Consider the following 277,263-nt stretch of genomic DNA (forward strand, 5'->3'; position numbering starts at 1 on the left):
AGCTTGAAAGTGTGTAGCCAAGACTTCAGGCTGCACGGAATAATTAAGAAGTTTTTCTTAAAAAAAAAAAAAAAAAGAAAGAAAAGAAAAAAGAAAAGAAAGTCTCCTCCGCAGCGAGCCGCTTAGGTGCTCGTTTCATGCCAGCGTCCCCGGTTAAGGTGGCAGCGTCTGATAATTAATCTCGGGTACCCAGACGCTGCAATAGGCTTAAGAAGACGAAGAGGAGGGGCGGGGGAAGTGCGTCACCAGGTGGGGAAGGGGCTGTGCATTTGGTGACAAGAGGAGGGGATGGGGGTGGAGGGGAATGGGGACGGGAAATAGGTTCTGTGTGCTCTCCGGGGGTATTGTGTCAGGAGATGCAGGCTGGCTACCATGTGACGCGGTCCAGAGCTGAAGGGATTGGCCGAGGCAGCGCAGGCGGTGCAGCTTGGCCGGCTTGCTGTTCCTCTCCCTTTCTCTCGCAGCATCTTCCTGGGAGCCTGTAGGTGAAGCAGCACCACAAGCATCCATGGCCTATCTTTGGGGTTAACACTTGTCTCCTTTGGCTTCAGCATCGGACAGAGCAGATCTCTCGACAGCAGCAGCAGCGTTGTGAGGACTTAGCTGGGACCTGGAATCGTATCCTCCTGTATTTTTTCAGACTCTTTGGAAATTAAGGAATGCAATTCTGCCACCATGATGGAAGGTAGGATGCTTTCTGCTGTGGTTGACTAGCTTCAGGCAAGGTTTGGGCAGAACAGTGTTGAATTATGTGTACAGTCTGTGTTTGTGGCTGGTCTAGAACCTGGTTGCCAGGATTTGCAAGCAGAAATTCTGCAGTTTGCTTGCAGCGGACCGGGGCTCAGACTAATGGAATCAAACCACAGGGCTTCTTGTTTAGCTCAGAACCTACAGAGCTTGCCTAAAGTGCTTGTAAGGAGCTGAGACAGAGCTAGCAAAGAGCTTGCAAAGCAAAGAAGTTGGGAGAGAAGATAAGGTTTTCTGCTCTGGGTTCCTGGGACTACACTGATTAAACATTTACAACGGAAACTTGTCTTCTGAAATTAACATTAGGAGAGGTCATTGACAGAGTTATGCATGCTGTCATTTTCGGTGAACTGTTTAAAAATTTAAAAAATTCTTGTAAGATATTTTTATCTCGCAATTTACATCATACTGTTGGGGTGAGAGGTGCAACAAATTTAGTCCATAAGCTATAGTTTTATGGGGCTGTCACTGCAACAGAATGAGCAATAGGAGGAAAATATCTGGGACTCTTGGCTTCTGATTAGGGGTCTTATCAGGTTAAAAAAAAAAAAAAAGAATTTTGTGCTTCCTAAATGTGTTCTCCATGCAATGGTTCTTAGCCAAGCATCAAATGATTACTTAACTGATTACCTTTTTGCATTCAATTTTAAGTGTAAGGAGGAACTTTCCCTGGGGAGATATTGTTTAAACTCTATTTTATTCTACTAAATTACCCTTCTAAGCTTGAGATGGTGACAACCAAGAGTGCCTGAGAAAAGCAGCAAGCTGATTAGGAAAGAAGCAGGCAGCCCTACCCTGGCTTTGATTTTCTGTTTTCACACTACAGGATGGTGCAAAACTCCTGGCCTTTCCTAAGATGACAGGCAGAAATTTGTCCCCAGCCTGGATTTCACAATGCGGAATCGAGTGCATAATGGGTCTCAAATCAGCCATGAAAATGGCAGAGAGGCCACCTCTTAAGCCAAGGTCTGTCTTACAGATTTTAAACATTCCTTAGAAATTTACCAAAATGGAATAAGAGGAGAATGGTTGCAAAAAACAGAAGCGTTGCCTGTACTTATTTGGCAGAAATGAATTCTTTTTGCTTTCTCTGTCATCATGTCAAACATTGTTAATGTGATTTGGGGAGTGAAGAATTCTACAGTCATGGCCCACAGATTTTAGAAAATAGCCTGAAAAGAGAGATTGGGTATCATTTTGCTGTGGAGACTGGTCTTGTTTGCAAAGGGCTCTCAAGCTAGTTTTTTAAATATAGGCCTAAATAAAGTGAGATTACTAATGCTCTAAGATTAAATCATTTTCATTAATTCAAAATGAAATCCAAAATGGATTTAACCTTTGAGTAACAAGGCAAAACAAACAAGAAAGAGCATTACTGATGAACTTTTCAATTAGAAGCTCACGTGGATTACCCTCTTCAGAAAAAATTTGTGTCTATAGAGGTACTAGGTTTCTCCAGCTAAATTTCACGTAGCATTTCTTGAGAATAAATCTGCACATGTTCTGATTAGATTTTAATCTTACACGGGGAAGTGGAAGAGCTTTCCTTTTACTTCTTACCTTATAAACTATGGACTTAAAGTATCTTTGAAGGAAGTAATATATTTTGATGCTTATTAATGATTCTCTTGGTAATATTGTCTATTGTGCCACCACAGAATGTCAGTTCGAAGCCCTGTGATAAGCTTATCTGAGCTGCCTACACTGAAATGAGAACTGTAACAAAGACATGTGTTGGAGCTGAATTAACACTATTGCTCTGCGTTGACCAAATTTATCTAATGAAGGATGCTATCTGAGCACTGTTATGAATTAGAGGTGACACTAGGGGTGCGGTGGCCATCCATCAGATCCTTGCAAAAGAAATTGGATAGGTGTTTCCAGTGGCTTAAACATTTAAATGAAACTAATAATTTTTATCTACCTATAGCTCCTACTTAAATACTATTCAAGACTTATTATCTTCACGGTTCAGGGACTTTAGAAAGGCTGGTGGGAACCTTAATCAGGAATCAGTTTGCCTATCAATGGCCTTCCAACTTAGTTGCCAGTCTCTTTGGCAATATATGCATATTTCTGATACTGCATCTCAGAATTTCACCTCTGAATTGCTCTTACTCTGAAAGTGTGTTATAGCAGTTGTCATTCCCACTTAACTCTTCCCTAGAGGAAGCTAGGCTTCCATCTATCATGATAGCCTTGGAAAGATAAGAAAGCCCCTAAAAAGCACCCTGAAATTCTGTCATGGCAGCCATCTGCCAAAACGTCAGTGGGCTCTGAGAATGTGTCACCAAACATCCAGATAGGTAACATGCTGTCTTCTCAATTAGTTCATATGCCACACACACACACACACACAAACACAGAGTTGCACATGCATATGTCATCCACACATATACAGTATTTTAGAAAGGGAGAGAACCCACATTTGCATTTGTGTGTGTGTATATTTCTATATTTACTGAAGTGTTTTAGTCCAGTGCTCAGGAAAAGCATGGCCATGGCAACTTTTCAAAGCTACTTCTCTACTTTGTGTAAAACAAGAGTAAACAAATATTCATCAGAACGGCTTATGGTTTAATTTTGTGTTCTCATTTTGATGGAACAGGGTATAAGCTCCATTCATTCAATGCCTATTGGAAATTCTGGCCATAGAAGAGAACTGTTACTACCTCCCCAGTGATTCAAGTATCACAGAAGGCAGTGAAGTACTTCTGCAGGGACCTCAAGCACGTTATCGGTAGTTTGTGGCTCCATGACTCCTTTCAAATATTTTTCTTTTAAAAAGTATATTTTAAGGGACTCGATTTGTTGATTCCTGCATTCTTTATTTTTTGGCAGTGGTTAGTATTGGGTCTTTCCTAAAGAATGCCCTGTGATGTGGAGCCTTATGTAGTATGACTGTGAAGGGAAAGAGGATGAGCAAAGGGAATTATTTGCTAAAGGGCATAGATGTTGGCCAAGCTTACAGTGCAGTCTGTGTGATTAGGGCAACTATTCAGGGAGTCTGTTGTTTTTCATATATTATTATTATTAAAGTTTGAAAATGACCTTTTAGCTACTTTTTTTTAAGATAAGTGAAACTAAGTCAGGGTTTTCAGGGACATTTATTAATTTGTAAGGCAGTCTGGGAAATTTTCCCTTGTGTGGAGGAACTGGACTGGAAGTGCTCGTGTTTTCAGTTCCCTATTCAGGCTCTTAGGTGTTTTACTGGAAAGAAAAGTTTAGGGGCGGCCAGTAGTTTCATCCTATAAATAATTTTTGAAGTTAACAAGCATATTTTAAGGGTTTAATTGCAATGTGCAGAGTAATTTAATTAATTTTATTATTTTTACTATTCACAATAACCTGCAAGTAAATGTATTCTGCACTGAGTGCTTCTGCAGTACTTTTTCTAAATTGTAAAAATAAAAACTAATACATTGAGGCAGAAAAATGGGAGGATGGATTTCGGACCCAAGTTCATTTAACAAGAAAGCTTCTATTTTTGATCCTTCATAATGTTTTAAATATGAACTTTTTCTTTTTACTTTGTATCAAGGTGGATATACTAACCTGATTGAAAGCTAGGCCTTAAGTTTCTTTGGTTGCATCTGTCTCTCTTTTAAATGTGAGTACTCACAGAATCATACCTCTCAATTCCTTGTTAATACCTTTTACCTCCAAAATCAATATTTAGAAAAATTTAAACAATTCTAGATTAACTGATCTTCTGTTGTGGCAGTGAACCTTGTAACAGTAAAGGCTTTTCTTTACCCTATCTAGAAATGAAGTTTATTTATTTGGAAATTTCTTTGCTGTAATCAAAAAGGAACGAAGCATTTTGAAGCTGGAACTGTTCATTTTCTAGTTAGCTAAGAAGTTTTAAAGCGAATGCTTCTCACTCTTCTACCAGTTCCCTTCCCAGAAATGGTGATGATATTTTGGAAAATCTTAAGCATGCCTATGAGATTATAATATATATTCCATCCCTTATGTAATTTCTCTCCTTCCTAAGGGGCTCAGGGCTGGAAACAGCCTCCTGTTATGTATAAATTCCCATCCAATTCCCAAGGCCAACTTTAAATCTCTAAAAAGAACATGTAGTCTTTTTTAAAAAAATTAACTTAGATAAACCATGCTAGAAGACTGTGGATAATTCTTTCTGTTGGATTTGGCACATACACTATCCATGTTTCAAATAAACAAGTTGCAGGAAGTCAGCAACTCAATTTTTATGTTCCTGGGTTTGTTTGGGATCTGGTCACTTGAAACAAGTTTTCCTGTAGAAATGATGATATAAATGATGGTTGCATTCTTTCAGTAATCCATCAAAGGCTGTTAACCTGTTATCTACCTGAAACTAAATATTTGCCATGAAATGTATAAAGAACATGACAGTTACTATAGTAGTTAGCCAAAAGAGAACAATGGCATTAAATGTATTTTCAGTTTCTAATGTTGCTGCTTGAGGGGAAGAAGGTTTACTTAGAGGACAATGAGGAGATGGAGAGAAATTTTGAAGGGTTTTTTTTTTTTTAAGTATTTTTAGAAGTTTTAGAGACTCAACACTGGATTTTTCAATTATGTTCAATTTTACGTCCATACTTGTGGCTTACCTATTTGCAATTCAATTTTATCATATCTAATGCTGTTTAATTGTGACCACTTTATGGAAACTCACAAATGGAATTAAGAAAGAGAGAAAGATAATTGTAAAGGAGTTGAAAAAGTTAAGGGATTATAATGGATGTGAGCTCACGCGTCTACAAAAGTCTCTGAGGAGAAATTAACTGGAGAAGAGATCATAGGTAGAAGGGAATTAGGGAGCATGCTAAGTGCAGGATTCCTTTGAGGAGAAAGTAGGGTGTGGGGCAGAGGTATTGGATCTAATGGGTTTGTGCACTGACTACCTAATATTTCTATGGGCTTAGGATGGCTTGCTCACCAGCGGAAGAGCTTTGGGGAAGGAGGTGTAGACTTGGGGAGGAACGAATCTCCATTCTTGGAACATGTATGCCATTTAATTGTACCTACAGGGTGTTAGAAAGATATTCAGTATCTCTATTTAATATTTTCTATCATGTTGCTTCCTTATTTAAAAAAACTTCAATACCTTCTCATTTCTCTTAAAATCTAGAGCATACAGGAGCCGGCACGCTCTGGCCTTCTGTGCTTCTTCAAGCTCATCTCACGTGGCACTTAACACCGACAGCCTTGCTGCCTGTCTCAGAGTGTCTAGAACGAATACTTTCCTGTCTCAGGGCTTTTGCCCCGCCTAGAACACTCTTTTGCCAGCTCATGGAGTAAACTGATTCTCTTGTGATCCCAGCAATACTGCCACCTCATCAGGAGGCCTTTCCTACCATCCTTGTCATCCCAAGCTCCCAGACACACACCCTGGGCCCTGAGTCCATCTCAGTGTCCTCTCTCTCCTAAGAGCTGTATTTATTATTCATGGTTGTTTAATGGTGTATCGGCTAAATCTCTCACTCAGAGGTAAGCTCCCTGAGGGCAGGAATCTGGTCTGTCATCTCCCCTCTGTATCCTTAGCTCTTAATGCAGAGTGGATGCTTAGATGTTTGTTTATTGACTAAGTGAGTAAAACCTGATGTAAATGACTCTGATGACTTCATAGTTTACATTATAAGGTATTATTTGGGGCATTATGGTGGATATAAGAAAAATAAATTGCTCAAATTTATGTTCTTGCTGGAGAAACAAAATCTATAAACATGAGATAACTAGGGAAAAGATATGTGTTATGGAGTACTAATTGTAAGATACAGATAATACCTTTTGAGAAGCAAAAGAAAAGAAATAGTCCATTTGAAAATATGTACTCGAGCTTAAATTATTTTGGTGATTAGCTCCAAGGAAATGATTTCATACTGGAAAAAGACAAGTTATAGCAGAGCTATTCAAAGACATTCCCAGAGGCATTGTTGTCAATATCCTGTACATATTTTTTTTTCTCTTCCTTCTGCTTTCCTTGTATTTCTGCCTTCCTTTCTCCATTTTTCTCATTCTTCCATTCCTCCTTTTCATTCCGGGGCTCTCTTTCCTTTTCTCTGGTTTATGACCAGATCTGAAAATAATAGATTACAGAGCTAGAAAGTTTGACTTGGAATTTGGGAAAGTGTTTTTAAATAAATTAAGGTATGTGAACTAGTGTACTATTGTACAATGTATTTGTGCATGCAGTGGCAATGTGTTGGTATGTGAGGTTTTTCAGATGCCCAATTATTCTTGATTGGAGAATCTATGAATCTTAGAAACTCAATATGTTCTCTGAATTTGTGCAGACTGGATTTTTTGGGGTGAAAGAGCATGGACTCAGAAGTCAGACTTAGGTTTGAGACTAAGTGTTGTAACTTCTTGGCTACGTGTCTTGAGAGGATTACTTTACCTTCCCGGGGTTCTGTTTCCTTGCAAACAACATACGAGCATTGATCTGTCATCCCTCTAGAACTTCCAGCTCTAAGAGTCTCTGGCATTTGCTGAATGATTTGGATTCCACATATTCACTCCCTCCAAGGTTTAAATTCTAATGATTGACTCCTCTTCATCCTACCTCAGAACATACCTTTGCTGACACAAAAAACGATTCAAATATATTACTGTCTGCTTTTATTGGTTTATTCTTCCTCTGCTGTCCTTTTGCACTTATGCTACAAGTTTGTCTTGCATCTTTGCTGTGCTAGAAGACAAAAGTGCATCTATGCAACCCTCTTATGTAGCTTTTAGCATAGAACTATTTATGTGTCCATTAAAAATTGTATATTGAATGAATACTAGGTGTTAGGCATGGTTCTAGGTGCTAGAGGCTCAATAGTGAATAAAACAGATTCCTGCCTGCACGGAGCTTTCTGTTTGGTGCAAGAGAGACATGAAAAAAATAAAATAAAATGCAGAGTACATTGGATGGGGGTAAGGGCTTTGGAGAAGAGACGAGTGGAGAAAGGGGATAGAGGAAGTAGTGGAAGGATCGGGGCAGATGGGGTTGCAGTTATTAAATAGGGTGTTGATGGAAAGCCTTGCTGAGAAGACATTTGAGCAAAGACTTGAGGGAGTGAAGGGAGTGAGCAGCCAAGTAATTACCTGGAGGAGCAGTCTAAAGGAGCAGGGGGAAGAGCCAGTGAAAGGCTCAGAATGTGGGCGGAACAGCAAGGAGGCCCGTGGGTCTGGAGCAAAGGTCGGGGGAATGTTCAAGAGAGGTACTCAGAGAGGTAAGAGCAAATAGACACCTATGAGCCCCTTTCTCTCTTTTTTAAAAAATTTATCTATTTTACTTATTTACTTTTGGCTGCTTTGGTTCTTTGTTGCTGTGCATGGCTTTCTCTAGTTGTGGCGAGCGGGGGCTACTCTTCGTTGTGGTGCGCAGGCTTCTCATTGAGGTGGCTTCTCTTGTTGCGGAGCACAGACTCTAGGCTTGCGGGCTTCAGTAGTTGTGGCTCGCGGGCTCTAGAGAGCAGGCTCAGTAGTTGTGGCGCACGGGCTTAGGTGCTCCGCGGCATGTGGGATCTTCCCGGACCAGGGATCGAACCCGTGTGCCGTGCATTGGCAGGCGGATTCTTAACCACTGCGCAACCAGGGAAGCCCCCTTTCTTTTTTTTTTCTTTTTTTTGGTTGAAATATAGTTGACTTACAATATCATATTAGTTTCTGGTGTACAACGTGGTGATTCAATATTTTTATAGATTACTCACCGTACAAAGTTATTGTAATATTATTGACTATATTCCCTGTGTTGTACATTACATTCCTATTATTTATATTGTATAATTGGTAGTTTGTACCTTCACCTATGTCACCAATACCCCCACAACCCTTCCCTCTGGCAACCACTATCTGTGAGTCTGTTTTCTGTTTTCTTATATTTGGTTATTAGTTTTGTTTTTTAGATTCCACATATAAGTGAAAACAAACAGTATTTGTCTTTCTCTGTCTGACTTATTCCACTTAGCACAGTACCCTCCAAGTCCATCCATGTTGTTGCAAATGGCAAGATTTCATCCTCTTTTATGGCTGAGTAATATTCCATTGCATGCGTGCGTGTGTGTGTGTGTGTACACATATATATATATATGTGTACACACACACACATATATATATACATACATATATAAACATATCATCATGTCTTCTTTATCCATTCATCTGCTGAGGGACACTTAGGTTGCTTCCATATCTTTGACTATTGTAAATAATGCTGTGACGAACATTGGGATGCATGTATCTTTTGGAATTAGTGTTTTTGTTTTCTTCAGACAAATACCCAGGAGTGGAATCGCTGGATCCTTTCCAATGGTAGGAAAGCCAGTTTCCTTTTGCAGAAGTCACTCTACATGGGCCTGTGTTATCCATGTGTCAAGCAACAGGTGGGCATTCAGAAGCCTGGTATTCTGATCCTAGTTCTGTGACTGTCTTTTGATGGTTCCTCTCAGACCCATTCTTCCCCTGTATTTCAGGAAGTGGATGCATATCATGCTCTTGCCTGGGCTTATGGTTTCAAGCCCAAAGTTAGAGCTGAGAGTTCAGCTACAATTCTAGTCTCGAACATTTCCACACAAAAGATAGAGCTTCATGATAAGGTGATATCAGAATCAGAATTCACAATCAATTCACATCAATTCACAAATATTTTGACTATGTATCAGAGGCTTTTATTTTTATTTGGTTCATATACATTTCTATTATGTACCAGGGCTAGTATTTTAGGATTTTTTTTAAAAGGCCCAGAGTGACCGATGTCTCATATCTTTACAAACAGTATAAGGAAGATGTTACCTAACATGTTATCTAACATGTCCTATCTAGCTTAGGACATTGTCCTAAAATTATGTGGCACTTGAACATACTTCAAAGTTTCCAAAATGTTTCATTCATTTAACAGGTATATCTGGAACTTTTTCCTTAGTCTCATGTGCAATTCTAGGCCCAGTGAATATGATAGCAAAAAGGGGCAGCTGTAGTTGCCATCCTCAGAAACTCAGAGTCTAGTATATATTATCACATACTCTGTACATATTTTATTCTACACTATCTCTGTGTGGTAGGAATAGGCATTACTATCTTCATTTCAAACAGGAGGCAACCAGGGGTCAGTGATGTTAAGTGACTTGTTCAAGGTGACCACCCTACCAAAAGGCAGAGCCAGCATCTATTAGCCAAACTTGAATCCTAGTCAAGTGTTCTTTGTTTGTTTAATGCTGTGATTGGAACATCCTGCTCAAATCTGAAATTGTTTGGCCTGGGTCTCTGGCTGACAAGCCAACAGCAGATTGTCTAAGTTTGACACGGTATTTCAAGAGCCTTCTTCAAAACTAAGCAAGTTAATTTTATCATCAGGTCATGAGCCTTTAGAACAGCCACCATCCTGAAGAAGGCTACCTAATGCAGGAGTGTTTTAGCCCAATGGGCTCCTTTCAATGACACTGACTGGTTCCTCGAATTTTATGACGGGAAAGGACATGTGATATCACTAAGCCAGTGGACTCTAAACTTTCACAGCTTACATTCTACAAAACACTTTATCAGAAAGCCTGGCTCCCACTATGAACAAAAGCCCTTTCTCTCTGAGAAGGACAGCTCGATGTTCACTGACATTCCGTGAAAGCCTTGACCATTATCATAAAAGCGTGATGGTGTGTGCTACCCTGGAAGATTAACCAATCTAGTGCAACCTCATTTTGCATTGAGGAAACCAAAACCAAATGAAACAACCTTCCCAAGGATTTTTATTCTTTCTGTAAGAGGGCAAGTCAAAGTTTATTTTAGTAATGATTCCAAAAATGTGAATAGACAAAGACTTGGAACCTGTGGTGTCTTTCACGTTCAAAGGTGCTGGGGCTGATTGGGTGACTGCCCAAAGACACACAAATGAATGTGTCCCCAGGGCCGTCGCTCTACTGAGTGCACATACAATGGGGCCATTTATAGCTGCCTCCTGGGCTGCCATGGCTCCTGCATCTGCTGTTGGTGAGTCAGGGCCATGTGGAGGGAAAGACCAGGACCTGAAGAGGCTGTACCTCCTGAGTAGCTATGTGACCTTGAGTAAGTTCTGGATCTGCTTTGGCCTCACCCTCCCCATTTGTAAGGTAGCAATAATGCTGGTTCCCTCCCTCAGAGTCATTGTGAAAATCAAATGAGGTCATCAATATGAAAACATCTGAAAGGGTGTGATGCAAATGCCAGTTACTTTCTCAGATGGCTCTCTCTCAGCTTGTTTGTTACATGTGGGTCTGTTAGCATTTGGTGGCTAGGCACTACTGCTTGCTATTTTGCTTTTCAAGTAGATGATTGCTGCCATCTCTTTTGCAGAGAAGGCTTATAGATTTCCCTCTTCTCTTCCTACTGTTAGTTACTAGCATATTCTATCATCCTCTATTCTCAGTGTCCGTGTGCTATGCTGCCCCTTTCTTGAACATGGCAGACATCACTAATCAATCATAGTCATCTTCCTGTCCGGCCTCAGCACCTATCTCAACATCACATTCCAGGCCACCTCTGCCAGTTGATTGAAGTTGGCACATGAGATGATATCACTTTTCTCTCCCTACCACGGGCAGTTTCCGTAAGTTGAAATACAATGCATAAAACTAGAATACTGGTGGTCTAGCTGTGCACCCAGCCTTTACAAATGCCCTTAGTGAGTCACTGAAAAATAACATGTGAAAAATTGCTCACAGCCCTGGTTATGGTAGTAATAATAGGAAGTGGTCTGTAAGCCTTGTAACAGGTAGGACCCTACTCCTGTGCTGTTGACCTTAACCATCAAGTTTCTCTTAGCCTCCTTGTGCCCCGAATTCGAAGAACTGTGTCTACCAAGTAACCAAGCCAGAGTCCTTGTTGGGATTTGTTCCTGACTCCTCCTTCCTGCCTGCCTTGTGTCAGTAGGTCCTCAAGAGCTGTTGATTATCCTTCCTGAAGAGCTTCTGACTCTGTTCTCTCTCTTTCATCCCCTGCTATCACACCTGACAAGGCATTGCTGCCTCCATCTTCCAATCCATCCTCCTCACAGCCATCAAAGAGATCCCTTTCCTCAGCTGCCTTTGATTGTTCCTCATGCTTCTAAGATGAGGTCCAAATGCATTCGTGTGCTGTGCAACACTTTCACACATGGGCCATGTTATGCCCTCATGTCTCACTGCCCCTGCCAAACAGAAGTGCCTTGCCTTCTCTTTCCCTTGTATATGCTGTCCCTCCCCTTCTCTGTGTGGTAATGGTCTGTTCTGATCATTCAAGGTCAAACAAAAGCAACCCCTTCAAGGAAGCCTTCCTACAGTCTCCCAGGTTGATAGTGAGGTGCTCCCTTCCTTGTGCTTAATTCTCAATTCCCACTCTCCAAGGCCAAGTAGCAGAAGGTTTAAGAGCCCTGGCTTTGGAGTCAGACTGACCTAGGTTAAACCTCATGTGTGTGACCTTGAGAAGCTAGTGAACCTGTTTTCTCATCTGGAAAATGAGAGTGATAATAACAGTATCTTTCTCATGGGTAATTTAATCACATAAAGTTCTTGAGGATTAAATCAGAAAGTACACTTTTGCACTCAGAGTTCTCTGGAGATACAGAACCAATAGGTGTGAGAGAGAGAGAAAGAGAGAGAGAGAGGGAGAGAGAGAGAGATTTTTAAGGAAATGGGTCACTTGATTGTGAGGACTGGCAAGTCCAAAGTCCACAGAACAGACTGGCAGGCTAGAAACTTAGGTGGGGCTGATGTTGCAGTCTTGAGGCAAAATGTTAAGCTCTCAATAAATATTAGCTGCTATTTTTTGTTCTTACACCTACTTTGTTTGTGTCTCCCCCAAAGACCCAAGGACTCGGCTAGAGCCAGAACCATGTCTTACTCATTTTTGTATTATCACTGTGTGGCCTGTATAAGTGCTAAGTAAATATCAAGTGAATGAATGAATCCTGTCGAGGGATAACAGACTCTTTGGAGGATATTCAAGCCACCCAGTCTATGGCTATCATGAGAATTAAATGAGTTAATATACATAAAACATTTAGAAGAATATTTGCTCCATAGGAAAGACTTACTCAATTTACTCTGTTGGGCACATAGAAGGTTCCAGCATGGTTTCTGGATGCCAGGCAGTACCCCGGGGGACTGTGTTCTCTCTGCTCTCCCCAAAGCACCCGTCTGCTGTGTAGGCTCACTCAGGCCAAAAGCCACACTCTGGTTCCAGGAGCATGCAGTTAATCTAGTATCTCACACATTCCTCCTGACTCTTTTAATTGTGTTCCTCTCATTTTAAGGAAGACTAGGTTTCATTGTAGAAAACTTAAAAGATACAAAGAAGATGTGAAGAAGAAATTGAAATCACCAGTAATCTCATTGTTATATCAATAAAATAACCAAACACAGTTACAACTTGTTGAGTGTAGAATATGGGTTTTGGGAATGGACAATCTGAAACTCTTTAAACCTCAGCAATCTTATCAGTAAAGTGAGTTGACATAACACCTACCACAAGACGGTGGGGAAATAAAATAAGATAATGTACAGACTGCACTTGGAACTTACCTGGCGCATTAAGTAAGCACGGAATACATGCTAGCTCTTAATAGCTTTATGTTCAAAATATATATTTATGTCAAAGAACCCAATTTTATCATTATAAATATGTTCATATTTACACATATTTGTGTGTATATTCATACACATGACTTTTCCAGTTTACATTAGATTGTAACCACTATCCTAAGCAGCCTGTATATTTGTTAAGCACAGGGGAACTGGAGATAAACTTCCCAGACTCAAATCCTGATCTCTCTACCTTTGCCAACTATGCTAGCTTAGGCAAGTTATTTAACCCCTCTGTGCCTCAGTTCCTTCTTCTATATGAAATAATCCCCAATGAAAAGGTTACTATAAGGATTAAATGAGTTTAATATAGTTATTATTATTTTATTCTAATATATGTCATATATAATATACTTAAAAAACATTTGGTACAGAGTAAATGCTCCATCAAGAAATGTTAGCTGTCGGTGGGATGTAGCAAAAGCAGTTCTAAGAGGGAAGTTTATAGCAATACAATCCTACCTTAAGAAACAAGAAAGATCTCAAATAAACAACCTAACCTTACACCTAAAGCAATTAGAGAAAGAAGAACAAAAAACCCCCAAAATCAGCAGAAAAAAAGATATCATCAAGCTCAGATCAGAAATAAATGAAAAAGAAATGAAGGAAACGATAGCAAAGATCAGTAAAACTAAAAGCTGCTTCTTTGAGAAGATAAACAAAATTGATAAACCATTAGCCAGACTCATCAAGAAAAAAAGGGAGAAGACTCAAATCAATAGAATGAGAAATGAAAACAGGGGAGTAATAACTGACATGGCAGAAATACAAAGGATCATGAGAGATTACTACAAGCAACTATATGCCAATAAAATGGACAACCTGGAAGAAATAGACAAATTCTTAGAAATGCACAACCTTCCGAGACTGAACCAGGAAGAAATAGAAAATATGAACAGACCAATCACAAGCACGGAAATTGAAACTGTGATTAAGACTCTTCCAACAAACAAAACCCCAGGACCAGATGGCTTCACAGGTGAATTCTATCAAACATTTAGAGAAGAGCTAACAGCTATCCTTCTCAAACTCTTCCAAAATACAGCAGAGGGAAGAACACTCCCAAACCCATTCTTTGAGGCCACCATCACCCTGATACCAAAAGCAGACAAAGATGTCAGAAAAAAAGAAAACTACAGACCAATAACACTGATGAACATAGATGCAAAAATCCTTAACAAAATATGAGCAAACAGAAGCCAACAGCACATTAAAAGGATCATACACCATGATCAAGTGGGGTTTATCCCAGGAATACAGGATTCTTCAATATACACAAATCAATCAATGTGATACACCATATTAAAACCATTTCCACTAAGATCAGGAATAAGACAAGGTTGCCCACTCTCATCACTGTTATTCAACATAGTTTTGAAAGTTTTAGCCACAGCAATCAGAGAAGAAAAAGAAATAAAAGGAATCCAAATCAGAAAAGAAGAAGTAAAGCGGTTACTATTTGCAGATGACATGATACTATACATAGAGAATCCTAAAGATGCTACCAGAAAACTACTAGAGCTAATCAATGAATTTGGTAAAGTAGCAGGATACAAATTTAATGCACAGAAATCTCTTGCATTACTATAAACTAATGATGAAAAATCTGAAAGTGAAATTAAGAAAACACTCCCATCTACCATTGCAACAAAGAGAATAAAATACCTAGGAATAAACCTACCTAAGGAGACAAAAGATCTGTATGCAGAAAATTATAAGACACTGATGAAAGAAATTAAAGATGATACAAATAGATGGAGAGATATACCATGTTCTTGGATTGGAAGAATCAACATTGTGAAAATGACTCCACTACCCAAAGCAATCTACAGATTCAATGCAATCCCTACCAAACTACCACTGGCATTTTTCACAGAACTAGAACAAAATATTTCACAATTTGTATGGAAACATAAAAGACCCCAAATAGCCAAAGCATTCTTGAGAAAAAACAACAGTGCTGGAGGAATCAGGCTCCTGGACTTCAGACTATACTAAAAGCTACAGTAATTGACAGTATGGTACTAGCACAAAAACAGAAATATAGATTAATAGAACTAACAGATTAATGGATAGAAAGCCCAGAGATAAACCCACGCACATATGGTCACTTTATCTTTGACAAAGGAGGCAAGCATATACAGTGGAGAAAAGAGAGCCTCTTCAATAAGTGGTGCTGGGAAAACGGTACAGCTGCATGTAAAAGAATGAAATTAGAACACTCCCTAACACTCTACACAACAATAAACTCCAAATAGATTAAAGACCTAAATGAAAGGCCAGACACTATCAAACTCTTAGAGGAAAACATAAGCAGAACACTCTATGACATAAATCACAGAAAGATCCTTTTGACCCACCTCCTAGAGAAATAAAAATAAAAACAAAAATAAACAAATGGGACCTAATGAAGCTTAAAAGCTTTTGCACAGCAAAGGAAATCATAAACGAGGTGGAAAGACAACCCTCAGAATGGGAGAAGATATTTGCAAATGAAGCAACTGACAAAGGATAAATCTCCAAAATTTACAAGCAGCTCATGCAGCTCAATATTAAAAAAACAACCCAATCCAAAAATAGGAAGAAGACCTAAACAGACAATTCTCCAAAGGTAATATACAGATTGCCAACAAACACATGAAAGAATGCTCAACATCATGAATCATTAGAGAAATGGAAATCAAAACTACAATGCCATATCATCTCACACTGGTCAGAATGGCCATCATCAAAAAATCAAACAATAAATGCTGGAGAGGGTGTGGAGAAAAGGGAACCCTAATACACTGTTGGTGGGAATGTAAATTGATACAGCCACTATGGAGAACAGTATGAAGGTTCCAAAAAAACTAAAAATAGAACTACCATATGACCCAGCAATCCCACTACTGGGCGTATACCCTGAGAAAACCATAATTCAAAAAGAGTCATGTACCACAATGTTCATTGCAGCTCCATTTACAATAGCCAGGACATGGAAGGAACCTAAGTGTCCATCAACAGAAGACTGTATAAAGAAGATGTGGCCCATATATACAATGGAATATTACTCAGCCATAAAAAGGAATGAAATTGAGTTATTTGTAGCGAGGTGGATGGACCTAGAGTCTGTCATACAGAATGAAGTCAGGAAGAGGAAAACAAATATCGTATGCTAACACATATATATGGAATCTAAAAAAAAAAAAAAATGGTCATGAAGAACCTAGGGGCAAGATGGGAATAAAGATGCAGACCTACTAGAAAATGGACTTGAGGATACGGGGAGGGGGAAGGGTAAGCTGGGACGAAGTGAGAGAGTGGTAGTGTATATATGGACATATATACAGTACCAAATGTAAAATAACTAGCTAGTGGGAAGCAGTCACATAGCACAGGGAGATCAGCTCAGTGCTTTGTGACCAGCTAGAAGTGTAGAATGGGGAGGGTGGCAGGGTGGGAGACGCAAGAGAGAAGCAATATGGTGATCTATGTGTATGTATAACTGATTCACTTCGTTGTAAAGCAGAAACTAACACAACATTGTAAAGCAATTATACTCCAATAAAAACGTTGAAAAAAAAAAAAAAGAAATGTTAGCTGTTGGGAATTCCCTGGTGGCGCAGTGGTTAAGAATCCACCTGCCAATGCAGGGGACACGGGTTCGACCCCTGGTCCGGGAAGATTCCACATGCCGCAGAGCAGCTAAGTGTCACAATTACTGAGCCTGGGCACTCAACAGCCCACGAGCCACAGCTACTGAGCCTGTGCACCACAACTACTGAGCCCACGCTCCACAACTACTGAAGCCCACACAGCCTAGAACCCATGCTCCACAGCAAGAGAAGCCACCACAATGAGAAGCCCATGTACCACAACAATGAGTAGCCCCTGCTCACCACAACTAGAGGAAGCCCGCACACAACAACGAAGACCCAACTCAGCCAACAACAAAAAGAAATGTTAGCTGTCATTATCATACTCATGAAATAATCTCCAAAAACCTTATTTTTGCAGGCTGCATAATATTCCATAACATCATACGTTATTTTACTATTTCCTTGGTGTTACACATTTATACTGTTAGCTGGAGCTTGATTTGCATTTTGAGCTAGAATGGCTCACATTGAGTCTCATGGAATAGTATGAATTCTTGGTTTTCATTTAATATGATAGCTTGGTGAGGTGGTGCAAGTTCTGTATTGGGTTCTAGTCCTGGCACTGCTCCAGCCAGCAGAGGGACCTTGGACAGCCATATAACACTGAGAAGAGAAAGCAAAGAGTAGAAAGAGAAATTGATTGTAATTCAAAAAATTCTAGCATCTCCTGGCACCATTCTTTATTAGCTGTGGGTATGAGGCCAAGAATTTGCCAGGTGGGTAGGAATCGATTTTTTATGTCTTATTTGAAGGTTCTGGCTGTGTATCTTGGGCAAGTCACTATCTCTTTATTTTCCCATCTGTAGGATGGTAAATGATATGAACTTTCCTGCCTTTCTCACTAGGTTATAAATATCAAAGCACAAAATATAATGAGAAAGCATTTTGAAAGCTCTAAATTTTTATGTAAATGTAGTATAGTATTAGGGCTATAATAATTACATTTAGTATCTAGGAAACTCTGTTTTCAAGTGAAAGGCTAGGCTAGGTAATTTGGGAGGCGCTAACTAGTTTTAAGGTTCTGTGATCTGGTATTAGGATTTCGGGCTGTGTCCCTGCTATAGTTAACCCCTCTCCCCATACCTCCCACCTTTCATGCATACAAATGGTTTTCTTCATTTTTGGATACCAGGAGACCAACACCTTTCCTAATTTGGTGAATTATTTATTTGAACAGTATAGTATATCATTTTGTTAAACTGGGTAAAAATATTGTTTCTAATGATGAATTTGTAGTGGGACAATTTAAAATACATTTAAAAGTGTGTCCAACTAAAATCTATCTTGGCATAGTTACAAAACCAAATATATAATCTCAGCAAAGTCTAATCTGGTCAATCTAATTGCCAGATCAAATTACTTAATCTGGATTTCTTTTCTAGAGTTTTCTGGTATCTTCTATCTTCACGGCAACCCACTTCAAGTTGGCACATTGAAGGATAGAGCTCGTTGCTTTCTTGATAAACTTTGACTAAGATACAGAGGAAGCTTTTTGGTGGCAGTAGAGTGCTTTGAGCTACCCATGGTTCTAGGTGTGGGATACCTGTGAGCAAGACACAGAGAGTCCTTGCTCTCATGGAGCTTGCATTCTACTATGAGAAGACAAGACTAACAAACCAAATGAATAAACGAGAGAATTTCAGATGGTGGTAAAATCAATTTTAAAAAAAGAATCGTATGGAAGAGAATGGAGAATGGTGGTGAATCCTACTTTAGGGGGTCCAGGAAAGTATTTGAGCTGAGACTTCTTCACAGTGTGACATGTGAAGATCCTGCAGGAGTGAGTATTGCAAGGGTCAAAGGCCTGGAACTTGGTAAGCTCAAGGAACAAAAGGAAAGCCAGGGTGGCTGGAGACCAGTGAAGGAGGGGGAAGGAGGCAAGAAAGAACGAAGGCAAGATTCATGTCAGGGATGTCTTTACAAGGAATGGAGGTGGATCTAAACTTCATTCTGAGGCAATGGAAAGCCACTGGAGGCATTTTAGCAGAAGGTCATGCTTCCATTTGTCTTTAAACAATTACTGTGGATGTTGGATGAACTTGAGTGGCTAGAGATAGCATTATGGTTTTTTGAGTGGGTTTTTTTGGGGTTTTTTGTCTGTTTTTCTGAGAGGAGATTGTCTTGAACCTGTGTTTGAGTAATAAATACTCTGATTTTATTTAAATTGTGTGTTCCTTTTTGGGAAAGCTAAGAGAAATTGGAAGGAATTGTGCTGCCCTCCCCCAACTACTCAGCACCATCTGTGCTGAGGTCTGAGGACTCAAAGTGAGGTTTAATTCGACTTTATTCAATCAATTCTTTGTCTAACCCAAATGTTCTGGCATTAGATATTTTTCAGAGGCATGTTGACAGGTGAAAAAATTGAAGATATTAAAGTATATTAATATGTGTTTGTGTTATGTACTTGTTTTTTTGTTTTGTTTTGTTTTTTTAACTTATTTATTTATTTATTTTTGGCTGTGTTGGGTCTTTGTTGCTGCACATGGGCTTTCTCTAGTTGTGGTGAGTGGGGGCAGCTCTTTGTTATGGTGTGCGGGCTTCTCATGGCGGTGGCTTCTCTTGTTGCAGAGCACGGGTTCTACGTGCATGGGCTTCAGTAGTTGTGGCACGTGGGCTCAGTAGTTGTGGCTTGTGGGCTCTAGAGTGCAGGCTAATTAGTTGTGGCACCTGGGCTTAGTTGCTTCGTGGCATGTGGGATCTTCCCGGACCAGGGCTCGAACCCATGTTCCCTGCACTGGCAGGCAGATTCCTAACCACTGTGCCATCAAGAAAGCCCCTATGTACTTATTTTTAAATGGCTTCAAAGCACTTCAATTGTTTGATAGTCATTTTGATACTGAATCAGTTAGTGTATTAGGCTGGCTTTCATCACTGAGGCTCTTTCTCTCTAGGCCAGATCAGAAAGAAGGAAGTACTTAAGAGACCTTGCTGTTGATAGAGGTTGACCTCTCGGTGTTCCATTTTCTCCACAAATGTTTCCATTAAAACCTCTTGTGTCCTTTCTGAATTTTATTGCCTGAGTCCCTATTGCTTCCATTAAATAGATTCACCTGTGCACACCTCCGGCTATACAGCTCTGCCTGCCTACCTGCAGGTGCCAAAACTGCCAATGCTGTATGCGTTTGTCCCCTTCCTGATGGTGGCACGTGCTCCTATTCCAATCTTCTTGATACTTAGGACTCTGGTGTTCTTTTCTAAGTATTCACAGCAGGGAATTACACAGGATTGGAAGTCAAAACAGACCTGGGTTCAAATCCTGCCTCTGCAACTTACTGTGTGCCTTTGGGCAAGCCTAAACTTGAGGGGTTTTTTGTGTGTCTTTCTCAGGTTTTTAATCTATCACAAATTCACAAGATTGTCAGCAAGTATTTATTGAGGTTCCAAATACTGTGCTCAGGACTAGGTGTCTCTGGTGAGCAAACGTCAGGCCTTCTGGAATTTACAGTATAGTGACAAAGACATTAAATTAATACAAATTAGTACAGATGAACCATAATTCAAAAGACACATGCACCCCAGTGTTCATTGCAGCATTATTTTCAATAGCCAGGTCATGGAAGCAATTTAAATGCCCATTGACAGACAAATGGATAAAGAAGATGTGGTACATATATACAATGGAATATTACTCAGCCATAAAAAGGAATGAAACTGGGTCATTTGTAGAGATGTGGATGGATCTAGAGACTGTCATACAGAGTGAAATAAGTCAGAAAGAGAAAAACAAATATCGTATCTTAACGCATATATGTGGAACCTAGAAAAATGGTACAGATGAACCGATTTGCAGGGCAGAAACAGAGACACAGATGTAGAGAACAAATGTATGGACACCAAGGGGGGAAAGTGGCAGGGGTGGTGGTGGTGGTATGATGAATTGGGAGATTGGGATTATCGGAAAATAAGAAGTAAAGCGGTCACTATTTGCAGATGACATGATACTATACATAGAGAATCCTAAAGATGCTACCAGAAAACTACTAGAGCTAATCAATGAATTTGGTAAAGTAGCAGGATACAAAATTAATGCACAGAAATCTCTTGCATTGCTATACACTAATGATGAAAAATCTGAAAGTGAAATTAAGAAAACACTCCCATTTACCATTGCAACAAAGAGAATAAAATACCTAGGAATAAACCTACCTAAGGAGACAAAAGACCTGTATGCAGAGAATTATAAGACACTGATGAAAGAAATTAAAGATGATACAAATCGATGGAGAGATATACCATGTTCTTGGATTGGAAGAATCAACATTGTGAAAATGACTCCACTACCCAAAGCAATCTACAGGTTCAATGCAATCCCTACCAAACTACCACTGGCATTTTTCACAGAACTAAAACAAAATATTTCACAATTTGTATGGAAACACAAAGGACCCCGAATAGCCAAAGCAATCTTGAGAAAGAAAAACGGAGCTGGAGGAATCAGGCTTCCAGACTTTAGACTATACTACAAACCTACAGTAATCAAGACAGTATGGTACTGGCACAAAAACAGAAATATAGATCAATGGAACAGGATAGAAAGCCCAGAGATAGACCCAAACACATATGGTCACCTTATCTTTGATAAAGGAGGCAAGAATATACAGTGGAGAAAAGACAGCCTCTTCAATAAGTGGTGCTGGGAAAACTGGACAGCTACATGTAAAAGAATGAAATTAGAACACTCCCTAACACCATACACAAAAATAAATTCAAAATACATTAAAGACCTAAATGAAAGGCCAGACACTATCAAACTCTTAGAGGAAAAGATAGGCAGAACACTCTATGACATAAATCACAGCAAGATCCTTTTTGACCCACCTCCTAGAAAAATGGAAATAAAAACAAAAATAAACAAATGGGACCTAATGAAACTTAAAAGTTTTGCACAGCAAAGGAAACCATAAACAAGACTAAAAGACAACCCTCAGAATGGTAGAAAATATTTACAAATGAAGCAACTGACAAAGGATTAATCTCCAAAATTTATAAGCAGCTCGTGCAGCTCAATATCAAAAACAAACAACCCAATCCAAAAATGGGCAGAAGACCTAAATAGACATTTCTCCAAAGAAGATATACAGATTGCCAACAAAGACATGAAAGAATGCTCAACATCATGAATCATTAGAGAAATGGAAATCAAAACTACAGTGAGATATCATCTCATACTGGTCAGAATGGCCATCATCAAAAAATCTACAAACAATAAATGCTGGAGAGGGTGTGAAGAAAAGGGAACCCTCTTGCACTGTTGGTGAGAATGTAAATTGATTTAGCCTCTGTGGAGAACAGTATGGAGGTTCCTTAAAAAACATACGACTCAGCAATCCCACTACTGGGCATATACCCTGAGAAAACCATAATTCAAAAAGTGTCTTGTACCACAATGTTCATTGCAGCTCTATTTACAATAGCCAAGACATGGAAGCAACCTAAGTGTCCATCAACAGATGAATGGATAAAGAAGATGTGGCACATATATACAAGGGAATGTTACTCAGCCATAACAAGGAATGAAATTGAGTTATTTGTAGTGAGGTGGATGGACCTAGAGTCTGTCATACAGAATGAAGTAAGTCAGAAAGAGGAAAACAAATACCGTATGCTAACACATATATATGGAATCTAAAAAAAAAAAAAAAAGGTCATGAAGAACCTAGGGGCAAGATGGGAATAAAGACACAGACCTACTAGCGAATGGACTTGAGGATATGGGGAGGTGGAAGGGTAAGCTGGGACTAAGTAAGAGAGTGGCATGGACATATATACACTACCAAATGTAAAATAGATAGCTAGTGGGAAGTGGCCGCATAGCACAGGGAGATCAGCTTGGTGCTTTGTGACCACCTCGAGGGGTAGGATAGGGAGGGTGGGAGGGAGGGAGACGCAAGAGGGAAGAGATATGGGAACATACGTATATGTATAACTGATTCACTTTGTTATAAAGCAGAAACTAACACACCATTGTAAAGCAATTATACCCCAATAAAGATGTTAAAAAAAAAGACACATTGACATTTTAAATTTTCAGATAGTTATTCTACAAGTATTGTTAAGTACCTAATATATAGAGGTTCTCATTACGATGAACAATGAAATATATCTGAAAGAAAATAAATGTCTTTTTTAATAAAAATCATTAATATAGATGATGAAATGATTGCAAGCAAGCAAAGTACTGTGAAGGAAGTACTGAATGGGATTCTCACAGAGCTCTTTATTTATTTATTTTTATTATTGAAGTATAGTTGATTTACAGTGTTGTTAGTTTCTGGTATACAGCAAAGTGATTCATATATATATATGTGTGTTCTTTTCCATTATGGTTTATTACAGGATAGTGAATATAGTTCCCCGTGCAATACAGTAGGACCTTGTTGTTTATGTATTTTATATATAAGAGTTTGTATCTGCTAATCCCAAACTCCTAATGTATCCCTCCCCGATTCCCTTTCTGATTTGGTAACCATAAGTTTGTTTTCTATGTCACAGAGCTTTTTAACTATGGGGCCTAACCTGGTAAGGTGGGGATGAGTCAAAGTTGTTGCAAACATTAACTGACACTGTACCTATAACACATTTCCTGTGACCTTTGCATTCAGTGGGTCATCGTTGTTATTGTTGTATCATCATTGCTATTGTCATTGTTAATACTACATGCACACCATGTGTGTGCATGCAGTATGTGTGTGTATGGATACACATGTGTGGATACACCATGTGTATGTGTGTATCCTTGATTCAGTGAGCTTTCCCAGAACTTGCTACAGGGTGCTCCAAAAATGTCTGTTGACTGCATTCTTGGTTATTTGCCTGGAGCTGCTCTGCATCTGTGCTCCCTGACGCCTGCCAGTTTACCTAATTTCTGACCTGCTTTCTGAGTAGTTTCTGGGACTAGCCACTCACACTCTGAGTTCCAGCCATGCCTGACTCACCTGGATTCCTTAGAAAGCTCCTGATCTCCTGATCTTATTGCTTTATCTCCTAAATGCATGTCATCCAGATCCCAACATGACAACTGCCTTGTTGCTATGCTGTTTCAGAAGGGAAGAGGAACCTTTTAGGAGATTTTCCAAAAGAAAAGGAGGATGCCTCCTTCTCTGTTTAAGCCTCTTTGAAGAGCCTATGGCTACACCCACTTGACACCATAAGCACCTGTTCTGGCTGAATTATGAGCCTGAGGTAATATTTCTTCCCACTGATTTCCAGCAAGTCCTTCCTGTTCATCACTGCCTTAGAGCCTATGCCATCAATTGAATCCTCAAACTTTTCCATTTCTTCATACCAAAGGCTGTGAAACTATGGTTTTAATTTTTTATATTGTCTGTGCATATGTGATACATACATCTATGCATGGTAAATTGTTGATTTTTCCAGCTGATGGGTGAGAGGGATAGCTTTTTATAGCCATGAGCTCCGAATCACCTCTTCTTCTGAAGTTGCTCATAACTGACTTTAGTTCTCCCTTCCTTTCTTCCTATTCTCTAATTATACCTTATAGAAAGATAGTTGTCCCAGAACAACACTAGATCTCCAGATGTAAGAAAGACTAAGGATAACATTATCCCTGAAATAGTCCACAATTGCTCTTAACAAGTAACTACAGCTATAACAACTGCCCTCCCCAGGAGGAGGGAATGTTCGGGTAGAGCTCAGATTTATTAATGTAAAACTACCTACCATTTCTCGAGCCCCTGATATAGGCCATAAACTGTTCTTAAATTCTTTATAAGCATTTATCTCATTTAACCTTCACAACAATTCTCTGAGGTTGATACTATGATAATTATTCCCATTATATAGATAAGAAAACTGAGGATGAGGGAGTTTATGACTTGCCTAAATATTTAGGACTTGAACACTGATCTGACTCTCAAACTTATGTTTGAATCACTAAGTAATATTGTGTCTCAACGTTTTAACCTTGGAGAAATTATGTTAATATATTCCCATATCAAGGAAAACAGCGACATCATCACAACTGACAATTACAGCATGCTTATCTATTTCTTCCCATCAGATAAATTGTGAATTTGAGGAGATTGCTGTACAGTTCCTGCATATATTATAAAACGTCTATAATACCTCACATAAAATTTTCTGGCTAATAAAAAAATGAGTAGATAATGGTAAAGGTAGAAAAACATTGTCCAGGATGTCCTTATTCTGATTGTTCTTAATCAGATTGGTTTGCAGTTTCTCACATTTACTTTATAGGTTTCTATGGCACTGTATGGTAAAGCAAACTTTAATAAACTACACTGGATGTTTCAGAGGAATTTGCAATGCCTTTTCAGTACTTAAAGCACTTCTCCTATGCTAGAATGAGAAATCTATTTCCACCTTTTGCTTAATAATCTATTGGGCACATCATACAATTTTTACTTTATAGAATTTCAGAGGCAGTTCAATCACCAGTTCACTTTTGTTTAATATGAGAAATAAAGTTCTTCTGACTGTGTGGTTTGGAAAAGGTTATAGTTCCCAATTCCATATTAATAGCTTCACTGTAGTTAAGACTTAACACTGCTTTTGATTTTAATATTCCTAACAGATGCTCAGTCCTCAATAACTATAATGAAATGCATATTTTAGAAATGTGTAAAAATATGCAGATCCTCTCCAAGTTTATTTATAAACCCAAAATAGAGCATTTATGCTATTTATTCTGCAGTAAATATAAATACAGCCCTAGGTATTGCCTTTTTTTCCCCTGTGCACTGTGTTTCTTGTTCTCATTGCAAGCTCTTTAGGCAGAGCAGGAAAAACAACAGCATAGTTGAAGTGCCTATATAAGGCACTTGCCCCTAAAGCGTGCAATAGTCCAAAACCATGTAGATTCTCTGAGGGCAAAATTGGCCAGAGCACCCAAGGCTAGTAGTAACGATAGCCATTATTAGTACTATGCATAATAGTAATTATGTGTGCAGGGCTCTGAGTTAGTGACTGTATAAATGGTGGATCACCTATTTCTCACCATAACTCTATAGGGTTATTCTTTTCTTTTTAATTTAAGTATAGTTGATTTACAATAATGTGCTAGTTGTACAGCAGAGTGATTCAGTTATATATGTATATATTTCTTCTGATTATTCTGTTATAGGTTATTACAAGATATTGAATACAGCTCCCTGTGCTATACAATAAATACTTGCTGCTTATCTAATTTTGTACACAGTAGTGTATATCTGTTAATCCTATACTCCTAATTTATCCCTCTTCCCCCACTCCCCCTTTGGTAACCATAAATTTGTTTTCTGTGTCTGTGAGTCTATTCTGTTTTGTAAATAAATTCATTTGTATTATGTTTTAGATTCCACATATAAGTGATAGCATATAATATTTGTCTTTCTATGTCTGACTTACTTCACTTAGTTCATCCATGTTGTGGCAAAAGGCAATATATCATTCTTGTTTCTGGCTGAGTGATATTCTGTTATATATATATATATATATATATATATATATATATATATATATATACCACATCTTCTTAAGCCAATAATCTGTTGATGGGCACTTGGGTTGTTTCCATGTCTTGGCTATTATAAATAGTGCTGCTATGAACACTGGGGTGCATGTAGCTTTTCGAATTAGAGTTTTCATCTTTTCCAGATATATGTCCAGGAGTGGGATTGCTGGATCATATAGTAGCTCCATTTTTAGTTTTTTTTTTTTTTTTTTTTTTTTTTTTTTGCTGTACGCGGGCCTCTCACTGCTGTGGCCTCTCCCGTTGCGGAGCACAGGCTCCGGACGTGCAGGCTCAGCGGCCATGGCTCATGGGCCCAGCCGCTCCGCGGCACGTGGGATCCTCCCGGACCGGGGCACGAACCCGCGTCCCCTGCATCGGCAGGCGGACTCTCAACCACTGCGCCACCAGGGAAGCCCCATTTTTAGTTTTTTAAGGAACCTCCATACTGTTTTCCACAGTAGCTGCACCAATTTACATTCAATGAGGATTATTCTTAATCACACTTGATAAATGAGGGAAATGAGGCCCAAGGTCACATGCGCTGCTAGGAAATGGTAGAGCAGGATGGGACTGCTGAGCCCAGATCCTGTCATCTCTGTGTTTAATGTCTGCCATCATCGCGGGCTTGTTAGAGGAAGTTGGGCTGGTGAAGCTCTCATCCATTGTCAAGAGCAGTGGAAGACTTCACCTGGGACTTCCTTATCAGCACTCATCATCCCGTCTGAGCTCTTGAGTGTGCCTGTTTTGCTGGCTACGTATTTTAATGAGTCTTTACTGACTTTGTCAAATTCATTTAGCAACACAATTTCCGGAGCTGCGCTATGCTTGGCCGCTTCACTTGGCCCTTCTTTTCTGCTCTGTGTGCTATTTCACACTGTTCCAATGCTGCCTCTTCTCTCTTCTCTCCTCATTTCTTTTTGTGTTCTCTTACCTGGCTTGCATCGTGCTGCTGCTTCCTGTGTTCCCGTTCTGTGATCTCCCCGCTTCCTGCTCCCCTCCTGCAGTCACGTTTGACAAGACAGCAGCCTTTTGAGCTCGGCTGCTGGGCTTCAGATCCCTCCCCCTTCACTTACAAGTTCTGAAACCTCAGCTAATTTACTTCTCTATGCCTTGGTGTTCTGTTTTTTTTGGCTTTAAAATCAACATTACAATACTAATACCTATCTCAGAGGGTTATTATAAGGAATACATGAGCTAATATATATAAAGTGCTTAGGTTAGTGCCTAAGCTTAGCAATCACTTGCCTAATAACATTTTTTAATAAATTTTTCAGTGGTGAGTAATTTATATCAGGAAATCCCATCATTTCGTTGAGAGAGAAATGACTTTAACCACTCTAAGGAAAACCCTTCCCCCAGGAAGAATACAAGACAAGTTCTCCCTTTAAGGTGCTTCCCATTCCTTCCTTTTCAAGTTCCCTTTGGCCACAAAGCACGTTGGCCTACTGCCACAGGGACCAATACATCAGCCAAGTGTTGTTTTTCTCTTAACTCTTGCAATTCCTGTCTTACCATATGCCTTCCATATTTCTAGTGCAGGGGGGTGTTGGCAATAGCTCCATAGTTTGGGTCTTGTGGTCTTAGGAGGCTGGGCAGAAAACTGGGGGAACAATGGCTTTCTGTTCACTTGCCTGTAACAGTCATGCATCAGTGCACATATGATAACTCGTGTGCAGGTGCGGAGGGGCGAGTGTAAAGAATTCAGAAGATGCTCAGAGCCATCTCTGCCTGGTACTTTTCACGAAGCATTTTATTTGAAACCTCCTCTTACGGCTGATATTATGTTTTCCATTTTAAAAATAAGGTCGTCAACAGTGATGCCAAGAGAAGTTAAGTAATTTGGCTCAGGTCTACGTGATGGGATTCCAGTATCTGTGCTCTTAACACCTCACCATCTTGCTCCCTTCACTTTGCTGCACACCCTCCTTCCTACACTGCCCTCTCCTGGCCTCAGTTTTCTCATCTGTAAAATGATTGAGAGTTTCCTCCAGCTCTGACATTCTAGCACTCTGGGTCGGTATCTGAATTTAGAAGCACCGTTGCCGGTGGTCCCCCTCTTGAGCATCCATCTGGATGTGTGTGGACTGGCCTCATTTGCTCATTGCTGCTTGGTTTATGCTGCAACTGTCTATGACTCTGTCTCTGAATCACATGACAGAGTCCATTACCGTGTTTCCCGTACCGACCAAACACCCCTTGTTCCATTACCATTGAGCAAATCTTCTAAGGCATCCAATAGGGCTTCAAGAATTCACTTCTGGTAGTTCCTGAATGTATGCTGCCATGATCCACAAGTTCATACAATTTCGGAAGAAATGATGCTCTGCAGAGTCTAATCAAGGTTGGAGTACAGTATAGAAGAGAGAGAACCCAACAACCGTTGAGCTCTACTGAGTTAAATATCTTTTGCTTTGTTTTTCACAATCTTATGAGATTAGGTACTTTCTCCAAGGCTCAGACAGAATGAGGCCCCAAAGCTTGTGCAGAGAATTCAAATTTGAGTCTGCTTATATTTTTTATACAATACTGTGATCTTTCTTTTGGTTTCGTAGTAGAAAGAGGCACTAGATTGGAAATTTCATTCCAGCTCTGCTACTAATTTTTCATTTGCTGCTTTGATTAAGATATTCTTCATCTATAAAATCAATCTATAAAACTGATTATCTTTAAATTAAGTAATCTTAAGAGATTCTATTTTATCTTAAGCCATGTTTATACTTTAGTCATCTCAACTGATTAGGAGTCGGACGTGGAATTGCCTTTTTTTCTTCTTTCTCCCTATCTCATAGGTTCAGTCACCAAGTACCATCACTTCTCTTCTCAACATGCCTCTCTGTATTCTTCTTTCCTATTGTTGTCACCCTCTACTATAAATCTTATTTCACTCCTGGAATCCTGAAATACATTGCAAGCTGTCCATACTCCCAGGCGCTACCCAGTTTTCCTCCCAATCCTTCTTGTGTGTATACATATTTGCTTACTTCTTGTTCTTGTCTGAAACCTCAATTGTTCCTTCCCTATCACTTGCAATATCAAGGTCTCTAGGCTTCCATAAGCAGAAACTGTCCCAAATAAGCTTTCTGTACTCCCATGGCCACCATCTTTATCTTATCTCTGAACCTTTGCCAAGCCTGTTTTCTGCAACTCTCTTCACTGAATTCTTCCAAGTCCTTCAAGGTCCAGCCCAAGTACAAAGAAGAGCCCTGTCCCTCTTGTTCATCAAGAAAGATGTATCCTGAGCACATGCACAAGGCCAGGCACATAAGGAGAACTTAGTAAGCGTTAGTTGAATTAGTATATGACTCCCTTCCACGAGGGTATCCTTGACTACTGTATCCTACATTCATGTCAGGATTCTTTAAACCCCAGTGGTACTAATTTATAGCTCTGTGGTCTTAGTGTTAGAGAGTTGCTTTGCTTTCATACACTTAAAGAAGAATGAAATCAGTGAAATCAAAGAAGGATTTTAAATTGGCCAAAATCTGGCCATAGTCATTTCTCCTACAGACCAGAGAAGGAGGAAGCTCTTCCTATGTGTCAGGCCCTGTTCTGAGTGCTTTGTCAATGCTTTACTCACTGAACCATTACATTAACATTGTGAAGTTAGGTGCTTTATTATTCCCAGTTTATTGATGTGAAAACTGAGGTCCAGAGAGATTAGGTAACTTGCCTAAGATAAGAAAGCTAGAACATGGTTCAACCTGGATTCAAACCCAGGGGTTACAGAGTATGCAATTGTCAGCATTATACTGTGCTAATCCTCACACCATTGCAAGTCATAGGGAAATAGTGAATATATTATCAGACTAACCCCCAAAATAAAAATAATCTCGTAAGGCAGACTCTACAATCAACGAAGCACTATATGATCTTATTAGGTATGGATGGTCCTTTTGATTCAATTCTTGTGTATTCAGAATCCCCAGTGAGATGCTCTCCTAGCTATTTATAAATAGATTTATCCTTGTGTTTTGGCATTAAATAATAACAAGCTTACCCTAGCTCGAGCTCCTCTTTTTCCTTTTAAGGGTCTTCTCTGGCCCTCTGAAAATGCTACATGGATAACGGCAGGATGCGCCTTATTTAAGGAAGCTCTGCTTCCTAGAGTTTCTCTGGCATGCTATCCTAGGAAGCTCTGCACTGCAAGCCTCTGATCGGTGAATAAAAATGAAGTGGGCATTTGTATTTCCCCACTGATGGAGTTGGCTCAACCTGATGTAAGTTCGCATTCACAAAAGCACAGACAGGCTTGCTTCCAGGCTTGCAATGGAGATGGAGGAAGGCAGGCTGTGTGCCCAGCTTCCTTGCAAAGCATGGCATTGGATATGTGTCACTGGTACCCTTTAAAACCAAGGCTCCAGAACTTTCTCTCCTCCACCCACAAGTCACGGGATGGTTTATGCAAGATGCCCTACTTCTGATGCCAGCTGAACCCTGTTCAAATGAGTGTGGAGATCAGAAAGTGTTTTTTAAAGGGTGAGTGATCCATCATGGATAAAATGATCTGTAACACAAGATGTCTCAAATGGTTCCCTTATTGGATTTTCAAGCTTAATATTTTTGCTCTCCTTGAAAGCTTTTTCCTCAGAGAAGCCTAATCATGTGAATCCCAGTTCTTTAAGAGAATATCAACCTGGTTAAATTATGTTTTCAGAGTCCATGCTTGGCAGACAACTGTTGTATCTTGATATTTACAACTTTAGCATTCAAGTTTCCAGTATTCGTACCATGCATTTTAGACTCACAGCAAGAAATAATTTGTAGGTCCTAAGATGTGACTATGAATCACCCAGGTAGGGATGCAGGGGTTTAGGTGCATTCAGCATCCACATCTCTGGAGTCTCTGGAGTAGTAATTATAATTTGGAGATTCTTGTCCACATGTGAAGGGTAAACTCTACTTCTGAATCAGTGAAATGACTAGGTTTTTGTACAAATGGTTTTCACATAAGGCTTTCGGAACTCTCCCACTCTACACCCACGGCCAACATTGCCCATCCATCAACTGCCCTGGCCAGATGCAGCCTGCATCAGAATCCTCCACAAAAGGTTAACTGGCTTTGGTGCTTGAAGATGTGAAAATTGCTCACTATTGTTGGGATTTGGAAGGTCTAAAATAAGCTGGCTCTTTTCTTCCTCTTTTTAATTTCAGCCTGACATTAAATGCAGATCTCTCCGTTATCGCCTTGACAAACATTCTCCAAAAACCTCAGGAAAATGGGTCACTTTACTTGATCTGCCCACCTCTGGCAATGGGATTGGGATAGATGTTTTAGGAGGATATAGTGAAGAAAGGAGGAGTAGGGGCAAGATTTCATGAAGGTGAAATATAAGTAGGTACACACTAGACAAAATTTCCACATAGGCAAAAGGATGTGCCTCGTCCCTCAAAAAGAAATTCAGGGCTTCCCTGGTGGCGCAGTGGCTGAGAGTCCACCTGCCGATGCGGGGGACGCGGATTCGTGCCCCGGTCTGGGAGGATCCCACATGCCACGGAGCGGCTGGGCCCGTGAGCCATGGCCGCTGAGCCTGCGCGTCCGGATCCTGTGCTCCGCAACAGGAGAGGCCACAACAGTGAGAGGCCCGCGTATTGCAAAAAAAAATAAAAGAAAAGAAAAAGAAATTCAACTTGTGGTCCCCTAAATCAGCTTGCTTCTTGGCTTCATTTGAAAAGTTTGCCACACACAAAATTAAAGCTCCCCTTTCGTTAGAAGGGGAAATTTACTAATTTATAGAACACCCTTAGATTTTATGGATCAGTGATTCAGCTTCCAATACTTAATATTTTTGGATTCCTCCATTATAACAATCTGCAGCCTCAGATTATAGACCTGTTTTCATGTTAGTTTGCCCACTGGAGTGTGAGCCCCATGAAGATGGAGGATGTCTCTTTCTAAAATTTGTATCCAAGAAACTAGCAATGTGCCTTGCATGTGGTGAGTCTGAATGAAGAAATAATTACAGTAGATGATATTTAGTATGAATGGTTTCATCATGGAGTCTTATTCACCATGAGCCAATCTTAGACCTCTTCCACTGACAATATCTTTTTATTGCCAAAGGTTTTCTGAAAGCAGAGACAACTACATTCATATTCTCTCCCGCTCATTTTATCCTGAGAGCAGGCCTGGCTTCATGTTTGTGCAACCTGTCCTGTTGCATAAGGCTTAGAAGGGCCATGCAATTGGCTTAGTGCCCTGCTGTTACTTGCTCAAAATTCTTAATAATTTTTGAGCAAGGAATCCTACATTTTCACGTTGCACCAAGCCCCACAAATTATGTACCAGGTCCTCCCTGAACACCTAACGTACACAGTGGGCTAGACTGGCAGCTGTAGAATAGCCTGTCTTTCCAATTTGGCTCTTCTTGCCCCAAGTTGAATGCACAAGTAATGGCTGGGTTTGTGATGTGTGGTGCCCTTTGTTTAATGAGAGCCCTCTCCAGCAACCATCGTAACAGGGAGACGCATTCCTTCTCACCTGGCTGCAAAGGACTAGAGCTACAATCCTGCCACGCAGGTGTTATCATTTGATTTCAAAGAGTCAAAGAGAAAAATCTTTAGAGGACAGGACCTGGAGAGGGGCTAACAAGGGTGCATGATTTCCAGGCCCTTCCCTCCAGCTAGAGACAAGGGAAAGGGAAAGTAGGCTGAGTCCTGAAAATTCCTCGAGAGATCCCTGGGGAACCATATCGCTGGGCCCATTTCTTCCGCTTTTCTTCCAGGACTCAAGGATCCTAAGATAATGCTTCTCCAACTTTACTGTGTACAGGAAACACCTACCAATCTTGTTAAAATGCATATTCTGACACAGCAGGTCAGGTGGTGGGGTTGGGAGGTGCGGCGCTTGACATTCTGCGTTTCTAATAAGCTCATGGGTGAGGCTGGTACTGCTGGTCTATGGACCACACTTTGGGTAGCAAGCTGACAGGTTTGCCGTGTTTGGCATTTTGGTCAGATCCTGAGTTTCTGTTTCATCTTGGCTCACAGTGGAGCTACCACCTTTCCCTAAAAGCAGTCTGGTTTACCCTATCTTCCTAATACTTAGAGTGACACAAGCCTGCACAAATGCATGCATGCATGCTGGGACTTAGAATCCTTAGAGCTTCAAATAAGGGGAAAGTTTGACTTTGACTCAAACTGCCTTCAACCATGAGATTTATTAGTTTACACAATTGAAAGAGCAGAGAGAGTCAAAACAGGCTCCAGGAGCAGCAGAGTCCATGATTCCATAGTGTCATCAAAGATCCAGGCTTTTCTCCATGCTGCCATTCTCAGCATTGCAAAATGGCTTTGACTGTCACAGGCATTACCTTTGGATAAAACAATGTCCTGGGCAGAGGGAGCTGTCTCTAGAGTGTCTCTGTTTAGAGCCCAGATACATTTCCCAGAAGCCCCAAGCAAATGTCTCATGTTTCATGTCTTGGGTCTATTCCTAACCCAGTGGTTTAGCCAGAGAAATGAGATGACTGTGATCAGTTTAGATTTATCAGGAGAATCAGGGTCCCCCTGCTGGAGCCAGAGAGGAGGGGGTTAGAGTCCCTTGAAGCACATGGATGCGTGGGGGAGTGGATAACTGAAAAAAGGCCAGGTAATGTTGGAAAGAGGAAATGTGCTATGACTGGGGAGGGAGGAGATGGGTACTGGGTTGACAGCCAACCAAGGGCTACTCACACACACTTCCCAACAAAAGGCCTTCATTTCAAGAAGGGCAATAGACCATCTCATCTCATCACAGATCTCCTGCAGGGAAGCCTGAAGGTCCAAACACTCTCTTTTCCTTCAACGGATTAGCCATCCCTGAAGCTGACCTCGAAAATGTTTGGTTTGATTTTAGGAAAATCATTTGAACTGCAGCTTTTGACTGGGCGGAATGTCACTGATGCTTAATTACAGTGTAGGACGGGAACAATTGTGTGACTATGAAATAAGTACCGGATTGATATTGTTGTTGGCTTTATTTGATTGAAATACCAAATGTTTTTCAGGCTTGTAAGTTTCATGAGTTAAGGTCATCTTTGTAGCTCATACCCCTAAACAAATACAGGAAACTCTGAAATCTAACACTTTGCCGATCCAGTTGTTGAAATCTCATGACTTTTGCCAGTATTGTGTACTATGGTTCTTCTGTTTAGACACTGGATGCATTTTACAGTAAACAATGAAAAAACAAGCGGACTTCTTGACAACATTCCTGGAAGACCTAGTGAACTGCTAAAAGCTACTTTTAAAAGTGTTTTAAGAGAATTTGTTCCTTGATACAGATTCCTATAGTTAGAATATGCATTAAATGAACCTTCTGTCCTCATTTATTTATGAATGCTACTAAAAAAAAGTTAAAAGGCAGAACAACGTGGTGGGTCAAAGCACAGACTCTGAAGTTCAATTGCCTGAGTTTAAATCTTAGTTATGCCACTAACTAGCTGTGTGACCTTAGGTCAGTTACTTAACCTCTTTATGTTTCAGTTTCCTCATATGTAAAGTGAAGATAAGAATATCTATACTCTACCTCTCTGGGCTGTTGTGAATATTAAATGTGCTTAAATAGAAGGGTGCTTGGCCTTCAGTAAGCCCTCTTTAAGTTTTAACACATTTACATGCTTTTATCTGCCTTCCATGAGGCAGGCCCTGTATTCGCTTTATCTCTAATCCTCAAAGCAATCCTGAAAGATTATAGTATTGCAAATACCAAGAGCTAACAATAGCTAACATTAATTGAGCACCGACTATGACTCTATCAGGCACTATTTGGGGTACCAAGCAGGCCAAGCAGGTGTCATCTCATTGAAGCCTCACAATAACTCACAGAAATAGGATTTCCCCTTTTTACAGCTAAGGAAACTGAGATGTGAAACTGCACAGAGAAATCAATTAGAAAAATTACTTTGTTGTTTTTAGATGTGGAGAACTAACCCCAGGGCATGGCCAAGGAGCATCATTAGAAAAGAGAGAGAGAGCTGAACTGCTCTATAAAATGAAGTTGAAAAAAATTTCAAATATCCAGGAATTGCCAAGGAGAGGACTTAGAATGAATGGCAGTGAGCTAGGATCTGTAACAGAGTGAGGGGCTGAGGGACGATGAAGAAATTTGGCAGAAGGAAGGTTCTCTGTGATAATAATGACTTGTGAATTTTAAGAACAGAAATATTTAAAATTTAGTTTTAAGTAACCTACTTTTCTATAATGTAACATTTCCTTTATTGTTGCCTATTTGTTGTTGTTAAAGTCTATTACCCACTACTCTTTAATATGTGATATTTAGGGGAAATCGTGGGGAAAAAAAAAAGGAGGCATTGTCCTGAAACATCAGCATGAAGTACAGAGGAAATAAAAATCAGCTATAAAAGAAAAAACACAGGCTTCCCTGGTGGCGCAGTGGTTGAGAATCCGCCTGCCGATGCAGGGGACACGGGTTCATGCCCCGGTCTGGGAAGATCCCACATGCCGCAGAGCAGCTGAGCCCGTGAGCCATGGCCGCCGAGCCTGCGCGTCTGGAGCCTGTGGTCCGCAACGGGAGAGGCCACAGCAGTGAGAGGCCCGCGTACCGCAAAAAAAAAAAAAAAAAAAAAAAAAAGAAAGAAAAAACACATCAAGAATTCAGTGTAAATAGACCATCTGAATGAGATATGCCTAAAAGGAATATAACCCACCCAGTAAACCTTGAAGGTACTGAGGAGAGGGTCAGTGGGTGTATCATTGTCTGCAGGGTTGGGGCTTGAAGCATTTCTACTTCAATATTGAGAAGTGTTACAGAGGCCAGGTGACTTGGGGCTGTCCATTTGGCTGACTCCTGGGTTATTTGGAGGAACACACTATGTTGTAGCAAGAAGAGACTTTAGTAACACACACCTAGTCCAGAATCTTCCTTTGACAGGTTTGGAGACCAAGACCAGAGAAGAAAGCGACTTGCCCAGCTCCAAACAGAGGCAGAGGAGAGACCGGAAGGACCAGATCTCTTGAGTGGGAGCCTACGGACAGTCCCCTCTGCCCCTGCTTCTTTCATAAGAGACGATTCTTTGCTTTGAGGATGCTCTGGGAAAGTCCTACTTATTTAGAACTCTGCAATGGGCCGATTGGCTTAGCATCTGGGAAATTCTGAATCACATCGAATGGAATGTTTTGTTTACTTCCGCCCCACAGTGCTAAAGGGGAGAAAGCGTTCTTTTTTCTTCCTCCAGTTAATTTGCTGAAAGCAGTAAGTAATTTCCCAGTTCATCTGGTCTCACTTGCAACCAGTGTCTTCCTCTGGCCATCTATTTGCTAGTTTCAGAGAAAGAATATCATCTGGAATATTTTACTTCTTTTCAGAAGTTAGCAAAGAAAAGGAAAAAGGCCTCTTCCTAACTCTTCTCTTAGTAAACCTGCCATGTCTACTACTAGTGGCAAATTGTAACATAGAAGTCCCACCTAGGGCAGTCAGTCCAGCCAGGAATAGATGTATATTGAGATTGTTAAACCAGATTGTTAAACCAGGACCTTTAGCAATCATTTAGTTCAATCTATCAGAAGCCCTTTATTAAACCAAACTAAAGTCAACACCCAGTAAATAAAAAACCAATAAAACTGGAGCTCCCCAGGTTGCAGTTAGGGGTTGAGAACATTTTAATCTCCTCCTTGCCCTGGAGTAGCAGTCCCCGAGACAGCTCCCTATCGAGTTAGTAATTCAATAACTGTTACCAAGCTTGTCCAACTTATTCTCTCTATACATAGTGACACTCACGTTTCAGAGTGACCTTCCTAAGGTCCTACGGCTAATGAGTAGCGGGCCTGGAATTGAGCTCAGTCCATTGACTCTCCTGTAACTCACTTAAGTGGTAAATGGTCTTTTGACTTCTTTCTCACCTGGAACTAAGGTCTCCTTGGAGACAGAGAGTGATGGGATGAGGCTGGACAGGCACTAGGTTACTGTGTCCTATAAGCAGGGAAAATTCAGTGAGGTAGGGGCAGAGGAAACTATGGTTGGACCTGACTGATCTAAACTTAATGCATATAAACATGCAAAGAAGGCACACAGAAATTTATTTAGTGTAATTATCAAGACTTGAGATTCTGTGTCATCTGCCCTTTTCTCCTTACGTAGGTCCCAATACTATCCCAGGATGGCTTGCAGTCCTGAGGAAATGATAGGAAATCATGCTGCACTGGTTATTCTTTTTGTAAAAATGCGATGGCGGGAGATATTTACCAGGCCATGCAAGGGAAAGGGAATTAACTTTGATCGAATGCTGAGTCACAGAGTGAGCTAGCTGTGGGACCTTAAGCCAGTTACTTCATCCCACTACTTCAGTCACCTCTCTCACAAGGTGGGAATGAGAGGGAAGTGAGATACTACGCATAGAGACCTTGGCACAGTGCCTGGTATAGTAAGCATGAAGTAGTAGTAAGTATTATTACTATTACGTAAGTAGCTTAATAATAACGCTCCTTACAGTAACCCTGTGGAGCTTATCATTATCAAAGTCCTCATTTTCCAGATGAAGAAACTGAGGTCTGGAGAGTTTAAATGCCTTGTCCAAAGTCACACAGTTAGGAAACGGGGAGAAAATGGATGTAAAACCAGGACAACCTGACTCCAATGCCCATTTGCTTTCTATTACAAAGACCCCTCATAAATTTTTACTTGGGTTTAATTTCTTGGGGGAAATGTTTCTGCCAAGGCATAGTCATCTGACATGTAATTTGGGCATCCCCCCTTTTCTTTTTGGACTGGAAAACTTGAAACCAAATTTATTGCCCAAGTATAATTGTCTAGCTCTGAAAGAATTTATCCCTTCCTTCTGTTGACATGGACTCTTATTTTCTGTGGCCTGGTTTTTATTTACTTTTTGTTTTAAACAGAGTACTGTATTTCTTTGGGGGTATGTCTTTTTGAAAACTGTCCAGGTTATCAGAAACAAGTGGAAATGGAAACTTAAATATTTGAGGGATGTAGGAGGTGGTACGGGGTATAAAAAGGATAAACCTAGGTGTCTGAAATCTAGAAACATAAATTGAGGACAAAAACATACACATATGAAAATGAAAAGACAGTAAATAAATTCCAAGTGATAGAGATATGAAGAGAAAATACAAGAGAGTTCTGAAGAAAAGGAGAGATTTCTAAATGGGAGGGTGATAAATTGAAACTCCAAAATTTGGGCTTAGAGTTCTAGAAAACAAGTATGTCACAGTGGAATCCCAAAGCTGGAAGACTCTTGCTCCTCTAAGAAAGTTAAATGAATTGTTTGCTTACTAATTTATTCAACAAACTTTATTTATCTGTCCTGTACTAGTGTCTGTGTATGTGCCAGGCAGTGAGTCCAACAGGCAAAGGTCTTTGCTCTTGTAGAATTTAAAGTCTAGTTTGTCAAGAAAAACTTTTTTAGTTCTACCATGTCCTACTTCTAGGAGAAAGCAAAGAGCAGGAGGTATTGATACAGAACAGTCTAGTCTGAACTTTAAGTGTTCATCCATTTGCCAGCCCAGTTAATTAAAAAGCAAATTTTCAGTATATCATTCTAAGCTGTTATGGCTCCAGTTAGGGTCAACCCAGGCCAGTCACTACACTGAGTGAAAGATGTATTCATTTTAATGTCTGTCTTTTATTGGGGAAAATTAATCATTCAGGCTCGAGTACATTGAAACTGAGCAAGAGTCTATGTAAATCTTATTAAAAGGACACTAGGGTGATTTCTTTAGTGGTAAGCAACCCACCTCAGCGCTCTCTGCCAGCAACTTTGCTATTTGAATCATGGGATCTTTTTAAGGTCAGTGTGAATTAATGAGTAATTGTTTTCTCTTAGGGCCGTCAACTTTCTTAGGAGGTAATTCTTATTCCATCCATCATTTTGATTTCAGAGAATCAATTGGAATAACAATTGAATAACAACTGAAAATTTGGAAAGAGGAATTTTTACATTTGCCTCCAAAATCTTTTCCTTTATCCAGCAACAAAAAAGTACACCTTTTCTGGGAGGAGAGTTCCATTATTCATTTTTGGAGTAATGAATATTTACTCTAGTATGCAGCACAATCTAGTCCAGCAGGATGACACCAAGCTAAGAAAGGGGAGACCTGAGCTGCAGTCCAAACGACACCACTCAGTTTCAGTTTCTCATTTGTGAGGTGGGGATGATATTCACAACAAAATAATATGAAAGCAAAGTACAAAACAATGTTTTAGAGTTTTTGCCTTGCTAGAATGCATCTACTCTTTTTCTAGTATACAAAATCTCTTCTGGGAACCAACCATTCCTCTATCTGGCACAGAGCATGTGACACAGACCTAGCAAATCAGAACACTAATTGACGATGCTTATAAAATAACCACAGAGATTTAGATCAGGGATGGACAAATTATACAAACTGGTTGAATCAGAAATGAATTCCGGGAGTTATATGGGAGCTACTGGTGGTATTCTCTCTGTTCTCTTGAAATTAAACCCAGGAGGATGTGGGCCTGTAGCTAGTCTTTAAATAGTGGAGATTAAGAAGGACGTCCCTTCAGAAAAAGGAGAATTGAGTACTCAAGGTCATGGTGCCCTGATGGTGTGGTTCGAGTCCCTGGAACAGCCTAGGTCTAAAGGCGTGCCATTCCTGAATTTTCACTTAGGTGAACTGATAAATCCCCCATTTTCACTAAAGCTGTTTGAATCAGATTATATTTTTTAAAAAATTGGTAAAACATATATGAACCTTTCACTTATTAAGCCATTGAAAGGTAACTATTAATGGCATGACTGATACCAATCTGGTAGTAAGGAAGGAATATGATAATACAGACTTTCTTATCTTACTAGGAAGAACACCACCAGATATTTTCAAACATTCAGAACAGAAGAGATAATACAGTCATCCACTGGTATTCACGGGGAACTGGTTTCAGGACCTGCTGCAGATACCAAAATCCACAGATGCTCAAGTCACATAGTTGGCTCTCCATATCCGTGGGTTCTGCATCCATGGATTCAACCAACCAGGGACTGTAAATATAGTACTACATGATCCTGCAGTTTGTTGAGTCCATGGATACAGAATCTGAGGATAAGGAGGGCAGACAGTAATCTATGAAATTTAAAAAGATGTTATTTGAAGAAAGAAAAGGGGAAAACACCATCATTAAAGACCAAAGTCTTTGCCTTAGTGACCTATTTTAAGTCTTTTAAGTTTTATTTTTGTAAGCATCATTTTCATTATATATCATTAGGTTTTTAATTAAGTTTATTTTTTTCCAGTGTTTTTGAGATATAGTTGACATATAACATTGGGTAAGTTTAGGGTGTAAAATGTGATGATTTTGATATATGTGTATATTGTGAAATGATTACTGCAGCGGGGTTTGTTAACATCTCAGTCACATCACATAATTACAATCTCTTTTTTTTTTAACATCTTTATTGGAGTATAATTGCTTTACAATGTTGTGTTAGTTTCTGCTGTATAACAAAGTGAACCAGCTATATGCATACATATATCACCATATCCCCTCCCTCTTTCGTCTCCCTCCCACCCTCCCTATCCCTCCCCTCTAGGTGCTCACAAAGCACCAAGCAGATCTCCCTGTGCTATGCGGTTGCTTCCCACTAGCTATCTATTTTACATTTGGTAGTGTGTATATGTCAATGCTACTCTCTCACTTTGCCCCAGCTTCCCCTTCCCCCTCCCCGTGCCCTCAAGTCCATTCTCTACGTCTCCATCTTTATTCCTGTCCTGCCCCTAGGTTCATCAGAACCATTGTTTTTTAGATTCCATATATATGTGTTAACATACGGTACTTGCTTTCCTCTTTCTGACTGATTTCACTCTGTATGACAGACTATAGGTCCATCCGCCTCACTACAAATAACTCAACTTCGTTTATTTTTATGGCTGAGTAATATTCCATTGTATATATGTGCCACATCTTCTTTATCCATTCATCTGTTGATGGACACTTCAGTTGCTTCCATGTCCTGGCTATTGTAAATAGAGCTGCAGTGAACATTGTGGTACATGACTCTTTTTGAATTATGGTTTTCTCAGGGTATATGCCCAGTAATGGGTGCTGGGTCGTATGGTAGTTCTATTTTTAGTTTTTTTTAAGGAAACTCCATACTGTTCTCCATAGTGGCCGTATCAATTTACATTCCCAACAACAGTGCAGGGGGGTTCCCTTTTCTCCACACCCTCTCCAGCATTTATTGTTTGTCGATTTTTTGATGATGGCCATTCTGACTAGTATGAGATGATATCTCACTGTAGTTTTGATTTGCATTTCTCTAATGATTAGTGATGTTGAGCATCTTTTCATGTGTTTGTTGGCAATCTGTATCTGTTCTTTGGAGGAATGTCTGTTTAGGTCTTCTGCCCAGTTTTGGATTGGGTTGTTTGTTTTTTTGATATTGAGCTACATGAGCTGCATGTAAATTTTGGAGATTAATCCTTTGTTAGTTGCTTCACTTGCAAATACTTTCTCCCATTCTGAGGGTTGTCTTTTTGTCTTGTTTATGGTTTCCTTTGCTGTGTAAAAAGCTTTACGTTCCATTAGGTCCCATTTGTTTAATTTTGGTTTTTATTTCCATTTCTCTAGCAGATGGGTCAAAAAGGATCTTGAGGTGATTTATGTCATAGCGTGTTCTGCCTATGTTTTCCTCTAAGAGTTTGATAGTGTCTGGCCTTACAATTAGGTCTTTAATGTATTTTGAGTTTATTTTTGTGTATGGTATTAGGGAGTGTTCTAATTTCATTCTTTTGTATGTAGCTGTCCAGTTTTCCCAGCACCACTTTTTGAAGGGGCTGTCTTTTCTCCACTGTATATTCTTGCCTCCTTTATCAAAGGTAAGATGACCATATGTGCATGGGTTTATCTCTGGGGTTTCTATCCAGTTCCATTGATCTACAGTTCTGTTTTTGTGCCAGTAGCATACTGTCTTGATTACTGTAACTTTGTAGTATAGTCTGAGGTCAGGGAGCCTGATTCCTCCAGCTCCATTTTTCTTTCTCAAGATTACTTTTGTTATTTGGGGTCTTTTGTGTTTCCATACAAATTGTGAAATTTTTTGTTCTAGTTCTGTGAACAATGCCACTGGTAGTTTGACAGGGTTGTCATTTTCACATTGTTGATACTTCCAATCCAAAAACATGGTATATCTCTCCATCTGCCTGTATCACCATTAATTTCTTTCATCAGTGTCTTACAGTTTTCTGCATACTGGTCTTTTGTCTCCTTAGGTAGGTTTATTCCTAGACATTTTATTCTTTTTGTTGCAATGGTAAATGGGAGTGTTTCCTTAATTTCTCTTTCAGAATTTTCATCGTTAGTGTATAGAAAGCAAGAGATTTCTGTGCATTAATTTTGTATCCTGTCACTTTACCAAATTCATTGGTTAGCTCTAGTAGTTTGCTGGTAGCATCTTTGGGATTCTCTGTGTATAGTATCATGTTATCTGCAAACAGTGACAGTTTTACTTCTTCTTTTCCAACTTGGATTCCTTTTATTTCATTTTCTTCTCTGATTGCTGTGGCTAAAACTTCTAAAACTATGTTGAATAATAGTGGTGAGAATGGACAACCTTGTATTGTTCCTGAATTTAGAGGACACGGTTTCAATTTTTCACTATTGAGGACGATGTTGGCTGTGGGTTTGCCATATATGGCCTTTATTATTTTAAGGTAAGTTCCCTCTATGCCTACTTTCTGGAGGGTTTTTATCATAAATGGGTGTTGAATTTTGTCAAAAGCTTTTTCTGCATCTATTGAGATTATCATATGGTTTTTATCTTTCAATTTGTTAATATGGTATATAACATTGATTGATTTACTTATATTGAAGAATCCTTGCATTCCTGGGATAAGCCCCACTTGATCATGGTGTGTGATCCTTTTAATGTGCTGTTGGATTCTGTTTTCTAGTATTTTGTTGAGGATTTTTGCACCTATGTTCATCAGTGATATTGGCCTGTAGTTTTCTTTCTTTGTGACGTCTTTGTCTGGTTTTGATATCAGGGTGATGGTGGCCTCATAGAATGAGATTGGGAGTGTTCCTCCCTCTGCTATATTTTGGAAGAGTTTGAGAAGGATAGGTGTTAGCTCTTCTCTAAATGTTTGATAGAATTCGCCTGTGAAGCCATCTGGTCCTGGGCTTTTGTTTGTTGGAAGATTTTTAATCACAGTCTCAATTTCAGTGCTTGTGATTGGTCTGTTTATATTTTCTATTTCTTCCTGGTTCAGTCTCCGAAGGTTGTGTTTTTCTAAGAATTTGTCCATTTCTTCCAGGTTGTCCATTTTATTGGCATATAGTTGCTTGTAGCAATCTCTCATGATCCTTTGTATTTCTGCAGTGACAGTTGTTACTTCTCCTTTTTCATTTCTAATTCTGTGGACTTGAGAGTTTTCCCATTTTTTCTTGATGAGTCTGGCTAATGGTTTATCAATTTTGTTTATCTTCTCAAAGAAGCAGCTTTTAGTTTTATTGCTCTTTGCTATTGTTTCCTTCATTTCTTTTTCATTTCTGATCTGATCTTTATGATTTATTTCCTTCTGCTGATTTTGGTGTTTTTCTTTCTTCTTTCTCAAATTGCTTTAGATGTAAGGTTAGGTTGTTTATTAGAGATGTTTCTTGGTGTAGGATTGTATTGCTATAAAATTCCCTCTTAGAACAGCTTTTGCTGCATCCCATAGGTTTTGGGTCATCGTGTTTTCACTGTCATTTGTTTCGAGGTATTTTTTGATTTCCTCTTTGATTTCTTCATTGATCTCTTGGTTATTTAGTAGTGTATTGTTTAGCCTCCATGTGTTTGTATTTTTCACAGTTTTTTTTTCCTGTAATTGATATCTAGTCTCATAGCATTGTGCTCGGAAAAGATACTTGATATGATTTCAATTTTCTTAAATTTACCAAAGCTTGATTTGTGACCGAAGATAGGATCTATCCTGGAGAATATTCCATGAGCCCTTGAGAAGAAAGTGTATTCTGTTGTTTTTGGATGGAATGCCATATAAATATCAATTAAGTCCATCTTGTTTAATGTATCATTTAAAGCTTGTATTTCCTAATTAATTTTCATTTTGAATGATCTGTCCATTAGTGAAAGTGGGGTGTTAATGTCCCCTACTATGATTGTGTTACTGTCAATTTCCCCTTTTATGGCTGTTAGTATTTGCCTTATGTATTGAGGTGCTCCTATGTTGGGTGCATAAATATTTTCAATTGTTATATCTTCTTCTTGGATTGATCCCTTGATCATTATGTAGTTTCCTTCTTTGTCTCTTGTAATAGTCTTTATTTTAAACTCTATTTCGTCTGAAATGAGAATTGCACTCCAGGTTTCTTTTGATTTCCGTTTGCTTGGAATATCTTTTCCATCCCCTCATTTTCAGTCTGTATGTGTCCCTAGGTCTGAAATAGGTCTCTTGTAGGCAGCATATTTATGGGTCTTGTTTTTGTATCCATTCAGCCAATCTGTATATTTTGTTTGGAGTATTTAATCCATTTACATTTAAGGTAATTCTTGATATGTATGTTCCTATTACCATTTTCTTAATTGTTTTGGATTTGTTAATATAGGTGTTTTCCTTCTCATGTGTTTCCTGCCTAGAGAATTTCCTTTAGCATTTGTTGTAAAGCTCATTTTGTGGTGCTGAATTCACTTAGCTTTTGCTTGTCTGTAACAGTTTTAATTTCTCTTTTGAATCTGAATTAGATTGTTGTTGGGTAGAGTAATATTGGTTTTAGGTTTTTCCCTTTCATCACTTTAAATATGTCATGCCACTCCCTTCTGGCTTGCAGAGTTTCTGCTGAAAGATCAGCTGTTAACCTTATGGGGATTCCCTTGTATGTTATTTGTTGCTTTTCCCTTGCTGCTTTTAATATTTTTTCTTTGTATTTAATTTTTGACAGTTTGATTAATATGTGCCTTGGCATGTTTCTCCTTGGATTTATCCTGTATGGGACTCTCTGCCCTTCCTGGACTTGATTGACTATTTCCTTTCCCATATTAGGGAAGTTTTTGACAATAATCTCTTCCAATATTTTCTCAGTCCCTTTCTTTTTCTCTTCTTCTTCTGGGACCCCTATAATTTGAAAGTTGGTGCATTTAATGTTGTCCCACAGGTCTCTGAGACTGTCCTCTATTCTTTCCATTCCTTTTTTCATTATTCTCCTCATCGGTAGTCATTTCCAGTATTTTATCTTCCAGGTCACTTATCCGTTCTTCTGCCTCAGTTATTCTGCTATTGATCCCTTCTAGAGAATTTTTACTTTCATTTATTGTGTTGTTCTTCATAGTTTGTTTGCTCTTTAGTTCTTCTATGTCCTTGTTAAACGTTTCTTTTATTTTCTCCATTCATTTTCCAAAATTTTGGACATCTTTACTGTCATTACTCTGAATTCTTTTTCTGGTAGACTGCCTATTTCCTCTTCATTTGTTTGGTCTGGTGGATTTTTACTTTGCTTCTTCATCTGCTGCATATTTCTCTGTCTTCTCATTTTGCTTAACTTACTGTGTTTGGGGTCTCCTTTTCACAGGCTGCAGGTTCGTAGTTCCTGTTGTTTTCGGTGTCTGCCCCCAGTGGGTAGGGTTGGTTCAGTGAGTTGTGTAGGCTTCCTGGTGGATGGGACTGGTGCCTGTGTTCTGGTGGATGAGGCTTGATCTTGTCTTTATGGTAGGCAGGGCCGCGTCTGGTGGTATGTTTTGAGGTGTCTGTGAACTTAAGATTTTAGGCAGCCTCTCTGTTAATGGGTGGGGTTGTGTTCCTGCCTTGCTAGTTGTTTGGCATGGGGTGTCCATCACTGGAGCTTGCTGGTTCTTGAATGGAGCTGGGTCTTAGCGTTAAGACGGAGGTCTCTGGGAGAGCTCTCACCAATTGATATTACGTGGTGCCGGGAGTTCGCTGGTAGTCCAATGTCCTGAACTCGGCTTTCCCACCTCAGAGGCTCAGGCCTGGCACCCAGCCAGAGCACCAAGACCCTGTCAGCCCCACAGCTTAGAAGAAAAGGGAGAAAAATAAATAAATAAATAAATAAATAAATAAATAAATAAATAAAATTAAATAAAACAAAATTAAATTAAATTAAAAAGTTATTAAAATTTTTAAAATTATTTTTTTAAAAATTTAAAAAGTAATAAAAAAGAAGCGAGCAACCAAACCAATAAACAAATCCACTAATGATAACAAGTGCTAAAAAGTATACGAAGATAAACATAAAAATCAGAAACTAGTCAGTCACATACAGCACACCCCAAGTCTACAGTTACTCTCAAGGTCCATCACCTCAATTTTGGGATGATTCGTTGTCTATTCAGGTATTTCACAGATGCAGGGTACATCAAGTTGATTGTGGAGATTTAATCTGTTGCTCCTGAGACTGCAAGGAGAAATTTCCCTTTCTCTTCTTTTTTCGCACAGCTCCTGGGGTTCAGCTTTGGATTTGGTCCTGCCTCTGCATGTAGGTCACCTTCTGGCGTCTGTTCTTTGCCCAGACAGGAGGGGGTTAAAGGAGTGGCTGATTAGTGTGCTCTGGCTCACTCAGGCTGGGGGGTGGGAGGGGTACAGAAGGTGGGGCGAGACTGTGGCAGCAGAGGTCACCGTGACATTGCAAGAGCCTGATGCATGCTGTGTGTTCTCCCAAGGAAGTTGTCTCTGGATCACGGGACCCTGGCAGTGGCAGGCTGCACAGTCTCCTGGGAAGGGAGGTGTGGATAGTGACCTATGCTTACACAGATTCTTGGTGGCTGCAGGAGCAGCCGCGGCTCACACCCATCTTTGAAGCTCGTTTAGGTGGTGCCCTGAATCCCCTCTCCTCGCACCCCGTGAAACAAAGGTCTCTTGCCTCTTAAGTAGGTCCAGACTTTTTCACATACTCCCCCCCAGCTAGCTGTGGTGCACTATCCCCCTTCAAGCTGTGTTCACACAGCCAACACCAGTCCTCTCCCTGGGATCTGACCTCCGAAGCCCAAGCCTCAGCTCCCAACCCCTACCCACCCCAGCAGGTGAGCAGACAAACCTCTCAGGCACCAGTCCTCTGTGTGGGAATCTCTCAACTTTGCCCTCTGCACCCCTGTTGCTGCACTCTCCTCCGTGGCTCTGAAGCTTCCCCCTGCCCATCCCCCATTTCCACCAGGGAAGGGGCTTCCTAGTGTGTGGAAACTTTTCCTCCTTCCCATCTCCCTCCCAGAGGTGCAGGTTCTGTCCCTATTCTTTTGTCTCTGTTTTTTCTTTTTTCTTTTGCCCTACACAGATACGTGGGGAGTTTTTTGCCTTTTGGGAAGTCTGAGGTCTTCTGCCAGTGTTCAGTAGGTGTTCTGTAGGAGTTGTTCCACATGTAGACATATTTTTGATGTATTTGTGGGGAGGAAGGTGATCTCCACATCTTACTCCTCCACCATCTTGAAGGTCCTTCTCTTTGATGTCTTCATTAGAGCATAATTCCCCTCATGTGGTTCTTATACCTGGCTTATTAGATTTATACCTAAGTATTTTATTTTTGGAAATGACACTGTGTTTAATTTCCACTTTTTCATTGTTAGCATATAGGAAAGTGATTGATATTTGTGTATCAACTTTACATTCTATAAACTCGCTATAATCACTTATTAGTTCCAGGAGATTTGTGTTGATTCTTTCAGGTTTTCTACAAAGATGATCATGTCATCTGCTAACAAAGACAGTTTCATTTCTTCCTTCACAATCTGTATACCTTTTATTTCCTTTTCTTGCCTTATTGCATTAATTAAGATTTCCAGTACAATATTGAAAAGCACTGTTGACAGAGGACATCCTCGTCTTGCTCCTGATCTTAGTGAGAAAGTCTCCTGTTTCTTATCAATAAGTCTTATGTTAGCTATTGGTTTTTTATAGGTGTTCTTTATAAGTTGAGGAATTTCTCCTATATTCTTAGTCTGCTGAGGGTTTTATCATGAATGGGTGTTAGCTTTTGTCAAATACTTTTTCTGCATCTATTGATATGACCATGTGATTCTTCTCTTTAGTCTTTTGATGTGATTGCATTAATTAATTTTTGAATGTTGAACCAAACTTGTATACCTGAGATAAATCCCACTTGGTCATGGTGTATAATTCTGTATATACATTGTTGGATTCAATTTGCTAATATATGGTTAACAATTTTTACATCTATGTCCACAAGAGATATTGGTCTGTAGTTTTCTTTTTATGTAATGCCTTTGTCTGGTTTTAGTACTAGGGTAATGCTGGTCTCATAGAATGAGTTAGGAAGTATTCCATGTAGTTCTTCCTTCTGGAAGAAATTATAGATAATTGGTATGATTTCTTCCTGAAATGTTTGGTAGAATTCACCAGTGAGCCTGTCTAAGCCTGGTATTGTTTTGGAAGGCAATTAATTTATTAATTCAAATTCCTTAATAGATACAGGTCTATCAGATTTTCTATTTATTTTGTGTGAGTTTTGGTAGATTGTGCCTTTCAAGGAATTGGTACATTTAATATAGGTTATCAGATCTGTAGGCATAATATTTGTTTATTATCTTTTTAATGTCTGTGAGATCTGTAGTAATGTCCCCGCTTTTATTTTTTATATTAGTAATTTGTGTCATCTCTCTTTTTTTCTTAGATAGCCTGGCTGAGGCTTATTGATTTTATTGATCTTTTCAAGGAACCAGATTCTGCTTTTGTTGATCTATTATTATTTTTAATGTTTCTTGACTTTACTATGTGAAATGCCTCCTGGTGGGCATGCATAAATTCTCACATTGTCATCATCCTAGGAATTTCCTGAATCTCTTGTATGATTTGAGGCCCTCCAAAACCACAAAGTTCTTTCCTACATTTCTAAAATCTAGATATGCATTCCAAGGAATAAATTTAGACTCACTTGGATCTTTTTTTACATCTCTGGGCTGTATGATTTGGAATATACCTTACAATGTTAAGCATTTTCCTGAGGTACTAATAAACAAATATCTTGGAGGCAAGTCAAATTTGAAGGACATTTCATATTATCTCCCCAGCTACTAGCAGTAGTGTGAACACCCAACTAGTTTTTTATTTTAGTAGCTTCAGCACCATCCATCCACCTATCTACCCATCCACCCATCCAACAATACATTCATATATGGATTTAACACATATTTATCAAATATCTACTGTGTGCTAGGCACAGTACTAAGCATTAAGGGTTTAGTACTGAGCAACATACACATAGTTCTTTGCTATCATGGAGCTTACATTCTTTTGTCCTCATCACATGCTCACCTGCCCTGATTCCCATCCCCCATCCAAACTTATAATAAATTTCCAATCTTCCAATACTTCTACTCCAGAATTATTATCATGTCAGTCTCTCTGTTTATCTATGGTTCCTGCCTCACATCACTTCATTGCTCCTATTATGCTGCAATGCCTGATCTCCCTGCTACAAAAGTGGCTTCACCATAGTCCATCTTCCACATTGTACTAACAAAGTCATCTTGGAAGAAAATCTGATCATCAATGTTAGCATAACTGTGAGTGGGACAAGCAGATATTAAGTGCTTCTTAATGGGATGCAATATAAATTATGTAATACCTCCTATGAAGTACTCTTGCCTTAAAAAAAATAATTGAGGGTGAATGTAACTAAGCCTTTCAGAGTAAACTACCAGTTATAGAAAACAGGAAAAATGTAAAAAAAAAAAAAAAAAAAAAAAGTTAAGTTATACCAACAAGGAAGCAAACAGATAAATGCAATGTGTGGGACAGACTCCAGAACATAGCAGGTTTCTTCAGTAAGTCAATGGCATGGAGATAAAAGAGGGTGGGATGAAAAGGAAGTGCTCTAAATTAAAATTTTTAAGAATCATTGCAACTTAGGGCAACATGGGAAATTAATTGAGCAAACCTACTATAAAAAAGATATTTATGAGATAATTCACAACATTTCAGTCCACAATGATTAAATTATGCCAATACAATATTATTAATTTAGTTAGATGTGAAAGTGGATTGTGGTTTGATAAGAACATATCCGCATGTAGAGATGTAGGGGTGAAATGAAATCAGGTGGGAAGTTTACTTTAAAATCCTTCATTTAAGTAAAATAAAGCAAAAGTGGAAAAATCTTGACAATTGCTGAGTGGTTGATATGCATATGGTAATTTGCATCTTATTCTTTTCTGTGTGTATAAGTTTTCATAGTAAAATTTAAAAAATAATCCAACCATGGAACTCGTTAAAAAAAAAAATCTGCTAATTCCCTGATGGCTAAAGAACAAAATCTAAACTCATGAGCTTGCCATACAGGTCCCTTTATAGACTGAACCCAAAATAGTTTTCAACCTACTTCTGCATTCTCTATAATTCTGCCTTGCATAACTCCATTTTTTCTAAGCCTGTCATGACTCCAAATCTTTGTGGATCCCATTCCCACTATCCAGAATTTCTTTGCTGTCCTTCTCACATAGTAAATTACTCATCCCCAAGACCCTACACAATATGTTTTCCGTTGAGATCAGGAGTTCAGTCAGAATTAGTCTTTCTCTCCCAGTTTCCCCTTTATCCACGACTCTCTTACAGATCTTACTACATTCTGCTGTAATTACCAAGCCAATGTCTCTATATCTCTGTATTCCCAGCATCACCATAGTGCCCAGGAAACAAGGGGAGCATGATAAGTGCCTATCAAATGAATGTAATGCTTGCAGAGTCAGTTCTTTCTTTGTGAATGTCCTCCTGATGACCTAAAGAGAGTGAATACAGAAGCAGCATTTTTCTGTCTTACAGCATTTTTCTCCTGTGTTGTAAATCTTTCCAGAAATTTAACTTCTCTACCATGGAAAGGCAATCACAATTCTAAACTTCCAGGCTACAGAAATATGTTAATATTTCAATTGTAAACAACACCAACAAATTGACTCTGTCATTAAGATTTAATGATTTTCAGACTAGCTGGGATTTATCTTTAGGAAAACACTGAGATTTAATTCCTTTAATGAACTTTTCTTCCTGACCCAGCAATACCTAATTTCTACTTAATTGCTTTCTGTTGACACTTGGTTTAGTTATTTGGGTTCCTCCCCAGAATGTATCTTCATGGAGGCTGCTGCCAGACTGTTTGGCTGCAATGCATTATTTTTCCTTATATTCTTGAATTAAAAGGTATGAAACCATGTGCTTTCCTCTTGTTTTTTTCACTTTGGGGTACCTTGTATTTTATCACTCTAATAGGAATTTCAAGTTTTCTGAATGCTTTTAAGTCAAGCCATTTTTTTGTAAGGTATTGATAGCTGTAACCCACAAGACTTTGAATGTGTGTGTGCATTCTCCAGATGAGTGAATCACCTCTTCAGTATGGTGATAGGATAGTTTAAAGCGCCTACAGCAAAGATAAGAAAAGCTTGGTTAATGGATGGAAGTGTACAATATGGTATATCCATACCATGAGATATTATTCAGCAATGAAAAGGAATGCAGTACTGATACACGCTATGTTGATGAACCTTGAAAACGTTGTGCTAAGTGAGAGGAGATAGTCACAAAAGACCGTATATTTTATTGTTCCATTTATAGAAAGTGTCCAGACTAGGCAAATCTATAGAGACAAGAAGATGAGTAGTTGTCTAGGGCTGGGAGGGTTGGAGGGAAATGGGGGAGACTGCTAATGGGTATAGGGTTTCTTTGTGAAGTGATGAAAATGCTCTGGAATTAGGTAGCAGTGATGGCTCCACAACTCTGGGAACATACTAAAAATCATTGAATTGTAAATTTATTGTATATAAGTTATATCTCAATAAAGCTGTTACTTTTCTTTAAAACTTAGGCATGAGAACTGGATACATTATTTTTTAGGGTAATGCTGGCTGGTGTAACAAAGACACTCAAACATTATGGTGGCTTCACATTAGCAAATTTGTTTTCTCATTTCCATAACGGGTATTCCTGGTAGCCAAAGAGTCTCCCATGCATTCACTCAGAGACCTAAGTTCTTTCCATCTTATGTCTCTAGGTCTTCAGAGTCCTCTGTATACAGCTGGTAGATAAGGAAAGGGAGCAGAGAGAGGCACATCCATTTCTCTGCCCTCTCAGCTTGGGAGTACCCAGTATCACTTCCACTCAAGTTTCATTGTGTCACATAGCACATCTAATTGCAAGGGACTCTTGGAAATGTAACTCAGTTGTGGTCCAGGAAGAAGAGGAAACTGGATAGCAAATGGCTATCCAGTCTCTGATGTAGTGTTCCCACCCTGCCCACATCTCTCCATCCACTCTCTCTTTTCCCTCCTTCCCAACTTATGTGTGCTTATCTCCAATTCTTTCTCATATTTTACTCATCACCTAATACAATTCTGTATTATATACATTTTCAGTCTTTAGTTAGGCACATATAGTGCACATCTATGAAAACAATTGGATTGTTTTTAATTCTTTAAGTGGAAGGAGAATATGGTTTGCTTCATATGCAGCTCATGGGGAGTTATCACCTTGTCCTTTCGCTCCTTAATTTATAGTCTTTTTTTTTTTTCGGTACGCGGGGCTCTCACTGTTGTGGCCTCTCCCGTTGCGGAGCACAGGCTCCGGACGCGCAGGCTCAGCAGCCATGTCTCACGGGCCCAGCCGCTCTGCGGCACGTGGGATCTTCCCGGACCGGGGCACAAACCCGTGTCCCCTGAATCGGCAGGCGGACTCTCAACCACTGCGCCACCAGGGCAGCCCCTTAATTTATAGTCTTTGTCATCAACGTATTTTCTTTAACAAATCTATTCTTAGTACTCCCCATTTAGAACGTTCAGTGGCTCCCCATGGCTTACAGATATAGTTTTCAAATACCAGGCTGTAGACTGCTGCTAGTCCATGGTGAAGTGATCAAAATAAAGACAATGTTGTCTGTGTGGGGTGTGTGTGTGTGTGTGTGTGTGTGTGTGTGTGTGTGTGTAAGGTTGCCAACAGCCCTTGTTCAAGAAATTTATTTAGAGATTATGTCCTTCCAATCTCTGGGGTATGAAAATTTTTTCTTTCGTGAAGCCATGGTGTTGTTTATTTTAAATGTCTTTCTATTCTAAAATAGATTTAACCTTATACTTTTTGTCAAAATGTGGGCAAACATGTACTTTGAGAGCTATAGAGCTTTTTGAAGAGATGTCTTTTGAGAGAAAAGTTTATCGCGTTGCCACTCACAGAACACTTGGAAGGTACATCCTCTCTGTAGTTCTGATCACATGATGTGTAGTTTTGACCTTCTGCTTAGAAGGCTCATGTCTATGTATGGTTCATGGGGATAAGAGTGAAGAATCTTCTGGGAATTTAGGGAGTGTTGTAAAGAGGGTGAGAGGACTTGTACTAGGTCATGTGTGAATTTCCTGTAAGATTGATAGTGATGGAAGAACAGCCCATGGTCTTAACTATTGTCTGCAGAGGAGGAAAAACTTCCTTCTACCCCTTTAGGGGTAGTCCTGTGGCTGGCCTAAGAATTAAACTGACATAAGGCAGATTAAGAGGAGAAAATTTTTAAATTTAAATTTTTAAAATATTTTTACATGTACACAAGGGTCTTCAGAAGGAAAATGAAGACCCGAAGAAGCTGTTAGGCACCAAAACTTATAAACCTTTTTACAAAGAGAACAATAAATTATGAGGATATGACGAGACAATGGGGCTTGGGCTAGGGGCAGTAAATTGTGGGACAGTGACTAGGAAATATATGGGGGAAACTATGTAAGATAAGGGTTATTTTAGTAGGTTTGTTTGTACAGGTCCATTTTGGAGTCAGCTTGCAGTGTCTGGTGATAAGGATGCTCTTCTCTCCCTGGTACAGGGAGTGCACCTTTCTCATGGGAAATTTTTCTACCTGCTTTTAGGTAGAAAGGGAGAAGTCAGAGACCTCTTCCTGAATCTGCTCTTTCTCAAGTGCCTTCAGCTCAAAATAATCAAAATGCCAAAGCAACATATTTTGGGTGGCACATTCTGAGCCCTTCAAGTCCATAATGTGCATTTAAAGCACCCCATTTCACTTGACCAACTTTCTCATTCTTAGATTCAAGTTGGCCTTACATTGACTTGGAGATACACCCTCAAATGTTCTCTACTTGCTGTTGTTTAGAAATGAGCCACTTAAAAATAACAGTCCAAAACCTCAAAACTGGACGCAAGTAGCCGTAGTACAAATTTAGTAAATGTCTATTCTCTCAAACCCGTGTGTTGAGACATCCTGCATGTGGCTCAGTGCGGGTCCTCATGCAAGTCATGCCAGGCCTTTTCACCAACAGAAAGGTGGAAAAGGGGGCCAGTCTGATTCCTAATGTCTCTTCATTTCGAACGCTGTAGAAACTGAATGATTCACGCTTGGTACATATGTACTCGGTGGTAAAATCATATCAAGGGCTTCATTTTCTATCTGTGGTTAGATTTTGACAAACTTCAAAGTGAATAAAATATGTGTTGTGTGTTTATAGCTTAAATGGAAACCACCTGTCATCTGGCTGTCTTGGAAAGAAAACTAGAGACAGAGTTTGCCTTTGTTATCAGGTGGCCTCCAAATGGATCCAGGCTTCCCCTGACAGTGGCAGCTTTGTCCTTATACCAGGAGCAATGTGCAACTTATTTGACTTCAGAACTTTTCTTCCTGGGAACATGTGGACAGTGGAGCTGGGAATGAAGGTGCAAAAATCCAAAGGGAATCAGTATTGATTCATGTATTGCAGCAAGAGGTCAAAAAACGAGAATGGATGGTAACACTATGGAGATGGGACCTGGGATTGGGTCATCCTGGAGTCATAAAGATAATTACTGTTTTCAGGTTGTTAACAAGGAAGGAGTACTGTATTAGCATTAACATTTTTCTTCTTGAAAAGGAGGTGCTAATGGAGAATGTATCAATTCGGAATCACTGAAGATGAGGAAGAAGGAGAAAACCTTTCTGTTAGGTAAACTGAAATAATTGTAACCGAATTGCTTCCCACTGCTGAACCCAAGTGGTTAAGCCCATTATGATGTGGGCTAGGAGCCTGGGTTTCTGGAGTCAGTGAACGGGGTTCAGCCTCTTTTTTTTTTTTTAATTCAGCCACTTTAAAAAGCTTTATGAATCTATGCAAGTATTTACTTTTGCAAACCTCAGTGTCCTTATCTGTAAAATAGAGATGAGAATATAGGGTCATGGTAAAGATGTAAAGAGGTAATGATCCCAATGCACATGGTAAGCACTCCAGGAACTGACAGCTAATTTTATTACTACACCAAACTTTAACACACATCCTGAGGTATCCTGGACCAACCTCTTCTGTCTTTACTAGTTTAGCTCCAAAAATCCATCTCTCTAAATTTTCTGAAACTTACCTGTGGTCTCGTTTCTCATCTTCTTCCTCTCCTCCTTTTTTCTCATCCGTCTTCTCAGAGTTTGTAGGGATGGGCAGTGGCATACGCCAAACTGTTCTTGAAAGAGTAGCCATGCGTCACCTGAAGTCTGGGCTCTGGGAGTTCTCCTTCAGGGGTTACAGAATAGACAAGGGCAGTGACTGTCTCATTTTCCCTCCCACCTCCTTCCCAGGCAGACCGGCTGCCTGCTCAGGGCTGCAGCATCAGCGGGGTCGTGCCTGGGGCTTGGAGTGCAGCTGCCGCAGTTAGAGTTGAAAAAGCTCTGTCTTATTTTGGGGGAAGGGTAACTGTCAGCATGTAGGGACCTGAATAACTACTGAACTGCTGTGCACTAGCAAGGGAGGTTTTCTCCCGGATAAAGCTCAAGCTTCTACTGGCACCACCTTCCTCCACTCTCTGCTTATTAAATGCTTTTTCCATTCTTCAAAGTCCATTTCAAACATCAGTTCCTCCATAAAGTCCTTTCTTGGCCTCTCCTCTCCCTTTCCCTCTCAGCTCAGAGCATGTGTTTACAGCAGAGGTTTACACTTGCGAGTATCCTTGGTTCATCTGGTGATGCAGTCCAGCATCTCCTCACGTAAAGGAACCCCTTAGAGAATGCTTCTCATTCATAGACTGACCCTGAACAATTTATTTTAATCTATGTGTATCTTGGTTTGATAACCATTCTCTACTTTGAATTCACTCTATCCCTGATGCTTAAATTAGCTAATTAATTTGATGGCCTCTGGCTTCTGATTCTGACCATGGGGGAAGCTGGTCACAGTGAAGTACACAGAGGAGAGAGGTTACGAGGCTATTTTAACTGGTGGGTGTTACCTTCCCTCATTTTTACTGTAGTGACAGTTGTACTTGTTTCTCTTTCATAAGCAAGATTCCAGGGACTTGTTTTTCTACATAAAATCAGGCTTTGAACATAGCAGGTGCTCAAATGATTAATAATTTGAATCTGATGAACTAATTTACTTAGCAATCTAGAAAAATGGTATGAATCCAGTCCTCTGTATGTGTGTGTGCTGCAGGCTGAGAGAGAAAAGACAGAAAGGAGGAATAGGAAGGACACAGTGACAGCAGGCTCAATCCTAGATTACATTTTGAAATTTTTTCTTTATTTCTTTTGCATTTTCCCTTCCTGTATGAAGTCAAGATTCAAGAACAGATGATTTTTAGCTTCAAGTTTGCTTTCTAGGAATTATTCTCCCATTAAGATCTACTCTAACCAAAATATCACATTGTCCTTTATAAATTAGTATGACTTTTTCAAGATCTTATGTCTTGCAGAGACATTTAGATTTTAATCTTTCTCCATTATCAGATTTAAGTTCCTGCTATGTACTTACGTTGAGCGGGGGTTGGAGAATATCCAGTACCATGTAACGATAGCTCCCCAGTCTAGCTGACCGCCCGAGTCACATGAGAGCTCCTATACCTGAGCCCATCCCTGGAGTTCTGAGTCAGGATATCTGGGATGGGTCAGGTGCTGGGAATGTGTATCTTTAAAAAAAGCTTCCCAAAGGCAGCAAAGGAACAACTGATGTGGGAACCACTGAGGTAAAAAGATTGGGTCCTGCCCAGTAGACATACGAAAACACAATCACAAACATTAATCATGTTATGAAATACATAATTTACATGTTTAAAGCACTTTACCATTTGTGAAGCATCTTATAAAGTGCTCTCATATACTTCATACTTTCTGAAACATTGGCAAAGCAGTTGTTTTTATTCTATTTTTTTAAATGGGTATTGAGACAAAGACATCAACTGACTTGCCTAGAAACCCAAAGTCCTGGCCAAGCCCAGATTCAAACACTGCGTATCTCATGCCCTTTACTCAACGTATGAATTCAGTGGTCCCAGGAATTTGTTCATGGTGAATGAATATCTAGCTCAGCAAGCAGAGAGAATTTGGGGGGGCATCTACAGGTGACACTGCTCATCCAGAGATGCATCAGTAAGCATGCGGTTTCTGGATAAAAATCTAATGAAAGAAAAAGAGCAGAACTTTTTTCTCCTCCTCTTTAAGTATTCCAGTGTGTGTGGTCTCACTTTTGTCTATATTGGGGTTCCTAAAATCGTATACATGTTTACTTGTAGGGTTTAACCAAACTTCGTTGTTGCCGTTTACTGTCATTCTCTTTTAAGAAGGTAAAGTGAAGACAACATTGTATTGTAAATCAGCTATACTTCAATTGATAATGTTTAAAAGAACAGTCTATAAAAGAAAAAATCAATAAACTGAATTTTATAGGCAGAAGAGAGAGAGAAGCCATGACTACCCTGTCTTCCCACTATGCCTGTAGCCGATATGCCCTTTCTCAAGGCTACCTCTGTTTAGCTTCACACGTTTTTCCCTAGCCCAGCCCTTTATGTCAGAGTCCTTGGGGACATTCATTGAGGTATGAGATAATAGGCATAAGATGGTGGACATGGGGCTGTCCAATGTCAGAGTTTTTGTAAGGTTTTATAAAATGATAGACATAGCCATTTCACAGAATAGAAAAAGAGATCAATATGGAATTAGAGCAAATATATAGGATAGAAAAGAGATCCAAATGGGATTAAGAAGAACTTTAAAGCTATGTAGACAGACCATGGTTCTCAAATCCTGTGCACGTGACAAGGGACCTATAGAATAAAGTGCACGTCTGAGAGGCTCTTCATTCGTTGGGCCCTGCTGACCTCCCCAGTCTCACACCTTCTGTTCCAGGCCTACCAGGCTACCTGTGGTTCTCACAACATTCTTGAGTCCTTTCTTTTTTGGCGGGGGATGGGGGGGCTCGGTACATGGGCCTCTCACTGTTGTGGCTTTTCCGGTTGCGGAGCACAGGCTCCGGACGCGCAGGCTCAGCGGCCCAGCCGCTCCGCGGCATGTGGGATCTTCCTGGACCGGGGCACGAACCCGTGTCCCCTGCATCGGCAGGCGGACTCTCAGCCACTGCGCCACCAGGGAAGCCCAACATTCTTGCTTCCTTATCTGCCTTTGCCTTGGCTCACAGCGCCCATTCTGACAAAAATAAAAATCATCTGTTCATGTTACTGGGATATCTTTCCCTAACGTTACAAGACCTGTTCAACATTGGGTTCAAGGGTTATTTCTTCCCACAAAGCGTTTTTGGGCAACACCCTCACCCCAATACAACTGGCCATTCTTTCCTCTTCCCCATCGTAGTAAATGTGGACCTTGTTCTTACAGTTGCTCTCACCAAAAATCTTGAGTCACACCAGAATCCTCTCTTTCTCACATACCACATCCAATCAACTAACTATCCTATTATCTCTGCTGTCAGAATATGTCCCAAATACAATCTCTCCTCACCATCTGCAAAGGTTTCACCTTGATCTAAGCCACAGTCAGCCTTCAGATGCTTTATTTTAATAGCCTCCTGATTATCATTTCTGTTTTCATTTAGCCCCATTTGTATCTATTCTCTACATGACAGTGAGAGCAAATCCTTTAAAAATGTAAGGTGGATCATATCACAACTCTTTAATACACTTGAATGCTTTCCATTTTACTCAGAGAAAGAGCCAATCTCCTAACAGTGCCCACAAGACTCTGTGTAACCTAGAGCTCCACCATCTCTTCTACCTTTTTTCACCACATTAGTGTCCTCGTTGTCTCCTGTACCTTCAAGCATTGCTCCTGCCTCAGGATCTTTGCACTTGCTCTGCTTTGCCTGGAACCCTCATCCCCTGATAACCACATGGTATATATATATTCCTTTACCTCCTTTAGGTCTTTGCTCAGATAGCACCTAGCCAGAGAGGCTTCTCTTGAGCATACCACATAAAATAGCAACCACGACCTCAAAACTCCCTACCACCTGAACCTGTCTTTTTCTTATGCATAGCATTTCTCTCCACCTGACACAAGATATATTATTTATTTGTTCATCATCTATCTTTCCATATACAGCAGTAATTTGCTGTTGTTGTTACTGTGTCTTCAACATTTAGTATAGTGCTTGGTACATGTCTTTTGATCTGCCAACTGTGACCTGGAGAAAAGCCATCATAGATACCAAAGCTTAAAAAAAGGTATGGAAAAAATTGGAGAAATCTTATTTTGTAACTTTTTTCTTGACACAATTACTTGTTTTATTAGTGGGCAAAAACTCAAGACCTTCTCACGCTAAGATGTGAGAGTAAATAATGAAACCTCATTATTACTTTAGACTAACAAAGCCCAATCTGTTTAAACTGCCAGTTTGTTCATTTAAGGCAGTGGTTTAAGGGTCAAGGCTGTGTATTTTCAAATTCTACCTTGAACATTTTCTAGTTGTGTGACCTTGGAAAAGTACTTATCATCTCTGGTCCTTGTATATAAATGGGGTTAATAATGTATCACTTCATCATGTTCATGAGAGGATTTAATGGCATATATTCATAAAACTCTTAAAATAGTGCCTTATAAACAGGAAAATCTTGATCTTATCTTTTGTTACTATTATTCCAGAATATAGTTCTTATTACTTTTAATTGCACATAAAAACTGTCAACAGGGTATTTCCTAGTAGGTCCTGCCAGTCTTGACTCAAAGAATAAATAAAAACTATTAATGATGAACATCTATTTCTATAAAAGTACTTCCTCTATTAGGACCCATACATTTTCCTAAGTTTAAAATGCTTCGCCTGGCACATCCTCAGCTTAGCCCAAACCAAGTTACTTTACATTCTTCATGAGAAAACTCCAAGTTAGCGGAGTTTCATTTTGTGTTCCTCACTGAAGACTGAAGAATGATTGTCATAGTAACAACACAGCATCAGACGTAAGTTTGGTCCTGACATAGTTAACACTTTAACATTAAAATAGGAAGACTGGAGACTTTTACCCAATTTTACATCATCAAATGAAGAAAGACACAAGATGTTCATTAGAGACAAGCAAGTAGATTATAATTTGGTTAATCCTTCTGTAGTGTAATCTAATTTACCTCACAAAGTATCCATTGCCCGCATACCACCTGAGGGTCCTTGTGAGATCACAAGAGATAATCCCTCATTCTGTATTTGAAATGCTTGACATGGGACCTGATAACCAGTGTGTATCTCAATGAGCTGAAGCATTCCAATTAACCGGGGTCTTACTGGAAACAAGGCCAGGTCACCAGCTACTTTGCCATCATAATTATACAAAAAGAAAAAGAGAAACATCGAAGTATAGCCCAGAGAGCAAGGTGATGGATTCTGAATCTCACCTCACAGAAAGAAGAGACAGTCTATTTAGTGGTGACAACAGGACTGGAATCACTGTTTCCCCAGGTCCATTCAGTACTCCTTCCACGTTCCTGTGCTCATAGGGCAGGTAAAGGAGGTTATGAGCTATCTAGAAATCTGGAAAAAGGTCATCTTGATTTTAAAAGGGCTCATAAATTCTGAATGAGAGTAAGTGGACTCAAAGTAACAGTATGGATAATATAAAACACCACTTATCGTGAAACGTTGCCTTTGAAAATGAATGGCTTTGCTCTGAGGTATTTTTTTCTCAGGGGAAGTGGCCAGATGAGCTGGCAAGTGAAGATAGAAGGACTTTCCTGTCCAGCATCCCTTGCAGGCATACTTTGTGTGAAACCGGGTCAGGCCTACAAATATGAATGGAGAGTCATTGTTCTGTGGGAGATCTGGGGAAAGGCAGTTACCTCTGAGTCTTTGGTTAAATGAGGGGAAAACACACTTCACAGACTGAGCACGAGTTTTTTTTTGTTTTTTTTTTTGAAGGGCTTTGCCAATTTATATTAATGGAAAAGCAGTTAATTCTTTGCAATCAAAAACATAGGAAGCAATTAGAGTTATTGTTGCATAAAATAAGCTAAAAAGATGATCAACTTTGAGTAATCTAAGATTATGTTAAAATAAGTTAGCCCCCAGATCTCATTCTTAAACCCTCAGGTCTTTGTTTACCTTAATAGAGTGACAACCACCTGTACTATGCTAGAAAAAATGAGTATTAACCTATAGGTACATCTTACTTTAAAGTAAGCCCAACTTAAATTCAGATTTATGGAAAAATATAGATAGGGAGTGATTTTATTTTACATACCTTTATAAAATTCTCTAATATATCAAGTCTCTGATGTGTTTGACATCCATTGGTTTGTAAATATCTGAATTACACATGGCTTTTTACACCCTGCCTAAAAAATGGTTCTCAAGGAGAGGGTGAGACACGTATGCCTATAAGTATTTTGAATTATATATGGTTTTTCAAATAGAACATCCAGCTATAATGGGATGCCAGAAAAGTCTAAGTGGTTTGGATGAGACCTGAAGATGGATTTAGTCAATAGGTGACCCATCAGCTCTGGAAAGCAGCAGAAAAGTTGGGAGTATTCTCAAAGTGTGGTCCATGAACTACTTTTACTAGAAGCCCCTAAAGTGCTTATTCTAAATTCAGATTAACCCCATTCTACTGAATCTCAGGGAGCGGGTCTCAATAATTGCATTGAATGAGTTCCTTAGTTTGTTCTGATGCACCCTAAAGGTTGTCAACCATTGGGAATGACTCTTCGCTTAGAGGCTGGGTTTCACCTTTGTAGAAATTGTTGATCCTAATTTTTATTTTAAAATAAAAATCCAAGCTCCTCAGTTTGTGATTAAATACATATAAAGCATAATTCTCTGAGCCTGAACACCCTTTCATTAGGTGAACTAAAGAGCAAACCCCATGCTGTTTCAGCCTCATTTTGTTTTACATCCTTGCTTAAGACCTCCTATTTCCCAACAAGCAGAGATTAGTGGTGTCTTTTTCTTCTGCATATTCCTTTGTCACATGGTGTTAACATTTGTTTTCATGGCTAGCTCCTGTCTGCATCACTACAATCCCCATGAAAGAAGAGAAATGATTGCTAGGACATCATCTTTTATTACCACTAACTAAAGGCAAATGGAATCACTGCATAGGTATGTGTCCCCTTGAAGCATTCAAGTATGATAGTAAAATAATATGCAAGTCCTATCGCTCATACCCCAGGTTGACCCTGACTCACTGTACAGCCTCTTAGAAGGCACTTACCCTCTCTCTCCTTTGGTGCCTTCACCTGCAAAATGTGAAAAGGTTAGACTCTACCCTACTTCATTGAACTGTTGAAAGAGAAAGTGAAGCAGTGGTGTTTTGTGTTTTCTTCATTTATGAAGGACAGATTTATTAATATGCAGGATTTGTGAATATTTGAGGCCAAGTGATCCAAGGCAGAGATATATTCAGTCTAATAATATATGGTAATTTGATTTTTACCATAAAAGAAAAGAAAGAATAATCAATTGAACAGAGTTAATTTTTCACTCTTTCTAGTGGATCTTCCTTCCTGTATTTTCCATTTCACTTTGTCTGTGATCTAGAAAGCTCTAAGTGCAATTAAGAGTGCAGATAACCTTCACAATGTCCCATTCTCATTCTTCATTCTTACCTCCCTTCTGATTTCATATTTAATCTGTGTTTTATTCTTTGCAGACCATTAACAATAGATTCTCAGTTGAACATTTTCTCAGAAATAACCAAAACACTATTATTATCAAATGTTCTTTAAGTTTGTAAAATAAGAGAATTATACTGCCTCCCAGGTTCTGGCAGTTAAAAGAGTAAAATTGGTAGAAACGCAATGAAGAAAAGAAAAAAATGCTTCTATCTAACACAAGAAACGGAAGCAGGACCCTTATCTTCTTTATTTTTTTCCCAGCAATAAAACACAGGCCTGCTTTAATCAATAGGAACTCATGTCTTATGTTTTATTTAGCATCTAAATATGTCATCATTAGTTTTCTTCATTTAGATTCCCAGTACCTACATGGTAACTTGAGGATAAAGAGAAGGTGAAGGGTTCAGGGATTTCTCATGACTGGAAGGAAACAGAATGAATTTATTTAGTGTTTGCTGAAGAGGCTAAGACATGCCTATTTTAGACTTTGTTTTCTTAAATCATTTAGACATAAAAAATATCCTCTGTCATTAACCCCAGTTTCTCTTCTTTTCTTAAAACAATACATAACAAATTCCCTAAACATTGGGCTAGAAGGTCAGGAGTCCTTAAAGCAAATTTAAACTGTTGGCCTTTTTTAGCCCATGAATTTTACAAAGATGAGTTTTCCCAGGAGATCTTGAGCTTGTGATGGGAATGTATGCCTCCCCACCTTTTAGCGTCCAAAGGATACCTGTGGTGAAAATTCAGAAACCCATGGAAATCACTCCCCTGATGCTACATTTCTTATGTCTAATGACTCTAAGCCCTGAAGACTCAACAAGTGAGGGTGTTTGACAACATATTCCTAAAACATTACCTGTAAGTCAAGACTTTTTAAAGGAATCATCTTCAGAAGTCATGGAAACTGTGGGTTCTTTAAACTATCCTCTGGATATAAAAATTCCACATCTCCTTCTGAATATCTTCTTCTCAATATCAAGGACTGGCCTATCCAGTCCTTCTGGCCTTACCTAAGTCTCATCTCATCTATATGTCTCTATGTCTCATAAAATTTCTATTGTGCTCATAGGCAGAAACACACAGTTGCCACACGATGATATAATGCTGTGTTTTCTCTTTTTGTTTCCTGTGTGTTTTACCTCCCCATCGAGTTTTTAAATTACTTGAGGACAGAGATTAGATTAAGATCTCAAGAGACCCTAGGTACTGAAAAAACTTTTGGCATCTCCTCCACTACCACATCTAATTCAAAATAAAAATGATGTTATTCAGTCAAATAAGGATAAGAAAGTCTAGCAAATTTCAGAATTTTCTATACTTGTTTTGGGAAATGTTATTCTTTAACTTTTGTTCCTGTTTTTGGCGCACTAAGCAAATGCATAGATGGCCTCTTGAGTAATCCTAATCTGTTTGAAGATAAAAATAAATATTACCCTCCTTGTATGTTCCTAAGAATAATTGGATTCTGTCAACATCTGTTAGTTTGATTAACAGAGTCCTGTAGTAAATCTCTATAAAATTAGAGGACACATTAGAAAATAATTTTCTTCTGAATTATTGGCTTTAAGTGTATGTTCTATATATATGAATTTTTTTTAAATAAGAGAAACATTCTACTTCTGTAGCTCAGACGTCCTCCTTTTCAAACTGCCCCAACAGAAAAATCTACTCTTATCAATGCTTCTGCATTAATGAGCAATGTAAAATTTGCTAAATATTGTTTAGAGGTGATAAAGGCATTTTAATATCATGCACGTACAGTAAACTTGAAATCTTTGGTGTTCATTGATTCTTCTCTAAAGTTGAGCATTGGCTACGCTACTTCAGGGAGGGAGAAGAGGTCTCTGATCCTTCTCTCTATCCTACACCCTCACTCCACATTCCGGATTTAGGACCAAAGTCCAAAGCATCTCATCAAGCCATTTCCCAGACAATGCTAGATTTCTTCTTACAGGGAATCTTGACCCAATTGTTAAACAATAAAATTTTCTCAGATAATTTTACCTTATTTAAGCCAAGAATATGATCCTTAGGCTCAAAGTAAGCATGTGAGAATGATCATATGTGGGTGATGGACACTTTCTCCTTGACCTCCATTTTGAGAAAGTCCCTTCCTTTGCCAGTTGTGTTCACTTTTTTTCCTTCTAATAGACTTTTTTAAGAGAAGTTTTAGGTCTGCAGAAGAATTGAGTGGAAAGTGCAGAGAATTTACATATCCTCCAAACCTGCACACACATATAACCTCCCCACTATCAACATCCCCCAGCAGAGTGGTACATTTGTTATAAATGATGAACCAACGTTGACACATCATCACCAAAGTCCACAGTTTACATTATGGATCATTCTTAGTGTTGTATACTCTATGAATCTGGACAAGTGTGTAATGACATGGATCCACCATTGTAGTCTCATACAGAATAGTTCCACTGCCCTAAAAATCCTCTGGGTTCAGCCTTTTCACCCCTCTAACCTCCACGAACCCTGGAAACCAGTAATCTTTTTACCATCTCCTTAGTTTTCCCTTTTCCAGAATGTCACATAGTTGTAATCATACAGTATGAAGCCTTTTCAGATGGGCATCTTTCTCTTAATGATATGCATTTAAGGTTCCTCCACGTCTTCACAGTTTGATAGCTCATTTCATTTGAGCACTGAATAATATTCCCTTATCTGGAGGTACCACAGTTTATTTATCCATTCACCTACTGAAGTACATCTTGATTGTTTCCAAGTTATGGCAGCTATGAATAAGGCTGCTATAAACATTCATGTGCAAGTTTGGGCGTGGACATAAGTTTTCAACTCCTCTGAGTAAATACCATGTAGCTCAGTTGTTAGATTGCATGGTAAGAGTACATTTAGTTTTATAAGAAACTGCTAACCTGTCTCCAGGTGGCTGTATCATTTTGCATTCCCACCAACAATGAATGAGAGTTTCTCTAGGCCCACAGTTATGTTCACTTTTCACATGGGTTGGTGGGGTCACTTGACTCATAGTACTTACTAGTGTAAGTAGCTGATTAAGCACACGGTTCCCTTATTAAGACTGTCTTCTAGTTATTTTGGAAAATGGAATATTAGTGTGAGCTCTAAGGCATCATGAATTCCACTCGAGGTCAAAAACAGACCTAAGTGAGACCCAGTTCTGTTCCTCATTTGCTATGCAATTTGCCAAGTATTTTTTTAATCTCTTATATGCTTAGGTTTCCTATTCTTCTAAATAAGGTTAATAGATACCAACATATTTTAAAGACTATTTATCTAATCATATTCTTAAAGAATATAACAAATATTCTGATAAACTTTGCAAGTTTCTTAAAGAATAACATCATGAGAGGTGAAATAAAAGAATCTTATCCTTCGTTACCCAATAACAAGAATGTGTTTTTCTTCTTCACAACATAAAGTAATAAAGTGCAATGTAAGTATAAATTTAGAAATTTAAAAATATTTCTATATCTATCAAATCTAGAAGTGAGAATGAAGAGTATTCGTGGGATGATCTAATGGGAATAAACAACATATGTGAAAGAAAAAAATGGAAACAATTTTTTTTTGCTTAAATGTAAAAGGTTTGTACCCAATAAACTCCTAACACTTATTTAGTCCTCAAAATTATTTCTTTCTACCCCCTTGTAGGTCTCATTGGGAAACTCTCATCTATTAGACCTGTTATTATTAACATAAACATAATTTCTCACCCTGCAGGTGCTAAAAAAAAACAGCAATTTTTTCCCAGTAATTCTGTCTTTTGTGATAAGACCTACGTTGAGGTGTATTAGGGTGATGAAGGGTGTGGCTTAGGAAGGCTGGCTCAGGACTAAGCAAAGTGGCTTCAGAAAACTCACTTGAGTCTCCATTTGCAAGGTCTGGTCCTTAAACTTGGGGATCCAGGCACTTGATTTTGCCAGCGCCCAGAGGTGAGCAGGCTCTGGGATTGTGGAAACCATGTGACTCAGACTCACCAGAGATTTGTATATTAAAAATACCTCTAGTTTATTACCTTAAAATGAGAAAGGAAAGGCTATGGGGCAGGGGAGGCAGTGGAGACAGACACTAAGGGCTTCCTTTTCCTGGCTTGGGTGGGTACCAAACTTCTCTAAGCCTCAGTCTTTATCTGTGAATGAGGAAATAATAGGACCCAATTTCACAAGATTGTGTGAGAATTAATGAGGTAATGTATATAAAATGCATTAGCACCCTATTTGTCACTTACCAAACACTCAAATATTAGGGAAAGGGGAAACTTTCAGCTGTTCTGGTCAGTGCTTTCTCTCTCAGAATGAGCTAGTTTGTTGAAGTGTGTAGAGAGGGAAGAAAAGGGAACAGGAGATTACAGTGAAGGAGTTCCTGGCTTGAGCCGTCCCTTCCCACCACTGAGATAAGCTTTCCAATGACACTTTGCTTGCTGGGAGCTCCTTGCCCAAACAATACTAGAGACACATGGGTCAGGTTTGATTTTCTTAACATTGTTTTTATATACTTCATGCTGGTCATTGACCTTTCAGTTGATGCAGTTTTTCTTTAGTTCTGACTGGTGACAAACAACTAGCACAGATGTGGCAATATCTCCACCAATGCCTGGGGCAGACATCAGGAACCATCTAGTTTCTGTTCCTGCTGAGCCTGGACTCACGCTCTGACTTCTCATCACTGCCCTCCAGGCCGCCACTATCAATGGCTCATAATTTTTACTGGAAATGAAATGTATTTGCCATCCTGGGAATAGGCCACTGTGAAATCACCAGTCCCTGCTCTTAGCTTAAAAACAGACTATTTCTTATCACTGAATGCTGTTTCCATTAATCAGATTTTCACCATGCTAAGGGGTCTTGGGGTACCTTCCAAATACCTTCCACAGCCTCACAAAATATGAGAGGATAAAGGCAAAAGTTATATTGGGGAACTCCTGAGTTCCTCTGTCAGACATTATGCCTGTAAAAGAGTTTGTACTTTTGGCATTTCCATTCACTGACTTTCTTAACCTATTCATAAATTTTACGATAAGGGCAAATGGTTAAACGGATTATGGAATCCATACTATAGAATACTACTTGGTGACAAAAAGAATGAACTAATGACATATACAACAGACTGGATGGGTCTCAGGGGAATTATGCTGTGTTGCAAAAGCTAATCTCAAAAGGTTACATGTTGTATGAGTCCATTTATATAATATTCTTGAAATGACAAAATTATAGAGAGGGAAAAAAAACTAGTAGTTACCAGGGCTTTGGAAGAGGGGAGAAAGGGAGGTTGGCTGTGGCTCTTAAAGGGTAGGACAGGGAAAGAGGTTTTGGGAGAAACCCAACCTGCCTAAGTCTTAGTCTTGGACTTCTAGCCTTCAGAATTGTGAGAAAATAAATTTCTGTTGCTTAAGGAAAAAAAAAAAAAAAAAAAAAAAAAAAAGAGTAGTTCAAGGGGTCCTTGTAATAGAACTGTTCTGTAGCTTGACTATAGTGGCAGTCACAAGAATCTACATATGTTATAAAACTGCATTATAAAAACACGCAAATACACACACACAACACATATGAATGCATGGAAGACTGATAAAATCTGAATAATTGGGTGGATTGTATAAATGTCAGTTTCCTGGATGTGACATTGTACTATGGTCATATAAGACTTATCACTGGAATGGGAAACTGGGTGAAGGGTAGATGGCTCTCTCTTATTTCTTACAACTGCATGTGAATCTAGCATTATCTCAAAAGAGTTTTAAAAGATCTGTGATAAGGATCTTGGGAATTGCAACTGCATTTTATAGCAATTTGGTATCAAATAAAGAGAATTATTCCTTCAGAATAGTAGCAGAGAATGATGATGTTCAGGTGTTTTCAACCCTAACATGGCTGTGTTCTTAATATTTCCTACTATTATTATAATGTTGCTACTTTGGGGACTGTTCTCAAAGATACATTTGCTCCCTCATCTGACCTGAGTCTATATTATAGCAGAAAGCTATTGATCAAACAATATGTCAACCTGAGAACTTTATTTAAAACTTGAGAGTATTGGTTTATAATTATTTGTTTTATTTTCTAATTTTAATATAAGACAGTAAAATAAGTAAGCAAAAATGAGATTTTTTTTTCCTTAAAAATGTGAAGGGGGAGTGTTCTGGATTTCTGTGTATTTCAGCCAGAAACGGCAAACATGCAGCATATATGCTTCCAATCATCACTAGTGGATCATGGCACTTAAATTTTTAAAAGCCTGAATTTTTCCTCAGAATCCTTCTTAACATAACACTTCAGAGAGACGTTAACAGTAAATTGCCATTGACACAAGATGGAGCCCCAGAGTCAGCATTTATATGCTGTTTCTCCTTCCCAGAGAATGAGATTTTTCTAGTGTACTCTATCCTCCTGTCCACGCCAAATAAAAAGGATTTTATGCATTAACTTTTTGTTTCCTCCCCCAGTTTCACCTCATTTAAGCATGATTCACATGCTGGCTGAAATGCCTTTATTGTTCATAAATAAATATTCCCCAAATTGAGTGTTTTTGCATTTAAATGCAACATTCCTTTAAAAATAATGCCATATGCAGCTGGTAAATTGTGAACAGGTTTTATTTAATTTATTCATAGTTCAAGCAGAAAATGATCACAACTGGCCCGTGTAGGGGAAAGTAAGTTCTCTTGGGCATGTGCATATTTTTAAAGATATGTACCCCTTTTGCAATGATTAATATATACTGGCAACCTTCAGTGTCAGAGATGATCAGTTTCTAGATGCTGACACCAGTGACTTATTTTGAAGATAAAGATATCTTTTAATCGAGGAGAAAAGGGCAAATAGATGATTTAAATTTATTTTCTTTACATGAACTCTATCCACACTAGTATATGAAAAGCAATAAAAAAAACTAACAAATCATAGAATTATTTACCCGAAAGAGTCAATTCATCTAGTTCAGATTTCTCCTGAGTAACTACTATATGCTAGGGCCATAGTTCCCAGAATTTGTGCCAAGGTGCCCCAGGGTACCATGCTGCCACGGGAACTTTAAATTTTCAAGGGGAACACAATAATATCTGTCAGATGCTGAATGAGCATAAGGTACTTCACATTTTCAACCTTAGACCATGCTACCTTCCTTCAGATGACTTCATATCTTCGCAAAGCTGGGTTTTAGATAGTTACTGTGACAAAAAGCAAGTAAAGAATGAAAATCTTTGTGGAACAGGAAATGAAGGAGGCAGTGTTCCAGCAAGAGCACACATTCTGTTAGTAAGTAATTGTGGTTATTTACAAATATAATAAAATTGTTAATTTTTTTCTTTCAGTGTATACGTATCTTTTTTTCAAACAATTACTAAGTTGCTAAGGACTTGAAAATACTCATCAAGTTATTTGTACCTAACTACTAATGAACAGAGCTGTTAGGTATTTCTATTTTGTGAAAATATTACTTAGACATCAAATGAACTTGGGCATTGGGAAACATACTTCATCCATGTTCTCTTGTTTATTCCTCATGAAATCTCATAAGGTAGGTATAATCGGCCTAATTTTACACCCAAAGTAATTGAGACTTAACGGAGTTTGGGGGACTTGTCCATCTAAATGGCTGGTAAGTGACTAAGGCTGCAGAGCTAAGTGATTTGCCTGAAAATTCATAGGAAATTAGAGACAAAACTGAAACAAAATCCTGGTGTCCTGATTCTCCTCCCAGGACGCCTTTCACAAAGCCATGCTTTCTCTCCCTATCCTCATTTGTCTTCTTCCTTCCAGGTTTGAATTTACGGAATAAAGAGGTAGACTTCCATTCTCCATGTCTTATTTAACGACAGGAGTATGTGTGCTGATTTAATCACTGCCCCACTTGATTTTGAGTATGTGAGGAAAATGTACACGGTATTATGGCATGAGGATTTGAGTTTGGTCTGAATAAACACTAAAACAATATTAAAACAACTTTCAGCTCCTGTTACCAAGGAGACCCTGAGGTCTTTCAGAGGATGATGTCCTCTCCTCGGGTTTCCTGTAGCTAAATGGTTGATTCTGTCTTTCAGGGAATTGGACACTTGGGATCTATTTTCAACCTGCCGAGCTCCAATTTAACACTGAAGAGAGTCTGGATTTTCCCATCAGCCCTCACAGAAATTATCCCTGATACCATCTTTTTAGCCCAGAGGGGCAGGCAGTATTAAAACCCAAGGTCCAATGAATGCTAGAACTTTTACAAGATTTGACACATTGACGTCTATTGTAATGGGTATTTTAAAACACAGCTTTAGCGAGCTTCGGTGAGCTTTTGCTTTGCTTTTTGTTTAGTGGCATTTAACATGCAGCCTTATGAGCAGCATGTTAAACAGTCAGTCTTTGTGCCTTGGGCGCACTTCAATAAACTTACAGAAGTTTAATTTTCTAAAATAGATTCATTACAAAGTGGTGTGACTATGACTCACATCTAGACAAGAAATTTCTATCTAAGATTTAATCTTCCTTTGATTTGGATAGCTTTCATTTGCTCAGATATTTATCAAATATATATTATGTGCCAATCATTCTGCTAGAAACTGGAGATGCAAAGGCAAAGCAAGCATGAGACCCCGTCCTATAAATGGAAGTCATAAAAATGGAAACTCATACTCATGAGGTAGTTGCAATAATAAGACATTAATCATAAGGCAATAATAATAATAGACATTCACAAGTTCTGATTGTTGCAGCAAGAAAAGAGTTATTGGTTCTGTCTAGATGATGCTACCAAGGCAACCTTTACAGAGGAGGTATGATTAGGTTTTAACCTGAAGCTCTAGTAGGAGTTTTGCTGCGTGAACATGTTGAGAAAGAGAATTCAAAGCAGAAAGAAGAGTGTGCTCAGAAACCAGGAGCTGAAATAGCACATTGTTAGGGAGGATGCAAGTAGTTTAGTATTCTGGGCTGTGGTGTGGCTCAGAGAGGGCAGCAGGAGAGAAAGCCAGTGAGTAGATGAGATTGTCATGGCAAATGGTCTCGTACACCATGCAAGGGGATGGATTTGTGGGGTAAAGCACTGACAGATTTTAGCCTGGGGGAAGCCATAATCAGATTTGCAGACTTGAAAAACCTTTCTGCCCATAGTGTAGAGAATAGTTTAGAATAGATAAGAAGCCCGACACAGGAAGACCTACTCCAGAATCTTGCTGCCCTTCAGGGGGATAACTATGAATGCTAACTGTCACTGAATAGGACAGTAATAAGTGGGCTGGATTTATATTAGGACCTAACTGGAAATTGCATTTTAAAGTAAATCAGTGAGAAGAATTTAAATGTTATTAAAAGTAATTTTTGAAAAGGCATTAAGGGGCTTCCCTGGTGGCACAGTGGTTGAGAATCTGCCTGCTAATGCAGGGGACACGGGTTCGAGCCCTGGTCTGGGAAGATCCTACATGCCGCGGAGCAACTAGGCCCGTGAGCCACAGCTACTGAGCCTGCGCGTCTGGAGCCTGTGCTCCGCAATAAGAGAGGCCGCGATAGTGATAGGCCTGCGCACCGCGATGAAGAGCGGCCCCCGTTTGCCACAACTAGAGAAAGCCCTCGCACAGAAACGAAGACGCAACACAGCAAAAATAAATAAATGAATTAATAAACTCCTACCCCCAACATCTAAAAAAAAAACGCATTAAGGACCAACTTCCCCAACTTGAACTTGCTCACGTGACTGATCTCATGATTTTACTAATGCCTCATCTGGAAGTCCACAAGGTATGGTGGAAAGTGGAAAGTGCGTGGCCATTAGAGCCTGACAGTCATGAGCTAGAATACCATCTATCTGTGTCTTTTTTTTTCAGTGAGCTTTTTAATTCCCCTAAGCTTTGATTTTCTCATCTATAAAAGATCGTTAATAATGTCATATTTTAGAGAGGGTTAAGAATTAGCTGAGATTACTTAATCTCGTATAGAGAACAATGCTTAGTGTATAGTAGCTGCTCAAAGAGAGTTAGCTTCATTCTTACATTTTACTGCAAAAATGTTTCAGATATTATATTAAGAAATCCAGGCGGACATTGTCACATTTGTAACCTTCTTTTTGTAGCAGAAGGGCTGCAGAAACATCAGTTTTTCACTGTGACAGAGCAAACAGCTCTTCCTTCTATGTCAACCTTTCAAATATAAATATCCCCCAGGGCTCAGATCTTTCCCTAACTTTCTTCTCAAGAGGCATCATGGCATAGTGGAAAGAGTTTAGGTTTGGAAGTCAGACTTGGATTGGAGTTCTACTCCGCCACTACTGTGGGACCTTGGCAAGCTATTGTACCTCTCTGGGCCTCAGATTTTCCATTTCTTAATTAAGGATTATATGGCCTATCTCCCATGGTTGTTGTGAAGACTAGCAGGGTTTCAGGATTGGCTGTCAGCTACCATGATGGTCCAAGCACTACTTATATTCTGACATTCTTATCCCTGAGCTCAGAGTGCTATGCTCAGATGCCAACTGGATATTTCAATTTGCATATCCCTCTGGCATCTGAAAGTTAACAGGTTTATAATCTCAACTTCTCCTTAAACTTATTCTCTTGTTTTCTTCTTAAACACATGGACAACACATGGTATCATTATTTATTCTAGGCACTATAATAGAAATCTAAAAGTCCATCCTCTGCCTGCATTCAATGATAAGGTCCTGCCAATTTTCGCTCCCCCATTCCACCTGTCATTGGCATCATTGTCTCTTACTTGGATCATTGTAAAATCCCTTCCATTTGGTCCTCAGGCCTCTGGTCTTTCCCCCCTCAATTCCTTCCTGCACTTGGTCAATTTGATAGAGTTTTCTATCAAACAACACATTTGATGATATCAGTATGTGGTATCGGTATTGTCAATACAATATGACGTGTCAAGGTCTCCTGCTATCTGTTTTTTTGCCTTCCCAAGCCCAGGCAGCAAGGACAGATCCTCACTTAAATGCTTCTTGAACTGACTGTCATTTTGATTGTTAATTCCACTGATATTTCCTTGATGTTTTTCTTTCTTTCTTTGTTTTTTGAAGCAGGAATTATTTAGGCCGGATGACTTTCTAAAGCCCTTCTGCAGTACCTAGCGTCCTGGAATAGTGCACAGCAAACACTATTTGCATGTGAAGGCTTATTCCCTGAGACTCTTACTGTTGACAATTCATGGTGATTTAGTGTCCCCACCTTTCCCTGGCAGAGAAAAAGTCTCCCCAACATGAACACAAAGGGCGTGCTTGGGCTTCAAGAGCACCAATGTTGGTCCTGTGCAAAAGAAGTAAAAGCAACTTTTATACTTCTTTAGTAAAACTCATACAGAGTTCTCTTTCCACTATTTTTGTCAGTTTTTTTTTTTTTTTTGGCTTGTTTTTTTGATTGTGTGTGTGTGTGTATCTATAACTGGAATGAAGCTAAATGATCTAGTCTAGTGTTTTCAAAAAAACACTTTACCCTGACCCCTACAGTAATAAAAACATGTTACATCCAGATTTATACACGGATGTATGTACACAGATTAAAAGTATAGTATTTTGCAAACAAAAAACCCTATTTTTTTCTGTGTGAGAGTTACTCTATTTTCTACTCTATTTCATTTTTTAAATGCTTGTCAAAACCTGGTAAATTGATTTCCTGACCCGCTAATGAATGATTGCTTGATGTTTGAAAAATACTGATCTAGTTCAACTTCCATTCTGATGTATAGAGCCTTTCCTTATAATAGTCATATTAGTAAAACAATATTTTTAATTATATGTAAATCTCACCTTCCTCTATAAATCTCACCTTCCTGATGCCATGTCCCAAGCGTATCTGTGTAATTTTTTTTTTTTTTTTTTTTTGCGGTACGCGGGCCTCTCACTGCTGTGGCCTCTCTCGTTGCGGAGCACAGGGTCCACACGCGCAGGCTCAGCGGCCATGCTCACGGGCCCAGCCGCTCCGCGGCATGTGGGATCTTCCTGGACCGGGGCACGAACCCGTGTCACCTGCATCGGCAGGCGGACTCCCAACCACTGTGCCACCAGGGAAGCCCCTGTTTAATTCTTTTATGTACAGACCAAGGAGCTCCTGGTGTCGGGTGAACATAGAGGAGACTTGGCTGAGCTGAGAAGCAGTGGTCTGGAGAAACTGGAATCTCTGCATCTCATACCACAGGGATTTTCTACTAGAGGGACTTAAAGTCAAAGCTGGGTCACTGGTGGGGTGCAGAAACTTGCCTTAGGATTTGAGAGTTCCTAGATTTTGCTCCTGTGACCTGAGCCTCCCAGACACTGAGCCTTGGACTCACTGCAGCAGAATCACCTGGGAAATATTTTAATGTATAAATTCCTGTGGGCTTCAACCCCAGATTCCTGAGCGCTGAAGCCAGATCTGGTAAAGTAAACATTTTAAAATCTCCCTGCATGACCCACATGTGTGAACATGACTGGAACTCTCTGAATTGGGCTTTATGAACCCCAGGTTCTTGCTCCAGAGGAGTCTGTGATCTGCCTCCTTGTCATGGTTGTGATGGGGGACAAATGAAATAGTGTGTGTAAGAAACCCCCCAAACAGCCAAAAGCCCTCTAGGTGCAAGACACCAATATAGAGGTCTCCCAGCTTTCCCTGCCAATCTGGGCAAATTATCAATGATTTTCTGAATTTTGAAATTCCAGAGTCAACTGCAGTGTTTAGACTGAGCATAACTAATAAACCCAAATGGCCAAAGTGTAGAACAGAAAGCAGCATCAGATTATCTCCTAATTTGCATGTTCTCTCCTTGCTCACCTTAAAAATGATTAATTATAACGATGTGAAAAAAAAAGATTATTTTCTTGTAATGCGTTTGAATATTTTGCTTATAGTAACATCGGAAATTTCCTAGAACTTAAAAAAAAGTTTCACATAGGAACTCCCCTGGCGGTCCAATGGTTAAGACTTTGCCTTCCAATGCAGGGGTGCAGGTTTGATCCCTGGTCAGGGAGCTAAGATCCCACATGCCTTGCAGCCAAAAAACCCAAAACATAAAACAAAAGCAATATTGCAACAAATTCAATAAAGATTTTAAAAATGATCCCCATCAAAAAAAAATCTTAAAAAAAAGTTTCACATAAATGTTTTAAAGTGTTACATAATTAAATTAAGTCCTAAATTAAAACTGACCTCTCTGAAATAAAATAACATGATGAGCTATAGTTATTGTCTGTGGAAAACAGTGGGATTTGTTTGTGTGTGTACTTGTTTTCTCCCTTTTTACAAACATGTATATCAGAAGAAACATATGAGAAAATTCACCTTATTGTAGGTGGAGCCTAAATGAATCAGTCCTAAAATACATGATAAATTTTAAGCTCATGCTATTTGACAACAGTTTGTCTTAGAAAACGAGGTGAGAATAGAGTGTTCAGCCTTTAAGGAGAGGGTATTAAAGGTTTTTCAGTCTAACTGTGGAAAAACTTTTAGTTCTTTCATGGTACTTCTCAAGTAAAGATTTTTATTTACTAATATAGGATAAATAATAGGAATGATATATAAACTCACATCCTGTGCAGGATTTACATATCAAACCCCACAGTCTCTGGGTGAGTGAATTCGGAGACTGTCTCTGCTTAGTGGCCTACAGGAGTTCAATTTCCATTTTAAAGATGAGCAATTAATGTTTTCTCAGTGGTTTAAGACATAGTAAGGAGATTTTAAAAACCGAAAGGAAAGCAGTGGAATTAGAATATTCACTTGTATGGCTTCTGATAGAGCATTTGAAGTATAAAGCTATGCATGAAAAAGAATAAGAAGAACCAGTCACACAGACCTCATGGTACTGGAGCTGTGAAACACATTGAGAAACCCTTTACTAAAAGATGATATAAATTTTTAAGGTAGGAAAACCCAATCTCTTCAGGCAAAATATTTTAGGTAAGGTCTAGAAAGGAAAGAAAAATAAAATAGAAAAAACAATCACTTTCCAACTCTCCTCCAGTATCTTAATAAAAAAAGTATCTATGGAGTATTTCTTTTTTAATTTTCTGTAGCTAGATATAATCATCGCCTAGCTGCTTGAACCTCAGATGAATGTTGGAATGTGCTGAGGTGCGTATACTCAGAATCAGAAAGGAGTCTGAAGGATATTGACTAAAATGTTTGTCTTCCTCCCTTTTACTTCATTATGACAAGAGAATAACAACACAGTACTATGAGTTAAACAGCACTTTATAGTTTATGAATCCCCTTCACATGTATTCTCTTATTTGGCCTTCATGGGAACCCCGTGAGTTACCTAGAGTCTGTCCCCGGAAAACTCGATGGTGATCTAAATATGGTGAGATTTCTGAGAAGGGCAAGTGCAAGGGGAAAAAGCCATTCTTCTCCAGATCAGAGAAGGTACTAGGACTCCAAAGCTTACTCCTTGGACTTATTCCCAGGGTTCTGAATTTCATCTCATAATGTAGCAGAATAGTCTGTGGAGGAAAACAACTAAAGTACAGAAACAGAAAGATTCTGGTGGGATGACTGAAGAAAAAGCCTGCATTTCTGTCATGGAGGTTTCAGACCACAAGATTCTTCCACTGAAGAATGTACCAGAGTGTTGGGTCGAACCATATGAAATTGCCAAAATGGTAAAATATGGACAATTTTATACAGTTTAACTTAAAAAGAAAATCATTTTCTAGGTTACTGGTATAAATCTAGAAAGTCTGAGGCTCTCTCAACCACTGCTTTGTTATATGATCTTGACCAAGTCCATTTAACTTTCCCTGAACCCATTTCCTCATCTGTAACAAAGTAGTGTTTTTCTCATGGGACAGTTGGGAGGATCAAAATGATGTGATGAATATCTAATTCATAAACAATCGCTGCTATGTAACTAGGTATAAATTATTGCATTGGATTAGCCACGGGTTAGCTGATTGTTTGTATACTCTTGAGACATTTGAGTTTTCCCTAGTCAACCTTTAGCCCCTTATTTCTAACTAGAGTCATCTTGGGCTCTTCCCACCCCTCAATCCAATATCCAGTCATTCACTAAGTTTTTCCTATTTTATCTCCTAAATAAATTCTTTAATCCACTTTTGTGGTCTTCATTCCTGTACCACTGCTCAATCCCAGGTCCCTATCACATCTCCTGACTAGATTGTTGCAAAGATCTTTAAACTGGTCGCCCTACTTCTGGTCTTGCCTTCTTAATCCATCTTCTCCACCACATACAAGTCTAAGCATGTAACTGCATTGCTAAAAGCCTGCATTTGCTTCATAATAACCTACAGAATGAAGTCCAAGTTACCTAGTATGGCATAGAGGACTCTCTATGACCAGATCCCTACCTGCCTTTCCAGCCCCATCTCCTGTCACTGTCTCCTTTTTACTTAGTTTTAGTAACAGATAGCAAATTGTTGTTACTTGTCCATGCATGTCATCTGTTTCATCCTTCTGTGCCTATGTTTATGTGGTTTCCTCAGTCCAGACCCCATTTTTTGCTCATCCCACTTTTTTGTTTCCACCAGACTAACTCTTACTCATCTTTTGATACTCATGTTATGCATGTCAGATGGAGCTCTTCTCTAAGTCCCCAGGTTGGGGTGGGTGCCTTTCTTATTTGCTCTCATAGACTCTAACTACTGCACATAAGCATACCCAAATATGCTCTATTGAAATTTTATACTTGTGAATCGCTTTTTCTAACTCAGCAGTACTCCACAAAGGCAGAAGCTCTATCTTATTTATCTCCATAGAACAATATCTAGAATGATGTCCAGAATATAGTAGGTGCTCAATAAGCATTTGCCAGATGTTTTCAGGTGAGTTACAGGAGGTTGATACCAAGGGAGAAGCCAGGGTCCATTCTAAGCATAGCTTTGGAAGACATCATCTGAAGGCTTTCTTATCTGACTATTCAGTTACTCTATGGCAGTAGTTCCCCAGGTAGAACTCCATGAGCAGGACTTTCTGGAAACATTGACCCCCCAGACTGTCTGCTTACCTCATCTCAGTTACCTTGCCCAAGAGGTAGAGAAATGAAAGGAGACGTAGAAATGGGAAGCTGTCAAAGAAGGTGAAGAGATGGGACACCTCTGTAAGACATCTCTCTAAAGAATTGTAATGTGGCTTTGTTTTCAACCTAGACACTTGAAATGAATTTAAGGAGAGTAGGGACACAGTCATTATACCAGACTGTCTCTTAATGGGATGTGGGGGGAGGCAATCAGTCTAGATATTACAAAACTACTGTGTTATCCGGTGTGTCCCAGAGTTCTTAACAAATAGGGCAAAACAATGACTCATGACCCCTTTATAGCCCAAAACAAGCTGATATTCTTGTCATGACAGTCCATAAAAGCTTTGACTCTTAATCTAGAAGGAAATACAGGTGAAGGCTAATTTGGTGTCTGAGGGTGAATGGAAAGAGGATACGAAGTTTCATCATGACTGCCTGATACCTCTGATTGTCTCTGTGGTTCAATTAGCCACATCTTGGGAGAAAAAGCATTATGAGTCTGAATGCTCCTGGATGGAAACCCAGTCCTCCAGGTAAGGTTTCGACTGCTTTGTCTCAGTGAAAACCATGTGACCTTAGTGTTGGAATTCACCTGAATGTTCTAGGAGGTGTACGTCACCTTTTCCTCCATGCATAACTTTTCATCTGAGGAAGCTTTGAGGTCTCTCAGACATAGATAATTTCAAGATACTGGAAGCATGGAGTTAGATCTCAGATGTTTTTAATAAGTACTTTTAAAAGCATTATATAGTAGAAAAATACTAGACTTGGAGTCAGACACAAATATATTTAAATATTAGTGCAATTTATTAACCATGGTGTCTTACACAAGTCACATAATCTCTTAGATTTTTACCTGCACGTAAAAAGTGGATTGATAATACCTACCCAGCAGGAATGATTTACAGATTAAATGAGATAAAATAAGTGAGAGAGCCTAGCATTGTAATTAACACACAGTAGGAACTATGTTTATTTTTTTCTTCCCTTATCATTGCTAATAACCAAGCTCTTTAGCTTCTGGGGTTTTCTTTCCTCCTTCTACTCAGTTTTGAAAGCTGCAGGTCCAGCCAAAGCACTGTGGCTGTTTGTAATAGAAACAGATGGATGACTAGACCAGCCAGAAGAAAAATAGGGAGGCTCCATGAGTGAGACATGACGAAGGACTCAGCTGAGGGACTGTAATTTAGAGCATCCATCATCATGGGTCCAGGGACAGACACTGAATTCTAAGCCTGACTCAGTCCCTGATGCCTTCTGAAGTGTTAAGTAACATTTAATTTCTGACAAAGATTCACCATAATGCTTGGCATTGCTGGGTTGTCTTGGCCACGATCATTTATTATATGCTATTGTTACACATTAATGCAAAAAGAAAATGAGTTCCTACAGAGGAAGGGGCTTAACCTGAGGTCCGTGATACATTTAGCCAGTTTATAATGCAGGAATAATATGCACAGGTTGGTAGATAGATGTCTATGCCAATATCTTATGTGGAGAGGATCCCTATCTTTTATTAGATTCTCAATGGAGTCTGCGACCAAAAAGAAGTGAAGAGCCACTGCTACATAGTAAAAGACCAAATTTCTTTATAGCTAGAGAGACCGTTTTCATGAATATGTTTTTCCCGGAATTCTCAAATATACTCCCTGATGAAAACAGGATTGGAGCCATGCATTGTTTCTGTGAACTGTACTATCTTATTATGGGGTTTTTATCACATTTTTTCCTCAACAGAATTCAAACAGATATTCCAAGGTCTGTTTTAATTGTTTAAGAAACATGCTTGAGTCTATAATACCCTTCCTTTAACTATGAACTTTCCCCATATTTCCTCATATTTCCAATATTTCAAAACAAAATACTAACTGTTTGGCTATCTCCAATGACAATTTCCTTTAGGATGAGGGACCAAGGCTTGTAGTTTTATTATACACAGTGACCAGGTAGCCTAGCATCCTTGACTATGCATTACTTATAAATAAAACCTGCTAAGTCCTAGAGAGTACCCTTAAGCAGTGAAGCAGCAGACTGATTGTTTCGAGCACGGTCTACCGCTGAGTAGAGCTGAGTGAAGGAGGGTGCACCACAGTGGCAGGGTACGTTTTGCCGGCACCTGATGGCTGAGAGTAAGTGAAGAAAGTAAGTCACTGTCTCTATCGCTAAAATAAAAGCTGGTAATTCAGAGAGAGAACCAGTCCCTTCTTTTTCCCTTGCCTTCTGATTGTGTAGCTGAACCTGTTCTATCATGGGGGAGTCCTGAAAGGCCCAGAGGGATGCTCCCCCACCAGGGGACACCCCATCACAGAGATGCCTGATCAATCTCTTCAATTTCTTCAGAGGGGAAGCCTACTCAAAACATTAGGACTTGGTGGCAAGGGAAGTGTTTCATCCCTACATGCCAACCACCGACTTAGTTCTTGCTATTGCTTTTCATTTTCCTGAATGTACGCATCTTTTTCTGTAATAATGGTAGCAAGAGAATGTAGCAGACCATCTAGAGCAGATATTCCCAGGAGTGCTGGCAGAGGAAACTGGGGGAGCGAGAGGAGAATCACCGGGTCTCCCGAGTGCCTTCAGCAAGTGCACGGTCAGGGCACTGTGTGCACCCTGCTCTCTCTCCCCAGTCACCCAGCAGACACGTACATATGGGTCAAGAGCACAGGCCTTGGGTTCCGACAAGCCTAAATGAGACCGCAGCCCATCACTTCCAATCCATGCCGTGTCAGCAAGTTGTGGAACTCCTCGAAGAAGTGTTCCTTGTCTGCCAAGCAGAGATGATTAGACCTACAGCACAGTGTGGTGTTGTGCATTTTAATGAGATAATGCATGAAAGTACCTGGCAGGCGTTTAATAAATGCTACCCTAAGACTAGACAGTCTTACCCCACAGAAATTAATTTTCTGAGAGAAAAATATTATATATTTTATGTGTAATATATATTACATTTTAGAGATATCAAAAGTGAAATTTTAATATGTTTGCATATTATAGATATATAAATATATATTTAACATATGTAACATATATTCTGATATATCAATATTCTTATATTGCTTATATTTCTTAAGCAAAGATCATCAAACATCATTTAACCCATTTTTGATGGTGAGAAGTAACAGTTTTGTAACTACTTACCACAACTAAAAAGTGCTTTTTATATTTATCATTGTTCAGAATACCACGGAATGCCCTATGCTATAATTCAACAAAGCTATCAGGCGCTGTTGTTACAAGCCAGGCTGGTAGCCTGATGATAAAAGCCCTCTCGTTTTCTGAAGAGTGTGATGTGCCATTTCCTCTCTGGCAGCTGCCATTGCTACCTATGCTTAACTTTGCCTCTTTGACCCCTTCTAATTAGCTGCTGCCCTTCTGGTCTGGAAAAGAAGATTAGTAAGATTGTTGTCTCTGTCCTTAAAACAGGAGGGAACAGACAATGAGAAAAACTGAGGATCTCTTCTGTGCCGTATACACAAGTATTAGTACATCTTATTTGTGTACACACACTAGTATACCTTCTTTCACCTTTGTTTCACTTCTTCATTAACTCTGCTGGCTTTTTAGGATGTTGGCTGTACTTATGATACGTACGCTTGTATACGTGAAGATTAGCAAGTATTTAGTGGAGTTTCTTTTCTCAGTGATGGAAGAAGACTTAACTTGAAAGCTCCTGATTTGTTTGCTTATATCCAGCAGGGATAGAGAAGGTCATTTTTGACACCTGAGCCTTGGCTTGGCTTAGAACCCTTTTCTCAATTCAAAGTTAACTTAGTTGACATTATTGCAGGGCACTGAATTAGCTTCACTGATGGGGCCCAAGATGAATGAGAAGTGAGTCCTGTCCTCATGCAGCCTAAGATCCAAAAGAGCAAAGGCACTGTAAACTGACATATGAGGCAAAATTTGATAATTTCTATTGTGGAGTCTTAGGTTTTGGAAGAACCCAAGAGAAAAAAATCAGTTCTGAAGGAGACCCTCCTGCAGGTGTGGTGGGGTATTTATGAACCAGCTGGAGCATAGGTGGGTTCCTGTGGTTATCTGCTAAAGAAAAGGTGGTCCAAAGAGAGAGTCCTCAAAATAGAAGCTAATACATACGCCACAGACGTGCACACTTGTTTAGGGAATGAGGAGAATTTTCATTCGGTTGCAGAGCGGAGTGTTTACAAGTAATAGTGAGAGATGAAACTAGAGAAATATGATAGACCATGTCTGAAATGCCAACCTAAGCAAGGAGATCTGTCTTCTGGTAACTTCAGAGCAGACTGAATTCCGCTGAAATCACTGAGGGGCCTCTAATTAAACAAAATGGCGGAGGTGAACCAAGTGTGGGCATGTATTTAGGTGGCTGTAAAAAAGAAGGAACTACAGTCACTTGGGGTTTTCAAATGCATTGCAGAGGAGAAGTATGTGGGGCAGCCTGACTAGGATGCTAGCAAACTTTTGAATTTCGCATAGAATTACTCTTGTTAGCATGACTGTTCCAGGAAGAAAAACATACATTTGCGGAAAGGACCACATAATTAGCTTAATTCAGACTCAGCATTTGGATCTTGGTGTTTCTACAAACCCCATTTCTAATGACTTTTTTCTGTTTTGTTTCGTTTTTATCATTATAAAAGTCACCTTTTACTTCCTTCTGCCTTTGAGGTTATAGTCTCATGAAATGAAAAGTCTTTTTAGAGTACTTAACAGAAAATTTAGTCAAAACGTTATGCCAAATTTCCACTTAAAATGGTATTAGTGTCACTGGAATTGTGACCCAGATTGTTGGGGGAATGCTATTCAGCCAAATAGGGATTCATGACACGGTTCTAGACATTTAGAAAGTAATGAGATATATTTAGCATAGAAGTAGAAACAAAAACTATTCAAACCTAAAACTACTTGGCATTCTAGAGCACTATGGGAGATAGTTTGTGTACTTTCTCTCTCTTTTTTATATATATGTATATATAAAATATATATATTTTATTTTATATATTTTTTATATAAATATAAAATATATATATATATATATATATATATTTTTAACTTTTTGGCTGCACTGCACAGCATGTGGGATCTTAGTTCCCCCACCGGGGATCGAACTGGTGCCACCTGCAGTGGAAGTGTGACGTCTTAACCTCTGGAACACCAGGGAATGCCAGGCTATTTTTTATACACACACATACCTATGCCCACTCATACATAATGAAGCAATATGGTAAAGTATATTGAACTAAAGTAAAGGGACAAAGGTTTGAATCCAGCCTTCTCTATAATTTTCTGTGTTGCTGGAGGCATGTTGCTTTAGTCTCCCAGCACTTCAGTTTTTCTTATCTATTAGTTAATCTGTACCCTGATATTCTGTGATTTAACTGCCTATCAGTTGTGCCATGTTATTTCCCCTTTTTAATTCTTTAATGGAGGCTTATTAAAAGCTTCTTCAAAGAACAAGAATGTTTTGCTTAAACTGGGATTTTAGGGGGGAAAAAAGGAAACAAAAATCTCCAAAGTCTTCTTCAACCATTACCTTTATGATGAAAAGATAATTCAGTAAACCATAGTATAGATTTTTTTTTATTCCAACAATTTTAAGAATTATTTTAAGAATTTTATATCCAGACTCAGTTTCTAGAAAATATTGATTGTGATAAGCCATTGATTTGCTAAACAATTTACATGCATGATTCATTTAGTTTTCATAGCAACCCTATGAGATAAGATCCATTTTGTGGATGAGAATACTGAGGTCGAGAGAAGCATAAATTTATTGACAGTAACACAAGTAGCAAGTGGCAGAATCAATTAATTATGTGGGACTAGAGCTCTCAGCTGCAGAGAAGTGAAATGGGAGGTGAGGCTTTTGTGTATAGGGATTGGAAGAGACAGCTAGCTGACTCCCAAAGAGCCAAGCTTGCTTTCCACAGCGCAGAGCTGTTGCTGGGGAGTGACTTCACAGCCAGGGACTTTGTTTTCCAGCATCTCTTACATCTAGGTGAGACCAGATGGTATATAAGCCCAAACCCTTCTGGTCAGTGGTATATAAGCATAACTCTGTCCCTCCTGGCTGAGGTAGTAAAGTATCCCAGGTAACTTCCTCATGCTTTCTTTCCCTTCCACGACAATCTTAGAGGCCGTGTCTTGAAGATGACAGAGATGGAAGGAGCCTGTGTGAACAGACTGGATGTACATAAGAAGCTAACAGCACTCTCTGATCGATTGACTGTGGAGAGGGAGGGAAAGGAGTCAAAGATAGCTTCTTAGATTTCTGGATGGAGCATCTTGAGGGACGATGGTACTATTTTCCATGGAGAGGGAACCTCTGGCAAAGGAACTGGCTAAGGAGGAAGTTCCAGTTTAGATTATCCATGCCTCGTGTAAACACTTGTCCTTATCTTGATAGATTGTTGAAAAGCAAATAAGCAAGATTTTATAGAATTTTAGAGTTAATGCTACCCAAAGGAAGAAATTGGAAAATATGCTCTTAGATGTTTTGCTAGGGAAAATGGATTTTCCTCCCCTTTTCATGCAAACAAGGGAAGAGAGAGACCTTACCATTTACACTGGATTGGATACTCTTCTTTTTTTTTTTTTTTTTTTTACGGTACACAGGCCTCTCACTGCTGTGGCCTCTCCCGTTGCGGAGCACAGGCTCCGGACGCGCAGGCTCAGCGGCCATGGCTCACGGGCCCAGCCGCTCCGCGGCATGTGGGATCCTCCCGGACCGGGGCACGAACCCGTGTCCCCTGCATCAGCAGGTGGACTCCCAACCACTGCGCCACCGGGGAAGCCCAGTAACTTATCTTTGATTTCACATAATTCAAGAGTCATATTAGACACTGTATCTCTAGTCCAGAAGAGGCCCTGGCACATGATAGACGTCCAATACGTTCCTGTTCTATCAACCATCAAATGAGAAGATGAGATCTTCTGATAGTGATCCCAAATACAGGAGCTTGCATGACTCTGGGCATTGAATAAAAGACTAGAGTTATCTCCCTGCCCAACACTGAGAAACTGATGAAGAGAATACTGACCAGTAATGGGGAAAATTGCCATCTGAGCTTCCTAGGTAAATATGCAGACCTAGAATCAGAGATCATTTGTAGAGTAACAAACATGAATTTAAGTGATTGGAATATAACATTGGTAAATGAAGCAAGGGAAGAGTAACATGGCTGTTTAGTCTACCAAGATGCTGAGGGCATGGCTTAATAAATCAAGAAGCCTACCAAGGGTTAATTTTCCAAGAGGATGGACTTGATATTTTCTACCTCCAATGAGAATAGACTAAAGGAGAGTAGATTTTCATTGCAACTTGGTAGATTTATATTATACAACAGGCATAATTTCATGACATTGAACTTTGTTACCTATTGAAATGTATAGCCAAAGGATAGATGGGTGAGTGGGTGGGCAGGCAAATGTATAGAGGACAGGTGACTAGATAGATGGATGATGATGATGATGAGATTATAAATCTTACAAACAGAATCAATCCACAGGCATTCCAGAGACCTCTCAAAAGGACTTAGACGCGAATTCTGTATTTCCTTTAAACCCTTATTTTGTGTATGTTTCTCTGATAACTGATCTTCTTTTTAAAAAAAACAACTTAATGTTTATATGTTTTTAACTTTTTAAACCATTTCCGTTCCATTTCAGAAGTAGACTTCATGGATTCCCAGTAAATAAGGTTGGCTAATAACCTGTGATGTATTGAGTCAGCCATGCCATGTAAATCTCCTTTCCTTTGTTCACCTCTCTGCCTCCATGTAGTGGGTTAGAATTAAACCAAAATGATTCTTTGTAGGACATGTTCCAGCTTTTTTTTTTTAAATTCACATTTGAAGAATTTAATTCACAGCGCTAAATGCCACATGTCGTAACAATTTAGAAATTTGACCAAAGGACTTGCTCCTTCCTCTCCAGATGAAATATAAAAAGACAAGAGCATACGAAAAGCATTTCTGTCATTGTGCAGTTTGCTTTCTTTTGGATTTATATTCTTGTTGAAAATGGAGTGTTTGGAAAATGAGATTTGGTGAATTTTTCTGTTTATGCCTGAAATGAGATTTGGTGATTTGTTTATGCCTGAAAACCAGAATCCTTCTGTGCAGGATCGTTAAACTTCAGTTCTGTTTACGTGTCAGTGTCAGGCTGGGGAGGGACTGGAGATGGAGGGGAGAGAAGAGAATCAATGAATGTGGGGAAAGAGAATGAGGGAGAGAAATAGAGAATAAGAGGAAAACCATTTTACAGAACAAGGTTCCCAAGGAACACGTCAAATTAATTTCACTAGTGTTTGAAGTGTTATTCTCCCTACCTGGTAGGAGCAGAAAACAAATTCTATATACCACTAACCCAAGTAAAAGTAACACTGGCTTACTTTCAAATCATGCTGGGATGACCAGCTGATTAAAGTTTGGAGTAGATTTGCACACAGTAAAGGCTTCATCAATGATGTATTTTCCTGCTTCAGGAGATTGTTGTATGTCTTACTGTGAGTTTTTAAATCCCCACTTATATTTTATGATAGATGTTAGTAAATTACATTTCTTGATCTTGGTTTTGTTTTTATAGCTGTAACCAGGAGAAGCTTGAGATTTTGAAACTTTGATTATTTTCAAATTTTGATGTATTTTTATTTCTAAAGGAATAGAGCTAATGCTGTAAGTGCTGAAATCAGGCGTTTAGTTACTTTTATGTAATCTGTTAAAATAGCTGATTTCTAGTTGCTTTGTAACTATCAAAACTGCAAGAAAAGCAAGAAAAATATGCATAAAATGATGCACAATATATTTTATGTATGATACGAAGCTTTTACACCCATTTAAACTTTACAAAAACCTTTTAAGATAGCTGAAAAAACTGAGAGTCGGAGAAGTTATGTAACTTACCCCAGGAGGTAGTGAAGATGGGATTTGAACAAAAGTTTTTCAGAGCTCAAAGCTCCTACGTTTTTTTACAACTGCATGTTTCCCATGGATCTTGTTACTGTATTTAAAGCTTAATAGAAGTTGTTCACCTGCTTAAAATTCTTCCCATTCCCACTCAACTCCTTCATTGCACTGATATTGGCATAGCAAATACTAAGTTCGTTTGTGGCAAACCTGTTCCATGACCATTTTCTTTTCAACATTTCTTCCATGTCTCCAAAGGATCAAATATTTCTTTAAAAGGTGTCACTATTTGGGCTTCCCTGGTGGCGCAGTGGTTGAGAGTCCGCCTGCCGATGCAGGGGACGCGGGTTCGTGCCCCGGTCCGGGAAGATCCCACATGCCGCGGAGCGCCTGGGCCCGTGAGCCATGGCCGCTGAGCCTGCGCATCCGGAGCCTGTGCTCCGCAAGGGGAGAGGCCAAAACAGTGAGAGGCCCGCATACCACACACACAAAAAAAGTTGTTACTATTTTTAGCCCTTGAAGTCTTAATTGTCTTACGGTCATCTCCATTTCAGCGCACTAACCTGAACTCCCGTATATCAAATCTGAATTTCAACGTGGCATCCACATCAGCCTCTTTTGCAATCCAGCACCAATGGAATGTGTCATTAAGATGCATATTTCCCCCAATAGGCTCAGCTCAGAATAAAGGGGTACCATATTGTAAAGAGGCTCTGTGCTAAGTACAAAGATCACCTGGATTTCCTTTGAGTCACATAAAAATGAAAGTAAAGCATTCAGACCACATGCATACCAATTTTGAACAATCTGGAAATGGGTAGAGCAACCAACAAACTTTGTTAACTGACTACCCTGTGCCAGGTACTGCTCGACACTGAACTTGACTTTTCATATTCCCTGGTACTCACCTCTATTAAGCGTCCCCATATCTTAGGCAATAGTCTAGGCACTGGAAATCATAAATATCATAAAAAATCTTGGGAGAGAGTGGCCTTCATCTTAACTGGTCTTACATTTTTCTGTAAGACCTTCTTAGGACAAAGAATCTGAATTGGATTATAGTACCTATATTTAAAACTTAGGGGAAGAGCTAATACGCAAAGCATTTTAATCTTTCCTGACAGAAATACAGTGGCCATTATAATTAATAGACATTGCCAGTGAGAGTTGCTGTCAATATGTGGCATTACGCCCAGGGCAATTAAATTTGCCTGTTTTTTATTATTGAGACCAAATGTTTGGCCTGGGTTCCTGCAGAAAATAAGTAATTCCATTACATGTGATTCACCTTTGAGTAACCCTCCAAGCTGACGAAGACTCAAGCTTGAAAATTTACATTTATTACAGAAATAATCCATTTAGCAAACATTTATTGGGTCTCCTTATATTCACTGGGCAGCACAAAAAGATTTAAACATGCAAAACACAGTCTTTGTGTTTAACAAATATACTGCCTAATTTCCCTAAAAATGTTTCTCAATTAAAAAAAAAATCAAGGTTTTGGTTTTTTTGGTTTTTGGGTTTTTTGATAAGAAGGCAAGACGAATTGTCAACCAACAGAAAGATATTCCAAAGACTTGAAGCGCATAGACTCTGGAGTTAGGCAGAGGGGACTTTGAAATGTGGTCTGTCCCAACTGCTGGGAACTAAACTCCGAGGGAGCCCTTGGATAAGTGCCTGATAAGAGTGGCATTGTATATCTGAAACCTTCAGCCATACCAGATAGTTTAGTCTAACAGTGTGATTTGCGGTGAGCATTTGTCTTTGCATGCCTGAAGCTTTGGGTTTATCAGTTGACATCTAGGGGACTGTAGACTGAAAACCTCAGGTCAGTCATGCAGGTGTTCCATGCCTATGTGAGCTGACCCCCAGTAAAAACTCTGAACTTACGTGAGCTTTCCTGGTCGGCAACACTTCACATGTGTTGTCATACATTGCTACGGGGAGAATTAAGCACTACCCATGCAAAAGTAGGAGAGAACAACTGGAAGCTTGCACTTGTTTTTTTCCTGAAATCTGCTCTAAGCATCCTTTTTCCTTTGCTGATTTTAATTTGTAATAAGCCTTTCTGTAATAAACTATAACCATGAATATAAAAAAAAGAAATGTGGTCCGTCAATTGCCACCTGTGTGACCTGACACCAGTCACACCTCATGCCCCATGGTATGTAATCAATACAATAATAATAGCTCCCGCTTTATAAGGTTGTGTTGTGCTAAGATAAGGAAGTTCCTGATGAATTTCCTGAAACATCTTAAGTACTTAACAAATTACATCTATTGGTTTTTATTCATGATGTGTGTTTTGGGCTAAATTTAGCTTTTCAATGTGCCACTGTATACATTCTTCACCTAAAAATGTGGTGAGGTCACCCCACACCCCTCCCCCAATGCACATGCTGTCAGATAGGTCCACCCCATGCAGCTTAGGGCTCCTTCTCTTTCCCTGATACCTCCATACATACAAATAAATATTCAAACACTAAACATCAATGGAATGTAGATTGCAAACATCCAGAAAAGTCACTTGGTTTTTCTTTTAATTATTATACAAACATTCAGTGGCTTTTTAAAAAGGTGTTAAGACAAACATGGAAAGTGTGTCCACCGTGTACTAGGCATGGCCCTGGGTACCGAGAGAAGCATCGGGACTACCCGATAAGTCGCTTGGCTTGGAGGCATACAGACCTGGCTCAAAATCTTGGTCTTATCTAACTTGTTTGTTTGGTGATCTTGGAAAAGGAACTTAATCACTTTGAGTTTATTTCTTAATCCATAAAGTAGGGGTTAGTGATACCGTCTGGGCTTGTTGAAAGTGTTAGTTTGTGAAAATGCTTAGCATAGTGCGTGACACGTATGAGGGATTCAGTGAACCAGCGCTGCCTTCCCCTCATTCCTAGGGATTATAGAGAGAAAAACTGAGGCTATTCCTCCAAACCTCATGTCCTGGGAGGATATGAATCTTACATTGAAAGTAACGCAGTGCCTCTCAGATTCTCTATACGTTTTGCTGCAAATGACAGCCAGTAAGAGGTCCAATTAAGATTTGATTCCAGGGCTTCCCTGGTGGCGCACTCGTTGAGAGTCTGCCTGCCGATTCAGGGGACACGGGTTTGTGCCCCGGTCCGGGAAGATCCCACATGCCACAGAGCAGCTGGGCCCATGAGCCATGGCCGCTGAGCCTGCGCGTCCGGAGCCTGTGCTCCGCAGCGGGAGAGGCCACAACAGTGAGAGGTACGCGTACCGCAAAAAAAAAAAAAAAAAAAGATTTGATTCCAGATCTTTGGAGTCCAAAGAAAGCAGTCCTTCTGCTCCCTTCCACCACGCCTCCTGCTCTGTATCTGGGAGGGGCATCTTCATGCTTCTGGAGGAGATACACGAAAAGATTGTTTGCATTCCTCTGTGAACTGTGTCTTGCATACTGACCCTAAACAGCTGTCACTGCCACCCTCTCCTCTTTCTTCCAAAGCTCTAGGTCACTCTGAGAGCCAGCTCTGTGCCCAGGCCATGACTGGTCCAAGCTCTGCTCAAAAGCACTGTTTGTAGAGGAGTGGGAAGAAGGATCAAGTACACCCCAGGAACATGATCTGCAAAAGTGACACCTTTTCATCAATTTTAAATGCAAAATGCTTATATGGGGGGTTTAACACCATAATAAAGAGCTGTTAGTGAAAGCAGTGTGTAAGACTGTGACATGAGTGAGGAAGGTAATAAAATATAGTGCCACATCTCTTCCCATCCCAGTCCCTTTAAGTTATCTTGGAGATAAACTTAGTATATAGTATAGAGGCTAAATTTTCTGTTTTGGAGGATCCCTCTGACAAATTCTGTTTTCATTGTAACATTTAAAGGCTCAAATTTAGAATTTAGTGTTTGCTTAGTGAACCTCTATAGAACAGTTACACTTGGGAGAGAAGGAAATTGATAAAGGTAAATTTTTGCTGTATTATTTCTTCCTCACCTGTGGAGTTGTATACTCAAAGTCAGGAAGGTATCTTTATTTTTTAATTAGTTAGGAGACATTTCAGAGAAAAACATAGTGAACACAGTAATTTGTGTTTTAAATTTAAAAGACTTTTAAAAGAAAGGTTTATTTTTTTAAAAGACTTTCAAACTTTTTGGAGTTATCATAAGAAAGATATTTTACATGGTCACCCAGTTTGCAGACACTCACCACCCACACAGCTGAGGCCAAGAATTTCATGATGCAGTCTTCATCCTTTCTACAGGCAATGCACACTTAGTTTTTCTCTTCTACTTTATTTTCAAATGGAAGTTTCACCCTAACAAATTGATTTCATAAGCTTCCAATGGCCTGACTTGCAGTCTGAAAAGAAGGTGAGAAATAATGCCTCTGTTTTAACACAATTGAGTAACTCACTTTAAGGAATGTTCTATTCGTGAAACACTATGGGGCAGTGAAAATAAAGACAGGCATCTACATAGTAGAGTGGCTGACTTCACAGAGTTTACCGTCTAGTAGGGATTAACATAACATTGTAATCTGATGAGAAAAGCTGAAAGGAACATTACATAAAAATGTGTTTATGACAAGCTTTTTGTAAACAGCTATTATGTGAGAGAGAAAAGCTGGAGGGTTGTTGTAGTTGTAAATTCTTGCGGACATATCACTTTCGCGATGGTGAAGGTCATCATGAACACAGATTTGTGACTATATAGCTCCCAGTTTCTTAACTAAATATTTGACAACTTTACAAAAGAATAAATAAAAAGGAAAAAAAAAGATTCCAAACTTTTAAGCCAATTTTCCTTGTCTCTTTCTTTTCTTTTTCACTCCCTCCTATCTTTATTCCCTCTGGTCACAGAATAATCTGGCTTGAGCTATTCTGTTTCTTTTTTATTGTGATAAAATACAAACGACAAAATTTACCATTTTGGCTATGTTTAAGTGTATTCAGTACATTCTCAGTGTTGGGCAACCATCACCACTATCCAGTTCCAGAACTTTTATATCATCCCAAAAGGAAACTCTGTACCAATTAGGCAGTCACTCCTCATTTCCCCTCTACTCCACCCCTGGCAACCTCTACTCTGCTTTCTGTATCAGTGAATTTGCCTACTCCAGATATTTCACATAAATGGACTCATGCAATAGGTGGTTCTTTGTATCTGGCTTCTTTCACTTAGCATAATGTTTTCAAGGTTCATGCATGTTGTAGCATGTGTCAGTATCACATTCCTTTTAATGACTGCATAATATGCCATTGTATGGGTACATAACATTTTGTTTATCCATTCATTAGTTCATGGAGAACTATTTCATTTTAAGGGAGATTTTATTCAGAAAATAATTGTAAACTAATCAATTGGACATACCTTTAGAGGTTTGATTACATATATGTGTATATATATATATACATATATATATATATGTATATATATAGGCACCTAAAGGCTTTCAAAGAAACCTGATGTCTCTGTAGAAGTTTGAGCATGAGAAGAAGTGCTGTATATCCAGAAGCTCATGAGATAGTACTGGATCTGACCTATGGATTTAGGGTTCATCTGCATACAGATGGAAAATAAAACCATGTGAGTGAATGAAATTGCCCCAGGGAGAGAGTGTAAAGGAACCTAGGACAGAGTCCAGAGGTACTTTGGGGATCCATGGAGGGAGAAGGAGCCTCCAATTTCCTCCCTAGAGATGATGATAAATAAAACCTAACTCAGGTGAACCCTCAGGCTCATCATTTGCAAAGAAAACATCTCCTACTTTTTCACAAGGTTTGTAAGAAAATTAAATGAGTCAACATATGCAAAGCAGCTGGTACCTGGCCCATAGGTAGGACCTCAGTAATGATAGCTACAAATATTACTATATATATTTGTGCTGTCACTATTGTCAGTTTCTGCATGTTTCTTTATTTCACTATCTTGTAATATCATATCCAGGACTACCTATTTTGAAATAAGCTCTCCTACCCTATTAAAGCTCAGTCTGTTTTTAATTTTGTTGTTGTTGTTGTTCCCAGACTTTGCTAGCTTCTCCCATAATACCGATGGAAGCTAAAAGAATCTAAATTAGGTGAAGGGACGCTAAGAGGCACAGGCCAGACTTCCGACCCAGTTCTGCATGCACACAGGAGGATGTTCTCAATTCCATAGCTTGGAAGAAAACTGTTCTAGCCCCAGATCATCAGGACCTTAAAATTCTTTCTCTTTAGATCTCTTTGTTTTGATATTGGCAAGGGAAAAGTTATTTACTTCATTTCTCAAAGACACTTGATTTTTTTTCCCTCCTATTTTTGGTAAAGAAATAGTTGACAAAAATTCATGACCCAGCCTAAAAACAATTACACTATATTGGAGTCAGAAGTGAAAAATCATTGGATATACTGTTTTTTAAGCTTATCATTTTACCAGACACAGTGTCTTAAACTTGTTACTCCTGTAAGATTTTTGACTGTCCTTGCTCTCTTCTGAAGAATTTCTTTGAATATTTTTAAATAAACTCTCAAAAGACTTGACCACACCTCTCCATTCACTTTTAACATGGTTGGTATGACTGTTTCTTCCTGGGTCTTCTCAAAAAGCTGTTAAGATACGAATAACTTTTATATTTCATAACTTTGTTTTAGTCTTTCAGAGTTTTCTTCATACTCTTATAAACTTCTCATATCTTTCCACCTTTCAAGGGGGAAAAGTCTTCAGTGTTTTTTCTTATGCAATAATTCGATTAGTTTTGTTTTTCTGGAATGTCACATCTCTAGTGTATTCCTATTTATGTTCCATATATGGGAATGTATTTTACATATGGGAAATATGACTTTCAGTGAAACTAAAACTACAGAATGGCATTGCATTTTGTGAACATATGCAAATTCTTTCATTCCTTATTACTGGCTGATTTGTTGTACACTGAGAGATGGAAATACAAAAAGAATGTAACTCATACTCATCTACACAATTAGAAATGATGCTGGGAATGGACTCTGTCTCCTGAAGCCTGATCCAGGGCACTTTTCACTGGAAAATGGACAACTCGTGACGTTCATGACCTAGTTCATGTTGGCTATTATCCAAGTTTGGTGGTCAAAAACAGGACAGAGTCTATGGAAAATTACTATTGCCTGCTCTGTTACTAATTTAATACAAGAATTACTGGAATTTGTCTGTATTTTCTCATCTGTTTGGTAGGGCATGCTATCTCTTGTCTCATGGTCAAGTTGCAGAAAATAGAGTAATTTGAAAACATAAGATAATAATAGCATTTGGTTTATAATTCTATAAAAACCAGTAGTGACTGGTGAATATAGCATTCATTGTGACTCCAAAGCTGAATTAGAAGCATGGAGAAGCCAAGTAAGAGACTTGAAGCCCAAGAACAATTATAGGAGGAAAATGATTTTAACTACAATATTTTGTCCCTATAAGGAGATAAGGCAATTACAGGTGAGAAGAAAGAAGTTTTTCACAATCAAAATTAAAAATGAACAGAGAGAAGGTGTTCCTAAATATTATGGGTGGGTAGTTTTAAATGTCAATAAGTTTTCTATAAACTCTTCACGTGGAGGGTAATGGAGAATAGCTTAATGTGGGAGGAGATTTTTTTTTAAACAAACATTGACATTTTAAAGACCTAAACATCTTAAATGGAATGACTATTCAAATACAAAATTAGACAAACCGAGGCATTTTGGAGATTATATTTGAGTAGTATCCTAAGAGCCAGATAATGAATGACTCAGATCATCTGAGTGGTCTGGGCTGACTCACATGTTTTAAAAAAAGATGTCATCAAATCTCTGATTTTGTCAGTGTTTTTCCCCTTGATCCACCTGGTAGTGCCAAACAAATCCTGAACGTCAGTGACTTTTCCAGCTCTAATTTGTCAGGATGAAGTTCCAAACTACCAGTAACAAGTCTAAGGTTTTGACTATATAGGCATTGGTATATTTGAATAATACTGACTAACATGAGAAACACACAAGCCACATATGTAATTACAGGACACGTGGGAGATAGGAATCCCTGACAGAGCCTTGACAGGAGAAGAATAGAAGATACAAGAGTAGGCTTGGTTTGTCCAGGATGGAAGAAAAGGAGACTTCTTACCCCAATACCACCTGAATGATGCTTCCTGGAAAACATCTTAAATCAACAAATATTATCTGGTTCCTCTACTTGGCGTAGAGGACATACCAAGGGTATCCTTGGCCTCTGTCCTAGAAAGGCTTACAGTCTATGAGGGAAACTGACGTAGGAACTAATAAGTGGAATGCTTTGATATATTGTAATACATATAACAGCAACATTTGGGGGAGCACAGGATAGTCAGTTCTGACAGCACTAAGATTGAGAGGCCCTCACAGAGGAGGGGGCATTTGACTGGGCTGTGAAGGCACATATGGAAGTTGTAAATATCAACAAAACAGGAAAAGCATTTCAGCCAGTGGCAAGGACCACATAAAGAGAAAAGAGATACAGGAGAACAGATATTGGGGATGTTCAGAGAATCCAGTATAGCCACTGAATTGAGGAAGTAGAAAAAGATGAACTGGGAATATGGGATACAAAGAAGTGTCAGGCCAATGTGGCTGTTTCGTATGGTTTACATAATCTCTGTCTTGGAACTATCCTAGTGTCCAGAATCCGCCTACCCTGGAAATTACTGTTCTTCTAAGTCTGTGATGGGGTTTCTTGGCACAGCGCCAATTTGGGCGATGGCTAACAATAGTCTAAGAAAAGCTTGCCTACTTTATTGTACTTTGTCCTGATCTCCTTTCCATTTTTTTTTTAATATTCTTACATTGCTCATAGGGCTAAGAACTTACAGTGCCATGTCCTTGATAAACATCTGTTGAAAAACAGTAATGAATCCTATGCACATGTACACACACACATGCATACACATGAAGAAACTTTCACGGGTTTTTGAACGTTCCAATTTAACTAATATATTGCAACTTTAAAAATATGTTCACTTGCATGTTGCTAGGAACTTTCAAATAGAAAATAGATTTTTTGACCTTTTGTTGTTTTCCCACAGGATTGAAAAAACGTACAAGGAAGGCCTTTGGAATACGGAAGAAAGAAAAGGACACTGATTCTACGTATGTACTTAAGAAGAGCACCACTGCTCAGCATCAGCTGGCTGTGACCGTGTGGAAATGCAGATCTGCTGTGGTCTGCTGTATAGCAGAATAATGAACCTATAAAACCCCTTATTTGACAAGAATCCCTGAAAGAAAGTTAGAAAATGCAAAAATCAATAGTTGTTTAGGCACAGGTGAAAAGAAAAAAGGTGATGTTGATCTCGCAACTTTAGCTTTTCATTCTGTACATTTTTATCGTGCATAAATTTTATCACAAGGTGCTGAGAATTGCCCTGTGGGCTTGTCCTCTGAGAATTTATAATTCATGGAATAGAATATCTATCACGCAAATTGAAGTATCTTTCATATAACTAAAAGAGCTAACATTTGTTATGACTACCGTGGTAACACGTACTTAGTAAACGCTCAGTGAATGGTAGCAGCCACTACTCCTGTTATCACTAATACAAATTAATACGTGGTAAGTTCCTTAGGAGCGATTAGAATTGGAATTTCCAGGGAATTGGAGAGTGGGAAAGCTCATATTTGAATACATGATCAGTGAAGCTTCAAAGAGGGAGGAGCCTTGATTTTGGCCTTCAAGAAGATGAGGACATGCGTTTCATGCCAAGGGACAACAGCCAAAGCAGAGATGTGGAAAAGCCAAGTAGGTATTCGGGACAAGCTAAACAGAGCAGTCTGTCTACTTGTCGGCCACACGTAAATGTAATAGTGGGAGGCAAGGCTGCAAAGGAGATCAGGGCCAGATAGGAAGGGCTTTAAGTACCAGCCAGGCTGAGGTGTCTGGGCTTCCTTCCTTAGGCAGTGGGTGACCTTGAAGGCTTGAAGGCTTTTAAACCAGAGACTGTAAAGGATTGGGGGGTAAAAAGCTATTTTTTGTCCAGATATCAAGTTTTAAGTCCCCTGTTCTTACCTTTTCTTTGTGTTTTTTCTTTTAGTAAATAATTATTTCATGGAAGCTGTATTTACTCTAGTCTTGCCAATTTTTCTAAATGATTAAATTAGAAAAAAATTTTTCTGAGCATTATATAATTTTCATTATTTCTTAAGAAATTGCCAACTTTGATACATTAACCAGAATAGGAGATGGTTCGTTCACCAGAGTCGGAAGACCTGGGCTCTGGTTTCAGCATTGCCAATAGATCCACGGACTTAGAATACACTTTCCTCTAATGGGCCTCAGTTTGCACTAGATGGAATTGAATTTCCATAAAAGGCCAGACACTGTAGCAGTCCGTCTGTCAACAGAATCCTTTGCCACCTACGATGTGCCGTGTGTTGTGGGGGACACTATTAGACATATCTCAGGAGAACATCATTAGCAGAAAACAAATCCATTTTTCTTTGAGATGGTTTCTGTAACTGACTATACATAATCTCTGGTGTGTGAAGAAAATTAGAAAGGAAAGAAGCTCCCTCAAAAGGTAAAAGAGGTCAAACAACCTCCCCAGGGCAGACTGAGCTCATTTGCAGGTGGCCAAAGTACCACTCTTCCATCACCACTTCTAAAAACATGAAAATGAGGAAGTTACTCTTCATGGCTTTGTGTAGATGCCCAATATCTCTCTGAAATACTCTAACAAGACATTTTCTTGTAAAATCCCAAGCATCTGTCCTTTACTTCTTATCATCTGAGCGCCCCAATTTACTTAGGTGATAGCAAATTAGCTATAAACTGGTTCCACCAGCAGTGATGGTCAAAGGACAAGACGTTTAGTGTAAGCCTTTGCTTTTCATGAGCCCCTGCTCTCTAATTGGGTCATATATCATCCTTGCAGAAGGCTGGAGAAATGTTCTGGCAATGTGCTATCCCTTCAGATTTAGGTAATGCTTATGTTAGTATGCAATCACTGAAACCTTGTTGATACAAACTGTTTTCAGGGCTGTTGCAACTCCGTGAGCGTTGACAAGTAACCTGCTATGGTAGCTGCCAGTTCCAACTTCAGTTGATTGAGTGTCCTTAGATAGAGTGGGGTTAGAACCAGAGCTTCCTGATTTGATCAACGTTACAATGGCTGATAGAAAGAGGAAAGGAGAGAGGAGCCTGTGCTACGTGGCAGGCCCTGTGCAGGGTATTTTGTATGTACTGATATCCTTTTTAATCCTCATAGTAATTCAACAAGGTTAGAAATAATATCTCAATTTTGGAGATGAGAAATCAGTGCCAAAAGGAATTAAGTAACTTGCTGAAGGCCACCCAGAAAAATAAGACATGGAGCCAGTATTCTAGTCCAGAGTCAAGTGCCTATTCTTTGATTACTCAGAAAAAAAAAAGAATAGTTGGGCAAAATTATATTCAAGACCAATAGGAGGGTAAAAGAGAAAAGGCAGCAGTGGCAAGAGGTGACTGTCACTTTTTAAAATAGAGGCAAAGTGTTCCTGGTAGATGATCAGTTTTAAAACAGAATCAGTAAATATAATGGGTCTGCTCTTAAAAAGAAAAAAAAATTATTTAAAAATGTATAAAACTTAATAAAAGGGGGTTAGGCAATAAACTGAGGACACATGCCCCATTGTCTGAGGCTGCTAAAATCTCTCTCTCTACTCCCCATCCTAGGTCAGCTTGTATAATAACTTTATTCTAGGTAGCATTTAATGAGTATTTACTATGTTCTAGGTACTATTCCGGGCTCTTCATTTATATTAACTTATTGAATCCTTTAACAGCCCTATGAGCTATATGCTGTTATCACGGCTGTTATATAGATGAGGAAACTGAGACACAAAGGAGTGAAGTACTGGTCCAAGGTTATGCAACTAGGAAATATAAGTTGATTGAACCTGGGCAGTTGGGCACTATAGCTAGTGCACGATACCACCATGCTTACTGCTGTCATACGGGGAAGCAGCAGCCCTATTTCCATCAGTGGATAAGACAAAGGATCAGAATAGATACCAACGCTGCTATGTACAATTACAATTATTCTGATTAAGATTTTTGAAGTGCCATCCCTAGAGCTGTAATATGCATGAGACCAAGTGGCCTCCCATTTAAGTTCCCCTATAGCTATGCCCTTCTACCTGGACCAATAGTGGGCAACACCACAGCCAGGACTATCTCCAGAGCCTTGTCTTCTCCACATCTATCACCTGCCCCGAAAGACAACCCCACGAGGATCAGTGCCTCTGGATGTGTCCTATGCAAAATTTGACGCCATCTCCTCTCTATCAGTTCCTTTGGCAGAGGCTGAAATCCTAGTAAGAAATGCTCATTTTTTGAAGCGTACAAATCTAGGGAAAATTGACTTTGATGAATATGGGTTGGTACCTTTCCTCTGTACTTTCCTACCAACTGGGTTTACTACGGCCATAATAACCCACTGGATTTACTTGCCTGTCTCATTCTCTCTATGATGAGCATGTCTTCTTCATTATTTTATCTCCTGACCCTAGCCTAGTGCCTGGCCTATTATAAGCACTCAATAGTTGTTCAATGAATTATATATAACTTTTATTGGCTAAGACTCTTCCTATCTTTCTATCTTAGATGAAATTTCTTTGAACCAACTTTTTCCCATAGCCAGCGAATGTCCAAAGATCCTAAGATTTCTGTCAACTCCCATGGTCTTTCAATATCAGGGTCCTCTCTGCTTCTAGCCCCTGTATCACTGATTCATCCCTGTATCCACATGGACACAGAAATGATTATGGAAAATGATGCTCTCCCATCAAGTGTTTTGTAATACAAGTAGAATATTCTGCTAATTTTGAAGGGGGTGTTGGTGGGGAAAGGGAATCACATCTTGAAGCCAAGAAGATATCCCACCAACTCTGCATTTCTCTCTCTCTCCTCTGTCCCACCCTATGAAGCAATAAACGATTTTGTCACTTGGTCCCACCTGCTAAGGAACAGTTCCAACCACACCAAACTCTTCAAGATTTCATAGTCCACCCAGGCACTTACTAAGGTTTTCTTCCAAACAATGCAGGTCCCCATCTAAGCATAATTCTTGTCTCCATGTTAATAGAATAATATTTTTCTAGCTCCTTACAGAATTAATTAATATAAGAAGTTATAAAGTGACTACTCTTTTTCTTCTCTCTTTCTCCGATTCCTCCAGCTCAGTTTTCCAAAGTAACAATAATAATACCCTTCCTCTATGGCTATAAAGTCTAACATGGCTGCAAGTGAACAGTTTTGTGTTCCTAGGGTAGAGACATCACGGAAGAGGAAAAAACCTGTAACAAACAAACAAACATTTTTGAATACTTAGTATGTGTCGGGAATCATTATAAGTTCTTTATATACCTTATCATATTTAAGCTGGCTTAGAGAACTAAGTAATACTCAATATGTTCGAGGTCAGAGAGCTAATAAGTGGTAGAGTCCGGACACCTGGCTTCATCCTACTCTAAAGCCCTTATTCTTAAGCACTGCAGCCTAGCTTCACCATGGATTAAATACCCTGGACTTTAGTCATCAAAGCAAGCCATTTAGCAAAATTGCCCTCCATTTCCTGTTCTGTAATCAAAGGAGCAGTAACTCTAGAAATATGGAAGAAAATATAGATTCTTAAAGTAAGTTGAAAACTACTTTGTAGTTTTATAAGTTCTTCTTATAAGTATAAGAAGTTCCTTCTTATAGGGGGAAATTCAAGACCACTTATGGGGAGAAGATGAGAGAGAACAAATGGGTTTGCATTCCTGGTGGTAGTTTTAAATAGAAGGCTGCTGAGTGGGACAGCTCTTAATGAATTCTCCTCTCAAGACACTGCACCAGCAACTTGTGCCTTTTGGATTTCAGTTTTTAATGAGACTCTCCCTCCCACGCACACATACACACACCCCACACTCAAATATCACTCAACCAATCCATTTTGATTTGGCTTTCATTAGCCAGGTTTACTGGGGTTGGAACTCGTGAGAGGGGGGAGAAAGGTGGTTAATGATTCTTATTGTCATACTTGAGACTATGTAGCAAGAATGATTCATTTTCCTAATAGCTACCAATTTCTTTTTGTTACAGAGGTTCACCAGATAGAGATGGAATTGTAAGTATTTAAATGACCATTATTAGTAGGTTTGCACTTCAACCTATGCTAGTTTAAATTTCTTAAAGCCCCATTTCTTCTTCTTTTTTTTTTTTCCTGCAAGGGGAAAAAAATTAGCTTAAATGACTTTTCAATTACAACTTTTTTTGTTGTAAATTTTGTAGTCATTGCATGGGACATAAATGCAGTCTTGGTCAAGTTAAACTTATTTATTGCATTCACCAAAAACCCTGCCCCAGAGTAGGCAAGCAAACCAGTCATCAATATGGTGGGTCAGAAGCCAGACAGTTCCTGCAGGGGCTGCTACCATCAACTGTTATTTCGTTTCCTATTTAATGATATAAGAGCTCCTTATATGAGAATGTTTTTCTCCAGCAGAGGCCACAAAGTCATAATGGATCTGAGATCCAATAAAATTGAAAGAAGCTCTTCCTCTTTCGTAGTTGAGCTGCAGATACATTTTCTATGTTAAATTCATTAGTAGGGAATAGTCTGGAAACCATTTATGCCTGAATTTACAGCCTGGAGGAGGAAAATGTGTCCACTGGGTTTAGATTCAACAGTAACTCTGATTCCTTGCTGGTCACCAGATTTCTTGCTTTTTAAAGAAATCTGTGGTGCATGGGCTTGGATTTATCTGAGTTGTGCTTATGCGAGTCTGCACCAGCTTCTAAAATGACTTCCTTCAAATCTAAATCAGATGCCTATTCAGAAGGTTCAAAAGAACAGCTGTTACTGAAGGAAAAAAAAAAAAAAGGGACTCGCATTAGGCTCATTGGGCTGAAGTGGGAATGAAAATAAACCAGATAGTTAAAAATATTTTCTTGAAAAATCACCCTTTATAATATTAGACCTAAATTGGGGTGTTAATTGTAGCTATGGTAGGAGTTTTTCTCCCATATTTGACTCAAGGTTCTTAGCTTTGGGACGCCTTTTGCATTCTTGTAGTTCTCGCCATGAAATGTTAAGAAAGTAGACTGAAATTTATCAGACATTGGGTAACACTATAATCAAGGCTCTATTCAGCAGGGGAAAAAAAAGACCCAGAAGACTCAGCTTCTCCTCACCTCTTGCTTCTGGCTCAGAGCCCTCTCGTTAACTCTGTCTCAGGTACTCTCTGCTTCTGTGTCTTCTCTTTGCTTCTGTCTTGGTCCCCTCCCTGAGTTCTCTTGTTCCCTTCATTCTGACCCTTGCAAGGCTCTGTGAGATAGTCTCTGCTTTCCCTCCCTGCTGCTTCCAGGCTGGTTTGCTGTTTCTTGCTTCTCTCCCTGTGGCACCCTCAGTCTTGTCCTTTTTCCTTTCTCTAAAGCTCCTCCCTCCCTGCTGTTCATTGTCTCCCAAGGCCCCACTGCTATCTCAGAGTTCTCTGGTCTTCTAGGGACCACGAGTTTAAATCTCGAGCAGAACATGCATCCCAGTGCTTGGCACAGTCCTGGCGGGCGTGTAGCAGGCAACTCTGAGTATGTGCTGAGTCAATAAGCCCAGCCATGATTCTGCGGACTTGCCCACCCTAAGTCAGGGCTTCATCCCTGAGTTCCCCGATCCTCCTTCACTGTCACCATTCTCAGTCACATCAAGTTATTTATCAGCAGATGTGCCTTCTTTGTTCCTTAATTGGAAATGCCATGAATGGTCATGATTTTAGGAAGGAAGAATTATTTAATTTCGATTTCTCAGGAAATAACACAGACCTGTTTGGAAAACAGGCTGCATTCGAAATAAATGCAGGTTCTCAGAAACAGGGTGTACAGCTTCCTAGGTAACTGGAAATTATTGACCAGCTGCTAATTTTACTATTTGGAAATGTACCTTAAGTTTTCTCCACATACTATGGTCACCAAATTTTGAGAACGTCTTATGAGACCAGTGCTGTAGGGGTCCAAGTTTCTGTTCGCATTCAGTCCCTGGAAATCTCAACCTGATTTTCTTTCAAACTCAGACTGATTTCTTTAAGACCTCGTGTCTGTGGAGCCAGTCCACGTTTATGTGGCTGAGTTAGCTTTCAAATTATTGCTTTTTGAATATCTGAAGTGGAAATTTATGGTTTCACTAATGTGGTTCTACAAACTACAGGTTGTGGTGTGCCCATTTAATGCTTATAGACGACTTTGTCAATGCAGGGGCCACACGACAGATTTAACTATTTAAATTCAGTTTCTCAAAAATCCAGTGAAGCCCATCTCTGGTGACACTGCTTTTGAGGTTTTATCTACAGAGCCTCTGTGGCCAGGCTGCACGTATCAAGATGGGCTTACCTTGCTCCCCACTGGCTGAAAATGCCTACCCTCGGCCGAGCTGTCTGTCTCGATGTCTGAAGCTTCAGGCAACTGTGTGTGATGATGCAGTCTAACCCAGAGACAAACTCTGTTTTGTGCAGGATACACTCTAAGTTTTTCCTAAGCAGTTCAGATTTCCATCCACACCTAGACTGGGGTCACTGGGGGTCACGGCCGTTGCTGTGAGGAGATCTCTGCTCATCCTGAACACGTGTGCAAGAAAGGGTCCGGATTTGGAGCTGTCAACTGTGTGTGCTGTGTGTATTGATGTCTCCCAGGAAGGCTTTGATCCAGGGGAATATATGATGGAGCTAGCCTTTTCAGACGTCCATTAAAAATGCAACCATTTTTATTAAGTCTCTTTGGTGTGTCCCAGTGTCTGTTCTCTACCTGTAAATTAAGTGCCGGCTGAGTGAGGACTCGATCCACGTCATCCCTAGTGCCTGGGGTGCCTCTTCCTCCTTCCCTTCTTCTCCTGGCCTAGCCACACCGGCCTGCTGAATAGAGCCTCATTATGGGCCCCAAAGTCCACTCTTTGCTTCAAGAACCCTGCCAAGATTGGTAGGCCCTACAATTTGGCCTAGACATTATTTCTTCTATGGTATGCTTGCTGACTCCATGTGATTCTTTATATGTGTCTTGAAGAACAAACAGATCCTTTAACAACTTTTTTCTACATGAAAACAATCAATTGCAGCAGCCCAGCCCACATGAACCACCCTACAATAGCAAAGCAGAGTGCGCACGTGAAGGAGGAAAAAAAGTTTCGGTAAGGAAACAGATTTTAGTTTAAGATATCCAAGGGGTTGTAGAAACAGTGAGTAAAATCCCAATTTGAAATTTGAAGAAAACAACAGTAGCACTTAAGAAGACTCTTTCTCAGATAATATTTCCCAATTACTTCCTGAATACCCAGGGCCAATTTTTAAATCAACCAAATAGACTCTATATGTTGACATCCAAATATACTTTTAAAAAGTGATCAGGCATAAGAGACGTGTGATTCCTATGTCTTACACAAAGGATAGGGATTCCAATTTTAAAAAGAATATGCTATCTCTAAGAAAGCCTTGGCTGTAATATAAACACCACCATACAAATTGAGTAGTTGTTTATTAGGATAAGCACCACCTCAGTAACATCAGGAATTTGGCAGGACCTTGGCCTGTGGGATCTAATGTACTTGACAATGGACTTGGGATGCTGATCCTGTCCCAGACTATGCAACAACTATAACTGTGTTGTCCAACACGGCGGCCACATGTGGCTGTTTAAAATTCAGTGCTCACTAAATGTCCATCGACAGCTGAATGGATAAAGGTGTGGTGCATATATACACCACATCTTGGAATTCCACCATGGAATATTCCACCATGGAATATTACTCAACTATAAAAAAGAATGAAATAATGCCATTTGCAGCAACATGGATGGACCTAGAGATTATCGTACTAAGTGAAGTAAGCCAGACAGAGAAAGACAAATATCATATAATATGATATCAGTTATATGTGGAATCTAAAAAAAATAATAATGATACAAATCCTATTTACAAAACAGAAATAGACTGACAGACATAGAAAATAAAGTTACGGTTACCAAAGGAAAGGGGGGGGATAAACTGGGAATTTGGGATTAAAAGATACACACTACTATATATAAAACTAGATAAACAACAAGGGCCTACTGTAGAGCACAGGGAACTATATTCATTGTCTTGTAATAGCGTATAATGGAAGACAATCTGAAAAAGAATATATATATATATATATATATATATAAAACTGAATCACTTTGCTATGCACCTGAAACATTATAAATCAACTATACTTTAATTAAGTAAATAAATAATTTTTTAATTCAAAAATAAAATTCAGTTCCTCAGTCACACTTCTCACATTTCAAGTACTCCACAGCTACTTGTGGCTAGTGGCTACCATATTGGACAGCACACATACAGCACATTTACTTCTTCACAGACAGTTCTATTGGATAGTGCTGTTCTATACAAAGTGAGTCAAGTCTGTCTCAATGGCAAAAAGATTATATTTAGGCAGTGTATCATGTGCCTTTAATACTTCTCACCAAGGAAAGCTATGTGGCCATGATCTGACCTTGGAAAAGAAGAGCATTCACGAAGGAAATTAAGAACTTTGATGAATGTGTAATTGAACACAATTGTTACTATGTTTATTGATTTAAACCATGATATTATCTGAGAGCAGATAATAAACCTGACCAAAGTAAAATACCTATTAAAACATGATCAACATTGCTGTAAGCCTCAATTATCTTTGAATAACAGTCATATATTCAAGTTGTAGAAGTTATTTATGCTAATTGTGGAATTTTAGAAAATACAGAAAAGAATTAAAAGAATAAATAATTATACTCCAAGAGAAAAATCACTGTTTATATGTTGATGAATAGCCAACATTGCTTTAAATAGTAAGCTTAGTTTTTAAATAATATTTCCTCACTTAACTTACATACTTCCTTGCTTTTTCACTGTTTTCCAATTGAAAATCAATAGAGCCATTACCTCCATATTACCACTATGAGCTGCTTAAATGGTTAAACCAGGAGAATTGTTTCTTCCTTGGAGTTTGACCAGAAGAATTTCAGCCAGGTTCTGGATTAGCTTTAACTTGATAATATCCACTTGCAAAACCAAATATATTTGTAAGAATTCACTAGTATGAATGAGGCCAAATTGCCAATTTCTCTAATGAATCTCTGTGTGTGTGTGTGTGTGTGTGTGTATGTTTGCATATGTTTTGAATGTCTGCCCCAAAGAATGTATTTTTATGATTTGTTGTTTGTGTTTAGTACTTATGTTTAAAATGTTCCTATTTTAAAGGAAAATTTCTTTTTATAGGCTTTGCTTTCTCTTTATCTCAATCTTCCATTGGTTTCCATGGAAACTGGGAAATTTTCACTGAGCCCAGATCTAGAAAATTCAAAAAATCGAGGAACTTTTTTAGTCATAATGTCGGGTATATGTTGTCAGGAAAGAAACATACACACACATATATTTATTTTGTTTTTGTTTAGCTGAACATATCAACTATCTTGGTTTTGAAAGGCTTTGATTATGGAGATGAGCTTATCATGGAAGCAAACAACTGTAGAACTTTGAAAATTTTGAACTCAGTAGTTTATCTAATCTCTTTAGTTTTCAGATAACGATTCTTTGTATTGAAGAATTGTTTGATAACTGAAAGGTCTATTAATAGTACTATACTGATCACAAAATTCATCAGTTTAGTTCTTTGAGATCAGCTTAGTTTATTTGATTTCACATTATTATACATTACATTTGTATTTTGAATTTATTATACATACTATCTAAGAAGGATTTGGAGAATTTTGCAAAGAAGACATATGCAAACAGATTGGTAAAGTAGAAATTTTAAAAGAAAGCAAATATGACGAAAAGAAAATAGGAACCATGTCCATTCACTATGAGAGAGATATTTTTTTATTATTAGGCGGCACATTATTTAATGGACCATGTCCTCAAAAGCAGCTTCATAGCTCATACAGGTGCAGAGTTGATGTGGCAGGTTTTTAAAGCAACCTTTGTTCAAAGAAGAAAGAATGTCATTGAAGCACTATTTCAATGAAGGCAATTCTGTGAGAAGGTTAAAATGATGTAGTCTGACGAAGTACATTATCTTTGTCAGGAGCAAGACACAGACGAAGAGGGGTACCAGCCCTGTATTCTGGGGCGCTGGTTGGTGGATGTGGGGCAGAGTTGCTGCATTTGTAAATTCCAGTGCAGTGTTAGTGTACAGGAAGAGAGAGGAAGATAATGAACACATTATTCCCTAGGCACTTCACCCTTACTAAACTACTGCTAGTTCTTAGAGTGCCCACTCAACACGCAGTAAGTATTACTCAGTGATGATGGTTACTAGGTTACCTCTGATTTGGTTTTCTAGTGATCCTATATGCATAGATGCAAAGCTTTCTTCTCCTGCCTATTTGTCAAATTAAGTGTCAGCTGTTCACATTTTATTTCAACTGGCCTTCATTTGTGACTGCGAAATTACGTGTCCTGTCCTCAAGCCCCGTGTGTCACGTCAGCATCTGATGCGTGTTGTTGTGAGATCTGCGAGTGCTCTGTGACATACTGTTGCTCCATGTGCCAACTACAGGAATGTTGTTGAATGGACTGTCCATTACCAACCTCATTTGCATTTTTGTCCTTTGCTCACAAGAAGTAGAGAATCCCAGGAATTTCAATTTGGATGATGCCACATCCTTGCTCAAGTTCTTATGGCCATACATGCCATGGTTGTACTAGGGGCCAAAATAGAACTTTAAGACAACACTGAGAGGACAATGCTGATACCCAGTCACTTGTAATGATGTGTGCTCATGGAGGCTTAGGATGCATGGATGATAGAAATCCACTCTTAATCCTCAAATTCTATATTAATAATTTGGTAAGAAAAGCCACTTGAAAGAATATCAGCACTATTTTTAAAACTTACAGGCTGAATTAACTAATTTGGAGCTGATTTCCTTTATATTCTGTCAAGTGGGTAGTTAGGAAAAAGTTGAGTCAGTGTCAGAAAAGTTAAAAGAAGACTAGTTAATGGCTTGGATGAATACCCTTTGGATCTGTTGGAACTAATTGTATATGAGAGTAATGTAGAAGTCAAAATATTTCCATTTAAATGTGTATATACATCTGGGTATATCCCCTAAGGTATAGAGGATTAAATTATAACGTAGGTGCTGCTGACTCTCTAGTAATTGAATAAAATTTGAACAGCTAGTTGTTAATATCTCTATGCTTAGGTATCCTACAGTCTTTTGTGGAATAAGTGTGTAAGTTCTTTTATGCAGTGTCACAGCAGCTCAGTTTACCATTCAGTTACACCAATGTGGCTGCTTAATAGGCTGCTCTAATTTGTCTTTCTAGTGTTGGGTTTGGATAGCTCTTGCTAAATACAGATAAGAGTGAAGTGTTCTTTGTTTCTTTTTTTTTTCATTCAATTGTTTCTCTTCTAAACGTATTTTCAAATTTATTACAGAAGAAAAGCAATGGGGCACCAAATGGATTTTATGCGGAAATTGATTGGGAAAGATACGTGAGTATCAGAAGATTGTTTGTCTTTATAAATATTTCAGAATGTGAAAACGAGTCGAGGCATTCTTGTATTTAAAATAGGACACAGAAATAAGTGAAACACCTCATTAGGAAGTGCCGGCACAGTTAGCATGCCGGCACAGGTAGCAGTTAAGAGCACTAGAGTCTATTAGACCTGGGTTCAAGTCCTGGCCCCTCCATATACCACCTATGTGTGGCTTTGGTTATTTGCTGGCCAGCAAAAATGAAGTCAGTAGTTATTTTATAGCACTGTCATGAGGATTCATTGAGCTAATTATTTGCAGAATATTTCAGTAGGCTGCCTAGCCTGTAATATGTGTTCAAAAAATGCTTTTTAAAATATTAACTCCAGATGTTTCAGTCCTGGTTATATTTCTAAGCGGCTTTCAGTATTGGGCCTTGATTTCATAATGTCCTAGTCCATTCGGGCGGCTCTAACAAAAATACTAAAAATTGAATGGCTTGTAAACAACAGATATTTAATTCTAACAATTCTGGAGCCTGGAAGTCCAAGATCATGGTACCAGCAGATTTGGTGTCTGGTTGAGTGCCCACTTTCTGGTTCATAGAAGGCACCTTCTAGCTGTAACCTCACTGGGGTCTTTTTCATAAGGTCACTAACCCCAACCATGAGGACTCCTGCCTCGTGACCTAATCACCTCCAAAGGCCCCACCTCCTAAAACCATCACCTTGGGGTTTGGATTTCAACATATAAGTTTGGGGAGAATACAAACCTTCATACCATAGCTCATGATAATTATTATAGCCTCGTGGTACAGATTTTTCTTGGGTCAAATGACAATCACTTGTTGCTTCTCAAGGAGCGAAGGTGAATCCCAGCTGAGACCTAAATTCTCCTCATAATTCCCCCAGAAAGCAATTAACCTCATCACCACACACTTCACCAACCACAACAAAATGGACACAATGGCTCTTAGATTTCTAATCATAGAAAACGTGTAGACCATATTCACATCCAAAATCATTTCTATTGCATAGTAAGTGCCCAAATTCACAATCCCTACAGAATGCCTTTGTACTTATACCTTAGGTGACTGTCTGGCCCAGCCTCCCCTTTCATAAGAATTAAGATTGATGTTAATGCTTTTGCACATTTGTTAATAAGAAGAATTTTATTTTTATAATAACAACCACCATTTATAATATTATATGCTACTGAATTCTTACCACCTTAGAAGGTAAATACTACATTATCTGCATTTTAGAGAAAAGAAAACTGAAGCTCAGAAAGGTTAAATTCTTCATGCCACTTGTGCAGTCCAAAACATGTCATTCTGTCAACCTCATTACCTGGTCCTCTCTTATATTTGTTTCCCAGAATTGAGATCTTTTGATATTTTTAGCAGTTTAATTCCCTAGATCTATGATAGCCCCTATGTTATCCTACATCCAAATTGTTCACAAATAATGTTATAAAGGAAGTTACTAAAGATATTAAGGAAGGATGATTTCTTTTCTCAAAATTAACACTTTTTCACCCAGAAAGATTTTTGTTATGTTTTGTAGAATTCTTTAATATACAGGAATGGGATACTCTAAGCAAACAAGAAGCATGATAATTAAAATACGAAATTACTCATCAAGTACTTCTGCTACCCCATCTAAACTCTAAACCCTAGTGCTGTCCTGTCAACATGTAAGTGTTTAAATGAAGCAGAATTTCCCTCGAATTTGCTTGGTCCTAAAAAATACTCAGGTCACAGGAATTGTGTTTGTAATTATACACTAGACTCCACTTTCTCTAAGTAATAATAAAGGTTTTATTCTTAATAGATTATATCATCGTGTTTTTGGCAGGGAAGGCCTAGGGTAGGATGTGGCCTTCAGGCAAAGCCCTAAAGTTTAAGTAGTTTAACTGACTGCACATTTGAGGGAGGAGACTTCCAGGCAGAGAGAAGGACATTTATGAGGACCCTGAAGTGAGAAAGAGCTTGCAGCAATCAAATCATAAACGTTAATAGTGGGAAGAAGGCCTTGTGAGAATCAGGCAGGGCCTTGTGGGCTGCACAGTGGTGCTGACTATTATTCTAAGTGCAGTGAGAAGCCAGGGACAGGTTTTTAGCAGGAAAGTAACCTTAATACACTTGCATTTTAAAAGTAGCTTTGAGTACTGAAAGGACAGAGGGAGACAATAAATGCCCAATAAATGGCAGCTTTTCCATGGCGTTCAGGCCCTCTTCTCTCTCCATGGTCATGGTATGTCTTTTGCTTCAGTGACTCCAAAGTCTCTCTCTCCAGCTCTGTCTTCTTTACTTCCAGGCCTATGACCTCAACTACAAGAGGCTGCCCTTGAACTCTGCACCCTTTTCCTCTCTCAGGCATAGAGTTGAGCCTCAAAATACCTGGGATCAAGGCCCAGGTCTACCATTTGCTGGGTGTGTTTCCTTGAGAAATGGCGTCTAATTCCTCTTAGTTTCCTCCTTGGTGAATGGGATAATTCTTTCTGCATATGATTGTTATGAAGGGACAGTAAAATAAAGCGTGGGTCACAGTACTTATCATATAATAGGAACTAAAGTATGATAATTCTAATCCCAGTCATGCAAACTATCTTTTATCTTTCCTGTCTTTTTCCTAAAAATGTTATTTGCCTTCTGTTAGAATGAGTTCAGCCAGGAGTACTCCCAGAATTTGAGGATAGCAATCTCGGAGTCTTCTTGAACCTTCCATCTTCTTTTCCTCCTATGACCAGTCTGTTACTAAGAACTAACAAATTGTCCTTCCAAATGTCCTTGATTCTTCCCTTCCCACCACGAACAACTTGGTCATTTACTTAGCACATCTCACCTGAATTGATGCAAGCATCTTAAATTAGTTTTCCTTTCTCCAGTTTCTTCTGTCCCCAGTATATCCTGAAGCATATTTCCTTAAGATTCTGCTTTCAGCGTGTCCTACCTTAATTGAGAAGCTGCAGTAGCCATATCAAGTTTAGACTCTTCCCCCAGCATGTTGCTCCCCAGCCCCCAGCCATGGTCTTCTTTTCCATGGTCTCCCACCATACAGCTTCCTTTCCAGTCCTGTCATTGTCACCATTGCCTCTCCCTTTCCCTACAGGAATCACACTGTCCATTCCTGCCTTGGTGTCTCGGTACAGGCTCTTCCTCACCACTGGCTCCCCTCTCCTCTCCATCTGGCCCGAAAGGCACACACAGACTCTCTAATTCTTCCAAACCTCACAAATTTCCTCTCCTTTCAAACTCCTATCACTGGTGTTTTGTGTTTCGCATTTTTTTGAACTTTTGCTTACCAGAATACAGTCGAAAGATAATTTGCATTTTGTATCCCTGCCATGTTGCTCAGCATAGTCTTTGGCTTACAGGAAATGCATGATAAATTCTGTTTGAATGTTTTCTTTCATTGACAGTTGATTCCTAGTTTATTTTCCCAATAGGAAGAGTCTCCAAATATCCGTGAGTAAATATCTAAACATATAGGGCCCAGCACTCACCTCCAAAACAAGAGACAAGTCTATACCCTTAACTGGAAGACCCTTGAAGGAAAATGAATAATTCCTTTATCATTGTCAGGATAATAATTGCTTAATGTGCACTTGTATTTTATAGAACTCTCCTGAGCTGGATGAAGAAGGCTACAGCATCAGACCTGAGGAACCCGGCTATATCCTTTCTTTATATTTTAATTTTCATTTTCATTTGCTCTCAGCAGGGTGATAAATTTTGTATTGAAAAGGTGCCGAAACCCAAGCTTCTCAAGTCCTGTTGTCCCTTGTATTAGAGATGAATAAACAGCACAGAGAACAGCCTGATCACTAACAAGCAGGCATTTTGCCTTTTGCTCTATTCATAGAAAAGAGAGAGTGAGGAGAAAGAGAAAAGTTGTGCTGAAAAACAGTTGTACAAATTGCGGGTACTGGGTTGTCTGCTGAAATCCTATGTGACAACGTCACTAATGGTGGCTGGAAAATAGCTCTGACTTGTGCTTTGCCTGCAAACCATCTCTGGTAAGAGCAGGTCACACTCTGAAGCAGTTAAAAATCATCACAAATCATCAGTAGAGAGGCCTTCCTGTCTCCACAGTAAGAGGAAGTTCCCGTGGGCCTGTCACGCCTGTCACTGTGTGTGCTGAGTGAGACACAAATGGCCAACTTTGTAACCATTGCTCCTTGAAATTCACCATCCTTAATCCTGCTCCAAGGAAAGGTGAATAAATTCTAACTCTTTCCTTCTTTACCCTTTGATTTTTGTTTGTTTTGCTTTGATTTTCTACCATCTAAGGATACTTCTGCTGCCTCTATGTGCAGTCACTCATGTCTTATACTCATCATTGCCTCCCAGTAGAAAAAAAGAGTTATGTATCTTTAACTGTGTTCTACCTACCAAAGGAAAGCACTTTTATTCTTCAAGCGAATCGGAAGAGGAAGAAGAATCACACAAGAAGTTTAATATCAAGATTAAGCCATTGCAAGCTAAAGACATTCTTAAGAACGCTGCAACTGTAGATGAACTGAAGGCATCAATAGGCAACATTGCACTTTCCCCATCACCAGTGGTGAGTGGATTTTATTTCAAGCTTTGGTGAGGTTGGACAGAGAGCTGTGCTCTGCCCATACACGTTAAGTAGATCAGAAACTTCTTAAACTGAAGGCTGCATATGGTCACCATTTTATGAAGTCTATAAACCTGAAGCAGCTCGTTCTAGCCATGGAAAGTTATGCTCATTCTATATTGCAGTTTCTGTGCTTTTCAAAATGGTAAAAATGCACGAGATCACATTTCTTTTTGATGTTTTCCTGCAATCATTTTTCAAAGAAGGAAAGAATAACATAAAGATTATCCAGACTTACTCCTGAAACAATTAAAAACAATATGAAGTATACGAATTTACTAATAGCGATTTTTAAAAACACATCTTAATGTCATCTCTTATGATATAAAACATAAAAACTCATGGAAAGAAAACCAAGAAAATTGCTTTTTTTTAGGAAAATAAAAACCCTTTTCATTGCTAATGCTTCTAAAAGAAATATTAATCTAACATCATAGATCATAGTCTAAAAAGGTATTAAAACTCATAAGCTTCATTATATTTTATTATCAAATTGTCTTAAATAATCTCATCATTTAGGCACCTCAGATACAGGTATGCCTTATTTATATTAATCAAATTCGTATTTTTCTACAAGTTGTACTTCCTTCTCCAATTCTCATCTACTAAATTTCTCTAATTGCTGCCTTCTGAGTTCCAACATTTACAGTGTTTTCTCTGTAGTACTTGATAAATGCTGCAATTGTTTTCTAAAAATAGCTGTGAAGAGCAGATGAAGGCTCTCATACTAGGAGCTAAGATGTTCTTGGCTTCTTGGCATCTTCTTTAGAGAAATGTGCTCTCCCTGCAGCATTTCCCATGAACGAGGTAATTAATAAATGCTGAACCATTTTTGAGATGCTTCTGGAATATCTCGACTAACCTTTCTAAAGGAGTTGTAATCACCCATCCTTTGGGAATAAATGTTTGCCTGCCTGGGATGAATAAAGTCTATAAAGATGCCTTCTTTAGTGCTTAGTGCTTATAATGGCCTTTACCACTACGGTTAGGGTCAACTAACATGATTGCTAATAGTAGTCAACCACAGCAAATGATATTTCAGGTAATTTTTAATCATACTCACTTGCAATCTTAAGATGTTTTCTTGAAAAGGGAGGCATAACATGTATTAGTTTTCTTTCCCTTCTGCCATGGAGGGTACAGATTTTAAATTCACATGTTGGTCTACAATACAGGTGATTTCTAGTAATAGGGGCATTTTAACTGTACACAATTTCACTTTTCAGTTAACATCTTTCAAATCATTTTTTACTTACTAAATCATTTTTTATCAATTGTAAAAGTTTATTTCAATGCCTGAAACCAGTTTATATCCACTTCTCTATAGAGTGTAATAAACCTAGTGGTCATTTGAAAGCTACCAGGATAAGTGTAAGAAGGCAAGTTCATGGGGTTCAGTGAACAAATTTCTGTTTGTTCCCCAGATATGTGTGGGATATATTTGCTAAAAGCTAGTTGACTCTTGGAAAGGGGAAGTCCCTTCTATCAAAACGAATGTGCCTGCCCAAGTCATTCTTCCTATCAGATAATGAGGGTACAGCAAGGAGAGTGGTTGTCACTCTGAGCTCTTCCCAACACCAGTTTTTAAAGTGGTATATTGACATGACGTGGCTGAGACTGACAAAAAGATGTTAGGGAAACAATGTTAAAACTAGATGGAGACACCCAGAGAAGTAATCCCAGGGTTAGGCAATTCCTGCAGCCCTGCAGCCCCACAAACCAAGGGATCCCCCCGGCCACTACTGCCTCCACACTCCCAGCTGGTTCCCTCTAATGTGAGAACCTGGCTCTCTCATTACTATGAGAGTTGTGATTTTTGACATTTACTGTAAGAAAATGAGCTGTGATTGTTGCTTTAGGGAAAGGTAGGCACGTTTCTGGATAAACATAAGTGTAAAGAGCGATTGGACTGGAAACATATTCTTGGCTTTAGAATCCATGCCCTCTTCTAGATAACCCATAACCAAATATAGGTGTATTTCGCCAATGACATAGGTAGAACTTTATCTCCAGAACTGGATAAATAGAAAGAACCTTCTGAAATCCAGCTAGTGCCATGATAAAAATGAGGAATGCTTTGCACAGCTTTAGATGTTTCCATCCAAGCAATCAGACGTTCACACAGCTACACTTAATTCAGGTACAAAAAGAGAAATAGGACCTATACCAGTTAATGATATATCAGAATATTTCATTTAGGCTGTGGTTCTTACGCTACAAAAGCATCAATTGTTACACTGCTAGAAATAAAGAAAATTCCAAATGGTAAGCTATTCATAACAATGTCTTATGTTGAATTTCTGATTTCTATTTCTTTTGAAGAATTTTAAGATAAAGTTGTGTTTCACTTGTTCTTTTCATCTATCTGTGAATATGTATTAATGAATTGTAACCCATTTGATATCTCTTATCATGAATTGATTTTCATTTTATTTGGATAGGTTTCCTGTATACACATCATGGTCAAATGACTCGATAAATGAATGAAATGAATGAATGGATGGATGAATGTGTCATATATATCTATGTGTATATACAGTATAAACAAACCTATCTGAAAATTACTCCTCCCCAAAACAAAGCTTCAGCAACATAGAAAATCAGGGTTTTAGCTACTGGCAAAAATCCTACTCTACAGGCAAATGAACATAATTCCAGTCCAGATCTCACCTGGGTCCTTGATTTTTATATAGAAATCAAGTATAGTATGGACCAGGACAAGGCCAAGCACCAAAAAAGAAGACAGGAGGATGCAGAGGTCAACTCACAGGCAAAAGATGTTAATTTCTATTCTTATCATGTTGTGGTCTCCTAGTAAGATATCATGCTGATATGGTAAAGAAGGAAAATCACCCATGTTTCAGTTGTTGATTTGGGATCTGTATGAGTTAGAATATTGGTAGAGCTGCTTTAACAGAAACCAAAATAGTCATGGCTTTAAAAAAATGGATGATTTATTTCTATCCCACAAAAGAGTCAAAGCTGATAGGCAGTCCAGATGGGTAATAGAGTCTTGCTCCAGGGGTCATTCAAGAACCCAGGAACTTTCTGTATTATTGCTCTACCTTTTCAAGGATGCTGGTGCCTTACCATCACGAAACACCTCCATGTTCCAGCCTTGGGATGGAGGAAAGGGAAAATAAAAGGCAAGTGGTTTCTTTTAAGTGTTGAATTCAGAAGTTGTACCGATCACTGCCCCCCAGATCCCACTGGCCATAATTTAGTCATATGGCCATATTAGCTGGAAGGGAGTCTGGGAAATGTAGTTTTTGGCTGGATACACATATAACCAGCTAAAATTCAGGGTTCTGTTACTAAAAGATAAAGGAGTGAATGGATATTGGTAGATATTGACACAGTTTCTGTGCCACTATATCTTAAATAATCAGATAAATTTGGGGAGTTATTGGAAAATGGGATTTCCTCCCCATCTATCTTAAAATTATTCCCAGAACCTATTGAAACTAGGAAGTTTCCTTTTAGAGAATTCTAATCACTAATTTCTAAATACCAGTTATGTTATGCTATGTGTTAGCCAGCAGAAGGATGAAAAGAAACAAACTTAAGTAAAATACCAACTTATTTGGTTGATAGAGATGCCGCCAACAGTAATAGTGCTCCTTCTGTCTTACAAAGTTCACTGCTTTTTGAGGAAGGCTGTTTCATTGTTGAAAGAAATTTATTAAACCCAAATGCTGTCTCTGTGTAACTTTTGTTCATGTTATAGTTGTGCTCTTTGGAGGATGAAAAAAGGACAGAGTTCCTCCTTTTCTCAACAGGTTTTCCGTGCAGCATGCTGACTCCAATTCCAAGTTTAGTGTGCAGGATGTTGCGCTCAATACCTGTGGGGTAGGGTGGGCAGAGGGAGACCTTAAGCTGTTTTGCACATCCAACAACAGCCTAAGCTAATCACATGGGGAACTTGTGAGCTAGAATGACCCTTCCGGGTTGTCCTGGGTTTAGCTGAGATCAATAACCTTTATACAGCTAGTGCTCCAATATGGGCAGGCTAAGAAAGGGGCATGACCTTCGCCAAGGTGACTCTCTGCAGCTGAGTCAGATCCTGAAGTGCTGACAGTTGAAGGCTGTCTGCCAATAGCGCTCCTAACAGCTGTGGGAGAAACCCTTCTGAAGACAAATCTACATGGCATATTTTGGCACCTCTTGTTACCACATTCTTTTCCAAGTGCTTTCTGGCCATTTGTATAAATAATTTCTTCTAGAATCTTGGGTTAATAGGAGGTAGCCGTATAATAATACCCAGGTCTGCCATGTTCTACCTATGTAACCTTAGATAAGTCCTATAATTCTTCTGAGCTTCTATTTCCTTTTCTGTAAAGTGAGGGTAATAATGGTCCTTATGGAATTTTTCTGTAGATTATGGTTGGTCTCTGGAAGAATCAAATCTTCTTTGACTTTCTGTTCCCTGTGCTTAGCACAGTACATGGCACACGTTGGGCATATAGATAGTTATTCAATAAATGAGTGAATGAAGAAAGCACACAGAATATCCTAGTAACAGTACCTGATGTGTACATAGTACTTTGCAGTTGTTTGTCTCTTTATTACTGGTTGTATTGTTCAGGGTTCTCCAGAGAAACAGAACTAACAGGATATATGTATATATGTGTATAGATAGATGAGAGAGAGAGAGAGATGATGATGATAGATTTATTATAAGAAATTGGCTTCACGTGATTATGGAGGCTGAAAAGTCCCACAACATGCTGTCCACAAACTGGAGACCCAGGAAAGCTGGTGAAATAATTCAATCTGAGCCTCAACCCTGAGAACCAGAAGACTTGATGGTGCAAATTCCAGTCTGAGGGCAGAAGATGACAAGGTGTGTCCCAGCACAAACAATGAGGCAGAAAAGGGGGGTGAATTCCTCCTTTGTCCACCTCTTTTCTATTCAGACCCTCAATAGATTAGATAATGCTGACGTACATAGGGGAGGGTCACCAATTCAAATGCTAATCTTATGTGGAAACACCCTCACAACACACTCAGAAATAATGTTTAATCTGGGTACCTGACAGCCAATCAAGTTGACACATAAAATTAACCATCACACTAATATGTATGTATGTATGTATGTATTTATCTATATCTGTATATACATCATTTTTTAATCTAACTCTTGACCCTTTATTGAGAGTCATGGCTTTGCTCCCCCATTTCTAGTCCCCTGCCCTAAAAGCATTCTGTCTTTTCATATCCTGGATTATAATGTATCTGTATCTCAAGTCTTGAATTCAGTTATAGAGGTTTGGGCAGTCTCTTGCCTATCTTAGACTTTAATTTTGAACCAAATCTCCACCTTTTAGAGGAACTACTTTTAAATCAATTTTTTCCATACTGGACATTTGTGATGGATATTTCTTTAAACACAAATAGAAACTTTGTACTTAACCCCTGAAGGACCTAGCATACAGTGCCAGCTTATTTTACAGGAAAGATATTAGAATCTGCTAGACCTGAACTCAACCTCTTGCAAACTTAGGCAAGTTTCTTAAACCTATTTGAGTCTCAGTTTCTTCATGTCTAAAATGGGAATAAATGAACACCTACCTTACACGGTAGTCCATCTCTTTCTGCTAATAAAATGTAAAGATCTTTCCTTTAAAGGAGAAGATGGAAGCAGAGATATGAGATAAAGAGTTCTGCTATCTGCTTCCCTTGATACCACACTCCTTACATTCAGGGTAGAAGCAAACCTCTATTATATCTTCCATGAGTGGTTTTGTCCTTAAAAAGTAAACATTTCTCAAAGGGGCTAAATAAATTAACGGGTGCAAGATTGGACTATAAGGAAATATGCCCTTATAAAAACAACAAAATGAAAATTCAATACACAATGGAATACCATTAATTCTCTTTAAGATAATTTGAGGGAGATACAAATAGACACTTATTCCAACGATGTCACAATTACTCAAATAACTGGGCTCTGTCTCTTACCTGGGGTTGCTCTGCGCAAGTTACAAAACCTGAGTCATGGTTTCTTCATTAGTAGGTGAAGATAACTCCCATACCTACTTCACAGGGCTATTGTAAGGGTGGCATGAGTTAATATAGAAAGCACTCAGATGCTACATTTAGGGATTATTTGATTGTTGTTACTAGAATTGTCTGCAGAGCCTGGGGCATATTTTTAAGAATATCATTAATGGTGATAAATCAGAAAACCCAAATGACCAAAAGTCATTTAGAGCCAAGACCAGTAATTACTCTGAGTATCAAACTGGGAAAATGTGTTAATAAAATAATTTATTTTGTGATGCCTGTGGATTCGTTTTGAAGCTCATTCCAGAAGCATTCCTGTTTTAGCATTCCTAATTTTGTTTTAACAAAATCCCTTGAATAAGTGTGGTGCTTCTTCAGGAGACCGTACTGAAGGCTAGCATTCCTAATGGGATCCTACATTGTGCATCCCCACCAAATTTATTTCATGGAGAAATGACATAATATTCCAGCCCTCTTCGAATCAATTCACCGAATATTTGGTAAGCACCTTCTGTGTAGCAGGCACTGAGAGCTAGCATCAGAAATATTGGACACACTTGGTCCAACCTTCGTGCTAACTAACTACAAGCTTATCAGAAAACAATGTATAGCTGATGTCACAAGCGGTACATAGAAGTTGAACTTCCCCTTGTGGTCCTGTCTTCACTCAGTCCTGATTGAATATGTGGGCCTATTCAGCTTCCCCTCTGGCCTCCATTTCACAGTCTCCTGACTTCCTCACCCCTCTCAGGATCTCAGAGGTAGACATCTCCGTTTCTTCCAGAACCCACAGGGACACATCTTCAGCGACATGCTTTGCTCCCTAGGTGCTTTGAATCTTGTGGCTCTCATAGCTTTCCTGGAATTGAAAAGACAGGTGCTATATTTTAATTCTTGGTGCAATATCATCTTTTCCTTGTGTCATGAGCTGCCGTTGATTCCTTTACTTTTGTCCTTTGGTGAGTCGAGGATCACTGCTGACTTACCTTGAGAAGTTGTCCTTAACTAGAAGCATTTAGTTCTCTACTGATTACAAATTTTTGCTCTGGGACAAGTCAGAACTAAGTTTGCATTCTGGCTCTGCACTCATTATCCACATGATCCTGGGTAAGTTACTTAAACCTTTAAGCCCCAGTCAAGGCTTAATCAGGTGTAAAATCATTTTAATAATACTATTCATCTCATAGTATCCTTATAAAAATTAAGGAAGTAGTGCATGTAAAGTAGTTAGTACTTTGTAAGTATATTTATGTAAGGCCCAAAGGAGTTGCTTAGTAAATGATAGCTATTTTTAATCAGAACAATGGAGTGTGTCTCCTGGTGACTACTCATAAACATCCTTAAGGTCAGAGACCACTTAGAGAACTTACGATGGCGATGGTGTTGCTGGTTGGCAGCTATGATAATTTGCTTACTGATTGTGTTTCAACTGCTTCACATATGTTAATTAATGTATCCACACAACCACCCTATGAGATAGGTACTATTATTACCCTCATTTTACAGATGAGAAAACTGAGGCATAGAAGAATTAATTAATTCACCCAAGATGTCACAGCTAGTAAGTGAAGTTGCTGAGATTTAAACTCAGAAGTTCTGGTTTCCAATTCAAAAATTTTACCCACTATATTATACTACTTTTGATGAAAGCTACTGTTTCTCTTTCCAGAGGAAAAAATTAAAATTTCAATAACTCATACAAAACATTTTACAAATAATTTCTGATTACTCACAAACCCTTTGAAGGCTATCACTATAACGGTGCCTAAAGAGCCCATGTCACTCTACATACACTCTCTCCTGTGTTCCATGTGACAAGAGAGCAAGGCTGAGCTGATAGGTCAGTCAGGCTTAACTGCTTCTGTGTCACCTTTGTTTTAAATGTTAAAGAAAGACACCTTCTTTTTATATGACTCATATATTTCAGTTCCCCTAATCAATCAATCAGCAAGCATTTTTTATATGGATGGTTCATTATAATAATGGTTCATGTTTTACAAAAGCTGTCATGATCAGAAAGATGTAATGAGCCAGCTACACTGTTAAGTAGGCAGGGAGGTGGTGCTCACCTTATTTTACGGAAGACATCAACTCCGAAAGATCAAGAGGCAGCTGAAGTTTCGAGGGCCAGGACTTGAACTCCAGCATCTGCCTCCTTTCTGCCAAGTTAAAAACACAGTATATTAAAAAATAAATAAATAAATAAAAACCACCACAGTATATTTTCTCATCTACATTGAATCAGGGTCTGTGATTCAATTATTTTTAAATTCCTCTCAACTTTAATACTCTGCTGTGCATATTCTGGCCCAAGAATCTCTACGGGAAGTGCTCTGTTTTAGGGGCAGGTTGATGATATAGAAAGGGGACCAAGAAAGAGAGCACTTCCTTGAAGCCCATTGGTTAAGTAGAGAGAACACAGGCTTTTGAGTCCGTATCTTATTATCTCTGTGTCCATGGGTAAGCTCCTTAACTCAGCATCTCAGTTCCCAAGTCTGTAAAATGGGAACAGTAATGCCTACCTTCTCAGGACTGATGTAAAGATGACATGAGATAATGTTGCAAAAGGCCCACTTCAGTGCCTATCACCTAGGAAGGGGCTCTATAAGTATCAGTTCCCTTTTCAGCTCCATTTCTCTCTTCCTTAAGTTCAGAGACTTGTGGGAGGAAGAAAGAGAATAAAAATAGCGAGGGAGGACTTGAGCAAAGTCAAGGAGAAGAGGGTTGATAGAAATGATGAGAGAGTAGGAGTTGACCTAGCCTGGCATGTGTGCTACTGCCTCCTCTCTTTCCCCTGCAAAATTCAGTGATACAAGGAATTAAAGAATTTGACATGGAGTTATGAAGGGGCAATTAGTTTAATCTTGTTCCTGGAGATTTGCCATCCATAATGGAGTTATTTAATCAAAAAATCTGGGGAGGGAGAGATAGCTTTTAATTGAGGACAGTCTGGTGCTGTTTGCCTATTCCAGGTGCCCCCCCACCCCCAAATTAGCCTTCCAGCGAGCAAAATCCCTGAATTTGCTGCTGCTTGGTAACACCACCCCCTTTCCTGTCCTCACTTGGGCAGAAGGTTCAGCACCCCACTGAGTTCAGTATAAAACAAAGAGTCATCTGTGAGGGAGGAGAGCTCCAGTCTCCTACACACTGGCATTCACTCCTGGTAGAAACTCAGCACGGTGCAAGGGGAAGGTAAAGATTGCATGCATTCTGATGCTAAGCGCTCAGCCCAGACCTCCAGTGCAACGAGTTGGAGGGGAGAGGCTCAGCTTGGCTTCAACGCATCAAACATGATTTGGGTTGGGATTAGATCAGGGATGTCAAGCATGAAGCATATAAACTGCCACTCCCCTTCCAAACCCTCAGCAGACATTGCAACTAGATCCCACATCCCAGACGTAGTCTGAGAAGCCCCCTCTAGACAGAGCTGCAAGCAGCCTGGCCAAAATCTTCTGGAGTTGGCACATGAGATGTATCTCTTTCTTTCCAGGCCTTATAGAGAAGGATAGTTGGGGAGATGGGTGGGATCTTCCTTTTTCAAAATATATTCTTCTCTTTCCTGCATTATAGTAAGCCGTGCGACTTACTCGCAGAAGAATTTGTTTCATATCTGATATGTGTATGTTCTTTCCTTCATTACTAACTATTTTTCCTTAGGGAATTCTCTGTTGCTTCCATTCCCTGACATTTAAAATTAAAATATCATTTTTCCAAACCCTTATGCCCAGCCTACGATGGTAAGAAGAAATCCCTGAGCTGTTGTATGTTCTGATCTCCTTGAAAATGAGCAGAATATTAATTCAATCTGGATTGCCTCTGTTATTATTTCTCCAACTAATACTGGTTATACCCTCTGAGTACCTGGTATTTTGCTTCCCTTTGTGAGATGTAAGGGTTAGAGTTTCCTTGCATAACTGCAGATTCTTTCATTGTGTTCTTCTATCTCAGACAACCTAATCTGATTGGGGGTTCCAGAAACATGAACACCAGGGTCAGAGACCTTAACCCTCAATTTCTGTTACCAACTTAAAATCTAATTGAATGAAACAATAGACTTAAAATATTGACACACATAAAAATGTTAGGATGTCCTCAACCAGAGGTAGCAAATCTTGAATTATATGCTTTTAATCTTTTAATTACAATGCTAATTGTAATCCAAAAGACTAATTTTTCTATCTTTAAGGTCTTCTGCTTTGGTTGTGTTAGTCCTACCAGTGTAGAGTTGAATTTAAAACCATTTTTATTAGCTAATGGTGTATTCGGGATAGAATGGGCCCTGTAAAGAAGCAATCATTTTGGAAAATAAGTTTGTAACAGAAACATAACTTGTGAACAATTCAGCAAGTGTTGGGTTAATGACAACTCATCCTGCACCCAGAAGTTATAGGTTCTTACTCCTGCCTTAATGGGGCCTTTCCTCTAGAGTCTAGGACACTGAATGGCATGTAATAGGTACTTAGAAAATACCTGTTGGCTGGGAATTCCTTGGCAGTCCAGTAGGCGCTTTCACTGCCAGGGCCCCGGTTCAGTCCCTGGTTGGGCAGCTAAGATCTCACAAGCCAAGCGGTGCAGCCAAAAACAAAACAAAACAAAACAAAATTTGTTGGTTGATTGAACAGAAGGGTGCTCTTCACTGTGGGAAGTATACGGAACTTGGTGTTTCACTGGGATATAAGACAACTTATATCCCTCGCATTATTTTATAAAGAGAGAAAATTTTTTATCTTTTCCCCTTCAGTTCAACCAAGTTTTTCTTCGTTATCAGATGGATGATCAGTATGAACAATAACTGTTCTTCTCTTGTAGGAGTTATCTGTAGGTTCTTTTCTAAAGTTTATTAATGTGTCCTTTTCTGAGGCTGCCAGTTTTTTGTCATAATTCTCTTCCCCTAATCCCATACATCCTAATGAGATGTCTGCTTTCTCATCTCAGATTTCAGTCACTTAGTGGTCCATGACCTTGAGAATAAAGGGTAGATACTTTATTATCTTTTTACACTGTTATATTTATTTTTATACTAAAGAGTTTCTATAAATGTATGAATAATAGTATAAAAATAAGTATAACAGTATAAGAAAAAAGGATCTATCCCCTTGTTCTTTAAAGGAGAATTTTTTTTTTTTAGTGCCAGAAATAATCTACAGCAATGAATGTACTTTTTCATTGTTTTAGAAAAAAAAATCTTAGAGTGCGAATCACCCATATTAATTATGTCAGAAAATGTTTCCTCAAAGACTGGGGGAAATTTCATTTCTAAACAGAATGAAGGTGAAATTTCCTTCTGTCTCTTATATTATCTAAAGGACAGTCACTAACTGGACCTTAAGAACTACTGTTTCAAATCAGCCACCAGCACAGTTGTGGTACAGAGCTGTGCACGCCAGTCTGAGCTACTTGTCCTGAAGTGGCCGACACAGAGGGAAGGCAACATGGACTGGTCTCATTCTGTTTTGCCCAGTTGAAACTCTCTTTCTACCTCCCAGCCTGTGTGAAGCCCATCTTTATTTTATTTTATTTTTAGCATGGTACATGGGGAATCAAAAGAAGCTTCCAAACAGTAGTGAAAAACAACAACATAAGTCACATCCAGGCATTTTCTGGTCTTGTTTCATCTGTTTCATCAATGCCTCTTCTCAGCAACCAAGAGTGACTAAACGTCCATGCTGAGAACTCCTGATTGGGAGCAGAGCGAAGCCAGTCTTCACATTGGCCTTCAAGACCCTCGCGGTGGGGACACCACGACCCCAGACTAACACCTGCCACTCTTCCTTCTCACACCACCCCTCCCAGCTCCCTGGCTGTGCCCTCTTCCTCTAGATACTGGCACTGCCACCTCCCTCTCAGCTTCCGATGCTTGTTCAAGTCACCTTCTCAATGAGGCCTCTCCTGACCATCTTATTTAAAATCACAAAACTCTCTACCCTGGTATTCCCAAACCCTTATATTTTTTCTACTTTTTAAAATTGCATTTATCATCTTCTAAAATACTAAATACTTTGCTTACTTATTATATTTATTATTTATTATCTATTTCCTCCCCTGCCCCCCAAAAAGCTCATTGAAGTTTTTTGTTTGTTGTTCCTATGGTTTTGTTCACCAAGGTACCAAGAATAGTGTCTGGTCTTTATTAGGTACCCAATAAATATCAGTTAATGGTTTAATAAATGAATAAATAATCCTTTTGCTCCTTGTGAATACCTGACTATTCATACATAACTGATAGGAAGTGGTTATATCTATAAAAAATCTCATTAGCTAAAATATAGACTCAAAATATAGCTATCCTATTTTTAAGGTTAAACAATTGTGGACTCTTAAAAAGCTTCTAAATTAGATCTGGCTTTTTGTGTCTTGATCCCACTCTGTGAAACTTGATGCCAAAAATTCCCATGGCAGCTCAGTTCCTTGTTCAGAGGACAGGGGTGTATTTAGAGCACAAAATCTCCATGTAAGGATCATTGAAACTCTGGTGTATATTTTCTCTATTCACCTCAGTTAGCTTTGGTCTGGGTCTCCAACAGAATTCAGTTTTAAATGCTGCAGATTTCATGCAGAATGAAGGCTTCAACAAGCCCTAACTTGAATGACTACTTGCATTAGAAAGTGACTTAGGATAGTACAGCCAGAGAGAGACTCCATCCGCAGAGGGCAGGGGTCTGTGTGCTCCTTGGAAAGCTTCCTGGATCATAAGGATGAGCTATCTTTCAACAAGGCTTGCAAATTGGAAAATTATATTATCTCAGGCCATAGGACAAGAACATCCCTGCACTTAGAGACAGTGGTTATATTTTAGGTATATATATTGTTCAATCCAAAAATTCACTGACTTTGTTTCTGTGAACACGAGTACCTGGAGGTATACATGTCTTTTTTGTTTCTTTTATTATCTTTTCCATAATTAAAAATCATTCTAATGCTATTAGTTCATTTTAAATCAAGAAATATCTTTGCTTTCCCCAAAGGAGAATTGTCTTGTCATGTTTTATCTTTGGTTGTTTAACATTCTGAAGAAACTCTTAAGCCCAACGGCCATAGCCTAGGTGTTGATAGCTGCTAACAATTAAAACAACATATTGAATAAAGATGGTTTAATCATCATCTAGCCTGGAGTGGGCAGGAGGGGAGGGCCCTTATCACTCATGTGTTCATGTTTATTCTTCTGATTCTAATTTAATAAAATGAACTTAATTCTAGAAAGAGGCTGAGAAATTTACCTATATAATCAGAGTTTAATTCTAAGATCTGACACCATGCCTAAAAATACAAGCTCACTCTCTGAAAAGTTCATTCCCTGTGACCTGCTATGATAGACAGGCATGACCTATTTAACTCCTTCCATTGGAAAACTCCAAGATTATTTTCCAGGCTCTGTGATCTGCAAGCTATTAGCTCTGTTGTTTCTAAATCCCAGTGCTGATAAGGGCCAGGGGAATTGGGTTGTGCCATGAGCCCACCCCTGCCCAGGCTTTCTGGAGTTAGACAAGCTGGGATCTAGTCCCACTCTCATCCTTTGTAACCGCGTGACCTTGGAACGCAACTGACCTTCCTTTTCCTCACTGGTAAATTAGAAATAATAATGACACCAACCTCATAAGGTAAAACAATAATAGTAAATTCTCAGTGAATTTTATCTGTCACTATCATCCATATCTTTTAATCCTCACAACTGTTCTATAAGATAGCAATCATCCCTACTTTACAAACTAAGGAACTGAGGAACAGTATGTCTTGCCCAAAAGCAAGCAGAAAATAAGGGGTTAAGCTAATTTGAATACATAAAAACTTTTGCACCTCCTTCCATGACAACTTCTTTGAAACTATTTGATTTTAACCCCAAAATTCTTTCTGTTTGTAAATCGAGGACCTGGACCTTTAGCATTTTCATTTTTCTGTGCTACTTCGCAAGGGTCTGAGTCTGAAAGCAGCACCTAGGATGTGGGCCCTATCTTGAGCCTCAGTTATGCTGAAACACTCGTTTTCTTTTTGCTATAGGAGAGCATTGAGAGCTGGTCACATAGCTTTACACCAGTGTTTGTGCAAAGCTGTGCCAATTCCTTGGAGCCTTGGTAACACATCAGCCCCTGAGGTCACTGATGGGCAGAAAGATCAACAGTTAAATAGGAGCTAAGTGACACATTTATGGGAGCTGGTGAAGGAACCATTACAACTGGGGCCATACCCCTTGGGCTATATATTATATACAATTCAGCCTTATTTCAGAGAGCAATTCATCTTTCTATATTTTCTTTTTCTTTTCCTTTTTTTGCGGTACGCGGGCCCCTCATTGCTGTGGCCTCTCCCATTGCGGAGTACAGGCTCCGGACGCGCAGGCTCAGCGGCCATGGCTCACGGGCCCAGCCGCTCTGCAGCATGTGGGATCTTCCCGGACTGGGGCACAAATCCGTGTCCCCTGCATCGGCAGGCGGACTCCCAACCACTGTGCCACCAGGGAAGCCCCCCATCTTTCTATATTTTAAAAGACACTATGCTTCAAACATTTGTATAATGTTTTAATGACCACAAAAATAAAATTCATAGACATGCTTTGAGTGCCTACTGTGTGACTTGCACTCTGTTTGGGGCTAGACAGAGGTTATTCATAACCATTACTGGGAGCTAATAATCGAATGGAGACATCTAAATAATACAGAACAAAATAAGAACTGCAAAAATATATACTACCCGTTTGTACCTCTGTTTTCTCTGAGGCTAATAAATGCCTTGGAAAGGCCCTTGGGGAAGGCCCTCATAGAGGAAATGTTACTGGCCCTGAAGAATAAGTAAGATGGTAATTGAGAGGGAGGGAAAAGGCATCAAGCCTGAAGAAGCAGCTTGAGCAGAAGGCAGGGAAGTGTGAGTGTACTACAAGTTCAGGAGACGAGAAGGAGTGTCTGCAGCTAAGTGTAGGCTTCATACAGACAACAGTGGAAGACGAGGGAGTGAAGGTAAGATGAAGCCCACCACAAAGGCATTAAATTACAGAATGGAGGTTGCATTCTATTTTCTGAATAATAGAGCAGTTTTTGCAGGGCAGAGTAATACATTGACTTCAGTATTTTTGGAAAATAATTCTAGGGATGGTACAAAAGATGGATTTAGGAGATGAAATATGGAGGAGCTTGGTGGAGTACTACTGTCGGCAAGAAATGAAGCCCTCATTAAGGCAGCTGTGGAGGAAAGAAAAGAGCATTCCCAGGGGCCAGGGACCACTCACCAGGAAAATAATTTGTCATTGCCCAATGCGGGGTGGGGACAAATGAAGGATGGGATGGAAAAACTGATGGTTCTAGCCAGAGTATCTTGGGAGAAGATACTAGGTACCAGGTTCCCTGACAAGATTAGAATTTTGGGAAAATCTCACATTTTAGTTTCATGCTTGGCTGCAACGCATTCATGGAATTTTCCCGCTCCTTTCAATATTACAAAGCATAATTCTCTATTTTGAAAGTACAAATCTATTTGATAAAAGTAAACCATTCAAAAGAGAGCTTAGAATGTGCTCAAATGGCGACCACACCTATGTCCTCTAGCACTTGAACTTGGACAGGAGGCAAAACTACCTCAACCCGTCTTAGGTTTTCAGCTGGGACTCTTCAGCAAAAAGACAGAATTAACAAGAGGAAAATGAACATAAGTTTATTAACATGTCTATTCCTGTATACCTGGCAAACACTCAGGAAAATTGAGCAACTCGAAGAGGTGTCTTCAGAATTCAGGATTAAATACCGTCTTAACAGGGAAAAGGGAGAGGGATGGAGGCTTCTTAAGGGAGAGTAATTTAGGGAAGATGAATGGACCCTTGGAAGCATAGATGGGAAGTATGATAGTTTGTGACAGAGTTTGTCTGGGTATGGTGTTGATTTCTGGTCTCCACTCCTATGTTGAGTCAGTCCTTCCTGGTTGGTGAAACCCTTATGACAATTGGAAGATTTATGTTTAGGCAGATTAGGGTTGTTCATAGAAAGTCTCTCCTGATTTTGCTGTTTTCAAGTGCCTACAGCTCAAAACAATCAGTATGTCCAAGCGGCATGTTTTGGGGTGGTATAAAGCTGGCAGCCTGGGTATGACTATATCAGACATCCACAGGAGCATTTATAAAAGCCATGCCTTAGAGAGCTGCTTTAAGTAAGGTTATTCTGAGCCTTGAGTGGTATCTTCTTGAATATTTCACCTCTTTCATTTTCTCTTTATTTTTCCTCCTCATGCCTACGCTTTTAGAGGAAAAGTCCGGTAAGAAACAACAAATCCTTTCTACATCTTGGCCAAACATTGTTTATTCTGTTCATTTTCATCATCTGCATATCTAATGACTGACTGTGTTTAACACCTCAACAAGATTCTGAATTTTAAAAACAAACCTTTGTGAACCAGGACACAGTCTAATTATGCCCCATGGGGATAAAAGGAAGCTGGTTGCTAAGTGATTTTCCAAACCTGTTATTAAGGGCCACAGGGTAATTTTGTAAAGATTCACCTCTGCCTCAATCACAGGCATATGTTTAAATATTTTAGTATTAAGTTTCATTTATTGCAGCTTCCACTTGGGTTAGTCAAGCTACATATATTTACCATGAGCTAGGCAAACATTTCTTTGTTAAATTTTCTTTGAATGTACAACATGATAGCATCCTTGATGCTTGTGAAGCTGGCCTAGGAAAGGGAAGTTGTCCTGTTTTCTTCTTTTTTTTTTTTTCAATTAATCAGAAAAATTATCCCCTTCTGAAGTTGTCAGAGACAGAAAAAGAAGATCTTTATAAAGTGCAAAACACCTCTTACATTGTCCTTTTAAACACCAGGGTGATTTTCAGTGGCAGTACAGATCTGTTAGGGTGTACCTACATCTTTTTTTTTTTTTTTTTAAGAGCAGCAATGAAACAGATCTACTAAAAAAAAAAAAAATGCACTGTTCTTGTCTCAGCTGCCTAATTTATGGGAACAGGATGCTAATGCGTGGCTGACACACGTGACCTCTCCAGTGGAAAATATGAAAATATTGTGTTTCCATGTTAACACACACCGAGAAGTAGTTGGTTGTCTGTTGACCTCACCTAAGTGGATGCTGTAATTATTGCTAAACCTCCCATCCTGCCCATTGACCCAAGCCTGGCAGTCTCTGTACCACATACAGGAAATGTACTGGTAACAATTTCATGTGATTTTTTGAGGAAGGAAGAACAGAAGACACAGGAAGAACAAAAGACAGAATCAAAATATTACAATTTGTCAAAATATGGACCCAATGACATTGCTTCCAAAAATAAAATTAGTACAATTGTAACTATTACTATTACTAAATTGAATGGCCCACTTCTGTGTAACTGCGAGTCAACTCTGGGTCACATGCTATGTGACATACATATCGATGGTGCGCTTCAGCAACCTTTCTTTGTATTGCCAACTATAAATTGGTACTTTCCATCTACCTCTACAAGGATTAAATTATGAGCCACTGCAGCTGCTGACCTTCAACACTCCCTGAAAGGAGTTCAGGGTGGAGATGAGGAATGAGGCAATCTGTGCTCTGGGAAAAACTGGCAGAACTTCAGATGGTTAGATATTTTCAGGAGAAGATTTTATGAGCCCAACTGTTGCATCTCTTCGTATATAGAAAAGCACTAAAATCCTTCATGGTGATGGCTGCTCCTCATGACTAGCAGCAACATTCTGCAAAAAATATGTGCCTGACTGCATGTGCTCCCCCTTCACCAAAATCACATGTATACTGACCTGCCCCCCTACCTCTTTGGAGCAGTTTCTCAGAGCTATCGGAAATGCTGTCTCCCAGGCTATAGTCCTCACTTTGCCCCAAATAAAACTTAACTCACAACTCTCGCGTTGTGCTTTTTTTTTTCAGTCAACAGTATTTTGCCCATTTCATTTATTCTCTTTGACCCTGAATCTTTCTCTGAATTATCCAGATTTGGCCACTTCAAATATTGACAGGACTACGTAGTCTGAAATTTATCCGTGGTGCTTTAAAAACTCTTTGTTCCTCATTGGTTTTCCTCCTGTTGTTCTTACAGCAATTTCAACTACAAGTACTCCTTTGCATTGTTAGCTGTGCCTCTAAGGATGAGTCCTTCTCCTGCTCCCCTGCCTCGTTTTTCTTTGGCAATGCCCACGTTGTTGCTGTTCAAACCAGTCAACTTTTAGTGATATCTTGGTTAGTAATAGGCTCTTTGTGTCTCTTCCTAAATGGAATTTCGGAAGATCATCTCTACCAAGTCCTATTGGATCTGGCAGGCATTCATAGTCATCTGACTTGTAATAGATATGGGAACAAATTTAAATATAGACAAACACAAAAGTTGGTGGGGGTGGGGACATCAAATAGGTGCTTGCCAGAGAGGTTATCTTCACCCTGAAGCATTTGAAAGCAAACAAGAAACTGGTTAGGACCATAATAATAAACATAATCATCATATATTCTAATTCTTTCCTAGAAAATTCACTACCATGAATGACTGAATTTGCTATGACTAGACTGTATAAAAATAATATTTGTTGGGTGCTTTGTGGCTTTACACGTATTTTCCTCTGTTTCCCTATAGCACTGAATTTTAGCAAATGAGGATGTTGTAAAGCTTCAAAACCTGAGGTTGGTTATTTAGTGACTTTGACAAGCCGGACAGATTGTGTTTGGTTACTTCTTTTTATAAATATCTTAAAACACTTACCCGCATTGGCAAAGACTAAGTTAGCCTACTTAGCTGAATTTAAATTAATCCTTTTGTGCAGAAAAATAACAAAACAAAGCTGGTGTGGGTAAGGACACTGTGGGTGCTGCGAGGACATTTACTGAAGTATTTTCTTTTAGGAAGGCGTATTCATATAGCCAAGTATATAAATTTTAGAAATGCAAAATGTTCTGACCGAAGATCTTCATTCTAGTGACCAAATCATACCCACTTTGAAAATAGCCTCAAAATACAAGCTAAGACTTATCTCTAAGTTGAACATCAAGATAAAAATAGAGGGGAAAATAAAATGTTTTTCAATACCTTCTCCAGAATGCATCAGAGGTCAAGAGAAGTCAAGGAATTGAGCAATTAATGTTTAATTAGGAACACAAGAAATTTGTTCAGAAAACAAATAGACCAATTGCAAAATCCCTGTTTGAGTAATCAGGTGAAATAATAATAACAGTAGATTAAAAAAAAACTTGCTGAGAGCTTATTATGTGTGATACAAATGTCTGCAATCAGAGACAAATTGGCCACCTGCAGATTCTGAACAACTGAATAGATGTTTTGTTTGGACGTGCAGTTAAAAACAATTTTAATGCCATTTAAAAGCCAGAATCTTTGAAGTTAAAAAATATCAAGATATGCGTCTTCTCTGACAACTCTGAAGATCTGGCAGCATTAGGCCCATATTTTTGTGCTGCAAGCATGGGGCCCCTGAGTTGTGGCCATTTCACCAAAGCTTTGTGAAACTCTCATTCCCTCATGCACAGCACCCCTGCTCCTTGCCCTGCAAGCTTTTGAGTTTGTGATTTAACATGGAGAGTGTTCAGCTTACAGAATATATCAAGATCAGTTACTGGATGTTTCCTTCTGCCTTTGAAGCAAATTCTGTACATTGGTAGAACAAAGATAGAATGCTAAAGGCCTCAAAGTTCCTGGGAAATGACAGGAGAAAGAGTAAAATAAAACTTTTAAAAGGAAAGGCTCTCCCCTCCTGGTGGATAATGATTTTGCTGTCCGTGTTCAGCAGAACCTACAACTGCTTTATGCTCCTTAATGGTGATAATTAGCGTATAGAAAGCCCTTCAATCTGACTTCTGGAATTCCTTTTATTTTGCAGGTTTCAGATCACTTTTAATTGTGGACCTTGAGGTTTTCTGGGTCTGACCTTTCTATAGCTTTTAGCTGGGTCTTCTGGCTTTTGGTTAATAAGCCTGTGACTACATGAATTTCAACAGATGTTCCTTGATGTTCCTTTTTTTTATGTTATCTTTTACTAGAAAAAATACAAACAGGAACTATTGATTAAAATATATAGGTTTTTAATTCACTGGACTTAATTTGGGTGAATTTATATAATTGAAATTATTTTGAACAGTGTTGTTCTCTATAATCTTAACAAAGTTTATTGAATTTAAGGTTCTGCCTCTATATGGTTGCAATACACATTTTATTTTGCATTATTTCTCATAATCATCTTGGGGGAAATTGTGTCACTTTTAATTCCCTCTTTGCTGTATTTTATGCTGCTTTTAAGAAGGAAATGTTTGACATGCAATTAAAGCAAAATCATAAATGCCCACATCTTCTTTAGTGAAGAACTTTAGCCTGGTCATTAAAGAATTATAAAGTCTAAATATATAAAAGAGTGCTTGGATTTCTCTCAAAACACAGTATGAATTCGTCAGTAAAAGAATGTAAGCTCAGAAATACATATTAACATGTCCTTTTTCTAATTTCATTTAAATTGCATCCATGCATATAGACAGATTTATAAGAAAGGTGGGATACGTATGGAACAGAACTGGAAAAATATGGCAAATAATAATATCTAAAATATTACAAGTAAAATCGACTGGAGTAGGTATAAAAGACTATAGGTTTTTATTTCTTGTCTATGTTATGGAGAGTAGAATCATCTTTTTCATTTAAGCAACCTGCTAGATACTTTTGTGTTTGTGCTTCTTGCTTGGATTTTGGAATTTGGCTGGTACTGGGTCCCAGGTAGCCTCTGGTGAATTCACAAGCTAGCCCATATCCTGAGAGAGAAACTGAGCAACAGCTCTTTCCCTACTCACATCATAGTCACTCTTGTTACTACAGAAAAATCCCAAAGAGGGAGAGCAACCAGAGATTGTTGGGGTAAATTGATAACAGCCATGATCAAGGTTTGAGGAGTGAAAGAAAAAAGTCGTAGGTCAGCATTTTGTGTTTTTCCAGGCATCATCTGGTCCACCAGTGTTTTATTGGTGCTGGACAATTTTCATCATTCACACCTGTGCTTGTCAGGAGCTCCTTATCTTTCCCACCACATTCTACCCATTGGGTGAGGCTGCCCAAATCACACCAGGCCAAGAACATATACTTTAAAAAAGTCCTCATCCGCACTCATTCCACAGAACACTAAAGAGAAGAGCCAGGCAAAGAAGAGGTGTCCCTAATCCTGCTCTCTGATTTTTGGAGGCTCCGATTAAAGCCTGAATTATGTGGGAAATGCATCGTGTCTATGATGTTTGCTAACACCCTTTTGTGTGAGGAAACAGTTTTCTCTGTACTACCCAGTTTCTAAAACTCCCCTCCTCAAACAATATGAAGAAAAACTCCGTATGACAAGACATTTAAATCTATCAGTAAAATTTTCTTGTATGTTTCTGCTTTGTCTGTATGTACATATAACTGAAACCAGTACATCCTCATTAGCAAAGCTATATTATGCAATGGATAGATTCTCCTTAAGGTTCTCCAAAACCTCATTATGGTTTAAATAAGCCACAAACACAATGACTGCCTGTCTTCCTTTGGCCTGATTACCTGGAGTGTGTGTTTAGTTAGCTGTTTATGAAATCTTCTATTACCCAAGCCTGTTGACTGATCCATCATTCTCTGACTAGGTGTCTGTTCTCTCTTCCTTTTTGCTGATCACAGAGGCGCAGCCCGGTAAGAATCCTCAACATTTTTACCTTAAACATGTATAGAGATAATTCTTGCCTAGGCAAGGTGGCCAGGTTGGCTTCTTGTTAAATTTATGATAACCCAGTATGAACGAGGCAGATGAATTAGGTTTAGTGGCTGAAAGTCTCTGGTCTTATATGTGTCAAGAGCATGTTTTAGGATCATCAGAGCACTTTTCCATAACAAATTAAACTAATACATAGGTACCCCAACTCCTAGTGCTAAATGTAAAAAACGTGGTGTGTGTGTGTGTGTGTGTGTGTGTGTGTGTGTACAAGGTCTGGAGATTGTCCAGAAATCACCATAGAAACTTATAGCAAGGTGATAATAAAGAATAAGAAAACTGTAAGGCAAGTTAGGAAAGAATTTGTAAACCACATTGTTTTTAAGCCTGAATTTAACATAAGTCCCTGGACCATAACTCAAATTGTTCAGTGTACTGATATACAGTCATACACAATCATAATTTCTATCTTGGGAGGAAGAGACGTACTTTCAAGTCAATCTTTCTAGGCTGTCACATATATATTCATCACTGAAGGCAAATCGGTATTAGTTTGCATTGCTCAAAGTAAATCTGTTATTTTCCTCAGTGTGATAAATTTGAGGCAACAAGAAGAAGAGACTTTGCTATGTTTGAAATGACCCGGACCTGCCCAGTCAGTCCCTTGAGAGAGGAAATGGAACTGAAATAATGCTGTCAGAAAGTAGGCCTATGCCAATTTGATCAGTCAATTACTACTTGAGACAAATACTCTGCGCCAGCTGACAAGCTGTGGTTCTCTGTTTAAGCCACGTAGTTGATGATCAAAGATAACACCTACAGGGACTATGTGGCTGATTCCAATCCAGCAGTGGGGTCACAGCTCAGATTATGACAAGTTACTCCTTTTTAAAAAAAAAGAAAAAGAGTGAATTAACTAAGGCAAAATGCAGGAAGTCTATTCACAGTCTACCTATAAAGACAGTCCTTGAAAGGAAGAAAATGTGGTTGCTTGGGGAGGAGAAGGTTTCAGGATTCAATAGGCTTTTTTCCTGAATGTGCTTTATGTGGTCGACATCACCTTAACCTTGTTCTAGAGTTGTCCTGTTTCGACAGCAAGGCCATCAAAATCTGTATGCCGGATCATGGGACAACGGGACTTTCTTTTCTGTTGCTAATGGTTTCCTGCTTATTGTTTGAACATCTGTTCCTTTCTAAATTGATATGATTTTATTCTTTCTAATTTCTAAACAACGGTTTTCTTGCATATTTCTGCCATGTCTTTCTTCCTCTTCACTGATGATTGTTCATTCATACGGAATATTTAATAAAATATTACAGAGGCTTCTTGTCTAGTGCCTCTCAACAATAAACATCTATCAAATGAATTGATACACTGGGAAATGATGAATACCAATGAACACCAAAGAAGCTTTGTATCTTTCTTGGTTTCATGAATATTACAGTATAAATAAAGGGGTAAGACAGAGACCAAAAGGTCTTCAATACAGCTTCTGGGGTCCCCTAACTCCTGAATTTCAGGTCTCACTATACTAGGTAGGTCCTATTCCCTCAGTGTCAACCTCGTGATTGACTACTTGGACCTAACGTCTCCACCTGATCTTTTCCTTCAGACTTTATTAACAAAAATCTGACAATCTGAGGCTCTCCAACCTAGAAAAACATTTTAACTCCATTTAAACAATTTGTTCTCTTATTATTTTGTTTACAGAGTCTTATTTTCCAAAAGCCAACCCACATCAAAACTCCTATAATGACCATAACTGATTTAAATGATCATATTTGTTTTAAATATTGATTAATTTAAATGAACATGTTAACTTACACATACTGATTTAAAGTGTTTATCTATTAAAATAAATAAAATATTTATTAAAAAGTTTTTACTAATAATGTATAATAATCTCTATATAGCACATACATGCAAGTCACTAAAAAACATCTAGTGGATCTTATTCAGTCTGAAACTGCTCCTCTATTGTAAATGAGTTCAAAATGAGACAAAATTCTGATAAATCCTTAGGAAAGAGGGAAAGAACCTTCTTATAGGTCTGTTACAGAGGGAAAGAAAGAGGGAAAGAGGGAAAGAGGGAAAGAACCTTCTTATAGGTCTGTTACAGAGGTGCTACATCTTGTCCTGAGTTGTTTATGTTATCATTTGAGAGAAGAAAACATCTGTGACCACCATGTTGAGCCTTCACCAAAGTAGGAAAGTATAAAAAAATGTGTTTGATTATCACCCACCAAACTCATAGTCATACCCTTTTGAAAACTTTATTATACTTCCACTTCCCCAACCTGAGCTCTGCCCCTGTCATTCTCCTAAGGAGGCCCCGCCAAGCCATGTCCCATCTTATGAGGCCACGCTTCTAGTGGTCTGCTTTTCTGGAAGCATCACATGCTAAGGACCTTTCACAGCAGTTTTGAATCAAAACTTGAATCAATCTTCTGTTGTCAAAATAATTTTCTCCTAGGGCCTTATAAATCTGAAAATGACCTTCTCAGATTATTCCTGACAGGGAAATTGTCATTCCTATAGAATCACAGTGCCTTGAGCTAAAGGAATGACACCCAATTGACACCCAATTGATAGGTTGGTGCCCCCATGACAGGCAAGTGAAAGAAATTGGGGTAGGAAGGGCGGGTGGGAAAGAATGGAATTCTCTGGTTCCCTGAATAGAACAGCCCACTCAGTGGTAGTACCTTCAAGTTTTCCTTCTTTTTAACATTTTCCACGTGTATCTTTAAAAATTGCATTCGTAACTAATGACTGTTTCTACAAGCAACTTATGGACCCCATCTGATAAGAGCAGAGAGTACTCCTCATACAGTCTGTAATTTTTAAACATTAAACATAAGTTAAACATGGATTTACTTTCTTGACTGCTAGATTTCAAGGGTTTTTTTTTAATAGACTATTCAATATTTGCTTTAATTTACCAAATCTACCCAGGTAAGGGTTTTCTTCTGGTTTGGAAGACTTATTGTTTACTCTCTTTCCTCTCTGTAATCTTTGAATAAAATGAAAAATTGATTTATATGTGTGTGTCTACAATTTCCAACTTGAATGCAATTCTGAGAAAAAATTCATTTTTCCCCAACTGCATTTCTTTGAGTTCAGTTTAATTGAAATGACAGAAATATACATATTGTACATAACATATATGTGGTCTTAAACCTTATAGTGTCTATTTCTAATTCTAGGGTGCAATTAAAAGGAACTTATCCAGTAAGTATATCTTAGCTACCAGAAATAGAGTACGATTTAAAAGAAGGAACAGTTCCTTGGATCTTGGAGCATATATACATTCGACTCATACACTCTTGGGCTTGATTTTTAAGGCTTCCAAATGTCTTACTCTTAGAGCAAAGAAATCTTGTAATGATAAAAGAAATCTTGTAATGATAAAAGGGCTCTGTGGGTTCTGAATGACTAATGTTTAGATCCTGAAAGTGAATATGTTTTGGGGTAAACATTGCTATTTTCTTCCTATATTTGTCAACTCTTACTGTATCATTTGACTTTAGAAATGAATTTAATCAAGTGTGTGTTTGCTGATTGGGGTAGAGAGAGGAGGAGGGCTGAAGGAACTGAAGGTAGATGCAACTTACCCATTTTTGTGTTATTTGATGTGAAAATCTTAGTAAACCAAAGCGATATGAAATAGGTTATAATATACATGTGGCATGATTTTCTTCTGCTGCATACAGCACGTTCTAGGAAATTTTAAATGAATGGTTCCTAGTTAAAGGTATAACATTTTCTTGGCATTTCAAGAAAAGAACAGGCAGAGAATGCTGGATTCATGCACTATGTACATATGGCCTGGCTTAGTATTCTCTTATGGTAATTGAAAAGCAGAACTGATCAAGGCAGCAGGCATTGAAAGAATGGTGTGCTATTCCACTAAGCTCTACAGTGTACACATCTTCCATTTGCTGGCTTATCATGGTAATTCCCTGGTAAACTAGTTTTATAAATGCCAAAGAAAATGCTACTACATATGCCTAATATATGGCTGTTGCATTGCCAGGGGAGAGGGTTTGTTTTCTGGGTTTGTTTTGCAAAGTTTTCACATGGAGTTGCTTATTGATGGGACTTAAATCTCTAAGTGTTTCCAAACATAGCTCATAAGACATAAAAGAAAAAACATGGTAAAAATATGCCTAAAAATTCCCTTTGTCCTGTGCGTCAGGTGAAGAAATAGCGAGACCCAGGCGTTCCACACCAACTCCAGAACTCATAAGGTGAGCATGAAAAACACTAGTTGTGTTTTATGCAAGGCATCATGCACTGTTAACAATGAAACAAATCTCCTTTGGGCTAAAGTCTCAGCATCTAATAACAAAGGGCCTGCCCATATGTGTGTGTCACAGCAGTTTCAAATATGTTATCATTTCTCCTAAGTGCAGCCTGAGGGAGATCTTTAGGAAAGTACCCTGTAGTCAACTAAAGTAACATCTATCAGAATATGGAGCCCCTCACTAATGAGAGGATTAAACGTCTACATGAAGACGTCATTTGGTGTCTGGAATGCTGATCTGAAATATGATTATATTGCCTTACAAAGAGTAGCCTGTTTAGCTGGCTACAATTTTGTGATACATTCTACCTGCCACACACCAAAGGAATCTTCTATTTTGTTTTTTGTTTTTGGCAAAGCATTGTGTTTTACACTGTGTAATCCTTGGGATAAGTAAGTATTGTGCACATAAGCAATGTTTCCCCCAAAGACTCCTATTTCTATCTAAAGGCTGGATCCTTTTAACTTTCCCTCCTTCTCTAACCCCTCCCCTCTCCTCTTCACCTCTTATCCCCCAACACACACAGAACTCATGAGGATCAATGAAGGGAATCAGGTCTGGGGAAGAAATGGAGATAATTATGCAGCTTTTCTTTAATAATCAGTTTAAGTAATAATTAGTAGACAGATGGGCGTCTAACTTACTACCTGTCTTTCCCCCCTAATTTCTCAATGCTCTTCTTTTTCTAATGTGCAGTATTAAGGTATTAGGAAGTTATAATTAGTCAACTGTGTGGGGCGGTCAGGGGAGGATGGAAGTTAGAAGCTGGTAGACTCAGTTTCTTATTCAAACACAAACTTCCTGGTGGCTTGTTTCTTAACTTCCCTGTGCCTGACTTTCACTAATCATAAACCCACATTAACTACAACACAGAGATGTGGTGAAGACAGATATAAATGGTTTTTGAGATCTTAAGAGAAGAAGGTGCTTTGCAATAAACTGTTATCTTTAATAATCTCTTCTAGGTATAGAGACTTAGATGCTTTGAAAGAGTTTCTCTCTTCATCTTATTTCTGTTGGACCAGCCCCTTGGGCCCCCGTTGAGAATGAGGGATCTTACCTCTTACTGATTCTTTTGTCCATAAACATTTGACCTCTGCATAAATATACTTTTTAGCCCCTCAGGAGCTTGAGTACATACATATATATGTACATAAGTGCACACACATACATCGGCCTTACTGTGGAAAATATTTGAAAGCTTTATATCTTTTTTAACATTAATATTTCCTTTCTCTATGTTTTGCTGTAATGTGTGTGATTCAGCAGAAAACCTCCAGATGACACCATGGCACTTGCTCCCCTCTTTGGCCCACCATTAGAATCAGCTTTTGATGAACAGAAGACAGAAGGTAGGAAAAACTGTATATCTGTAGATTTGTTTTTCCTTTCAATGAAGTATAACTTACCTAGAGTAAATGTGTTTTGAGGCATGTTTGTAATGTATCACCAGATCTTCATGTGAAAGGATAGTTTTGATCTAGGTGTGCTCTCAGCATGGGAATTTGGTTTGCAGACCTCTAGCATTTCAGGATTTGAAACTTTACTTCCAGAAGTAGCTAAGAGCTAACAAGTTCACTCTTCAAAAGAGGTCAATAAGAATTACTGCAAATCTCTACAACTCACTGGATGGGGAATAAGTGTTCTATCAGCCAGACAGCCATTATTATGGAGCCAGACCTTCAAATTCCCCATCATAGTCACTGTCATTGTGATATAGACTCTTTGACCACGTTTTCTCTCTTGTCGACCTCATCAGTGAAGGTGTCAACTGTCTTACTCACACAATAGACACTGTTTGCAGGTTCAAGACCCAGGAATGACCTTAAATCATTTAGCAACTTAGAAATAAAATGTTATGGGAGAAATATCATTTTGGCTGTTATTGTTGGGTTTACCTATTAAATATTTATTCCTAGAATTAAATATTTTAACTTTTAAACATTAACCATTTTTGGATGGCTGTGAGTAATGTACACCTTGCTGACATAAAAGAAACTCTTTATGAAAGGGATCTCATCTATTCCTAAAATGTATTTATGTCCAATGCATGGATCTCCAGCAGCTATATATTTGATAATATGGGATGTTTTTATAGAAATCATTTGATTTAAGACCCCTATGGTTATGTACAATCAAAGATGATTTTTCTAGGACCAATTGGTGAAGGAAATTAGATATAAGTGTTAAGGACAACAAGACTTGAAAGCATAGTACGTAGGCTAAGATACAGTGACAAAGAGACTCCAAAGTACAGTGAATTAAACAAGATAGAATTTTATTTCTGTTTCATGTAAACAGCCTCGAAGTACACAATGTAGGACTGGTTGGGTGGCTCCTCTATCCTCCGCATGTGGCCTTCATCTCTGGGTGCGAGGGGGCTGCTCCAGCTCTCACCATCAGAAGAAAGGGGGGCAGGGGAGGACCCATGGAACTCACTGTCAGTTCTTGTAAGAGCAAAACCTGGAAGAGAGACACATCACTTCCAACCAGAACCCATCAGAAAGAATTTAGTGCCATATGGCCTGCTTAACTTTAACTGTAGAAGAAATGGAGAATGGATCCTGGGAGACAGCTAGCAGCCAGCCACAGCTGAATGTTTTTCAACAATGTAGTTAGCAAAGTGTATAAAGAACATCCCTAAATAGTCCTTCAGTGATTTAAATGTCTACAACTTAGAATCCATAAATAAAGGTGGCCCTGCGGTGAGGTTCTCAGTTATCTTATTAACCGATCTGTGATCAGTCTCACTTTTAATGACATAAAGTCATGTGTAGTGACTGAAGGTGGGGTTTGATTTGTTGCATTTGAATCTACCTATTAAAAAATCCCATAACATTATATAAACCTGATAGACAAAATAGAAAACAGTTCGTAAAAATCAAAGTGGTGTCCCACACTGCATCTACAAAAAACCAAATGCTACATCACAACTTTGGAGAATGTGTGCTTTCATGTTAAAACAAAACAGAGCTAAGACCATCATTGAGGTTTGTGGTGGAGAGGAGATACACACCTGAACTTGTCAATGAGCCTGTCTTGATTGTTCTTTAGGTGGTTTCAGCCCCTGAAGTTCTGTAAAGTTCCAACATTTGCACCGAACATACTAGCTCTTCCAATACCTGCACCTACTTTTCTTATCTACTCACTCTTACTTTCTTTATTGATTCTTCTATCACTAGTTTACAAGGCCTGAGAGGAAAGTGGATATTTTTGGAGTTAGGAATGCACGCCTGGGATCAGATCTTAGCTCTGCTACTTTCACCATGTATGTCATTGAGCTAGTTGTTTAATCACTGTAATCTTTGGTTTCCTCAATATCAACCACACGGTGGTGAGGTGAGGACTAAAATATATCATAATAGCTACTGGCCTTGTGATAAGTGTTTTACATGTATTTTATATACATTATATTTATATACATTACCTCCTTTAATCCTTTTAGTAACTCTTTGAGATTGCTCTTATTATCTCTACACTGAAGGAAGGGAAGTTCAGAGCTTACACGAATTGCCCAAGGTCCTAGAGTAAGCATAGAGGCTGGATTCAAATCCACATCCAACTGACTTCCCAGCCTGTTTTACAACCTAATGAATTACAAGCAGTACTTACACAGACCCTGGCACATGATAGGTGCTGAGAAGAGCTAGTTCATTACATTGTTACCATGGCAACAACCAAAAAAAAAAAAAAAAAGAAGAAATATTAGATTCAGTGCCCTTAGGCCTAATACCTAATTGCCCTGATTTACTTTAGATGCCTAAGGACTTATTTATTTTTCTGGTTCTCTTAATATGTTCACCAAACATTTTTTGAATAATTTAATTTCTCTTTATGATACTGTAAAAGGATTGTTTAAAGACCCCGTAAGATGCTTTAAAGGTGGGAACCGCTGTACAGAATTCAGGCATCTTCATTCTTGAAGCCTATTCATAGCAAACTTTAAATAAACCAACTTAAAACAAATGTCCATGGGAGTAATGCCTGGATTTTCAAGTGGGTGCCAGAAAGGAGCCAGTACATGTATTGACATTTAGAATGTCCTTAAGTGACCAACCAGGAAAAGAATGCAGACGCTCTGTTTTGCAAGTTTTTATTTAGCTATATGTGCACACACAGACACCCCCTGCGCACATGTGTGTGTGCGCACGCACACACGCACACACACACACACACACTCTGCTCCTATGTCCATTCTCTGCTTGAAAAGAATGAGGAACAACACATCTCTAAATTAATTTGCTGGGACTGAGGGAAGACAGAAGTAATTTTGTGAAACTCAACTTTAAATTGAAATTTTAAGTTCTAAACTCAGGACGTTTCTTTTTTGAACTCACCCTGGGAAATTTTCTTTTTATGTTTCCAGTTCTTTTAGATCAGCCTGAGATATGGGGTCCAGGCCAACCAGTTAATCCAAGCACGGAGTCGCCAAAGTTAACAAGGCCTTTTCCCACTGGAAGTAAGTTATGGGTCTGCTCTGTCTGGAAAAATAAGTGACTCATTTTACTGTCTGCCTGCATAGTGAAATTAGGCAACCCTTACAAAGTCTACATAAGCCACATTTGGACTGTTTAACATTAAGAAGAGATGTTATCCTGATAAGCTTTAGAGTTACAGGGACCTAGGACAGTTGGTTGAGACAGGAATAATGTAATAAATAAAGCAGAATAAGTAACTTGGAATCTATAGCTTCTTCTGACGTCCCACAGGCTCATTCATTCGTTCAATAGGTTTATGTAGGAGTGATAAGCAAGTGAACTAAAGACCCTGCTATTCTCCAGGCATGGGCTAGCACACAACACAGAGGTAACCAAATCAGATAAGGTCTCTGCTAGGCCTACAGAACAACTGAGGCTACAGAGAACAGAGAGGACACATTGAGAGGAAAGAGTGATAATTGGAGAACAAAAGAAATGATGCCATATGATAGAGAGAAGCTGAGATAGGAGATCAGGGCAATTTCATCTCAAAGCAAAGAGAGCCATCATCTCCACTTATTCCAGAATGCCCCCAACCCTTACTCCAGGTGGCTGGGGAAAGAAGTCCTGAAGAAAAAAGTGAACTCATCAAATCTACCAAATATAGTAGTGAGAGGAAAACATACACTTAAAGAAAGAATAAGAAAACAGCGTACCTGTTGAAATTCTTAACTTTGGCCCACAAAGTGACAAGCCCAGTTCAGAAGGATGAGTCTCTGGGTTGGGGCTATAATACAATACTTTTTCTATCTCATGGATTTTTTTTAGCTATAATTTCATCAAAGGAATCTGTTCATTCTTCCTTGATCCAAATCATTTTGCTTCAGTCTTTCAAAAATATACTCAAAATTTAAGACATATAACTTTGAGAAATCTTTCCAGACTCCATCCAAGCCATAATATTCTGACTCTATTAAAAAAAACCCTCCCCTGAGCCCCTACCCAAGCTGTTCTCATTGTACTTGATCATACTCTGGACAGTAATTGCCTGTGACCATGATCTTCATTCATTCAGTAGTAAATTCCTTGAGGCCAGAGGCTCGTTGTAGTCAAACCCACGTCCTTCATTCCTAGTACAGGACATGGGACCTCATTGGTACTTGAGGCATATTGAACAAAGGAAGGAATGAATCAACATTGGTGTTATTGTTGTTACTATCTGACTTTCTCTTGACAAATTCTTATCATAAAATGGAAGAATCTGAATGAGTCCTGCTTCAATCCCTTAGCTTTGAACTTTAAAGAAGATGGATTGTTAATGGCTATTCCTTTTCCAATGGCAGAAGTATGAGCGAAAGCCCCAATCCTGCCTACCTAGGGAATACTGTGTAACTTAGGGAGAGTGTGATCAGCAATGCTTGGCTTCTTATCTCCTGGCAGCACCTCCACCACTGCCTCCAAAACACGTACCAGCCACTCCACCCCGAACAGGCTCCCCCTTAACAACTGGACCAGGTAAGCTTTATTTTTTCTGCTCTGGGATGACGAGGCAATCAGCAGTGGCCCCGTACCTCAACATGCTCTTGATGTGTTGGAAGCTATAGGCTAGACTAAACATGAAACTGTTTGCGTTTAGTTTTATTGCCATTACATTTCACTATGTAGACTTCTTTCAAAGTATCACTCCCAGGTTTCACAAAAGGGTTCACTTTCCTAACTCATGTTTTCTCTGTATAATGTTGTTGAACAAAGGCCACATTTACTTGTGAGATGGAAGAAAACAAACTCCATATCAAAAGTCATTGTTCAATTGACATCTCATTTCATTGGATCTCACTGTAATGATTTACAAATTAAAAGGCATAATTTGTATTGTTCCAAGAACCAATAAGTTTCTTTCTAGAATTAAAACTGTATCGTCCACAATGATAATAGAATGGTTCCCGGGATATGCAGCATACAGGTAAGCTTGGGTGGTGGGAATTTTTCCCAGTAGTTATTAAAGTATTTATTATCCCACGGCAAAGAGATGTGTAAGGATGATAAAATATGGCAAGGAATTGCTGCATGCCTTTAGACAGATAATTTCTAAGGCACATCTTTACCGTCTATTAAAATCAATACTATGTATTCCTACAGTTTATAATCTACCTAGTCTTACTGGACTAGCAAGTCAAAAGCAGTAGTAGTGGGCTTCCCTGGTGGCGCAGTGGTTGAGAGTCCGCCTGCCGATGCAGGGGACACGGGTTCGTGCCCCGGTCCGGGAAGATCCCACATGCCGCGGAGCAGCTGGGCCCGTGAGCCATGGCCGCTGAGCCTGCGCGTCCGGAGCCTGTGCTCCGCAACGGGAGAGGCCCGCGTACCGCAAAAAAAAAAAAAAAAAAAAAAAAAAGACAATAGTAGTTATTTTATGTGCCTGGGTCCTTAGAATGCAGTTCTTCATCACCTTTGGAATTCTATTGCAGCTTCATCCTTAGCTATTTATGCAGCCTGGTGAGTTTGATAGCTACAGAGTGGGGTATTTATCAACAAGAGTAAATGCAAGACATAGTCATTTATGAAATTTACATTGATTCAGACCCAACAGTCATCCAGAGTGTCACAGGTAAAGGTGTTTGCAAGTTCAAATCATTTTGGCCCCTTGGATTCCCATGAATGTGTTAGAGATAAATAAATCTACCAGCAACAAAATTATAAATATTGTGGCCCATTTATCTGTAGCCTTGGAACCTTGAAGGTTAACTCTTTTCAAATGTGAAATATGGAAATATTAAGCCGGCTCTTATAGCTAGAAGGTTATTTAAAGGTAAAGTGGCTTCTGCTCATGCCTTGCAATTATTTAGGTAACAATTTCTAATTTAAATAACCTCGGTTTAGTAAAAGGTACACTTCCTCACATTTCAATTGTTATCAAGTATTTCCTGCCAAGCTGTAGAAGATAGTTTTAATTTTTTCTCTTATTACTGAAAAGAATTAAAAAGAATAGCTAATGCTAATACTTAAGCAAAACAGACTTTTTTGTTTTGCGACTTCAGATAGATATACATCAGTTATGCCTTCGCTGTTAACAGGTTAGACTTGAGAAAAGAAATTATAAAGGTGTTTTTATAATTTTCTTCCCTATTAAACAGGTATGTATGTAACAGTTCTAATAAGTAGTAAATGTATTCTCATTATCCTATGTGTGTGTGGTGTGTGGAGTGTGTATGTGTATGTTTGTAAATATTCATGTGGGGATATCTCTTTATATAATCTTTGTGCTGTGTTTCTGGTGTGTTCAAGGTGGAGGCTATACAACTAATTATGATGTGATCATTTTTTTTAACTCACAGATATTATCATTAGTTTCATGAAACATTTTCATTTAATATGCCAGAGTAGACAATCTTTATCAAATGAGGGTCATTTCCAGCTATCAGTTCTTTTTTGGTTGTGTCCTCTGTATTTCAGTAGGCCAGATTTTCCAAAGGGACCTCCCTTTTGGAATTTCCAGTTCCAGAGCTTGTACACTTCTGTGAACCTAACACTGCCTTCTCAGAATGACCACACTTTGCATGCCTGTGAGCAGCCTTGGAGGGCAGTCGCGTGCTCAAGTGCTCTCGATGATGGTAGAAGTAGCCAACTCGGGTCACCCCACACGAGGGTAAATAATAGCAAAAAAGGCGATACTCATATTGTAGACGCAAGGAACTCTTCCCTTCCCTTCAACTCCAACCAAGATTTTCCATTGTGAAATATGCCTACCTAGGCACCTCACAAGACAATCTATTTACCAGGCTTTGCCTCACCCCTCCCACTTCCCATACAAATAATTTTAACAAAGTCAATTAAATTTTAAAATCAACTACTTTAACCACAGGAAATGACCAGGCAGCCACAGAGGTCAAAATTGAAAAACTACCATCAATCAATGACTTGGACAGCATTTTTGGCCCTGTGTTGTCCCCCAAGTCTGTTGCTGTTAATGCTGAAGAAAAGTGGGTCCATTTTTCTGATACATCCCCGGAACGTGTTACTCCAGAGTTGACTCCAAGGGAAAAGGTGGTGTCCCCACCAGCTGCCTCAGACAACCCAGCTGACTCCCCACCTCTGGGCCCCCCGGGCCCTCCTGGCCCCCCAGGACCTCCAAGTCCCCCTCGCAATGTACCATCGCCACTCAACTTAGAAGAAGTCCAGAAGAAAGTCGCTGAGCAGGCCTTCATTAAAGATGATTACTTAGAAACAATCTCATCTCCTAAAGATTTGGGTCTGGGGCAGAGAGCAACTCCGCCTGCCCCACCACCACCCACCTACAGGACTGTGGTTTCATCCCCCGGACCTGGCTCGGGCAGTGGTACGGGGACCACCAGTGGTACGTCTTATGTTTGAGTGTGCTTCGTGTGACGGGGAATGGCCGTGGCTACTGCAGTGTGAGCAACGCCCTCCTCCTGCCTGGCAGTTGGCTTTAGAGCTTCAGCCATCCCTCCTTTGGCGTGGGTGTCCTGTGCCCTGTGGCATGTACTAGTGCATCGAATGCTCACGGTCATAGTGCAAGTCTGTGGATGTGTCCTGCCCTGCACTCGCAGCCCTTAGGAGTGCCCTGCCTTCCACCCTGCAGATAAGGTGTATATTTTTTAAAGAAGGCTGTGATGTCATTGTTTAGAATTCAGGAAAAGTTCTAGAAAGACAGTTTTCACAGCAAATGAGTTTCATGTTTAATGTCTGATTTCCTCATCAGATGCCTCCACGAGATCCCTAGTTTGTTTGGTTTTTTTTCGTTTTTTTCCGCTTTATTGAGATACAACTGACAAAATTGTAAGATATTTAAAGTGTACAATTTGATGATTTGATATACACATACACTGTGAAGGATTCCTCCCACCAAGTTAATTAACACAGTCCATCACCTCACATATTTACCTTTTTTTTTCTTTTTTTGGTGAGAAATTTAAGTTCTACTCTCTTAGCAAATTTCAGTCATTCAATACAGTGTTATCAACTATAGTCACCACGTTATACATTAGATCCTCAGACATTATTCAACTTACAAGCTTATAAATCTGTTTGTATTTTCTTTCAAGAGTCCTAGTTTTTGTAGATCAATGCGTTTTCTTCTATTTTTTTTCTGTTTATTTTCCTTATGGTGGGAGAACTATGTTAACTCCTCTAATTACTTCAGAGAAAAAGAAGTAGGGTTTGAAAAAGAGATTTTAGACGACAGCAAAAAAAGAGGCTGGCTTATTGCATCCCCAGCCTAATCAAGCTGCCACTGAAACAAACTGCTCTCTGATGTCATCATTTGACATGCTCATCAGCCTATGAGGTCAACTCTAAGTATAGTGACAGGGGATGGAGCAGTTTATCAGAAATGTACATTTTGGGATTCTAAATGCACATGTTGACCTTGAATCTGATATTTTGGTTTCCCTTATTTGAAGCTTCATTTTGTGCTCTCTAATTATGAAAGGATGGGAACTACCAAGCATATCCAAGAAAGACCAAGATTTTTCTAATGCAGCTTCTGTATTATTCATTCCATTGGTGCTCATGTTTGTCTGACAAGATCCTCCAGTGCCTTCCCAACTGTTCCTGTGGGTTTGGTTTAGGTTCCTTTGCAGAGGTGTCAAGGACTATTTGTTTTTTATTTTCTTTGAAAGAGGCGACCAAGTCTAAGTTATTTAGATCCAGTAAGAGACAGAAAGGAAAGACGTTTGTCTCTATTCTAATAGTCATCATTGCTTCTGCTTTCAATGGAGTATCTTTCAGTGCTTGCTCTGGTTTGCAAACTGCTCTGTGCTTTAAAGTGAGAGCATCCAAGCCGATCAAGGAGAGGACTGGAGAGTCACATGCACTGCCCACAAAATCAGTGTTTTATACCATTAGGTGTGCCCTTCCTCCACCAAGAAGGAAAAAGAATGCAGTACTAAAATTTAAGTTTGGGAAAGTATGTTAAAACAAAATCAGCAGGCTTCTTTACTATAGGACCTCTGAGAGCCATTATTTTGCCAATAAGAGCAACAGCTATAGTTTCTTGTCCTGGCTTCATGCCAAGAACTTTATGCACATCATTTCATCCTTACAACAACCCCATGAGGTGAATACTCTTATTTCCCCCATTTTACAGATCGAAAAACCAAGGCTCTTGGATGTTTAGTAATTTGCCCAAGTTTACACAGCTGCAGGTGGTAGACTTGGGATTCATCCTCGGGTCTCTCTGATCTCAAGCCTGTGTTCTCAACCACTATGCCCTCCAGGCACTCTTGTAAGGTTTAGTGACAAAACATCCCAAACTTATTTGAGACTGACACACACCTGTACTGCACAGTGTCATCAAGATCACCAAAAGTCTTCTCTCCAAACCTACTCCTCTGTGTTCCTTTCTATAATTCTAGAGGGTTAGAGCCTCACTTCCACCCTCTATTCCTTTTTAGGTCTTTGGGGTTCTTACTTAACTGTAAAGATAATAAAGGGCCCCTAGGTAAAACCTTCAGTTCAGACCTCAACCCCAAAGAAGCTAGTTGTCCTCTGTCAAAGAGGGGCATGTTTCCATTGCCTTGGATGGGACTCTCTTTCCTGGGCCAGGCTCTGAGTCTTCCGAAAGAACTTTTCAAGGAATAATGCCTTCTCTCCAGTGGCCCAGCCACTATGCTCTCCTCATAACTCCTCTGGTTGGGGGAGGGGAGCTTTGTTACTCACCCAGCTCCTCCAACACCTTCCACAAGGCTCTGGGAGATGCTTGTTTGGTTGAATTGACCACTGAGCTAATGAGTGACAAGAGAAGCTCTAGCTTTCTTTCTAGAATCCTTGGGAGTTTTAGTGTTTAGTTTCCATATTCTTATTTAAAATTACTTGAAAATATTACCAGTAAAGACTATCAATTCTTAATAACTGTGCTGGAAAAAAACTATACTTTGCTGGTATTAAAGGATTGAATTTCTAAATAGAAAACTGAACTGGGCCAATGAAGCTCATGAATAAATAAAACTGTGCACCATTATCTCCTTAATTAAGTCCCAGTTTATTTGCTTGTAAATCTTTTATTGATGAAATATACACAGACTGGAAGAAATGTAAATTTAGGATTAAAAGAATAGGATACGGTCTCATGTTTTAAAGATTCGTAGTGCTTATCACTACTTGCTTCTTAAAACTTAACCTGATGGGAATAACTCATCTTGTATACCTCAAACTATATTTAATTAGATACCATTATGCCTACTTTAAAAATTTCATTCACACTGAGATGACTGCCAATGACCAAGTTTAGACAGTACTCAGGCCTCGTGAATCAGAAGAGTTACCTGCTATTGAAAAAGTTGGAAGTTAAGAATTTGCTCCAAGAACTTTAATTTCCTTATGGCAAAAGTTCAAAATACATAGTTTGGCCAACACATTGCTTTATTGGAATGCAGACACTGATTCTTGGCAAAGGCTATCTCTTCTCCTATGTGGGCTGTGTGTGCCCAGGGGATGGAATGGGGAAAGTGTTTTCTTGGCCTGCAGCAAGTTTGGAGGCCAGGGAAAGAGAGGTGTCCGTAAAGATAGAACGTTCAGTGCAACGTTTCCCGACTGGGGAAACTAAAGCAATAGTAAAGCATGTTAAACACAAACAGACACACACATACAACCCCCCATAAGCAAATAACCTTGAGCTACCTGGGGTTGAATTAAACAAATATATTTCCTAACTACATGTCCAATATGGAAGCCACTAGGCACGTGGGGCTATTTTAATCTTAATGGCAATTAATTAAAATTAAAAATCAGTTATTTAGATGCAGTAGGCAGAATTCAGTGCTCAGTGGTCACATGTGGCTAACGCCTATCTTATTGGACAGCACTTGTTCCAGAACATTTTCATCATTGCAGAAAGCTCTGTTGGACAGTATTGTTTTAGGGCTTTTAATGTGCTGGTCACCAAAAAAGAAATGCAGTGTGAAACCATTCCCACATATGTTTAATACTTTCCTCAAAGCAATGGTATAATTGTGTCCTAAGGAACACAAGTTGGGAAAGACTGATTCTTCACATATTTCGAAGTGCATGTATTTTAATTCATTTGATTCTCCTCCACAACACTGTGATGTATTAGCCTCATTTTACTGGTAAGGAAACGGATGCTGAAAGATAGCACTTGCCACCGTTGCAAAACAATAAATAGCAAAGCCAGTATCTGCCTGACCTCAGGTCTGTTGGATTCGATTTACCACTTCTCCGCCCTACTCCCCTCCCCCACCCACGAGCACACACACACAAAAAGAGAGATGAAAGTTGAAGTCATCCTTATGCGGTTCTCATACCAAAGCTATGATCGAACTCCAGGTTGAGAGCAGCAGATGAATTGAGAGCATGTCAATGGTTGCCAACTTTTCTGAACTCACAAAACTCAGATGATGTACATGTGATTTTTAAAGTTAAACAATGTTGTCCAATTATTTTCCAGCATTGTTCTTGGGAATAAGCACTGCTTGAAGGGAAAATGAAAGTATAATTGAAGGTAGAAGAATGAGGATAGAGATGTACAAATAATAACCCTCTATATTCTTGCAATACAAAATAATTGTGTAATCTCACAAAATCGTGTGAAACGTTAGTACAGTTGTGAAATACTCCTTAGGCCCTGACTACTCTCTGCTGAATGTGTGGGTTCTGTCAAGCAGGTTTTGCTTCTTAAACACTCCCTTAGTATCTTCTAACTGCACAACGAATCAATGAAATCAATTCAGTAAAGAAAAAGTGAGTAAAACAGTAAAGAAAACGTGCCACAAAAGGAAAAGGAAACCAGTTAACTAGCCACTTTTTTCCTTGCTTCTAGTCGTACCTGTATCAAAAAACAATCTTTACCATCATCAACTGCCTTCCATTTGTGTAGTATTTTATAGTTTAGTAAATACTTTAATAAGCATTGTCCATTCCAATTGTGACAACCCCTTTGCAAAATAGAAACGTGTCTTATTTTTTTAAAACAGGAAGCTGAGGCTCAGAGAAGTCAAGATCCCACAGCTGACCTTTTCCCGAGATTGACTCGGAAGACTATTTCTTGGAAATAGACCCATGGATAGACATTTTGACCTGCTCCTATAGCATGGTTTTCCAGCAAAGTAGAACCCTCAAAAAAGCTCCATAAAACTTCCTGACAAAGACTTTGCTATGTAAAGATTTATTTCCCATCTCTTTGCTGTCACTTCTGTTTTCTGAAAACATCCTGGGTATAAAGAAAACTTTGTAGTGGGACCTGTCAAAATATACCCTATTCTTTTATTCAGAGAAGATTAGCCAAAGACTAAGAATATTTATATTGAGAGAAAAGTATACAGTCTATCCATGCGAAAAGAAGACCTTTGTGCAAAATATGGGGCTAAGGTCCACCTAAAGCTACAAGACACTGCATTTAAAAGCTCAGGCTTTGTAGTTACATAGACCATTTGAGCTACGTGACCTTGAGCAAGTTACTGAATATCTCTGAGCTTTACTTTCCACTGAGATAGTAGAAGTACCTTCCTCCAAAGCTTATTGTGGGGGTAAAATAAGATAATGCATGTAAAATGCCTAACATAGATGCTGACCCAATAAAATAAAAAGTGAGTATACAATAAAAAGTTGGTAGTGGTGGAGAGGAGGTATCGGTAGGGATGGGTGGTAATAATTATTAGGGTTTCGCACCGATGAAACTACACTTAGAATAAGCAACACAGAGAAACACAATGCACTCAACATTTCAAATTGTTTAAACAAAGGAGCAAGATTTTCACCTCCAGGACATGCCTAAGATGGGAGCAGATGCTGAGGTGATGGGTTTTGCTGCTCAACTCCAAATCTCCTTGAGAATCTGAAAACTGGACATGGAGGTGCTGGTCTAGGATTCTCCAGAGAACAGAGTTTTGTGACATGTTGGAGGGGAGGCTATTTGGGGAGAGATATTTTCCTGGGGCACAATTTCTTAGACTTTTCTTGGAGTGATTTGATACCTGTGCTTCTAATCAAAGTGAAAAAAACCTCAGGAGTAGTTGGAAGTTCTCTGACTGAACAAGAACAGTTTGGAATATTGATTTGACTTTCTTAAGGTTGTTAGCCAAGTAGTTTACCCGTGTATCCCGGACAGATGACTGAAGACAGGCAGACCCCTGAGTCTAGAGACCTCTCTGGTGTGCTCATCAGCGTGCATGCCAACCTCTGTGTGTCCTCTGTGTTTCACATGCTTGTCATTGACAGCCAGAAAAGTAAATCCAAGGGCTCTTTTAAAAATCATCACAAAAATCATCGCAGGCAACCTCTACACAGACAGATTCCTACCTAGCCACGTTTGAAAAATAAAATCCTCTAAATTCAATGTGTTTCTGTTAAGATTCTACACACAAAATATGCATGTACCATCTAATTTACTTTCTTACATTTTGTCCTTTGCTTACCATCAAGTGTTTGCTTACATTTATGAAGTTAGCACTCATATCTTGAAGCACAGTAAGAAGGATACTTCTCTTCTGTGTTTTATATACGTAAATATTTATATATATATATATATACACACACATACACACATATTTATATATATGTATATATACATATAATATGAAAAATCTTTTTTTTTCAAGTTCTAACCTCCATTTTCATCTTGGACATAAATAAATTCTGAATATGCAAAAATCAAGAGAATTTATCATAAGTTTGGTGTGTACCATGGTCAAAATGAAGGATACCCGCCCACCCAGCCAAAAGAGTCTTAAGAATATATTTTCTGTCACAGGGAGTAATAAAAGGATTTACCTTTCACTGGGTGTCACATGACAACAAAAGGCAATGAGCTTCAGCTTCTGCCATCAACCTAGTGATTTTTTTTCTTTATTGAAAAAAAAAACAAACCCAAACCCCATGTGCTACAGAGTTGACTGTACTAACTGCTGAGGTGAAAAAAATGGCTGTGATTGACACTGTGTTGGGGAATGGGGAAGGCGGGATCCAGTGATGACAGCACTTTTGGCCACCTGCGTTCCTAGTCATTTTTAACACCAGCTTGTTTTTCAGGTGCATCATCCCCTGCTCGGCCAGCCACCCCCTTGGTTCTTTGCAGCACCACGACCCCACCTCCACCTCCTCCCCGGCCTCCGTCTCGGCCAAAGCTACCTCCAGGGAAGCCTGGAGTCGGAGATGTGGTATGTTCCCTTCTGCCCTGGCCTGCTCAGAAACATCCAGTGGGAATGACAAACAGGAGTCCAAGTGCCTGAATGCGGGTCATCTCAACTTCAGGTCTAAGTCTTACTTACAGTGCTTGTACAAATGGCCCTGACAGGTGACATCTGAAAGACAGTCACTGCAATCAGAGTGTACGTTTCAGTTGCCCTCAAATCTCTAACACCTTTCAAGCCAAGGTCGAAAATAGTAGGAATAGGATCCTGGGGCCCTTAGTTCTTCTACAGTGGGTTTGATGAAAATTAAGATAATAATGCTCAATTGTGCTAAATCCTTTAGAATGGGAGGTGTTTCCTTTCACCATATTTATCTGATTTTGGAAGATTCCAAGGGAGGGCAAGTCCTGATTTCTGTCCCCAGACTACAGAGAAGTTACCGGTGGTAGGCACACTATGTGAATATAAAGGACGGTGATATGACCCAATGAGTTTTTTCTGACATTTCTTGCATCATGTTTTAAGGCTGAGGGGTGGGAAACATTCTGTGTGAACAATTAAGAGACTTCTGGCAGAGGTAAATTTCTTTGGTATCTGCACACAGGAGTCACAGACTGGTGATGTCCCTGATACCTAGTTTAGCTAGCACAGTACAGTATTCTGTATTCAAATATCTTTCAGTGGGTATAAGCTCTCACATTATGTTACTTGCTTAGCTCCTGGGGGCATAAGAGGCCATCCTCCTGAAACATCACTGACCACACCCCAGACCTCAGCTTCTCTAAATGTGATGTTCCTGTTGAGTGCAGCGCATTACGGTTGATGGTTCCTCTAGCTCCATCCACAAGCTCCTGTACAGATATAATCAACTTCAGTGTAAAAATGGTGCCACCTGTTCTCTTTTAAGAACCTGAGTTGTCATATCTGGGGCCGGGAGACCCTAAAAACATGGAGGGCAGACCTGTGAATCTAACTTTCCATTTCTTTTCTTCTCCCTGCAGCCCCGACCTTTCAGCCCTCCCATCCATTCTTCCAGCCCTCCTCCGATAGCACCCCTAGCCCGAGCTGAAAGTACTTCTTCAATATCGTCCACCAATTCCTTGAGTGCAGCCACCACCCCAACAGTTGGTAAAAATTATCTCCTCTCTTCTAATCTGTTTGTGGTTTTGACTGGCTATTATTTATGATCTGAAAACCCTAACGCCCAATGTTTCTGATCAAAGTTGTTTTGCTGTGTGTTTTGCTACTATCATCTGACTCTTCTTTTAAAAGCACCTTCTCAGCAAAGAAGGCAAAGTGCTTTAAGTAAGCAAATAAGCAAATAAAAGAATGTGAACACCTGTGTTTTGCAGGAATTCTCTTATGCTATTTCCATACAGAGCTATTCATAAAAGTAAAGAAGAAATCGTCAAATAAGATCCTATAATTTAGATATTATTTCTTATAATGAAAATAGTCTCCATTGAGGGGGGAATTTTTTTTAAATTCCAACCGTGTAACGCATCAGAAATCACAAAATTTAGAACTTTTATTTTCTTGAAGCTTTCATTTCTTCATCACTTTGGTTCTCCTTATGTTGACAGATGGTATAAACATGGGCACTGTGGGACGTGAGAAAACTTTTCGACATTTTTTGTAGTGCTTTTCAGTGATGTGCGGTCAATTTTCCCCAAGAAATAAGTCATTGCTGGCATTTTCAGTAAATGCCTTTGTGCCTCTTTCCTTATGGTGTGATGAAAGTGAAGAGTTGAGAATGGCTGCTCAGCTGGATGGTTTTCCCAGGTTTAAATGCCTCTTTTTGCCTGGAGTGTCTTCCCTCTTCCCAAGGCCGGTCTCTGTCTACACCTCTTTACCCACCTTCCATAGCTCCTGCTTCCTCTCTCATGTTTGCATGGTATCTCTGACCTGGGCTTTCCCATTCCATTTTTTCCCATTGTCTTCCTTTATTGTCTGAATGCCCTCCAAGTCTCCCATATTATAAACCAGCTGGCTCATGCTGCATTGCTTGGGAGAATCATTAACCAAAGCTAAATAAATTCCTGCTGCTACTTGCCAAAAAAGAGCACACTACAGAGTTGCCCATGGGAGGAGTAATTTGATCAAAGCCTGAAGCTCTTCTGGAGAAGAAATCCCTCTTTTCCCAGGGAAATAAGTTAAGGTGTGCCTCTTAGGCCCCCAAAGAGAATTTCGACCATATCACGTGCTCTACATTTTTAATCAGATCAGCCCCAAAGAATTCTTCAGATTTGGTGAAAATATAGCCAGTTATCCAATTTCATATGATTCGTTAACAGACAGATATTTAACACCATTTATATAACCATGTCTATTCTTTACCTGCATCATCAGCTGGGGCAATTCAGGGCTCCCTAATTTTAGATGCCTATTAGCTAGTTTCTCTCTGGGTTTTGTTGTTGTCGCTGTTTTGTTTTGTCTTTTCTGTAACTTCTGACCTTATTTTTGAACTCTCTTTAATACTCTTGATTGCTACAGCCATTTCCCCCACTCCTGCTTTGTTGTTTTTTCCTCAAGGTCATTTGTTCCACTCACTCTCTGTGATTTTCCTGGTGGTCCAGAGAGGAAAGTAAGGATAATAAACTGTCACTCAGAAAGCAGACCTCAAGTGACCTCAGATGACCATCTAACCTATTCCTTCAACTCATTGAGATTCATAGAGAAAATTGCACACACAGAGCATTTGACCTGTGGCCACGTTTTGTACCATGTGTTCTCATGCTCCCTGCTGCAGAAATCTCAAATCCTGGTCAGTGACTCTGATTCTTAACACAGCTAGTATGCATTCTTTTAAGATGAACCACAGAGGGACTAAAAAGAGAAAAAATCCACCTTAGAGGCTGGTCACATTGCTTCATTGCTGAGGAGCATTCTGATTTTATCTGTTTGGGTCTGTTATTTTTGTTTGGTTTTCATCTTCTTCACTCTCTTGTTCTTTATTTCCTGCTGCTGTGGGTCACCTGACAGCCGTTTCTCTCTGAAGTAAATACATTGTCAACGACCGCCCAGCAGCACCTTGTGTAGCATTGTTTATCTCTTTTTGGAGAGGATGTGCTTTGGCTGTTCAGCACTAAGTTGCTGACTGTTCATGACTGCCTTGGAACATCAACTTAATGTAATCAGATGGCTTGGGGGAGATAGAATTTCAGCAGCAAATTCCTGACATCGATGGCTCAATATTTCCCTCCCTCCACCAAGATACTTTTCTGACATTTCCTGTGACACTTGTGCCAAAATTGGGACATGTGTGGCAGAAACTGGATACTTATTATTTGTACTTGCTTATTGCAAAGTTTAATGTAATTCAGGGATTAAATTTTTAAGAGCATGTCTGGTCTTCCTACACAACAATTCAAGTAAGAATTTGCTCCTGCCAGACTTCAGGCATAAAATCTTCTTCATGAGACCTGTGGTTATAAAGTAGTAAATCTGATGCCAAATGGAAAACAGGACTTACTGTGCATTGTCACATTCAAATAATGAAGAGTCCCTTTGCAACTATATGTCGCTGAATTTAAGTTACCTTCAATCAGAAGATGCACTATTATTTTCTATATGACTGAGAAAGGGCGGAGAAAGCTGCCAGTTGAGGTAAGGTGCAATACTTCCTTATCATATTGATTTTAAGACCCATCCCATTTCCAGAGAGGTTAAAAAGTACACATAGTAGAATCAATGAAATACAATAAACTCCTTTTGTACTGAACAAAGCTCACAGGACCTTCACTATTTGATTTGGGGGGAAGAATCCTATTAATATTATGTGAGTAAAGAAAGTGTTTAAAGTTATTCTATTGTCAGAAACAAATTCCTAGACATTTAGAGATAGAGATAAACAGGGAGTTATCTCTAATTGTATATATCCAATTTATTATTTGTTTCTTATTTCTATAGGTGATAGTCATTTTTTTCGATGTTTGCAAAACCTTCCTTTGGTACCCCAATGCAAAAAGACCACCCTGAAGACAATTTTTCTTCATTGTTAAATTCACTATGAATTATATTCCTTCACTGTTAATTATGCATTTTTAAATTACATCTTTAACATCCCAGGAATCTGTAATGAATGAAAGGTAATCATTTACGGGCATCAGATGGACTTTGATGCGTCCTTTGGTGTAGATCTTTGAGCAAAAGTGATTTGTATTCAGTACAGGAATATTAGTCATAGCATTTAAAACTTAAAATATTTCCTCCAAGTCTTTGTCTCTCTAAGCTGGGTGGCAATTCTGACTTAGATAAGCTTTTTAAAAAATATAACTATATTAACATCAATTATTCTGGACAAAAAGAAAGACCTTTGGAGGTGGATATTCTTGATCCCAATTTTAAATTCTCACAGTTTAGTATTTTTTTCCTTCTGCCTTTTTTTTTTTTTTTTTTTTGAAAAGCCTGTCTCCAGTACTGACTTCCCTATCTCAGATCAATCTGAGGCAATTTCCATGGTTAGTTCTTAAGGAAATTTTTCTTCTGTACTTGATTTGAGTGTTGCCCTTATTTAAATTAAGCACAGAGCTATGCAACCACCCATTTTTAAGTTCTCTGATTTATTTAGTATGTTTTCTTCTAAGCGCTCAATGTCTACAACCACAATAAAAAATGATAGCCACCCTGTTCAGCCCTTACGAACCATTCTTTTGTAACTTCAGCTCAAAGAACAAATGACAGTATTGGAGGCTCCTCATTTTAAGGAGATTGTAAACAGAAAATTAGTTCTTCAAAAGAAAGGAATATTCTCCACCATTCCCCACTAATAGGTATGAAAAGGCACTGTTACATTCAGTTTCTGCCAATGTAACTTTTTTGTGTCCTATTTTCTGGAGATATTATGGGGTATCCTTCTTAGGGCCAGTTCTTTTTCCTCTCCTACAGATATTATAGGAGTTGCATTTGCTTATTCTAGCCACCAAGGAAGCCACATGTATATTAAAAGCTGATTGACAGGTGCTATCCTAGAGCCTTAAGAATTGACAAAGAAATAGTTTCCCTGCCTTATTCACTAAGTCTAAGGAGGCAAGCTAGTAGAATATTTTCCAAGAAGCAGAGTTTTTGAAATAATTTTACTACCCTCATCCATTTCCTTATCTTACTTCTCTGCGTTCTAGGGAAAATTCTCCCTTACCGGTCTTTGTACAGAATTTATTCAATTTTCTATTAAAGTTATAATAATACCCTTCAGACGTGTGGCACTGATTGATCTAAATCACATAGAATAAAACTTCAATTGTCTACATTTGTTTGTTGGTGAGGAAGGAGACCGTGTACAGAGATCCAGAACGGTTGGGATTCAGAGCAACTGTTGTGACCAGTTTACAAAGACATTTGGCCATGCCTGATACCATAGCCAAAGATGGAATTACAATAATGCTGTTCAAAATTAACAATCCATAACTACCAAGTACAGTGCAAGGCAAATTGAATTTGGATATTGATGAAGTTGAAATGGGATACTTCATTCAGGGACCTCAGATTCATACCGTTGCATTTTTATGGTCTCATTAAAAGCTTCCTCTTTCCCCATGGGGAGGAAGGTGCATGCTGGGTGATCCCATTGAGCTGTCAGCACTCTGTCCAGAGGTTCTGTTGATGGATATATGTCCAGCCACTTGAGAATTGTGTCTGAGTGAAATACACCTGCATGAGTCAATTATTAATGATAGTGCTTTTAACAACTCCCTGAAAAGGTGGGGGTGTGATTTCTTCCATGGAGCTGACTTCAGTGAATTCACAGATGCTAACATCTGGCATTTTTTAGATTTCCATTTCTTCTCATAGGCTCATCATGAAATAAGCACATCACTTTTTTATACCCTTTCCATAATCTCAGTGTCTTAGGTTTTGTTTCCTTTTCCATTAAAATCATTCCTGTGTTTCGATCAGTAAAGTGTGTTGCTTGATTTCATTTGAGATTTGTATTTGTGTTTTTGTTTTCCATTCCTTTATATTTCTTTGGTTCATAGTGTCAGAAGATGATGTTTTTTATGACAAACTGCCCTCGTTTGAAAGGCGCTGTGAAACGCCTGCAGGTATGGTGCTAGCCGAGTGATCTCTAGATATCTAGACTTTAAAAATCCAAGCCCTTATGCCATCTGAATGCTCAACTTCATGGACATGCTCCTCGCCTCATGAGTGTCCAGTGCCGATCAGATGCACCGTCTGTTTACTGTTCATCGTGTAACTCATGCCACTGAAATGTTTTTTGAGTGAACATTTTATAAAGCCACAGGTTGCATGACAGTTTCTCAGTGAAAAGGTTCCAAAAAGGTGAGATGCTATTGCTTTGTGAATTTACAGAAGGAGGAATAATTTAACTGCTCAGAATTATGTGTCCAGTGACGGCTTTTTAATTAAAAATATAGTAGAGCACCGTTAGTAATCTTGTTTTCTCTTTGGTACGTAGGTAAAGGGTGTTTTGTGTCTGGATGCCTAAGGTGATTCCAGGGGAGGGGATGGAAGAAATATGACATCTTCCATGAACTTTCAGTTGATATGCAATGCTGTTGTTATTGAAAACCTCAGCTAAGTTTTATATAACCTATAACTCCGAGTTCATCTTTTTGAAAACATAGAAGGGGATGACATTGAAGATGAAATAAATACAGCAATTGCTGAATGACAGTTTGGCCAAACTCATGCAGTTAAAATATGCTGACGCCCCTGCATGGCCAGGAAGACTTCTGCTCCATGCGCACCAGCACCGAGTACCAAGCTACCAGCAACACGTGCCCATCCCTTTAGGCCTCCATAGCTTTGCTTTTGCTTTCTGTTTCCCGAACTGAAAACAAAATAACAATAATAATAGATTGCCAGCCTTCCCTTTTTCCTGCACGCTAACGGCATGCAGTGCCTCTGCCCTCCCCCCTAGTGAGATGAATGACCTGCTCTGTAACTCATACTGTGTCCTTCTCTCTCCCTCTCCTTAACCTTTCCCATCCCGCTTCAACTCCTGGCCATGCAGAGAATGAACAGCCTTCCCTCGTTTGGTTTGACAGAGGAAAGTTTTATTTGACTTTTGAAGGTAAGTAGTGCATAGCATACCAGATTCTAATTTATCCTCCCCTCGTGCCTTTTCCCCATTCACATTTTTAAATCCCAATTCTCTTCAAAAGACTTGGTCTCACTTTCTATATAAAAATGCTATGGCTACTTCGAAAATATTAAATACTAAAGAAAATATTCCATGAATTTGGTTTGTACGGGATCTTCGATTTTTTCATATTAAAAAATTAAAGCTAATTTGCAGTTAATATTGGTTACTTAATTAACTGTGTTAAAATGAAAAAAAACGAACACCTTTTTTGGGCAAGGAACTTAACTCTGTCAACCAGGGCTCTTTCTTAACTCTTTTGCAAATGCAATGCAACAAATATAAGGACATTTTTGGTTGGAATTGGAATTTAACTTTGCTTTGGATAATTAATATTTCAGATACAACATCCATTATTGTAAAATGTAAATGTGTAAGTATTCTTATGACAAGGAATGCTGCATAGGAGGTCAGAAAAGTGAGGAAAAGATAAAAAGTATTTTAGTAAGTTCTATTTACATCTTCTGAAATGGAAATTGAAACTGGAATGACTAGTAAAATGTACAGCTACCACTGGACTTGCCATTTTAGAAGATGAAAGAAAATATACATAAATATAATGTCAGGTATCTAACCTCAATGTTGGATAATTTGTTATATTCTGTATTAAGGATTAGCATTCTTCTGTTCTATATTTAAATTCTAAATCATTTTAACAGGCCAGGCATTTGATAAAATGGCCTGTTTAAACTATTGTATAGGAAAAATTAAGTAGTTCAACTTAATTAATGGACTGTCTTACACATATCACTTAAAACTCTGCTTTCTATGATTTTAAATAGCTAAGTTTATCTTGGGATAAAAAGTTGGCCAAAAAATATTCTACTCTAGAATTGAACCTAAATATTAAACATCTTATATTTCATGACAACAAAAAGAACTTTCTTAACTTAAGTGTGTGTTTTAGCACAATTGTAAAAAATCAGAATGACTGATACAGATTTTGAAGTAGTTTTTGTGGTGTGGCTTTTTTCTCGTAACAGTGACTTTTCCTTGCAAGATGGTCCCAGAGATGGAAGTCCTTAGCTTGGAGTAGCCTGGGTAGCAACAGGAAATATTGTATGATTTAAAGCTTCCCAAATACTTGATGTCTATCCTGGGTCAGGCAGAGAACAGGTGGATAGGCAGTCTTTAAGGCAAGATGCATATTTTCCACATGATGTCGGAAAACTTCGTTGCCTCAGGCCATTAATTTTGTGATAACCAAGATGCAAAATCCACAAATTTATGACCTGCTAAACTTTCTCTTCGAATCAGATGGAATTAAAAAGTGTCCAGGTGTCTTTTTACTGATCAGCACATCTCAGAGCAGAAGCTACGGTTGAATAGGTTGGTGATCCTGACTTATAGCCAATACCTGCATACATAAAGGCCCTTTCTCTGGTTCAGTCTGGCCACACTAGAAGTTGTAGTTTACTCTGCTTTAACCAGGAAATTAAGCCATATGCTACCGGCAACCTTCAAGTAACATCTGGGGCTCCAAAAAATATATTTCATAATTTTTTGTTGGTGTGGTTTGTTTTGGCTTTAGAGTATCTGTTGGTTGGTTTGCTTGTGTTTTGGGTTGGATTTCTTTAACCAGAGAGAGGTAGACTTTTTCTGAAGATACCAATCTAAAGAGAACTTTTGGTTTTTGGTTTGTTTGTTTTTAAAATCCACATCATCAATCAAATATAAGTATTAATAAACATATGGAATAGCAATGTGAGCCCCTTTTTTTCTTTTTAGGAAAAAAAAATATTTGTTAGTAGATTTTGGGGTATCTAAAGTTGGTAACATTGCCATTTTAATTAGTAAGATCCAAATTCCTTAAGCATCTCAATTTAAGCCAAGAGAAGTCATACAAGAAAGAGGTTGAATAGAAATTAATTGGAATCTCTAGTTCTGTGTTAGCTTCATCTTGGACTTTGCTCAAGGCTGGAAAGTATAGGCAAGGCTTCTTAAGGGACTATAGGAGCAGCTGTTTCATAAATGTGTCCCTAGTCTTCTCATCAAGAAACGCTCATGCAGATGAAAATACATTACAGTGAACTTCAAGAGAAGACTTAAGAGAAACTAAAAATGACACCTTACCCCCGGAACTAAAAATGACACAAGGATGGCTACATTTTGAGAATGGAAAACTTTGTTTTCATCACTTATGTACATTCGTCTCAGGTAGTTTTAGCTAGTGCAACCTGGAATGATTTTTAAATTTTCTGCTGTGATGATAAAATGGCATAGAAACAGTGACATGTTAAAATGCCTTGAGAACAGTGCCACTACCCAAATTTTAAACTCCCAAAAGACTGTCATTCAACATGTTTTATTGAGTAGCACTTTTAGTATATTCTTCTAGGGCACTCTGGCTTTACCCACATTTGTTATTATTAATGTTAATTATCTTTATCTTCAATTCTTTATTCAGGGAATGCAGAAGAGGAGGAAAGATTCCCAGCTCAAAATATTCACTTGTTCCCAATAGCTTTGAAATTATTATTTGTTGGCATCTAAATAGTGTTTCTGTCATTTTCAGAACCTTAGCCTGTCTTATCCATTGCTTTGTTCTTACAGTGCTCTAGGCATTGTTGTTACCCAGTGAGTGTTTGAGTCACTGACCAATCAACCAACTCACTAATGAACTTTGCCTTATGAACTTATTTGGAGATAGCTTGAGATGCTTCACACCTCCAAAGTTAACTTAACAAGAGAGATAGAAAAGCATTAGATGATAGTTCTAACTCTGAAGAGTTCCAAAGCTTGTCTTAGTGGTTTACTTTTATAAACAATTGCATTTTTAAAAAATTCACTGAAATTTTAACCTATTTAAGTTGAGCTGAAAAAAAATGGTGAAGGTTATGAAAGGTGGTAACTGTTTAAATTCATTCATCCAGGAGTATATCCAACTGAAACTATCAAGTATTCTTCTGAGATGGAAGGAAGGGAAAGATATTTCCATAACAAGTAGAAGATGTGACTGTTAGATATTTGAATAATTCTGTAGACCATTTGAACATCAAGGTGTTTCCAGAAATGTGCTGTCCCTCTCTTTGTTTAACTTATTTAACTACAAAATCATCTTGTATCTGGTAATGGAAAAAAAGACGACCTACAGCCATACATTCTTGAGTGTCACCTCTCCTCTGTGCATACAGCCACTTGCACTCTCCTCTCAAGACAGCTCCGTGCTCCTGTTTACTAGTCTCACTCCCACCAACCTGTGGGACTGGCATGTCCTTAGCAACACCCTTCTCTGCATTCCCAGGCTCTCTGCCACACTCGCCCACCTGTTTCCTTAACTGCATCCCAGCTCTCTCCAGGGGCCATCTCTTCTCCTCTAGCTCTCTCCACGGAAAGTTCCTTAGTCTTCTGTGGGCCCTATGTCATGGGACTACGAGTTCTCCCAACTCCCCATTGCTACTTCCAACTCCCACTCCCCATAATGTAAAGCAGCCATCTGCTCATTCTACCTTTTACTTACGGCCGTCCACCACTGACTACGGAGCATTCCTCTGCGTTCATCTACAGGCTTAGGGATGCTGGCAGCCCCTTTTCACCCTCTTCTCCACCTCACTCCCTAGCTTCATTTTGTGTCATAGATTCGATGGGGATGATCCACCCAACACCCTCGCTCCAGGGCCTCTTGACTTCTTCAGTTCCAATAAACTTTCCCTCCACTCATTAACCCACACCTCTGGCCACATCTTGGAAATGGTCCCTACTGACAAGTGTCATTTTGGCTATCTCAGAACTAACCATGTGTCCCCCTTCCTATACTCCTATACAATGATTCTTTCATTCAACAAATATTTAGTGAGTGCTACTGTGTGCCAGCACTGTCCTAGGCACTCCCCTGTAGGGAACAAAACAGGAAAAATTCCCTGTCATCATGGAGCTTACATTTTAATGTGGAGAATCAAAAGTAAAAAGATAAACAAGTAAAATTTACAGCCTAAGTTCTACAGAAAAAAAAATAAAATAGGGAAGGAGAATGGAACATATTGGGGGTGAAAATAAATAAATAAGAGGACCTGAGGTAATAAAAGTAATGAATAATAATAACTAACACCTGAGTTCTTACTATGCAAAAAGTACATTTCATCTACTATCTCATTTTATCTGCACAACTCACTGATGAGGCAATTCAGATTCAGCTAACATAAGTCACTTTTGCAAGATCACTCAGCCAAGAAGAAGCAGAGAAGGGATTGAAACCAGGCTCCTAGCTGGAGACCGAGGCTGATGCTCTGCTCCGCGTCCATGATCTCATTCAGCCTTCGCAACAGCCCCTTGAGATAGGTGATGCTCGCAGGTTTTTCCAACTCTCCTAACATTCCAGCTTCCTGGTCCCCTGACTACACCTTATCTTTGACCTTGTTGAAACCTCTAGTCTCATGTCCACCCCACTCTCATTCAGTCCACTAGCCAAGCCTACATTCAAGTTTTCTTCTTTATCCAGGTTAGACCCCACAGAGGAAAAGTATGTCTCTATACAGTGGGATCTACATTTTCCTCTTTGGAATTATGTAGTCCATGTGAAAAAAGTAACACTTGGATATTTTTAACTTCTGACTTCCTTCAGTAGGTTATTAAATATCCCTGCTTAAAACTTGGTAAGACATAATCATAGTCATGGACCACTCAACTTTCTTTGCCCTGACAATAGTAATAGCATCCTGTAAGAAGCAAACAGGTCAAATTTTTCACATATGACCAGGAGGATAGTAATTCATTCATCTGAGAGTCACTAAAGAAAGAAAAATTGAAAGGCATAACCAATTTTCTGGGAAGCAGCTGTTTTGCTAAATTCACGATATTCTTCAAGTGGGAAGTGTCCGCTAATTGCCCCTACCCCACTGTAGGCCCTTTTCAATCAATAATGCAGTAAAGTTATCGAGTACCCAACTCTGCAAGTCACAGTGTTAAGTACAACTAAGTTGGGGAAACAATATAGAAACATAAAAAGCAGTGATACAAGACTGTCTTCATTAAAAATATTAAAATCGCACTTCCTAGCTATTCTGAATTTTTCTATGTAAAGTGCATTGTCAATATAAAATGTAAAGCCCTTTCTATTCATAAATGAAGGTCACAGTTTTTAAAATAGCCTAAACCTGTGAAGAAGATTCAAGTGGAGCTGAACCTGCAAAATGTTCCACCAGGTAGATCTGCTGAGGGTTTCAGAATTCACTCGACCTCTTCACAAGAAATTAATGACCTGGTTCTGAAAATCTCTGGGATTGACCAACATGCTGATATTTCACTTGTTCCTGTTCTTTGGGGCAGGTTCCTTGGCTCACATGTTTTGTGTATGACTGTCATGCTGGAGATAGACAAGAAAGTCAGTAAAAGAGAAGCCTCTCTCTTTATTCCACTCACTCCTGACACCAAACATGTGGGGTGTTTCCCTTCACACTGAATAATTCTGACGTAACTACCTGGAGTTAGGCACACCCCACGGCTCAGTCCCACAAGGCTGCCCCCCGCTTTACCCACCAGTCACAAGTCCCACAAGTCACCTGTACTTCTCATTGACTGCCTGTAAATTGAGGGCTCTCCACAGCCACCTCCTGGGTTTTGATAACTTGCTAGCACAGCTCACAGAACTCAGGAAAGAGCTTTACGTTCTATCACCCGTTTATTCTAGAGGACACAGCGCAGGCACAGGCAAATGAAAGAAATGACTAGGAGGAGGTATGGGGGTAGAGGCACGGATCTCCCATGCCCTCTCTGGGTGTGCCGCCCTGTCAGTACGTTGATGTGTTCACCAACCCGGACGCTCTCCAAACCTCAGTGTTTAGGGGGTTTATGGGAGGCTCATTATGTAGGCACAGTTGTGTGAATCATTGACTACTGGTGATTAAGTCAATGTCCAGGCTCTCTCCTCTTCCAGAGGTTGGGAGATGGAACAGAAAGTTCAACCCTTTAACCAACCAGCCCCCATCCTCCAAGAGTCACCTCCTTAGTATGGACTCAGGTATGGTTAAAAGAGACTTTTTATGAATAACCCCAAAGCCCCCACTAACCCTCTCACTCAAGAAATGACAAGGGTTTGAGGAGCTCTGTGCCAGGAACTGGGACAAAGACCTAATATGTGTTTCTTAACATCGTAGTCAGCAAAGTGCTCCCTGTTTTAGCCCTGATGTCCAGACCAAATTATGAATGGGTTGCTAGGGATGATGTGAATGTACAGAATTCATATCAGAATTCTATCCAATTAAATACTTGTGGGAAAGCTTAAGAGTAGGTGGCAGTTTCTATCCCAAGTCACCAAGCAAAGGGTACCCTTTAGTGAAAAGGTGATTTTATTTGGATTCAGCATATCCAGAGTACTGCTGCTTATACCAATACTGCTGATGCAATATCACCAATAAACCCTTACCATGGCTCTCATCTTCTGCTAATTACTCCCTGGCCACAAACTCGTGTAATCTACACAGCAACTGTGTGAAGTGGGCACTATCGTTATTCACACTTTACAGATGAGTAAACAGAGGCACTGAGAATTCAGGTTACTTCCCCAAAATAACACAGCTAGTCAGTGGGTAAATCGGTTCAGAGGGAGTTAGTGTTATGTTATAAATGCTCCTAACCACTATAATATTCAGATCTTCTCTGTGCCACTCAATAACTATGTGATCTTGAGAATTTAATGTCTCTGAGTTTTCTGTTTTGTAATTGTTAAAGTGGAAGGTATAATACCCACCTGGTAGGATAATTAGGAAAATCAAGTTAAGATAGTTTGTGTGTGTGTGTGTGTGTGTGTGTGTGTGTGTGTGCTTTTTGGTTTGGTTTTGGGTTTTTATAGACTTTATGTTTTAGAGCAGTTTTAGGTTCAAAGTAAAATTGAGAGGAAGGTACAGAGATTTCCCATTCACCCCCTGCCCTCACACATGCACAACCTTCCTCATCCGAGTGGGACATTTGTTACAATTGATAAACCTACATTGACACAGGGTAGTCACCTAAAGTCCATAGTTTACATTAGGGTTCACTCTTGGTGTTTTATATTCTATTGGTTTGGACAAATGTGTAATGACATGTATCTGTAATTATGATATCCTACATAGTTTTTTCACTGCCCTAGTCCTCTGTGCTCTAGTTATTCATTCTTTCCCAGTCCCCCAACCACTGGCAAGCACTGATCTTTTTACTGGTTCCCTAGTTTTTCTTTCTCCAGAATCTCATATAGTTGGAATTATTCAAGGTGTAGCCTTTTTCAGATTGGCTTCTTTCACTTAATAATATGAATTTAAGATTCCTCCATGTCTTTTTATTACTCGTAGCTCTGAAATGTTTTTATTTTTCATACTTTGAATTTTCATTCAAACTGAATGAGGAGAATTAAGGGAAGGGGCCAAGAAGGTTCTGTAGCTAAGATGCATTTGTTTATTTCTGGTATTTTCCTGGTCTCTAAAGTGACCTCTTGGGTCTCTGGTAGTGACTAAGGCCAGGAGCTTCCTTTTGTATCCCCATCAGACTCACCGATGGTGTATTTTCTTCTAATATGGTCCAGAATACACAGTTCTTTCTGAATGTGTCCCTCATGCAAAAGAAAATGAAGATAATTCAATAATTTTAAAATATGTAAATGTTGGACAGCCTTTGCTTTGCTCAAGATTGAAGTCTTTTATTCCCCAACAAAGGAAATGAACCCTGAGTTTCAGTCACACTTGTCTGGGTGCAAAACTAGATTAAATCGTAGTGTTTCTCATCTGATTGGGGTTACCAAATGAAGAACAAATAAGAACAGCACAAAGCCTTAAGCCCCACAAAGAAGAGTTGTTATGTGTAGACAATTTCAAAACCTGAAGCATAAGTTAAATAGTTCCCTAGATCAGGAAAAGGGAACTAGGGTTAGTAATGAATAGAATAGAAAAACTAAAGACTGTTCATTCTTGTATTTCTTCTTTCAGTGGTTAACAAGCATTCCCTGAGCTGCTCTTAGCTATCAGAGAGCTATCACACTCCCCTGTGAAGGAGTTATGGAGGTAAAACAATATGGCTTCTTCCTTGTAGGAATTCACAAGAAATAGAAGAGTTAGGATTTTCTATAAAAGGCATACTGTAGTGAATGTCATAATAGAATTTTAAAAACACGCTGGAAATGTATGAGTAATGGATAGATTTTTTTTAACTGGGAGGAATCTGGGAAAGCTTTTTAGAGACACAGGGACTTTGACCTGACTGACAGTAAGGTACAAGGAGGACTTCAGACACCTAAGATTGTTCCAGTTTGAAGAATGACTTGAGCAAAGGCGTTAGGGTGAGTGATATCCACATCATACCCAGGAATGATATCTACATTATATTCAGTAAACACTGGGAGAGGCTAGGAATGTTTTAAGAAATGATCTTGAAAAGTAAGTAGAGATCATATTCCAAAAGGCTTTCAATACTGAGAGAAGGAATTTGATTACAATCTTTATGCAAGGTGGAACTTTGAGAAATTTTGGAGAAAGAAATTGGTAGGATCATCTTTGACTTTTAGGATTAGAGGCACAGAGAAATTTGGGGATTTACTGAAGCAGTTCGGGAGAAGTAGGAAAGAACCGACGGTACCGTTTTCACGGAGAGCTTTGGAAAACACCATTGAGGTAGAAACATCTGACATCTAGTAGGTTGTGGAAAATAAGTGAACACTTCCATTCTGAGACACAGGGAGAAGGGTACTGTTGTAAACCAGGAGAAAGGAGACTCCAAGAGCACTAGATTTGGTCAGAAAAAATGAGTTTCTTTGGAGACGTCTCAGCTTTGAAGTCCTGCACACCATCTATATAGTATGAGTCCAGGAGTAAACAGACTGTGGAAATGTGGGAGTTATTTGCTTAGAGGTGAGGACTGAATCCAGGGAGGTAAGGGTTTAGCCTTGGGGCAAGCCTGTATCAGGAACCATATGGGAAAAGGAATGCATTGTAACCTGGAACTTGCTCCATTGTATCTTTTCTTTAAATAGCCACACAAGTATTAATGGTTAATTTTGAATGCAGGATATTTAATGGACAGGTTTTTGTGGTATATATTAAGTGCCTAGATCTTTTGCTCATCTGTTGTCTCTCGGTCACTCGTGTTCGGGGGAGAGCGCCTAACCGGCTCACCCGGCTGCACTCTGAGTATGACCGTTCACCTAAGTAACAGATAGGAAAATTGCAGACACCAAGCCTAGAAGGAGGATACCAGCTTCTAGAAGGCCATTATTGCAAATACAAGTTAGCGTAGAGGTGACATCCTGCCTCTTTTCCCTGACCGCTGCCTGTCCACGCCTTTCGTCCTCTCTTGGGCGTGTGTCCTTCTCATCTGTCTTGTAAGCTTCTATCTCTTCCTTCTGACCCACAGACGTGAACACTCAAAACTGACCATCATTTGAGACTGAAGGAATCTTTAATATTTGTTGAGTACATCAAACAAAAACGTAATGACTTGTATAAACCTTACAAATAATTGAGTAATAAATTTTGTATTTCTTGGCTTATAAATAGAAAGAAAATTGTTTCTTTTAATAGGGCACTTCATTTTTCTTTTTCCATGAAATAGGAGCTCTTGCAATAAATTTTAAAGTTCCCTGCCTATCCCCACGGTAAACTTATATAAGTCATGTTCAAAAGGAGCAATTAGTTGCTTCTTATGACATTATAGAGTTTCTAAACTCCTACTCATGGTAGCGGCAATGTGTCTAGACATGCTCGCAGTTAATATTCTCTAGCAGGAATTAGGACTGTCTACATATGTTTATATGTATGTGCACAAAATTGATTAAAATGCTAAGGTTTACCATGTTTACTAATTCTACAATAAGTAGGTATCTGATAGGGAAAACAATGAACAAATTTGTAGAACACGGCCTTGATAATATTGCTATAAGGACAAATATTGTTGTGGCTGTATTCATTCAGTCAGCAAGTAATTACTGAGCCTCTACTATGTGTTCAGCACTATGAAAGATACTGGGGTTACAGTCGGGAACAAGAAAAGCATGTTTCTACCTTCATGGAGCATAGAAAAGACATTAAACAAGTTGTTACAATTACGTGCAGAGATTGTTATAATTCAGGAGATAGGGTGTTTTGGGAGGCACCGAGCAGAAAGACAACCTGGCCCAGAAGTTAGGGAGAGCTTCCAGAAGAAGAGACAGGCATGACTTTTAAGTCTACACAGAGTCCGCTTTAAAGAAAGATAAAATGAGTTAGAGTTCTAATAAAAATCTTACATAATGTATAAATGTTAATCTAAAGGCATATTGGGTATTATCCTAGATATTAGAAATAGACAAAGTCCCCATTTAATTTATATTAGTTTACTTTCAGTGTACACACATGCATGCACTCACACATATATCCATAGAGAAAAATATATGGAATATATATATATTTAGAGAGAGGGAGAAAGTGTGTGTGTGTGTATGCGCGTGCGTTGGCTTTGGAATTAGCCTTCGGGGTCTAAATTATAGTCTAAGCATGATGTGACTTTAGGGAAGCTACTTAACCTAAGTCTTGGTTTTCTTCTCTGGAAATTGGAATAGTTATGGTATTACTAGGAAATAGTAATCTATTTCATAGTGTTGTAGTGGTTGTAGTAAAGATTAAATAGTCAAGTACGAGGTCAGTGCATGCAAAGTGCTCAATAATGATTTGCTATTACCACTGTTGTCCACCTTCCCATATCCCTGGACTGCTTTGTTTAGTTATTGCCTGCTTTGAAGAAGGTCGGGTTGCTGCATTCTAGTCTTCCACATAAAGAATCTGGCAACTCAATCTGCTGTGAGCTGCTACACGGCCCCCTGCTCTTTGTCAGCAGGGACAACGGGCCCTCTTTTCTGGCTGCTTATGGAGCAGGAGAATCCCGTGGAAGCAGGATGTGTCCTCCTGCTCTACACTCACCTCCTACCACCAGCCTCCACCAGAGCCAATCATTAAAGCTACCTCGCTGAGGCTAATGATCTGCCTGGTGATACACTCCTCGGGATGCTGTGTTCATGCTGATGGGAGATGTTGGAAGAAAATCTGTTACCATTTCTTTTATTAAGGAATTTGTAAATCAAGGTATTTCAGCAAATTTGACAAGTAACTTCAAACTTCCTGAGAAAAGAGTGGAGAAGCTGAGAATCACCAGAAGGATCTATTTTACCTTTGCATAGTTGTGAGCCTTCATCATGCATAGCTTTTTTTTAACTAAAGTGTGGTTGGTGTACAATATTATATGTTACAGGTGTGAAATATAGTGATTCACAATTTCTAAAGGTTATACTCCATTTCAAGTTATTATAAAATTTAGCTATATTCCTTGTGTTGTACAATATATCCCTGTAACTTATTTTACACATACTAGTTTGTACAATAGTCTTTTATTATGTGTCTTCTAAGAAGAGCTGTCCACAGATGGAGACAGCCCATACATTGTACTCCTGACTCTGACCCCCCCAGACAGAGAAAAGGACCTTTGATTACCCACTAGAGAAAGGAGAGCTGACACAGTGAATGAAAAAGGGATTCAAAGAGGTGATGTCAAGACTCGGGAGAATCTCCCATTTCTAAGCCCTTTTATGTATGTGGAATGTATATATTTCATCAATATCAAACATACTCCTAATAGACTTTAGTCAATTACTTGTGAAAGGCCTTTGTAAACTATAAAGTACTATACAAATATAATCATTTCTTAAAATAATTAACATTAATGAATACTTAATATGTGCTAAGAATTTTACATTCATTGCTTTATTTATTAAATCAAAGATTGATTTAGGGTCATCAAAATAAGGCATTAAGATAAGTCATTGCCCTTAAGATTTTAACCCTTTTGTATCTTCAACTATTTTGCAACATGTATGTGGCAATAATCTCTGCTAGAGTGTAGAATTTCAGCAGACAGGAATTTTCATGGACGTGTTCCTTTTCTCCTGGCTCTGCTGTACTGAGTCACCAGGATATTAGTAAATATGGCCTTGGGGCTTCTTTTCCTGCTGGCACATATTCACACAGACAGTGTGTGCGACTTACAATTGTGTTGCTCAGTCTTATATTCAGAGTAACTGCAACATTGCTTCAAGATTTGATTTAGAGGCTCATTGAACTATGCCTTTGAGAAACACGAAAGTTTTTTCTGGAGAAGTATCACAAAGGAGCAAGGGTGAGGTTAATTTTTCAAAGATGTTTTTGTGACTTTCCGGAGTTGCAGTCATCATTGTAACGGGTGAGTCCAGGAAGGGGAAGAATGAGTTACTTAATGTTGATTACTCCTTTCCTAGATTTTGCCTTTTTTGGACTCTGCTCACAGCCCATTCCCCAGGAAACTGGTGGCTCAAATAGCAGGCTTTCAGGCAGTCAGACTAGGACCGACAGCATTCTTTATGCCTCTCCATTCATAAATATCAAATATCATAAAATTCAAAATTACCAGCATCTACTTTTTGACAGTAAGAACAGAAACCATTCAAGAAATAAAGGAGAAATGTAGAAGCTTCAGAGTTATTTAAGATCCTAGTATAACTCTCAATTTCTTTCTTTTTAGATTTTTATGTTATATTGGAGTATAGTTGATTAACAATGTTGTGTTAGTTTCATGTGTACAGCAAAGTGATTCACTTATATCAATACATGTACATGTATCTATTCTTTTTCAAATTCTTTTCCCATAGGTTATTACAGAGTATTGAGTAGAGTTCCCTGTGCTATACAGTAGGTCCTTGTTGGTTATCTATTTTAAACATAACAGTGTGTACATGTATGTCAATCCCAAACTCCCAATCTATCCCTCCCCCACTTCCCCTCCCCGTAACCATAAGTTCGTTATCTAAGCCTATAAATCTGTTTCTGTTTTGTAAATAAGTTCATTTGTATCAATTTTTTTAGATTCTGCATATAAGCAATATCAAATGATATTCGTCTTTCTGTCTGACTTACTTCACTGAGCATGATAATCTCCAAGTCCATCCATATTGCTGCAAATGGCATTATTTCATTCTTTTTAATGGCTGAGTAATACTCCATTGTATATATGTACCACATCTTCTATTTATAATATTTTTTGCCACACTATCCCTAATCATGCTCATTATATAAAATTTAGAAAAACAGAGAGCTATAAAAAATGAAATAATCTATAATCTAATAACCATAGATAACCACTGTTTTGGTGTATTTTATTTCTAAGATTTTTCTTGTGTAGGTGACTCGTGTGTGTGTGTGTGTGTGTGTGTGTGTGTAGTTTATATTTTCATACAGTATATAAGTATGCATTCTCTTACTTTAACGTATGATAATGTCCCCCATGCCATTAAACTGTATTTGAAAATAGCTCATTGTTTTATTCTGATTGTGAAATTGATGTAAGCACATTACTTTTTAAAACTTCAAACAATATGGAGAAGTATAGATAAAAGAGTAAATACAGAGAAAGAAGGAAATCCTGCTATTTGCAACAACGTGGATGGATCTTGAGGAAGACAAATACTACATGGTATCACTTATATGTGGAATCTAGAAAAGAGAAAGTCAGACTCATAGAAACAGAGAGTAGAAAAGTGGTTGCCAGGGGCTGGATGTGGGGGAAATATGGAGAGGCTGGTAAAAAGGTACAAATTTTCAACTATAAGATGAATAAGGTCTGAGGATCTACTGTATAACGTAGTGACTATAGTTGATGGCACTGTATTGTATTGATACAAGTGAAATTTGCTAAGAGAGTAGAACTTAAATGTTCTCACAAAAGAAATAAAGAAGGAAAGAAGGAAAGGAAGGGAAGGAAGGAAGGGAGAAAAATATGTGAGGTGATGGACGTGTGAATTAACTAGATGGGAGGAATCCTCCATAATGTAAATGTAGATCAAATCATCACACGTACACATTATATATCTGACAATTTTATTTCTCAATTGTACCTCAATAAAATTAAAGAAAAAAGATCCTGGAACTGAAAAAAAAAGTGAATACAATGCTGAAATCATATGTGTGTGTGTGTGTGTGTGTGTGTGTGTGTGTGCGCGCGTGCTGCCTTTACTTGATTCCAAAAAGCCATCCATTGGGATGTGCTCCATTGGTTTAACAACACTTCAGGTGCAAAATAAGCTTCATTAAAAGTATAAAGGCATTTTTTTCCTAACTAACAATAACAGACAAATTGCAAGCCACTATCTTCAGTATAACCATCAGAAATTGAATCTAAACATTTCAATTTCAGAATTAAAAATACACCTAAGTCACTCTGGCCATCAGCAGTTATATTTAATATCACAGTGACTTGGTGCTTTTTATACAGCATGTTCATAATCTGGATCTTTTTATTCTCTTTGATGTTTATGGTTTCATTTGGGGGCACATCAAAAATTCCAAGGTTTTTTCTGCATTCGTATTCCTAAGTTTATTTATAAATTGCCAAAAGGTAACTTTCTTGAAAGTCAGCCAGAAGTTGTTGACAGATACAGTTTTAGCACCTGAGTTATATATTCTTTCATGATGCATAATTCAGTCATAACCTACTTGTCCCATCTTTCGAAATTCCATGGTTTACTTTTCAAAGAATCTGGCAGTTTCTCCTGCCTGCCGTTGCATAGCTTGGTGTGTGACAGTTTATCTTCTGTGTACAAATAACTTTTCACTTTATTACTGCATCAGGTGGAATCTTTAAAAACAATTCTTAAGGGAAAATAAGGGTCCAAATTTAATCACATGAGAGGCTGTCAATTCAAATAACTCAACTGAGGGGACCTCGAGATGAGCTGATCACTTCTAATCAAGGTTACATTCCCACAAGTACAAGCAGAGACAGCTCTGGAACATGTTCTGTTAGCAGCTGCCAGTTTTCTTTTGACATTGATTACAAGATGCATCTCAATTTCAGAAATTTTAATATTTTCATGTTTTCAAATTATGTTTCTTAACAATCAAGGAAGTATGTACGGTTTTATGCAAATAGAAGATAGACTCTGCTCTATAACCTGCATTCAATAGTAGCCATTTAAATTTATGATATGGAGTGTTTGGGATATGTATGTGTGTGTATTATACACATATACATCTATATAATCATGTTAATGTTTCCATAGTATTATATTGTATGCATGTACCTTTCTTTTATTAATGGATATTTAGGTTGGCTTTTTCTTTTCTTTTCTTTTCTTTTTTTTTTGCTATTGTGTAAAATGGTGCAGTGAGCAGCCTTAAACCTATGTCCTCACGTACTTGTGTGAATTTTTCCAAAAGATAAACTGCTAAAACTGGAATCACTGTGTTAAAGGGTACGCACATCTAAAATAATACTACATATTGCCAAATGTCCATCCAAAAATTTATACCAGCATTATGATTAACATTTTTTCCATGCACTTAGCAACACTGAGTTATGTCAGTAGTTCTCATATTTTCCAATCTAATAGGTAAAATGTGGTATGTGATTGTTTTAGCTCTATTTTTAATTACTGAAAACCTTTTAATATCTGCATAGCATTTTATTCTGTCATGAATTGTGATTTATTTCACTTCAGTTATTAGGCATTTAAATTGCTTCAAGTTCTCCCACATGCCATGAACATCTTTGCACATAATTCTTTGGCCTTAAGACATTTTCTTAGAATAGATCCTTAAAATTGGAATTATGGGCTAAATTTATGACACCTTTAAAGGCTCATGATACACATTGCCAGGCAGTTTTCTAGAAAGGTTATACCAACTTTTACTTCCATCAACATTATATTACAGTGCCTATTTCATTATATTCTCACATGCATGAAGTATTGTTTTCTTCAGATCTTTTCTAATCTGAAAAGATAAAAAATTATTTCTCTCTTCCTGTTGTATTTCTTTGATTACGAGCGAGGCTGAACTTGTTTTCAAATGTTTAGCCATTTATGGTTCCTCTGTGGGGTCCTTACTGGATATTTTCCCAATGATCTTGATTAGCCCACCCATAATTCAGCCCCATAGATATTATTCACTCTGTAAGTTTGAAGAAAGAAATAAACCATTATTATCCTTTAGCAAAACCAGTCCCGTAAAGTTTTTCCCAAGAGAGTTGATGAGGTGTAAAGGACATTCACAACCAATGACCCTTTTAAAGCTGTAAACCAGATCTTCTCAAACTGTTTTTTCATTATCCCCCTTCCCTTACCCACAGAGTCTTTTTAGACCTTTGTTTCCCCCTCATTGCTCCCCAGTAAAATTTTAATATCACAGATGTACTGTACACCTGGTTATGTACTGTATGAATATCTGTGTGCTTCATACATAAAAAGGTAAAGATTGCCTTCACCTTCCCCTAAGAACCAATTTCTACCCCTTTTGGGGAGAAGCTGCCCCATTGAGAATGCATACTGTGCATCCAGCTGGATATTGGAGCAAAGCTTTTGAACATGAACAGGCCAACACTTAAAATACAATTGAAGTTAGATCTCGTTTCAGTCACAGCACCTTTCTACTTACTATAGAGCAAGTTACCTTGAGCAAATTATTTAATCTCACTAAGCTTCAATCTCCTCGATGGTAACACATGCCTAATAATGGTATGTACCTCAAAGAGATGTTTGGAAAGTAGAAGACATAATGCATGTAAAGTATTCGGCACAATGGCCATCCCGTATAAGTGTTCTACATAGAGTAGCTCTTCATGTCTTCTCCACATTCTTTGTCATACCACGCTCTAGCTGGCTTAGCTTCAGATGCTTAATCACTCTCAGTATTGTCTGTATGAAGTTGTATAGGTTTTGGTCATGTGAGTCCTCATACTGAAGACATTTTCATTATGGCTTTGTCTCCTGCCTTATGTCCATGTCTAATAATAGTCCTTGTGTTGAATATGCTTGATGTGACTTTGATGATGAAAAGGAAACATAATTTTCCCATTTTCTGAGTCAACCATATTGTTTTAGGAAGTTAATTAAATACGGCATTAATTAATGTTGGATGATGGTTTGAGAACTGTAAGCAAAGACCCAGTTTGAAGAAAATTCTCTATAAAATACAACAAAAACGTTGACCAATCACATGTTTATGGACTAAGTGGAATTTGAAAAGCAACAATTATATGCACATGAAATATATATATTATATGTGCATATATACATTTTACACATAAAATATATTTTTATATATTTATATATGTATATATTTTACATATATGTATATCTCTCCAAGGCAGGTGAGCAGGGACTTTTGAAGAGGAAGACTGAAAACAACTCTAATCCTATTTACCTACCCAGAAATTCAGTGTCCTTAATTCTACTCTATGATAACTGACTTTAAGTATGCTTTCCTCATTTTCCTGAAGGTGTATGCCTTGCACACTGAAAAGCATGTAACAAGTATAACTCACCCAAAGCCACTGTGAGTCGAGACAAGCCTATGGGGCTCCTTATGTGGAAGGAGCGTGGAGTTAAGTGGACCTTCGTTTGAATCCTAACGAACTCCACTGCTTACGGTGAGAATGTGAGCAAAAGACTATCTTCTTTCAGACTCAGTTTCTTGATCTGTAATATGTAATAGTGCCCATGTGGGCACAGGACTGTGGTGATAATTAAATGATGCAGTATGTGTAAAGCATAAACGAGAGTGTGTAGCCCATAGCAAGTACTCAGTAATGTTGGTGACTCCTCATTTGAGGTTTGCCCTTTTTCCTCTGTACTGGCACTTGGCACTTAGCAAGTCAATTGATGCCACTTACTTCAGGATGTGAGGAACCAAACTAGCACTTAGGGAATCTTTCAGACTTTCTTAAGCCTCAGTTTTGTCATCTGCAAAATAGTAATAATAATATTTTTTTAAATGTGAGGATTCAGTAAGGTAATGCATGTGAAACTTTTAGAATAGTCCTGGGGGGCTTCTGGGGGGCTTCCCTGGTGGCGCAGTGGTTGAGAGTACGCCCGCTGATGCAGGGGACACGGGTTCGTGCCCCGGTCCGGGAGGATCCCACATGCCGCGGAGCGGCTGGGCCCGTGAGCCATGGCCGCTGGGCCTGTGCGTCTGGAGCCTGTGCTCCGCGACGGGAGAGGCCACAGCAGTGAGAGGCCCGCGTACCGCAAAAAAAAAAAAAAAGAATAGTCCTGGGATACAAAAAGTATATGTTCAGTTTAGCTATCATCACAGCATTGTTATTTATGAGATTAACCTACAGCATTCATTAGATACAGAATTTTTAGACCTAGAATTCTAAAAGAGACAAAAATATACAAATATACCGAAATACACAAAATATTTTACATGTACATTTTTATATGCAGCATATACACACACATACAACATACACATATAAGATAAATTTCAAATAATTTAAGTCAACTAGTTTATGTAAAGTTGTAACATTCCAAGATGCAGAGAAAAAAAATAGAAAATTTTATATGTAATAACTTTTCTTTGACTCCTTTTCTTACAAACCTATCCTAAAAATTTTTAAACAAAGTTGCCGTGATTTTTAAAAAAGTAATATTACTTTATTAACCATCACTTCAGCTAGCTAAGATTCACAGGGTCACAAAAGTACGACTCACCTTCTCAAGTTAAGCTCTCACGATAAAATTCTTTCTACTGGGCTAAGAAAAGCTTCTAATCGTCTCTTTATCTTACTTTGTATGCTAAATGCATATGGTGTTGAGGGAAGCCTGAAACAATATATTACATATTGTAACTGCCCAGCAAATTCTCCTTCTCTGTTAATGATAATGGCTATTACTTATTGAGTATTTACTATGCGGAGGCACTCAGATTTACATATACTCGCGAAACTCCTTACTTTAGTGCCCTTATGGGTGTCTTTGCAGTTACTGGATTTGGTAGGAAAGTAAAGACCAACTCGACATGAAAGTATTAATCTAGAACATTAGTCCCCATTCTAAAATCAGTTTACCAGATTAACCCTAGCATCTATCACCATTCATCACATAATATGCAGATGTAGTCAGTTTTTCCATAAATGTCTGAAACAAATAATGGACACACAATGCAGGTGCAGTGCACATTTATTGCAAAATGAAATTGCCAATCTTAGAAAGGATACAGGATTCCATGAAGTCAAGGAAAGTGATGGTGTAAAGCTCCTTAGGTTATATTCAAAGTCATCATCAATTGAGGGTTTAGCAGAAATAATACTATTAATGATTGAAAAAGAAGAAATAAAGGAAGCTTACATCATAGCCACTTCAAAAGAAAATCAAGAAATTGAGAGAACCTTAGGAAAATGTATAAAACTCTCAATTAACCCTGCAATATAGGATCACTTTATAATCATGAAAGAAAACCAAATCTGAAACTAGATTGTTGTATGAAGCTATAATACAATTTATCAGAAAACTATGCCTTTCCTCAAAATATCAACACAAATCATTTTTGTTCGTTCTAAGAACTCATTGATTATTTGATTGCAGTGTGTTAATAAAAGATTGTTTTCACAAATTTAGTTTATGACAATTTAGAGTGCAAGTCAAGCCTTTTTATTACTATATCCTATGAAATTTTGGAAACCGTTTAAATGCATTCATTTCTAAGTGACTTTTTTTTCTGATACTGACTATCCTCAGATAACAAAGACATTCTATATCATCATATGTAATCTTCACAGTATCTGTAGAAGGTACTATCTCCATTTTACAAAATGATGAAGGTGGACATGAGAGAGGTTAAGTAACTTTCCCAAGGTAACGCAATAAGTGATAAAGTCAGGATTCAAATTTAATTCAATCTGATTCCAACATTTTTGTCTTTATCACATTATACAGAATATACTCTATAAATTATAGTTGAATTGACTATAATTTTTTTTTTTTTTACTAATTCTACTAATATGATTTGCTTTGTTTTAGAAAAAGCTAATCCAGTTCCCACTCTCTGCTTCTTCATACAACTCCTGGAATTTCTCCTCTCTTCTTTCATGCATTCTGATGCTGTCTATTGCTTCCATCTGTTGGTTGTCTCCTGCGTTCTCACTCCTGGACATAAGGGTCATTTGCCCTGCGTGTACAGCGGGCCTGGTGGAGCAGCAGGTATTCGGGTTGGTAGGCTGCAAGGCTGGTAATGGTCTTCTAAACAAACAAGACTGCCCTCTCCTGCTGTCCATTCTTCATGTTGTACTTTCAGAGTGACTGTTTCCAAACCCAGATGAAAAGAGAGTAAAATTTGCAGCTCTTTTGACTCCTGACATTTGTAAGTGCAAATCCTCTTTACAGTCAGATAAAGTTGGCGGCACTGACATTGATGTCCCAATTTAATAGGGATGCAGCTAGAATCAGTGACCTGCCCAAGGGCAGATGTTAACTAAGAAGCACAGTCACTACTGAAGCCCACAGCCTCCGAAGAGGTTCTAGATTCTTTACTGTAACAGCAAAGCATAATAGCTAAAAGTATAGATCACTTGCTCTCTGAGTTTGACCTACTTACACCTCCAAAGTTTTCTCATCTGTAAGAAAAGGTTGTTAAAAATAGCACCTACTTGGTGAGGTGTTTGTGTGAGTTAAAGGAGGTAATGCATATGAAGTATCACACAGAGTTAGGACACAATAAATAACAGCTATTACCATTTATTAAGCCTATAGTGACAAACGCTACAAACACCCCTGAGGGAAGCACTACTCTGACATAAATTCATATTATATTTAAAACAACTCAAAAGAAGTCTTCTTCATGAGCTGGTTTGATATGAAAAAAGTTCTAAATTTCAACTTTGCAAAGTGGAAAACATTATACAGAAAATGGAGTAAATTGTACCGAACAGGGGGGCAGGGGGACTGGACAGGCTTGCTCTGGGCACACCGTGAGGACACACTTCCCCTCCACACAAAAGACTGGCAGTGGTGTAGTACCAGGCGTCTCTGTGGAACCCGGGACTTGAACAGCCATTTATTTATCAAGTAAACCTTGTACTCTTACTCAAGTTCTGTACCTGGGTATTTCGCTTCCTTTTCTCCCTCTTTTTTATTTGTATCTTTCCCTTTCTCTTCTAAAATCGCTCTCCCTTTTCCCTTTCTCCTTTCATATTTTTACCTATACAGCCCCTACTCCATACTCACATTCATATTTCAGTTGACTACTCAGGAAATGCTTTCACAAATTAACAACCTTATCTTTTTCTTTTTTTATTGATTTCTTTTAGTTGATTTACAATGCTGTGTTCATTTCAGGTGTACAGCACAGTGATTCAGTTTTACATATATATATATATATGTGTATATATATATATATATATATGTATATATTCTTTCTCAGATTCTTTTCCCTTATAGGTTATTACAAAATATTGAGTATAGTTCCCTGTGCTATATAGTAGGATGACCTCTTCTTTTAAAGATGTCATACTAATTTTTCTTTAGCCTTAGTGTGTGTGTGTGTGTGTATAACCTTGCTTGGTAATGAGAGTCACAGAAAACTGCCTTTCAGAAAATTTCATCGCATGATAGTGACTCTATGTGCCTTCTTCCATTTCTCAGAACTCCCTAAGTGTGCTTGGCAATTGCTTTCCAGGACCCTGGAATTGCTATTTTGTCAGAACTCGACAAGGTAATGGCAGCAACTTGTCCTTCTTGGGGGATCACATATGCACCCTCAGATGTCTAACATGATTTTGTTCTGACTTATATGTTCCATGAGCAGTGTAGGTAAGAGCTCAGGATCCAGAGTCAGGAAGTACTAGGTTTGCATCCCAATGCTGTGCTTACTGCTTACTAACTGGGTGACTGTGGGCAAGGCTACTGAATGATTTGTAACCTCAGTTTTCTCCTCTGGAAAACAGGGATAACAATGGTAGTTCCCTAATAGGGGTATTATCAGGATTAAGAGGTAATACAGGAATAGTTCTTAGTATGTGATAAGAGGTACAAAGTTTTCGTTGTTGCTACTACTGTTTTTGTTAACACTAGGAGACCTAGGATTGAATTTCATCTTTACCACTTACTAGCAGAGTGAACTTGGGCTAGTGCAACAGAGATAATTATACTGAACCTGTTTATCCCCTCAATGTATAAAGAACAAAAAGCCATATTAGTGTTTGATATTTTATTTTATTGTAGGACAGACATAATAATTACTATTTCGACATTGAATTCTTTAAAAATAATCATTAATAATATAATAATTATAATACTTAGCTATCAATATTATCTAACTTCATGTAGTGCTTTGTCTTTCATTTGTATTTACTATTATAGTCCCCTTTTATCCTACAAGCTCCATGAAGGGAGGGGTACATCTCATACATTTCTGTGAATCCCTCAGCAACTAGCACAATGCCTACTTATTGCAGGAACTCACATTCGAATGAATCAACAGACAAATATGCATTCAACCAACTTTCATCTCCTATGAGTCCAAGCATTATATCAAGCGACTTGAATAGATATGAGAGCCACCCATGTAATACACAAAAATTAAACATGCATGATAGAATTCATTGCTCTTATGATAAAAGAAATTTGGGGTTGGAAGGAACCTGAAAATGTTGGTCTATCTCCTTGCTCAGTGAGGAGTATCATTTGTGGTACCTCCCTTCATTCTCTACCTCAGTAACTATTCAAATTCAAAGAACCAACTCTAATTCAACAACCTTAGTAAAACTCACCCTGACAAAATAACAGCAACAAAAACAAGAAGAAGATGTTTTTTCAAGTATATACCATGCTAAGGATATCCCATTTGATGTCCACCACAAACCTTTAATATAGATATTATTAGCTATTGATATTTTATTTTAAAGATGAAACTGAGTCACAGACAGATTAAATAGCTTGCTCCTGGTCACAGCAGATTGTAAGCGGAGGCGTTGGGATTCACACACAAGTCTATGTGACACCAGAGTCTGAGCTTCTTTTTATTAAATCAAGGAGCAGAATTTCCTGTTCTGCTCATTGGACAATTAATCTTGTAGTGAAAAAAACTCATAGTGCTGTCACTTGAGCTATTGTCTTAAGCTCTTGTTTGTATATGATATTGTTACTGGGTTTCCTATATGCTTGTATCTTATTTCCTGAAAGTTTACGTATCTGTGTTCCCACCACTATCTTACACATAGTAGAGACCCAGTAAATATTTGGCAGGTTCACTAAAACCACCAGTGAAGGGATACAGTTTTCAAAGCAGCTTATTTCTGTGTGAGAAAATTGTTCCTACTGTTTAAAACTCCTTAAATTCTTATAAACAACTTAAAACTATAGAATCCTAACACACAGGGATGATGTGATCTATTGCCTTCATTTTATGGTTGAAAAAACCTAAAGATAATTCATTTGCCCGAGGTCACAAAGCTATTAATTTGCAGATCCATGGCCATGAATTCTGGTCCCTAGAGTCACTGTCTGGTAATATTATTTCAGATATTTGAAAATAGTTTTGAGGCCCCTCTTAGTCACCTTAGGCCATAAGGTTTGAATTTCTCAGTATCTTAGACACTCTCCTGGTTTTAGCCCAGTTTTCCAATAATCATAGTAACAAAGACTCTCTAAGGTACTGCAGGGGAACAGAAGCATTCATTTATTACTAATAGCATTTTCACTGAGTAAAATCTTTACGTAAAATATTCTGGGGGACTTCCCTGGTGGCGTGGTGGTTAAGAGTCTGCCTGCCAAAGCAGGGGACACAGGTTCGCTCCCTGGTCCGGGAAGATCCCTACTGAGCCTGCGCTCTAGAGCCCGTGCTCCGCAACAAGAGAAGCCACTGCAATGAGAAGCCCGCGCACCGCAACAAAGAAATAGCCCTGCTCACCGCAACTAGAGAAAGCCCGCGTGCAACAACGAAGACCCAACACAGCCAAAAATAAATAAATAAAATAAATAAATGTATTTTAAAAAATAAGATAAAATAATCTGGCATTCTTAGCAATCAAAAATTTATCTGCCTTATGGTTGGGTCATCCCACTTTGTAGTAATAAAACTATATCTTAAAAAAATAATTAAAAGAAAAAGACCAATTTATACGAAGATGGATTTAGAATAATTTCTACCTAGAAATGACCCAACATTTGGAGAATTTTTGTAGAATAATATATACTCATGGAAATGATATGTAGACCAGATAGCAATAAGGAAAACTGTGTAATAAATGAAAAAAGTAAAATAGAAGATGGCATAGTAATTGCAATGTATAGGGATGTGAAGAAATTAGAATTGTAAACTGTGGATCCTTTAAAGTAAAAGGGTTCTTTGTAAAATCTTGATGTTTTTTCCTTCTCTGGCATTACTGATTAAACCCACAGTAAGGACTGTAGTGCCCAGAGGTGAACACAGCTAGGGTATAGCGTTGTTGGAAAGAGAGGGAAGAGGTGAGGAAGGATAGATCTGGGCCAGACTGCGTGCCTCAGTCCATTCTGACTGCTGTAACAAAATACCACTCGAGGCGTGGCTCGTAAGCAACAAAAACCTATTTCCTGAGGACAAGGATTATGTTTAATTATCTCTGAATCCCCGGCACCTACCATAATGCCTGATACATAGCAGATAATAAGCAAATGTTTGTTGGTGATCCATTACTACATCCAAGATATTGAAAGACAAGGGAAGATAGAAAATGTAGACACTAGGATGAACTAGAATTATCAAGGAAAACTTTATTGAGGAGGGAAATATACAAAGGTAGATCTTTTCATAATCAGAGAAGAGTATGAAAGTTACTAAAGGTAAAAGATAAAAAGCATAACGCGTCGTCTGTGATGAGGTGGAGAAGAGTAAATGTGTTTTGTGTGATAAGAAGGAGAAGCAGTGAATGTGTGACATAATTAAATACTTTGTCCTAATAAAACTTGACTCTTCAGTACCATGTCTAGAGATTGTTAATGAAGACAACAGTCCTAAACTTCGCTCCTTTTGGAAACCTCAAGTTGTATCAAAAACATACAGGAAAATGTTTCATTTAGACAAACAATATGGTAAAAACAGCATAGGGAAAATCATGAGCCTTATAGGCTGGCAAACCTAGGTTTGAATTTTAGTTTTGCCACTTAACTAACTGTATCTTGGGCAAGTCACTTAGCTCTTTGAGCTTCAGTTTTCTTTCTGTAAAATGGGAATAATAATGCCTATCCCACAGGGCTGATGTGGGGCTTGAATGTGGTAATTCTTGTAAGGTATCCAGCGTAGTGCCTGGTATGTAGTAGATGGTCAGTAAACTGTTATTTTTAATAATGTGAATTGATGCATTGATGTGTTTGTGCTAAGTCAAGGTGGACGTTTGGGTTGTGTATGTTTGGGGACATGTACACTTGAGCCTACTTGATCTGAGGGTAATTGGACTTTTTGAAATGGAAACACCCCAGAGAAGGACAGTGTGTAACACTGTGCTCCATGGCTGTTTGTCTCTTTAAAATGAAGAAATGCAAACAGTTCTGAGTGTGTGGGCAATTGTATAAGGCGAAGGCTCAAATAAGAAGCTAATAATTTTCCTACTAACTACCTGCTGTACAAACTGTCATGCAAATACTGCCTTATGCTTTATGTAAAACATTGAAACCCCCTATGACTTTATTCTTCTGCTTGGATTTTTTTCTGTAGTAAAATACATCGTTGTATTAATTTCGAGTGTGTTTGTCTGTAAACCAGCCAAATATTTCCTTTTAAATACTTGAGCTCTATGTTGAATATACAGTTATGGCTCTTAGCACATTGCTTTTTTTTTCAGTAACTAGATTTCATCCTCTAATCCTTTAATGGGCTTTTAGTTCCACATGTACTAAGATGGCTCCGATCCATATTAAATGAAGATTTTTCATTTCATGCAGGTTCTTCCAGGGGACCCAGCCCCCTAACCATGGGAGCCCAGGACACCCTCCCTGTTGCAGCAGCATTTACAGAAACGGTCAATGCCTACTTCAAAGGAGCAGATCCGAGCAAGTAAGCCTGGGACTTGGTCCATTGTATTCTCCAAACTCTATCCAATTCAGTGGGCACACCCTATATATAATTATTTCATTCCATATCCTAAAACCAAAAAAAAAAAAAAAAAAATCCAGTCAACAGTAACAGGTGGCATACCTAGAATTAATTTGATTAGGAATATTAATTCACTGCTTTTTAAAAAAATATGCCAAAAGGTCCAGTAATCTAATCTAATACAGAAATCTCTGATTCAGTTTTGGTTGCAGGTTACAGAAAACCCAACCAACTCCATCAGCAAGGAGAAAATGTATTATCTCACAAAAGGAAATGTCTAGATCATGTCTTTATTGTCTTAGTCTTTCCTGGGTGGGAGTCACCCACATATAAACTGAAACAATGGTGCATTGGAATGAGAACCTGGAATAAAACCACCTTTCCATAACATGCAGATACGTAAGAGGACAAGTTATGTGTTACCCTTGTTAAGTAAGGAAAAACTAGCCAAAAAAATAATCACAGCAAAGTAAAAATTTTAGGTAAAAATGTATCACTCTCTATTTACGTGAGCCTGATTACACTTATATCAGTACAACTTGACAATGGGCTTTACCTGAATGTACATGCTTCTCTATAAGGTGTCCCATGGATGGGGTTCAGGAAGTCTATGGATCCCCTGAAATTATATTTCATATCTAATGTGTGTGTGCACATGCACATTTGTCCATAGACACTCTACAGTGTTCATCAATTTCACAAAGGGGTTCAGATTCAAAAAAAAAGTTAAGGGCGATTTTTAGTCTACACTGAAAACTAAACACCTAAGTCAAACTGGTTTTCAAGTGTGTCACTAATACAATTCCAGGTCTGAATCTGATGTATAAACAAAGGACAAACCTAGGTGAGGAAAGAATTGCTTTTTATTTTTTACTTGCAGGGACTAGAGCTTAGAAAACCTTGGTAGCCATGGAAATAAAGATGAGAGAAAAAATTAAATGTGCATATAGAACACTAGACTGTTTTATAAAAATTTTTGAAATAGTGATAAGTATAATTAGAACTTGGAACTCTATTTTAAGTGAAAATCTATATGACTAATTGTTAACCCTCTTTACATTTCAGAAACACTAGCTTTTTTTTTTTAAGTCTAAATCTAACAACATTATGCTGGAAAACTAATATAATTAGTAACTGCACTCCGTTCTAGCCACTGAGATCTAGCAATCTCCCTAAATATCCTTTTAAACAGCATTTAGGTTTTATTCTGGGCCCAGAGTTTTGCAGAGAAACAAATACTGTGGACGCTGGCGTCTTGGTTCATTTGCTCTGCTATAACAGACCAGCTGGCTTATAAATAACAGAAATTTATTTCTCAAAATTCTGGAGGCTGGAAAGTCCAAAACCAACGCCCCGGCAGATTCGGTATCTGATGAGAGCCAGCTTCCTGGTTCATCGGAATCTTACATACTGGAAAGAGCTAAGGAACTTTGTGGGTCTCTTTTATAAAGGCACTAATCTCATTCTTGAGCGCCCTATCCTCATAACCTAATCACGTCCCAAATATCATCACATCAGGGATTAGGTTTAAATATATAAATTTTGGGAGAACACAAGCATTCAGGCTATAGCGTTCTGGTTTCTCCCACATCTCTTCTTTTTCATCTTCAGAGCAGAAAGATCATTTGCCATGACCATGCATCAACAGCAACTAAAAGCTCCTCATACAGAATATGCGTTTGAACTGTTAGAGAAAAGTAAGCATCATTAGCTTAGGTTGTATACAGACTTTGTATACATACATACATGTTTCTTCTGTAGACCCTTCTTTGAGTAAAGAATTTGCATGACTTTCTGTCACACCAGTTTTAAAGACTACTTATTACTGACTGACCTAGACCTTAGAAAGCTCAGGCTTCCCTGAATTGCAGGTAGAAACACACCCTAAAAAAAATGAGTAGTCGAAAATGTGGAGAGGTGTCTATAATGGAGTGAAAAACACTAAGGATCACACGAGAACGAATGCTTTTTTGTCTGCTTACTAATTGTCTTTCATTCATTCATTTATTCAGAGAGATCCAATTGTAGTAGGGGTACTTCCACTTCTGGTCCCCCCTGAAATCTATTTTCAATGTAACATGTCACTCCTCAGCTCAAAATCTTCCTAACTTGTTCAAAGTTAAAGCCAGATGCTTCATAATGGTCTATAAGATTTGTCCTTCACGACCCATCCCAGTTGCCACCTCTCTGATCTTGCCTCCGTCACCCTCGTCCTTAATCACTCCCCTCTAGCCACTCTGGCTTCATGGCTGTTTTTCTTTCATCAGCCCAACCCCACCTGCACCTCAGGATCTTTGCATTTGTTGCTCCTTCCGCCTTAGTGAAATCTTCTCGAAACTATCTGAGTGACTTGCCCCCTCACTTCCTTCATGATTCTTCAGCAGATTTATCAGAGACCTTCTATGTAAAATAGCAATTCTCCTGCCCTCTCCGCTGTCAACACTTCCTTTCTCCCTACTTCACTTCCTCTTCCCTCGTAGTTAACATACTTCCTGTTTTCTAGTTAATGAACATGCTAATTAACATGTTCCATGTTTTCAGTGTCCACTGTCTGTCCCTTCCCCCACTAGAGTGTAAGCTTCATGAGAGCTGGGACTTTAAGTATTTCGTTCATTGTTATATCCTCAGTACCTAAAACACGGCCTGGCATGGAGAACCCAGTGCATATTTGCTGAACAAGTTGAGTTGAATTACTCACCTAACATTTACAGAATGTCTATTATGTGGCTGCCATTGTGCTAGACAGGGATATATTGGTGGTGAAGACAATTGATATGGAAAATAAAACTTGTACATAAATATAATGCAAAGTCCACTATAGGAGAGGTGTAGATATGGGGCAATGGGAGTTAAGAAGTCCTTAATAATAATCTTTTTTAAATCCCAAGAAGTGGTACAGCAGCCTACCAGTCACCTGCGAACCTGTCCCTATACAAGCTGGGTCCTTCATCTTGTTTCGGTTTCCCCAGCACACTCTGACAAGTGTCTGTGGAGGTCTATACCAGTGAGCCTGGTGTCCATGACTTTAGCATTCCAGTGATGTGGTACTTGAGCCAAGTTAATACTAGTGCTTTTCCTATGCCCTTCCAAATTAACTGAGCCTTTGATCTGTGGATGACTGCACATATTGAGTCTTTTTTCAGTTATATTGCCATAAGTAGCTGTAGTGTATACTGTATATTGGTAGATGGGAGATTTAGTATATTTCACTGAAATTATGAGATCTGAAATTTATGAACAGATCATGAAGTGACATTCTTCTAAATTTAATTTCATCTCCAAGCAGTGAATCACTTTAATTGCTGTTCCTTTGTTATTCACTTTCAAAGAAACAACTCAAGTTCAAAAGTTCGTTCCGTCATGGGGAGAGGTGGGGAGGAGGATAAAGCCAAACACAGCGCCACATAGAGAAATGATGCAGAAAACGCACGTGGCTTTGCTTTGCCTGTGGTTCTCTTTCATCCTGTATCAAAGACTTCCCCATTTGTTTTCAGACCATACACTGGAAACAAAAATCTACTACTGGTTTTCTGGCATCTGAGTCTTTCTCAGTAGCTCAAAGGCAGAGAACTCCTTGACTTTGCTGCCACCTGGGGGAAACATATTTCCCGTTATTAGCTCCTATTTGAACAACTCCTGTGCTAGGAACGAATTCTCTAATTCCCAAGAAAACCTTAGGCTTCTCAGTTATAGTCTATCCTTCCCTTATCACCATATTTCAATTAGTTATTCAAGTGTATATCTCCCTGCTTAAACTAGAAGTTTGCTCAAGACCACATTTGTCCTGTTTCTCACTGCCCATTCTAGTGCATTACACGATGCCTGGTACATTGATTAGGCAGCCAATATATAATGGTTAAATGTATGAATTTATTTTTAAAATACTTTATTGAGTTCCTACTCTGCACTGGGTTCTGTGTTTTATACCTTTGCCTTCCCAGAACCTAAGACACAGTACTTGCCTTCACAGTAGTAAATATGTGCAAGAAACTACAAAGCAGTTTTTTTTTTTCTAATCTGTCCTTGGGCTTCCCTGGTGGCTCAGTGGTTGAGAGTCTGCCTGCCGATGCAGCGGACGCGGGTTTGTGCCCCGGTCTGGGAGGATCCCACATGCCACGGAGCGGCTGGGCCCGTGAGCCATGGCCGCTGAGTCTGTGCGTCTGGAGCCTGTGCTCCGCAGCGGGAGAGGCCACAACAGTGAGGGGCCCGCATAACGCAAAAAAAAAAAAAAAAATCTGTCCATTTGTCCAAGGAAACTAAAGAAAGGAAAAACTAAAGAGGGCTGAATGGGGAAGATATTAAGGAAGACCTTGGAAAGGCCTGCCTTTGAACTGAGTCTTGAATATGAAAAGGAGTTTTTGCCTGGTACCCAAGTCAATAAAAGGGGATGATAAATAAAGGAAGGGAAGCAGCCTATGTGCAGAAGTGTGTATGCTTGAACAGAAAACCATGAGCGTAGTTATCAAAGCAGTAGAACTTACACTTTATGAGAGGGATATATTTCTGATGACCTTACATAAATCAAATCCACACATTTCCTGACCAAAATTGGCCAGTGTTTCTGTTGACCAGCTAACATGATGCTGCCTGTGGTAACAGGGAGAACCCAGTTTACAAGGCTCTAGACCAGTTGACTTGGAAATCTTGCCATTCTAGACAGATGTTTCATTTGTGGGGATTCATATGGTTTTAAATTTACTTCATAAAGTACCTGTGTCAACATTTCCATATTGCAGTTTTTCGGATTTCCATGATTTAAACTCACATGAAATGTAGCCACATCACACACTGATAGGAACAATCATTACTGTTGAACAAAGACTTTCCTTTAGTGAGTGAGCATAGGTTGAAAATATTAATTTTTATATAGAAAATTTCAGATCGACTTAGACACTGGATGGATTAATAAATCACCAAAGATCTGACTCTGACAATTGAGATGCAGTTCAGAAATGTAATGTAGGGCTTCCCTGGAGGCGCAGTGGTTGAGAGTCCGCCTGCCGATGCAGGGGACACAGGTTCGTGCCCCGGTCCGGGAAGATCCCACATGCCACGGAGCGGCTGGGCTCGTGAGCCATGACCGCTGAGCCTGCGCGTCCGGAGCCTGTGCTCCGCAACGGGAGAGGGCACAACAGTGAGAGGCCCGCGTACCGCAAAAAAAAAAAAAGAGAAAGAAATGTAATGTAACTGATGAGCCTGGGCGCTTCACCTATCGGCTTATACTGACTACTTCTCTCATAGTCCATCTGACACTGTAAGCCCTTTGAAGGCAGGGGCTCTTTTGCTCATTTTTTTTGAATTTTATTTTATTTATTTTTTATACAGTAGGTTCTTATTAGTTATCTATTTTATACGTATTAGTGTATATATGTCTTTTGCTCATTTTTTAATTGCCTCCCCACTCACAACAAAAACAAACAACCCCAGCTTACATAGTTAGGCGTCCATAAATGTTTATTGACTTAATAAATTCCACCTCCTCCCCTTGCTGACTTTCTTTCAAAAGAGAAACTTTATCCTCCACCAAGACACCACCTAGAGCTCATTTTGAGCAACCTGGAAAAGAAACTGAGCAGATTCCTTACCAATTAAAAAAACATTTGAGCAACCACTGCTAACAGTGGACTGAGTGATGGTAGGTGCTGAAGTCTAGTTTAACAAGTGCTCTGAGTAGTTATTATTTTCTTCTAGAGTGGTCAAATAAAATTTTTCTTGCCCACATATTGAAAAACATAAAGAGTAGACTCAGCTTAAGGGGAAGTCCAGGCTTAGCACCAATTCATCACCAGTAAATCAAGCAAGCCTTATGGGTCTGAAAGATAGAGAAGGAAGATAGCAGAGTTGGCACCAAACTGAGAGCTCAGCAATATTCTGCAGCAGAGATGGAGGGGCAAACTTCCAGAAACCAGAATTCTCATTCAGAGCAGTTCAAAGTTAGGGATGATATTATCTGAGTGGGAGGAGGGGCACATGGCACCTTTAGGAAGCTCACCTGCCCTCCACCTCTACCCCAAACCCAGCCTTACACATACAAGGCTATAGCAGTTCTCCACACAAGCTGTTTTGAATGTGTGCCAAGGACCGTCTCATCTGAGCCACTGTGCCTCGTCAATCACAATTACACAGCGTATAAGGTGACTATGGGGCAAATAGAGTTTCCTATATTCAAGTGTGAACGAAATTTTCATTTATTAACCTCAATTTCCCTAGAAAGTACACTCCTGAACTTAAAGTTACAGAAATGGTACAAGGGTCAATTATCCAGATGTACAGGAAAGTTATAAAGAAGTTCACTCATTTTAAATATTTACCATTTCCCAAAGAAGAAAAATCTTTTTGAGATTTCTGCTTCTGGTTAAGGTGGAATAACAGGGACCAATTTACCCTTCTACCTGAAAACACTGCAGAAACAGACAAAATATATGAAACAATGATTTGCAAGACAGAGGACCTTAGGTGAAGGACAGTGACCCCTGAGAGGTGAGATTATGATTGCCCCAACTGACTTCCTGGAGAGTTTCCAGGCCATGGCATAGGGAGAGCCCAGCAGACTCACAGGTGTTCGTGGGAGGTGTCTCACTGAGGCACATTCCACTGCAAAACTGGCTGAGGAGGGTGCCCGAGGAAGCTAATGGCCCGTGGGTCCCGCAGACCACCATGCACAGCAGAAGCTGGCTATGGAGAAGGTGTGCATATGATAGGAGCCTGGAACCAGGGACCCCATCTGCATTAAAAGAGCTGGGCACTGGGACAGCCCAGCCACACGTACCTCAGGAGCCAGAGGCTGTGGAAGCTGCCAGTGTCACTGGGCACTAGCAAAGCCACACGGGTTGCAGTACCCACACTCTTGGGTGCCACGTGCCTCCTGCACTGCAGGAGCGTAGCTCTAGAAAAGCCTTGAGTACTGCAGAGGACTGCCTAGCAAGCGCACTGGAACCAGGAAGGGGAAAAAGTCTCTTCCTCCTGCAATGTCTTTCTAGTGCCCTCTACTGACAAAAAGTAAGATAGTGCCTGTTACGTTGGCAAAGAAAAAATATATTAACGGCCCAATACTAATTCTCTCAGAGCAGACAGTAAAGGGTGAATTGGAACTCCACTGATTTTATGTGGAAATTGACACAGTGATCCTAAGTTTCATGTGGAAATACAAAGAACTTAAAATAGCCAAAACTATTTTGAAAGAGAACAAAGTTGGTAGACTAATACTACTTGATCTCAGAATAACTTTAAAGCTACAGCAATCAAGACAGTGTGAGATTGGTGTAAAGACGGACAAAATAGGTCAATGGAAAAGAATAGAGAATTTAGAAATAGGTCCACACATATATGGACAACTGAATTTCAACAAAATTACCAAGTGGATAAATTCAACAGATGGTGATAGAACACTTAGATACCCATATCCACACACTAAAAAATGAACTTGGACGCATACCGCACAGAAAATATACAGAAATTAACCAAAAATAGATCATAAAGCTAAATGTAAAACTAAAAATTAAAAATTTCTAGAATAAAACATAGGTGAAATGTTTGTGACCTTGGATTTAGCAAAGATTTCTCAGATAAGACTCCAAAAGAATAAAGTGATTAGCTACAACCCATAAAAGAATAAATTGATGAATTTAAAATTTCTGCCCTTCAAGTTACTCTTAAGAGAAAGAAAAAAAAAAAACAAGTCACCGACTGGGGAAAAAAAATCTTTGCAAAGCATGTATTTGATAAATTACTTACATCCAGAATGTACCAAAAAAAAAAAAAAAACCAAATTAATAAGAGAACAGAAAACTCAGTTTTAAAAACTGGCAGAAAATCTGAGCAGACACTTCACCTGAGTAAATAACTGATGACAAATAAGCACGTGAAAAGGTGCTAGGATCCTTAGCCATTAGGGAAATGCAGATTAAAACAACAATGAGGGCTTCCCTGGTGGCACAGTGGTTGAGAGTCCGCCTGCCGATGCAGGGGACGCGGGTTCGTGCCCCGGTCTGGGAGGATCCCACGTGCCGCGGAGCGGCTGGGCCCGTGAGCCATGGCCGCTGAGCCTGCGCGTCTGGAGCCTGTGCTCCGCAACGGGAGACGCCATGACAGTGAGAGGCCCGCGTACCGCAAAAAAATAAAATAAAAAAAACAGTAAGATACTGTTACTCACCTATGAGAATGACAAATAAAAAGACAGATCCTACCAAATGTTGGTGAGGATGGAGAGGAACTGAAACTCTCACGCTCAGCTGTATTTGCCACTTCACAAGACAGTTTGGCAGTTTCTTAAAAAGTTAAAGGTACACCTATCATGTGATCCAGTCATATATTTATCCAAGAGAAATAAGAGCATGTGCCCATACACGGGCTTGTACACGCATATTTATCACAGCTTTATTTGTAATAGGCAAAAGACAGAAAGAATCCAAATGTTCTTCAACAAGTGAATGAATTTTCAAAACGAACCTGTGGTATATCCATATTCCACCCAGCAATAAAAATACATGAGCTATCGATTCACACACTACATGGATGAATCTCAAAATAATTATGCTGAGTGGAAAAAATCAGACCAAAAAAAAAATCACACACCTTACAATTCTGTTTATCTAAAATTTTAGAAAGTCCAAACTAATATGTAATGTCAGAAAATATATTAGTAATTACCAAGGCACATAGAGGGAAAGGATGGAGAAGGGCAGGAGAGAGGAAAACAAAAACACAGGGGGAGACTCTTAGGGACGTTGGATATCTTGATTATCTTGATTGTGCGATGGTTTCATAGATGTAGATTATGTCAAAAATGATGGAAATTTACACTATAAATAAGCACCAGTTATTATATATCGACTATACTTCAATAAAGCCCTTTTTTAGAAAGGATTATTATTCCTTCCAAATTATCATCCAACTGTGTTAACTTATATATATGACTGATTTTATAATTTCAACCAGATAGACAAGTTAATGGAATAAAGATCTAATTAAGTGGGAAGCAGGAAGTTTACCCCATGTGTCCATAAAAGAACACACTCAAGGCATCAATCACATTACTCAGAGAACTAAAATAAGTCCCAGTAAATAGTGTGATAACATTGTGCAATTTAGTATCGTCAAATATGCTGCCATCAATTCAGCAGTCAAAGAGAGAGAATCACCAGAATAAATGATTCTGTTTGTGAGGTGAACATACAGACTTTTCTACAGAAAGAAAAAAGCTGCACTTTTCTTCTAACGGTGCAAAAACACCTTCAACAAAATAGCCACCTTTTTTGGAGATGTGTTAAAATAAACCTTTGAGTCCTCAGTTCTTTAGATATTGTAAGAGCTTACTTTTCCTCTCTTCTGCTGTGTCATATTGTTACAGAAATCTTTGCTTTTCACAACTGCTTTGATTCACATGTTGACCTAGGTTTCCTCTCTTTCCTCTCATGTGTTGTGATATGCCAGATGTATCGTGAAGATTACTGGAGAAATGGTGTTGTCCTTTCCTGCCGGCATCACCAGACACTTTGCCAACAACCCATCGCCAGCTGCCCTGACTTTTCGGGTGACAAATTTCAGCAGGTTAGAACACGTCCTGCCAAATCCCCAACTTCTCTGCTGGTAAATATATTTTGCACAAATTTTTTAGAGATGTGTGTGGCTTAGCACCTTATTCTTAGATGAGGGATGTACTTTAGCGAGAGAGATACACTGCACTGAAATTACCACTACTCAGATATATTTATAGATTCAATCCCAGAACTTTTACCAGCTGTAAAAATTGTTGGTGGGTGATTGTGTGTGTGTGCATATATGTATTTTAATGGCCAACTATCTCAAGTGGCTAAAGAGACATTTAGAGTAATGAAATCTGCATTAGTGACAATTTAGTCATTGTCTGTTTTGCTTATCACTGGTAGACAATGGATGAGGATGGTGGAAAATGAGCCCAATAAAAGGAATAAAGTCCATTGGTTGTATTAGCATCTTCTAAAATCAAATGATATCTGAACTGTGAGCTACTCTTCATATAAGCTTGAAAATCTCTTTGTTAAACATGTAATTTCATTGTACTGTAATGATGATTGTTTTGATGGAACTTTACATGTATGGCATCAAAGAAGCTTATGTGAATTTGTTTACATAAATACACTTCTTCACATTTCGTATTAAATCTGAATTTGATGTCTTTATCATATATATATATATATATATACGCACATGCACATTCACACAACACACACATATATACATGTTACTAAAAAATGATCCACTCTACAAGTTAATTATTGACAATGGATGAGACAAAAAAAGTCATTCTTGACAGTTTTTTCCACCAATATGTCCTGATATTCCATCCAAAATTCTCTTTCTAAAATGGCCACTTTTTCCCTGTTATCATCACTTCTTCTATCCAAATGATGACTGTCATTTCCCTGGACCACAGCAACTGCTTTCCTCCTTCCCTCCCTGCATCCAGTCTTGCCCCACTCTTACACACAATAACCAGATGACCTTTTTTGAGGTAAATCAGGTTATCCTCGCTTGTAGTCCTCTGATGGCTTCCCATTGCATCTGTACCAGAATCCAAACTTGTTACCATTGCCTTCAAGACCCTGAGTCATCCACTCTTGCCTGTCTGTCTGTCCTCATCTCCCACCATCCTCCTCAGATTCCTTGTAGCTCCAGCCAGACCTGCCAGTCTTGGGAACTGCTGAGTCCTTTCCCACATCAAGACGTTGTATGCTTGTTTCCTCTGCCTCCAACAGGATTTCCACCCTTCTTCACTGGACTCTTACTCATCCTTCAGATCTCAGCTCCACTCAGCCTCCCCTGACCTCCCCACTCTCCTCCCCATTCCCACACTAAATCACATCGCCTTGTTATTCTCTCTCAATCTTCCCTATTCTTCCCTTTGTCACACTTACTAAAACTAATAATTACATATGTATTTGTTTTCTTCATCCATCCATCTCCCCCACTAGACTGTAAAATCCATGAGGGAATAGAACACATCTATTGGTTCACCACCGTATCCTCAGTACCTTCCACTATGCCTAATAAGGACTTGAGTAGTCTTTGCTGAATGAATGAACAATTCAACTATAACTTAGAGAATTTTGTCAAGCTGGATATTTATGTAGAAATAACTAAAGGTTATTTGGAATCTGAGGACCAATACAGTCACTCTCTTTCTCTTGCCCGAATGAGACTCTTTCGCTCCCGTGATGAAAAAATAGTCACAGGTGCTTCAGGTGATGACCAAGATCACCTCCTTCTCTTTGGTCCTTGCGATGGTTTAATTGGCAAACTTGATTCCAGGCTTAAAAATACAAAAGAAATGCTCACCCTTTAAATGAAAAATAAATGTGAAATGATCAAGATTGGAAATTGGGAACTTCTTATTTCAGTTTCCCTCCGTGTTTTTGATGTGCACAGCGAGTCTCACAGCGAGTTAATTTTATTTTTCTAGGTTCCTCCATCTGAAATTAGGAATTACGTGCCACCATCTCACCAGTTTGTCTGTAAATATCACTGGTGTGATAGTTATAGCTTTTGTTGCACTTTTAGGCAGTTATGTTGCCAAGTTCTTAGGCATATGTGTCAGAGTTTTATACTTACATTAATATATCAGTCTTATGAATTGAACTAAATATCAGTCTGAGAATGTTTTGTGTGACAAAACATTATATGGACCCTTAAGTTGTTTTTTAAACAAAACAAAAGCAAAAACAAAAAAATTCTTATTAATTTGGACTTTATTAACTCTAAGTATTTGATGATTGTGTCAGGGCTGTGATTGGTGACCCATCAGTCCTAGAGACTATTTGGTTTTGGTATGTAGCTCCACTCCACCACCCCTGCTGCCACCCCTACTTTTCAAAAGGTCATGGAACCAAGCATTATTCTCAAGTGCTGTTCAAGCCTTTCTTCATCTGTTATCTTACACCCAGCCAATCTTCTCAGTTATCCTTACTGAAAGACTTATTTAGGTTAGCAGCTTGGCCCCTGGAGACATTTGGGTTTGCAATCCCTGTGACAGGGACCAAATTGAAATTTACTTCTACTTTTCCCTTATGAAAGGGATTGGCTTACAAAGGATGTTCAGGAACAATCGCTAAACCAGTTGAGTCTGAAGAATTCTCAAGGCTTTATGAGTATTCAAGAATCGCATCTCTGTGCAAGCTTTTGATTGACAAACCTTTCTTGACTGTTTGTTAAAGCAAGTTCTCTGAGGAATTATCATAGACATATGACTTAGCTTATTTTGTTATTAAACATATAATTGGGATTTTCTCAGTTATTTGGATTTACTTAGCGCAAATTAATAAAATATTGCTGGATATTAATTCCACACCTCTTTTGGTATAGTGGGAAAGTATGACCTGCAGTAAGACTGACCTGGGCTGGAATCTTGACTCTCTTACTTATTAACTGTTCAACCTTAAGTAAATTACTTAATTTTGCTGAACCTCTATTGTTCTTAGCTCCAGCCTCCTTGTATAGCTACCACTCTGGAGGCTCTGGGTAACTTGGATGTTTTAGATACTAACAGTTTAGTCAACACTTATCAGTATCCTTAGCTTAGCTGGGCCAGGGGCAGGGACGAGGGGCCAGGAGTCTTTTCCGTTCACTTCCTCCTGCCCAGAGGCACAGGGTTTTCTCTGTCCTCAACAACCTATAGCAGGCACAACAGAACCACAGGGGTCCTGCTGAGACCACTCGTCCCTAACTGACCAGAAGCAGTTTCAAGGCCCTGATGTTTTTGACTCAGCTCTTGATATGTTTGGCTGAACCATAGGAACTTACTTTCGACCTGCCTTTATCACTGTATCACACCCTTCTGTCTCTGTGACCTCTAATTTTCTCTTTTTATAACATATGCTTATTTTTAAAAAGGAAGATAATTCTTCTTTTGCAGGCTAGATTTTAATGATATAGTTTATAATGTATCTAACAGAGTGCCTAGCACATAATAGAGGCTCAAAAACTTCTAGCTACTATTATTGTATTACATAGGATATTCTGAAAGTGAAATGTCAGTAAGTTACTGAGCCACTTGGGCCTCAGTTTTTTCATCATGTGAGAAGTGAGCAGATGCTTTTCACACTCTAGCCTGATTCTTTTTGCCATTGAGACAAACATTTTCACAAGACATGAGGGGAGTGGCCTGTGGAGAGGCCGCAGAGTAACACTGATGACCCTCATAGGAATACAAAACTCCTTAATTCACCAAGACTGCACTCTCTAGTGTAATTACCATGGTTATTATCATTTAAATTCCAGGATCATCTTATAAGTGAGGTGACTTTTTATGATTTAAATACTCTTAGAGGAACTGTTGTGAATGCTAAAAAAGGAGCATGATAATTTTAGTATCACCCTTTTCTCCTCAGTTGGAGATAAAGACCGTGTTTACAGATATTTGTTTACACATTTGTTTACAAATGTTTGCTTACAAATATTTACTAAGTAATTTCTGAGACCCTACTCTTCAAGTAAATTCAAAAGATAATCAATGTACTCGGCTCCTTGATTGCATTAACCGACTAATTCATAGGAAATGGTGGCGATGTAGAAAGGGCTATTAAATTTGGGTTAATAAATAATTCAGTGTTTAAAGCAACCAGTTATCATCATGATTGGTTAATATTACTGGGTAATATTACTGGGTATAAATCACTGAGATTTATAGCAATACAATAATGCCTCCCTATGGGTATTAATCTATTAACATAATACCATTCAGGACTGCAATTATACTAAAACTATACTATTGTCAATAATATAATCTCTACAAATTGTCAAAGATGGAGATAGAAATCAGATGACAATTTGCGAAGATGCTTTTTTGTGTGGTTTATGTTTGTTACAAAATGCTACTCAATCATTTTTTCTTCCCAATTGAATAGTGATAATACCCAAAATGATGCCAATACCAAGGAATTCTGGGTAAACATGCCAAATTTGATGATTCATCTAAAGAAAGTGTCGGAACAAAAGCCCCAGGCTACATATTATAACGTGGATATGCTCAAATATCAGGTAAGCCTATTTATATGGTCAAGGTGTCTCTTTCACATTACAAATGTATATTCCAACATACCTAACATTAAATAAAAGTAGACAAAGTAACATTTCTTTCAATATTATTTAAAAGCTACAATTTATAAGAAAATAGAAACCTTAAAAGACTATTTGGAGGCTATATAGTATCAAGAACATTCATACATATTCTTATTAGTTGAAACCTGCAAGTAAAAAATTTCATTCAAATTTAGGGAAACATGCCAAAAAATGAATTTTCAGAAAACTACATCAATTAAGATTACAAATATTGACAAAATAGTTCACTGTAACTTTGTTAAGAATATTACCATACTAAAATCTCTTACTTTAAATGATTAAATGTAAGTAACTTGGTGTTTTTTCATAATGTGATAGTCTATGAAATAAATTCTGATGAAACTTATGTTAAGAAATAATTTAATGAGAATATTTGGTACAACACATTACAGGATATGAGAACTTTCTTTTTGTATTTAGGATTTCCCTTTACCCCAAAATATTACTGATTTAATAAATAAGCCTGTTTCAAACCAGGATCCTATAGCGCTTGAGTATCCCACTGATTCCTAGCCACTTGATCTCTTCTGAAAGTTGCACTTTAATAGAAATCAGTGCATCTCAAACATGAGCGTACTTTACAATCACCAGGGAGGTTATAAACAAATGCTGATTCTGAACTGGTGCTAATTATACACAGACACAGATATAAAGATAGATAGATGTCTATATAAAAATCTATTTATAGATAAATAAAGATGGAGATGGGGAGGGGGGAGGGGAGAGGGATAAAAATAGAGACAGAGACAGAGACATCTACTGGGCCCTGACACTCCCAGAGATTTTTATTTAATTGGTTCAGGATGTGACGTAGGTGTATATATTTTTACAAGTCCTCCAAATGATTATAATGCACGCTGTGGATTGAAAACCACATGTTCTAAGGGAACCATTGAACGTGAAGCATCTATGTAATTGTACATTTCACAGAAGTACAAATGAATATAATGGTTTTCTACTAAGAATAATATCATTGAAGCTTTGGACATTATAACAAAATGTAGAAAGTAGACAGAATTCACCTATTGTAATATGAGCTTGGTGTAAAGTACTATAATGAAGGCAAGAGACTGAATTCTGGAATTAAGTCAGCTTCCTACTGTCCACTGACCTTGGGCACTTAATGTCCCTGAGCCTCAGTTTCCTCATCTGCAAATTAGGAAAAAATGATTCCTACCTAGGTATTTTATAGGCTGTGAGACACTCACACCCTAACACATTTCAAAGTACTTTGTGAAATGTAAGTAGCCCTAGGCCTGACATTTTGTTTTAAAGGTGCTCTGAGGAATCCCTTTTGTTGTGGTTTAGTTGTGTTGTTGTTATTGTTTTTCAGCAATGCAAGGGATTGGCTGGGAAGCATAATTAGCATTTTGTGAGATCAAATCACATCATGTTTACTTTCTGGCCACCAGTAGCACCCTCCCAGTAACTGGGACAATCACATAGCCATAAAGCACCTCCCCAGGTAGAGGAGCTACTAAGAAGTTGAGAACTCCTGCCAAGGACAGAGTATAGAAATGGGTCAGGAGAGTGGGTCTGCTCTGCTTTTGAGCTTATCTTAAATAACAGACTTCTAAATAAAAGTGCATTTGCAGAGGATTGGGCTGCTAAAAATATTTAAAGTTTAAAAACTTTATTATAAAGCTTATCATAGAGATTATTATAAAGTTTTAAAGCTTTTATTATAATGGTCATCAAACTAAAATTATGTCATCAAAAGCCATGTCTGTCATTTTATAAAAGAATCCATGTCTGGGTTTGTTTCTGCAGCAAAACCATGCCTGACTTTTAAGCACAGCCTGCCTTCAGGTCCACGTGGTGTCCATATGTGCAGGCATTACTAGGCCAATAAAGAGCTGTTTATATTCTTTAAAATCAGCAAAACTCATACTCCATGAGTAAAACTGCAAGGGCACAGACACCACCCACACAGCCCCTGCTGTGCGTGTGTACTTATAAAAGGTACATAGAAATAATAACCTTGCAAATTTTTCACTGTGGGCCCAGGATTCTAGTTGATATTATTGTCTTATAACTTTTTGTTGCTTCTTCAAGCCTGGCTTTTCCTTAGTCAAATTCACCTTTGTCTAACTCACTGGTTTGTGAAGAGCAAATATGATAAGAATATTAATAGGTAACATGTATTAAAATGTTAACTCCTTACTGTATGTGAGGCACTAGGCCGAGTGTTTCATATAAAACTTCTTCTTCAATCTTCCTAACATCTCTAGGCATAAATATTATTATCATTTCTGGGACTTCCCTGGCAGTCCAGTGGTTAAGAGTCCGCCCTTCCAGTGCAGGGGGCATGAGTATGGTAAGGGAACTAAGATCCCGTATGCCACACGGTACAGCCAAAAACTTTTTTAAAAATTAAAAAATATATATTATCATTCCCATTTGGCAGATGAGGAAATAACTGAGGCACAGAGAAGTTTTTAGTGACTGGTCAAAGATCACTCAGCTTGGAAGTGACAATCAGAACTCACACCCAAATATATCTGAAAAAACCAAAAACACTAATTTGAAAAGATACATGTTCACAGGAGCATTATTTACAATTTGCCAAGATATGGAAGCAACCTACGTGTCCATCAATAGATGAATGGTTAAAGAAGATGTGGGGTATATGTATACAATAGAATACTGCTCAGCCATAAAAAAGAATGAAATTTTGCTATTTGCAGCAACATGGATGGACTTGAAGGGCATTATGCTAAGTGAAACAAGTCAGACAGAGAAGGACAAATACTGTATGATACCACTTATATGTGGAATCAAAAAATTCAACCAACTAGTGAATATAACAAAAAAGAAGCAGACTCACAGATATAGAGAACAAACTAGTGGTTACTAGTGGGGAGAGGGAAAGGGGAAGGGGCAATAGTAAGGGATTAAGAGGTACAAACTATTAGGTATAAAATAAGGTACAAGGATATATTGTACAACATGGGGAATATAGCCAATACTTTATAATAACTATAAATGGAGTATAACCTTTAAAATTATGAGTCACTATATTGTGCACCTGTAACTTATATAATATTGTATAGCAACTCTATTTCAATTAAAAGAAAGAAAGAAAGGGAAAGAAAGAAAGGAAAAACGACCTCACACCCAGGATTGGCTGCCTTCTTGGCCTCAGCTCCTAACCAGTGTGCTACCAGCTCCCTATCTGACATAAAGTGCATTGTAAACTCTAAAGTGCTATAGAAACTTTAATAATTGATTTTATATTTTTAATCGGTAACAGTTCACCTGAAGCGCCCAGCACTCACTCATACGGCACCCTTCATGGTGATTTTTTTACTGAGTGCTCGTTTGTGAGCGGCGCAAACAACATTATGACTTTTTGATATCTAAGAATATTCCATTGGGAGATAATAATAGCTTCTGGGTTTGTTTCAGATTAATATTCAAGCCTTAAGTGTTCTCCTTCCTGTCTTTGGCAAGGTGTCAGCCCAGGGCATTCAGTCCACACCTCTGAACCTGGCAGTGAACTGGCGATGTGAGCCGGCAAGCACCGACCTGCGCATAGATTACAAATACAATACGGATGCAATGACAACGGCCGTGGCCCTCAACAATGTGCAGTTCCTGGTCCCCATAGATGGAGGGGTAACCAAGCTCCAGGCTGTGCTCCCACCAGCAGTCTGGTAAGGAGCCATTAGTCCCTTTCCTCTTCACCAAAGGGCTCCTGGGCAAAGGGATCACAGACTTTTTAGCATTTGTGTTTCCTACAGGAAGAGATCACAGCAGGCCTGGGTGTCAGGGTTCAGGGCATTAAACAGAAGCTGCTATAGCTAATTTCAAGCAGAAAATGATTTAACACAGGGATTTAGATGTTCACACAAAAAAAGAGGAACAAGCTTTAGACTGGATCTCCAAGAATATTTCCCAGAAGATTGCAGAACTGGTCCACCAGGGGAGCTGCTACCTCTGCTACAACCAGGAAGGAGAGAAATTAGAAGGCTGTCAGTGGAGCCATTGAATTCAAGAACCCACCACCCTCATGAGAATCCAAGGATAAGAAAGCTCCTACTGGCACTGCCTAAACTGCTTCTCAACAACTACAAAACTGAGACTGGACTGGAGCACTGTTTAACAAGATCCCCACATCTCAGTTAGGCTGCTGACCAGCAGAAAACAGCCCAAAAAGCATCAGGAAAATGGCCTCTGCCTCCCTTCTATCCGCCAGATCTCAAGTAGTACCTATAATTGATGGACCCTAATCTGCATCTAGGACCCTAATTACAAGGGAGTCTGAGTTTCATTTTGCAGCCTCTGGACTATTAAAAGGCACACTAGAGAAGGTATGGGAACAGAAACAGAATAGACACTGAGTACCAATAGCAGATGTTAAAAAAAGCCTTTTCTCCTAAGGAAAAATACTCCAGTTTTTCCATATGATTGTTAGAAGCAAAAAGTAGAACATTAAAAAAGAAAAAAAAAAAAAAGAATGTCAGCCATGTGACAGCTCCAATTTAAATTACCTGAATTAATTGATCAACTAACACTTCCCATCTATTTATTCAGTAGATGTGTTAAAAAAAATTTAACTGCATTGTCCTCTAAATGTTTATCTCTCTGACAGTGTTGTGACTAGTTACAATAAGGAAAGAGAAAGGAGAGTATTTATGTATGGATGAACGGATGCATGGATGGCTGGGTAGACAGATGGAAGGAGGGAGTGAAGGAGGAAGGGATAGATAGATAGATAGATAGATAGATAGATAGATAGATAGATAGATAGATAGATAGATAGATGGAAGGAGGGATGGAAGGAGGAAGGGATACATAGATAGATAGATAGATAGACAGATAGATAGATAGATAGATAGATAGATAGATAGATAGATAGACAGACAGATGGAAGGAGGGAGGGAAGGAGGAAGGGATAGATAGGTAGGTAGGTAGGTAGATAGATAGATAGATAGATGGCAGGAGGGAGGGAAAGAGGAAGGGATGGATAGATAGATGATAGATAATGCTTTAATTGTAGCTAAAATTTTTAAGATCATTTTTATTAATTAACACTATCTGGAAAAATACGACTTCCATTAAACAGAAACCCTTGCATATGAAAAAGTCTTTTACCTACTTTATTTTTAGGAATGCTGAACAGCACAGAATATTGTGGAAGATTCCTGATATTTCTCAGAAGTCAGAAAATGGAGGTAATGTAATCACAGGCTTATTTAATATATAAAGCTGAAATAACTTTCAGATATTAGAAACTTATTAACCAAAATACATTTAGCACTAAAAGTAAGCAAAATATTTCAGTTCACTTTGGTATATACTTATTTTAACCAATAAAAGAAAATAGTTCTTCAATGAATCCTCTGCTACCTCTTTTCTGCCCAAGACCCCACATCAAACAGACCATACTTTAAGCAGAGAAGAGCTTTTAATGAGGCATATTTCCATTCTGTATCAGATCTCACACTCCCTGATAGCTAGATATTTTTCACTTTCCTCTGATATTAATCATAAACTGGAAAATACATTGCGTTCCAAGCAGCATGCTTCCAAATTTTGAAGTACCATTTGGCTGAATTACATTTTTATCAGCGTGCAAAAAACGTCATGAATAATATTTAATGATAAATTTTATTCTATTTATACTGAAGCATATACTATTTTCTAGTAAGTTCGATTTTGCACATTAACTTTGAATACAATTTCCAAAGTTATATCCAGAATGTTGTGTTGACTGTCTTGTAATAATACTCTTTTTGTAGGAGTGGGCTCTTTATTGGCAAGATTTCAGTTATCTGAAGGTCCAAGCAAACCTTCCCCATTGGTTGTGCAGTTTACAAGTGAAGGAAGCACCCTTTCTGGCTGTGACATTGAACTTGTTGGAGCAGGGTATAGATTTTCACTCATCAAGAAAAGGTTTGCTGCAGGTAAGTGGGTATCTTGTGAGTTTCATCTGCAAACAATAATGTTGCCTTAGCTACTCTTCCTTAAGAAGGAATAGGTTGTGATTTTCTGATCATCTTCCTCCTCTTCTTCCCCACTCCCAATCCCCATTTCCCATCACAATCAGAAAGCAAACCAACTGTTGAATGAAGTAAAAATAGGACAATGAAACTGGGAATCAGAAATCAGGAAGGTCCTGGATACTTATCATGGCTCTGGCTATTTCTTATATGGGACTGACCTGTCATTCCCATTATATAGGTGTGTACACTGAGGTTAATGGGGGTAAATCCTACTTTTGTTACATTGACAAGCAAGATGAATGTTAATTTTGAATTTATCTCTTACCTGAAAACTTTTCTTCTTCAGCAGGTCTTCATAGATTTTAGACTTGTCTAGGCTTAGCTGAGATCTAAGAGGATCCATCTTCACTTTAATAGCACCTTAAAAAGTCTAGACCAGAGATCAGAAGTGGTTGCCTAGAGCTGAAATGTGATAATGAGACAGGTTTTTGGCACACACGAGAGTTTATTGGTGGGGATTCCCCAATATTAAGGTGATTATCTTGGTCAATGATTTGTTGGAATACATCCTGGTTTTTATGTCTGCCTTATTGACATAATTATTAACTGCACCCATTTTGTTCTCAAAAATGGCCCAGGGTGGAAATTATATGGTTACTCTTTCTATAAGAAGTTGGATTCTCCCATCCAGGAACAAATCTTCCAAGCTATTCTGGGCAACCCAAACCTCTGCAAAGTATTCCTATATGGAAATGTGAAAAGGCAACTAGCTGGTCTGGAAAGTTGAAAACTTAATAAACTTTATGTATTTTATGTTAGTATTGGACCCTTCAATTACATAGTATTGGCTTCTAGGAGTAGGGCAGGAAGAATAGAAATGTTACCCACATAATAACCACATTATGGAACTAGCAGGTAACCGTTGATATGTTGTTTTATTTTGCAGGAAAATACTTGGCAGATAACTAATAAAATCTTATGCAAGGATTTGGAGGATTCATATAATGGAGAACTACTGTATGAGAAACAGGTTTTAATTTTGGTTTGATGAAAACAAACCAAAATCTGCACTTGGGGTATATCTGCTGGAAATGTCAATGACTTTCAGCAATGATTTCCCTCACACAATACCATGATGACCAGTCCTACAGTATTTACTTCTAGGTGTAATATTGTTAATGGTTTTAAAATGTAATTATTGTATTTGTAAATTGTACTCATTCCAGTAAGGCAGTTATACTTGAGTTTTAGCATTTTACCATTCCTGAAATGGATGTAATTTAAACTGTGGTATGTAAATTTAATAGTAGTACTGTTGAATGGCACAATGCTTACAGAGGTAGATTGCATTTTGTCAATATATAAAATTTAAATATAATATTGATAGCTGTCATAAGGGGGTGCCACACACAAAGAAAATTCAGTGGAACCAGAAAAAAACTTCCTTTTCTTCGGTCCTTAGTATGTTTTACTCTAGTGCTAAATAAAAATTCTATCTTCAAATATTTAGTGGGTTAAAGTCAGAAACTATTTCAGAAAAAAAAAATTCTAAGGTACATGTGCATATTCAAAGAAAAGCATTAATTACCACTTTTTAAAAAGCTTTTTTTTCAAACTGCAAATTTCATAAAAATGCAAACTGTGTAAACAGGCCCTCTTATTTTTATAACTTGTGTAAAAAGGGAAAGCAATTCATATTTAAAGTTTATGAAATTATAATCAAGAGTAAAGAAGATGTCGAAGTCTTAACTACTTCCCCCTCTCTCCACAGTTTAGCAGATGTGGAGATTACTGAATAATCAGACTAAAACAAAAATTGTGATTTTAAAATTTCAAGAATTTCCATAGTTGAACTGGTTAACAACTTTTGCACAATAACTCTATAGAGAGAGTGCCTCCCATCCAGCATGGGGAATGGTACCAAGCATCTTCCTCTTTACCAATAGGAACCAAAACATTGAGTCTAAATATCTCAGAAAAAAAAGATTTTAGTCCCCTACTTAAATCCAGAAGGAGAATTTTAATTGTCATCATTTATATCATTTGGGAAGGAAAAAATAAGCTTTATAAATCAAATTCTAACCACATTATTGTGCAATAAATTTCCTTTTGGATAAGATTCATTGTATGTAACTATAAATCTTTGCCATTCTTGGGGAATCAAAAAGAGAGTTATCAAAAATGTATGTTATGATTTCATTGTTGCAAGGTATAATAAAAACTGTAATTACTCAGTCTGGCCTCATAATATGGGAATTCGGGATGAAGAAGCTCTTCTTCAGGGGTCCCAGTTGTAAAACCTTCCTTCATTACAATCTGAAAACATGAATTTTCCTTTAAGTCATAGAACCTATTTTAAACATAAACTAATTCCTACTCTAGGTTATACTATTAAATAATTATAATTATTAAGTTGTTATATTCATCATTAGTTGATAAATTTTATTTTACATTCATTCATGCTTGACAAAGAACCTTTAGCCCCTTTAAATTTTAGAATCAAATTAAATTTTGTAAGTCTTACATTTAAAATGAGATTGTGACTGGCAATTGTTAATAGTGAAACTTTTTAAATTAATATTTGTACTTCTCAATCAGTGCTTGCTACCAAGAGAATGTTCAAAATGACCTGTTTTACCTTAGAAGAAATCTTACTGTTCAAACAACTCTCAATTGTCTCGCCAAGCAGTCTCTGGTGTTGAAGTTTTTTGAACAAGTAAGTAATAAACTCACTTTAAGCAAAGATATTCAATTTGATTTTGTAACCAAAATAGTAAATGCAAACTTTTAAATCCCATGAAACATGGGGAAATTTCAGACACTGAAACCAATGGAGAGTAAGTAACAGAAAATTGAGAATTATCCAGCATATGAATATAAAAATATGTTTTTAAGAAATCAGTTCATGAGAAAACATATTGAATATTAACACAAAGGCATATTAAAAGTGTATAAATATTATTGGTTCTCATGTCTTGCTCATTATATCTTATTTTATTTTATATCTTTCTAGAGTGAATTAGTAATTAAACACAAGGGTTTTCTTTTCATAGAATAATTTGGTTGATATATAATGTAATTTAAAACAGATTACAATGATCTCTACATTATTCAAATGTCTCTAGGCACTAAATTTGAAACTATGAAGATATCCTATGATTCCATAATTGGTGTTTATGAAACAGAATGAAAGTCAGAGATTTCAAAATTATTAATTTTGAAATATTTTTATTATTATTATTGAATACCAGAACCTTCATAGAGAATATATCCCTTCTTCTTTCAGAAAATAGGTCATATAATAACACAATTAACTCATATCAGGGATTTAGATTTTGGTGGGTTTTTTTAATCTTGTAGTTTATAATCTCCTGTTACTCCTGTATCCAAAGTACTGTACAATAATAATTTGTGTTAGGAAAAATGATCCTAGACAATGTAATTATAAAAGAAACACTAAGTCAGATTCATTATCAATTCCTAAAACAAAATGGGCTAGTACATATTTAGATTTTCAATACCAAGGGTTCAAATAAAAAGAAAGGGTTCTCATTAACCAGAACACCATTTCCTGAGCATTATGATTAAAAAAGATTCTGCTCTAACAAGATAGAAAGTATGAATGCTTTATTTTGCAACATGGGAAATTTTTTTTTTCAAATAAATTCCATATTTTCATGTTATTTTAAAAAATATTTTTTCTTAAGAATTAGTCTGAATTTTAGCATAATTGGAACATACAATTCCAAACAATTACATTTTAAATTATTTTTAAAGCTCTATTCTTCTCTACACATACAGCCAAAATGAATATTCACTGCATAGTATTTGGAAGTACATTTCACCTGTAAAGAAAGAATGTCCACATTTCAAATGGTTTCAAGTGAATAAAGAGGAACCATCCCCTCCAGAAAGTCAAACTACAGTTGTTTTATTTTTGTTTTTATGTATTTTTACTGAATCTCAATCTGCAAAGTGTTTGAGGCCATAATTACTCATATTTCCATTTCCAAATATTCATTTCAAAGAAGCCTGGTAACTACATTAGCTCTACCACTAACTCTTGCTGTGTGACCTTGGACAAATCATAGCCCTCTTTAATTTCTCACCTTTAGAATGAGGAGTTGAGATTGACAGTGGTTTCCAAGCTTTTCTTAACAGCCAAACTTTTTTCTGCTAAAATTGCACATGGAATCCTGTTAGGCAAAACAGCTCAGAGCAATGAAGGAGTTCCTCCAGCAGTTTAAATCTGGTCCTCCAGAGCACTGTTTAAATACCATAATAACACATCCATGATCTATAAAGCTTCTCTCGCCTCAGAAGTTCCATGGTTCTAGTTGACTAGGAGACATCCACCTTTGCGGGCTTTAAAAAAAACTTGTACAATCATAGTAATTGATATACAGTAAAAATAGATATTCTCTTGAGTGCTTACCGTGTACCAGTCACTATAGATGTTAGCTCACTTAATCTTTATATCAACCCCCAAATGGTAGATACTCTTTTTAATTAGTAAGTTACAAATGGTGACATTGAGGCTTAAACAAATTAATAATTTGCCCAAAGTGACACAGCAGCTGGAAGTAACCCAGTTATCTTGACAGCAGTGGGAGTCCTTGACCTGTTTTACTTGTTCATTCTGGGAAATGAACTCTTCTGTTTTATTTTACTATACATATTCCACTAAGTACCCAGGTAAAAGGTGCTATGAAAAATTAATACCAAAATAAGGATAATTCCAAAAGCAAATTTCTTGGAAAAGAATATGTTTCTCAAAGCATGATTTGTGGACCACTTGTATTATCATTTATTTAACAAGGGAAATGATTTTGGCTTAGTTACCACTATATCCCCAGAGCCTAGAATGTAGTGGGCATCAATAAATTGATATTGAATAAATAAATCTGTAGGGGTGGGGTTTAAGAATATGTATTTTGACAGCACCCAAAATTTGAGAATCACTGCCCTAGTAGATCTCTCAAATACTTCTTAGCTCTGACATTGCATCACATTTTATACATTCAATTATCATTTGAATACCATTTTTCTAGTGAGCTTATTTTTTCATTCAGTCCACTTAGCTTCCTACAATCTTGAAGAAAAAAAAAAAGGTAGAGGGATTTTTCTAGGAAAATTCCTTGTTTCCTTAGAATTCTTTTATGCTATCTCAAACTGACCTGAAATGCATTCTCTCATTGTCATTTTTCTGTCCTTTTTGTCAATGTCTTAAAAGATTAAAAGAAGTAGGTAGGTTGCAAGCTGTCATTCTCCAAATAAAATGTCCTAAAACATGGCTCCCTTCCTGCAAGGGACACAGGCATCTAACTTGTGAGCTGACACTGTTTATTTTGTAGGCCTTTGAATTGGATGCTTTATAAGCACGGACTACTGTCATTCCAAAACAGTTGCACCAATTGCTTTCATTTTTGCATTTTTTTTTCTCAAAATAATCACAGTCTGTCAGTTAAAGTTGAATGACACAGTAAAATGTGCCTGTATCTACTAAGGAGATGCGTTTGTGGTTTCTTGTTTGTTTGTTTTTTTTTAACTTTCTTTTTTCCAAAAGATTATGCATTTGAGCAAAATCCCATTCAGTGTAAATGTATTCATTTTGCTACATGGTTTTCTGGTCAGCAATTTTTTTTAAATGGAAGCATAATTTTTTTATGGTATCAAAATTAGGGTGATCTCTAAATATCGCTTTAAAAGTTGTCAACATGATGTTTCCTTAAAATGAGTCAAATTAAATTGTTGATATGAATGAACAAGTCAATCATTGTTACACTGATTAAAGAGACTGTTCTGATGACCCACCCCACCTCTTTTACTATGTGCACTTCTCTCTTCAGGCTTTATTGTATTTTCCTGCTCCTTCCATTTTTTTTTTTTTTTTTCATTCAGCAAACAGTAGTTAAATGCCATTTGCTCATTTGTGAATCAAACATGGCTACCATTACATTACTTTTTGTCTGTGGAATGTATGGAGGAAAAATGAGATAGGAGTGCAATGTTTAAGTCTCCAAATATTAAAACCAAACAACAAAACCCACTAGCATTTCTATTTCTTTGATGTTCTGTAATCTTCTATAGGCTAGAGCTGCATTTTAAATATCTAACTGAATACCAAATATCCTTCTTGAAAGATCAAATTTTAGGGTCTATTGAGCTGACCATGGTCAGACCTCTTGACTGTCCCTCATGTTTAATATCTGATGTCTATCCAAAATGAGTATTGCTAGGAGAGAAAGTCACCTCCTTGTTGACATCCATCATGGGTATAATAACTTATTCTCTAGGCTTAACTTCTAATGTTATTTTTCCTTTGATTTATAGTATTTCTAATCGTCTCCTTCTATCTCTAGTGCAGTACATTGCCTGTTCTATATACATCTTTGACCTTACAGGAAAAGACGTTTCAATGAAAAGCAAATATATTTTTATGTGTCCCTTAATTGGCAAAAGAAAATAAGTAAAGGGTAATTCTACTTCATTCACTGTATTCCAGTGTTTTCCAAATCATGTTCAGGACTACTGCTTCTGGCAAATGTTCATTGTGGTCTGAGAATAAATGATCTTAGATCATAGTCCCAACCCACTCCTTAGACATTGATAATAAATGTTAGTGTTTTAATGAAGCTTAAGAAAGTTTTGGATCAGAAAAACACTTTTCTTTCTAAACACATCTTGAAGAAACTTTAGAAAAGTTTTCTTTTTAACACTGGTTTACATATCTTTCAGCAATTTCAAATAATATAACCAGGAATGCTTTGGAAAGATGCTTCTGGGTTTTTGTTTTAACTCTAAGGAAAATTTCTGCCACTTTAAATGATTTACTATCTACTTTACATTTCATAAGTATATCTTAGTGAATTTAACTTTATCACCTAAAGTATTCAAAACAAAACAATAAAATTGTTTTACTATTTTAAATTTTTCGCATTATTTTTAGGATCTGCACTTATGACCATCACATCATGCTGCTATCTGTTGAAGATGGTCCAAATTTCTTTACAGAGTAGAATTAATACTAGTAAACAATCTTTGGTAATACTTTATCTAAACACTTTAAGAAATTGAATCATGATGGATTGATGCTGACTGCATTTTTACATAATCTTGTTAGAAATTATATGAAAAACATTTCAGTTAAACCTAGGAAAAATACACTATTTAGTATAGATTTTGCAGGACTCTACACTCTATTAATGAGCATTAAGCAGTTCTTTTTTGCTTTGCTTTATTTTGCAAATCATTTTCACAAAAAATCAACAAAGTTCCTTTAATAATTCCTGGGTAAACTGTCTTGTTATCAGACAGAAAAGGGTAAAGCTGAATCACTTTACATTTCTCTAAATATAGTTCAATTTTTAATTCATTAGGACTTCACTACAGGCCAAGCAGTCATTTGTAGAGCTGGCTTTTTAAACTGTTTGAAGAGCATTGGGTTTCAATATACAAAGGATTTTTTTTTTCACTTTGCATAGAGATCTGTATGAATGTAATGATCAAATGTTAATTTTGTGCCTACTAAATGGCAATGGAAGGCATTGATTTTTTTTTGTACTTTTAACAATAAGAGAAACTAGGAAAAGAATCTCAGAGAAATTTTGTTGTATTTCTAAAGGTAATAAAATTCAGTCATCTGTCTTTCTTAAAGAAAATGCTGTTAGTGTATATTTTGAGTTGGTGGTAGCTTTTATTTAGAGTGCTCCATGATCTTTGTAGCAAAAGTAAACAATGTCTTTATGACCTTGGTTGGAGTACATATTTTCACAAAATACCTTGAGCATAAAATATTTATTAAAAAAAAAAAAAAAACTCTGGGGTAAAATACTCAAATATACTTTTAAAATTAGTTAAAATATTGATGGCTGGCTCTTTTTCCTACATGTGTAATTCAATAGAGAATACTTAATTCTTGTAGCTGTGATGAAATCTTTACTGCTTTTGTGCCGTGCTCAAGAAAAAAACAGCAAAAAAAAAGCAAGGATTTGTTCCTTCACAGAACTGCCCAAAGCTCTCTGATGAACAATGGTGATATGAATGTGTAATATTGACTTCTTGAAGATAACCATGAGAACATTTTAATGTTACTTGCCTTATAAATTAGAAAAGGTGTGGATATCATTTTTTGTAAATAATGATTTTTACAAGTGTTTTTTCCTTCATAATTTTCCCAATCACCCATTTTACAAAATCCTAAATATGCAATTATTTATCATGGCACATTACTGCCACTAGGGTTCCCATTGCAGGACAAAGTTTAATTATACTTGAGAACAAGATCAAATATATAAGTAAGTTACTATTTAAATGTGATTTTTTTCTGGAAAATAAATGAAAAACAAAAATAAGTTGAGTTGTGAACCTCTTTTATTACCAGCCTCTTAAAGTTTTACCACATTTCTGGAAAACTTCATTGCATATTTAGGGTGGGCATGGTGGGCAGAAGGTCTGGCACAGTGCAAGGGCTATAGAGTTGGACAAATCTCATTCTATAATTTAACTATAGTCTTGAGCATGTTACTCAATGATTCTTCATTTCCTTATCTTAAAAAAAAATAGAGTTACTATTCCCTTATCCTAGGGTCACTGAACAGATTAAATGAGATAATATTTATCAGTCACCTAACAGTTCCTAACTATTATATAGTAAATAGTCAACAATCCTTTCCTGTTCTTATTTTTATGTGAATAGGGATTGAGATGGGCCAGAAAATGTTAATGCTCTTTCTCCAATGCTATCCTAATCCTTATGCGCTCTACCGTTATGCAGATGTATTGCTATTGACAGCCAATTCTAGCTGCACTGAGCACTCATTAATGGACATGCACCAAGCTAGGTGCTTAGGGCACCATCTTTTTCTATTTCCAATGATTGCCCACTATGTGAAGGTCCCTTCAGGGTCTGGTTTTGTTTGCTTTGGGTTGGGGGAAGGGCTCTGGGGTTAGAAGAGGGATAGTTATTAAGGAGGAAGGGCCTATTATTTATGTCAGGTGGGTTCTCAACCCCAAACAGCCTCCATTTCAAATCTTCGTAAACTTTAAGGATTGGGGAGAGTGGTGTCAAGGAAAGTGTAACGTGAAAGTTTGTAATGCCCAAAAGATAAGCCGATGAGTTCCAAGCAGCCCTGGGCATATTATTCAATATCTCAGAATCTCAATTCTCTAAATCTGTAAAGGACTAACAACGCTTTCTGCTTTTTTTTTTTTTAATTTCCTTTATTTATTTATTTATTTTTGGCTGTGTTGGGTCTTCCTTGCTGCACGTGGGCTTTCTCTAGTTGCAGCGAGCGGGGGCTACTCTTCGTTGTGGTGCCTTATCTTGTAGTGAAACCTGGGCTCTAGGTGCTCGGGCTTCAGTAATTATGGCACATGGGCTCAGTAGTTGTGGCCCACGGGCTCTAGAGCGCGGTCTCAGTAGTTAGGCACACGGGCTTAGTTGGTCCTCGGCATGTAGGATCTTCCCGGACCAGGGCTCGGACCCGTGTCCCCTGCATTGGCAGGCGGATTCTTAACCACCGTGCCACCAGGGAAGTCCCAACAGTGCTTTCTTGAAAGAGTTATTGGGAGGACTAGATAAAACTAAAACTGTTTGCCAGTACCTGGTAAATGTGAGCTCTATTATCAACCATCTGTGCCTTGGGGTGGTGGAAGGCAGATCAGGGGTCGGGGCAAGGGAAAGGGGTGCTTTCCTTTCTCTCTGTACCTCGCACTTCCCGTCCTAGGAACCGGCAGCATTTCCCACTCCTGCCCCTGACATCTGCAAAAGGAAACTGATGAGGGCTCTCAGGGTTGCCCCTTGAGTTCCCAGATGTCCCCCTCGCTACAGAATGCCTCGGCTTCTCTCCAGCTCACGGCCACCCCAAGGCACAGCCAGGCTCAGGGCAGCCCCCTCTGGGCAGTGACGAGGAGATCCTCTACATCCTCAGGCGGCTCAGAGGACTACGCAACTACTATGTCTGCCTGGGGCGGGCCAAGGACTCTGTTTGAGAAGGTCACCTTGGAGACAGGCCGCGGAGTCCAGGGGGAGTGCGCAGGCATTCGCGGGCAGAGGGAAGCCTGGGAGACGGGAGCCTCGACCCGCGCTGGTCCCGGCAGCGGAAGAACCCGTGGTCCGGGAGGACCCCCGCCGAGTCGCGTCTGCGTCTCCAGCACTGCCTTAGGTAAGTGCGACCTCTCCGCAGCGCGTCTGGGCAGGAGCAGAGAAGATTGACCGAGGCAAAATGCAAGTTCGAGGATCGAGGGGGCTAAGCGGGGAGGGCCTTGTGTTAGAAATGGCCTGCCTGCCTTGTCCACGACCTCTCTTTCTAATGCCTTATTCCTCCTCCCTCCAAGAAATAAGAAAAAAGTGGCCCCAGTTTTTGGAACTGGAAGCAGGTCCTGGCCTTTTGTTTCCTGCCCGCCTGTGTGTCTCGGCTTTACAGTGTTGCCCAGTGCAGAGCTGGCCAGCCGGTCCGATCGTGGAGCAGCATGAGTTCTGAGCAGTCTGCCTGAGGTCTGGCGACACCGGCGGCCTCAGCCCCTCTGGACCTCCAGGTCCCAATTCTGGCCTGCGGGGCAGCTTTGGAAACAGGTGCGCAGACCGAGGTCTGTCAGTGTCACTTTAAGGTTGGAACCTGAATGACCCACTTAAACAGGCTCAGTATGTCTTGTTCACACATATACACGCTCACACAGGCACACTCATGTACACAGACACACTCAAACACACATGCATTCAGTGCACAGACACATCACACACAAAGGTGCACACACCGACATACAAAGGCACACACTCAGGTACACAGATAATCACTCATACACACAGGTACATACACAAACAGATGCTCACATAGGCACTCACACAGGCACACACATTTATGTACACACTCACTCATACACACAGCCTCACACACTCATGGGGACACACTCATGCTCATACACACAAGCACATGCCCACAGAGACATATATATGCTCACATACAGATGCTCACACCCATGTACACACACTCTCACACACAGGTCCACAATCACACACCCCCCACACTGCCTCGCTTCCTAACACACAGTACCTCTGCTGTATTTGTGTGCCCTTCAGTACCCTTTGCCTCTGTCTGCCCTGACACTGATCACACTGGGGTTTAAGGTTGTGTTCTTGTCTGCCCTACCCACTTCAACTGCCAGCTCTTTGAAGGCAGGGACTGTTTTAGTTCTATTTTAGTGCCTAGCACAGTGTCTCCCTGTTGGGGCTCTCAGATTTACAGATTATAAAATAATTCCAATGAATGTCTAAACTTGTATGTAGGCAATAGGGCAGTAGAGTTACAGTCCAAGTTCTGGGAAGTCCATTACCAGCTTTTTCACAAGCATTTGTGAGAGGAGGTAGGTTTTCCAATAAATTACTTCATTAAAAGTTCTGGGCTTCCCTGGTGGCGCAGTGGTTGAGAGTCCGCCCGCCGATGCAGGGGACACGGGTTCGTGCCCCGATCCGGGAAGATCCCACATGCCGCGGAGCGGCTGTGCCCGCGACCCATGGCCGCTGAGCCTGCACGTCCGGAGCCTGTTGCTGCGCAACGGGAGAGGCCACAACAGTGAGAGGCCGGCGTACCGCAAAAAAAAAAAAAAAAAAAGTTCTGTTTGCTCTTTACAAAGTAAATCACTGTTGCTTGAAAAAAAAATACCCTTTGGAGAAGCAGCTCATCTTAATTTTTAAAGTAATAGCAACAACAACAAATGTTAATTAGCAAAATATCATTGAAATTAAATTTGGGGAGGCAATAAAAATATTGTTTTCTGGTGTAGGCTAATATCGTTCTTCTATATATGGCTATCATTTCTCAGTGACTTTACTGCAGTTAAGTATTTTTGTTGCAGCTTAATGTATGCTTGTGTGAATTAAGTATGCTATTGCATAAATAAAAGTTATCAGATGGTACTTTCCTGGTGGTCCAGTGGTTAAGACTCCGTGTTTCCACTGCAGGGGGAGCGGGTTCCATCCCTGGTCAGGGAACTAAGATCCCGCATACCACGCAGTGCAGCCAAAAAAATAAAAATAAAACAAAAAAGGAAGTCTCTACTTCTTATAAATTCTGAAATATTTTTAAAAAGAGTTATCATATTTCCAGTTATACTGACCAGAATAACAACATATACTAAAAATCACTCTTTAGGAAACCCCACTTCCCTATTCCAAAATGCTTAAAAAAAAAAAGATCTGTGTACTTTATTTAGAATGAGTCTCTGTGTTATACTAAAATATTTTCAGATCTTTTGTTCAGTATTTTACAAAAGTTTTCCTCCATAGGTTATGATGATGTCAGACATTGCTAAAGACAGAACGGCTCATTTACTGAAGAAGAGGGGCAGTGTGTCTTCTTTAAGTAGTCATGAGTTCCGGCGGAAAGAGCCTCGTGGGCGCACCAAAGAGTGAGTGACTGGATGTCCATTAACACACTCAATTACTGAATAAACAGGTTCATAATATTTATCAGGAGGAAAAAAATGCATTTCCTTTGGGACATAAAAAGGGAGAAAAATGGGCAAGTACAAGGTTTAGGTCATCTTTGGGGGCCATATTTTTTAAAAGAACGAGAAAAAATAGTAACTAGATTTATCGTGGTGATCATTTGGAAATATACAGAAATACTAAATCACTGTGTTGTGCACCAAGAAAAAGAAAACAGAGAAAAAGAACAAGGAAATTTAAGTGATAAGTTGATCACAGCAGCATTTTTTACTATTTCAGAGACTACCCCAAAAAATCACCTACTGAAAAGAATGTCATATGCAATGTAGACCAGCTACTTCTAAACTGACTCCTGAATTCTTCTCCTCAATATTATATGAATACATCGTTTTTGCATTATTGTAATCAATATATACATATACAATGCATTTAACATTATTTTAAACAAATTTTGTAATGTATTTTCATAGTCTTTGTGCATATCCTTTTAAATGGTTGCATAATACAATATTTTGTCAGCTTATAATTCTGGGTTAGCTAACCATTCCCCAATCATTGAGCATTTTAAGTTTGTTTCCATTTTTTAAATTTTTTACTATATAAGAAGTCTCTGATTGTTTTCTTCCCCGAAGTATAATTAGTGGGTCAAAGGATAATAAGTACATTTTTTGCTTCTTGCTACATATTGCATTTGCTCTCCTAAAAAAGATGAATTAATTTTTAATACTTTCATGGCCTTTTTTTTTGACTGCCATCGGGAGGAAAACCAAACAAATTATCCAATGCAGAGGTCAATTAATTTATATTATAAACTTTCCTTCTTAAAAGTATCTACACGATTGAAAGATATAGCAGGGCTTCCCTGGTGGTGCAGTGATTAAGAATCCACCTGTCAATGCTGGGGACACGGGTTCAAGCCCTGGTCCAGGAAGTTCCCACATGCCGCGGAGCAACGAAGGCCGTGCACTGCAACTACTGAGCCTGCGCTCTAGAGCCCGCGAACCACAACTACGGAAGCCCATGTGCCTAGAGTCTGTGCTCCGCAACAAGAAAAGCCACCGCAATGAGAAGCCCACGCACCGCAATGAAGAGTAGCCCCCTGCTCGCCACAACTAGAGAAAGGCCACGCGCAGCAATGAAGACCCAATGCAGCCAAAAATAAGTAAATAAAATAAATAAATACATTTAAAAGAAAGAAAGAAAGATGTAGCATATTAATCCCCATGATTGGGAAGCAGGAGTTGGTGTGTCTGTTGGAACAGAGACCAGAAGAACTGGAAGAGATTTACGTTCGAATTCTGAAACCAAATTGTTCTGCTCTCAGAATGTATTAATACACTTACTCAAAATTCTACTTTTCAACCCTAGGTGATTGTGGATTACAAGTACTGTACAAATGCTCTCTTTCACAGATAGGAAATATAAAGGAGTAGCAATCTCAGTGTACATCAGAAGTAAAGCTGGGAGAATAATTAACCTCTATAGCTTTTGCTTCTGATCCTAAGTCATTTTGACTGCTATTTCCAAGATTTAAGTGTAAGAGTTTTTTAAAATTATTTTAAAATAATTGTTAGCTTAAATTCAACTTTTTAGGAGCAAATATTATAATAATAATCTGACATAAATCCTGGTCCCATGATTTAAAAAGCACTGTTCTTATCCAAAAACTAAACTATCATCCCTACTTGCATAAGTTTCATTTACTTCTTCCCTTTCAAAGCAAATAAGAAAGTCAAGTATATAGAATCAGAACATGGCCCAATCTGAAGAATTAAAGATCACTCTTATTTTACTGATGAAGTATAAAAACAAATTAAAAGGTAACAAGAACACGAAAATAGTTTTAGCAACACATGAGGAAAGATTTTTTTTTTACTAACAAATACATTTAAGTGATAATTATCTTGATATATTTCAAAATTAGAAACAGGGACTCTCAAACAAAATATTCAGAATGGATCCTCTGTTGGAGCCTTTTTTATTAAATGGCAAATGAACAGATTCCAAGCACGCTTGCAATGCAGAGGCCATTTAGGAGGCTGCCTCCTAACCCTAACTCCCACTTATTTTCCATCGTCTTCATCCTTGCCAGGGACCAGAATGTATGGGTGATTCTCCTTCCTGAAATGGGTCTTCAACTAGTAGAAAAACTCTGAAAACTTAGTGGCTATCAAATGCAGCATTGTTTTGAATTTGCAGTGGTTTTTTTGGAAAAACATATGCCTTTCACTTGAAAGTTATCTCAAAACAATTTTTTGAATAGATTAATTTCAATAGTATAAGGCATATGCTGAAGTATATTGAGGACCTAATACATTATGTCATTTAATCTCCCCAGCATTAATCCTACTAGATAGACATCATTGTTACCATTTTGCTATGAAATAGCTGAGACTTATAGGTCAAGGAACAATTTAAGGATTAGGATACAGTCCTAAATCATGAGTATGGCCAAAAGGGCCCACGGACTCTTGCCTTCTCTAGTTCCGTCTTCCCCACTATCCTGCTTGCATCCTACTCTTGGGCCATTCCCACCTTCCATATTTACAATCCCTCCGTGCTCTGCCTTGCCTCCAGCCATTGCCTCACGTTGCTTTCCCATGGGGTATCCTGTCTGGAATGCTCGTCTTACACTCTGGCTTCCTTCTTTTCCTCCTTCAGAATTTAGCTCCATCTCCAACTCTCCAAGAAGCTCTCTATCACAGTTTCCAAAACAGGTTCATTTTGCCTGACGCACAACAAGCCAAAACGCTAATATGCTGAGGTTTGCAGCAAAGAGTTTTCATTTGCAAGGCAGCCAAGCGAGGAGATAGGAGAACAAATCTCAAATTCGCCTCCTCAAAACCAAGGGGATCGGGAGTTTATGGGACAAAGAATAAAGAAGCAGGGTGGTATGAGGCACGGGAAGTGCGGGGAGGGTGAGGAAAGGTGATTGGGAAAAGATGCAGTAATTGTTGTTCTGTGCAGATGTTTCTAGCCTACAGCCCTCTGCACATTCTGAGGGTGGAGTTTTGGGCCCTCTGATGTTAAAAGGTCACTGATTGGACACTAGCGTCTGCCCAGTTGAAGGGTCAGTGGTCCTATCCAGCCTTAACCAGCTGACCTCGAATTAGATGCAGTTGACTCCAAGTTCCTAAACAATAACTTGGGCAAACATCTTATTGTTTAGGTTATGCACCGCTTGGAGGACATGAAAGTCTTAAAACAACCTTGATTAGCGAAGGCAGATGAAATGAATGTAACCCACGGTTTCATAACTACGCAACTACAACCGCTTCCACTTCCGACTGGGTCGGATGCTCCTCCTTTCTGCTCCTGCTGCCTTCGCCTTCTACGTGGTACTATATTTGGGTGTTTTCTTGTCTATCTCTCTCATTAGACTGTGGACTTACTGGCCTTTATAACAGTAAACACTGATAAGGAGGGCAAAGAAGCATAGGAGGTAGACCTACTTGGAAAACAGTTTCTTAGATGTGGCATAAGCTTAGCATAAGTTCATCCACATTCTTGGTTTCTCTGTGGTCTTCTATAGAAGTAACTAACGTTTAACATTGATCCCTGGGCATAATGGATACCTGAAATGCCTTCTGAATTGTAAAAGGAAGATTGAATTTATATTCAATATAATTATTGTTAATTGTTTTTAGATTTGTCTCTTTAATGTAAATTATGTTTTCATTATGAGGTAATTTTTATGCTTTATTCTTTAAAAAAAAACATTTTAAGCTGGTTTTTACTATACCAACATCATAACTGTTAGCTCATTGGCATATTTCTTCCTATAGCTACCTAGTTGTCATCACACTTTATCTATAATTTTGAATTTTGTTGCTTTTCAGTTAAATAATTGATAATAATAAGGGTGCTAAGCTAAATTTTACTGAGCCCTCACTATGACCTCATTTTTGTTTCAGAGACGCACTGTATCAGGAGTTGGCAAACTATGACCCGAGGGCCAATTCCAACCTGCCATCTGTTTTTGTATAAAGGTTTTTCCATGGTTGAAAAAAATCAAAAGGAGAATAATACTTTTTGTCATGTGAAAATTATAAGAAACTCAACTTTCAGTATCCATAAATAAGGTTTTTACTGGACCACATCCATGTTTATTCATGTATGTATTGTCTCTGGCTGCTTTGACACCATAATGGCAGAGTTGAGTAGTTGCAATAGACGTGCAGGGTCTGCAAAGTGGAAAATATCTGCTATATGGCATTTTACAGAAATATTTGCTGACCCCTGTTCTATAAGAGAGATGCTGTTAGCATCTTCATCTTACAAATGAAGAAACATGCTTAGAGAGGTTGAGACTCCAAAGCTACAGAATCAGCAAGTGGCAAAACGGGCTTTTGTTTACAGTCAAAAATTCTCATTCTCTGAAAATTGGCTGTCTACGTGTAACTTGCATCAATGAAACTCTTCTACTCATTCACCAGAACCTTCTGTTTCCCATCCATGGGTAAGAGCAGGTATTTACAATGACGTCTTTCTTGTTGGAAACAGGCTTTGGCAGCTTTCAAAGAGTATTTGAACAGATGTGCTGCTCTCATATCCTTAAAATGGAAATAGAAGCCTGAGATTAAATTACTTTCCCAGGATAATGTGACATGATATCCAGGCTTCTTATCTCTGAGGCCAGTAGTTCAACTGGTAGGTCAAGCCTAAGATTGAAGACTGAAGAGTCTCTCTTTTGCCTCAAACCAAAATTACAGTGATATCATGAACCAGAACTTTGATGGATCCCAGAGCTCTCCACTTGAACCCACTGGTGGCATCTGATGCAGTAGTTAGGCCACATTATATTCTTCCACTTAGTCATTTATTCAAGGTTTATTAAGCTTCCACTTCGTGCCCCATGTAAGGCATATAAAGGTGGCTAACTCTAGGGTTGTTCTTCTCTCGAGAATCTCATTTTTCAAGTAAACTTAAAGCCACATGGTAATCTTTTTTTGGAAAAAATGGAAAAGATTACATTCATTGCTTCATTTGAAATAAATGTTTATTGACCAATGAGTAGGTGGTGAACCACACAGAAATAATCTGGTGGGAAAGGCAATGCACAAGTCATTTTAAATGTGATGAATTTATTCAATGATTCCAACCTATACTACTTGAGCCGCTTATGTGCAGTTAAAAATGATGTTGCCTGGCCTGTTTCCTCCTTTTGATAAGCTCTATTGCCATCTGAATCAAACTAAAGCCCCCAACAAGATCTGGATGAGACACAGCTTCCCTCCAAAGAGAGAGAAGCTTGAGAAACTGCATTGGCCATGTTCCTAAATTAAACCACAATAATAGCTAATATTAAGTTGTGCTTAATAGATACATCCCATACACTATCCATATGAATCTCTGAAAAACCCTGTGGGTTAAGTAGAGAAGGTACTTTTATTATCCCCATTCATCTCATTTATTATCTTACTTCTCTCAGGAGCCGAGATGAGTTGAAACTATTCCTCATTTCGTAGCACATTGTCATCGCTAATATGAGTAGGACCCCTTGTTTGCCTGATTTCCCCCTTCTTCCCCATCCTCACTCCCACTCTCATCTCCCAATAGGCACCCACTCTGATGCACAAAATACTAAATTATATATATTTTTAATTTTCTGTGTATTATGATGTTTTGACATCTTCAAAAACCTTTCTGGCTGGGGAGAGGCTGCCCCCGGCACCAGGGCTAGCCAGTTATTAAAGATAGTCAAGGACTCAGCAGGGAGCATGCCTTTAATATGCAAACTAACCAACTGGCATCCTGACCCGTTCTCTCTGGCCTCCCCACACATCCCAGGAGGCAGTATTTCTCTGCCCTAATCATCCCAGGGCCAAGTACCAGGCAACTAGGGGCCTCTCCTATAGCTTAGGACCCACTGAAATTATTCAGACCAGGCCAGTCCTGAGCTGTTTCCCCTGTACCGCTTTGCCTTTCCCTGGGAAACCCCAATAAAGGCCCCTGGCTCTCCCTTGCTCCCGTCTTCTGCCTCTTGACCACACTGGCATTTTTCCACATGGTCCTGTGTGGCATGTTGTGTCTCTTGCCTCTAGGGCCTGTGAGTATAATAAACTGTTTTCATGAACCCGTCCTCTGACTCCTTCTGTGACTTCACCTGACTCTCTCATAAAAAATTACAGAACAAGTACTTAAAGATATGCATTTTTGACTTACATGAATGGTACTGTGCTATAAATCTCATTTTGTTTGCTCAATCTCATATCTCATTCAATAGTTTTAGTTTTTTATGTTTACTCATGTGACTATGGATAGCTAGCTCTTTGCTTCTTACTGCTGCATAATAGTCCTTAATATACATCCATCACTCATGCTCTTATCCATTCCCCTAGGGATGAACACCCAGATTGGTTTTCCCTCCCTGCCAAGGTATGCAGTGCCATGTGGAACATCTTTGTACATAACCCTTCATTGGCATCTTTGTGAAAAGTGCCCTGTGAATGTGATCCCAGGTAAAGGCATTCCTGTTAAGGAAGATTTGAATTAATAGTGAAATAATTCATAGATGAAACTGCTTAACACAAAAGCATATCAGTATTTCTCAAATTAATCTACAAATGCACATATCTCAATCAAAACCCATTTGTATGTTTTGAGAAACTCAACAAACCATTTCTAAATTTTATGAATAGGGAAAGAATTCTGAGTAAGTTAACTTTGAAGAGTGAGCATTGAGGAGGAATTTACTCTATCGGGTATTAAGATATACCACAAAGCTGTAGTAAGTAAAAATAATAATAAATACAGGAATAAACAGATAAGTGTAGAAATAGACAAATAAAGCAATGGAATACATAGAAACTTTAGAAGTAGACCTATGAATATATAGAACATAATATATGAGCAAGGGGAAATGATGGGCTTTATCTTTTAACACCTTTATTGGAGTATAATTGCTTTACAATGGTGTGTTAGTCTCTGCTTTATAACAAAGTGAATCAGCTATACCTATACATATATCCCCATATCTCCTCCCTCTTGCGTTTCCCTCCCACCCTCCCTATCCCACCCCTCTACGTGGTCACAAATCACCGAGCTGATCTCCCTGTGCTATGCGGCTGCTTCCCACTAGCTATCTATTTTACATTTGGTAGTGTATATATGTCCATGCCACTCTCTCACTTCTTCCTAGCTTACCCTTCTCCCTCCCTGTGTCCTCAAGTCCATTCTCTATGTCTGTGTCTATGCCTGTCCTGCCCCTAGGTTCTTCAGAACCAGTTTTTTCTTTTTATTTTTTTAGATTCCATATATATGTGTCAGCACACAGTATTTGTTTTTCTCTTCCTGACTTACTTCATTCTGTATGACAGACTCCAGGTCCATCCACCTCACTACAAGTAACGCAATTTCATTTCTTTTTATGGCTAAGTGATATTCCATTTTATGTATGTGCCACATCTTCTTTATCCATTCATCTGTTGATGAACACTTAGGTTACTTCCATGTCCTGGCTATCGTAAATAGAGGTGTAGTGAACATTGTGGTACATGACTCTTTTTGAATTATGGTTTTCTCAGGTTATATGCCCAGTAGTGGGATTGCTGGGTCGTATGGTAGTTCTATTTGTAGTTTTTTAAGGAACCTCTATACTGTTCTCCATCAATTTACATACCCACCAACAGTGCAAGAGGGTTCCGTTTTCTCCACACCCTCTCCAGCATTTATTGTTTGTAGATTTTTTGATGATGGCCATTCTGACTGGTGTGATGTGATACCTCATTGTAGTTTTGATTTGCATTTCTGTGATGATTAGTGATGTTGAGCATCCTTTCATGAGTTTGCTGGCAATCTGTATATCTTCTTAGGAGAAATGTCTATTTAGGTCTTCTGCCCATTTTTGGATTGGGTTGTTTGTTTTTTTGATATTGAGCTGCATGAGCTGCTTGTAAATTTTGTAGGTTAATCCTTTGTCAGTTGCTTCATTTGCAAATATCTTCTCCCATTCTGAGGGTTGTCTTTTAGTCTTGTTTATGGTTTCCTTTGCTGTGAAAAAGCTTTGAAGTTTCATTAAGTCCCATTTGTTTATTTTCGTTTTTATTTCCATTTCTCTAGGAGGTGAGTCAAAAAGGATCTTGCTGTGATTTATGTCACAGAGTGTTCTGCCTATGTTTTCCTCTAAGAGTTTGATAGTGTCTGGCCTTACATTTAGGTCTTTAATCCATTTTGAGTTTATTTTTGTGTGTGGTGTTAGGGAGTGTTCTAATTTCATTCTTTGACATGTAGCTGTCCAGTTTTCCCAGCAACACTTATTGAAGAGGCTGTCTTTTCTCCACTGTATATTCTTGTCTCCTTTATCAAAAATAAGGTGACCATATGTGTGTGGGTTTATTTCTGGGCCTTCTAACCTGTTCCATTGATCTATATTTCTGTTTTTGTGCCAGTACCATACTGTCTTGATTACTGCAACTTTGTAGTATAGTCTGAAGTCAGAGAGTCTGATTCCTCCAGCTCCGTTTTTCTTTCTCAAGATTGCTTTGGCTATTCGGGGTCTTTTGTGTTTCCATACAAATTGTGAAATTTTTTGTTCTAGTTCTGTGAAAAATGCCTTTGGTAGTTTGATAGGGCTTGCATTGAATCTGTAGATTGCTTTGGGTAGTATAGTCATTTTCACAATGTTGATTCTTCCAATCCCAGAACATGGTATATCTCTCCATCTGTTTGTATCATCTTTAATTTCTTTCAGCAATGTCTTATAGTGTTCTGCATACAGATCTTTTGTCTCCTTAGATAGGTTAATTCCTAGGTATTTTATTCTTTTTGTTGCAATAATAAATGGTTAATTTTTCTTTCAGATTTTTCATCATTAGTGTATAGGAATGCAAGAGATTTCTGTGCATTAATTTTGTATCCTGCTACTTTACCAAATTCATTGATTAGCTCTAGTAGTTTTCTGGTAGCATCGTTAGGGTTCTCTATGTATAGTATCATGTCATCTGCAAACAGTGACAGCTTTACTTCTTTTCTGATTTGTATTCCTTTTATTTCTTTTTCTTCTCTGATTGCTGTGGCTAAAACTTCCAAAACTGTGTTGAATAATAGTGGTGAGAGTGGACATCCTTGTCTTGTTCCTGATCTTAGTGGAAATGGTTTCAGTTTTTCACCATTGAGAATGATGCTGGCTGTGGGTTTGTCATATATGGCCTTTATTTTGTTGAGGTAAGTTCCCTCTATGCCTACTTTCTGGAGGGTTTTTATCATAAATGGGTGTTGAATTTTGTCAAAAGCTTTTTCTGCATCTATTGAGATGATCATGTGGTTTTTATCCTTCAGTTTGTTAATATGGTGTATCACATTGATTGATTTGCATATATTGGAGAATCCTTGCATTCCTGGGATAAACCCCACTTGTTCATGGTGTATGATCCTTTTAATGTGCTCTTGGGTTCTGTTTGCTAGTATTTTGTTGACGATATTTGCAACTATGTTCATCAGTGATACTGGCCTGTAGTTTTCTTTCTTTGTGACACCTTTGTTTGGTTTTGGTATCAGGGTGATGGTGGCCTCATAGAATGGGTTTGGGAGTGTTCCTCCCTCTGCTATATTTTGGAAGAGTTTGAGAGGATAGGTGTTAGCTCTTCTCCAAATGTTTGATAGAATTCACCTGTGAAGCCATCTCGTTCTGGTCTTTTCTTGTTGGAAGATTTTTTTTTTTTTTTTTTTTTTGCGGTACGCGGGCCTCTCACTGTTGTGGCCTCTCCCGTTGCGGAGCACAGGCTCTGGATGTGCAGCCTCAGCAGCCATGGCTCACGGGCCCAGCCACTCCGCAGCATGTGGGATCTTCCCGGACCGGGGCATGAACCCATGTCCCCTGCATTGGCAGGCGGACCCTCAACCACTGTGCCACCAGGGAAGCCCCTGTTGTTGGAAGATTTTTAATCACAGACTCAATTTCAGTGCTTGTGATTGGTCTGTTTATATTTTCTATTCCTTCCTGGTTCAGTCTCCGAAGGTGGTGCTTTTCTAGGGATTGTCCATTTCTTCCAGATTGTCCATTTTATTGGTATATAGTTGCGTGTAGTAATCTCTCATGATCCTTTATATTTCTGCAGTCTCAGTTTTACTTCTTTTTCATTTCTAATTCTATTGATTTGAGTCTTCTCCCTTTTTTTCTTCATGAGTCTGGCTAATGGTTTATCAATTTTGTTTATCTTCTCAAAGAACCAGCTTTTAGTTTTATTGATCTTTGGTATTCTTTCCTTCATTTATTTCTGATCTGATCTTTATGATTTCTTTCCTTCTGCTAACTCTGGGGTTTTTTTGTTCTTCTTTCTCTAATTGCTTTAGGTGTAAGTTTAGGTTGTTTATTTGAGACGTTTTTTGTTTCTTGAGGTAGGATTGTATTGCTATAAACTTCCCCCTTAGAACTGCTTTTGCTGCATCCCATAAGTTTTGAGTCATCATGTTTTCATTGTCATTTGTTTCTAGATATTATTTTATTTCCTCTTTGATTTCTTCCATGAGAAATGATGGGTTTTTAATAGATTGTTTTGGGAAAAAGCTGGCTTACTATATGAAGGAAAAAAAAATGAAGCTGGATTCTTACACCATTTGCGTGGTAGACTCCAGATGGAAGACTGAAATGTGGAAAGCTGTAAAGCTAATAGAAGAAAGTATAGAATATCTTTGTGTTCTGTGGGAGGGAAAGATTTATTAAATAAGATCCCAAAATGAAAAACTAAAACCATTAAAAAAAAAACTTGATAAATACAACTACAGTAAAACTTGTATGTCTGTTCAACAAAGAATACAATAGACACAGTTTGTAGGCCAGTAGAAGATATATATTTGTAAACTCATGCATATTAACAATTTTTTTAAAAAGCAGGAAAACAATTTTTAATAATCAAAAGAGATGAATAGCAGTTTACAGAAGCAAAGCCCAAATGGCAAAGCAGAATGTGAAGAGATGCTTAAATTCACTTGGAAAGAGAAAAATGCAAATTAAGACAAGATACCATATTACACCCAACTGAATGGCAAAACATAAGAAGGGAGAATAACACCATATGTTGGCAAGGCTAGTGAGAATAATAGCTTATATAGGCATTCAGCAAAGAAATCTAACAGTATTTAGAAAAAATAGGGATATACATGCCCTATTATCCCCATATACTGAGGACACTGAGGCTTGCTGTGGTAAAGTGACTGGCCAGCATATCACAGTTCCCAGATGACAGAGCAAATCAACTGTGGTTCTCTGACCCTAGAATTTAGAGACCTCATGAAAGTATTTTTATTCGTTACGAGCTAATTGTACCCCACTACCCCTGCCAGATTCATACATTGAAGTCCTAATCCCCAAAACCTCTGAATGTGACCTTATTTGGAATAAGATGTAAACTTAATTACCTCTTATTTAAAGAGGTAATTAAGTTTAAGTGAGTTCATTAGGGTGGGTTCTAAACCAATGTGACTGGTGTCCTTATAAGAAAAGGAAACTTGGACACCAACAGGCCTGGAGGGAGGTGATGTGAAGATACACAGGGAGGAGATGGCCATCCACAAGCCAAGGAGAGAGGCCTGGAACAGATCCTTCCCTCATGGCTCTCAGAAGGAACCAATCCAGCCAACACCTGGTTCTCAGACTTCTAACCTCCAGAAGTGTGAGACAGCAAACTTCTGTTGTTTAAGCCTCCCAGACTTGGTACTTCATTATGGCAGCCCTGGCTAACTATTGCAGTGCAGCTGACCCTTGTACAACACAAGTGTGAACTGTGCAGGTCCACTTACACGTGGATTTTTTTTCAATAGTAAATACTGCAGTACTACACGATCCGTGGTTGGAGCTGTGGATGTGGAATCAAGGATACTGAGGAAATGCAACCATGGATACTGAGGGCCAACCATAACTTCTACTGGATTTTCCACTGCAAAGAGGGTCAACACCCCTAACCCCCACGTTGTCAACTGTATCTCTGAAGGAGTGAATGGAATAGCATGAGCTTAGTTGGGGAGTCGAACGGATGACTCAGAGGCCTGCTCTGCCACCGCTAGCTGGGGTCAATTCCAGTGTGAGCAGTTACAAGCTGCTGGTCTTGCATAAGTTATTAAGCCTTCTTTGCCTCAGTTTCTTCCTCTACAAAATGGGATAAAAATAATAGTTGTCAGTTCGGGCATGTTGAGAATTTATTAAAATAATACATGGAAGCACTAGAATAGTTCTTGGCACATCAAAGAACAGAGCAAGTGTTGATCATTATTGTTACATAGAACTTTGGCATCAAACTAGACCTGAGTTTGAATCCCTGATCTTCTGTTAACTAGCTACTATTTAATATTCTTTGTCTTAATATATTATCTATGAAATGAGAATAACAATGACTTCATCACTGCATCATGTCTTTTGTTTACTGAACACATTTTTGTTGCCTGGGTTACTGGCATTGTGCTATGTGCCAAAGATACAGTGGTGAACAAAATAGACTGTCCCTGAACTTGTGGCATTGCCCTTGTCAAGATCATAATGACTTTCACATTGCTGATGCAGTGGTCAGTCCTTCTCAATCTTCTTCACTGGTCCCTCCTCTTCTCCCCAATTTCTTAATGTAGGAGTGCCTCAGGGAGCACTTTGTCCCTTTCTCCCCTTCTTCTCTTGTCCTACACTTGTCCCCTCGGGAATCTCCTCCAGTCTAGTGACTGAGACATGGTGCTATGCCCCCAGATGTATATCTCCGGCCCACACATCTCTCCCAAACCCCAGACTCATAGGTCTAACTGCCTATTGACCCCTCACTTCAGTACCTAGCAGACATTGCAAACTCAACATCTCACAACTTAAATCTTTAACTACCTTCCTTCCCATTCAAGAGGAGATTCCGTTGGCTCAATTTTGAAAATATATTCAGAACCCAACTACTGGGAGTCTGCCCACCAATGCAGGGGACATGGGTTTGAGCCCTGGTCTGGGAAGATCCCACATGCCGTGGAGCAACTAAGCCCATGCGCCACAACTACCAAGCCTGCAAGCCACAACTGCTGAGGCCGCACGCCACAACTACTGAAACCTGCATGCCTAGAGCCTGTGCTCCTCAACAAGAGTAGCCACCTCAATGAGAAGCCCGCGCACTGCCACCAAGAGTAACCCCCACTCGCTGCAACTAGAGAAAGCCTGCTCACAGCAACAAAGACCCAACTCAACTAAAAATTAATTAATTAATTAATTAATTATTTTTTTAAAAAAAGAACCCAACTACTTACCACTTACCCCCCGACTTGGTCCAGGTCACTGTATTAGCTTGAGCTGCCATAACAAAATACCACGGATTGTGTGGCTTTAACAATAGGAATTTATTTTCTCACAGTCCTGGAGGCTGGAAGTCTGAAATCAGGGTGCCAGCTTGGTTAGGTGCTGGTGAGGGCCCGCTTCCTGACTTGTAGACGGCCATCTTTTCACAGTGTCCTTGCATGGAGGAAAGAATGCTGCTGTTTCTTTCTTTTACGTAAGGAGCCCAGTTCTATCAGTTCAGGGCTTCACCCTTACGACTTCATTTCACTTTAATGATCTCCTTAAAGGCCTTATCTCCGATATACTCACATGAGGTGTTAAGGCTTCAATCTATGAATTTTGAAGAGACACAATTTTGTTCCTAGCAGTTACTGCCATCTCTCCCCTGGATTACTATAAAAGCTTTCTAACTGGAATCCCTGTGTTTACACATGCTGCCCTACAGCCTATTCTCAGCACAACATTTGGAGTTATCATTGTAAAATATAACATGGATCTTGCTATTCCTCTGCTCAAAATTCTATAAAGGCTTCCACTTTATCAGAGTAAAAGCCAAGATTTTAAGATGGCCCACAAAACTCTACATGGTCCAGCTACCTGACACCCTGCTAACCTCATCTCCTTCCACCCTCCTGCTTGCTGCCTCTCCTCCAGCTACTCTGGCCTCTATGCACTTCTTCAAAACTACCAGGCAGCCTTCTGCTCGAAGCCTATGCATGTGCCTTCCTCTCCCTCGACACACCCTTCCCTCCGACATCCACATGGCTCATTTCCTCACCTCCTCCAACTCTTTGCTCGGGGAGATCTATCTTGATCATTCTGTTTAAAATTACACACAACTGCCTCTGTCCCATCCACTTTCAAGCTCCCTTAACTAAGCTCTCCTTTTCCATGTAGCATTTATCATCTTCTAACATAGCATATAACTTACTTGTTTAGTATTTTATTGTCTTTTTTCTGTCTCTTTTCACTAGGTTCCATGAGGGCAGAGATTTTAGTTTGTTTTTGTTTTCTGGTTTTTTTTGCTTTTTGTTGTTGTTGTTGTTTTGGGGTTTTTTTTGTTTTTTATATCCCAGGGGCCTAGAATAGCACCTGGCACATAGCAGTCACTCAATAAATATTGTTTGACAGTAGAATGAATAATTATTGCATTATCCTAATTCCTGAACACAAACAGGTTAGGTTCACAGGTCCGAGTATGTAAGTCCAGGGTGACTAAGGGCTTTCATCTTGCAGACAAAAGATGCATTTACAGCAAAAAGAAAAATGTTTGTTCAAATTTTTAAAACAAGGTATACTTTACCTTCTTGCTGAAACATTCCATTGTGCACCTATTAAAAAAGAAGAAGAACATTATCATTTGTGTTGAACATCTGTTGGGATAGACGACACTCCTTGATGATCTCCATGGCACTGTGGAGGTAACCATGGCACACACACTCCCAGCCTCACCTCTCTGATGATTGCCAAGGGTAATGCGACTTTGAACTGTGCATTCATCCAGGAGCTGCAACAGAAGTTTCATCAGCTGCTCTTGACCTTAACCTCACCTTCTCTTGAATAAAGAGATCCAACAGTGGGCTTCAGACACTAACTCTGACTTTCTATTCACCCGCTCAAATTTGTTCTACTTTGTCAGTCACATTTCCTGGATTATCTTCAATCGCTTCAGAGCTAGACTTTTCACAGGTTGCATGGTTCATTCTTTGGCCTTCAGAATCATTCCTACTCTTAAAAATGTATCCCACAAGAACACATATCATGTCATTTTCTCTCCTCTTTCATTTTTGAAAACATATCTTGACTTTTGTTTCCATTACAACCTTTCTCTTACTTGTAAGATGGGACCCATAATGTGAATAAAATATCTTAAAACTATGTAAAAATCCGGCAATACTGCTATAAAACTAAATGGCTACACACAACTAAATTACCTTAACAGACAGCTTGTACCTTCCACTGATGGGGGAAGAGTTGGTACGCTTTTGATCTTAAGCATAATAGTCATAAAAATGTCCATAGACATTTTGAGGTGGAAAGTTCCCAAGTGAGGGTTTTTTTGCGGTACGCGGGCCTCTCACTGCTGTGGCCTCTCCCGCCGCGGAGCACAGGCTCCGGACGCGCAGGCCCAGAGGCCATAGCCCACGGGCCCAGCCGCTCCGCGGCACGTGGGATCCTCCCGGGGCACGAACCCGCGTCCCCGCATCGGCAGGCAGACTCCCACCACTGCGCCACCAGGGAAGCCCCCAAGTGAGTTTTGATGCATATTTTGTTTTCTACATCTTGTGTCTCCAGCACAGGAAGTCTTATTTTCCTTTGTATTCCCAGTACTTCCCACTTTGCCTGCCACATGGTGGGCAATAAATAGCTGTTGAAAGAATGAAGCAAAAAGAAAAGAACAAATGTACAAATTTATACCCTGAAGCCTTCTTTTTCTCTGTGCTCTCTGAAATAACCCCACTGGGAGGCAGCACGTGACTTTAATAACAGATTTTAAAAAATAAGAGAGGGTCATGCTTAAATGATTCCATTCAAAATACGGTAGTTCCAGGCATTTCACAGTTACAAATCGAAGAAAGAGGTGATAGTGTGACCTTCTTAAGCTGCTAAATGAATGGCTTCAAGGCTAGCTATCTATTCAAACATTATCTCTTACTGCAGCTTAAAACATCTAAGGCATAATGGCAGTGAAAATGTCTGGAAATGAAGTCTTAATAATAATTAGATGGTATTATGGCTGGTGAGATTTAATTGACATTATTGCTTCTATCTCCAACCATCATGACAATAAGACATGCCTTGTACTTATTCTGTGTAATTCAAGGAATGGTCAGCATGCAAATGTGTAAGATGTTTTCAGGAAAACTGAATTTCATGAAAAATAAACATATTCCAACTCCCTAGCTAATTTTTTTGGCTCTTTTCTGCATAATCATAACACAGGCTGTTGGGTTAGCATGGGACACAATGTAAGAGAGTTACTTTTGTTATTGTGTACCAATTTCATGCAGCTATTTCCACAACCAGGCTAATTTCAAGTCTGTCCTGAGCAATGGTACATGTGATTCCAAATATTAATGGAAATTTATATTGGTTACAAATTGTTACTCTTCTCTCTAGAATAGTATTAGTTCATTTGTTCACTGTTTTCACCAGCAGTTTACACCAGACTTTCAGTTTTCCTGCTTTTACTTTTAAACGACCTTCCTGCCTAAAACTTTACAACTCCTTTGGGCACATTTTGCCAGTTGAAATCCTTTTCTTCCATAAATGCCAACAAGCTGATGAAACACATAGACAGCAAGAACATTTTTCACATTTAAAAAAATCAACTACAGCCTTCCATTCGCAGTGAGATCATGTATCTAAGAAGGATTATTATTATAAACTAGGGAAGGCCTGGTCATAGGCAACAGAAACTCATCCACGTGTAATGTGAAGTATACCCAATAAATTTGTTGTGCTGTGAATACAGCACTGGTAATTAAAATTAGAAATTTGTTCTTTGAAGCATCTCACATTTTTATCTTTAAAAATTTCAAAGGGCTTGAATAAAGCTGTTTATCAATAGAAAATATGTACATGTTTTTCTAAGTCAGTATTCTGAACTGACATTGGTAATTGCAAGCATTTTTAATATTTTATGTCTTCTTTTTGTCTTTTTTCATGCAATATATATTGTATTTTTTCTGTTCAACTTATTCTCTTTTCTCTCTCCCTTCTTCCGAGGCATCTCATTCTAATATAGGAACTATCAGGTATCAGTTTCAAAAAATATCATAAATAGGGTTTTTAAAAAAGTAAAATTTTTCTATAACTTACATGAAATTATAGTCTTGGTTGATACATGGTCAGATTTCCAAAGTACAGAAATCAATAGACTAACCAAGTATTTTCCTTCTGCATGATAAGGGAAGCCAGGTTAATATATCTGAAATATCTGAAATCTCACTCCCCAAAGCCCCGTCTCTTCCACAAAATTAACTCCAAGTTTTGTGCTCTATTACTTGCAGCATCCCACTTCCAAACTCTGTATCAGTTAAAATTTGTATCAGTTATATCTAATGCTTCTTATAAAAATCTTTTTATAAAAAATAAAAACAGTGGCTTAAACAAAATAGAAATATATTTTCTCTTACATAAAAGAAGTCTAGAAGGACTAGTCTTCTAGCTTCTGATCTACAATCCATAACGTCATCTCAAGATCCAAGATAGCTGCTGAGCTCTTGCCATCATATCCACGGTCCAGTAATGAACAGGCCCCTGCTGGTTGACTTAGTTGGTTGAATTAATTCTCTCAGAATTTTCACCCATAACTTCCACTTACATCTTATTAGCTCATAAGCCACATGGCCCCAGTAGCACTAAAGAGTCCAAGCATTTGTCTTCAATTTGGAGAGAAATATTCCCACAAACTTCTGGTACTGCTACCAAGGAAGAAGAGAACAACATTGGAAAGCAAATGAGTCCCTGCCACAATGGTCATTATAGTTTTCTTTATAATGATGGAATATTGAAAACAACCTAAATGGCCTGTTTAACTAAAATGCAGTATGCTCATAAATTAAATACTGTCTTGATATCTAAAACATGGATGCAGATTACTATTTATTGACATAGTTATCTCCTATATATTTCTGAGTGAAAAAAAAAAACAGCGTCTATAATAGATCCCATATGTAAAATCATGTCTGAAAAGTTTTTTTAACATTAAGAGTGGTTAGCTAATCACTGAGGTTAGTACTTTTTTGTGTAACTTTACTTTGTTCTTTATACTTTCCTGTACACTTTGAAATTTTTACAATGAGCATACACGGTTTACAGATTGCTGTAGAAATAAAAAGGCACTGTATGAAATCACCTTCAGTATTTCAAAAAATAAGTCACTCTAAAAAACTTTCTATTTGCACAGCAATCTTCAGCCAATGGGGTTTTGAAGCTGCCCTTATGACAGTTACCAATATCATACTGATAATATTACAAACTGCACTGGATATCATTTTTTTTAGTAACATGGCAATAACAAAGCAATAGTATCCAAAGCAAAAAATCATTACTTGCTTTTTTGTGTTAGACTTCTAACTCTGCTAATTTGAGTTTTATACAAACTCTACTTCTCCTTCTATGAGTTTTTAATATGGCATTTAGTAGAAAAGAAATAGGGTTTTATTAACATCTTCTTATGTTTGTGCAAGTAACTTTTAGTTGCAGCAATTAATTATTTCAGGTAGTCATTGCCCCTATTTCCATTCTATCAGATATGATCATATATGAAACTTTGTTACAGAGGTAAATAGAGTATTTGAAATCTAAGTCTGCCTTTCGTATGTGTATGCAGTTAAGCACTTTGCCAGTTCCCTTTATCGCTGAAATGGGCAGAATAATGACTCTTTTATTTCCTTAAAGGGGGTATTTTAAAGATAAAATGAGACAATTGATGGAAAATATTTTGCAGAAAAAAAGTAGCATATACAATATTGGGGCAGGCTGGCTTATCTTAAAATCAAGGGGCTTATGCAACATTGGTTTTTCTAAGCAGAAGCTACCATCTTTGGCGCTGCTCACAACACCTGCAGCCAACGTGGCTAAATAGGTTGGTTGCTACTTCAAAGGGCAGCAGAAAATTGAGGGAAGCAGGTGTTATAAGAATGGAGACTAACTCACTAATCCAGAAATCCATTGTGGAAAAGCAGCCGTAATGTCTTACATCACTTTCTTGGGCTGGGTGGGTAAACCTTAATTTATTGTTTAAATTGTATTAAATGATTTTTAAAATATAATATCCGTGATTTTCTTAAAATAGCAATTTGCAGGAAGCTCACTAACTCCCAACAGCTCAGAACAAAGTATTTAAAACTCCTTGCAGAGAGAAAAAAAGTCCCCAAAGATTAAGAACAAATATCTCATTCTCATTTAATTAAAGCAAAAACTTAGCCTGCTTATAAAAGTAATCACTCTGAAAACACACACACACACGCACACACGCACACACACACTGTTATATCATCTCCTTTGAAATGATATCTGTCTTAACCTCCGTTTCACAGGTGGAGAGAACTGGGGTAGAGATCTGAGACTGCCATTAGTGACAGCTGAATTTTCTCTGATTAAGTAGTGCTGGAGGGACTTTAGGGGTTACTCTTCATTTGAGTCTCCTGTTCAGCACCTGGATAAGCTTATATTGCCTTGGTAACCAAGCCAAAACCCTTTCTTAATGTTGAAAAGGGTGATTGATGCTTATTGATTACTACAGTTTGGGTGAATTGCGGTTTCTCTCATCATGTAGATGAGTTTCTCGTTTTTCTTTTTTCTACTAAAGGGATTTTGTGAGGTACATTTAATAGTAAACTCCTTATAATCCCCCATGTATGTAAAGAGCTTGTTGCCCAACATTTTAAGCTTCCTCACATAATCCCCAGTCCCCTTTGTGAGTTCTGTCCACTTTGAGGAGAGACTTTTGCACCTGCAGTAGAGATGCAATTGACAATAGCTTTTGAAACATGTACAGTCGGCCCTCGGTATCTGCTGAGCATTGGTTCCGGGAGCCCCCCATGGATACCAAAAGCAGTGGATGCTCAAGTCCCTTATATAAAATGGCGCAGTACAGTTGGTCCTCCATATCCATGGGTTCCACATCCGCGGATTTAACAAACTGAAATACATGACTGGGTGAATCCCTGGATGCGAAGGGCTGACTGTACATACTCCATTAGCCCACAGATGGAACAACCCATGAATACTTTCGTGATAATCAAATGCCCCAGGCACTGCACTGGGCTTCAACCACTATATTGAGACCTGCTCCAAGTGACTTCTCTACACTGGTAATATTTCCATCTCTAAAATGTTTTAGACTTTAAATGTATTACCAGGATATTTACAGGGGACTTGCTTGAAATATTTTTAGAGAAAACATAAAACTTCTGTCACATCTTTGCTAAGAGCAACATGGTGTTTTGCTATTATTGTTATAGTAACTGTTGAAATTTGTTTTCTCCTTGCTTTTAGCTCTCTGAGTACAGTGTCTTATATGGATGAACCTAGCCAACATGAAGATGCCCTTCACCTCGCAGTTCAGATGGAAAACACCTACCAACTGGGTGTGTTATTTTATCACTCCATCCTATTTAAGACTTCTAATTTTATGGGTGATATTTACTTAAAATAATATCTGATAACCTGGCATTGTCTTCAGTGCTAGCACAATATAAGGGATCTTAATTAATTGGGTGATTTGGTATTGCTTTAATTTCTTCCTCTGCAAAGTGGGACCAGTATCCATTGCCCACTTTTCTTTATCAGTATTTTCTAAATACCAAGCAAGTCACTGGGTGGCACTGAGGTGTAGTTGTATTACTGAATTAAGGAGTTCATTGGGTATTTCTTGTGGAGTTTTTTATATCTACTTGAGTTAAATGAAAGAGATATGCATTATAGTTTTATCAAACAAAACCAACCAAGGGTGCTGATGGGTGGAGAAAAAAGCCTTAAGACAAAGGCAAATGATTCCTGGTCCCCTGTTGACAGAGATGTTTATCTTTTCCCGCAGAGGTTTTGGGTCTTTGAAAACAAAAATCTTTGCACCTGCCCCTATACTCCAGGTGGAGTCCACAGTGACTATCATTCCCCATTCACATTTCTTCATAGAACTACCTGCTTTCTCTAAATGAGTACCTTCTCACTATTATCTGCATCCATATATAATTACTGCTGTATAGAAATTCCGCAGAGACTTACCAGTGACCAAAGGAAGACTCCATGGGCCAGAGTGGTTTCATCTGCGGTCAGTTAACCTCAGGAGAATTATAGACCATCAGCACATCCCATTAGGCCTTCTAGCCAGTTTTCTACAGTAATCCCCAAGACGACATGGAGTATAAGCCTCCATAATTAGTCTGTCTACTGGTATTTTCACAGTGCCTATGATAGACAACTAATATTCCTGCCAACCAAGATACATTTATACTCCTTCTGGTAGCCTGACCCAGTTTCCTTTGGGGGAGCCCGACCACTGCCATCGTTATCACTTTTGGTCCATAGCATCCTCCTGAAGCTGACACTGGCTTCAGAGATGTAACAGTGACTGATTTGGGGATTTGGTCAAGGCCGTCAAAGCCTTTGAGGTTCAATTCAGAAAATGTTGTTTGGGCTGTTGAAGAAGCAGTTCATATCCTGAAACTGGAAAGAATAAGGGCTTATGGCAGCTTTGGCCATCTTGCCCTCACATGAAGCCTGAGACCACGTCCTACATCCAGCTGTGTACTCTTAGACTTTTCAGTTAGCAAAGTAAGTTTGGGTCAGGTCTTCCTGTAACTAAAAGAGCTTTGCCATTCGGTGCCTATGACTCTGGGCTCTGCATGCTAGAAGGCTTTGAATCTGATTTTCACAAGATAAAGCATTTGAAATATGAAGCCCTGTGTTTCTTCTTCAAAAGGATCTATTTTCATAACATTTCTCCAAATAAACTAAACTGTCTAATCAGTTTTAGAAGTACTGAGTGTTGAAGCAAGTTAGAAAAGTAATTTTAGAAATAGCTTAGTATAAAGTATTTTCCATATTTTCTTTCAGAAAGTCATGTGAATTATTCTTTTGTGATTAAAGTCTTTTATACATGACAGTCCATTTTTAAAGCATTTAACTAGCTATTTTATTAAAAATCAAAAATGTATTTCCACTTGTTTCTGGGTTTATTTTGCATCTGAAAGAAGGTAGTCTGTGGGCCTTTGGCAAAATTTTCTCCTATCTATACAATGAATACTGACCAGAAGAGTGAGGAAAAACTCAATCACCAGTATCACTGTGTTTACTTTTTCACATGCATCATGTAAACATATCTTAAATGTTTAGCATGTTTGTCCTCCCTTTATCTAAGTAATTACAGCCACCAAGAATGAGATAAATCATAATTTTTAAAAAGGGGGAATGGAAGAATGAAAACATATTTCTTATAATAAAAGCCACTTACCTCTTCCCATTAATTAATTACTGAAACATGAGTACAGAAGAAAATACGAGCTGTAGGGTCCAATGTATATGAATCTGAACACTCATTTTGCCTATTCCTAAATAAATGATGTTTGAGCAAGGGATTCAGCATCCTTGAATCTCAGTTTCTTCATCTGCAAGTAGGGATAATAGTCCACACATCTAGGGATACTGTGAGAATTAAATGAACTATTGTATTTAAATTGCTTCCCCATTCAATATGTTATTGCTTCTCAAACTGACTGACTCTAGGTCTTCACCTTAGATCACTAAGAAGAAAAGCCTTCTATGACATCCAACATAATTTCCTATTAAGTATGGAATGAGTTCTCCACAGGACTTTTTCTGGAGCAATGACTATAGAGGTAACTGATTTTTTAAAAACACTGTGAGCACCACATCACACAAGGGCTATAGGGGGCCATCTTTGCTGCCACATCGAGACAGTCCACCTGAAGCCAATTATTGAAAAATAGAATCTAAAGACAGAGAGAGAGACATTGTTTGAACTCAACTCCCGTGAGATGAGCAGGCCCTGTCACCAGAGGCTTTGTTGGACAGAGTCTGCCAGTCTCTCAGTGCTGACTTTGCTCCACCCTACAGGGTCCTTCCCGCCTGTGGAGGCCTCACTACATCCCTCCTTTACACTGTTGCCCATCTTGCTGCCTTCTCAGCAAGAGCAATCCCTGTCTCTTTGCTCAGAATAAGGTAGCAACAATAACAGCTACAACACTCTTAATAACAAAGCTCTAATGAGTGGCTTTTTTGTGCGGCAGGCACTGTTCTGAGCATTTTAAATACTTCGTCTCATTTAATCCCAACAAAAAACAATATGTGATCATTCTTATCACTATTCCTTTTTGGGAAGCTAAGACACAGATATATTAAATAACCAAATTTTTATCTATTCTCTCTTAAATCTATTTTTATGGACAAGTTTCTCTTTCTTTTTTTTTTTTTCCATCCTGATACTTCTTCAGATCTTTGCTTTTTGACTTCTAAAGACATTTTTTCCTCCTAAAGAAAAAAATTTGCTCTAAAAAAAAAGAAATGAAAAAAAGCTTAGGCATTCACATTAGTTGATTCTGAAAGCTTCAGGAGCTTGTTTTGGAAGTCAAATGCTGAATATTGACTCTCTCTCTTTGCCTCTCAGCATCCCAGCCTGAGTAAGGCAATAGATAATTCTGGCTATATAGGGCCAAGGTCACAAAGAAGTGAGAAAAGAAAAGTTTACTACCATATTTAAAATTCTTTTCAGAATAGAATCTTGTTAATGAGATTAAAAAGACAAACCTGAGCAAAGTGCAGAAAGGGCATTGGTGCAGCTGGACAGTGGGAGCTACTAGAAACTGAGACTCAGGTGCCCCCAGGATTCCATCTTTCCAGCCCTAAACTGTGTGAGGCTCCCTCTCTCACCGTGGCCTGGCTGCCTTCCCACTGTGAGAAACAGCCTCCAGCAGTTCCTGAGAGTCACGTGTCATAACTTTTAACACCAAAAAGAGACTGACTTTTTTTTTTTCCTAGCTCCAATTTAAAATAAAAATTCCAAGAAAGGACTCTAATTGGCCTGGCTTGGGGCAAGTCCATCAAGGGCCAATCAACCATGATCCGGACTTGGGCTCAAAGAAAATGATGGTAGAGCCTAAAGAACCACATGGTTAGAGTGGGAAGAGGACCAGTTCCTTCCATTTGGGAGATGCTGTTCCCAAATCACAGGGAGGAGTACTAAGCGTAGGTGGACAAATATATGCACTGAAGGAATTTACTATTTTCTGAAGGGAACAATGCCTACGGTCGCTATAATACATGGCCGAATTAAGTTCCGTGTGAATGATACAGGTCAAGTTAAGGTAAATGCCATACGAGAGCTTGGTAGGAGGGAGTGAAAAAGAGAGGTACCAATCTAAAGGACATAGTCTATTTAATTTAGTCCAAGCTGTTAGTATCATTTTTTAATTTCTTAAGTAGGAAGGGAGAAACCACTCTCAAATTTAGCCTCATTTCACTAGCGTATGCAAGTGGAAATCTTCTAAAACATCCACAGGATGGTGACACAGTAGGTGTCTGGAGGCTTGCCTACTGGGGCTGGTGCCTTAGCTCTGACCCCATGAAGCAAGAGCAACCAGGACCGACCCTTCATAGGTTTATAACTGCTTGTCGTTCTCCTGTAGAACAGAGATTCCTGCTGACTCAATACTGGGGTTAATTTTCATACTCGTAGAAGATGTCTTTGTTTTACTTTTCCACATTCATTCCCCAGGCTGATTTAAATTTAATTGAACAATTCATGTATAATCATCAAAATAAAAATACTATTAACTGAGCCCCAGGAGGCTGACCTAACTCAACTCTAGGCACGGGCTGTCACCTTCTGGTTAAGTTCAGCCGTAGGGAAACTTCAGCAGGAAGAGAGGAGTGTGAACCCTTGCCTTTGGGCTCATCTTGGGCTGTTTGCATCTATCAACAGAAGGACATAAGCTACTCTTAAGGGAGCCCTCTCCACATGGCTCTTCTGGGATCTAGTTCCCTTCTCAGACCCCTGTTTCAATAAAGCTATGGGGTGGATGGATATGATTTGAAATTACTTCTTTGAAAGAAATTCCATCTGTATTTTCAGGTCCTACCAAACATTTTCCTGTTGTCATTGTCAATCATATTCTGAAAGATGTGTTAACTAACTACCTACAAGAAGAAAAATATGAACCAGAGCTCTGTAGACAGATGACTAAAACGATTTCTGAGGTATGCATATGATTTCCCAAAGTGTTAACTATGATGAGAATATTTGTTGAAAGCACAACCCCCTACTTTTTGATGAAGGCAATTAATTTGCAGTAGCAGTAAAACTGCTTATTTTTATTTTATAAAAATATTTATTAGGTCATATTCTATGTGTGTCTGTGTGTGTGTAAAAAGCCTTTGTCTAATACAATTATTATGGGCATCACTTGCATGTATTCTGTTTAAGAAGTATATAAAACTGCCCCATTTATTTAAAAATTTTTATTGTAGAAAATACACTTTAATAATCATTTTTTCTTCCCCAAGGCACCTTCTTTGTATGCCATCAAATGCAAACATTGTGGCCTTTAAATACCTTTCTATTTTTATCAAGTAAAATGCTGGCAGTCCATCAGGTTTTCTCTACTTTCTTTTTTATTACAAACTCTCTAATAAGCATTCACGATTAGTCATATTACAGGAGACTCCAGCTGTATGGTCCCTTAATTAGACATGAACAAGAGGGTATAACTCAAATGCCAACATTCTTTGAAGGGAAGCCATCTCAACATAGATTTTCAAAGAATGTAATAAATCCATTAAACTCTATTCTCTGGATTATCATTTTTCCATGTGCCTTAGAAAACGTAGATTTCTTGCTTGGGCTATCATTTTGTCCCTAAATGTCCTGTCTTGTGAGGCCAGTGCTTGAAGGAAATTATAGCTACCATTCTACAACAGTTAAAGGATCCAAGGGCTTCCCTGGTGGCGCAGTGGTTGAGTGTCTGCCTGCCGATGCAGGGGACACGGGTTCGTGCCCCGGTCCGGGAAGATCCCACATGCCGTGGAGCGGCTGGGCCCGTGAGCCATGGCCGCTGAGCCTGCGCGTCCGGAGCCTGTGCTCCGCAACAGGAGAGGCCACAACAGTGAGAGGCCTGCGTACCGCAAAAAAAAAAAAAAAAAAAAGGATCCAAAATGTATCATGCTGTTTTCTTCAGTTAAGTCCACTATATTTATGAGGAAAATTAAGACTCTTACATTTCAATGTGACTAAGTAAGGATGTTTTTTTTGCTTTTAATTTCTAGATTATTAAAGCCCAGGTCAAGGACTTGATGATTCCACGATATAAGCTAATTGTGATGGTTCACATTGGACAACTGACTGGCCAGAGCATACTGATTGGAAGCAGATGCCTCTGGGATCCTAAAAATGATACCTTTGCATCTTACATTTTCAGAAATTCTTCTCTGTTTGCTCTTGCAAATGTCTACACAGTTTACTTTGAGTGACAGAAAACAAGAAATCTAGTTCATACTTTTTAAATCAAGAAATAGGCTGTATCTTTTACACAAGTTTCATTGCCCAGACGTTTGAGAAAGACACAACACTAATATTTCAAACAATTGGAAGTTTGGGGACTTTTTCATACTCTTGTAAGTATGAAAGAGTATACTTACTCTTTGGGGGAGAGAAGGTGGCACAAGAAAGAATCTTTTTTATCCAAAGAAGGAACTAAGTCTTGGTTCTGCTGGATTGTTTTTTCATAGACATAGATTCTTATTAAATATTGCCTTGGGTACTAATTATTTTAATTACACTTTAATTAGAGAGTTAGAATTCCCTGCATTATTTTTTTAATGAAGAGAAGTCTTAAAAAATATGGCTATATACCCTGATCAATAAATGATGGTAGCATATTCAATGTGGTATACACAAATGATCAATGGTACTCTGTCTCAGTACTGTGTATAAAAGAATACTGGTTTTCATTTTGTATTTAATAAGTTAAGCAGCATTCATTAACTGCAATTATTGTTATATGTACCTGACAGTTGAAACTGCTAATGTAGAATTAATGATTTCATAACAATTATCGTAGTCCCACAGGACTGCTAGCTAAAACTGGAAGCTCTTGTGGGTTGCCTGCACTTTACAAAATTGTGGGAGAACCAAATATTAGCTCTTCAATAATGGAAGCAACAAAATAAAAATAGGCTTTTTAGGGCACTGAAGTAGAGGTTGTGATATTAAATATACATGATGCTTAATAGTAAGTGTATCTTTAACATAAAATCGTGTATTGGAAAGAGACACTGCTTTTAAATATACACTGCCTGATACACCTTTCAATAGGTTTCCTAGGCTAACAGACTTTTACACAAAATATATAGCTGGCAGCTTAACAGATAAAACGTGTATTTACTATTTTGTTCCTATGAATTTAATACTAAAGTGACCCAGTGTGGTTTTGAATGGATGGCACTAAAATTTACAGGGCTGCAATAGCTTATTATTCTGTGGGTTAATGTAGCTTATAACATGGATCATTTATTTTTATGGAGCCTTCAGCCCTTTGTGTGCATGTAAAATGGTGCTGTGACATTGTTCTTGGATGGTAAGTGGTCTGCCTAGAGGACATTTGTTAAAGGTCAAAGATGAAGTGTACACATATGGAGAAAATTAGCAACTCTATAGTCCTAAGGAAAAAATGATGTGTAATTCATATCAAAACAAATTTAACAAATGGGAAAATAGTGCTTTATAATCATGTACTGATGTCTTATTTTTCCCTCAAGATGACATGTATTTTTTTTTTAAGTATACTTTTTAAATCCCTTTTCTTCTCTTTGTTCTGGCTTTTAAGGTAGCGTTTCAAAATGAATTAGTCAATTTTCATTGTTTTTTTTGTTAGTGCCTTAGTGGGAATATGTCTGTGTAATAATTTATCACAACCAAGATTTGTCGATCTTCATAGCCAGTGTTGAATCTGGATTAGATCATAAGTACAGTACATAAATGAGTTTTATATATTCACTATACATTTATGAACATCTCTCCTCTTAGAACAATAGCAAGGGAAATCATATAGCAATTTTGCATGAATAAATCAGTATGAAGGAAATTTTTTTAGTATGTAGAAAGTCCATTATAAAAATGTCCTTATTTTTTAGAGTTATAAAATCTCAACCATGAGATAGTTTCTTACCATCTGTCTTAGGCTGTATAAGGATTCAAAACCTTACAATACGATGGCAGTTAAAAATCAGAAAAAGGAAGCGGTTTGCCAGCATATTGCTGTGTACTGTAGTTCAGGTAGTCAATGATGAATTCTAGCAATTATATAACAGCATAAAAATATATAGTAAAAACTTACTAATTGTAACTAACTTGGAGGAATGCTGATTATTTAAAAAAAGCTTTGTGATGGGAAATTTTGATAGATATATTAGCTAACACCTATTCCAACCAATAAATGTATCAAATTAACATGCTGTATACCTTAAAATTATACACTGTTCTGTCAATTATAGCTCAATTTTAAAATAAACATTTTTTAAAAAAAGAAATGACACTAACTGTGAGGGAATTGTTTTACTTTGAAATCCACTGAACTCTCCTGGTGTTTTTTCTTCTCAATAGATGTTCCCAAAGTGCCATCCCTACCTCACAGCCTTGACTCATGCTTGTGCCTAGCTCAGAACACCCTCCTTCCACTTACAGCAGCTTCCTTCAATTTTCAGCATTAAACTCAGGTGTCACCTTTTCTCTAAATCTTTCTCCATTCATTTCTCCCCTCCCATCCTCTCTCTTCTTTCATCACTCTCATGGCTGAGCCCCTGATTCTTCTCTAGCTGAGTTTTACATAACAGCTTTGTTTCCCTTACTAGATTGAAAACATATTGAGTATATGGACCACATATCCTGACAACACCTAAGAATAAAATGTAATACATCTTAACTTTTCAAGAAAGAATCGCAAGCATTGATAGTACTATGCTACATAATTACCAACCAAAAAGGTAATAGGACACAGAGTTCAACCCTAGAAGACCTAGGATCCTATAGGGGTGATAAGTATACAAGTGACCATGGTACAGGCTAGAATATGTTTTCATAAGAAAAGTCCAGAATATCTTTATATAATTAAGGGAATCAGGGAAGGCTTCATGAAGGAAGAAGCACTTATCTATACTATGAAGGTGACAAGTAGAATTTCAACAGACACAGAAGTTCAGAATAAAGGAAGAAGTCTAGACTGGATAAAACACAGTGTTCATGAATGAAGACAAGTGGTCGGAACTAAGATTGGTAACCTGAATGTCTGAGTATGAAAATGACACTCAGACCATGGGTAGCCATCAAAGGCTTTTCATTAGGCTGATTGTATACATGAACTGACTCTTTAAGAAGATGAATGCATCAGTAAAGAGCAGGAAGACCACTTAAGAGAAGTGACAGGTAATGAGGGGCTGAACTCAGTGGTGCCATTGAAATGGAAAGGAGAAGACAGTTGTATGAACATTTTAGGGAAAAAGTCTACATAATCAGGCAAAAAGGAAGGAGTCAGAGGTAATTAAGGCAAAATGAAAAGGTGGTTGAAAGTTTCAAGCTCTGATGTTTGCAGCCTCAGGTCTGAGTCCTTCCATCCCAGTCACTAGTTAAGTGATCTTAAATAAATCAACAACCCCACTCTGCTGCAGCTTCCCCATCTTAAAGTACAGTAATGATAGTTCTGGTACCTACCTCACAGGGTTTTAGTGAGAATTAAATCCATATGTTAGCTAAGCTCTTCACAGCACCATGCCTAAAAGGAAGCCCTATGATTGCAGTTGAAAGTCTGAGTCCGAGTAACCAGATCAATGGTCCTCCTAGCAAAAATAAAGTCAGCAGGAAGAATTTGAAGACTAAAATACTAAGCTTGATTTTGCACTTGTTGAATTTAAGTTAATAATGGGACATTCAGTTGGAGATTGCCTCAGGCAGCTGAAAAAGTGGGACCGGAGCTGAGTTACAACATCAAGGTGAGAAATTTAGACTTGGCAGACATCCATACTGAGACCTAATATCTTCCTCCTGCTTTATAAAATATTCATTAGCAGCAGCTTCAGCAAGTATAGTCAGTACTAGTAGCAAATTACTGAAAATTCAGTTAACTCTAGGAATGTCAGCAGGAAACCTTCACCAAAATCAAGAGAAATTTTTCCCAAAATCAAAATTAAATGAGACCTTCTTTTTTTTCTTCATTAAAAACAAAATTTTATATGATGGGCTTCTGTTGTCAGACACCACAAGAAATATAAAGGTTCAGTCCTAAATACATCAGCACCTTAAATAGAAGGGTCAATGCTGTCGTCTGATGTCATCCTTAGTAAAACAACCTTAAAGAAAACACATAATAAAAGGCCCTTACAGATTACGTGTCGGGAAATTGAGCTATCTCAGTTCATTGATTTTTTAGAAACTCTTGGGAATTATCCAGTACGTGGATGGGTTTACAAAACAACAGTTGAGAAATCAGAACTTTTAAATCTAGCCATTTTAGAGAGTGAACACTTTCCTTTTGGGACCATGACTTGACCTATCTTTCTACATATTATCAAAAAATGAATTAAGAAAACTCAATATTAAATAGTATTGATAATTTACCGTGCTTTTTGCTCCTGAAATTCTTAAATAAGTGGTCTGCCCCACGGCCTCTGATTTTCTCTGCTGCTCTCACTTCCACCTCCTGCAATCCAGATCTCAGCCCCACGAATATGTTGCTTTCACAAACACTGGAAGTGGTGCCTGGGGCCAAATGTGCCAAACATTCCTCCAGCTGCATTCCACCTCTGTTCTCTTCTGAATTCATTTCTTTTGAGCAGCAATGTGATATAGGTTTGTTGTTTGCTTGTTTGCTTGTTTGTTTGTTTTAAATTGCAGATTTGACAGACATATATCTCATTTTAGCTTCTAGACCTTACTAGCGGTGTGACTTTGGGCAAAGTGACTAGTGTCTGCAGCCTCAGTTTTCTCAAAGGTAAAAATGATTGTAACAGTGATTGCTACTTATAACTGATCAATGATCAGTGATCACCACTTCTGTTGTTGCTGTGAAGACTGAAAGGGAAAGTGTATGTAAAACATCTGACCCATCGTGGAAAGCTCCCTCTCCACCTCCAACTTCTTTATGCAGAACCTGTTTTCCTAAAGAATTGAGCATATATTTTAGCAATTTCTGCTCTCCACTATACTCCCTAGATTACTTTTTTTTCTTTTAAAAGTTTTAATCACCTGTTTCTGCCTTCTTTGAGTCAGAAACACTGAATTATTTCTCAAGTCCACATTTATGATTAAATACCATTCATCCCCAAATTTAATCTCTTTTTGCTAACCTCTGCCTATTTTTTTATACTTCTTCTGATCAGATGTCTTGCCTCCCACTTTAGGACTTCCGTAGTTCCTTTTAATATTTTTGATTACGCTACTTATCTACTTATTTTTTCCTGTCTTAGTGTCCATTTGAATTTACATGTTCTCTTCCCTTCTTCGCATACATGAACACATACTACCAGAAGGTTTATTAAAGCTTAACTATGCTAAGTGTCTGACTAAAGTTTCCTGAAATTTCTTCTCAGTTTCTTTCCTTGCTAATTTAACTACCATGCACAATTTTTTATATTTTTATTTTAGTGCAGGACATAACTGGAAACTTGTGGTTCTCTACCCACCCACTAGGCCATTTTCCTACTTAGCAAGGCAGGGAACCAGTATAACTACTATGGGAAGCACTAAGCCGCACTTACCATTCATAATCAAAAAAGAAAGTCTGTTGCTTCCCACAGATCATGATGAGGGTGGATCATCTAACCATCAAAAGAACAGAATATCCAGACTGATTTGTGCAGAGAGTGCTGAGAAATCATTTTTTAAATTCATATGAGAAATATTAACCTTAGAGAGTCATTCCATTTTGGAAATAAAGAAAAATAGTCTATATATTAATTATTGAAAATACATTATCTTTTTATTTTTCTTTGAGGAAATTTATTCCATAGTAAGAACTATATTTTGGTAGGACAGCTAAAAAATTAAAAATACAGCTAAACTTTTTATTTATGTAAATCCCAGTTTACAAGTACAAGCGAAGCCTTCTAAGGACACATTCTAGAGAGTTGGGTCAACCAGAGGATATTAGAATGTTCTTAATCATAGGTCAGCAAAGTGTAAAGGGCTGGACAGTAAATATTGTCAGCCTTGCAAACCGTGCAGTCTCTGTCACAACTACTCAACTCTGCCATCAAAGTACAAAAATAGTCAGGGACAATAAGTAACAAAATAAGTGTGGCAGTGTTCTAACAAAACTTTATTTATGTAACTGAAAGTTTAATTTTATTTAATTCTCATATATCATGAAAAGTTATTCTTCTTCTGATTTCTTTATCAACCATCTAAAAAGTAAAAACCCTTCTTAGCATGTGAGCCGTAAAAATCAGATGGTAGGGCAGATTTGACCCCAAAGCCATGGTTTGACTGCCCTAGTTGTAAACGATTCTCTTAGTGGAGGAGGGGAATTGGAATTATAAAACAGAGAAGTCAAGATTTTTATACGTCTAATAGAAAGTGGAAAGTAACCAGCAATGAAATGGAAAAGCACAGTAACATTTCCAAATTAACAAGTGAGGAAGGGGAATTGGTCATGCAAACAAAAAAATTAAAATAAATACTAGACTGTATAGAATATAATCAGCTATATTAAGTACCACTCATTAAACATGAATTGGCTTGTTTAGCAAATAAAAGCCAGCTACATGTGACTTTGAGAATACACACTGAAAACCAAAAGACAAGAAAAGTAGGAGTTAAAGTTCAGTTAAGTTTGAAATTTTGGTCAAAGATATACCACAGAAATATGAGCAAAAAGACAATGTCAATACTAATGTTAGACAAAGTAAATTTCAAGGCCCAAAGCATTAAATAGAAAAGGAATGATATCTGTTATGGACTTAATTGTGTCCCCTCTCAAATTCATATGTTGAAGTTCTAATCCCCATTGTGACTATATTTGGAAATTAGGACATTGGAGGTAATTAAGATTAAATGGAGGGCTTCCCTGGTGGTGCAGTGGTTAAGAATCCGCCTGCCAATGCAGGGGACACGGGTTCGAGCCCTGGTCCAGGAAGATCCCACATGCTGTGGATCAACTAAGCCCATGTGCCACAACTACTGAGCCTGCGCTCCAGAGCCCGCGAGCCACAACTCCTGAAGCCTGGGCGCCTAGAGCCCATGCTCTACAACAAGAGAAGCCACTGCCATGAGAAGCCATGCACCACAACGAAGAGTAGCCCCCACTCACCGCAACTAGAGAAAGCCCACGCACAGCAACAGAGACATAACGCAGCCAAAAATAATAAAATAAATACATTAGGAAAAAAAATGATTAAGTGGAGTCATAAGGGTGAGGCCCTAATCTGATAGAATTAGTGGCCTTATAAGTAGAGGAAAAGAGAATGATTCCCGCCCCTCCCCACCACCACCACAGACCTACACATTGAGGAAAGGCCATATGAGGACCAAAGACGGCAGTCTGCAAGCCAGGAAGAGAGCTCTCACCAGAAACCAGCCCTTCCAGACCTTGATCTGGGACTTCTAGCCACCAGAACTAGAAGAAAATAAATCACTGTTGTTTAAGCCACCCAGTGTATGGTATGTTGTTATGGCAGGCTGAGCTAGCTAACACAATTTCTCATAAGAACAAAGGATACAGTTCATAAAGAAGGTAAAACAATCATCAAATTTTGTGTATTAAATAACAGCAAGTAAAGCAGTATTGATATAAGAAAAAGCAGATTTCCAAGTTTAAAAGTATTAGATAAAACAAAGAAAAATACTGTTTAATAGTAGAGATAGAACTTGAAGGGAGTATAACAACAGTAAATCTTTATGCATCCAATAGTCACAGTCATACATAAAGCAAAAATTCCTAAAAATAAAAGAACCTGATAAATCATAATTAAATTAAGAGATTTTAATGGTTCTTTTACAGAGTCTTAAAAAAGGCAAAAAATAAACAAGATATGGAGAATTTCAATAATATTTTTTAAAAATGTGATTTAGCAGTTACAGGCAGAAAGAAGGACATGCCCTAAAATAGAGAATATGCATTTTCATCTGATGTGTTAGGTCAGTGTTTAGGGTTGAACTGTGTCCTCAGAAAAGATATGTAAAGTTTCTAACCGCTGATACCTGTGAATCTGACCTTATTTGGAAATATGGTCTTTACAGATATAATTAAAATGTAAGTTAAGATGAGGTCATATTGGAGTAATGTGGTCCCTTAGCTTATATGAGTGATGTCCTCATAAGCAGAGAAAAAGAGATGCAAGACAGCCCTATACAGAGAGGAGAACATAGCTATGTGACAACAGAGGCAGAAATTGGAGTGATGTGTCTACAAGTCAAGAAATGCCAAGAACTGCAAGCAAAACCAGAAACTCAGAGAATAACATGGAACAGATCCTCCCCCAGAGCCTTCAAAGAGCATGGTCCTGATGGTACCTTGATATCAAACTTCTAGCCTCCAGAACTATGAGAGAATAAATGTCTGCTTTTTTAAGCCTCCCAGCCTGTGGCAGTTTTTTATGACAGCTCTTGAAACAGTTAGCTTCCCCAGAACAGGGCCTGAAACATTGAGGGAGTGTTTTGAGGAGGAATAAAGAAAGGAAAGCCAGACAGGAAGGAGCTATGCAAAGCATGTGTTCTCAGCTGGAGTTTAGGTTCATCCTGGAGTCCTGGAGCAGGAGGTGCACCATATTGCTGGTTCAGCCTTGACAAAATGGAGCTGGCCCTTTGTACTCTGTGTAAGTCAGTCATTACCTGTTGCTGATCCGTGAGTGGGGGAGGGGGGTACAGAGAGAGAGGCACATAACCTTGGTGAGTCACCTCCATTTGGTCAGAGAAGTTCTCTAAAAAGGGGAAAGCTGTGAGCTATTAACAGCCAATACTCTCAACATAAACTATATATTATGTACCTGGACATTTTTTTTTATTGTTTTGGCTCCTAGAAAAACTTAAATAAATTACAAAAATTAGAGAATTTACAGGACTTAATCTGTGATCATAAACTTCTAAACCTACAAATCAAAAATCAGGGACTAAGAAAACAAAACTGTATTATTTTGAAATTATGAAACACTCCCAAATAATTCCTTAAGTTAAAGATGAAGAAAAAACTAAAACTGAAAAGAATTTAGAACATAATAGGAAGGTAAATGCTTCATAATCAAACCCAGGGACATAGCTGAAGATATACTCAGACATATATATTTAGACTTAAAAACATTAGTGAGTTAAAAAGGAAGAAAATAGATAATATTAATAATTAAGAAAGCATTTCAAAATAAACAAAACAAATAAAAGGGAGATTTACATAGAAAAATAGGGAGATATCTACAGACAAAAATTGAAACATATTAAATAAAAATTTAAAAGCTAGTAAAAAAGTACAATTTTTTCTTTCAAAAGACTAACAGGATCAGGAAACTTGCACAAGCCTCCTAGATAACCTCATCCACCAGAGCGCAGACAGCAGAAGCAAGAAGAACTATAATCCCGCAGCCTATGGAGCAAAAACCACATTCACAGAAAGATAGACAAGATGAAAAGGCAAAGTGCTATGTACCCGATGAAGGAACAAGATAAAACCCCAGAAAAACAACTAAATGAAGTGGAGATAGGCAACCTTCCAGAAAAAGAATTCAGAATAATGATAGTGAAGATGATCCAAGATCTCGGAAAAAGAATGGAGGCAAAGATCGAGAAGATGCAAGAAATGTTTAGCAAAGACCAAGAAGAATTAAAGAACAAACAAACAGATGAACAATACAATAACTAAAATGAAAACTACACTAGAAGGAATCAATAGCAGAATAACTGAGGCAGAAGAATGGATAAGTGACCTGGAATTCAGAATGGTGGAATTCACTGCTGTGGAACAGAATAAAGAAAAAAGAATGAAAGTAAATGAAGACAGCCTAAGAGACCTGTGGAACACCATTAAACGCAACAATATTTGCATTATAGGGGTCCCAGAAGGAGAAGAGAGAGAAAGGACCTGAGAAAATATTTGAAGAGATAATAGTCGAAAACTTCCCTAACATGGGAAAGGAAATAACCACCCAAGTCCAGGAAGTGCAGTGAGCCCATACAGGATAAACCCAAGGAGAAACAGGCCGAGACACATAGTAATCAAATTGGCAAAAATTAAAGACAAATAAAAATTATTTTAAAAGCAGCGAGGGAAAAATGATATACAAGGGAACTCCCATAAGGTTAACAGCTGATTTCTCAGCAGAAACTCTACAAGCTGAAAGGGAGAGACATGAGATACTTAAAGAGATGAAAGGGAAGAGACTACAACCAAGATTACTCTACCCGGCAAGGATCTCATTCTGATTCGATGGAGAAATCAAAAGTTTTACAGAAAAAAAAAAAAAAAAAGTTTTACAGAGAAGCAAAAGCTAAGAGAATTCAGCACCACCAAACCAGCTCTACAACAAATGTTAAAGTAACTTCTCTAAGTGGGAAACACAAGAGAAGTAAAGGACCTACAAAAACAAACCCAAAATAATTAAGAAAATGTTCATAGGAACATACATATCGATAATTACCTTAAACGTGAATGGATTAAATGCTCCAACAAAAAGACACAGGCTTGCTGAATGGATACAAAAACACGACCCATATATATGCTGTCTACAAGAGACACACTTCACACCTAGGGACACATACAGACTGTGATTTATGTCAAAGAGTGTTCTTCCTATGTTTTCCTCTAAGAGTTTGATAGTGTCTGGTCTTACATTTAGGTCTCTAATCCATTTTGAGTTTATTTTTGTGTATGGTGTTAGGGAGTGTTCTAATTTCATTCTTTTATATGTAGCTATCCAGTTTTCCCAGAACCACTTATTGAAGAGACTGTCTTTTCTCCATAGTATATCCTTGCCTCCTTTGTCATAGATTAGTTGACCATAAGTGGGGTTATCTCTGGGCTTTCTATCTTGTTCCATTGATCTATGTTTCTGTTTTTGTGCCAGTACTATATTGTCTTGATTACTATAGCTTTGTAGTGTAGTCTGAAGTCAGGGAGTCTGATCCCTCCACCCCCATTTTTTTCCCTCAAAACTGCTTTGGCAATTCAGAGACTTTTGTGTCTCCACACAAATTTTATGATTTTTTTGTTCTAGTTCCATAAAAATTGCCATTGGTAATTTGATAGGGATTGCACTGAATCTGTAGATTGCTTTGGGTAGTATAGTCATTTTCACAATATTTATTCTTCTAATCCAAGAACATGGTATATCTCTCCATCTGTTGGTATCATCTTTAATTTCCTTCATCAGTGTCTTATAGTTTTCTTCATACAGGTCTTTTGTCTCCCTAGGTAGGTTTATTCCTAGGTATTTTATTCTTTTTGTTGCAGTGGTAAAAGGGAATGTTTCCTTAATTTCTCTTTCAGATTTTTCATCATTGGTATATAGGAATGCAAGAGATTTCTGTGCATTAATTTTGTCTCTTGCTACTTTACCAAATTCATTGAGTAGCTCTAGTAGTTTTCTGGTGGCATCTTTAGGATTCTCTATGTGTAGTATCATGTCATCTGCAAACAGTGACAGTTTTACTTCTTCTTTTCCAATTTGTATTCCTTTTATTTCTTTTTATTCTCTGATTGCTGTGGCTAGGACTTCCAAAACTATGTTGAGTAATAGTGGTGAGAATGGACATCCTTGTCTTTTTCCTGATCTTAGAGGAAATGCTTTCAGTTTTTCACCATTCAGAATGATGTTTGCTGTGGGTTTGTTGAATATGGCCTTTATTATGTTGAGGTAGATTCCCTCTGTGCCCACTTTCTGGAGAGTTTTTATCATAAATGGGTGTTGAATTTTGTCGAAAGCTTTTTCTGCATCTATTGAGATGATCATATGGTTTTTTTCCTTCAGTTTGTTAATATGATGTATCATATTGATTGATTTGTGTATATTGAAGAATCCTTGCATCCCTGGGATAAATCCCACTTGATCATGGTGTATGATCCTTTTAATGTGTTGTTGGATTCTGTTTGCTAGTGTTTTGTTGAGGATTTTTGCATCTATATTTATCAGTGATATTGGTCTGTAATTTTCTTTTTTTGTAGTATCTTTGTCTGGTTTTGGTATCAGGGTGATGGTGGCCCCATAGAATGAGTTTAAGAGTGTTCCTTCCTCTGCAATTTTTTGGAAGAGTTTGAGAAGGATGAGTGTTAGCACTTCTCTAAATGTTTGCTAGAATTCACCTGTGAAGCCATCTGGTCCTGGACTTCTGTTGTTGGAAGATTTTTAATCACAGGTTCAATTTCATTCCTTGTGATTGGTCTGTTCATATTTTCTCTTTCTTCCTGGTTCAGTCTTGGAAGGTTATACCTTTCTAAGAATTTGTCCATTTCTTCCAGGTTGTCTATTTTATTTGCATAAAGTTGCTTCTACTAGTCTCTTAGGATGCTTTGTATTTCTGCGGTGTCTGTTGTAACTTCTCCTTTTTCATTTCTAATTTTATTGATTTGAGTCCTCTCCCTCTTTTTCTTGATGAGTCTGGCTAATTGTTTATCAATTGTGTTTATCTTCTCAAAGAACCAGCTTTTAGTTTTATTGATCTTTACTATTGTTTTCTTTGTTTCTATTTCATTTATTTCAGTTCTGATCTGTATGATTTCTTTCCTTCTGCTAACTTTGGGTTTTGTTTGTTCTTCTTTCTCTAGTTCCTTTAGGTGTAACATTAGATTGTTTATTTGAGATGTTTCTTGTTTCTTGAGGTAGGCTTGTATAGCTATAAACTTCCCTCTTAGAACTGCTTTTGCTGCAGCCCATAGGTTATGGATCATTGTGTTTTCATTGTCATTTGGCTCTAGGTATTTTTTTATTTTCTCTTTGAATTCTTCAGTGATGTCTTGGTTATTTAGTAACGTATTGTTTAGCCTCCATGTGTTTGTGTTTTTTATATTTTTTTCCCAGTAATTGATTTCTAATCTCATAGCATTTTGGTCAGAAAAGATGCTTCATACGATTTCAGTTTTCTTAAATTTACTGAGGCTTGATTTGTGACCCAAGATGTGATCTATTCTGGAGAATGTTCCATGAGCACATGAGAAGAAAGTGTATTCTGTTGTTTTTGGATGGAATGTCCTATAAATATCAATTAAATCTATCTGGTCTATTGTGTCATTTAAAGCTTCTGTTTCCAGATCTTTTTCGATCCACCTCCTAGGGTAATGGAAATAAAAACAAAAATAAACAAATGGGACCTAATGAAACTTCAAAGCTTTTGCACTGCAAAGGAAATCATAAAAAAGACGAAAAGAGAACCCTCAGAATGGGAGAAAATATTTGCAAGTGAATCAGTGAACAAAGGATTAATCTCCAGATTTTTATAAACACCTCATGCAGCTCAATATTAAAAAAACAAACAACCCAATCCAAAAATGGGCAGAAGACCTAAATAGACATTTCTCCAAAGGAGACATACAGATGGCCAAGAAGCACATGAAAAGCTGCTCAACATCACTAATTATTAGAGAAATGCAAATCAAAACTACAATGAGGTATCACCTCACACCAGTTAGAATGGGCAGCATAAGAAAATCTACAGACAACAAATGCTGGAGAAGGTGTGGAGAAAAGGGAACTCTCTTTCACTGTTGATGGGAATGTAAATTGATACAACCACTATGGAGAACATTATGGAGGTTCCTTAAAAAACTAAAAATAGAATTACCATATGATCCAGCAATCCCACTACTGAGCATATACCCAGAGAAAACCATATTTCAAAAAGACACATGCTCCCCAATGTTCATTGCAGCACTATTTACAATAGCCAGGTCATGGAAGCAACCTAAATGCCCACTGACAGACAAATGGATAAAGAAGATGTTACTCAGCCATAAAAAGCAATGAGGGATTCCCTGGTGGTGCAGTGGTTAAGAATCTGCCTGCCAATGCAGGGGACACAGGCTCGAGCCCTGGTCCGGGAAGATCCCACATGCTGTGGAGCAACTATGTCTGTGTGCCACAACTACAGAGCCTGCGCTCTAGAGCCCGTGAGCCACAACTACTGAAGTGCACGAGCCACAACTACTGAAGCCTGTGCGCCTAGAGCCTGTTCTGTGAAACAAGAGAAGCCACTGCAATGAGAAGCCCGTGCACTGTAACGAAATGTAGCCCCTGCTCACCTCAACTAGAGAAAGCCCACACACAGCAACGAAGACCCAACACAGCCATAAATAAATAAATAAATAAATCTTAAAAAAAAGGAATGAAATTGGGTCATTTGTTGAGACGTGGATGGATCTAGATACTGTCATACAGAGTAAAGTAAGTCAGAAAGAGAAAAACAAATATTGTATGTTAACGCATATATGTGGAACCTAGAAAAATGGTACAGATGAATCGGTTTGCAGGGCAGAAACTGAGACACAGATGTAGAGAACTAACGTATGGACACCAAGAGGGGAAAGCAGTGGTGGGGTGTTGGTGGTGGTGTGATGAATTGGGCGATTGTAACTGACATGTATACACCGATGTGTATAAAATTGATGACTAATAAGAACCTGCTGTATAAAAAAATAAATAAAATAAAATTCGAAAACAAAACAAAACATAAAAAACAAAAGAGTAACAGAATAAAAACACCCTTCTCCCCCCAACCATCAGCAAGCATGATTAAGGGGCAAATAGAACATAAATATATAATATTAAAAAATATATAAGATTATTTTATTCATTCAACCAAAATATACTTACTGATTAGAAACTATGTAACAGGAAGAAGGAGAAAATAGTGGTAAGCAGTAGTTCTTGCACTGAAATATGAATAAATGCTGATAATACGATCGGAATTTATGTGTTAAAGATAAGTTCTTGAAACCAAGGACACACTATAAAGGAAAGCCTTGTGGTTGCTGTCATGCAAATTTGAAAATCTAGAAGAAATTCTGAGCAATGAATAACTATCTAAATTAACCCTCAAAATGATAGAAATCTGAAAAGATCAGTAACTACAAAGTAGACTAGAAAAGTAATGATTTACCGTATAAAAAGTACCTCCCAGCAAAAAGATAAGAAGATATTATGAAGAATTTATTTAGGTGAAATGGACAAATTCCTTGAAAAACACAATCATTAAATTTGTTCAGGAAAAATTGTAAAACTCTTGAGATTTCTACATCTGTAAAATAAATTGTATCTGAAATTTTAAATCTTTCTACGAAGAAAATGCCAAGCCTTAATGACTTCAGTAGTGAAATCTCCAACATTTAAAGAAGAAATAATACCAATCTTAAACATTCAGAGATTAGAAAAGGAAGGAAGGAAGGAAGGAAGGGATTGTCCCAGCTCATTTTATAGAGCTAACTTAACCCTGATATCGAAATCACTTAAGATATTACAGAAAATTATAAGAAAAATACAAGTTTATTAATGAAAATATATGCAAAAATATTAAGCAAAATTATAGCAAATAAAATCCAGTGATATGTCAAAAACAATAACAAATTATTAATAACTGAATTTGTTCCAGGAATTCACGGCTATAAAAATAGGCAAAAATTCACTTTAAAGTTATGCACTTTATTGTATATGTATATTATATTTCAGCAAATCTTTTTAAAGTCACTAGGCAAAAGATACTATCATAGCATTTTTCTTCCAAATTTCTAAAGAACAGATAATGTTTTCACTTTATGAAGCTATATTAATCTTCATTGACAAACATAGAGATCAGTTTTACTTATGAACACAGATTAAAAATTTTAAAGAAAATATTAACAAATTTAGTCCTTCTGAGTATTGAAAAACTATTACACTAAAAACTAATAAATCATGATCAAATAGAGTTATTCTGAGAAAACAGAGATTTCAACATAAGTAGAGCTAGCAATATAATTCTTCAATTTAACAAAAGAGAAAAAATATTATATATTGAAGTTAAATAGATATTTGATAAAATTTAGAAGCCATTTATAACAAAATAAGTTCATAAGCAATAGGTAATAAAACTCTTTAGATAATCAACAATATTATTTATATTCGTACATATACATATATGCATCTATAATATAAAGACTTATTTATTCATTATTTTATTTATTTATATTTTGAATAGCAAATATTATATTGAGTACTGGAATGCAGAAACCATTTTTCTGTTAAAATTAGGAAGATGAAAGAGATATCTACCATCATCATCATCATTAAGAATTCTTGCTGCAGTCACTTTCCCAGTGAGACCTTCCCTAGTTATTCTGTCTGAAATTCAATCCTCACCCCCACTCCAAGCCTTCCTGCTCCCTTTTCATAGTTTCTCCTTAGCGTCCATCATTATCTAACATTTCTCTTGCTTATGTCTGCCTTCCATAAGAATATACACTTAGTCTGTTTTATTCATGGTTGTATCCTTAGCACCCACAACAACGCCTGCACATTACCCTCTCAATATATAATTTCAGAGTAATGAGTCATGTAATAAGACAAGAATATGAAGCAATCAGTTTAAATATTGAAAGAGACAAAATTACCTTTTTATTAGTAGATGATAATATTGTACACCTAGAAAACCCAAGATAGACTTGGGTAGATAGCCATTAAATTTAATAAAATAACTGGAGGAGGTGGCTGGAGATGAGTATACAAAAAATCAAGATTTTTCTTTGTATCACAGCATGCATTTAGAAATGAACATGGGGGAAATGTCTCATTCACAGGGGCAAATAAAAATGGTAAATAAAAGGGTAATATACAATGGAATATTACTCAGCCATAAAAAGAAATGAAATTGAGTTATTTGCAGTGAGATGGATGGACCTAGAATCTGTCATACAGAGTGAAGTAAGTCAGAAAGAGAAAAAAAAATACCATATGCTAACACATATATATGGAATCTAAAAAAAAAAAAATGGTTCTGAAGAACCTAGGGACAGGACAGGAATAAAGATGCAGACATAGAGAATGGACTTGAGGACACGGGGAGGGGGAAGGGTAAGCTCGGATGAAGTGAGAGAGTGGCATGGACATATATACACTACCAAATGTAAAATAGATAGCTAGTGGGGAGCAGCCGCATAGCACTGGGAGATCAGTTTGGTGCTTTGTGACCACATAGAGGGGTGGGATAGGGAGGGTGGGAGCGAGACGCAAGAGGGAGGAGGTATGGGGATATATATATATATATATATGTATAGCTGATTCACTTTGTTATAAAGCAGAAACTAACACACCATTGTAAAGCAATTGTACTCCAATAAAGATGTTTAAGAAAAAAATGAAAGAAAAAAGGTAACAAAATTAGAAGGTAGTATAAAAAGACACAGACCTATATAGTTAAAATTATAAAAAGTTATTAAAAGAAATAAAATACTGTATTATTATAGTAATATATTTTAGATAAGAATTCTTAATATCATAGAATATAAATGTTTTCTACATGAGTATAACTGTAAAGCAATTCAAATTATAATTCCAATAAAATTTTTTTGGAAACTGGATTATAAAATCCACATAGAAGGATGTATGTCTCATAATATCCATGAAAAAATTTTAAACAATCTATAGTGATGGACAACTTTTCTTAAGAGATACTAAAATTTACCATAAAGTTACTGCAATCAAAATAGTATGGTGCTAACTGAGGATAAATAGAGCAAAGAGCAGAATAAAGGACCTACAATAGCTCCAAACATGTGAAACAACATATGACTAAAATGGCATGAAATTTCCATGGGAAAAGGCTGTTCCATGATTCAGGCAAAATGTTCTGTTCATTTGGAAGAAAATAAAAATTAAATACCTCATACTATACAAAAATAAATATAAGATGGATTAAATTTAAATGCAAAGGTTACAAAATTAAATTATTAGAATATAATTTAGTAGACTTTTTCACAACCTTACTCACAATAAGGGTGGTCTGCCTAAGCAAAAAAGGAAATCCAGAAACTATAAAGGAAAGACAGACATTGTATGCAATGACATTGTATGCAAAAGACATCCTAAATGAAATCAAGGCATACCAAAGATTTGGGGGGAAATATTTTACTAAGAAGGCAGTCAGAAAGTTAATATCCTTAATATTAAAAAGTCTTGAAAATTGATAAGAAAACTATTATAAATGAATAGAAATCGAAAAATGGGCAAAGAATATGAACAGACAAATTTACAGAAGAGGAAATTAAAATGTCCAATAAATACTAAAGGCAATCATAGTTGTAATAATGCAAATGCAACAAAATTATATTCAATGTTTCATCTATAAAAATTGCAAATTTTTGCAAGTGTAATAACATCATGGACTGGGGAGAACGTAGAGAAAGAGTCACTCATAAATTTCTAGTGAAAATATGAATTAATACAAACTTCTTAAATGGTATTCTCTTGGTATGTGTTTAAAATTATAATACCTATACTGGGATGTTATTGAAATATTTCCAAGATGTATTAAACAAAGCAATGAGTATGTGTAATTTCTTTTTGTGTAAAATGGGTTGATAGATTCAGTACATATTGTATTAGAGTGGGTTAACAACTGTAAAAAATAGAATCAAACATAAAAACGTCAAAGGTTATTGCTTGCTAAATTGAGGCAGAGGGAGGGAGACTTGATGGACTAGTCACATTTAATTAGCTAGAACTCAGTCATATGACCACATGAAACTGCAAAAGAGACTGAGAAATGTAGTCTATCTGTGCCCAAGAGGAAGAGGAGGTTTTAGTGAACAGCTAAAAGTCTCTGTTACAGATATAGATAGACAATGATAGGTAGATAGATAAGATAGGTAGGTAGATAGATAATGATATAGGGCAAGCTATCTATATCTACTATAGTTACTAAATCTGTAACTATACCACATATATTCAGTATAGACATAATTTTTTGTTTCTGGTAGAAATTACAAGAAACTCTGAATAAAGGTTATATTACTTCAGAATCAAATGGAAGAGAGTGAGACTTTTGTTGTATTTTATACTTCCCTGGACTGTTTACGTTTCCTAACCGTATACATATATTATCTTTTTTTCCCCAAAAAAGGAACTACAGGATTTAAGTAAAAAGACTAGGTCCCGGGCTTCCCTGGTGGCGCAGTGGTTGAGAGTCCGCCTGCCGAGTCAGGGGACACGGGTTCATGCCCCGGTCTGGGAATATCCCACATGCCGCGGAGCGGCTGGGCCCATGAGCCATGGCCGCTGAGCCTGCGCGTCCCGAGCCTGTGCTCCGCAACGAGAGAGGCCACAGCAGTGAGAGGCCCGCGTATCGCAAAAAAAAAAAAAAGACGAGGTCCCATCTTTCTTCTTTGTTTCTCTATGTACTTAAATTGAATAGATACATTTATAATAACTAATAAATATGTAACAAATAAAAAATAACTATTAAAAGTACACTGAAAAAAATACACATATTTTTCCCCCTAGCAACTTGGCAAGCTATCCCATTGAAATGAAAGTGTCAGTACATAAGGATATATAAACAAGGCTGTTTATTGCATCTTTGTCATGACAAATACAGCAACCTAAACATCTCTTGATGGAACCTCAAAAATTTGTGGCAAATATATAAGATATAAGAGCAATTCTCACACGTTTTGGTTTCATAATCCTTTCACACTCTTAAAAAGTATTAACAATGTCAAAGAGCTTTCATTTATGTGGGTTCAATTTATCAATATTTATCATATTAGAATTTTACTGAGAAATTTAAATGTTTAACTCATTTGAAAATAAAAATAAACTCATCACACATTAACACCAATAACATATTTTATTTAAAAATCTATATTTTCACAAAACAAAAAACATTTAGTGAGAAAAGTGGCACTGTTTTATATTTTTGCAAGTCTCTAATGACTGTCTTTATAAAATACAGCTTCTATCAGCTCCTACATTTTTAATCTGCTGCTGTGTGTTATGTTGGCTAATGTACGTGAAGAAAATTCAGCCAAACATAAACATTTAGTTGCAAAAGGGGAGAGTATTTTAATAGCATTTTCAGATCATTTTTATCAATATATTCTCTTTTGATATTATACCAAAACTCAACAAGTGACTGTTTATTAAAGGTTACTTGCAATGTAAAATCTGAAATGATACCAATGAATTTTTTGTAGTTAGATTAAAATCTTTATTTTGCACTTTGAGCAGATTTCGTAACCATTCATGATTTTGTAGTATCATGCATTGATCATTTGGAAAATATTGGTTCATTGAGTTATAGCAGATCTCCCAAATGTTGACACATGTCATATAATATCAAAAAATCAAATATCACCACTGATGCTCAGGGTGGTGGGTAAAAGTTTTCCCAAATTGCTTGTAAGCTTGAACTTTATCATCAGCAACCAATACTGTCAGTCGTTTTCCTTGAAGCCTACTTTGTTCATTTTCAAATCTTATTTCATTTCATTGCTAACACCCAAATCTGAATAAACACAGTTTTTCAGTCTTTATTTTTTCTTAAAAAATGGTGCTTCTTGGAAAAAGCAGCTACTTTTCAGTTCAAACTCAATCACAGAAGTGCTTTTCCTTGAGGAAACCATCATACTTCAGTCTGCAGCAAACATGCTTCACAGTCTTCCCATTTCACCCCTCAGAATATTGAAAGGGCATGTACTCAAGGGTTGAGATTTAATATCATTAATTTCTACTGCTTCTTCAAAAGACATTCTTCAGTGAAACTGATTTAAACAAACAGGGAATGTCTCCTAGTAAAGAGTAATTGACAACCAGTGCAGTTTGATGTGACTGCCTTGATTCATGCTAAGTAGCCTAAGTTTGGATCAGTGATACCACCTCCTCAGCTGTGTGACTTAGTAAACGTTTACTTAATTCTAGGGAGACTCAGTTTTTTATCTGCAAAGAACAATGCTTTGGCACAATTTACGTGCACAATGTGTAGACGATGAATTTCAAATACAGGCTGGAGTATTAATAGGCAGCTCCTCAGAGGAACAGAGTCTAACTATGTTAAAACCTACTGGGGAGTTGGCTGACAGAGTTAGAAATAAGAGCATAGTTTTGTGATATCTTACTTTATCTTTTCATCTGTGAAGACATCCAATTGTGGTACAATGGCTTGGCTATCTGCATTTTAGTTTCTCAACATCCAGGATGAGAATAGAATGTCCTTTTATCTCAGCAGTAGGAAGGCAAAACCAAGGCAGCCCAGACTATGAAAGGAGCTAAGATACCCAAACGTTTTCTGGATTTGGGCTGTTTATGGGCCCTCTTTGATACATATATGCACCCAACTATTCTCAAGTATAATGTTGAAGAGATGCATATTAGGAAACATTAATTGAGCACTCTAAGAACTCTTGAGAAAAGCACTTTGTTTAGATTCTTACACTTGACTGTGAATCGATGTTTAAATTTTCAGTAATAATATACAGCAACACAAAAGTTAAGAGTGGATTATTTCTAGATGATGAGGTAATAGTAGTTTTTTATTTTTTAAGGTTTTTTTTACTATCAACATTTTTGGTTTACTGTTTTAAAGTTCTTTAAAATTGTTTTAAAAACAGAAAAATCACAGTAAGCTTGCTTTATGGAATTTTTATTGTAATTTTGCACAGCATTTAAAATTTCAAAGGATTAGTTAAAATTTGGAAAGAACAGTGCATTCACCTTGGCAACAGGAGAAACTAGACCTCGTTGTGATTTTAGCCAACCATCTACAACATTTAGGAAAGAAGGATTGCCTACCCAAAAGACATTAGTTTAATGACACAATATGAGTATTGTTCTGGGAAGTAAAACACTGTGATTAAACGTGTGCTAAAACTCTGCCACCCTTGGGGATTTGTTTGTCCTAACAAGGAGCGCTCAAGTCAGACATGGAACAGACTTCGGTGCAGCACAACTTTTGCAAGTCTTGTCTTGACATCACCGAATACTTCTTTGACCTCCGAAGCCTTTCCGTGGGCAGCTGTTCACCCTGAAGACTTTCCTCCCCCAAGGAATCCGTCTTTGGAAGGTTTTGCACTGGGCTTTCCTCGGAAATCTCCTGTTCATTAGGCAGCTGGAAGCGGTTTCCTCTCTCAGCTATATGGAAGGGAAAAAACAATACTTCCTTAGAGAGCTCTGACAAAGGCAGCAACCAAGTTCTACTCTGGGGGAAATGCATTGGATTTCTGGAAGGAAATTGAATCTTGCAGTTGATTTTTTTTTTTAACGTTGGTCTGGGGTTTCAGAGAGATTAGATATTTTAGGGAGAACTCAGTCATATCCACCCTCCTCATTTACAGAAGAGGAAACGTGGGTGCAGAGAGGAGGAGTGACAGAACCAGTGTCACTTGGCCAGTTAGCAGCCAAGTCAGGGCTTGACTTCTGTTGCCGTGGCCACGGCAGAGTGTATTAGTTACATGCTATCAACGAAAACAGTCAAACAAAAAATAATCCTGTGTATGCTCTGCAAAGCTGATCAGTAAGGAAGGAAGTGGAGATTTAAACCTCTCTGTCTGAAAATTAAAAGTGGGCCCAACTGTTTTTATCAGTGTTGTTCCCAAAGTCCATGTATAAGCCTGTCTCACTTTAACTTCGTTCAAACTTACTTATCAGCACCTTAGCACACTGGCAAGCACCAGAAAAAATTTTGATGAATGAATGCTGATTGGTAAACCAGTAATGCATCAAATAAATAATGTATTGGAAAATATCTGAAAACCTGTGAAAGGTTAAATAAACAGTATTATGAAGTCAGTGGTGTCGAAAGAGATAGCCTTATACAGACATACACTCCATTGCCCCACATATTTTAAAGATATTCAAAATGTATTTTTTCTATTGCATTCTGATTTGCCAGAGATTGATAAAATATGGTCAATCTGGTAAATTATGTTTACTCCCTTGAGATTAAAAATGCTTATTGTTTATTAATATCTAGTAACTATGAACCTCTCATTATTAAAGTAAGAGTGGTAAGTTCATAATTTTTCAAGACATTAGTCCACCAAAATACAAAAACTCTGGGTCATTTTCCAAAATCTTTTTGTTTACCAGTCATTTTAAACCAAATTGAAACCTGTAAAGTTTTCATATCATATGTGTGGTTGCAACATTTATTCTGTAAACATGTTTTTCTTTTTTACTTTTATTATAAAACATAACAAACACAATTATTAAAATAGAATCTTAAATAAATTATACGTCACACTTTAATATAGGATTAGCAAGAGAAAAATGCCAACTTCTGAGTTACTTGAATTGGAAAATGAAGAAATATAGTGAAGTCACCCCCCTCTCTGTTTCTGAAACACATTAGGTTCACTCCCACCCTTAAAATTCTAAAATTCTGACAGTTCCTACTGCTAGAATTCCCATCCCACTCCCCATAACTCCCAAACCCTACACACCCTTAGGGCCTCTGTCAAATACCACCACCTCCATGGTAGTGTCATTTATTACAACACACTACCACCATCTTTTCCCCACCTGAGACGCAGTATAGAATAAGCAGGAGACCTCAGCTCTGAAGCCAGAAAGACCTGGTTTGCTTCCCAACCACCCTGCTTACTAGCTGGGTGAACAAATTTATCCTCAGTAAAATGGTAAATGGTGGTAATATTACTTACTTCAAAAGATCCTTATCGGAAGACTGAATGAAATGTTGCCCATGAAACTGCCTGGCATGTAATAAGTGCTCAATAAAAGTTAGATTCCTTCCTTCCATTCTTATTTAGCACCTGCCTGAATGCCAACTTATTATATTCTATAATTATCTGCATGTGAAAATCTTGCTGCTCCAACATGACCCTTGAAATCACATGCTTCTCTCTACCCACCCTCCCAGCACCTGCCATAGATGCTAAGCTCATCGAAGTAGTCGTGCAATCAAATCATTTCAAGCTGGGGACTAAAGAAAACAAGGTCCTTATTTTTTGAAAGGAAGCTCACCTCCTTCCCAAGCCAAAATGTTTATTTTGATAATTAATCCCCCAGATTGATACAGAAGTGGCTTAGCAGTAACTAGAGAAACAGTTATTAAAACAAGTCTTAAAAAAATAATAATAAATGAGGGAGTCATATGCGTTCATGTTACCTTGCTGACCTTGTGGGATCGACTCCAGGTGCTTTCTCCACCGGGAGCTGGCACAGATGTAAATGACAGTTCGTATGTACTCGAGCCCGCAGAGCTTCCTGGATTCTTCACTCTTCATTTCTGAGATGGCAAGCAGGAGAGAGAAGAGAAACAAAGTAAAAATGAAACCCCTCATTTTGCTGGGAATTTAATGAGAGTCTGATATAGTGAATATTGTCAAATCAAGTTTTGAAGTTGCCCTCACACTCTTGGCCAATTTATACGAAATTTCCTGACATTTTATTGGTCAATACGTCATTTTAACAATATTTGCTAAGCACATAGGTGACACCATGAAGTTTTAAAAATGAGCTTTTATGATTATTGCTAGTTATTCAGTCCCTTCTGAACATCATCACTTACTATTAGCCCCATACGTGAGACAATTAACAGGATGCTGTCTTGGAAGACATTGTGGAAAACACATGGACTTTGAAAGTAGACAAGTATGAGATTCAGTGTCAGCCCTACCCCTTACTGAGTGACACAGGACAAGTTTTAAACATTTTAAGCTTCGATAATCATATCTATAGAATGGGAAAACCTATCTCATAAGGGATTTGTAAGTATTGAAAGCACCATCTATTTCAAAGCATTGAGAATGCACACTTAAGAATGCAGGTTCTCTTTGGGAGATTGGGATTGACATATATACACCTATATGCATAAAATAGATAACTAATAAGAACATGCTGTATAAAAAATAAATAAAATTAAATTTTTTAGAAAAAGAATGCAGGTTCTCATGTTTTAGGCTTGAATCCTGGTTTCCCACTTATCAGCTCTAGAATCTTTATCAAGATATTTAACATTCCCAAGCATCCTTCACTGTAAAATTGTGCTGATAGTAACTACTTCCTAGAGCTAATGAGATAACGTGCATCTTGCTTGGCAAAATAAACAGTCAATAATTATTGACTGCCTTCTTCCCTTACCATCCGGACAAAGTAGAAAGATAACTTTCCTTTAGAATTCAGGAGAATTTCTCTGACTAGAATCTTCCTTGTTATCCTTCACACTATGACTTAGGTATGCCTTTATCAACATGTTTTTATAATAGAAAACTGAATTCATAATCTCAAATAGCTAAATAATGAAATTTCTCTTACAGTAAACCTTCTGAAAGCACTAGCTCTTGCAAAGCTTTTACCTAAACTGAAAATTCTAGAGTTTGAGATCTTAAAGAATTATTGTGTCGCTTTTTAGCAAACTGGACAAATAATTTTTTAGTTGATTTTGTTGAATCTTTGTGATATCTGGTTGAAAAAAATCACTTGAGCCTGTGGATCAATGTCATTTCACCCCTAATATTTGTGACATCACTGTTCTTCTGTAGGGAAGCTAGAAAACAGAACAAAATAATCTATGCTGTCATTGGACACATCTCTGACTCTGAAAAACAGACATATTATTTCAAAGAATTGATGCTTTCTTTTTCTCTCTGGCTGCAGATAATGGATTAAGGGGTACAAGGTTTGAGGCAGGGAAAACAGAGAAAGCCTTTTGCAATAATTTAGATGAGATATGACGGTGGCCTAAACTAAGATCATGGTAGAGAGGATGGGACAAATGGGTATTCAAACAATAGAAGGGCTTGGTACTGATTGGGCATCAGGGGCAATGGAGAGAGCAGCCAAAAGTGGTATTTAGGTTTCTGCCTTGCACAGCTGGGAGGTAGGGCGCCCATTTGCTAAGAAAGACACCAAAGGCTCAGGAATGGTTTTTGACATCAGACAGAGCTAACTTATCTTTTGATGGGTCAAAACTGTAGGTGAATCTGTGTCATTTATCAGCTCCAGAGGGACATCTGCATGACCAAGTCTAACATACTCACAACATCAGCAATTACTCAGCCATTTATTCCCAACTTCTTCCCTTCTTTGGAGACTTATATTGCCCACCTTGATAATGCCAGCTTTAACATAGCACTGCAGTAAAGCTGTCATCAGTGACTATGGGCCAGGTTAGGCTTCTGCAAAACCCAAGAGAGAAGCATTCAGCCAAGGAATGACCCTACCCTAGAGGTTAGATACACTCTGTTATCTCTGAACTCTGCCATCACCCTTACTTGATCTCCCAAGGCTCAAAATAGTCCCTTCTTCAGCCAGCTCTTAGGCCTCATCAGGACTCTTGTTAATTTGGGACGCAGGCGAGAGATCTGCGCAAGATCTGAGCTCAGCCTGTGACCAAATGGAGGCAAGCTAATCACCCATGTCAGTTATCCAGATGAAAAACCTATTGCCAGTAATGAAAGCCCCAGCTGCAGAGCTTCAAATTTAGGGGCTTTGTTTTCCCCATTTGTGAATTGAGAGAGTTGGATTGAATTACTTGAGAACTCTTTAAAAAAGAAAGAAAGAAAGAAAGAAAGAAAGAAACTCTTTTGAACTTGAAATTCTAAGTCTTGCTATAATTGGCTAATTCTGTTACTCCCCCCTCAAAAACTTTCAGTGGCTGGGCATTACCTGGAGAATAAAATCCAAACAGCCTGGTATTTAAGGCTCTCCACTCAGATGCCCAAATATTACTCTTTCCACACACTTCAAGGTCCAACCAGCAAGGATAACTAAAATGAAAATTAATCTTTCTATCTCTTGACCAACAACAGTTTGTTGCTTATACCTCTAACTGGAGCCCTAATCCTCTATGTTCGGAGGTTAATGCAACTTTTTCTCCTCATTTTGTCTGTAACTCAGGTTACTACCTGGATATCTTCTCCGAGGTTTAGTTTCCTCCTCTGTGAGGAGACAATAATCTGCATTTTATGTTGTCATGAAGATGGAATGAGTTAACACAAGTAAAACACAATATATGATGCTTATTATATACTCAATAAATTAACAATGTCATATGCAATAGATTAGAAAATGTAATTTTGGGTCACTACTCGCTACTATGAATGTCTTTTTTTTTTTTTTTTTTTTTTGCGGTACGCGGGCCTCTCACTGTTGTGGCCTCTCCCGTTGCGGAGCACAGGCTCCGGACATGCAGGCTCAGCGGCCATGGCTCACGGGCCCAGCCGCTCTGCGGCATGTGGGATGTTCCCGGACCGGGGCACGAACCCGTGTCCCCTGCATCGGCAGGTGGACTCTCAACCACTGCGCCACCAGGGAAGCCCTATTTTTATTATTTTTTTAACACAGAGTTAGTACTGCTCATCCTTGGCTAATACTCATACTAACTGCTTCTGGAGGGTGTTTTCATCAATGGCACCACCATTCACTCAGCTATTCTTGTGGGTCATTCACAGCTCCTCATGCTCACTCACTCTTCACTGACTGAATCCTCCTGTACACACACATCCATTAAATCACCAAGTCTCATCAGTTCTACCTTCTATTGATAAATTTCCCTGTATTCTACCCACTGCTCTCTATCACCTCTGCCATGATCACAACTTTCATTTAGATTACTGCAATGGCCTCTCGCTTGGCCCTATATCTTTCATCAATCCATTCTCCACACTGCTGCCAGAATGATCTTTCTAAAACATGTGATTATTACCCACTTTGAAGACTCTTCAATTGTTTCCTATTTTCCTCAAGAAAAAGCAAAATTCCCTTAACATGGCCTGTAAGAACTTTCGTGAGCTGGCCTCTATTTGCAAAGGTCTTAGATACCCTCAAACTTTAAATGGTCCACCTATACCAAACACCTCAGAGTTTTTTGAAAGGTTCATGTTCTCTCTCTCTCTCTAGGCCTTTACACATACTGTTGTCTTCACCTAAAGCTCCTTTTCCTCCCCTCTTTAAAACCAGTTAATTTCTATTCTACAATTATCTGTAGAACCAATATTGAAATACCATTTATCTAGATAATTTTGCATAGTTTTATGGATAAAATTTTCTTACCATTCATTTTAGTGATTTTTAAAATGCCCTATCATTAAGAATTAAATGAGCAGCTGAAAATGTTTTTATTAACAATCTCATAAACAGTAATATTTAAAGTTTCATTTTGTATGGACAGAGAAGCTATTTTCTTTTTATGCATTTGTTGTTATTTGGGGCTTTTAGAAATTGTTAAAACAATAAATAATCAAACTATGTGTAATTTAGAAAATTCACTAAAACTATTATCAGTAAGTTGTGATGTAAGATCCCTAAAGTGTCCCGGGATCCTTTGTTCTTCCTGGTATAATGGCATCATATCTTTTAAAAGCTGGCTTATCCAAAGAAATCACAGACATGGTGAGAGTACATTTTTTATGAGTTGCTCTGGATGCTACATAAATGTTTCATCAGTTTTTAAAAAAGCAGTGCTCATTTTAGAAGATTCATAACCATGTTTTTAGGTGTTCCGACTTAATGGGCATGTTCTGCTATTTAACCCAGGAATTAGTTTCATGTAAACTGTTAGCCTTTTAGTTTTATCACCAACTAGGTATGCCAACCTAAGCAAATGAAGGCTAATAGCCTAGTAAGTGTTCTACGGTTCTGAAGGCCTGAACAAACAAGACACGAAGCCCAGATGTTGTATAAAGGAACAAATGAGGTCATAAGCACAGTCTATATCTCCTGAAGGAGGAGTAGGGCCTTGGCAAGGACACAGCCAGCTGCTAAGGGCAAAGAGGTTCTCAGATCAAGAAGTGGGGATGTGGTCTGGGATAATCAAAATGAGAACTGCTATTTTTGAGCAACTACTTCATACCAGGCATCTTGCTAAGTGCTTTCCGCTGGAGGAAAATCGTGCCCCAAATTGTCAGTGAGAATACAATCTCACAAAGCATCAGTAATACTCACCTAAAGAAAGCGATCATAGATTTGTTCTTAGCTTTTGTCTTGAGGGGGAAAATGGATTTTATCCTGTTGTAGAACCAAAAAGAGCTATGACCTGTGTTTAGCAACTTTCAAGGCTCATTTTATGCTTTATATGTTTTCCACCATTAAAATGTTTTTACCCTCTGTGATGTTAAGACATTTTGTTAGGATGTTGAGGAAATCATATGTAAAATATTAGATCATGTTATAATATGGGACAAGCATGGAGCCAACATTACTTACATTAATTTGATAATTCATTTACTCAACAAATATTTGTGGTAATAACTACTCTGTGGAGGTGCTGTTCTAGGTGTTGAACATACAATAGTGAGCAAAACACATAGTCCCTGCCCTCAAGGAGCTTACAGTCTAGGGCTGGAGGCAGACACTATGAAAATGACCACAGAAATATTTAGCACAGCAGGTATGAATGTCAACTCAGAAACCTAGGTATCCAAGAAATAGATTTTCTATAATTCAATTTCTAACTCCAAGTCTTCATTCCAGTCAGCTGGCAGAAATAAACCACACATACAAAAAGTTAATGTCCGTATCTCTCAGAGTTGGTTTTCTTCCATTTCCCAGGATATAATTCTAGTATCTTACTCTGTGCCAAGGCCCTTCCATCACCAAAGCGCTGCTTCTTGCTGGATCATTAACCATCCTCAGTTGCCTGGCTTTTTCAGTTCCTGTTCTTCTTTGCACATTGCTCATTCCATGGAGAATGGTTTTTTGAGGTTGACTATGGTCCCTCCTAGGTCTTACTACTTCCTGAACAATGCTTTTCAGAAGTAGGACATGGGTCCCCTCTGCTCTGTGGATCCACGGGCCTCTCTCTTTTCTTCATTTCCCCTTCCTCTCCAGCCCTGCAGAAACTTCACATTTCCCTTCATGTTCAAGATGCTTGGAGCAAATTTAGCCTGGCTGGGTGAGGTCCTGTAGGAGGGAGCTCAGAAGGGGCTCTTCTGAGAAGATGAGATATGAACTGAGATCTGAAGGGTGAGTGAAGAGCTAACACACTGAAGGGGAGTGAGGAGAGAGGAGGAGAGTACTCCCAGCAGAAGGGGTCCATATGGCAATGTCTAATAGCAGAGGAAAAAAGCTGAGTAAAACTAAGTTACTAGCATTATGATTTAGGGGTAAAACCTTAATTATAGAAGAATATGTACTCATGTTTTGGTGTATGAGACCTCAGCAAACTATATAGGCATGAACTATTGACAACACAATAGTGGATAATGTATAAAAACTGTTCAAAACCTTGGGTTTGAGTTCAAGTCCGACCAGTCACCAGCTCTATGATCTTTGGCAAAATATATCACCTCTTTAAGCCTTAATTATATCATCTGGAAAGTAGAGATTATGATAATAATACAACTGCTTGCCCTACCTGTCTCATAGGATCAATGTAAGGGTATAATGCGACAGTGGACTTGAAGATGTTTTGCAAACTGCAAAGAACTTTAACAGGTACACTGTTACTAGCGCATTGATAACAATTATTCACAGTACAATTCAACATTTTTAGAGAGACTCCTATTGAGACAAAGCAGCAAATACTAAATGTTCTACTTCTCATTTATTATTGTATGTAACCACACAGAGGTGAACTAAATGAACACACTAAATACGATGTACAACTATATACTAGAGAATACAATCTTCCTTCCCTACAGAAGTTGGAAAAGCAGCTAACAATTTACTCTCAGGCAACAGTTTAACTTCTCTCTGAGAGATGCCTGGCAGAGAATGACCAAATGCAAGAATGCATACCTAGCACAAAATAGGAGCCTAAAGT

At 38.4% G+C, this 277,263-nt stretch overlaps 3 protein-coding genes across 27 annotated transcripts; 2 read left to right on the top strand and 1 right to left on the bottom strand.

Annotated features, from left to right (window-relative positions):
- The first annotated feature begins 322 nt into the window (after positions 1-322).
- On the top strand, positions 323-214,295 carry SGIP1 (SH3GL interacting endocytic adaptor 1). 24 transcript variants are annotated; one of them, XM_067726463.1, is made up of 24 exons: positions 323-685; positions 96,936-96,999; positions 101,969-101,993; positions 103,020-103,103; positions 104,967-105,038; positions 109,315-109,371; positions 112,977-113,031; positions 113,747-113,922; positions 138,835-138,859; positions 139,827-139,878; positions 141,202-141,287; positions 144,302-144,394; positions 145,794-145,868; positions 148,213-148,704; positions 155,355-155,482; positions 156,457-156,583; positions 161,431-161,496; positions 188,212-188,323; positions 197,795-197,950; positions 202,243-202,375; positions 205,910-206,112; positions 207,569-207,633; positions 208,201-208,365; positions 209,351-214,295. In XM_067726463.1, the coding sequence occupies exons 1-24, from the start codon at positions 676-678 to the stop codon at positions 209,371-209,373; spliced, it is 2,544 nt and encodes an 847-aa protein (XP_067582564.1). In that variant the 5' UTR covers positions 323-675; the 3' UTR covers positions 209,374-214,295. The 24 variants fall into 24 exon arrangements, with proteins under 24 accessions (XP_067582564.1, XP_067582567.1, XP_067582565.1 ...); XM_067726466.1 differs by lacking the exon at positions 161,431-161,496 and adding an exon at positions 162,429-162,488; XM_067726464.1 differs by having other exon boundaries at positions 141,205-141,287.
- Positions 214,296-218,160: 3,865 nt separating this feature from the next.
- On the top strand, positions 218,161-249,138 carry DYNLT5 (dynein light chain Tctex-type family member 5). 2 transcript variants are annotated; one of them, XM_067726487.1, is made up of 6 exons: positions 218,161-218,570; positions 218,743-218,980; positions 220,691-220,812; positions 241,095-241,186; positions 245,689-245,813; positions 246,879-249,138. In XM_067726487.1, exons 3-6 carry the CDS (start codon positions 220,694-220,696, stop codon positions 247,080-247,082), a joined length of 540 nt encoding a protein of 179 aa, XP_067582588.1. In that variant the 5' UTR covers positions 218,161-218,570; positions 218,743-218,980; positions 220,691-220,693; the 3' UTR covers positions 247,083-249,138. The 2 variants fall into 2 exon arrangements, with proteins under 2 accessions (XP_067582588.1, XP_067582589.1); XM_067726488.1 differs by having other exon boundaries at positions 218,832-218,980.
- Positions 249,139-268,297: 19,159 nt separating this feature from the next.
- Positions 268,298-270,894, bottom strand: INSL5 (insulin like 5). Its single transcript, XM_067712740.1, has 2 exons — positions 270,667-270,894; positions 268,298-268,670 (listed from the first exon to the last, which is right to left on the bottom strand). The coding sequence occupies exons 1-2, from the start codon at positions 270,839-270,841 to the stop codon at positions 268,438-268,440; spliced, it is 408 nt and encodes a 135-aa protein (XP_067568841.1). The 5' UTR covers positions 270,842-270,894; the 3' UTR covers positions 268,298-268,437.
- Positions 270,895-277,263: the final 6,369 nt, after the last annotated feature.

This window comes from Pseudorca crassidens, chromosome 2, assembly GCF_039906515.1.
Source record: "Pseudorca crassidens isolate mPseCra1 chromosome 2, mPseCra1.hap1, whole genome shotgun sequence".
In the NCBI taxonomy this organism is placed as follows: domain Eukaryota; kingdom Metazoa; phylum Chordata; class Mammalia; order Artiodactyla; family Delphinidae; genus Pseudorca; species Pseudorca crassidens.

What these genes read in the sequence shown, in the direction of transcription:
- SGIP1 (XM_067726463.1), top strand. An exon ending in CACCAGATAGAGATGGAATT is followed by an intron (nt 101,994 to 103,019) that starts GTAAGTATTTAA and finishes GGCTCTATTCAG; the next exon opens with CAGGGGAAAAAAAAGACCCA. An exon ending in AAGGCCTTTTCCCACTGGAA is followed by an intron (nt 144,395 to 145,793) that starts GTAAGTTATGGG and finishes ATCTCCTGGCAG; the next exon opens with CACCTCCACCACTGCCTCCA.
- INSL5 (XM_067712740.1), bottom strand. Translation starts at nt 270,841, where the DNA reads ATGAGGGGTTTCATTTTTACTTTGTTTCTCTTCTCTCTCCTGCTTGCC. An exon ending in GATCCCACAAGGTCAGCAAG is followed by an intron (nt 268,671 to 270,666) that starts GTAACATGAACG and finishes CCTTCCATATAG; the next exon opens with CTGAGAGAGGAAACCGCTTC.
- DYNLT5 (XM_067726487.1), top strand. Translation starts at nt 220,694, where the DNA reads ATGATGATGTCAGACATTGCTAAAGACAGAACGGCTCATTTACTGAAG. An exon ending in CCTCGTGGGCGCACCAAAGA is followed by an intron (nt 220,813 to 241,094) that starts GTGAGTGACTGG and finishes CCTTGCTTTTAG; the next exon opens with CTCTCTGAGTACAGTGTCTT. An exon ending in GGAAAACACCTACCAACTGG is followed by an intron (nt 241,187 to 245,688) that starts GTGTGTTATTTT and finishes CTGTATTTTCAG; the next exon opens with GTCCTACCAAACATTTTCCT.